The sequence below is a fragment of the Homo sapiens genome, chromosome 2, assembly GCF_000001405.40.
Source record: "Homo sapiens chromosome 2, GRCh38.p14 Primary Assembly".
NCBI classification, from domain to species: domain Eukaryota; kingdom Metazoa; phylum Chordata; class Mammalia; order Primates; family Hominidae; genus Homo; species Homo sapiens.
In genome coordinates, this window is record NC_000002.12 from 131,555,870 (window position 1) to 131,844,227 (window position 288,358).

A 288,358-nucleotide genomic window follows, 5' to 3' on the forward strand; every position below is an offset into this window, starting at 1 on the left:
TTGCCTGTGAGTCCATGTGGTATTTGGTTTTCTGTTACTGTGTTAGTTTGCTTAGCATAGTGACCTGCAGATCCATCCTTATTGCTGCCAAAGCCATTAAGTTTTTTTAAGCTATGTAGGTTGTTGTGGTATCTATGTACAGCACTTTTAAAACATGTAATCTCGATGTTATTTTATATTTCCATGTGAATAACACTTCCAAGAACATACCCATGCCTGTGTCATTTTGAAAGGAGGATTTATGATTTGTTTTCCTTTGTGTAGATACCCAGTTATGCGATTGCTCATTTGGATGGTAGTTCTAAGTTCTTTGAGGAACCTCCAAACCACTTCTCATAGTGTGAGAACTAGTTTTTATTCCCAAGAGTGTAGCGGGGTTTGCTTTCCTCCACTGCCTTGCCACCATGTAAATATTTGGACTTAGGACAAATGGCCATTCTGACCGATGTGAGATGATATCTCTGTTCGTGAGAGTTGCATTTCTCTGATGATGAGTGATGTTGAGGTGTTTGTTCATGTTCTCTACCCATTGTTTGAATGGTTTGTTTTTCTGCCTCTTAATTTTTTTAAGGTCATGTTAGAGTCTGGCTATTAGACCTTGGTGAGAAGCATAGTTTGGGAACATTTTCTCCCATCCTGTAGCCTGTGTGTTTACTGTGCCGGTGATGTATTTTGCTATCTGGCAGTGTTATAGTTTCTTAGGCCCAGCTTGTCCTTTTGGTTTTTCTTGCTGTTGCTTTTTGTCTAAATGCTTTCCAAAGTCCGTATTGAGAAAGATATGTCCTAGGTTTCCTTGTAGGACTTTTAATAGTTTGAGGTCTTCTGCTGAAATGTTTCATTGACCTTGGGTTAGTTTTTGCATCTGATGAGAGTTAAGGCTCCAGTGTTGTTTATCTGCATGTGTCTAGCCACCTAGCCCAGTGCCCTTCACTGCATAGCGAGCCTTTTGTCCATCTGACCTTTGGTGTTTCAGCATGGCTTTGGAGTTTCAGGGCATTTTGTGGTCCCACGGGAATTTTAGCATTGTTTCTCTATGTTGCTTTCAAGAAACAAAATTAGCCCTGTCCTAAAGATGGACAACTAGAGGGTCGAGAGGGACATTTGGGTCCATGCATGCATCGTATAGGGATGAAATCATGGTATTTAGCGTCATTTTTTGCCTTGTAGAGTTTTCATGTCTTTGAGTAAGGAGAGCGAGAACCCTCCTTTCTGGCTGTCTTGAAAACTACCCTTTGGTAAAGTTTTCCATAATCATCCTGCTGAGGAATAGAAAAGCAGGTTTCATTCCTCTTACGCAACGTGTCACTTTGTACCTGTTTCCTATGCCCACCCATGCCCAGCCTTCTGTTCCAACCCTGGCAAGCACAATGGTGCTTTGTAGGTCTGTGTGAGATAAAGTTTCCTAGATTCCTCATGAGTGAGGTGATGCGAGGTTTGTCTTTCCCTGCCTAGTGTGTTTCATTTACCATAATGTCCTCCAGGTTCCACAGTGTTGCCACGGATGACCTGATTTCAGTACCCGTGTCTGGCTGTAGAGTATCTGGTCGTGACTGGATACTGCAGTTTCTGGATCTCATCCTCTGGGGGTGGACAGGTAGGTTGATTCCTTATCTTGGCTATTGCGACTGGTTCCGCAGTCAGCGTGGGAAGGCAGATGTGTCTTCCGTGTACTGATTCATGTGATTCCAGTAGCAGCACAGCTCAGTGAAATGGTTGTCATATTTTCAGTTTTCTGAGGAACCTCCTGCCTCTGTAGTGTGCGTACCAATTTACCTGTTAACAGTTGTGGATAAGAGAGCTCTCCTCTTTGGAAATTCACAGCAGCATTTTGTGGTTTCCCTTCTTTTAAGATACATGAAGGTCTTTGTTATACTCATTCCACCGAGAGAGACACAGTATCTGAGTCTTGTTCTGATTTTCATTTTTGTCATGATTAGTGATGTTAACCAGGTGTTAACAAGCATACTTGTTTTCAGTTTTATGTGTTCTTTGCAGAAAAGCCTCTTTGGTTTCTTTATCCAGTTTTGGTTTGGTAATTAATTTCTGTTTTCTGGTGTTTTTTGCTAGTTAGTAATGTTAGTTACTTACACCTTTTCCAAAAAATGCCTCATCAGCTGTGTTTTTCTCCAAACGCTTCTTATGATCCTTTGTATGTTTCTTTCTTTTCATTCATGTTTTTCATTCTTTCTTGCCCACAAGCCATGTAGTCTGATGCAGTTTCAGGTGTGTGCAGTGTTCTGGTTTTCCGTTATGTTGGTGACTGATGAAGTTAAAGAAATTCACTAGCATATGCTTCTAGGATGGTAGAGAGCAGTTTACAGCCTGAGACCCATCGCTAGGTAAGAAACTGGTTTTGGATTCTGTCTTGCAAATTCCTTTTAAAGAATAAAGTTAACATTTAACAACCAGCTGGTGTTAATTTGTGCTTACACTTAGAGTGCTCAGAAATCATAATTTGTGTGACCATTGTTAGTTTAGCAGCATTTTGTCCTCGCTGAAATATGGTAATAAGATTAAAAGAGTTTTGTTTAAAGGAGCACAATTGTGTAAAAGCTTAATTAAAAGGGTAACATCCAGATGTGTGTGCATGTGTGTGTGTTTGTATTTGGAAGACCTTCATGTTTTTGTTTTTGTTCTGTTTGTTTTACTCTTCTAAGACCTTGTCTTTTTGTTGTTGTTGAGCAAATGTGTTTATTTTATTTTTTGTCTTTTTCTTCTCAGTTGACTGAATTCTGTTTTCACTTGATTTTTTTTTTTGACTAAAATAGTTATTGCAACAGAGGCTACTACTCTTGGGTTTTTAAGGAAGAGTGTAGTTTAATTTGGCTCGAAGAAAAATATTAGTGTCTTCCTGTAGCACCATCGGACTCTTACTTTCTGTGCTTTATGAAGTAAATTTTGCTATTGGATTTTCACCTGAGTTGTTTCCTTTAATGTTTCAATTTAAGGCTGTTTAGTTTGACAGCTGCCTAGGGTTGTGAAACAAGTTATCAAGAATCTGAAAGTCTGAGAGAGAAAAAAAGGGCGGAGGTCTTTAAATCTATAAAATGTACTGTGACAGCCCAATGCATTCACCTTGCCCGCTGCCTAGACAGAACCGATTTATCAAGACAGAGGAACTGCAGTGGAGAAGGAGTAACTCACGCAGAGCCGGCTGTGTGGCAGACCCAAGTTTATTACTCAAATCGGTCTCCCCGAGCATTCGGGGATCAGAGTTTTTAAAGATATTTGGTGGGTAGGGGCTTGGGAATTGGGGATTAGTCAGGTTGGAGATGGAATCATAGGGGGTTGAAGTTAGCTTTTCTTGCTGTCTTCTATTCATGGGTATGATGGCACAACTGGTTGGGCCAGATTACCGGCCTGGGCAGGGTCTGCAACACATAACAAGCCCTGATCTTAGGTTTTACAGTAGTGATGTGATGTTACCTGCAGGAGTTAGGGGAGGTTCAGACTTTCGGAGCCAGAGACTGCATGACCCCTAAACTGTACATTCTAATCTTGTAGCTAATATGTTAGTCCTGCAAAGGCAGACTGCTCCCCAGGCAAGAAGGGGTTCTTTTCAGGAAAGAGCTATTACCAATTTGCTTTCAGAGTCGAACCGTGGACCAAATTCCTTCCCAAAGTTAGTTGAACTTACACCCAGGAATGAACAAGGACAGCTTAAGGGTTAGAAGCAAGATAGAGTCGGTTAGGTCTGATTTCTTTCACTGTCATAATTTCATTAGTTATAATTTTGTAAAGGCGGTTTCAGTACTTCCATCGATATGCCTAACAGATTTTTATATGTATTTGTGTGTTGTATACAGGATGTTCCACTACCAAAAATATATGAAAGAGCTCTAATTAATTGGCTTAAAGAAAAATAAAAGTACTTAAGTTAGATACTAAAAAAGACTAGTCAAATGGTTTTTCAACTTTATGTAACTTAAGTAAAATCTTTAATAAGCTAGCTTTAAAATTATTGTAAAACAATATTAGAAATGTCTTAAGAATTGGCAGCATACATTTTTGTTTACATTTAGTAATCAACCGATTTCATACATATTCCTGCCAGATACTATAAGGTGTCAAAATTTGGCATGGGGGGGTTTCAAAACTATAAACTCAGCCCAAAATGGAATGATCTTTACTTGAGTAATTTTTAATAAGTAAGACATTGATATGGGTTTAATAAAAATAGCTGCATGTTGAATTTAGTAAGATTACTAGCACTTCTAATCCTGTGGCTTTTGGCAGTCTAGTCCACAGACAGTAAGGAAAGGACTGTTACTGCCTTTGTTTCAAAGCTAAAGTATAAACCAGGTTCCTCCCAGTGTCAGTTCGGCCTATGTGCAGGAATGAACAAAGACGGTTTGGAGGTTATGAGCAAGATGGAGCCAGTTAGGCCAAATCTTTTTTCACTGTCTCAGTTATAATTTTGCAGTGGTGGTTTCATAACTTTAAATCATGACTATCACAGATTTCATAAATAATCTAGGTAAACAATTAGGTAAATGTAGTGGGATAAGTACTTGTAGACAAACGTCATAATTTAGAATATAAAGTAAAATTAAATAATAGATATTTCATTATTTGGGTATTTTCCAATAAACATATTGTAGGAAAACATTCTTGCCAAAAAAAGTGTGTCTTCTTTTCTAAAAAAAAAAAAAAAAAGTTGAACAAGTTTTGTGTAATTCAAAGCTTATTTAAAGTTATGTATAAAACAAGGTAAAAGGAACCAGGAAATAAAAAAAAGCTGTAAAGAAAGTTGTAAAGAGGTTGTTTTTGAGGTAAAAAGAGCTTAAAGAGAAATACTATTACCTAAGAAAGAATCCCGTCTAGTAAGTTTAGTCCTAAAATAAAATACTTGGTTGTTTAAAAAGAGGGGGTGTTCAGAATAAATCAGAAAGTCTGACCATGTCGTAAACAGTCAGTGTAAAGTCACAACAAGGATTTATATGTTTAAAAAACCCAAAAACTTCTATATGATAAAGTTGTCATATTAAGTTTTGGTTTGCTTAGGAAAAAAAACCTGAGATTTTTTAAAAATTGAGGTCATTACATCCATGTGTCTTCCTGTATATGCTTTTAAAATCCTTGCAACATTGAGTTACAGGGCTTTTAACTCCTAGGTCTAAAAAGGACACTAAGTCCTGCTAATCTTAAACACCCACAGCAATTAAAGGCTCATCTTCAGGCCCCATAGAAGATGCCAATTCAAATAAACTGCTGCATTCCTGAGACACAGGGCAAGAAATGATGAAAGCTATTCAACTCCTCAAGACCCAGGGACTATTGTGAAAGAGGTGGGAGCATAAGATTGTAAGGGCCGATTTTGAAAAATAAAGTAGGTTCAGTTTCTCTATGCATTACTTATTAATGTCAAAGGCACACTGATGCAAAACCAGTATATGGACGCTTGTGTCAGATTAACAAGGTTTTCTTGAAGCATTAACCAACTGCTTAGTACAGGTTATAAAAGGCTGATGGAATTATATTTTGTAATCAAGATTACATTTTATAGATTGTTTACAAAATTTTTTTTTTAAGTTTTTTTTATTATACTTTAAGTTTTAGGGTACATGTGCACATTGTGCAGGTTAGTTACATATGTATACATGTGCCATGCTGGTGTGCTGCACCCACTAACTCGTCATCTAGCATTAGGTATATCTCCCAATGCTATCCCTCCCCCCTCCCCCCACCCCACCACAGTCCCCAGAGTGTGATATTCCCCTTCCTGTGTCCATGTGATCTCATTGTACAATTCCCACCTATGAGTGAGAATATGCGGTGTTTGGTTTTTTGTTCTTGTGATAGTTTACTGAGAATGATGATTTCCAATTTCATCCATGTCCCTACAAAGGACATGAACTCATCATTTTTTATGGCTGCATGGTATTCCATGGTGTATATGTGCCACATTTTCTTAATCCAGTCTATCATTGTTGGACATTTGGGTTGGTTCCAAGTCTTTGCTATTGTGAATAATGCCGCAAACAAATGTAATTGGCTTCATGCTGTTTTTAAAAAATTCTTAAATTATCACTTTGGTTAAATAAATGACTTTACAATGACCTGTAATCCTATTTTTAACATCAAGTGTTTTAAACATTTTATATTTGACAAACTTCCCAAAATCAAATTATATATTATGTCTTTTTCTATCCTAAGTAATCCTTTAAGACATTAGGTTCTCTAAAGTCTAAAAATGACATAATTTGGCTTACCTGCTATAAAATGTTTGGAAACATTGTCAAATATGAAATGGTGTTTGGCTTTCTTTCAGATCCATTTGTATATGTTTTTGGTATGTTTCCAAAATGATGGGAAACTCCTGTAATTCTGATATAACTTAGTGTACATTATTTGTAATAATCATAATTGTTATGTTAAAATCATTGTGTGCCACGGAGGTAACAAATTCACTTGTCAATTGTGTCTTTTAACTATGGCTGCCTTAAATTTTTTTTCATCCACAGGTAATTGTCTTGTTTTGTCTCGTTTTAAACCCTCTTTATAAGGTGGGTTTATAATCAGCTATAGGACTCTAACAGGTGCACTTAAGTTCAGGTTTTCTGATAATTTTGGAAATTGTTACACTGGAATAAAGCAAAAAATTTCAAAATTCTCATGGAGAGCTGAAATGTTCATGACTATCAAACAGAACAGGAGTTAACTGAGATAACTGAACCAATAGAAAACTGAAGTTATCTTTTTGACTTTTTGCTTAAAACATTGCTAATACTTTTAGTTTTTCAGAGTTAAGGAAACTTTTATTTACAGCTTTTAACAATAAATTATTGTATATTCCTGTGAACAAAATTTGGAGCATATTTGTTTTTCTCTACCTAATTTCTCCAGAATTTGGAAACTATGAGTATTCTTAATTTATGGCAGTATAGTTACTTGCATAAGTGCAAGAAGAATCTGTTTTATTTTGGAATAGGACACAGTTGGAGAATTTGGTTATTTTATCAAGGGTTTGACTGAAATGGTGTGCTTTCCTTTAAGGAATCAAAACTGACTTATCAAGCCAATAAAGCCCTTGGAAAAACTGGCCTCATATTTTGTGTACACAGTCCCTGTACAGGATTTTGACCTGTGGTAAATAAAGAATGTCATTTTCTGAGAGGTGCAGAAGCCCCAGGTTTATCTTGGAACCTCAAGAGGAGAGGAAATTCACTGAAATCATAGGTATTTGATGGCACAAATCCATGGCTGGGCTTGGCTTTGAAAAAGTCTTATCTAAGATTCCTGCTATGGAATAAAGTTCCATCAAAGCCAATTTAAAAGCCTATGTAAAAAATAATGATTGTTGCACTGTATGCAGATAATTAGGCCAAGTATAATAAAGCAAATCAGTTCTAACATGATTCATCTTTAGTAGAAATTTGAAAACTGGAGAGAGACAAAAATTATTTTTCAAAACTACAGTAGACTTGTTTTTAGATTCTAGTCTTGCCTAATGTTTTTTCAATTTTTATTATTTTCTACAGTTTGGACCGAATTCTAATTTTTCTTGCCTACGAGTCTTTAAAATAATGTTTTCAATTTTTTTTCAATTATTCCTAAACGAAGCGGTGCTTTCTTAAAACCCTGCAAACTGAAGCCAGACCACTTAAACTTCAGAAGAAAATAACAGCAACCTATTTACATACATAAGCCACTTTCATACCTGCCTACTGAGGTATGGACTGCAGAGTAACGTGGCTTATATTGATTTTTCCAGGATTGTTCTTTTGTTTGTTGTTGTTTTTTCTGCCTTCCTCCCCGCTATTTTAACTTCACAGGATGTGAGACTTCACAACCTGCTAAGAATGAGCATTTAGGACCTACCTATCTAGGAATAAACCCTCCTAGCCATGAGAGATCAGATGAAACCCGAGACCAGAGATTCATTTTCTTGTAAAATGTTTTTTCCAAAAGATTTTTTAAAAAGAAAAGGAGAGAGATGTGAAAGGAAAATATCTGGGGCCCCTAAAATCACTAAGGAAAACTCAGGCTGGAAACTGCTTAGGGCCAACCTGCCTCCCATTCTATTTAAAGTCGCCCCTCTGCTCCCTGAGATAGAAGCATATCTGATTGCCTCCTTTGGAGACTAATCAGAAACTCAAAAGAATGTAACCATGTGTGTATCACTCATCTGTGACCTGGAAGCTCCCTCCCTGCTTCCAGTCTTCCTGCGTTTGCTTCAAGTTGTCACATCTTTCTAGACCAAAGCAACGTACTTCTTACATATATTGATTGTTGTCTCATGTCTCCCTAAAATGTATAAAACCAAGCTGTGCCCTGACCACCTTGGGCTCATGTCATCATGTCCCTGAGGCTGTGTCACGAGTGTGTTCCCAACCTTGGCAAAATAAACTTTCTAAATTAACTGAGACCTTCATTTGAGTTTGCTGCTGGACACCCTCATTGTGTTTATTGGCCTGTTTCTCTGTTAATGCCTATCACGAATGGCTTGGGTAACTAAAGCTTTGGGAAGTAATGTAAAGTGGAAGAGTGTGATGGCTCCACCGACTTTGTATGTGTAGGAACTGCTTTGGGAATGCGGGGCATTTGATTGTCCCACGGGATTTTTAGTATTGTGTTGTGATCCTATATGGAAAACAAAAATAGGACATGGTCTGTGTTTTTATTTAAAGGGTGCAACGGACCTTTTTACATGAATCAATGAAACTGCAGGACCTAGCGTCTGTTTCATGCTACAGTGAGGATTTCTTGATGGAGAGAGCATTCCAAATCCTTTCCAGCAATATTGAATATTATGTTATGATACTGTTAAGCCTAGTCACCCTGCTGTGCCGTACAACACCAGAGTAACTGCGTCTCATCTGAACATCCCTTTGCAGCCATTTCCAATCCTCCCCCCAGCCTCTGGTACCCACTGTTGACATTGCTACTCTATGAGATTCACTTTGTTAGATTCCACGTGCATGAGATTTTGCAGTATTTGTGTTTGTCTTCCTCTGCCTGGTTCATGTTTTTTAACTTAATGTCTTCCAGGTTTTTCCATCTTGCTGGTAGTGAACTGATGTCCGGAAGTTTGATGGCTGAAGAGTATACCGTTGTGCATATATCCTTCAATTCCTGCATTTTTTAATCTGTAGAAAGACAAGTAGGTTGATTCCCCATCTTAGTTATTGTCCAGAGTACTTCATGAAACATGAGAGGGAGATACCTCCTTAAGGTAGGTTTGGTTGGCTTTGCAGGTATACCCAGTGTTGGGATGGCTAGAGGAACTGGTGGTTGTGTTAATTGTTTCAGAAACCTCCAGCTGTCTCCCAGCAGGTATACGAATTTGCATTCAAACCAGTAGTGTGTAATAGTTCCTCTGTCTGCAAATCTACACTGCCCTTATCTTCCAAAGTTTTATTGCTGTTTCTGGTCATACTCGTTCTCTGGGAAGAAACTCTTCTGATGTGGACAAACTTTTCTATTACCTGAGAGTCTGTTTCAGGTTTTTTCAGAAATGGCTATGCCAGTCCTTTGGGCATTTTTAGCATGTGTTTTGGTTTTTGTATTTTTGTCCACTTAGGACCATTAGTTTCTTGAGTATGTTAGATAAGAAGCCCTTCCAGATTGACAGTTTTTCATAATTTTCTTCTAGTCTGCAAGATGCCTTTTATTTGGGTTCAGTATTTTCTGTCCTGTGTTGAAGCTGCGTGAAGCTCTGAAGTTGTCCTTAGTCTCACATGGTCACATTAGCTTTTGTTAGTGGTGATTTCTGTGTCCCTTTGAGAAGAAAAGTGAGATGGCGAAGCCATTGTATGGTCTATGGGTATTTGGTTCCTATGTCTTCCTTTTCTGTTTGTGGCTTAGGTTCACAGGTTCAAGTTTACCCACAGTAGACACACACCCTACGTGTTTTCCTTGGAGATTTTGGTTTCAGGATTGAACTTAGGTGTTCAGTAGATTTTGTGTCGCTTTTTGTGTCTTGGGTAAAGGAAAGGTTCGGTCCTTTGCACGTGACCCCTCAGTTTCCTCAACCATTGTGCCTTTGGTGTGCTTTTGGAGGAACAACAAGAATCCCATGGGTTCAGTGTTTATAATTGTGGGTTGATTATTTGGCTCCTTCGTTGTGTCCATTCGGTTGTCTTTCTGTGTTCATGCCACTAATGGATGGATTGGGTCACTGTAGGCTTTTTGTTTTGTTTTGTGTGTTTTCTTCCTTTTTTCTATTTTTATTTCCAAAGCTGGGTTTTCTAAAATGATAGCTACTTTTATTGTGATCGAGGGGTACGCCTGCAGGTTCATTTCACTACATGGCTATACAGTAGAATTTTGATGCTTGGGGTCCTAACGTACCTGTCACCCAGGCGGTGAACACAGCACCAGTTGGGTCTTTCTTCCTCCAAGGCTCCCTGTCTCCCTTTTTTTTCTGTCTGGAAGTACCCAGCGTCTCTTGATTTCATCTTTATGTTGATGTGTATTGGGTGTTGCGCTTCCACTTATAAATGAGAACCTGCAGTGTTTGGTCTTCTGTTCTTGCCTCAGTTGCTTAGCAGAGTGGCCTCCAGTTCCACCCATGTTCCTACCGAGGGCATGATTTTGTTTCTGTGTTTGATTTTCCTTAGTGGCTTTTTAGCATTCTGTGATGTATAGGAACCACATTTTTAAAAATCCAGTTTTCTGTTCGTGGGCATCTAGATCAGTTCCACATCTTTATTCCTGTCAGTAACACTCCCGTGGACGTGTGAGTGTCATGTGTCTTTTTGATAGACGCATGTGTTTTTCCCTGGGGTAGATGCATGGGGTAGGATTGCTGGGTCAAAGCATAGCTCTGCCTTCCATCCTTTTTTTTTTCCAGAAATCTTCAGACTGGTTTCCACAGTTTAGGATCTAGTTTGCATTACCTCCAAGAGAATAGCCATGTTTGCTTTTCTCTGCTGCCACACTGTAGCATGTTATGTTTTGACTTGGGACAAATGGCCACTCTGACCAGCATGTGATGGTACTGGTACCTCATCTCTGATGATTAGTGATGTTGAGCGTTTCCCATGCCTGTTGGAATGGCAATCCGTTGGAAATGTCTTCTCAGTTACTACCCATATGTATGTTGCTCAGGCCACTGTGTGGCCCCAGCACTGTTGGTTTGCATCGGGACTTGGGGATTGTTTGTCGTTGTTAGCCAAGACAAATGTTACACTGCTGTTCCTACAGTGAGTAGTGGGAGTGGGGTATGGGGACATATGCTTATGCCCACAGTTCCATCAGAAATCCCACTGCCTTAAGACAGTCTCACGGGAACCCAGTCCCAGCCTTGCAGCACTGGGTAGCCCTGTGGCATTTTGACTTTGGATGTATCTGCATTGTTGAAGTCACTCAGCATGTTGCCATGCATTTATCCACTTAGGTCAATGTTAAGGGAAGTTCATCGCCTCTGCTTCTTCAGTAACTGATGTCTGGTGCATCAACTGAATGCATTTCAGGCTTTTAAGCAGTTCCCACGGATCTATGGGTAAAAAAGGCTTTCACCATGCCCACCTACTCAGTGAGTGACCAATGTCTCATTGTTAGTGCATCTGATGCACAGAGTTTAGTGGTCTGAGGGAGGTCAGTCGCCAAGCAGAGATTGAAATCACATTTGTATTTACATTATTACTTTTCTACAGCTTGGTTCCTTGCAGGGTTTCACACTATTTAGTCTGGATTGAATCCTTGAATTACTTTACTTTGTCTACCAAGGCTTTCAAAGAACTTGATAAACTTGTTCTAATTAGCCAACATATTCATCCATGATGTCCGTATACCAGGTCTAAAAATAAAACATTTCTTAATGCACACAGGACATGGAAGGCAATCTACACATTTTCAAGTGTAGACTTTGCTTGTGACTCTTTTGTGAGGAATAGTCATTGTTACTTTAGGAAAACCCTGAGTTTATCCAACTCTTGTTAGAATTGGATAAGTGTAAAAACCTACAATAGAATGCAAGTGTGAGAGCCAAGTCCTCTGGTAAAATAAACTCATATTATTCTTTATATATGTCTGGTCATTGTATTAATAAAATCAGTTTGTTTTGGCTGAAACACATGGTTGGCCTTTACAATAGATGTGAAAATGGGCTTATAGATCATTGCTCTTTATTGTGAATATTAGGTTGTATTTATTGCCAAACTCTTTCAACAGCTTCTAAGCAGTGAATTTCAGTGTGTTGTTGTTGTTCTCCAAGCACAAGCAGCTACTTCAGTTTTACCACATTCATCTCCCACACACTGATGAACCATATGGAGACAGCAGGAACTGCAGTAGAACCAGAGGGAGTAGTTAGGACAGACACTCTGATTCATTCATTCTGATTCTCACTGTTGTCAGTGAGTAAAGGTCATTGAATTTTTCTTCTGATGAATAAAATGGACAATTTTCTCAGTGCAATGGCTTACTTTTGGAAGAGCAGCCCTAAAGACTTTACTACTGATCAGTAAAGTCTAAACTGCTTTCTGTGTATTTTTTTAATTAAACTTTTATTTTAGATTGAATAAAAATGTGCAGGTTTATTGTGTGATACTGAGTTTTGGGGTATGATTGAAGCCATCACTAAGGTAGTGAGCATCTCACCTTCTCCCTCTCTTCACTCTGTTACAGAGAACAGACCCTCCCAGTCTTCAGTGCACTCTAAATACTGGCTAATTCTGGCCAATGGAAGGCATCTGTGGAAGAGAAAAGCCTCAGGTCATGTGCTATCTGTCTTTATTCACTGTGACATATTAGGTAATGGTCACAGCCACTCACCATGGCCCCAGTTTTTAATAACATGACCCTGCTTTTGTGTTCCAGTAACTTGTGTTGTTTTCCCAGTCCTAAGTATGATAGAAACTTCCTGCTGCTGCTAATCTCTGGGTTCCATTTAAAATCCTTCCATCACGTGAATACTATGCTGTGTACTAAATTTTTCCATAATTAAATACTTAGAATTATTTTTGCCTACTTATTTTGCCCCTTAGTGATATGTTTTAAAAACACTTAAAATGTGTTACAATATATTTAGAAAAGGTAGGGAATGACATTTTTACTTTCATCAGCATTTATGCTAGCATTTATGGAGCAATGCTATCTAAAGTATTTTTAGTAATTTAAACGTTATATAATACATATGCTTTTGATTCCTTTGTTACTATGTAAATAAATATATTTGTGATATTCAGTAAATAGTATTGAATACATGTTTCATGTATATAATATAAAGTTATGATTTTTTTTAAACAGTACATCATATTTGCTTGTTGGCTTTATGATAACTTAGAAATAATATTCTGGATTAACTGTGTGACTCATGAGAGAGTTTGTGCAACTATGTTTCCAAATTTACTTGATTTTCAAGACTTACACTAGAACTGTGCGAACAAGGTAATAAGTAAGCATATGTATTAATACCACCTTTGGTCAACTCTTGGGTAGCCCCAGTGTTGGCCTCCCGCTTTGGCCTCCCAAAGTGCTGGGATTACAGGCATGAGCCACCGCAGCCAGCCAACATAGAGATAATCTTAAAGACTCCATAAAAAAGAAAAAAAGTGTTAAAGCTGATAAACACATTCAAAATTGAGAATTACAAAATTAGCATACAAATAGTATTCTTGTTTCTATACACCAGTGACAAACTATTAACTGAAAAACAAATTAATGAAGTAATTCATTTTATAATGGTATCACTGGGCCCCAGTGGTAGTGTAGGAATTAACATAATTTTTCCTATTAAAAGTATTGGATTTGTTTTGAGAGACCACAGTTAAAAATCATTGACATACAAAGTTTAAAAGTTGTTAGATTAAAAAATTTTTAATGCATTTCAAGTGGTTTTATAGAAAAATAATTATCTAACTTGGTTTATGTTGATAGGTTGTTTTCTTGGATAAGAGCTAGACAAAGAGAAAGGGAGAGTAGTGATAAATGTCCAGGTTTTCAAGTTGAAAAGTAACAATCAGTGTATTATAACAGATGGATGTGATGTCAGATTACAAATGCTGAAAATGTTATATGTAATCATGTAGCCAGAGTAATTATACAAGGTAAAGAATGGAAAGGCATCCAAATAGGAACGAGGCTGGAGTGCAGCGGCACCATCTCAGCTCACTGCAACCTCCACCTTCCAGGTTCAAGTGATTTTCCTGCCTCAGCTTCCCAAGTAGCTGGGACTACAGGCGTGTGCCACCATGCCTGGCTAATTTTTGTATTTTTTAAGTAGAGACAGGGTTTCACTGTATTGGCCAGGCTGGTCTCGACCTCCTGATCTCATGATCCACCCGCTTTGGCCTCCCAAAGTGCTGGGATTACAGGCATGAGCCACCGCAGCCAGCCAACATAGAGATAATCTTAAAGACTCCATAAAAAAGAAGAAAAGTGTTAAAGCTGATAAACACATTCAAAATTGAGAATTACAAAATTAGCATACAAATAGTATTCTTGTTTCTATACACCAGTGACAAACTATTAACTGAAAAACAAATTAATGAAGTAATTCATTTTATAATAGTATCATAACAAATATAAGTAAATAAAAGACTAAGGAGTAATTTTAATGAAGGATGTGAAATATTTGTATACTGAAAATTTATAGCCTTGTTGAAAGAAATTGAAAGTGACATAAGTAGAAAAACATCCCATATTTATGGATTTGAAAAATTAATATTGTCAAAATTTCAATGCTAACAAAAGCAATCTGCAGATTAAATGCAATCACTATCAAAATCCAATGCCATTCTTCACAGAAATAGAAAAATTAGTCCTAAAATCTGAGTGGAACCACAAAAGACGCTGAAAAACCAAAGCAATCTTGAGCAAAAAGAACAAAGCCAGAGGCATCAGACTACTTGATTTCAAACAATATTAAAAAGTTATAGTACTTAAAACAGCATAGCACTGGCATAAAAACAGACACCTAGACCAGTGTGAAGGAATATAGAACCTATAAATAAATCCATGTGTCTGTGGTCAATTGATTTTTGGTAAAAGGACAAAGAATACACAATGGGGAAAGAAAATTCTCTTTAATAAATAATGTAGAGAAAAACTGACTATTCACATACAGAAGAATAAAATTGGATCATTATTTCACTCTTTATACCAACATCAATTAGCAATGGATGAAAGACTTAAATATAAACCTGAAACTGTAAAACCACTACAAGCAGAGATAGGAGAAAACCATATGACAATGGCCTCAGCTATGATTTTCTACAGATGACCCCAAAAGTACAGGCAACAAAAGCAAAAATACACAAACGAGATTCCATAAAACTAAGAAGCTTCTCTGCACAGCAAAAGGAACAGTAATAGAGTGAAGAGACAACCCACAAATGGGAAGAGAATGTTTTTAAACCATACCTCAGGTAAGGGGTTCATACCAATAATATGTAAGGAACTCAACCCAGAAATGAGAAAACAAGCTTACTAAAAAATAAGTAAAGGACTTGAATAGACATTTTCTAAAAACAGACATACAGAAGGCCAGATTTTTATTAAAAATGTTGATAAAAAACATCAACATTCCCAATTATTAGAGAAATAGAAGTCAAAACCACGAAGATATTACCTCATAGATGTTACTGAGGTTATTATAAAAAGATGTGGCCGGGCACGGTGGCTCACACCTGAAATCCCAGCACTTTGGGAGTCCAAGGCAGGTGGATTGCCTGAGGTCAGGAGTTCCAGACCAGCCTGGCCAACATGGTGAATCCCCGTCTCTACTAAAAATACAAAAAATTAGCTGGGCGTGGTGGCACGCACCTGTAATTCCAGCTACTCGGGAGGGTGAGGCAGAAGAATCGCTTGAACCTGGGAGGTAGAGGTTGCAGTGAGCCAAGATCGTGCCACTGCACTCCAGCCTGGGTGACAGAGCAAGACTTCATCTCAGTAAATAAATAAATAAAAAAATTAAAAAATGATGGAATATAACTGTTGATTAGAATGTGGAGAAAACCATTGTATACTGTTGGTCAGAATTGAAATTATTACCACCAACTTGGAAAATAGTATGAAGCTTTCTCAAGAATTTATAAATATATTCACATTATGATTCATCAGTGCATCTTCTGGATATATGTCTAAAGAACTTAAAATCAGTATGTCAAAGAGACAACTGCAATTTCATGTTCATTGCAGAGTTATTCATAATAGCTGTGATTTAGAAACAACCTAAGTGTTTATCAACTGAAGAATGGATAAAAAATATGTGAAAAATTGAAACCCTTATACACAGCTGACGAGACTTTAAAACAGTCTGGCAGTTCTTCAAAAGGATAAATACAGAATTACCACATGACTCAGTAAATTAACTCCTGTGTATACACCAAAAAGAAATTAAAACAAATGCCTACACAAAAAGTAGCATACAAGTATTTGTAGCAACAAGAAGTAGGAAATAACAGCAATGTCCATGAATTGCGGAGTGGATTAATAAAATGTGGTCTGTCCATAAAATATAATAGTATTTGGCAATAAAAAAGGAAAAAGGTATTAATACATGCTCCAAAAAGGATGAACATTGAAAACAGAAGTGAAAGCAGTGAGTCACATGTAACTATATATTATTATGATTCCATTTACATGAGATGTCCAGAACAGGCAAATCCTTAGTTAGGAAGTAGATGGATGGTTGCCTAGGGCTGGGAGGGGTTTAAAGGAAGAGTGGGGAAAATGGGGAAAGATTGCTAATGGGTGCAAGGTTTCTTTTAAGGAGCATAAAAATGTTCTAAAATTACATTGTGATTGTTTATCCACCTAGTTAATACTCTAAAAAATTAAAGTTTACACTTTAAAAGAGTGAATTAAATAATATATAAATTATATCTCAATGAACCTGTGAAAAATAAAAAAATATGTGATATGCTTACATAGATATACAAAAACTTCTGTTTATTGTATTTTTTTATTTCCATAGGTTTTTGGGGAACAGGTGGTGTTTGATTATATGAGTAAGTTCTTTAGAGGTGGTTAGTGAGATTTTGGTGCACCCAACACCTGAGCAGAATACGCTGTATCCAGTTTGTAGTCTTTTATTCCTCACCCGCTTCCCACCCTTTCCCCCAAGTCCCCAAAGCCCATTGTAGTATTTTAATGCCTTTGCATCCTCATAGCTTAGCTCCCACTTGCGGGTGAGAGCATACTGTGTTTGGTTTTCCATTCTTAAGTTACTTAGAATAGTAGTCTCTGATGTCATCTTGCTGTGAATGCCATTATTTTTTTCCTTTTTATGGCTGAATAGTATTCCATGGTGGGTGGGTGGGGGTGTGTGTGTGTATACTATATCTATAATATATATCATAATATCTTAATCTCATTGATTGATGGGCATTTGGCTGGTTAAATATTTTTGCAGTTGTGAATTGTGCTGCTGTAAACATGTGTGTACAAGTATCTTTTTCATATAATGACTTCTTTTCCTCTGGTAGATAACTCAGTAATGGAATTGCTGGATTAAATGGTAGTTCTACTCCTAGTTCTTTAAGAAATTTCCACGCAGTTTACCGTAGTGGTTGTACTAGTTTACATTTCCACCAGCGGTGTAAAAGTGTTATTTTTTCACCATATCCCCACCCACATTTATTATTTTTTGATGTTTTGATTATGGCCATTCTTGCCAGGAGTAAGGTGGCATGGCATTGTGGTTTTGATTTGCATTTCCCTGATCATTAGTGATGATGAGCATTTTTTCATGTTTGTTGGCCATTTTTATATCTTCTTTTGAGAATTGTCTATTTAAGTCCTTATCCCATTATTTGAAGGGATTGGTTTTTTTTCTGCTGAGTTCTTTGTAGATTCTGGATATTAGTCCTTTGTCAGATGTATAGATTGTGAAGATTTTCTCCCATTCTGTGGGTTGTCTGTTTACTCTGCTAATTGTTTCTTTTGCTGTGCAGAAACTTTTTGGTTTAATTAAGTCTCACCTGTTTATCTTCATTTTGTTGTCACACTTGCTTTTGGCTTCTTGGTCATGAAGTCTCTGCCTAAGCCAATGTGTAGAAGGGGTTTTCCAATGTTACCTTGTAGAATTTTTATGGTTTCAGGTCTCAGATTTAAGTTGACTTTTGTATAAGGTAAGAGATGGGGATCCAGTTTCATTTCTTGGGATGTAGCTTGCCAATTATCCAAGCACCATATGTTGAGTAGATTGTCCTTTCCCGACTTTATGTTTTTGTTTGCTTTGTCAAAGATCAGTTGACTGTAAGTATTTGGGTTTATTTCTGGGTTCTCTATTCTGTTTCATTGGTCTATGTGCCTATTTTTATACCAGTATCATGCTGTTTTGCTGACTATGGCCTTGTAGTATAGATTGAAGCCAGGTAATGTAATGCCTCCAGATTTGTTCTTTCCGCTTAGTCTTGCTTTGGCTATGCGGGCTCTTTTTTGGTTCCATATGAATTTTCAAATTATCTTTTTTAGTTCTGTGAAGGATGATGGTGATACTTTGATGGAAATTGCTTTGAATTTATAAATTGCTTTTGATGTTATGGTCATTTTTGCAATATTGATTTTACCCATCCATGAGCATGAGAGGTGTTTCCATTTACGTCATCTGTGATTTCTTTCAGCAGTGTTTTGTAGTTTTCCTTGTAGAGGTCTTTTACTTCCTTGTTAGGTATATTCCAAAGTATTTTATTTTATTTTTTTGCAGCTATTGTAAAAGGGGTTGAATTCTTGATCTGATTCTCAGCTTGCACATTATTGGTGTATAGCAGATCTTTTGATTTGGGTACATTAATTTTGTGTCCTGAATTTTTGCTGAAATTATTTATCAGTTTTAGGAGCTTTTTGGAGGAGTCTTTAGGGTTTTCTAGGTATACAATCCATATCATCAGCAAACAGAGACAATTTGACTTCCTCTTTACCGATCTGGATGCCCTTTATTTCTTTCTCTCATTCGATTGCTCTGGCTGGGATTGTCAGTGCTATGTTGAATAGAAGTGGTGAGAGTGGGCATCCTTGTATTTATTGTTGCAGTTCTCAGAGGAAATGCTTCTAACTTTTCCCCATTTAGTATTATGTTGGCTGTGGGCTTGTCATAGGTGGTTTTTATTACCTTAAGGTATGTCCCTTCTATGCCTGTTTTGCTGAGGGTTTTAATTATAAACGGATGCTGGATTTTGTCAAATGCCTTTTCTGTGTCTGTTGAGATGCTTATGTGACTTTGCTTTTAATTCTGTTTATGTGATTATCACATTTATTGACTTGCCTGTGTTAGACCGGAAGAGCTGGGGTGTTCTCAGGAGCCACCGTGTGCCGCGGCAGCTTCGGGATAACTTGAGGCTGCATCCTGGGGAAGAAACACCTCCTGTCCGTGGCGCTGATGGCTGAGGACAGAGCTTCAGTGTGGCTTCTCTGCGACTGGCTTCTTCGGGGAGTTCTTCCTTCATAGTGAGTACAGAAGCTTTCGTTTTCTGGAATGTTCTACGTAGTCCTGCTGGGTTCTCCTTTTCTTTTTTCTCTTTCCATCTTAGTATGAATTTTACAGTAGTACTCATTCCCTGAGGGCTTTTGAGGTTGGAAAGAGTAGGGGGCTTTAGGGCTGTTTCTGAGGGAGACTCCCCTTGTAGATGGAGAGAGAGGAAAGCTCTGGCTGTGGGAGGAGGGGGAAGCCCGGCCCAGGTGGGGTTTTGGGGCCAGGCTCCAGTTAGGCTGCCTTGCATCCACGCCTCAGGTGGAAGGAAAGGATCCCAGCCCCCTCTAGGGTTTGCTGATTTTTTTAATTGTTTTTATTTTTTTGGAGATAGGGTCTGGCCCTGTTGCCCATGCTGGAGTGCAGTGTCAGATCTCAGCTCACTGCAGCCTCCACTTTCTGGGCTCAAGGGATTCTCCAGCCTCAGCCTCCCCAGTAGCTGGGCCTGTGCCACCATGCCCGCTATTTTTTTTTTTTTTTTGTATTTTTGGTAGCCACGGGGTTTCACCATGTTGCCCATTTTGAGCTCTCGAACTTCTGAGCTCAAAGCAATCCTCCTGCTTCGGCTTCCCTAAGTGCTGGGATTACAGGTGTGAACTACTGTTCCCGGTCTGCTGAATTTTGTTTTTCATGTATTTTTGATAGAGACAGGGTTTCACCATGGTGCCCAGGCTGGTCTCAAACTTCTGAGCTTAAAGCAATCCTCTCACCTTGGCTTCCCAAAGTGCCGGGATTACAGGCATGAACTACTGCACGTGGTCTACTGAATTTTTACATTTGTTTCCCAGCCGTCGGGACACAGGGGTCACTTTTCTCAACACCCTCCCGCCCCCCATCCCCGCCCCGGCAGCATCTGCCTAATTCTGTCCCTCTAGTCAGGGCCACCTGACTGGGGGAAGCTCCCTTCCGTGTGGTTTAATGTCTTCTTTGCAGAAATGTGTATTCAGGTTCCCTGCTCGGTTTTGGATGGATCATTTTAGTACTGTTAGTGTGTGGCATATTTTCTGTAACAACCCCTTAGCTGATAGGTGATTCCTCAAAACGTTCTCCCAGCCTTTCTCTTTGGGCTCATTGTTTCCTTTTCCTTGCAAAAACTTCACTTTGAGGTAGCCATGCGTGTTTTTTTATGGCCAAGCATTATGGTTCATGCCTGTAATCCAAGCACTTTGGGAGGCCAAGGTGGGCAGATCACTTGAGCCAAAGAATTTGAGACCAGCCTAGGCAACATGGCAAAACTTCTTCTCTACAAAAAAATATGAAAAATTAGCCAGGCGTGGTGGTGTGTGCCTGTAGTTCCAGCTATTCAGGAGGCAGAGGTGGGAGGATCACTTGTGCTGGAGAGGTCAAGGCTGCAGTGAGCCATGATCATGCCACTGCACTCCAGCCTGAGTGACAGAGTCCCTGTCTCAAAAAAATTTTTTTAATCTCTTTAGTAACATTCATTTCAATAAGAGTGAAATGACATCTGAGTTTGGTTTTGAAGTACTTTTTTTTGATGAATAGTGATGTTGAGGACCTTTTCTCTGACCTGTTAGTTTTATGTCATCTTTGTAGATATCTCTATTCAAGTTCTGTGCTCAATATGAGTTTGGATATGTATTTTATGCTATTTAGTATTGCTTTTTTCTGTGTACATGTTTGGTAACAACAATTTGTCACTTCTACGATTCCCTCAAATTTCCTAACAATTTTTTTTGAGACAGAGTCTCATTCTCTTACCCAGGCTGGAGCACAGCGGCATATCAGGGATTGTGAGTCCTCCAACTTAGTTTCTATTTCTCAGGGTTCCTTAGACATTCAGGGCCATTTCCATGTGATCATTAGCATTGTGTATTCACATTTCTTAAATTTCTGTGCATAATAAAGTATATAATTAGAGAGTCTGCTGGGACTGTTTTTCCTCTGGGACATTTTGGTAAATGTATATTTTTAGTAATGATCAAATCAGGGTACTTGCTCTATCTGTTCTCTCATACAGGTATTATTTCTCTGTTGTGATAACATTCAAATTGCTCCCTTCCAGCTTTTTTGAAAAATGTCCTATTTTGTTAACCAGAGTCACCCAGCTGTGGTATAGAACACAAGAATGTATTTGTCCCAACTAACTGCAACTTTGTTTCCATAACCAATCCTTCCATCTCCTCCTTCCCCTCTCCTCAGAAAACCACTACTGTACCTTTTACTTAATGAAGGCAAAGTTTTTGGATTCCATATAAGTGAGATGAATTTGCTTGTTTTTCTATGCCAGGCTTATTTTATTTAACAATATATTTTTCAGGTTCATCCATATGGCTCCAGAGGAAAATTATATTATTTTGTTATGGATGAAGAGTATTACGTTGTGCAGATATACTGCAGTGTCTTCATCTCTTGATGTGTGATTGGGTAGGTAGGTTGATTCCATATCTCCTATATTGTGAATAGCGCTTCTTTTTTTTTTTTTTTTTTTTTTGAGACGGAGTCTCGCTCTGTCGCCCAGGTCGGACTGCGGACTGCAGTGGCGCAATCTCGGCTCACTGCAAGCTCCGTGCGCTTCTTAAAGCATGGGAAGGCAGATAGTTTTTTTACGGAACCAGCTGCCTTTGCTTTAAATGCATACCCAGTGTGAGAAACTCCCAAGTTTTTTTCACAGTATATACACCAACTTACATCAACATCAGTAGCATATACGAGTTTCCCTTTCTGTAAGTCTACACAGGTTGCTGCCATCCAAAATTTTTATTGCTGTTTTGGTAATACTCATTCTCAGTGTAGTTTGATGGCATCTGATATCAGAGTGTGATTCTGACTTACATGTTTGGAGTGATTAGTGATGTGGAGAATCTTTAGTTTCACCTGTGAATCAGTTTCATGTCCTTTGCAGAAGTGGTTGCGCAGGTCCGTTGCATATTTTTAGCTTGTGTATTTTTTAAAAATCTTTTCCCCACTTAGTAGCTTTAGTGTTTGAGTATGTTAGATAGCAACCCCTTCCAAAATTACGATTTTCCACAGTTTTCCCCCAGTCATCCTGTCCGCCAAGGTAGAATACTTTCTCTTTGGGATCATGTTTTCTCCCCCATGCAGAAGCTCTAAAGCGTTGGTCTCACAGGTTTATATTTGCTTTTGTCAGCATGGATTTCTGTGTCTCATGAGAGAGACAGAGAGAGAGAAAAAAAGAGATGGCAAAGTCATTGTATTTTCTATGGGTATTTTCACCCTAAGCGAGAACATGTGGTATTTGGTTTTCTGTTCTTTCCTTAGTTTGCTTAGCATAGTGGCCTGCAGTTTCATCCTTCTTGCTGCTGAGAGCACGAATTTTTTTTTAAGCTGTGTAGGATTTTGCGGTATCTATGTACAACACTTTAAAACATCTAATCAACTGTTAAGGGGGGACATAGGTCGATTTTATTTTATTTTTTCATGTGAATAGCACTTCCAAGAACACATCCATGCCTGTGTCATTTTGAAAGAAGGATTTATGATTTATTTTCCTTTGTGTAGATACCCAGTTATGCGATTGCTCATTTGGATGGTATTTCTAAGTTCTTTGAGGAACTTCCAAGCTACTTCTTATAGTGGGAGACTAGTTTTTATTCCTACCAAGAGTGTAGCAGTGTTTGCTTTCCTCTGCTGCCTTGCCACCATGTAAATGCTTGGACTTAGGACAAATGGCCATTCTGACCGACTTGAGATGGTATCTCAGTGTGCGTGTGAGTTGCATTTCTCTGATGATGAGTGATGTTGATGTTTTTTTCTTGTCTATTGGTCACTTGTACGTCTTTTTTTTTTTACAAGTATGTCTCCATGTCTTTTTGCCCATTGTTTGATTATTTGTTTTTCTGCCTCTTGATTTTTTTAAGGTCATGTTAGAGTCTGGCTATTAGACCTTGGTCAGAAGCGTAGTTTGGGAACATTTTCTCCCATCCTGTAGGCTATGTTTTTACTGTGCTGGTGATTTATTTTGCTATCTGGCAGTGTTTTAGTTTCTTAGGCCCAACTTGTCCATTTTGGTTTTTCTTGCTGTTGTTTTTAGGGACCAAGTCATCTAAATTCTTTACCAAAGCCTGTGTTGAGAAAGGTATTTCCTAGTTTTTCTTGTAGGACTTGTATAGTTTGCGGTCTTCTGCTGAAATCTTTCATTCACCTTGAGTTAGTTTTTGCATCTTGTGAGAGGTGAGGCTCCAGTGTTGTTCATCTGCAAGTGGCTAGACACTATCCCAGTGCCTTTCATCGCACAGTGAGCCCTTTCCACGTCTGAATTTTGGTGTTTCAAAGGTCAGATGGTTGCAGGTATGTGGGTTGCTTCTGGGTTTCCTATTCTGTCTAGGTGGAGGTGGGTCTGTAGCTTTTCTGTGAAATTTGAAATTGGAGATCGTGGTCCATCTGACATCGTCTGGATCTCCCAGCATGGCTTTGGAGTTTCAGAGCATTTCGTGGTCCCATGGGAATTTTAGCATTCATTGTTTCTTCACATTGCTTTCAAAAAACAAAATCGACCCATCCTAAAGGTGTACAAGTAGAGGGTAGAGTGGAATATTTGGATCCATGCATGCATCAGATAGTGATGAAATCAGGGTATATAGTGTCATTTTTTGCCTTGTAGAGTGTTCCTGTCTTTGAGTTGAGGAGAGCCAGAACTCTTCTTTCTGGCTGCCTTGAAAACTATCCTCTGGTAAAGTTTTCTCTAGTCACCCTGCTGAGGAATAGAACAGCAGGTTTCATTCCTCTTACGCAGCATGTCACTTTGTACCTGTTTCCTATCCCCACCCGTGCCCAGCCTTCTGTTCCAACCCTGGCAAGCACTGTGGTGCTTTGTAGGTCTATGTGAGATTAAAGGGTCTTAGATTCCCCATGAGTGAGGTAATGTGAGGTTTGTCTTTCTCTGCTTAGTATTTCATTTACCATAATGTGTGTTTCATTACCTAGTGTGTTTCATTTACCAGGTTCCACCATGTTGCCGCAGATGACATGATTTCAGTACCTGTGTCTGGCTGAAAAGTGTTTGTTTGTGAATGGATATTGTGGTTTCTGGATCTCATCCTCTGTGGGTGGACAGGTAGGTTGATTCCTTATCCTGGCTATTGCGACTGGTTCCACAGGCAGCATGGGAAGGCAGATGTGTCTTCTGTGTACTGATGACGTATGCTACCAGTGCACACCCAGTGGTAGCGCGGCTCAGTGAAATGGTCGTTGTATTTTTAGTTTTTAGAGGAACCTCCAGGTGGCCTCTGTAGTGTGCGCACTAATTTACCTTGTCAACAGTTGTGGACAAGAGAGCTCTCCTCTCTGGAAATTCACAGCAACATTTGTGGTTTCCCTTCTTTTAAGATATATGAAGTTCTTTGTAATACTCTTTCCTTTGAGAGGGACACGATATCTGAGTCTTGTTCTGATTTTCATTTTTCTTATGATTAGTGATATTAACTACTAGGTGTTAAGTACATTTGTTTTCAGTTTTAGGTGTTCTTTGCAGAAAAGACTCTTTGGTTTCTTTGCCCAATTTTGGTTTGCTAATTACCTTCTCTTTTCTGCTAGTTAGTAGTGTTAGTTACTTACACCTTTTCTAAAAAAAATCTCCTTAGCTGTGTTTTCCCCTATACCTTTCTTATCATCCGTTGGATGTTTGTTTCTTTTCATTCATTGTTTTCATTCTTTCTTTCCCCCAAGCCATATAGTCTGATGAGTCTGATGCAGATTCAGGGGTGTGCAGTGTTGTGGTTTTCCACTACATTGGTTACTGATGAAATAAAGGACATTCACTAGCATACCAATCTATTGTGAGTTTTGCTTGTTTGTTGTTTGTATTTTCTTTCCCCCATATTGTTTTCATTTTCCTTTTTGCAAATTGTAAGCATAGATCCAGGTTGGCCCAGGTATCCACACACCATATACTTTCTTCTCAGAGAGTGATAGTTTCAAGTTTTGGGTATAGGTCTTTCATTCATGTTGAATAGATGATTGTGAATTTCACACAATAAGGACCCTATGTTGTTATTTTGCCTAGGGATATCCAGTTCTCAGAACGCTGTATTGGACAGACTCTCCCTTCTTGTGGTGACGTTTGTGGTTCTTTCTAAACATGTGCTTAGGCTATACCAATTTGAACTTACTCCTAGGCACCTTCATTGTGTCCCCTGGTCTGTGTTTCTCTGCTAAGGCCTATCACAAATCATCTGGGTAACTAAAGCTTTGGGAAGTAATTTAAAGTGGAAGCATGTGATGGCTCCACCGAGTTTGTGTGTGTAGGAATCTGGGTAACTAAAGCTTTGGGAAGTAGGTTAAAGTGGAAGAGTGTGATGGCTCCACCGACTGTGTGTGTAGGAACTGCTTTGGGAGTGCGCGGCACTTCATTGTCCCACAGGACTTTCAGAAATATGTTGTGATCCTATTTGAAAACAAAAATTTCACATGGTCTATGCTTTTACTTTAAGGGCGCAAGGGACCATTTGACATATGGATCAGTGCTGTTGTGATCAAATTACAGGACCTCGTGTCTCTGTTTCAGGCTATAGTGAGGATTTCTTGGTGGAGAGAGTATCCCGATCACCCCTTCCCGCTATATTGAATATCATGCTAGGAGACTGTTAAGCCTAGTCACCCTGCTAAGCTGTAGAACACCAGAATTCTTGCCATTCATCTGAGCGTCACTTTGTAGCTGTTTCCAAGCCTCCCCTCAGCCTCTGGTACCCACTATTGACGTTGCTCCTTTGTGAGATGCATTTCATTAGATTCCATGCGCGTGAGATCGTGCTGTGTTTGTGTTTGTCTTCCTCTGCCTGGCTCATTTCCTTTGACTTAATGTCCTTCAGCTTTCTCCACCTTGCTGGAAGTGACCTGCTGTCCAGAAGTTTGATGGCTGAGGAGTATACCATCGTGCATGCATCTTTCATTTCCTGCATTTCTTCCTCCCTGGATGGACAGGTAGGTTACTTCCATACCCTGGTTATTGTCCGGAGTACTTCATCAAACACGGGAAGGCAAATATCTCCTTAAGTTACAAGGTTCCTTGGCTTTGCTGGTATACCCAATGTTGGGATGGCTACGGGAACTGGTAGTTGTATTGTTGTTTCAGAAACCTCCTGCTGTCTCTCCCAGTGGGTATACAAATTTGCATTCCTACCAATAGTGTGTGAGAGTTTCTCTGTCTGCAAATCTACACTGCCCTTATCTTCAAAAGGTTTTATTGCTGTTCCTGGTCATACTCGTTCTCTGGGGAGTTTGGCAGTATCTGAGTGTGGTTGGGATTTGCATTTAGGGGATGATTACTGATGTGGAGGAACTTCTATTACCCGCGAGTCTGTTGCAGGTTTTTTCAGAAATGCCTATGCCAGTCTTTTGGGCAATTTTAGCATGTGTATTGGTTTTTGTGTTTTTGTCCACTTGGGACCATTAGTTTCTTGAATATATCAGATAAGAAGCCCTTCCAGATCCACAGTTTTCCATAATTTTCTCCCAGTCTGTGGGATGTCTTCTGTTGGGTTCACTGTTTTCTCTCCAGTGTTGAAGCTATGTGAAGCTCTGAAGTTGTCCTTAGTCTCACATGGTCACATTAGCTTTTGTTAGCGGTGATTTCTGTGTCCCTTTGAGAAGAAAAGCAAGATGGCGAAGCCATTGTATGGTCTATGGGTATTTGATTCCTATGTGTTTTCTGTTTGTGGCTTAGGTGCACAGGTTCAAGTTTTCCCACACTAGACATGCACCCTATGTGTTTTCCTTGGAGGTTTTGGTTTCACAATTGCCCTTTAGTGTTCAGTGGATTTTGTGTCGCTTTTTGTGTCTTGTGTAAGGGAAGGGTTTATTTCAGTCCTTTGCATGTGACCCCCCAGTTTCTTCAACCATTGTGCTTTTGGTGTGCTTTTGGGGGAAAAGCAAGAATCCTATGGATTCAGTGTTTATAATTGTGGGCTGATTATTTGGCTCCTTCGTTGTGTCCATTTGGTTATCTTTCTGTGTTCATGCCACTAATGGATGGATTGGGCCACTGTAGGCTTTTTCTTTCGTTTTGTGTGTTTTTTTGTATTTTCTTCCTTTTTTTCTATTTCTATTTCCAAAACTGGGTTTTCTAAAATGATAGCTACTTTTATTGTGATCGAGGGGTGGACGCCTGCAGGTTCATTTCACTACATGGCTATATAGCAGACTTTGTATGCTTGAGGTCCTAGCGTACCCATCACCCAGGCGGTGAACACAGCACCAGTTGGATCATTCTTCCTCCAAGGCTTCCTGTCTCCCTCCTTTTTCTGTCTGGTAGTACCCAGCATCTGTTGATTTCATCTTTACGTTCGTGTGTATTCGGTGTTGAGTTTCTGCCTGTAAGTGAAAACCTGCGGTGTTTGGTCTTCTGCTCTTGCCTGAGTTCGCTTAGCAGAGTGGCCTGCAGTTCTGTCTGTGTTGATGCTGTGGGCATGATTTTGTTTCTGTGTTTGATTTTCCTTGGTGGCTTCTTAGTATTCTGTGGTGTATAGGTATCACATTTAAAAACATCTCATTTTCTGTTGTTGGGCATCTAGGTCAGGTCCACGTCTTTATTCCTGTGAGTAGCACTCCCGTGAACATGCAAATGTCTGTGTCTTTTTGATAGACACATGTATTTTTCCCTTGGGTGGATACACAGGGTTGGATTGCTGGGTCGAAGGGTATCTCTGCTTCCTTTCCCTCTTTGTTGTTGTTGTTGAGAAATCTTGAAACTGCTCTCCACAGTTTGAGACCTAGTTTGCATTACCCCAAGAGTGTAGCTGTGTTTGCTTTTATCTACTGCTACACAAATATGTTTTGTGTTTGGACAAATGGCCATTCTGACTGGTGTGTGATGGCACTGGTACCTCATCTCTGATGATTAGGGATGTTGAGCATTTTCTCCTGTCTGTTGGTCTTTTTTAAGTCTTGTTTTGACTAGTGTGTTTGTGTCATTTGCCCATTTTTTACTTGTGTTATTTTTCTGCTTCTTGATTTAGGTAAGGTCCTCTAGATTCTGGCTTTAGAACTTGGTCAGATGCTTGGTTTGGGAACATTTTCTCCCATCATGTAGGCTGTGTGTTTACTGTGTTGGCAGTTGCTTTGCTGTCCAGCAGGTCTGTAGTTTCTTCGGCCAGACTTGTACTTTTTGTTTTTTCTTGCATTTCTTTTGGGTACTAAATTGTCTAAGTGGTTTGCAAAAGCCTATGTTGAGAAAGGTGTTTGATAGGTTGTCTGTTAGGACTTTTATATTTGAAGTCTTCTATTTCAATCTTTGGTTGATCTTGAGTTAATTTTCCATATGATGAGAAGCAGGGCTGCAGTGTTAATTCTCCTGCACATGGCTAGTCATGTATCTGAGCGCCATTCGTTGCATAGTGAGCCTTTTCTTTATTTCTTATTTCTGTGGTTTTGTCAAAGGTCAGATGGTTGTAGTTCTGCCAGGCTACTTCTGCATTTTCTAACTTGTCTAGGTGAAAGCTAGGTCATTTTTTTCTGTTATGATCTATTTTGATTTCTTGGGTTCAAGAACTGATAAATAAATTTTAGAAACTGAAGAACCCACTTACTTTCTCAAGGTTAGAAACCATCACCATCACCGTATTCTGTGATGTTATGGGCTTTATTGAGTTATATCTTTGCCCTTTTCCTTCAAGTCTCTCCTCTGGATTTATTTTGTGAAATTAGATTCTGAATCCCATTTTGTTGCATAAACTGTGCTTGAGCAAAAAAAAGTTTTTCTTTTTTTTTCTAAAAACATCCTTAGTATACATGGGGTGAAGAACAACAAACCTGTCTCCTCTTTCCACTAGTCACACCATTACACTCCTTTCCAGCCTCTTTGCTGCTACATGTGGCCATTCAAATGAGCCCTGGCTAAGTACATGTGGATAGAAGTTAATGTTCGCTTCTTGCAAGCCTGGCCTGTGATTCTGTGTTGTGATTTAGAACATAAAGAAGAAGTGAGACTTGCTGAATGAGACTCTTGAACGCTTCCTCTGACAAGCTCCAAGGCACACTGGTTGTCTTGCAGTGCTTTGGACAGCTACTCGTTTGTTGGACAATAATTTCCCAACATGGGGACAACCCAGAGCATTTTCCACTTCCATATTCTGCTTCAGTTGCTCATGGTTTTGATCGAAGCTAGACAGTGACTGAACCAGGAGGCTCAGACCCCAGGCCAGCGTGGAGTCCTGTGGTTGAAGACAGGCTGGACCATCAGAGGAAGAAAACAAGTAGCCCTTTTTTCTGGATTTTCACCTTCTCTGTTTTCAGGAAACCTGAAGCCAATTATGTTATGCAGGCATGACTGAAAAGAGATTATTTTGAGTTGTTTTGGTGGCACCAAGAAATGTGCCAATGTGACAGCCAAAAAAGCAGAAAGACCAAGGCATTGAGAGTGGGAGAGCCACTGATGATGCTGGGTCTGGTAGGCTTTTCGAGATCTCTCCCAGCCCCAAAACAGCCAAGCAACTCTGTCCTGGGTTGTGAGTGGGCTCAGCCGCCCCTGTGCACACCCATGCTTGGATTCTGGCACACATGGCACCCACAGGAGGCAGTTCCCCCTTCAGGAGACTGGTTGGCAGGACCCTGTCTCCACACGCAAAGACAGCAGGCAGAACCCACACGTCCTCTAGTTTTCCCAGTGTCACTCGCCCATGGGGGTTCACGATGAGACCCCACGGGTCCAACCTGCAGGCAGAGTTGCCACCCCAGCCTGAGGCAAAGTGGACCTTTTTCTGCCAGAGGGGTCTGCTTTCCCATTGGCCAAAATGGCCTCAAATGACAGGGACAGAACAAGGCACAAGTGTACCCATTAGAGTGTCTGAGCCCGCCTGGTGTCTGCTTCCACACATCTCCTGGGAGGTCCCAGCAGGCACCCAGGCCTGGGCCACAGCTCACCCCACATTCAGAGGTGGGTAGCACAGCTGCCCTATGCAGGCCTCAGGGAGGAAAGGGAGAAAGAGATGACAAAAGCAAGACACAAGAAATGCAGCAAAAGCACACAAACACACACACTGACACTCATCTGGGGCAGGCCATCCTCTCACCCATGACCAGCAGTGCAGGCAGCTGAGAGTTGGGCAGGAGGTGGTGCCACCATCCCCTGAGTTAGGGCCTGGATCCAAGGAAGAACATAGAGTCCCTAGAGTCAAGCGCCACTGACCTCAAGACCTGCAGTTTGCAGGGAGGGGATGCTGTGAGAAGAACTGTTCTAGGTCACAGCGAAATATGTCTGACTTCAAGAAAATATTTGAAACCAAAGTACATTTATTGAAGACTCTCAATGATATAAAAAAGCACAGTTTAGAAAATGTGAAAGCAATCACTGAACATATTCATATATTTTCATCTAAATTTAGTTACAGAGTTTTTCTAAAACTGGGATCAGGCCAGGTATGGTGGCTCAGGCCTGTAATCCTAGCACTTTGGGAGCTTGAGGCAGGAGGATCGCTTGAGGCCAAGAGTGGAGACCAGCCTGGGCAACATGGTGAGACCCCTCATCTCTACCAAAAATACAGAACTTGGCCAGTCATGGTAGCACACTCCTGTAGTCCCAGCTACACAGAAGGCTGAGGTGGGAGAATTGCTTGAGCCTGGGAGGTTGAGGCTGCAGTTAGACAAGACTGCACCACTGCATTCCAGCCTGGGTGACAGCCTGTCTCAAAAAATAATAACAGTAATTCCCGATTTTAATAATTATTCTAGAGTTGTGTAAAAGAATACCCTTAGGAAATGCACACTTTGGGGTAATTATGTCTATAGTTTACACTGAAATCATTAAAAGAGGTATGTAAACAGACAAAGCAAATGGGACAAAATGGAGCAAATTTCTACAAATTTTAGAAATTGGTGAGTCTTGGTTAAGAGAAGGAGGAGGATTCTTGGTACTATTCTTGTGACTTTTGAAATTATATAAAAATTTTAAGTTCCTAAAAACTGGCTGTAGAACTATACGCTCAGAGTGAGCATTTATTTTGTAAAATAGTGATTAAGACCAAATCTTTAATCAGTTAAAAATCTGATCAAATAAAAGTAGTAATATATTACGGTATTTTTGACATCAAATCATTGTAAAGGGGCAATAACTTACAAGTTTGTCTCCAAGCACAGTACATTTTTATGGATTTTTAAAGAATTCACGTTCCCGTAATTCTTACCTTCCTCCACCTAAAGTGACACAGTTTACCAAATAATTTGGAGTAATGGTTAGATTGGGTTAAATTCTCAAGGCTTCCTCTTTAAAAATCATACATTTAATTCGGGTAGGGAATGACTTGGCTTCTTTGTTCCTGTGAAAGAAGTATATAAAAATGCCCCCTTAGTAACTATGCAGTCAGCTTACTATCTCAGCAAAGTCATTGTGAACTTCTTCCCTGTCTCAGGTTGGAAATAGGAACCAATTCAAGGTAGATTAAAGACTTAGGGCCGGGCGCAGTGGCTCATATCTGTAATCCCAACACTTTGGGAGGCCGAGGTGGGTGGATCACGAGGTCAAGAGATCAATACCATCCTGGCCAACATGGCCCGTCTCTACTAAAAATACAAAAATTAGCTGTGCATGGTGGTGGGTGCCTGTAGTCCCAGCTACTCGGGAGGCAGGAGAACCACTTGAACCCGGGCGGCGGAGGTTGCAGTGAGCTGAGATTGCGCCACTGCACTCCAATCTGGTGACAGAGCCAGACTCCGTCTCAAAAAAAGAAAAAAAGACTTAAATGTCAGACCTGAAACTATAAAACTACTAGAAAAACATAGAGAAAACTCTTCAGAACATCGGCTTAGGCAGATAATTTATGGATGAAATCTCAAAAGCACAGGCACCAAAAGCAAAAATAGTTGAGTGGGCTATAACTTCTGCACAGCAAAAGAATCAACACAGTGAAGAGACAGCCCCTGGAGTGGGAGAAAATATTTGCAAATTACTCACCTGACAGGGAACTAATGTGCAGAGTATAGAAGGAACTCAGACTCCTCAAAAGTTAAAAAATCAATGCCATTAAAAATAGGCAAAGGACAGGAATAGAGACATACAAATGGCTAAGATGTATATGAGAAACTGCTCAACTTCATTGATCAGGGAAATGCAAATCAAAACCACAGTGGGATATTATCTCACCTCAGTTAGTATGGGTATTATTAAAAAGACAAAAAATAACAGATGCTGGTGAGAATGAAGAGAAAAGGAAACTCTGCTACACTGTCAGTAGGAATGCAAATCAGTACAAGCATGATGGAAACCAGTATAGAGAATTCGAAAAAAAGAAAAAATAGAACTACTCTATGGTCCAGCAATCTCACTGGGGGGGTATTTATCCAAAGGAAAGAGTTCAGTGTAACAAAGGGGAACTTGCATGCTCGTGTTTATCACAGCATTATTCACAATAGCAAAGACACAGGATCAATCCAAGTATTCATCAACAGATGAGTGGATAAGATGTGCTAAATAGACACAGTAAAATACTATTTGGCATAACAAATAAGGAAATCGTGTCATTTTCAGAAACATTTTCAGAGACAGAAGGACAAATACTACGGGTTCTCACTCACGTGAGAGCTAAAAAAACTTGATCCCATGGAAACAGAGAATACAATGGCAGTACCAGAGGCCAGGAAGACTGGGTATGTGGAAGGGAGAATGAAGAGAAGTTGGTTATTGGGTACAAACCTACATTTAGAAGAAATAGGCTGTAATGTTTGACAGCAGGCTGTGGTGGCTAAGTAATATTATTATGTGTAAATATTCAAAGTAACCAGAATACGCATTTTATGCATGTAACAAGTATTTGTATGTACCTTACAAAGAGGTAAAATATTATGTGTCAATAAGATGGAGAGGTTATGCCCAAGCCTCCAGAGAGGGGCTCCTTGGATCCGCACAGCACATCCTGCATACCTGCATCCACTGCTGCGCTATGCTCCTCGTATCTGAGCCTTCATGCTCTGGTCCCCGAGGCAGGTGGTGCTGACTCAGGTGGCCACACTGTGGACCTGGGTGTTGGTGGCCCAGAGGGTGGGTGCTAGAGGCTTCCTGCCCTTCTTGTTCCACTGGGACCAGACGGAGCCAGGCAGTGACAGGGTACCACCTTCTTGACCGGATCCTGGAACACAGGAGTGTCACCTGGCCCCTCGTCATCCCAACTTAGCACCCAAAGTACCCCCGGGCCGGGGCCATGGCTGGGCTGGAACTCAGGATGGTTAGGATGCAGCTCAAGCCTTGTGGCATCTCTGGGTTCTCTGTCCACTGAGGGTGCCCTGGGATGCAAAGCTGGTGGAAGAGGTTGGCATTTCCCCAGCCTATCCTCACTCATGCCAAGCACCCCAGACTGTCCTTCCTGGTCCATCGCCCTGGTCACATTCCCCAGGGCAGCTCAGGGCTTTGTTCAGGGATTTCCTGTAGTCAGGTGCCTGATAAGTGTTGAGACGTGCAAGGCCACGTGGGCAGATGGGGAGGTGCTCTTTGGTGAGCACCCCCAGCAGGGCAGTCCCCCACCCAGGTGTCTGCCTGCTCCTGCTTGTGTTTGACTGTTAACAGCGCTTCATGCCAGGGCCACCAGCTCCCATCCCTCCTGTCAGGAAGGACACAGACAGCAAGTGCCTGGGTGGTAAGGCATTTGCCAGGTAACACAGGTGGCAAGTGCCAGAGCTGGGATTTGAACCCGGATCATGGCACTCTGTGTGGGGCAATGGAAGGTTTGAGAACGCCCATGTAGGAAGGAAGGGCAGCCTGGCCCCACTGAGCCCAGCTGCTCCCTGTGACCCTGGAGGAAACTATTCAGCCCCCAGCTGGGGAGAGAGTCCAGGAGGCCAGGCTTCCCCTTGCTTCCTGGCTCAGGGGATCACAGAGGGACAAGGAAATTTAGTGTATGTGTCTTCTTTTTGTTTCATTCAAAGTTTAATTTAGTATCAAGCAAGAGGAGCTTTAGTATCAAGCTCCTCTTTTTAGTATCAAGCAAGGTAGCTTAACCCTTCATAAGACTTCAGTTACAAAATAGTACTTTTTTTTTTTTGCACTTGTGATTGGCTTCCCCTCTACTTCTTTTGGTAAGAGTAGGTTGGTGTCCAGGCTCAGAATCCATTTTTCCTCCCACACCAAAGCACCTGTGGTTTGGGTGAAGCAGCCTGGAGCCTGGCTGCATAAAGCTTTGCAGCAGGAGGGTCCCGGTAGGAGGGTCGAGGTGCTACTTGCCCTGGTCCAGCTCAGAGGCCAGCACCAGGGAGGCTCAGTGTCCTGTTCCCAGGATCTGCACATGGGGTTGCCTTTCTGCATCTCCCCATCAGAGTGGTAGGTGCTCCTCCAAGCCCCCTCATGCCGGCCTGGACACAGCGGTCTGCACCTTGACCCTATTGCATGCCAGTGGAGCAGAGCCCCCCAGGCCAGAAGCCCCACAGCTGTTGGCCCTGGCTTGGACACTGGGCAGGGGGCACCAGGGCAGGAGCTGGCTGCAATCCTGTGGCCCCAAATGCCCCCTCGCTGATGGCCTCATGTTCTGTTCTGGGTGCGGAGCAAAGAGGAGCAGGTGTCGAAGGCACCTCAGGCAGGCGCTGGGCTTAATGGGCGTCTTGTGCTCCATGATTTTGAGGCCATTTGCAGCCAGCTCCGCCAGCCCGAGCTCCGAGCTGCAGCTGCTGCCATGCACAACAGCACCGCCAGGAGTGTCCTGGGGGCTTTCTTCAGGGGAGGCTGTCAGCATCCTCAAGTTCCAGCTGCTTAGCCCCAGTCCTCCTTCAAGAGGCTTTTTTTTTTCACCAGCGGCTTCTCAATGGCCTGAAAGCTCAGCTGACTCCCACAAAGTTTGCCGGGAACACAGGGCTGTCAGTGACATTCCTGGCGCCAAGACTTAAGCACGTGGGTTGCACGCATCGGCCAGTGTCTGTGCCACGTACACTGACGCCCCCTGAGATGTGCACACCGCACGCGCACGTCGCACGCGCGGCAGCGGCTTGGCTGGCTTGTAACGGCTTGCACGCGCACGCCGCCCCCGCATAACCGTCAGACTGGCCTGTAACGGCTTGCAGGCGCACGCCGCACGCGCGTAACGGCTTGGCTGCCCTGTAACGGCTTGCACGTGCATGCTGCACGCGCGTTAACGGCTTGGCTGGCATGTAGCGGCTTGGCTTGGCTTTGCATTCTTTGCTTGGCTTGGCGTTGGTCGCTTGGATTGACGCTTCCTCCTTGGATTGACGTTTCCTCCTTGGATTGACGTTTCCTCTCTCGCGTTCCTTTGCTGGACTTGACCTTTTCTCTGCTGGGTTTGGCATTCCTTTGGGTGGGCTGGGTGTTTTCTCCGGGGGGGTTGGCCCTTCCTGGGGTGGGCGTGGGGTCGCCCCCAGGGGGCGTGGGCTTTCCCCGGGTGGGTGTGGGTTTTCCTGGGGTGGGGTGGGCTGTGCTGGGATCCCCTGCTGGGGTTGGCAGGGATTGACTTTTCTCTTCAAACAGATTGGAAACCCGGAGTTACCTGCTAGTTGGTGAAACTGGTTGGTAGAAGGGATCTGCTGGCTACTACTGGTTTCTCCTGGCTGTTAAAAGCAGATGGTGGCTGAGGTTGATTCAATGCCGGCTGCCTCTTCTGTGAAGAAGCCATTTGGTCTCAGGAGCAAGATGGGCAAGTGGTGCTGCCACTGCTTTCCCTGCTGCAGGGGGAGCGGCAAGAGCAACGTGGGCACTTCTGGAGACCGCAACGACTCCTCTGTGAAGACGCTTGGGAGCAAGAGGTGCAAGTGGTGCTGCCACTGCTTCCCCTGCTGCAGGGGGAGCGGCAAGAGCAACGTGGGCGCTTGGGGAGACTACGATGACAGCGCCTTCATGGATCCCAGGTACCACGTCCATGGAGAAGATCTGGACAAGCTCCACAGAGCTGCCTGGTGGGGTAAAGTCCCCAGAAAGGATCTCATCGTCATGCTCAGGGACACTGATGTGAACAAGAGGGACAAGCAAAAGAGGTAACCAGGCCTGGGCTGGGAGGAGGTGGGACTTGGGGGGATGATGGGGACATACCGTCCTGATGGGGGAGGAGGGGGACCTGGCTTTCTCGCCTCCGCAGGCCTCACACCACCCTGGATGTGGAAACCTCAGAGAGGTTAGGGCACAGGCCCCTTTATGAGCAGCAACACAAAAACAAAACTTTAGCTGATTTCCGATCAAGTTATAATTTGCCTCGTAGAACACTAATAGACTGTTTTAAAGTGATTTAACTTGCAAAATTATCGATGCAGCAGATTTTTTTAATCTACAGATTGTAAAACAATGTTCTATACCTTACAGAAAACTGTATATTGAGAACTAAGAACAAAGCCCCATAACACATCAACTTCAGGGCTAAATATTCTTCAAATAAAATCCAGTATGGATTTTATATCAATGTACACTATGTAAATATGTTCTTTACTGAGGAACCTTAGAAGGAAACTGAAATGGGAAGATGGTTCCTGTGCTTGAATAGGAAGATTGAATTTTCTTAAGATGTGAGCTTTTTGGCCGGGCGCGGTGGCTCATGCCTGTAATCCCAGCACTTTGGGAGTCCTAGACGGGCAGATCACGAGGACAGGAGATCGAGACCATCCTGGCTAATACGGTGAAACCCCATCTCTACTAAAAAATATAAAAACAATTAGCCGGGTGCGGTGGCAGGTGCCTGTAGTCCCAGCTACTCAGGAGGCTGAGGCAGGAGAATGGCATGAACCTGGGAGATGGAGCTTGCAGTGAGCTGAGATAGCGCCACTGCACTCCAGCCTGGGAGACAGAGTGAGACTCCATCTCAAAAAAAAAAAAACAAAAAAACCCAAAAAGATGTGAGCTTTTTTTATTTAGCACTTTTACCTAAGCCAAATAAAAATAGCAAAGTTTTAGCGTTTTTAAATTACACATGCTGTCTTTTATTATTGTGATAAACTAATTTTTTGTAACAGAATGGAAAAAGGATTGCTTTTCCAGATATCAAAATGTGCATGTTATTTATTTCCACAAATTGTTTACTAACAGCTGAAAAGACATCAATGAATAGAACAGAATAGGAAATTTAGAAATACCCAAATATATGTAAGAATTTAGCACTTGATAATGGTGATGTTTTGTATTATTTAAAAAAGATGGATTGTTCATAATTCATTTTTGGAGAAAACTAGCTAGATTTTTATGTCACAGAAATAAGAGTATAGATTAAAAATTTTAAATATACAGAAAGAGAAACATACCAGAAGAAAACACAAATGCCTATTTATATATGCAGATATATATATATATATACTTTTTTTTTTTTGATGGAGTCTCATTCTGTTGCCCAGGCTGGAGTGCAGTGGTGTGATCTTGGCTCACTGCAGCCTCTGCCTCCTAGGTTCAAGCAATTCTCTGCTTCAGCCTACTGAATAGCTGGGATTACAGGTGTCTGCCACCACGCCTGGCTAATTGTTTTGTATTTTTAGTAGAGATGTGGTTTCACCATCTTGGCCAGGCTGGTCTTGAATTCCTGTCCTCGTGATCCACCCACCTTGGTCTCCCAAAGTGCTGGGGTTACAGGCGTGAGCCACTGTGCCTGGCCTATATATGCAGTTATAATAAAATAAGCTCATTTTAAAATTGGGCAAAGTACTTTTTTGCATATCTACCAGTGACCTATGCACATAGGAAAAGATAACGTTCCTGGTGGAAGAAGGAATATAAGTTAGAAGAGGAATGAAATACTGTTTTCTATTTAAGTTAGAAGAGGAATGAAAGGCTGGGTGCAGTGGCTTACGCCTGTTATCCCAGCACTTTAGGAGGCTGAGGCAAGTGGATCATGAAGTCAGGAGTTTGAGACCAGCCTGGCCAGTGTGGTGAAATCCCATCTCTACTAAAAATACAAAAAATTAGCTGGGCATGGTGGCACACACCTGTAATCCCAGCTACTCAGGAGGCTGAAGCAAGAGAATTGCTTGAACCAGGGAGGTGGAGGTTGCAGTGAGCCGAGATCGTGCCACTACATTCCAGCCTGGGTGATAGAGTGAGACTCCATCTCAAAACAAAACAAAACAAAAAGGCATGAAATACTGTTTTCTATCCACAAAGTTTGTGAGGATGAAGAACAGTGGTACTTATATAGTTGTTTAAAGTTTAAATTGCTACAGCGCTTCAAACAGACACTTTAGTGGTAAGAACCACATTTTAAAAATGTTATGCTTTTTACTCATCAATTCCATTATACTGAAATATCTTTACCAAATAGATGTCTGTTTTTCTTAGTATTGATTAAAATAGCAGTGTATTTAGAAGAACCCATATAAAGATTTCATGAACAAATTTCAGTGCATCCATAGGATGGAATAATATGTAACTATTGAGGGTGTCAGTAGTTACAGAGATATGTCGACGTGCAAAGATGTACTTTGCTATAACAAGTGAGAAAAAAGTCAGTTTGTTACACATATACACGAACAGAATCTGCTTGTGTTAGCTGAAAACCTGTAGAAAATACAATCAAACTTGTTTCTGGGGATTTGTAAGTGAAGTTTTTCCCTTTCTCTTATCTGTGATTTCTGCAGTGAACATCTGAGGTTTTAGTTAAGGTTCATTAGTAATGAAATAATCCTTGGGAAGAGAAGGAATATGCTTCTTGCATAGATGCGAATAATTTATCACATTCTATTATTTATTTTTCTTTCTGTGGTTGGCTATCTTCTGTGAACTTTTACCCTCTTCAGAAGTAGAGGGGTCGTGTTTACCTGTTCCTGTAGATTTTATTATATATACATTTTATTACATAATTATTTTTTCATTATATATAGATTAACATGTAAAAAGTATGAATTATTTCAGTTGAGTTATATATTTATGAAAATTAAAATAGCAAATATAAATGACTGTTACTATTGGAAATGTATTGCCCTACTCTACAGGAGTTTTCTTTAAAAATACTGAACTCCCAAGCTGTGTTTATCCATTCTTTCAATCCATTTAGTCATCAGACATAAGCCAGACACCTGTTATGTGGCAGGCATATTCTACTGTCTCTCAGGATCCTTCCATCTTTGAAAACTTCATGTTTACCTGCTGGGCTTGAGCAAGCTGAGAGATTTAAAATTGGTGCATTAGGACTTAATCTCAGTTGAAGCTTTTCCTCCCTCCTTTCAAACAGAAGCATTTCTGAAGGTAGAAAATAGTAAAAGACACCCCTTAACTGCCCTTTTGAAAATTTGCAAGTCTTGGATAAAGACTGTTTTAGTTGTTTTAAGAACTAAAATGTGGTACATAAACAGCATGGAATACTATGCAGCCATAAAAGAAGGAACGAGAGCATGTGCTTTGCAGGGACATGGATGGTGTTGAAAGCCATTATCCTTAGCAAACTAACATAGGAAGAGAAAACCAAATACTGCATGTTCTCAATTACAGGTGGGAGCTAAATGATGAGAACACACAGATACCTAGAGGGAAGCAACACGCACTGGGGCCTATCAGAGGGTGGAGGGTGGGAAGAGGGAAGGAAGCAGGAAATAGAACGAACGGGTACTGGGCTTAACACCTGGGTAATGAAATAATCTGTACAACCAACCCCCTTGGTGCACGTTTACCTATGTAACAAACCTGCACATCCGGCACACGTACCCCTGAATGTAAAAGTTGAAAAAAGCTCCACAAATAGTTTCATAAATCCATTTTAAAAAGAGAACATTTATAACAGTCTTAAATCCTAATATGAATGATTGGAAATACCTGATGTAGATATATTGTATAAATCTAAGTATTGACAAAAATGAGCCCATGCTATTCATTTGAATTCCAAGTTTTCTTTGGCTTAAAGTTTATTGAAAACCAAAGTAAGAATTGGTTTATTTTAGAAATTTATTTTTGTTTTCGCCTCAGCTTTCTTATTCCATGGTTCTTTTAAGAACTAAAATTTATCTAAATGCTGGTCATCTGACTGGAACCGCCCCAGACCTGTTATAACATATTCTACTTAATGTAAGACACCAGGGATTGTATGATGCCCCATTATTTTATGTCTCAATAAGAGAATTATTTAAATGCCGCCAATTATAGTAAATCATGAATTGTAAGTGGTATTTCAGTGGAGACAACATGGAGACAATGATCATCTCAGAATCACTAAAATACAATGTTAGCTGTAATATTTAAAACACACCTCAGTGTAGGTATAATTGTATCATCTCAATTCAAATGTTGTCTTTAGTGGTATCAGTAAAAATTATAATATCTAACAATTATTGAGCTGTTATTTGTGTTAGGAACTATTCTATATCTTTTGTGCAGAGTCTCATTTAAGCATTACGGTGGTTTCCTGTGAGAAAGCTACTATTCTCATTCCTATTTTATTGATGAGGAAACTGAGACCCCAAAAGGCTAAGCAACAGCTAGGAAGTGACAGAGCTTCAAGTAGGATTCCAGCCCAAGTTGAATGTCATCCAAGGGCTATGCTCTTTGTATTCATATAGGCTGCTCTTTCATTAATACAGCGAGCAATGAGAGAAAATAGTGTGCTTTTTTCATGGGAAAGTTAAATGTTTGTTTTGAAGGCAGAGTAATAGCAGGCTATTCAGTGTTTGCAAGTACATGAATCATTAATGTGGCTGTAGCTAGTGCACTACAATTTCCTAAAAAGTCTTGTCACTCTCACAGGACTGCTCTACATCTGGCGTCTGCCAATGGGAATTCAGAAGTAGTAAAACTCGTGCTGGACAGACGATGTCAACTTAATGTCCTTGACAACAAAAAGAGGACAGCTCTGACAAAGGTATGCAGTAGCCAACTCTATCAGCGTGAGGTGGGTTTGATTTCAATACATAGCATAAAAATGAGTTTTCTGCTTTAAATATAACTAGTTGGTGAAAGCTGTGGAATGTTATTTTGAATTCCTAAGATTTGTAATTTGTTTTTGGTCTAATACTGACAGGCCGTACAATGCCAGGAAGATGAATGTGCGTTAATGTTGCTGGAACATGGCACTGATCCAAATATTCCAGATGAGTATGGAAATACCACTCTACACTATGCTGTCTACAATGAAGATAAATTAATGGCCAAAGCACTGCTCTTATACGGTGCTGATATCGAATCAAAAAACAAGGTATAGATCTACCAATTTTATCTTCAAAATACTGAAATGCATTCATTTTAACATTGACCTGTGTAAGGGCCAGTCTTCCGTATTTGGAAGCTCAAGCATAACTTGAATGAAAATATTTTGAAATGACCTAATTATCTAAGACTTTATTTTAAATATTGTTATTTTCAAAGAAGCATTAGAGGGTACAGTTTTTTTTTTTTAAATGCACTTCTGGTAAATACTTTTGTTGAAAACACTGAATTTGTAAAAGGTAATACTTACTATTTTTCAATTTTTCCCTCCTAGGATTTTTTTCCCCTAATGAATGTAAGATGGCAAAATTTGCCCTGAAATAGGTTTTACATGAAAACTCCAAGAAAAGTTAAACATGTTTCAGTGAATAGAGATCCTGCTCCTTTGGCAAGTTCCTAAAAAACAGTAATAGATACGAGGTGATGCGCCTGTCAGTGGCAAGGTTTAAGATATTTCTGATTGCTCATGAGGCAGAAGTGGAAAGGGAAAAAGAGAGCAATCAGAAATATCAAGGCCAATTTGGAAATTAAGTAATAGAGGGAAAAGACCACGAAGAAGTTGTGTGTGTGTGTGTTGTTGTTGTTGTTGATTGATTTGTTTCCTTTGTATGGTGAGACAAGGTTCTCTTCAATTTTAAAGAACGACACTTTTCAGTTTGGGAGAGGGAGTTAGTGGGTTGGAAACTGAATAGAGATCAATTTTAGGAGGCCTCTGAGGAACCAGATAGGCAGTGAACAGGTGGTAATGTAAGAGGAAACCCTTGAGCAGAGGGAATATCAAGTAATTAACTGACTTAGTATCCTATTCTGGTAGAAATGGCCAATTAGAGTCTCAGCTCTGCTTTCAAATCTAGTGTGTCTGGATGGGAAGGTAGAAGATAAATAAGTAACAAAATCAAGTTGGATTTTGAGTTGACTAGACCCTGTTCTTCTCTTACTGGGGAAAATCATGTGGTGTTTTCAGCAAATGGGTCTCTCTCCTACTCCTTACTCTTTTTGGCCAAATCTTCAAATGAGAAAGGGAATTGGTCATGTGGGTGAGAAATGAGACTGAAATAATTGTCTGTTGCACTAGCTTTCAGCTAGAATTGTGCATCCCAGTAACCTGAGGAAAATGTTTAAATAATCAACAAGTCTAGGCTTTTTCTGAATATTTTGATACAGTAAGTCTAATAAATCCTGGATATGTATATTTGAAAATGTTTCCTTGAAGCCAGGCATGGTGGTGCATGGCTGTAGTCCCAGCTGCTAGGGAGGCTGAGGTGGGAGGATTGCTTGAGCTCAGGAATTCGAGTCTAGCCTGGTCAACATAATGAGACCCTGTCTCTAACAACAACAGCAACAACAATTTTCTCAAAATCTGGATACACTCCTGCTTAAGAACCACTCAATACATAAATGTAATATGTAAATTCTTATGTCTCAGAAACTTAAGGTATCTCTAGAAGAGTTGGGGTTGGATATGTGCTGATTTCTTTAAATCTTTCCTTTCCAATAACATTAATCTGACTTTTTTTTTTTTTTTCCCCCGAGATGGGGTCTCACTCTGTTTCCCAGGCTGGAGTGCAGTGGTGTGATCACAGCTCACTGCAGCCTCGACCTCCCCAAGCTCAGATGTTCCTCCAATCTCAGTTTTTTTTTTTTTTTTTTTTAAGTGGAGATGAGGTTTTGCCATGTTTCTCAGGCTGGTCTTGAACTCCTGGGCTCAAGCGATTCACCCACCTCAGCCTCCCCAAATGCTAGGATTACAGGTGTGAGCCACCATTCCTGGCCTAGTCTGACTTTTATCTCTGTGGTTGAGACATTAAAATGAATATTATTGGTAGTATGTATCAGCTTACAGAATAATATCTTTTCCTTCCTACCATCAGTTATTCACTGCCATTCAGAAGGTCTTTAGAAATTTGCTGTGAGTAGTCTTTCAATAAGTAGAGGATGGCCCTCTCAGGATTTTATGTCTCTTTGTTCAGTCATTCAAGTGCTTAGGTCAGTAAGTCGTTAAGAGCAGAGTTTTCTCAATTAGAATTGTAGCAAATTCTAAACCATTTTTTGTCAATTGACGCTGTATTATGGACTATCCAGTGTGTCTCTTAAGTATGTAGAGCTTTGGCATAATCAGAATGGCAGTTTTAAACACTAAAAACCATGGAGTTATTAAGAATACAGATAGGAATTCTGTTAATTTAGTTTCAGTAGTCCTATGAACTGATGATTTAGTTAACAATCTGGGAAAATTAAATACAAATAGATTTTAAATAAATAAATGTTGGAAAATTTTTTCAAATGGGCAGTATGAGTTTTAATAGCAATTTTTGTTGCATGTTGGAGGTTGAACTTTTGGTAAAACATGAAACTAAAGAAATACTTTACATGCAGATTCTTGCTTTATACACAATTTGTCTTAGGGTTGAGGATATAGAGACAAAAGATACAGCCCCTGCCCTCAAGGAGCTCTTTGTTTAGATGGGAAAAATATTATCATCCAATAACACCATGCCAAATGCTGAGTTAGAAGCAAAGAGCCTTGGAAGCAGTAAATGTTTAAAGTGAGTTTTTGAGATGATTAGAGTTACTGTGGTGAGGCAGAGAAGGGGTGTTTCCAAGGGAAGGAGCAGCGTGTGGGAAAGCACAGAAGAGTGAGAAGGAAGCGACTACATTTTATTTACTTCCTATGCGTGTAAGTCCATAAGATCTTATATAAAGTTTCCACTTCAGTTGAGGAATATGTACTTTTTTGAATTACATAGGTTTTTGCTTTATATTGTTTTACAGCATGGCCTCACACCACTGCTACTTGGTATACATGAGCAAAAACAGCAAGTGGTGAAATTTTTAATCAAGAAAAAAGCGAATTTAAATGCACTGGATAGATATGGAAGGTATAGTTCTTTCTTTTAATCTGTGTGTTCTAGATGGATAGCAGTCACTCAAGTCATAAATATTAAATTAATAAGATTAATGTATACTTACTGGGATATAGTGATCAGTATCAACACAAATCAGTTAGGTAGAAAAACAATTACTTGGACTGGGCAACATAAAGATCAGTTTTAATAGGATTCATCTTCTCATTATATTGACTGATGTTATTTGTTATATGACATTTTTGGTTACATGATCTTATGTTAGCTAAAGGGATTTCATATTAATTTAATGAAGTTTGAACTTTAACTTTTAGTTTACTTTATGACTCAGTATTGAACTTCTTAACCCTTTCTAATAGTTTTTAACCTCCGTGTCTTACATGCTTTTCCACTAAATATGCTGTATTAAACATAAATAGGGGTTGAAAATCCTTTTGTCTTTTCAATGACTCTGCTTTAAGTTGCTTTCTTTGAAGAATATTAATGTTAGCTTATCTCTACATGACAATTAATTGCTGTTCCCACATACTGTGGGTTCAACAGCTTTTTTCCTTTTTTATTTCTAGTGTATTTTTTATTTTTATTTTTAATTGGTATGGAGAGAGGGAGTGAAGATAGTTTTAAGTGGATACACTTTTCCTTTAATGAAGGCAAGCCGTAGGTGGGTGATAAAGAGAAAAGAGCTAGGCTTTGGATTCACACAAGACTGGGTTAATTCCTAACTTTCTTACTTGCTAGGTGTGTGACCTTGGGGACGTTATTTACCACCAAATATGTTGTCATATATGAAAAGTAGGAGAATATATCCTTCAAAGTTGGCTGTGCATAAGTAAGAAAGATACATGTGGCATTTAATTCAGTGCCTAGCACATGGTTATTGGCACCATTAACTGAAACTCCTACGACTACTATTCTTACCATTATTAATACTGCTTTGAGCATGCAGAGAGCTCTTATTTCTCTTACCCCCTAGCTGATTTTCTATTACAGCATATCAGTCTAGGGAAGCTGTGACAAAATCTTCACTTAAATCTTTGTCCACTTCAGATAAGTGGCCCTAACATTGTTTCTTGCCCATCAAAGGACGTTAAATTAGTAGCTTCTGCTATGCAATACCCCACTGAGATGAGAGGCTTTTTTTTGTCCCTGTCTTTTAACCTTTGTGGTATTTTAGAAAGATGAACACTTGAGCCCTCAAGATGCTTATGTCTTTTATTGCATGTAAATGTTTGATTCTGCACGGACAGGCAAGGTCTTACATTGGTAAAGTATATCAGATTAGCTTTAAAAATAACTTTATTACAGTTCCTATCTCTGTCATTTTAGAACTGCTCTCATACTTGCTGTATGTTGTGGATCAGCAAATATAGTCAGCCCTCTACTTGAGCAAAATATTGATGTATCTTCTCAAGATCTGGACAGACGGCCAGAGAGTATGCTGTTTCTAGTCATCATCATGTGTAAGTGTTTACATTAAAAGGCTAGTTAATGCTAAATTGAGGTTTAAAATAATTATAACAGTTGCATCTTACATATCAGGTGAGATGTCATAGTTTGGTTCAGGTAGTTTTCGCGTGTCAGTGAGTTAGTCCCTTGCATCAGCCAGAAATCAGACAAAAAGCAAGACAAGTTAGAAGTGCCAATGGGTGCAGGATTCTTTATCTCAGGACTTTTAAGATCTTTATCCTTAGAGATCCCAGCATTGTTCATTTGATCCAAGTGTAACACCTATGCAGGGATAAAAAAGAGTGTCACATCTTTAATTTTTCTGATTAGTTATTTGGGTCTTGAAATGTCCAGTTTAGCAGAAAGTCTTGTACTGTTTTCTGGGGACTATGTCCTACATACTCCTTGAATTTTTCAAGAACCGAAGGGGTTTACTAAATCCAAGGAAGACAGTCCCTTTTATCAAGTCAGAAGGAGGAGGAAAAAAAAGGACATTGCAATCATTCTGTTGTTTCCATTGATTCTGTTGCTGCATTGTTGCCACTCAAACTGGTCCTGCTGTCTTAAGATGAATCAGTAGATTCAGATCCCTCAAGTCTTCATGGTGATTCATACAGTGACTTTCATGTTTTTTAGTTCCCATACCTATGCTTATATGCTCAGCCATTGTTCCCAGAGGACCAGCCCCCTGCTCTGGCCGCTGGGCATCCTGACTTTATCCGCACACAAAGTGAGCAAATTGACCCTTCCCCACATATTCAGAACCTAATGTGGAACCCACATCTTAGCTAGGAATTAGCTGAGACCTTCATGGTAAGAGATCCTTTGAGGCTGTTGTTGGTCTTTTCTCTGGCAGATATTAGTTGGGCTTGTTCTAAAGGGTGAGAGGGGTTCAAATAATGTGGCAGAAAGAGATCAGTGTTTGTTTCCTTTTTGCTACCAGATCTGTACTGTGAGGCACCTTTATATCCTGTATAGAACCTTGGGCAGTAGAAAGTCCCATATGAACCTTGCCCTGAGCAGTGGCTCCCAGCTGTGGTTGGCCCCTTGAGTGATCTGATTTACATGATAATGAAAATCGTTGAAGCTACTTCCATCTCTAGCTCAAGATTTTAAAATATTTTCAAACTCTAGCTCACAGGAAGCCATTGAAGAGAAATCTCAGAATCTCAAGTAGGTTAGTTGGACTCAACAGAGCCAAGCCTTGTCCATGACGCATCACTAATCATGTGTAAAAGTAGGGCTTTGTGCTTGCTTCGGCGGCACATATCCTAAAATTGGAACAATACGGGGAAAGTTAGCGTGGCTTCTGCATAAGGAGGCAGCACAGATCTTTGAAGCATTCCATATTTTGTGCAGTCACTGGAAGGTCATTTGACTATTTGCTGACTAGCTCTAAGGAAATAGTGTGAATCAAAGCAAAATGGGTGCCACCCAAATATTGAAATTGTGATTTGCGCGGCAAAAAGAGTCATATAAGATGGTCTATGAGATGACTTTGAGCTGAATAACGTGTTTGGTGCAAAATATATTGTTAGTATGTATGTCGAAAATCACAGAATGTCAGCTTGCTACTTCTCCGTGGAAACTAAAAAAAATAAAAGTAGACTTTTGGTCTCCCATGTCAGCTGTAACTGAACATCAATATAAAGCATTATCCTAACAAACATCTGCTGGCTGAGAGTTTGAGTCTGTAGAGAAGGATCGTTGGTCCAAACCAGGTCTTAACATCCATTGGTTTTTCTGCCCTTGGCGTGATTGATCAACTCCGTAATAGTGGACAATCACATTATCTACTTTAATGAGATATTTAGGAATAAATTTAGTTACAAACTATCACATAGTTGAGATGCACTGAATTATAAGCCATAAGGAGTAGGACAACTAAGAAGCAAAATTAGGACTTAATAATATCTTCTGAAAACTACAACGTTTGCATATTAGAACCTATGAACAAAATACGCATTGGGTTTTATTTGGGATTCCAAGATAATTTCGGTCATAAAGTTTAGGAACAAATTATTCCATTGCTTTACTATTTCTCTCAGCTTTTAAAAAATGTTATCTTGTTAAATCTTTGTAACAACCTAGTGAAATAAGGCAGCAAAGTCCTCACTTTGTTGAAGAAGACATTGAGCCTAAGAGAAGCAAGTTGTCCAAGAACAAATAGTTATTCATTATGGAGCTAGGACTTATGCAGAGTTGGGACACTTTCTATTATATCAGGTTAATGTGAGCTAATTTACTGGGTCACAGTGCCCTTGATTTATGAGTATTTCAGCTTACATTTTTTTCTTCTTTAATTAGAAGCTTAAAGAGAAGTTTGTAGAATGTACTTATAAGTGGACGGGATAATACTGTTGGGTTCTGATATTCTGATATTGTTTGAAATATGCTTAAGAGTTTTACATTTGGTAAGTATTTTTTATATCAGTATTAAAATAGTAATTTGGTTTATTACATTTTTACACATAGAATTTGCCAGTTACTTTCTGACTACAAAGAAAAACAGATGTTAAAAATCTCTTCTGAAAACAGCAATCCAGGTAAGACTTGTGTTAGTGAATTACTTTAGGTTAGTTGTCCCCAACCTTTTTGGCACCAGGGACCAGTTTTGTGGAAGACAATCTTTCCATGGGCTGGGGGAAGGTGGGGATGGTTTCAGGATTATTCAGTCACATTATACTTATTGTGCTACTTTATATTATTATTACATTGTAATATATAATGAAATAATTGTACAACTTACCATAATGTGGAATCAGTGGAAGCTCTGAGCTTGTTTCCCTGCAACTAGATGGTCCCTTGTGGGGGCAAAGGGAGACAGTGACAGATCATCAGGCATTAGATTCTCATGTGAAGCACACAACCTAGATCCTTCAGATGGGCAGTTCACAACAGGTTTCATGCTCCAATGAGTATCTAATGCTATCACTGATCTGCCTGGAGGCAGAGTTCAGGCGGTAATATGAGCCATGGTGTGTGGCTGTAAGTACAGGTAAAGCTTCCCTGGCTTGCCTGCTGCTCACCTCCTCCTGTGTGGTGTGGTTCATAATAGTCCATGGACTGGTATGAGTCTGTGGCCTGGGAGTTGAGGACCCCTGCTCTGCGTGGTCCTACCATAGATAAAAAAAGTAAAAGTAAGGAATTTTTGATCACAAAAGAACACTGAAGCACAAGTCATGTTACATATGCTTGTCCCAATAAGGTCTCACTATTATTGACTTCATTCCTCCTCATTTGAAGTTGGAAAGAGATATATTTACTTTGTTGGAACAAGATGTGTTCTTCTACCTGCTGGCGCTAATTGTCATGATAACAGTAATTTTGTTAGAACAAGGTGCTCTGCTACCATTTGCCAAAAGATTGTCATAATAAATATACAAATTGCCCAACTCTAGGCTCAGCAGATTATAATAAGAGCAGAAAAATGTTTCACACTAACAAAAATGCTAGTATGCTACCTGGTTGTGGACACCTAATACATTATATAATCCAAACTTTATGAGGACACCTTTAATTTAGCCATCTATTTGTCAAAGAGCTTATGTAAGTTAGGTTTTATAAGTTACAGGAGACAAAGATGGAATAGATGTGGTTTTGATCTTTAAGGTGCTCATAATAGAGCTGTCTCCATTTATGTGCTTTTTCAATGGAATTTACAAAGAAAACATTTCTATTTATGTTTTCACTTGTCCACTTAACAAATAACTATCAAATGTATTTTAGATACTAACCATTTTTCTAATGCTAAAGAACACAACTAAAAAGGCATACAGGAGCTTATTATCATTGTCATTTTCATTATTTTACTACTTTATTCAGTGCTTACTGTGTGCTAGATGCCCACTGGAAGCTTATAATTATGATTTATTATATATTGATTATGTGCCAGACATATGTGATGAGGAATGAAGGTTTTGGAAAAATGTAGGTATGATTTAAGGTAAGCATGCAGAGAAGAATTTTTCTAGGTAAAGAAGCAGAAGAAGAATGTTTGGCAGAAGGAACATGTAGTGAGATTGTGTGTTTGCCAGAAGGAACATCTAATGAGATTGCCTGTTTGGCAGAAAGAGCAGCAAGTGCAAAAGACAAGATGCTTGAGTGGACTTTGCAGGGTTTCTGAGCAGTTCACTTTTGCTAGTACCAAAAGTGTGAGATACCAGAGATTGGGAAAGAGGTGAATAGTTAGCTAAGGCAAGTTTATGATAGACTTTTTAATACTATAGAAATGAGTAGGTCTTATCTTGTGGGCCATGGGAAATTTACCAGGTAGAATGCTTTGGACTGCAAATACTAGATGAGCAGCGGCTAAAACAGTAGGAACCAGAATTGTTTTTTTGTTCATTGATATCCTAGGATCCCACCTGTCCCTCTTTCAGCTGTGGTGTTGACAGTGTTTTATTCACATCTCCTTTCATGGTTGGCTAGTCCCCAGCAGCTCCAAACATCATGTTCTCACAACACAACATCACAAGGGCTGCTTTTCTTCACGTGTGTCTTTTAAACAGGGAGAAAACTTAGAAGCATGCAAGGGGCTTCCTGTAACATTTCGTTGGCTGGGTCATACCACATGCTCATTCCTAAACCAGGCACTGGGAAGGCAAATACCTGATTAGCTTAGAATAAACATTTCTGTTTCTGAGGCTGAGGAGGGGGATTGGGATAATAAATATCCCAATAGACTTGTGTTTCTTCTGCAAGAAAGAATGAGGAATGGCTATTGATAGGGAGCCAACAATGTGTGCTGCAGGGGCTCATTGGAGAAATTTGTGCAGGGGAGTCACAAGATTAAATTTGAGTATTAAGGCATTCTGGTTATGGTGTAAAATGGGTTAGCAAGCTTTTTCTGTAAAGGACCAGGTGGGAAATATTTTAGACTATGTGGTCTCTGTCATGTCTGCTTAACCCTGCTGTTGTCTGCTGTTGTAGTGTGAAAGCCACCATGATTATATGTAAGCAAACAGGCATGACTGAGTTCCTATAAAACTTTATTTACAAAGCCATAAGGCAGATTGGATTTGGCCTGTGGCCTATAGTTTCCTGGGATTGATGGAAGATAACCATGTAAAGAAACCAGGAGACAAAGGAAGCTTTTGCAGTAGTCAGCTATAGTTTCCATGTCACACATCCTTGGACTAGTATCAATGTATTATAAGGTTTTCACCTGTCCATGGTGAAGTAAATAACGTTAGGAATCTCAGTTACTCATTTAAATATGTTAGCCTTCGTTATGCCTTTTTCATTTGTTTTGCTTAATTTTTTTCATGTAAGAAATAACATTAAGAGTTGGCAGTTTTCTTTTAAATAAAAGCCATTTTGTAAATGTTTGTGTTCCCAGTGGCAGTGGGAATATAAAACGGAGGCAGAAGAGAGGTATAGTCAATATGATCTAGTGATAATTGAATGAGAAAGGCTTGGGGGACAGAAGATTTACAGGTTTCCAGGTTGTACACTAGTATTTAACCTGGACATGAGGAAAGAGTAGGAAATATTCTGGTGAATACAGAAGAACAAAGAGCAGCAGGTCAGCAGGAATGACTAATTTTTTTCTATGCAAGTTTAATAGAATATTCGTGTAGGATATTTTGAGTAGGTAATTGGATGACCAGCATTTATAACTCGCATCCTGGTAGTTTGACTCTCAGTAATAAGACTTGTCAAAGATCCAAGAATCTGAAAGTTGATGATAAATGTCCATGTATATCACCATCCGTGACCGAAAGTCAGCATCCACAGAACACAGAATTGGGACAGATGAACTTAATAGATAAAGATGAATATCAGAGTTGTTCCTCTTAGGGAATGATACTCTCCATGACCTGTGTGAGTCACAGCTGCCAGAAAAGAAAGAGCAAGGAGCGTATGAAGGCAGCACAGCAAATTCAGTCCTAGAGTGCCCTGCTTGGCTTCATGTCATAGTTCTGACTTCTAAAAAATCATTTTCTGCAAAACGTGCTTTGTGTTTTTCCCTCTTGCCGCCTGCAGCCAATCAGAATCTTTTTAGCATTGCATTTTTGTGTTCTTCCTTTAAAGAAGGCAACGTATGAATAATGAAAAGAAGTAAGAGAAAGAATGTTTTTTTGTATGAGATAGTATTTAATGTAAACTTAAGAGTGAGTGCCAGGATTATACTTAGAATTTATGGACTGGATGGGAAGACTGGATACAAATCTAAAGATTGCTGACTCAAACACAATGTGGTTTCTTTGATTTATTGTCACAGCTCTGAAGTCACAACTCTTAGTTGTATTCATATGCACTATAACTTTACAAAGCATCTTCCCAAACCAAATGTTTACTGATTTATTATAATTTGTATGACTTCATTATAGAATTGACTTTCCAAGTGTTCATGAGAATTGTTTAGAATTTGCTACATAGTATCATCTCAGCTGTGTCCACATGAGCTATCTGTCACCTTGTCTTAATGAATAATAGTTCACTGGTAATATTGGTTTTGGCATTTAAAGTGATCTATGTCTAATGCAGATAGGACCCAGGACCACTCTTGAACATTAATGTCCAAGCATCTTAAAATTACACATAAGGCTTTCATAATCTGACTTCTGCCCCACTCTCCATCTTTAGCCCTTTTCCCTGTGTGCCCTTTCTCTGGCATTACTGAGCTGCTGGTAATGCCCTACTCACTCATCCTTCTATTGTAGGCAAATACTTTCACTCTTTCAGGCCTTGCTCCTGCTCTTGCTGCTGCGTGGCATGCCGTCACCCTTTCCTGCCCTCTACCCCTTTTAATCTGGCTAGTCTCAATATTTAAGTCTCTGCTTGGGCATGTTTTCTAGAAAAGCCATCCCTGACATGCTTTATTTTCATTCTTTTTAGACCCTAACGCCTAGCATATATGTAGCAGGACTCAATAAAAAATTTTTGAGTAAAACAAAGATTGTTTTTACAAAGATGATGTGCAAGACTCTCCCCTGCAGTCTTGGAGCAGAGGGGACAGACATGGAGGAATAATGTACAGTTTAGGTGGTAAAGATGCAGTAGAAAAATCAGTAACGTAGTAAGGCAGCCTCAAGCAAGGAGGTACCTGTTTATTTGGGGAAAGACATGCAGAATCAAGGAAGACTTCACATAGCATTGTTTCAAAAGATGAAAATAAGGCCAGGTGTGGTGGCTCACACCTGTAATCCCAGCACTTCTGGAGAGGATCACGAGGTCAGGAGATCAAGACCATCCTGTCCAATGGTGAAACCCCATATCTACTAAAAATACAAAAATCAGCTGGGTGTGGTGGTGGTTGCCTGTAATCACAGCTACTCAGGAGACTGAGGCAGGAGAATCGCTTGAACCAGGGAGTTGGAGGTTGCAGTGAGCTGATCGCACCACTGCATTCCAGTCTGGTGACAGAGCAAGACCCTGACTCATAAAAAAAAAAATGAAAATAAATGTGTCAGAATAGTGGAGGGAAACATTTTAGATATTAGGAAGATGTTGTACACTAATAAAGGTGTCAGCAGTGATTTTGGAAATCATTTATAAGGTACTATTAGGAAGTGGAGAACAGTATACTGTGTCACTTTATATGTTTCTGCTGTATTTTGAAGCTGTGTTTCTGGTGGGTTTGTTCATTGATGTTGGGTGGATGAATTTGTAAGGGAATTTTTGACATGTTTGTATGTCTTCAATCTGGTGACATCTGGTATCTCCCCAAGTGGTTTTTTGAAGTTTTTGAGAATTTTTTCTTAAATGACAATTTCATGAAAGATTAAACGCCCAATTTATGAAATGAAATGTCTTAAATCTGTTTTTAAAAGGCAATAGTTTTTAACTGTTCTAAGTGGTTGATTTTAACTGAATATATGGATTTTTCAACAGAACAAGACTTAAAGCTGACATCAGAGGAAGAGTCACAAAAGCTTAAAGGAAGTGAAAACAGCCAGCCAGAGGCATGGAAACTTTTAAATTTAAACTTTTGGTTTAATGTTTTTTTTTTTGCCTTAATAATATTAGATAGTCCAAATGAAATTACCTATGAGACTAGGCTTTGAGAATCAATAGATTCTTTTTTTAAGAATCTTTTGGCTAGGAGCGGTGTCTCACGCCTGTAATTCCAGCACCTTGAGAGGCTGAGGTGGGCAGATCACGAGATCAGGAGATCGAGACCATCCTGGCTAACACGGTGAAACCCCATCTCTACTAAAAATACAAAAACTTAGCTGGGTGTGGTGGCGGGTGCCTGTAGTCCCAGCTACTCAGGAGGCTGAGGCAGGAGAATGGCATGAACCCGGGAGGTGGAGGTTGCAGTGAGCCGAGATCCGCCACTACACTCCAGCCTGGGTGACAGAGCAAGACTCTGTCTCAAAAAAAAAAAAAAAAAAAGAATATTTTAATAGATTCTTAAAATTTATTGTAATAAATTCAGTAACCTTATTAACAGAAGAATCAGTAGATTCTAATTTAATATTTGATATTTAACTTCAATATAACCCACTATAAAATTTAAAATACTCTTATTTTAAAATATTCTTATCTGCCTTCTTGATTAGCTTATAGCTTATCTTTCCTTTTGGAATAGAGGCAAAAACAAATTTCAGAACTTTGTTTGTTCTTTTATTTTTACAACACCGTAACATGATAAAGAAAGTAACATCAATTATTGAATCATATGATTAAGTAATGGGAATTATGAACAATGTAACACTGATGGTCCCTGAGCTGGATTCATGGTTAAAGAGTAATCATGGCCAGTGATTGAAAATCTGTGGTTTTATATTGCCAGTCACTGATACCAAGGTTAAAGATATATTCTGCCTTGTCTCTCATTGACCTCAGTGTTTCTGTTCAGGGAGGGAACCAGGTCATAAAAGCAACCCAACTGCCTATTACAAGGATCATATCTTGCAGAATGGAACCTTTGGTGTTAGTGCACAAACACAATAATATTCTAATTTATTTCAGTTACAGAAAATCAGTACAGATTAAAAATTTTTATCTGCTGTCATTAGTACACATTAGAATGTATTAGAACTGGACTTAAGCAGATAATCTGGATACATAACACTATCATATTACAGTATATAATTTTAATTAAAATTTGAGAATTTGCATTTCTTTCTGTTTGGTGTTGATTTTGGCTCCTAATAGTTTAAAGGGTGCCTACAATCCAGTTAGGGATCTTTTAAAAAAGCACTTCAGTGCACTGTAGGGGCTCACTAGTTAGGGTTTCGTGAGGTAAACTCTTTGCAAGTGAGGAAGATTTTGCAACACTACAAATCATCTGCTGATTCATTTTTGGTAGATTAACACATAACAAATTAAATTTAGTCCAAACAAATAGTGACAAAGTTAAGTTTGCTGGTTCATGTTTTTTTCTCCCGTTGTCTAAGGTGAATTATTTTTCACATGTTAGAAGCCAGTGATGTGGCAGTAGCTAAACATAGATTAAAAAGTTAATTCTTAATTTTAATTATTATTTATTTATTTTAACAGTTTAATTTTATTTTCTAATTTTTATTGTCCATACTTGATTACTTAAGAATAAAATTAATTTAAAAACATGCACTCCAAAAGAGGAGACGTCACAGAAATACAACAAGGAAATTAACCTTTTGTTTTTGCATCTGCAGAAAATGTCTCAAGAACCAGAAATAAATAAGGATGGTGATAGAGAGGTATACCTGTATATTCAAATGTTTGTGTTGAATTAGATTTTTACACTATGTTGTTTAACAAAGTGTAGTAAATGTAGGCATACATGATCCTATCATGTAAGTAGCATAAATCATCAGTGAAAAATTTAATACTTAACTCAGAATTCTGTACATTGAATTTTAAAGAGATGCAAACCCCAGAGATATTCTTTCATTATTATGGAATAATCCCGAATGGTGCCGTAAAATGCTAGGTAATGCCACTTTAGGAGCTTTGGACCAATTATTTTATCTTTCTTGGTTTTAGTCTGATTATCAATAGATAATGTGGCTAAAGTAGATAATTTCTTACTCTGTGTACTTTCCAGCTAGAAGATTTTATGGCTATTGAAGAAGAAATGAAGAAGCACGGAAGTACTCATGTGGGATTCCCAGAAAACCTGACTAATGGTGCCGCTGCTGGCAATGGTGATGATGGATTAATTCCTCCAAGGAAGAGCAGAACACCTGAAAGCCAGCAATTTCCTGACACTGAGAATGAAGAGTATCACAGGTGAGCCTAGTGGCAACATTGAACAGGAGGTAACTATGTGCTGTCAAACCAATCCTAATTTGGGCTAATAGTCATGATGAACAAATTTTATACTTTTACTAGGATATTCAGCCTTGCCTGTTAATCAGAAAAATGAAAATCAGCAAACAATGAGTTAACATTTTTTTCCAGTCATTAATTTATTTGAAAAATAACCAGTATTGGCAAATGTGAGGGAAAAGGCATTTTCTTCTCTTTTCAGTGAAGTTTTATTTTAGCTTCGGGGTACATGTGCAGGTTTATTATATAGGTAAACTGTATCATGTAGGTTTGGGGTACAGATTATTTCATCAGCCACATAGTAAGCACAATACTCGAAAGGTAGTTTTTTGGTCGTCTCCCTCCTGCCACGCTCCTCCCTCAAGTAGACCCTGGTGCCTGTTATTCTCCTCTTTGTGTCCATGAGTTCTCATGTTTAGTTCCCACTAATGAGTAAGAATATGTGGCATTTGATTTTCTGTTCCTGCATTAGTTTGCTTAGGATAATGGCCTCCAGCTCCATCCGTGTTGCTGCAAAGGAAATGGTTTCATTGAAAAAGACATTTCATACACGGTTGGTAAATACATTTTGAACATTAATTGAGTAGCATATTCACACAACACACATATATAACAGAGTAAGCATATATAATACATATAAAGGATATTTGTATAGATATGTTACATGTATACTTACATATAAGGACATTTATTATAGCATTATTATATAAAAAATTTGGAGCTATTCTAATTCCTTATCAATAGGAAATAGCTCAATTTCCATACCCCCAAAATAATGTATTATGCAACCATTTTTAAAAAATGAGGTTAGATCTAGAGTATACTGATCATTTCACAATTAAAATGTATTTAAAGCGTTTAGTTTGATGACACATCTTAAGAGTTCTTGTTAGAATTCTTGTAGTATCTGCTGTGTTGCAAATGGAAGCTACATGCTACATTGACACTGTACCTTGTTAGCAACAAGATTGCTAGTTACTAAATTTTTGTTGTCAGTGCTGAAATATGGGACCCTCAATCTGAATATTGCCAAGGGATTGTACATGGGGATCTGTATTTAATATAAACATTTCAGTATATTGGGTAAAACTTTTATTAAAATACATCAAATAATCTTTGATCTACTAAACCAGGAGTTGGCCAGCTTTTTCTGCAAAGAGCTAGTCGGTAAATATTTTAGGCTTTGTGGACTACATATATGTATTTTCTTGAGACAGGGTCTCACTCTGTTTCCCAGGCTGGAGTGCAGTTGTGTGATCATGGCTGACTGCAGCCTCGACTTTCTGGGCTCTAGTGATCCTCCCACCTCAGCCTCTCTACTAGCTGGGACCACACGTGTGCAACATCACACCCAGGTAATTGACACTATGGACTGTAAAGTGAATAAGCATGGCTGTGTTCCAAGATACTTGACTTAAAAAAACAGGCAGTGGGCTGGATTTGGCCCACAGGTGCTTATTTGTTGACCCTAGTGCTAAAAGGAAGGTGCTGCTAATGCAGTGACTCCTACTTGTAAAAGTGCCCTGCGTGCGTGACATTATCCTTCCTTTGAGAAAAGGATATATTTCAGTATTCACCTCACCATATTTTTCCGGTGACTTCATATGATTTTGAAAACTTCATGTATAAAATAAGATTATTTCCTGCATTTCTCCCACTTTATTCCTGTTAATAGAACTCAGTATTTTACTGTGATCAGTTACTTTGTATATTTGATGAGTGTCAACTGTCCTAGAATTAGCTGATTTTTATCAAGCAAGAAATATTCTCCTTGAGACTTTTAGTATTTCTTGGTCTTTATGTATAAGCACGAACAAAATGATAATCAGCTTATGTAATCTAGAAATGTTCAAGGGGCCTTTAAAACCTTGGTCTGGCATTTTTAAATGCCATATGTGTATAATTTTTATAACCTTTAAAATATATAATTGTTACATAAAATTTGAAAACTCCACCTGTTATGTAAAATTTGGAAACTACTATTTCTTGTCTATCACTTTTCCATGACTGTGGACGAAAATTACATCATTCTCAGTCATGAGTGTTGAGTATGTTGTCCTTAAAGAACTGTCTACACTCATGAACTCAAATTTTCTTTCCATTCACTCTTGATCTCAATGCCGGTAAGTCTTCAATTTCAGCACTCCTCCAGAGTTGTTTTTCCTCCAGATTATCACTAATTTTTTTAAATTATACTTTAAGTTTTAGGGTACATGTGCACAATGTGCAGGTTAGTTACGTATGTATACATGTGCCATGCTGGTGTGCTGCACCCAGCAACTCGTCATTTAGCATTAGGTATATCTCCTAATGCTATCCCTCCCCGCTCCCCGCACCCCACAACAGTGCCCAGAGTGTGATGTTCCCCCTTCCTGTGTCCATGTGTTCTCATTGTTCAATTCCCACCTATGAGTGAGAACATGGGGTGTTTGGTTTTTTGTCCTTGCGATAGTTTACTGAGAATGATGATTTCCAATTTCATCCATGTCCTTACAAAGGACATGAACTCATCATTTTTTATGGCTGCATAGTATTCCATGGTGTATATGTGCCACATTTTCTTAATCCAGTCTATCATTGTTGGACATTTGGGTTGGTTCCAAGTCTTTGCTATTGTGAACAGTGCCGCAATAAACATACATGTGCATGTGTCTTTATAGCAGCATGATTTATAGTCCTTTGGGTATATACCCAGTAATGGGATGGCTGGGTCAAATGATATTTCTAGTTCTAGATCCCTGAGGAATCGCCACACTGACTTCCACAATGGTTGAACTAGTTTACAGTCCCACCAACAGTGTAAAAGTATTCGTATTTCTCCACATCCTCTCCAGCACCTGTTGTTTCCTGACTTTTTAATGATTGCCATTCTAACTGGTGCGAGATGGTATCTCATTGTGGTTTTGATTTGCATTTCTCTGATGGCCAGTGATGGTGAGCATTTTTTCATGTGTGTTTTGGCTTCATAAATGTCTTCTTTTGAGAAGTGTCTGTTCATGTCCTTCGCCCACTTTTTGATGGGGTTGTTTGTTTTTTTCTTGTAAATTTGTTTGACTTCATTGTAGATTCTGGATATTAGCCCTTTGTCAGATGAGTAGGTTGTGAAAATTTTCTCCCATTGTATAGGTTGCCTGTTCACTCTGATGGTAGTTTCTTTTGCTGTGCAGAAGCTCTTTAGTTTAATTAGATCCCATTTGTCAATTTTGGCTTTTGTTGCCATTGCTTTTGGTATTTTAGACATGAAGTCCTTGCCCATGCCTATGTCCTGAATGGTAATGCCTAGGTTTTCTTCTAGGGTTTTTATGGTTTTAGGTCTAACGTTTAAGTGTTTAATCCATCTTGAATTAATTTTTGTATAAGGTGTAAGGAAGGGATCCAGTTTCAGCTTTCTACATATGGCCAGCCAGTTTTCCCAGCACCATTTATTAAATAGGGAATCCTTTCCCCATTGCTTGTTTTTCTCAGGTTTGTCAAAGATCAGATAGTTGTAGATATGCGGCGTTATTTCTGAGGGCTCTGTTCTGTTCCATTGATCTATATCTCTGTTTTGGTACCAGTACCATGCTCTTTTGGTTACTGTAGCCTTGTAGTATAGTTTGAAGGTCAGGTAGCATGATGCCTCCAGCTTTGTTCTTTTGGCTTAGGATTGACTTGGTGATGTGGGCTCTTTTTTGGTTCCATATGAACTTTAAAGTAGTTTTTTCCAATTCTGTGAAGAAAGTCATTGGTAGCTTGATCGAGATGGCATTGAATCTATAAATTACCTTGGGCCAGTATGACCATTTTCACAATATTGATTCTTCCTACCCATGAGCATGGAATGTTCTTCCATTTGTTTGTATCCTCTTTTATTTCCTTGAGCAGTGGTTTGTAATTCTCCTTGAAGAGGTCCTTCACGTCCCTTGTAAGTTGGATTCCTAGGTATTTTATTCTCTTTGAATCAATTGTGAATGGGAGTTCACTGCTGATTTAACTCTGTTTGTCTGTTTTTGGTGTATAAGAATGCTTGTGATTTTTGTACATTGATGTTGTATCCTGAGACTTTGCTGAAGTTGCTTATCAGCTTAAGGAGATTTTGGGCTGAGACAGTGGGGTTTTCTAGATATACAATCATGTCATCTGCAAACAGGGACAATTTGACTTCCTCTTTTCCTAATTGAATACCCTTTATTTCCTTCCCCTGCCTAATTGCCCTGGCCAGAACTTCCAACACTATGTTGAATAGGAGTGGTGAGAGAGGGCATCCCTGTCTTGTGCCAGTTTTCAAAGGGAATGCTTCCAGTTTTTGCCCATTCAGTATGATCTTGGCTGTGGGTTTGTCATAGATAGCTCTTATTATTTTGAAATATGTCCCATCAATACCTAATTTATTGAGAGTTTTTAGCATGAAGCTTTTTTGAATTTTGTCAAAGGCCTTTTCTGCATCTATTGAGATAATCATGTGGTTTTTGTCTTTGGTTCTGTTTATATGCTGGATTACATTTATTGATTTGCATATATTGAACCAGCTTTGCATCCCAGGGATGAAGCCCACTTGATCATGGTGGATAAGGTTTTTGATGTGCTGCTGGATTCTGTTTGCCAGTGTTTTATCAAGGATTTTTTCATCAATGTTCATCAAGGATATTGGTCTAAAATTCTGTTTTTTGGTTGTGTCTCTGCCTGGCTTTAGTATCAGGATGATGCTGGCCTCATAAAATGAGTTAGGGAGGAGTCCCTCTTTTTCTATTGATTGGAATAGTTTCAGAAGGAATGGTACCAGTTCCTCCTTGTACCTCTGGTAGAATTCAGCTGTGAATCCATCTGGTCCTGGACTCTTTTTGGTTGGTAAGCTATTGATTATTGCCACAATTTCAGAGCCTGTTATTGGTCTATTCAGAGATTCAACTTCTTCCTGGTTTAGTCTTGGGAGGGTGTATGTGTCCAGGAATTTATCCATTTCTTCTAGATTTTTTAGTTTATTTGCATAGAGGTGTTTGTAGTATTCTCTGATGGTAGATTGTATTTCTGTGGGATCGGTGGTGATATCCCCTTTATCATTTTTTATTGCGTCCATTTGATTCTTCTCTCTTTTCTTCTTTATTAGTCTTGCTAGCGGTCTATCAATTTTGTTGATCCTTTCAAAAAACCAGCTCCTGGATTCATTAATTTTTTGAAGGGTTTTTTGTGTCTCTATTTCCTTCAGTTCTGTTCTGATTTTAGTTATTTCTTGCCTTCTGCTAGCGTTTGAATGTGTTTGCTCTTCCTTTTCTAGTTCTTTTAATTGTGATGTTAAGGTGTCAATTTTGGATCTTTCCTGCTTTCTCTTGTGGGCATTTAGTGCTATAAATTTCCTTCTACACACTGCTTTAGTGCTATAAATGCCCACATTTATAGCACTAAATGTGGGCATTTAGTGCTATAAATTTCCCTCTACACACCCAGAGATTCTGGTATGTTGTGTCTTTGTTCTCTTTGGTTTCAAAGAACATCTTTATTTCTGCCTTCATTTTATTATGTACCCAGTAGTCATTCAGGAGCAGGTTGTTCAGTTTCCATGTAGTTGAGCGGTTTTGAGTGAGTTTCTTAATCCTGAGTTCTAGTTTGATTGCACTGTGGTCTGAGAGACAGTTTGTTATAATATCTGTTCTTTTACATTTGCTGAGGAGAGCTTTACTTCCAACTGTGTGGTCAATTTTGGAATAGGTGTGGTGTGGTGCTGAAAAAAATGTATATTCTGTTGATTTGGGGTAGAGAGTTCTGTAGATGTCTATTAGGTCTGCTTGGTGCAGAGCTGAGTTCAATTCCTGGGTATCCTTGTTAACTTTCTGTCTTGTTGATTTGTCTAATGTTGACAGTGGGGTGTTAAAAGATTATCACTAATTCTTTTCTGTAATAAATCTAGGCATTTTTCTTTACACCTCATTTAATCTGTCAGCAATATTTCAGCCAATGGAGGGCATCTCTTCCCTAATGGCGTCTTCACTTGGCTTTCAGGACCTCACTCCCTCAGGCTTTTCCTCCTGACTTTCTAGTCCGTTCATCATGGTCTGTTTTGCTTGCTGCTCCTAATCTTTCTCCTTTTGGACATTGTTGTTTGTCATGGCTGAGTCCTCAATCTTCTTTCTCATAACTTTTTTTTTTTTTAAGACGGAGTCTCAGTTTGTCACCCAGGCTGGAGTTCAGTGGCATGATGTTGGCTCATTGCAACCTCTGCCTCATGGGTTCCAGCGCTTCTCCTGCCTCAGCCTCCTTAGTAGCTGGGATTACAGGTGCGCGACACCGTGCCTGGCTAATTTTTGTATTTTTAGTAGAGACAGGGTTTCCCCATGTTGGCCAGGCTGGTCTCAAACTCCTGACGTCAGGTAATCTGCCCGCCTTGGCCTCACGACGTGTTGGGATTACAGGCGTGAGCCACTGTGCCTGGCTCCTCGTGACCTTTTCTACTGTGTATATGCTAGTGATTTCCAAATGTATGTCTCCAGCTCAGATCTCTCTCCTTAATTTCAGATCTCTATATTAGCTCCCCTACTTGACATCTCTATTTGATTAGCTGTTGGGTATCACACACTTGTCAGATCAAAAATTGGGCTACTGATGTCCTTCCTGAAATCTACACCTCATGTAGTCTTTCCTACTTTGGTTAACGGCAGCTCTTCCAGTTGCTCTGCCAAAAACCTCAGTGTCATTCTTGACTCATCTTTCTCTCTGTCTTGACACTTCACATCTAATCTCTCAGTAAATCTCGTCAGGTCTACCTGAAGAATATATCCAGAAGCCAGTCTATCTTGTACATCTGAGCCACCGTCATCTGTAGTCTAGATGAGTGTCATAGACTTGGAATTGATAGTCCTGGTTTTTAAAAACTTCCCCTTTTGTCAATTCTTAACTCAGTGGATGTATTTAAAACATAAGTCAAATTGTGTCATTCCTCTGCCCCAGCCCTTCTGATTGCCTCCCATTTCACTCTGAGTATGTGCCAGAGTTCCTCCTAATAACTGAAAGGCAGTAAACCATCTGGCATGTTACCTCTCCTGCTTAAACTTCTGTTTCTTATGTCTTTTGCTCTGTTTCAGCCACACTGAACTTGTTGCTATTCCTTACCTACCCTACTGCTTAAAGATTCCAGGCACACCTCTGCACTTAGCAGTTCCATGTGTCTGGGATGCTTTTTCCCCAGATATTCTTCTAGCTTACTCTTTCCATTACTTCAGTTCTTTACTTAAAATCCCCTTTCCAAGAAGAAGAAAAAGGGTAAAAAGAAACACATTAAGGAATTACCACTTTTTGAGGAAGAACCATGTACCAGCACAATTCCTAGTCCAGAGAAAATGAAGAAAACGAAAAAAAAGAGAATGATTACTAACAGAAAGGAATTAGGATTGTATCACCAGGATGCGTCAGGCTTGAGATTCAATTGGGAGCATACCAGGGATGCTCTCTAACGTAATTGAGGGAAGGTTCAATGAAACAAAGTGATTTATCATCTCTAACTTCAAACCTATTTGTGTCTTGACATCAACTCTGTTAACATCATCATTTTTTAGAGTCTTTGATGTACAAATAAAAGTTTCTTCATATTAAAGAAAAATCTCTTTCTCAGCAGGGACTTTTCTGGCCATCCTAACTTTCCCACTACTCTTCCCATCAAAGACATGAACATTTCATTTTCCTGCTTTAGTTTTTCTCCTCTAACGTACTGTATATTTTGCCTTATCGGTCTGTTGTTCTTGTGTGTTTATCTCACTCTCATGAATAGGGGTTTTATTGTTCATTACCATATCCTCACTTCCTAGAAAAAGGCCTAGCATATCAGACGTAGCTACCTAATAAATAGGTATTAAATGAATGAATGGAGTTTATCCTGGGTATATTGTTTGATTGATTCTCACTTAAAAAATGTTCGATAAGGTGCATTTTAACAATTTTGCCTGGTAATTGTATGTATTTTTAAACTTCTTTTGGCTTTTTATAATTGGCTACGTTCTTTATATTAATATTTTTTCACTTAGGGAGAAAAGTCCAATATTGTGGTTATTCACTATTCTTTTACTGGTAATCATGATAATTGCAATTATGGTAAAATGAGTCAGAGGAATTGCAAACTTTACTGGTATTTTATGTATTTAGAGACAGAGTCTTGCTCTGTCACCCAGGCTGCAGTGCAGTGGCATGTCCTCATCTCACTCCAACCTCCGCCTCCTGGGTTCAATCGATCATCCTGCCTCAGCCACCTGAGGAGATAGGATTACAGGTGCATGCCATGACGCCCGGCTAATTTTCGTGTTTTTAGTAGAGATGGGATTCATCCTGTTTGTCAGGCTGGTCTCGAACTCCTGACCACAGGCAATCCACCTGCCTTGGCCTCACAAAGTGCTGGGTGGATTACAGGCATAAGCCACCACGTCTGGCCACTAGTATTTTATTTAAAAAAAATTAGGGTGGTAAATGTAATGGACTGACAAATTCTTTCCAAGGGATTGTGGACCTTTGGTATTTGACATAAAAAGACAGAGTTGGAATTTTTTGCTTCCTATAGTAACTGTATTTGTCAGGCAATGTCTATTCTGATGGAGCAGCTGTTGCTGCTTGGCTGTCTTTCAGAAGCAAGCTGCTCACATTGATATTGGTTGGTGAGCAAGGCCAGTGGTCATTGATCGATTGACTAGATTTTGAACTGGCTCTGGGTGGCGTCTTGTGACCATGGCTACAGGTCAATTCTTCCCTAAGTTTCAGTCAACTTTAACTAGAAATTTTCTGTTCAAAAGTTGCCTTCCATTAGATATGTTCAAAATGAAACTTTTTAATATTCCAGAATTGTGGATTTAAAGTTTTGATTATGATGACTTGGTTAATAATAGCTCTCACGAAGATTTTTTTTTTCATACATTGTCTTAACCAGAAGAATTCTCTGTATAGTTTATTTCTTAAAAATAATTGTTTTGCTTTTGTTTTTGGTATTTTTAGAAGCTTTTGCTATAATCTCCAGTAGGAGATTTTAGTCTCTTTGTCAGTTCATGTATGTATATGATAGTCATATTCTGTCTTTTTAAATTCCTTTTCATGTTCACTTTTTTCTCTGTACAATAATAGTGATATTGTTATACATTTTTATCTCATTAAAAAGTTGTTACAATTTTCTGCTGGCAAATCTAGCTTTTTCTATATTTTGACTGAATAGGTTAAAAGTGAAGAAAATTTACCAGATCATTTTATTTTCAAACAAAATCATAACTAACAAAAATTGCTATTTTGAATTATAAATAATGACATTTAGATATTTTAAAAATAAGGATAACCACCCCCCCCCAATAGTTTGGCTTTGTGTTTCTATGCAAATCTCATGCCAAATTGTAATTCCCAGGTGTTGAGGAAAGACCAGCTGGGAGGTGATTGGGTCATGGGGTCGGTTTCCTCCATGCTGTTCTTGTGATAGTGAGTGAGTCCTCACAAGAGCTGACGGTTTCATAAGGGGCTCTTTGCGCTTCACTTCTCTCTTCTCTCTCTCCTGCCGCCTTATGAAGAAGGTGCCTGCTTCCCCTTCCCCTTCTACCATGGTTGTTAAGTTTCCTGAGGCCTCCCCAGCCATGCGTAATTGTGAATCAATTAATCCTCTTTCCTTTATGAATTACCCAGTCTCAGGTATGTACGTGTATGAATTACCCAGTCTCAGGTATGTACGTATGTATATGTGTGAGTGTATATACACACATACATATATATGATACATATATGTGATGTGAGATATATATATGTATATACATCCAGTTTTTTTATTCCACTCATCAGTTGATGGACACTGGTTGATTCCATATCTTTGCATATTGTGAATTGTGCTGCAGTAAACATATGTGTGCGGGTGTCCTTTTGAGAGTACGATTTCTTTTATTTTGTGTAGATATCTGGAAATGAGAATGCTGGATAAAATGGTAGGATCTACTTTTAGTTCTTTGAGAACTCTCCATACTGTTTTCCATAGATTTGTATGAAGTTGCATTCCCACCAGCAGTGTATCACTGTTGTCTTTTCACCGCATCCACCCAACATCTGTTGTTTTTTGATTTCTAATAGTGGCCATTCTGGCTGCAGTGAGGTGATATCTCACTGTGGTTTTATTGTACATTTCCCTGATGATTAGAGATATTTAGCGTGTTTTTATATGCTTGTTTACCGTTTGTACATCTTCCTTTGAGAAATGTCTATTCATGTAATTTGGCCACTTTCTAATGGAATTATTTGTGTTTTTCCTGTTGATTTGTTTGAATTTCTTGTAGGTTATAGATATTATTAGTCCTTTGTTAGTGTCATAATTTTCAAATTTTTCCCATTGTATAGGTTGTTGTTTTACTCTGATGATTATTTCTTTTGCTGTGCTGAAGCTTTTTAGTTTAATTAGGTCTTATTTATTTATTTTCATTTTTGTTGGATTTGCTTTTAGGGTCTTCCTCATAAATCCTTTGCCTAGGCCAATGTTTTCAGGCCTTAGGTTTAGGCCTTTCATCCATCTTGAATTAAGTTTTGTATATGGTGAGAGATAGAGATCCAGTTTCATTCTTCCACATGTGGCTATCTTTTTTTCCCAGCACCATTTATTGAATAACCTGTACTTTCTCCAGTGTATGTTTTTGTATCCTTGCTCAGAGATCACTTGGTTGTAGTGGCTTTATTTCTGAGTTGTCTGTTCTGTTCCGTTGATCTATGTATCTGTTTTTATACGAGTACCACGCTGCTTCTGTTACTGTGGTCTTAGAGTATCATTTGAAGTCAGGTAATGTGATGCCAACATATTTGTTCCTTTTGCTTGGTATGTCTGTTGCTGTTCAGGCTCTTTTGTGGTCCTACATGAATGTCAGCATTTTAAAATAATTCTGTGAAGAATGACATTGGTACTTTGGTAGGAAGTGTATCGAATGTGTAGACTGCTTTGGGCACTATTGTCATTTTCACTATATCACTTCTTTCAGTACATGAACATAGGATGTATTTTCATTTGTTTGTGTCATCTATTATTTTTTTCGGTGGTGTTTTCCAGTTATCTTTATATAGATCACTCACTTTTTTCGTTAAGTATATTCTTAGGTATTTCACAGTGTTTTGCAGCCACTGTAAAAGGGATTGGATTGTTGATATGAACTCTCAGCTTGGTCGTAGTTGGTGTATAGTGGTGCTACTGATTGGTATTCATTTATTTTGTAACCTCTGAGACTTTACTGAATTCATGTATCAAATCTAGGAGTGTTTTGTAGGAGTCTTTAGGGTTTTCTAGGTATAAGATCATATCATTGGTGAAGAGATAGTTTGACTTCCTCTTTTCTAATCTGGATGCCCTTTATTCCTCTTGCCCAATTGCTCTGCCTAGGACTTCCCAGTTTTATTCTTAATATGCATGAAATAAAAGTAAAATGGAAGGTGCTTAACAATTAGTTTATTTCACATCTCTCTCATACACCGATAAAATTAATTCAAAGTCATATGTTAAAAACATAATATTAGACCCTGTGTTGTTCTAAAAGGAATTTCTAAGTTGTTTATAAAATACATAGGAATCAAGAATATAAGTGGAAAGTGTTTCCAAAAAATAAACATAAAAGTATGTGTTACAGGCCACGGACCAGTAGCAGTCCCTGGCCTGTTAGGACCTGGGCCACACAGCAGGAGGTTAGAGGCAGGTGAGTAAGTGAAGCTTCATCTGTTTACAGCCACTCTCTGTCACTCGCATTACCGCCCGAGCTCCTCCTCCTGTCATATCAGTAGTGGCATTAGATTGTCCTAAGAGTGTGACCTGAACCCTGTTGTAAGTTGCTCATGCAGGGGGATATAGGTTGTTCACTCCTTAGAATTGAATTCCTTATGATCTGTCACCATCTCCCGTCACCCCCAGATAGGACCATCTAGTTGCAGGAAAACAAGCTCAGGGCTCCCACTGATTCTACATTTTGGTGAGTTATATAATTATTTCATTATATATTAATAATAATAGAAATAAAGTGCACAATGAATGTAATGTTCTTGAATCCTGGAACCATCCCCCACCTCAGGTTCCTGGAAAAATTATCTTCCACAAAACCAGTCCCTGGTGCCAGCATGGTTGGGGACACCTGGTTAACAGATGTGAGACCCCTTTGCCTTGCTTGGAATAATGTGCAGATATACATTGTGTGAATGACATCTGATGGCGCCATCTTGCCCTGTAGATCATTTTAGGGACACCTCCAGTATTTCATGAAAATTAAAATTTCTTCTAATGATGAACAAAATGATACTCAGAAGCAACTTTCTGAAGAACAGAACACTGGAATATTACAAGATGAGATTCTGTTCATGAAGAAAAGCAGATAGAAGTGGCTGAAAAGAAAATGAATTCTGGGCCGGGCACGGTGGCTCACGCCTGTAATCCCAGCACTTTGGGAGGCCGAGGCGGGCGGATCACAAGGTCAGGAGATCGAGACCATCCTGGCTAACACGGTGAAACCCCGTCTCTACTAAAACTACAAAAAATTAGCCGGGCATGGTGGCGGGCGTCTGTGGTCCCAGCTACTTGGGAGGCTGAGGCAGGAGAATGGTGTGAACCCGGGAGGCAGAGCTTGCAGTGAGCCAAGATCGTGCCACTACACTCCAGCCTGGGTGACAGAGCAAGACTCCATCTCAAAAAAAAAAAAAAAAAAAAAAAAAAAAAAAAAAAAAAAAAAAAAAAAAAAATTCTGAGGTGTTTTCTTTAGTTATTTTCAAATGTTTTTATATGTGTATATATTTTTAAAAAACTAGATATTTTGGAAATATAAAGGATTTTTAAGTCATATATATGTGTGTATATATTCTATATATCCTTTGTCATGTACCTATATATGTACATATAGGATAAAGCCATGTTCTTAATTCACCTCCATTTGCCTGCAACAGTCGAGTAGTGACCTTCACAATGGCCTCAGTCCAGAGGAGAAGCATTTGATACTTTTCATAAGAATTGATGATCTTTCCATATAAAAAGTTTTGCTGCTGAAAACAGATTTTCTTGTTTTTGGACATTAGTTTTTAAAAAAGTGTTAATAGAGAAGTCAATTGATTGTTTTCACTGATAGGAAAGTAGGAAATGTATAGCTGGGTCAGAGGCCACATTGTGGATGTCATTATCCTTACTTTTGTGGAGAGGAACAGTTTGCTCCAAGTAGTTTCTCATTTCAATGTAAAGAGGTTAGAAAACAATGACATGCCATGATACACATTTAGTGATCATTTATTGATAAGTATTTTGTTCCTAGAGAAATAGTTCAGTATATTTCCCCTATTTCACAGTTACTACTGTTTCAAATATTATAAAGAGGAAATAAGTTATCACAATGGGAAATAATCTCATGATTTCTAAGAAAATCTCTATAAGTTGTATCTTATTTACCATTCATATTTTGAAACAAAAGGCTTCTTTTGTATTTATATATTTACACCACAGAAGTAACTGTGGTTTTGTGGAGGATCACTAGAAGTAGCATCAGCAGACCTGGGGAAAATCCTGCATCTGTGTATATTTTTTGACCTCTCCTTTTAAGAATCGCGATCTTAAATGAGTTCAGTATTGTATGTAGAAGTGCAATGCCTAGATACAGATGTGTACAGTGTGGAAGGGTACAGTGCTTAGATTTGACAGTTATAAATAAATGTAATTCTTATAACTGAGTATAGAAATATTAGAAATGTAGAATATCAGTAAAACGTTCTTCAGTAAAAGAAACTTAAAGAACTTTGAGAAATTGCTTCTGTCCAAATATATGCATAGCAAGGCTCTTAGGATGGTGTGGTTGATAGGTTAGATATCAGAGAGTAAACCTAATCTTAAAAATATAGTCAAATGTATTAATCTTATATTTTATGCCTCTGGGTTTTTTGTAACTCACAGAAAGTCTTTTTTAATTCTGAGATTCTTAAAAATCCTCTAGTGATTTATTTTTCATAGTCTTTAAATAAATATTTAAACTTTTAGGAATTCAGGAGAAGATTCCTAAAAGTTTAAATATTTATTTAAAGACTATGAAAAATAAATCACTAGAGGAATTTACACTCTATTAGGTTTGAAGTTTTGTCCAATTTTTTTCCAGTTAAATATCCACTATGTGGATTCTTTCATTATACAAATACACGTTATTTTTTAATTTCAGAAGAAATCATGATATGTCAATCTATTGAGTGCTAACTAAAAGTTCCCTTTGTTTACTTAGCTTTCTCTTAGTTATAAGAAAGAAAAAGACTTCTTGCATGAAAATAGTACGTTGCAGGAAGAAGTTGCCATGCTAAGACTGGAGCTAGACATAATGAAACATCAGAGCCAGCTAAGAGAAAAGAAATATTTGGAGGAAATTGAAAGTGTGGAAAAAAAGAATGATAATCTTTTAAAGGCTCTACAATTGAATGAGCTCACCATGGATGATGATACCGCTGTGCTCGTCATTGACAACGGCTCTGGCATGTGCAAGGCCGGCTTTGCGGGCGACGATGCCCCCCAGGCTGTCTTCCCTTCTATCGTGGGGCGCCCCAGGCACCAGGGCATGATGGAGGGCATGCATCAGAAGGAGTCCTATGTGGGCAAAGAGGCCCAGAGCAAGAGAGGCATGCTGACCCTGAAGTACCCCATGGAGCATGGCATCATCACCAACTGGGACGACATGGAGAAGATCTGGCACCACACCTTCTACAATGAGCTGCGTGTGGCTCCTGAGGAGCACCCCATCCTGCTGACTGAGGCCCCCCTGAACCCCAAGGCCAACCGTGAGAAGATGACCCAGATCATGTTTGAGACCTTCAACACCCCAGCCATGTACGTGGCCATCCAGGCCGTGCTGTCCCTATACACCTCTGGCCGTACTACTGGCATCGTGATGGACTCTGGTGATGGGTTCACCCACACTGTGCCCATCTATGAGGGGAATGCCCTCCCCCATGCCACCCTGCGCCTAGACCTGGCTGGGCGGGAACTGACTGACTACCTCATGAAGATCCTCACCGAGCGTGGCTATAGGTTCACCACCACGGCCGAGCAGGAAATTGTGCGTGACATCAAAGAGAAGCTGTGCTATGTTGCCCTGGACTCCGAGCAGGAGATGGCCATGGCAGCCTCCAGCTCCTCCGTAGAGAAGAGCTACGAGCTGCCCGATGGTCAGGTCATCACCATCGGCAACGAGCGGTTCCGCTGCCCCGAGGCGCTCTTCCAGCCTTGCTTCCTGGGCATGGAATCCTGTGGCATCCACAAAACTACCTTCAACTCCATAGTGAAGTCTGATGTGGACATCCGCAAAGACCTGTACACCAACACAGTGCTGTCTGGCGGCACCACCATGTACCCTGGCATCGCCCACAGGATGCAGAAGGAGATCACTGCCCTGGCGCCTAGCATTATGAAGATCAAGATCATTGCTCCTCCCAAGCGCAAGTACTCCGTGTGGGTCGGTGGCTCCATCCTGGCCTCGCTGTCCACCTTCCAGCAGATGTGGATCAGCAAGCAGGAGTATGATGAGTCAGGCCCCTCCATTGTCCACCGCAAATGCTTCTAGGTGGACTCTGACTTAGTTGCGTTACACCCTTTCTTGACAAAACCAAACTTCTCAGAAAACAACATGAGATTGGCGTGGCTTTATTTGTTTTCTTGTTTCATTTTTTGTTTTGTTTTTTATTGGCTTGACTCAGGATTTGAAAACCGGAACGGCGAAGGTGATAGTAGTCGGTTGGAGCGAGCTTCCCCCAAAGTTCTACAATGTGGCCAAGGACTTTGATTGTACATTGTTCTTCTTTTCAATAGTCATTCCAAATATTGTGAGACGCATTGTTTCAGGAAGCCCCTTGCCCTGCTAAAAGCCACCCCACTTCTCTCTAAGGAGAATGGCCCAGTCCTCTCCCTAGTTCACACAGGGGAGGTGATAGCATTGCTTTCGTGCAGATTACGTAATGCAAAATTTTTTGAATCTTCGCCTTAATACTTTTTAACTTGTTTTATTTTGAATGATCAGCCTTCATGGCCCCCCTTTTTTGTACCTCAACTTGGGGTATATGAAGGCTTTTGGTCTCTCTGAGAGTGGCTGGAGGCAGCCAGGGCTTACCTGTACTCTGACTTGAGGAGAGTTGGATAAAAGTGCACACCTTAAAAAAAATTGAATGAGGAAGCACAGTATTTCAGTACAGTGGACAGCTTAGCATGTTGACAACTGAGAATAAAATGCTCAGTTCTGAACTGGACAGTGTAAGACACAACGAGGAAACACTGGAAATGGAAATTCAATTACGTCATTGTAGACTGGCTACTGCTCTACATGATTGTGACCAAAGTCAGATAGCTGAAAGAGACTTCTTTCCAGAGAACAAGACATGAGCAGGTTTATTTACAGAAGACAATGAATTCTCATTTATCTCACCTAAAATATAACAGATTCCTTCTCAACAAGTCTAATGAAGACAGTAAAATCAACAGGCTAAAAATTAAGCTCCATGAAACAAGATAAAACTCTGAGAGAAAAGACGGGGCAGGCTGCCATCTTTCCCGTTCAGGCAACTTAGTCATTCCAGCCTGCGGGCTTTGGAGAATACAAACCGACGAGGGACAGAAGAGATCCCACAGCACAGCATAGCTGCTTTACCAAATCATGGCCAGACTGCTTCTGTAAGCAGGCCTCTGATCCTGTTCCACCTCACTGGACAGGACCTCCCAACTGGGGCCTCCAGCTACCCCCACCAGCATTCCTTGGCCAATGGAAATGTGAAATGTTCCTGGGACAGAGCTCCCGGAGAGAGGGACAGGCCCCCACCTTTGCTGTTTTGGCGACTAGCCTTTCTGGCCTGCGGGCTTTGGAGAGCCCAAGCTGACAAGGGGTGGAAGAGGTACCTCAGCACAGCACAGCCACGCTACAAAAACGTGGCCAGACTCTTGTTTACGTCAGTCCCTGATCACATTTCTAGTCAGTGGGTGAAGTCTTTCAACCAGGGTCTCTGGCTACCTTGACTGCTGTTGTCTGGCTGACAGAGGTCTCAGGCTTCCCTGAGTCAGGGCTGCCAGGGGGAGGACCAGATTGTCATCTTTGCTTTTTGGGCGACCCAGCCATTTCAGCCTTAGGGCTTCAGAGTGTCTGAGGTGACCAGGGGCTGAAGTGAACCCCCAGCACAGCACAGCTGCTCTATAAAAACGTGGCCAGACTTTTTTTTTAAAGCAAGTCCCTGTGCTTGTTCCTCCTGACTAGGTAAGACTCCTCAACTTGCCTCCAGCCACATCTTATAGGTGTGGTCAGATTGGCAACAGGTTCGTACCTCAGTGGTACAGAGCTCCCAGAGAAAGGGGCAGGCTATCATCTTCCCTGGAAAATATGAGGCAATTAGGGACTGGAGGGACCCCCAGCATACCACAGCAGCCCTACAGAAAATTGGCCGGACTCTACTTGATGGGCAGGTCCTCCTGGCCTGGGTCTCTAGCCAGCCCACCACCGGAGCTATCAAGCCAGTAGCAACTCAGCAGTTTTTTGGACAGAGCTTCCAGGAGCAAATGAAATCCTTTCTGCCACTGCCTCTGCAGTAGAATTGCCCTTGCTACCCTCAGAAGATATATCAAGGGAGCAAAGACCCTAAGTGCCATATCAACACCTCCAATAAGCTGCAGTTGACCCAAAGAACAAGCCAGTCCATCTCCCATGGGTACCACACACCCTCCACTACTCATCACCAGACAGGGAACCCTGGCTTGGGCCCACAGCACAGACCCTCCATCCTGGGCCGATTACACTAAGTGATTGCTAACTCACATGTCTCTGGGATGGAGCACCCAGGAGACAAGCAAAGTGTTGGAGCAGCAAGTCAGGTGATGTGGAGCCCAGAGGGCTGGGACAGCTATCTCTCTAGGGTCTACTTGCCCTTGTGAGACACTTTATCCCAGCACTTTAGGAATGCTGAGGTCATACCAGCCACATCTCATGTGCAAGATTGCCCAGCAGAGATCAGGTCCAAGAGTTCCTGTTTTAAAAAAGGGGACTTGCTTAATAAAAGAAGTCTAGCCATGTTTGTGTAGAGCAGCTGTGCTGTGCTGGGGGTTCACTTTTGAGAGAGTTCTCCTCTGAGACCTGATCTCTGGAGGCTGGGCAGTCTTGCACATGAGATGGGGCTGGTCTGATGGCAGCACTCCTTAGTCTGCTTGCCTCTCCCATGGCCCTAGCCTGGCCACACATGCTTACAGGGCACTCTTAGATGCCCACACTATAGCTGCCGTGCTAGTGGACTGTACCATATCAGTGGAGAGCTGCAGCAAGGTGGCCCCTACAGCCGCAAACCAGCCTGCACATTACCTCTCCATACTGCAGCCCTTTATATGGAAACTTCTTACATCACTTTGCTGTGTGTGTTTACACAGGTGGGTTTTGCTGTACTTGCCCTGACAGCACACGAGAGTGCAGCACACACCCCAACCCACATCAACTGCCATTAAAGAAAAGAAATTTCAGCCCAGAATTTCATATCCAGCAAAACTAAGCATCATAAGTGAAGGAGAAATAAGATCCTTTTCAGACAAGCAAATGCTGAGAGAATTCGGTATCACCAGATCTACCTTACGAGAGCTCCTTGAAGGAAGCACTAAATATGGAAAGAAAAGATCATCACCTGCCACTACAAAAACGCTCTGAAGTACACAGACCAGTGATGCTAAAAACAAACCACATACATAAGTCTGCAAAATAATCAGCTGACAGCGTGATGACAGGATCACATCCACACATACCATTGCTAAGCTTAAATGTAAATGGGCTAAATGCTCCCATTGAAAGACACAGGGGGCAAGCTGGATAAAGAACCAAGACCCACTGGAGTATGCCGTCTTCAAGAAACCCATCTCACGTGCAGTGCCATACATAGGCTCAAAATAAAGGAATGGAGAGATATTTCAAGCAAATGCAAAACAGAAAAAAGCAGGTGTTGCACTCCTAGTTTCTGACAGAACAGACTATACCAATAAAGATAAAAAAAGAGAAGGACATTACAAAGGTGGTACTGACCTTTGATAAATCTCATTATTGCTTGATACCAACCTGGGCTATTTGTATTGCCCAAACCAATAGGATAATTTGCTGAGGTTGTGGAGCTTCTCCCCTGCAGAGAGTCCCTGATCTCCCAAAATTTGGTTGAGATGTAAGGTTGATTTTGCTGTACAACTCCTTTTCTGAAGTTTTGCTCATTTCCAACAAGGAAGGCAAGTTTTCCTGCTTCCATGACAAAGGAGAGCAGGCACCTCCTTTCCTGAGTTTCAGCTTGCTTCTGACAGGCAAGGTGAGTGTAAGTTTTTTCCAGCATCTAAGATGGCAGAGAACAATCACCAGCCTGAGCCTTATTTCCAGGTAAGTAGCTGAATTAGAGTTTGTCTTAAAATTTTTCCTTAATGACTAAAATTTAAGATGACCCACCAGCTGCTTTTAATTTCTCCTTACCATTAGAACACTCAGTAATCATATGAATTGTGCATTTGTTTGTTTTGCTTAACTCTTTTTGTTTATGTTTGGGGTTTATTGTTGCTGTTTCACTTCTCTCCCATCTCTTCCTGACTTGGTCAAATCCAAAGGAATGTTCCAAATTGTGGGGAGCAAGGCATCTGAATTGGCTAAAACTCCTGTGGCTGCCAAAAAAACCCCCAAAAAAACAAAAAAACAAACAATAAAAAAAAAGAAAAAGAAAAAAACCCCAAAAAACAAAAAAAAAAACCAAAACAAAACAAAAAACAAAAAAACCAGTTGGAAATTTTTTAAAACTTTTTTTTAATTTTGTAATTTTATTATTATTATACTTTAAGTTTTAGGGTACATGTGCACAACGTGCAGGTTTGTTCCATATGTATACATGGGCCATGTTGGTGTGCTGCACCCATTAACTCGTCATTTAGCATTAAGTGTATCTCCTAATCCTATCCCTCCCTCCTCCCCCCACCCCACAACAGTCCCTGGTGTGTTATGTTCCCCTTCCTGTGTCCATGTGTTCTCATTGTTCAATTCCCACCTATGAGTGAGAACATGCAGTATTTGGTTTTTTGTCTTTGTAATAGTTTACTGAGAATGATGCTTTCCAGCTTCATCCATGTCCCTGCAAAGGACATGAACCCATCCTTTTTTATGGCTGCATAGTATTCCATAGTGTATATATGCCACATTATCCAGTCTATCATTGATGGGCATTTGGGTTGGTTCCAAGTGTTTGCTGTTGTGAACTGTGCCGCAGTAAACATACGTGTGCATTTGTCTTTATATTAGAATGATTTATTATTTTTTCAGTATATACCCAGTAATGGGATTGCTGGGTGAAATGTATTTCTGGTTGTAGATCCTTGAGGAATTGTCACACTGTCTTCCACAATGGTTGAACTAATTTATACTACCACCAAGAGTGTAAAAGCGTTCCTATTTCTCCATGTCCTCTCTAGCATCTGTTGTTTTCTGATGTCTTAATGATGGTCATTCTAAGTGGCGTGAGATTATATCTCATTGTGGTTTTGATTTCCATTTCTCTAATGACCAGTGATGATGTGGTTTGCTTCACTTGTTCTTTGGCTGCATAAATGTCTTCTTTGGGAAGTGTCTGTTCATATCCTTTGCCCACTTTTTGATGGTTTTTTTTTTTCTTGTAAATTTAAGTTCTTTGTAGATTCTGCATATTAGCCCTTTGTCAGATGGATAGATTGCAAAAATTTTCTCCCATTCTGTGGGTTGCCTGTTCACTCTGATGATAGTTTCTTTTGCTCTGCAGACACTCTTTAGCTTAATTAGATCCCATTTGTCAATTTTGGCTTTTGTTGCCATTGCTTTTGGTGTTGTAGTGATGAAGTCTCTGCCCATGCCTATGTCCTGAATGGTATTGCCTAACACAAGAACATTTCTGTGCCTGAGTGCCATACCACCCAAAGTGATTTATAGATTCAGTGCTAACGCCATCAAGCTACCATTGACTTTCTACACAAAATTAGAAAAATTACTTCAAATTTCATATGGAACCAAAAAAGAGTCTGCATAGCCAAGACAATCCTAAGCAAAAAGAACAAAGCTGGAGGCATCACAGTACCTGACTTCAAACTATTGTACAAGGCCACAGTAATGTAAACAGCATGGTACTGGTACCAAACCAGGTATATAGACCAATGGAACAGAACAGAGGCCACAGAAATGACACCACACGTGTAAAACCATCAGATCTTTGACAAAACTGACAAAAGTAAGCACTGGGGAAAGGATTGCCTATTTAACAAATGGTGTTAGGAAAACTGGCTAGCCATATGCAGAAAACTGAAACTGGTCCACTTACTTACACTTTATACAAAAATTAACTTAAGAAGGATAAAAGAGTTAAACGTTAGACCTAAAAGCAAAAAACCTAGAAGAAAACATAGGCCACTACCCTCAGGGGAAATGTACTTGTAGGGAAATGAATGGCACAAACACACATTCCCTACTTCCTTGAGTGGGTGAGGTTGGTGGCTGGTCCACCTGCTCCAGGTGGACCCTTACAGAGGTGGCTGGTTGCTCTTTGAGCCAGCTTGGCCTTGCCCGGCATGCACAAGCCTCAGTGCAACAACTGTGCTACAAATGGAGCCACAGAGAGGAAACGAGCGGCAGGCTCAGGAGCAGGGTGTGTGCTGCCTTTGGGGCTCCAGTCCATGCCTCAGGGGTTGTATAGCACTGCAGGCTTCTTGGTTGCCTAGAGGCAGACCACAGGCCGTCTTGAGGAGGACTTTATGTTTAAGTGCAGAAAGCAGCCAGGATTACCATCCAGGGGACTCGGCCTTCTGTGGCCCTGGCCACACTTAGAATTTGTGTCAAGGCAGGACAAGCTCACTCGGAGCAGCGTGTCAGTAGCTGGGGCCTGCGCATGCCAGCAAGGCCACGCTGGCTCAAGGAGCAACCAGCCACCTCTGCAAGGGTGCGCCTGGACCAGTTGGTCCAGCCACCAACCTCACCCACTGAAGGAAGCAGGGATGGCCAGGTTACAACACCCTGAGTGGCTGCCGCCTGAGGGCTGAGGGAGCAGAGGCCTGAGGAAAATCAGATGGCATGTTTAACTCTTTAATGGATCTTAAGTTAATTTTTCTATAACGCAGATGTCACCAGTCCATGCCTCAGAGCTCGTATGGCACTGCAGACCACAGAAGGCCGAGTCCCCTGGGTGGCAATCCTGGCTGCTTTCTGCACTTGAACATAAAGTCCTCCTCAAGACGGCCTGTGGTCTGCCTCTTGGCCCTACCATTAGGGTAGAAGAACCGATGTACCATGTCTGGCAGCAAGTGAGGTTGGTGGCTGGTCCGGCTGCTCCTGGCACACCCTTGCAGAAGTGGCTGGTTGCTCTTGGAGCCAGCTTGGCCTTGCCCGGCATGCACAAGCCTCAGTGCAACTACTGTGCTACAAATGGAGCAGCAGGCTCAGGAGCAGGGTGTGAGCTGCCTTTGGGGCTCCAGTCCATGCCTCAGGGGTCATATAGCACTGCGGGCTTCTTGGTTGCCTACAGGCAGACCACAGGCCATCTTGAGGAGGATTTTATGTTCAAGTGCAGAAAGCAGCCAGGGTTACCATGCAGGGGGGCCTTCTGTAGCCCTGGCCAGATCTTGCAGAGGTGGCTGGTTACTCTGAGCCAGCTTGGCCTCCCTGGCATGCACAGGTCCCAGGTACTAACACGCTGCTCTGAGTGAGTTTGTCTTGTATTGGCTGCCACCTAATTGCTGATGGAGCAGAGGCCTTAGGAAAAGCAAGCAGATGGCACTGTGGCCCACCTTTAGGGTAGAAGAACTGAGGTACCATATCTGGCCGCTAGTTGGTGACTGGTGCACCTGCTCCTGGCACACCCTTGCAGAGGTGGCTGGTTGCTCTTTGAGCCAGCTTGGCCTTGCCCAGCATGCACAAGCTTCAGTGCTACAAACTGTGCTGCAAATGGAGCCACAGAGAGGAAACAAGCAGCAGGCTCAGGAGCAGGATGTGCGCTGCCTTTGGGGCTCCAGTCCATGCCTCAGGCGTCATATGGCACTGCGGGCTTCCTGGTTGCCAAGAGGCAGACCACAGGCCGTCTTGAGGAGGACTTTATGTTCAAGTGCAGAAAGCAGCCGGAATTACCACCCAGGGGACTCGGCCTTCTGTGGCTGTGGCCAGACTTAGAATTTGTGGCAAGGCAGGACAAGCTCACTCGGAGCAATGTGTTAGTACCTGGGGCCTGTGAATGCCAGGGAGGCCAAACTGGCTCAAAGAGCCACCAGCTACCTCTGCAATGGTGCTCCTCGACCAATTGGACTAGCCACCAACCTCACCCACTCAGGGAAGCAGGGATGGCCAGGTTACAGAATGCTGAGTGGCTGCCACCTGATGGCAGATGGAGCAGAGGCCTGAGGAAAATGAGATGGCACATTTAACTCTTCAATTCATCCGAAGTTAATTTTTCTATAAAGCAGATGGCAGTAGTCCATGCCTCAGAGCTCGTATGGCACTGTGGTCCACAGAAGGCTGAGTCCCCTGAGTGGTAATCCTGCCTGCTTTCTGCACTTGAACATAAATTCTTCCTCATGACGGCCTGTGGTCTGCCTCTTGGCCCTACCTTTAGGGTAGAAGAACTGATGTACCATGTCCGGCAGCGACTGAGGTTGGTAACTGGTCCGCCTGCTCCTGGCACACCCTTGCAGAGGTGGCTGGTTGATCTTTGAGCCAGCTTGACCTTGCCTGGCATGCACAAGCTTCAGTGCAACTGTTGTTCCACAAATGGAGCCACAGAGAGGAAACGAGCAGCAGGCTCAGGAGCCGGGTGTATGCTGCCTTTGGGGCTCCAGTCCATGCCTCAGGGCTCCTATGGCACTGTACAATTCTTCGTTGCCAAGAGGCCAACCACAGGCCGTCTTGAGAAGGACTTTATGTTCCACTGCAGAAAGTAGCCAGGATTACCATGCAGAGGACTCGGCCTTCTGTGGCCCTGGCCAGACTTAGAATTTGTGCCAAGGCAGGACAAGCTCACTCGGGGCAGCGTGTCAGTAGCTGGGGCCTGTGCATGCCAGGCAAGGCCACGCTGGCTGAAGGAGCAACCAGCCACCTCTGCAAGGGTGCGCCTGGAGGAGGTGGACCAGCCACCAACCTCACGCAGTCAAGGAAGTGGATGGCCAGGTTCCCACAGCCCACGTGGCTGCCACCTGATGGCTAATGGAGCAGAGGCCTTAGGAAAAGCAGATGGCCCTGTGGCCCTACCTTTATGGTAGAAGAACTGATGTTCCATGTCCTGTAGCGAGTGAGATTGGTGGCTGTTCCACCAGCTTCTCGCACACCCTTGCAGAGGTGGCTGATTGCTCTTTGAGCCCTGTTAGCCTTGCCCGGCATGCAGAAGCCTCAGTGCCACTACTGTGCTACAAATGGAGCCATATAGAGGAAAGGAGCAGCAGGCTCAGGAGCAGTGTGTGCGCTGCCTTTGGGCCTTCAGTCCATGCCTCATGGGTTGTATGACACTGCGGGCTTCTTGGTTGCCAAGAGGCGGACCACAGGCCATCTTGAGAAGGACTTTATGTTCATGTGCAGAAAGCAGCCAGGATTACCATCCAGGGGACTCGGCCTTCTGTATCCCTGGCCAGACTTAGAATTTGGCCCTAGACAGGACAAGCTCACTTGGAGCAGCGTGTCCGTAGCTGGGGTCTGTGCATGCCAGGCAAGGCCAAGCTGGCTCAAAGAGCAACCAGCCACCTCTGCAAGGGTGCGCCTAGAGCAGGTGGAGCAGCCACCAGCTCACCCACTCAAGGAAGCAGGGATGGCCAGGTTCCCACAGCCTGAGTGTGTGCCACCTAATGGCTGATGAAGCAGAGGCCTTAGGAAAACCAGATGGCACTGTGGCCCTATCTTTATGGTAGAAGAACTGATTTAGCCTGACTGGCAGCGTGTGAGGTTGGTGGCTGGTCCACCTGCTGCTGGCACATCCGTGCAAAGATAGCTGGTTGCTCTTTGAGCCAGCTTGCCCTTGCCCGGCATGCACAAGCCTCAGTGCAACAACTGTGCTACAAATGGAGCCATATAGAGGAAAGGAGCAGCAGGCTCAGGACCAGGGTGTGCGCTGCCTTTGGGCCTTCCGTCCATGCCTCATGGGTCATATGACACTGCAGGCTTCTTGGTTGCCAAGAGGCAGACCACAGGTCGTCTTGAGGAGTTTATGTTCCAGTCCAGAAAGCAGCTAGTATTACCACCCAGGGGACTTGGGCTTCTGTGGCCCAGGCCAGACGTAGAATTTGACAGAGTCAGGATAATCTCATTTAGAGCAGCATGTCGGTCCCCGGGGCCTGTGCATGCCAGGCAAGGCCAAGCTGGCTCAAAGAGCAACCAGCCACCTCTGCAAGGGTGTGCCAGGAGCAGGTGGAGCAGCCACCAACCTCACCCACTCAAAGAAGCAGGGATGGCCAGGTTCCAACAGCCTGAGTGGCTGCCACCTGATGGCTGATGGAGCAGAGGCGTGAGGAAAAGCTGATGGCACTGCTTTGTAGTGCTGTTCTTTGTCTCTCTTCATCTTTTTCAGTTAAAGTCTGTTTTATCAGAGACTAGGATTGCAAACCCTGCTTTTTTTTGCTTTCCATTTGCTTGGTAAATATTCCTCCATCCCTTTATTTTAAACCTATGTGTGTCTTTGCGCATGAGATGGGTCTCCTGAATACAGGACACCATTGGGTCTTTACTCTTTATCCAACTTGCCAGTCTGTGTCTTTTAACTGGGGCATTTAGCCCATTTACATTTAAGTTTAGTATTGTTACATGTGAAATTTATCCTGTCATGATGTTGCTAGTTTTTAATTTTTCCCATTAGTTAATGCAGTTTCTTTATAGTGTCAATGGTCTTTACAATTTGGTATGTTTTTGTAGTGGCTGGTACTGGTTGTTCCTTTCCACGTTTAGTGCTTACTTCAGGAGCTCTTGTAACGCAAGAATGTGGATTTATTTCTGGTAAGGTAAATAAGTGGATTTATTTCTCAATGCTGTATTCTATGTCCTTTACCCCAAGAATCATTACTTTTTAAAATGCAATTCAAATTAGCATAAAACATTTACAGCCTAGGAAAAGGCTTGTGGCATTAGAATACTTATTTATAGGATTATTTTGTGTTTTTTTGAGATACGGTCTTTGTCATCGAGGCAGAAGTGCAGTGGTTTGATCATAATTCACCACAGCCCTGAACTCTGAGTCCAAGCCATCCTTTTGCCTTAATCTCCCAACTAGTTGGATCTACAAGCATAAGGCATCATGCCTGGCTAATTTTTTTACATGTTTTTTTTTTTTTTTGTCGAGATTATGGTATCACTATGTTGCTCTGGCTGATCTCAAATTCCTGACCTCAAGTGATCTTTCTGCCACAGCCTCCTAAAGTGCTAGGATTACATGCATGATGCACCATGCCTAGCGTAGAGTATTACATTAGTTTCAAAGTCTTATTCTAAGAGCCATTTATTGACTTTGGCCTAAATAACTCAATATAATATCTCTGAAACTTTTTTTGACAAATTTTGGGGCATGATGATGAGAGAAGGGGGTTTGAAACTTTCTAATAAGAATTAACTTAGACCCATTTAAGAAGGAAAAAACACAAATTATCAGAAAAATATAAAAGTAAGATCAAGTGCAAAAGTTCTGTGGCAAAGATGATGAGAGTAAAGAATATATGTTTGTGACTCATGGTGGCTTTTACTTTGTTCTTGAATTTTTGAGTACGAGTTAACATTTAAAGAATCTACATTATAGATAACATTTTATTGCAAGTAAATGTATTTCAGAATTTGTTATTGGTTTTGTATGAGATTATTCTCAGCCTATTTCATTATCAAGCTATATTATTTTATTAATGTAGTTTGATGATCTTACAGCAAAGCTGGAAGCTGTATCTTCAAAATATGTCTATTTGACTAAGAAGAAGTTATTCAACAGGAGTTATTATCTATGAAAAAAGTACAACCAGAATATAAAAAACTTGAGGAGGATAAAAAGATGTTGGAAGAAGTAATATTAAATCTTAAAAAACATGGAAACTGCACATTGGTGAAGACACATTGGTGAAGTACAAAAATATAAATTGGATGTAGAAGAAAGGGCAATGCAGGCAATAGAAAAATTAGTAGAAATCCCTTTACAGGTTAGTTTGTAAAATCAGGTAAGTTTATTTATAATGTGCTTTCATTTATTTCACTGCAAATTATATTTTGGATATATATATTGTGTTTCCTCTGCCTCTCTTATAGCAATTTGCCTTGTAGAGTTCTAGCAAAAAGGTGGCATCTGTTTTTACTTTCAAATATTTAAATTTCCATCATTATAACAAAATCAATTTTTCAGAGTAATGATTCTTACTGTGGAGTCATTTGATTATTAAGACCCATTGGCATAAGATTACATCCTCTGACTATAAAAATCGTGGAAGAAAACCTAGGAAATATTCGTCTGGACATTGCACTTGGCAGTGAATTTATGGGTAAGTCCTCAAAAGCATTGCCAGAAAAATGAAAGTTGACAAGTGTGATTTAATTAAACTAAAGAGCTGCTTCTGCACAGCATGAGAAACTCTCAAGGGGGATTGAACAGACAGCGTACAGAATGGAAGAAAACATTCACACACTATGCATACAGCAAAGGCCTACTATCCAGAATCTATAAGAGACTTAGACAAATCAACAAGCAAAAAATAACCCCATTAAAAAATGGGCAAAGAACATGAACAGACAGTTTTCAAAAGAACACATATGTGGCCAACAAACATATTAACACATGCATACCATCACTAATCATTAGAGAATGCAAAACAAAACATCAGTGAGATACTATCTCACACGAGTTAGAATGACTTCTGTTAAAAATAATAAAAATATTTAAATATTCAATATTAAAATGTTATTTAGATTGAGATAAATTAATTTGTCATTATTCTCAAAACATGGATATTTAAGAATAACCTTACTTCACATGTAATAACACAACAACTACCTGAAAAAATAAAAGCTGGGGCCTAGCATGGTGTCTCAAGTCTGTAATCCCAGCACTTTGGGAAGCTGAGGTGGGCTGATCACGAGGTCAGGAGTTTGAGACAAGCCTGGCCAACATGGTGAAACCCCGTCTCTACTAAAAATACAAAAATTAACTGGGCATGGTGGTGGGCACCTGTAATCCCAGCTACTTGGGAGGCTGAGGCAGGAGAATCATTGGAACCTGCGAGGTGGAGGTTACAGTGAGCTGAGATCAGGCCATTGCACTCCAGCCTGGGCAACAGGGCGAGACTCCATCTCAAAAGTAAATAAATAAATAAATAAAATTAAATGAAGAAAAAAGCTGGAAGTTCTATGAAAATATTAATGCACATACCATCTTTTGAAAATGTTCATGGTTTCTCTAGAGATTCCAATACCTATTCTAGCTTATTACAGTAACCTATAATTTGTATTATACCAACTATGGTGTAAAAACCTTAAAATGTATATTTCTGTTTCCTCTCTCCTTTATACTATTTATGTCATGCATTATGGTATCAAATATTACGAATTCCATAATATAAAGTTACTCTTTTTTTAAAAAAAGTAAGACAATTATCTTTAGAGCAATGTAAAATAATGGGGTAATATATCTTTGTATCTTCTCTGGCACTCTTTATTTCTTTGTGTAGTTTCAACTTTCATCTGCTTCCATATTCCTTTTGCCTCAAGAAATGATTTTGACATTTATTTTAGTGCAGACCTGTTAGCAAGGGACTCTTCCAGTGTTAATCTGAAAATGTCTTCATTTAATTGTTATTTTCGCGATATAGTTAATGGATATAAGATTGGGGGTTGACTTTTTTCAGTTATTTAAAAATTTTGTATCATTGGTTTCTGACTTGTAGAGTTGCTGACAAGCAGTTCACTGTAATTTCTGTTTCTGTTTATCTCTCTACACAGTGTTCCTATTTTTCTGTGACTGAATTCAAGATTTATGCTAATCGTTGGTTTTCAGCAGTTTGACTGTGTGATTATTCTAGCGTTCTTTAAGTTTTGTATTAATCTTTCTTGGATCTTTTTGAGGTTATTTGGTCTCCTTAGTCATCTTTTTCAAATTTTTCTTCTCTCACATTCTGTTTTTACTCTCCTGGAATTCCAATTAATTGTATTTTAGTTAATTTCATATTACCCAAGAATTCTTGGATTCACTGGAGTATTTTATTTGCTTGGCTCATTGGTTTATTTTGTTTTTCTCTTTTCTCCCTTTGTGCTACCATTCAAATAATTTGTATTGACATAGCATAAAATTTACTGCTTTCTTTCTTTAGCTCTGATGACCAGTCTGCTAATCAGCCTGCTGTTGTAATTCTTCATCTCTGTTCTCATGCTTTCACTTATTTCTAGCTTTTGCCTTTTACTGTTCTATCTCTGCTGAAATTCCTCATTTTTCCCTACATGTTGTCTTTTTTTAACTAGATTCTTTAACATTTTGATCATTATTATTTTAAATTACTTGCATTTAGTTCCAACATCTGAATTATCTCTGAATTTGATTCTGTTGACTTTTTATCTTTTGAAAATATTATAACTCACAACTCAAATTTCTAACTTGCTTTTATGTGTTTTCCAATTTCTAAAAAATGCACATCATCAGATGTAGAAAAACAGTAGATGATGAGATAATTATTTATGTCGAGATTGTTTTATATTTATGTTTCATTTTGGTTTGTGTCATGCTATTAGTGTGGGCAGGAACAAAGGTTGTTTTTTGCTGCGGTGTCTGAAACATTCAGTGAACCATGTAACTCAAGATTTCTCCAGCAGTAGGCTGCTATATCATGTGCCTTGTGTGGGGCCTTAGGCTCTGGAGGGCATATGCCAGTGCTCCGGTTGCACAGTTATCTTTCTGTAGTCCTTACCACATATGTCATAGGAGGGTCTCTCTCCAATTTCTTGTTCCTCTCTAACTGTAGAACATCATTTTGTGTGTGTGTGTGACTAGGCAGAAAATTTAGGTTGGGGGCAGAGGGATGATTCATGTTATTTTTGAGCCAGTTTCATCATTGGACACTCAGAGAAGGGATATTTTTAGCACTTCCTGACTCTTATTCTAGTGGGAGTCAAACTGTCTCTTATCTGTGTTGTTTTTTGAGGAAGAAATAATACCTTGCCCTCCTCCCACCTCAGTGGTAGAAAACCTTTGATTTATATCATTGCAAATTTTCAACCCCACAATAAGGACATACTATTTTATTTCTCATTCCATAGGAACAATGCACCTTTGTCTGTGGTCACTGGATGGAGATTTTCCAACCCTTTACCACAGTAGCACAACTCTGCATTAGTGCAAAATCGTGGGCCCCAAAACAATCCTTGTTCCTGTCCTGATGGAGAAGTATTTTTCTTACATCCCTCCCCCAGAAGCAGTGATCCTTTACCTGGTCTCAGATGGGATAGGGTAGGGTATGAGAGGTTTCTTAACCTTCTCTGAAAGCTGATGTGTTTTGCTTCTTCTTATCTCCCAGAAACAGTAGACTTTTGCTTGGGTTCATGGACCCAGATGCTTTTTTGCCACAGAAAATTAAGGGTTTTGATTCTTAGGAGAGAAGCAAATGTTCATGTTCAATTTTTTTCTTATTTATTTTTTGCTTTGTTTTCTTATTTCAGTAATGAGTTGAATATGATCATTATTTTCCACTTACGCCGCTTGCAACTCTAATATTTTGTTTTTGTTAGCCCCCCTTTGACAGTTCAGCACTAAATCAAATGCAGATGATCATCAGTTGTGTGAATAAAGTGTTTTTATTGAGAACAAAATTGTTGATATAGACATAAATTAGGATATTATCCTACTTAGCACAATATGTCACTGGCTCAAAATGTAAAATCCTCTTTAGGCTCAACAAAGAATGGTTTTTGAAACTATTGTCTGTTTTTGACAAATAAAAAAAAACCCAATGCTTTTTATCTCATGGATAGATTATTAAAATAATTACATACCTGATCTTCATTTTATGTTCTCTCTCTTCAAGATATTTCCTTCAAAACTACTTTGACTGATTAGTCTCTTTTGAATTATGTTAGACTTTGTATTTTCTCCACAAGCTCATCAGGGTAAATCCTGCCTTTACATTTTTTATAAAAATTCTTTTTTTTTTTTCAAATCTTAGTTGAGCTGAAAGATGTCCACCAAATGTCTCCTATGCCACAAAGCCTTACTTTACTTATCTTCCCTGTACTTGCTCAAGCTCATTTAGGAATATTTTTATTAAAACATTCATGCAATACTGTTTTTTAAAAAATCTGAACATATAGTATTTTCAATTTGAACACAAAATAGTGCTCTAACATGAAAACAAGTTTTAGAAACAAATGTTTCTAGAAGGAGAATCAACAGTGTCATAAATATCATAATCCAATTTTCCTGTTTGTACTAAAACATTAGTAAATATTTATTGAGAAATTGCTGTCTGCCTGAAAGTATAATGCTTTTGATACACATTATATCATAAAAACTATGTACTATTATTAGTAGTATCTTAAGAGTAAAAATATCGAGTCTTAGAGATGTTAAACAATGTGCTCAAATAGCATAGGGAAAGTTGGAATTCTGAAATTCTGACTATGCCGTAGGTATGATAGGAGAATGTCAAATGTAACTGTCAAGTCATTGTGGGAATTCAGATGCCTCTGATTGCTAGGGTCAATACACTTAAGCAGATCATGTCACTACTTAGTTAAATCTATTTCATTAAAGCAAAATTCCACAAAGATTATTGGCACCAAAACCGTTATTTTTCTTCCTTCCTTCCTTCCTCTCCTTTTTCCCCCTCCCCTCCCCTCCCTTCCCTTCCCTTCCCTTCCTTCTTTCAAGACAGGGTCTCAGTCTGTTGCCCAAGCTGGAGTGCAGTGGCACAATCATGGCTTACTGCACCCCAGCTTCCCCAGGCTCAGGTGATCCTCCCACCTCATCCTCCTGAGTAGCTGGGACTACAGGCAAGCCACTATGCCTGGCTAAATTTTTTTTTTTTTTTGTAAGGATTGGGTTTCACCATGTTGCCGAGCCTGGTCTGCAACTCCTCAGCTGAAGCAATCCACCTGCCTTTGCCTCCCAAACTATTGGGATTCCAGGTGTAAGCCTCATGCCTGGACAAAAATATTATTTAACAAGTTCAATTTAACTATTAGATTTTGGACAATGAGGGATAGAATTCTCTACATCATAATTCATCTTGTGTTATTTATTTAAAGTAATATATAAGGACTTCAATTCAATTCAAATATGTTTATTAGCAAATTAAAGGTCTTTTTCAGGATTCCAAACTTTTGTTGAAGACATAAATTTTAAATGATGTCACTAATTTTAATTAGATTAACAGGAAGGTATTCTTCTATTTAATAATAGTGACAGAATGGGCTATTCATTTTATTTTCTTTCCCTTTCTCCCTTTCCTCTTTTTAAAATATTTTACTTTTTAGGCTCTTTGGAATCCTGCAGATATTATCATGATAATTAAACAAAACACTTAGAGAAACTGCCAACCCTAGGATGAAATATATTGTTACTGTGCTTTGGGATTAAAATAAGTAACTACAGTTTATAGAACTTTTATACTGATACACAGACACTAAAAAGGGAAAGGGTTTGGATGAGAAGCTCTGCTATGCAATCAAGAATCTCAGCCACTCATTTCTGTAGGAGCTGCAGGAGCTCTTTGTAAAGAGAGGTTATGGAGTCTGCAGCTTCAGGAAAGGTACTTAAAACCCTTCAGAGTTTCTCCATTTTCTCCAGAGTTTCCCCAAAAAGGTTATGACACTTTATAAGAATGCTTCACTTGTGAAAAACAAATATCAAAGTCTTCTTGTAAATTATATTTAAGGACAAATCTTTATTCCATGTTTAATTTATTTAGCTTCTCCTGTAGCTAATATCTCATGCTGAACACATTTTAAATGCTGTAAATGTAGATAATATAATTTATGGATCATTAATGCCTCTTTAGTAGTTTAGAGAAAACATCAAAAGAAATGGCCCCAGAATAAGCTTCTTGATTTGTAGAATTCTATGTCATTGGCTCAAATTTGTATAGCGTCTCAAAATATAAATATATAGACATCTCAGTTAATATATTTGAAATAGCAAATTGCTGTTAGAAAATAATAGTACTTAACTAGATGAGAATAACAAGTCACCATTATTTGAATTGTCTCCTATTTTTCTTTTGTTGTGTTACTCATGTTTTACTTATGGGGGATATATATAACTTCCGCTGTTTTCAGAATTGTTGTATGCAGTCAGTATGAGAATGCAGTTTAAGTTTCCCTGATGCTTTTTCACACTTCTATTACTAGAAATAAGAATACAGTAATATTGGCAAAGAAAATTGACCAGTTCAATAAAATTTTTTAGTAAATCTGATTGAAAATAAACATTGCTTATGGCTTTCTTACATCAATATTGTCATGTCCTAGACTACCTTATCTGCAATTACGGCTTCGAAATTCTAATTATGTGCAAATGTGTAAAATATCAATATTTTATGTTCAAGCTGGGGCCTCCTGAGGCATCCTGGGCTGAGAGGGAAAGATGCCAGCTCCGCAAGCTGGGAGGGAACACCGCCACATTGTTACACGGAGACACTGCCACATGGACACACGACCAGACTCACATGTACAGACACATGGAGACATTACCACATGGACACACCATCACACGGACACACTGGCATAGTCACATGGACGGACACACAGACATACGGAGAAATCACCACACGGACACCCTACCACACTATCGCAGGGACACACAGACACATGGGGACATCACCACACTGTCAAATGGACAGACACACGGAGACATCACCACATGGACACACCGTCACACTACCACAGGGACACACAGACACACAAGAGACATCACCACATTGTCACATGGACACACCATCACACACATGAACACACAGACACACTGCCACATGGACACTGCCACACACAGACACACCGCCACACTGTCACACCACCACACTGCCATGTGGACACAAGGACACACAGACACCGTCACACACATACACAAACACTGTCACACGGAGACATCACCATGCAGATACACCACCATGTGGAGATAGCACCACACAGACACACTGCCACATGGATACACCACCACACAAATGCGGACACACTGCCACACAGACACACCACCACGCTGCCACACAGAGACACCACCACATCGTTGCCACACTTTCATGTGTCAGCTGGCGGTGTGGGTCCCATGACTCTGGGCTCTGATCGAGAAATTACTTGGGCATATAGTGAGGGCGAAATTTTTTTTTTTTTCTGAGACGTAGTCTCGCTCTGTCCCCCAGCCTGGAGTGCAGTGGCAGGATCTCCGCTCACTGTAAGCTCCGCCTCCTGGGTTCACGCCATTCTCCTGCCTCAGCCTCCCCAGTAGCTGGGACTACAGGTGCCCGCCAACTTTTTGTGTGTTCTTAGAGACGGGGTTTCACCTTGCTAGCCAGGATGGTCTCGATCTCCTGACCTCGTGATCCACCCGCTTTGGCCTCCCAAAGTGTTGGGACTACAGGCGTGAGCCACCGCGCCCGGCCAAGAATTTCTTTCCGTCTCCTGTGTCATTGCTTTGGCAGTGGAAACGCACGTGGCCTCTAAAGAGTGGGTCCCAAGGTCATGAAGGCCTGTGGGGTGGAGGGCAAGGTCTCTCTTTCCAGGCTGGAATGGAGGAAGACGTGACGGCCGAGGGGCTGCATGTCCTCCTCGCAGCAGGCCCCTGAGGATCTTTATCCTCCTGAGCTGCGAATGTCCCTCAGGGGTGTCTAAAGCGCCCGGTGGGGCAGGGGGACCCCTATAGGCTTTAGGAGCTCTGGCCCATTAGTGGTCAGTAAAACGCAGAGGTGAACACCATAGAACCACAGGTCCAGGAGAATTTTGCAAAAGCTCTGAGGATGCCCTTTTTTGTTCTCCCACTGCAAAATTGCTTTAAAAAGGAAAAAATCCAGCAATGTCTGGGGAAAGTCAATACTGAGTGTCAGCGCGGGATGCCGCCGCTGATAAGATCCCGGCGTCCTGGCCGAAAGTGGCCTCGGGGACCGCATCTCCGTGCACCATGGCAGCAAACACCAGCGGTTTATGGGCGGATGGCGTCCCTGCGGCCATCCCCTCTCCTGAGTGCGGAAGGACAGACAGGAGCGGGGACTTATGGGTGTTCCTGGTGTCAGGCAGCTTGACGTCGTTGCTCCTCCTAGAAGTCCGGGATTTGGAGAAGCACCTGGTTCTGGATGGAGGCCGTGGGTCTCTTGGTTCCCGCTTACCAGGCAGCGGCGCCAGCCTAGTTCTCAGCCCCGCCCCGGATGGGCGCCGCCTTCCATCACGCCAAAGACTTTCCGAAACTGCCCTTCTTGGGACTGGGAAGCAGATCCTGGGCCTCCCTGGGGCCTGTGGCGCTGGCAGCAGCTCCACGTTGAGGTCGCCTGCAGCCCGCACTGCGGAGCGCTGGAGGTACCTGAGCCGGGCGTGGGGAGGCCAATCCGCGGGTGCCGTGCGCCCGGTGCCGGTCGCAGTCCCAAAAGCTCCTGGAGGTGACATCCAGGAGCACCACCGCGCTGCCCGCAGGGAGACCCATGGCAAGGCGCGCCCACTAAGGCGGCCAAGGAAGAAGCAGAAGGACAGGAAGGCGCCCCAGAGCTCGATCTCAGCCCGCGAGCACCGACCAAGTTCCTGGTCTCCGGGAGGCCTTTTTTTTTTTTTTAATTTCTTCCATTTTATTATTATTATTATTATTATTATTATTATTATTAACTTTTCAAGATGGATGAAAGACTTAAATGTTAGACCTAAAACCATAAAAACCCTAGAAGAAAACCTAGGCATTACCATTCAGGACATAGGCATGGGCAAGGACTTCATGTCTAAAACACCAAAAGCAATGGCAACAAAAGCCAAAATTGACAAATGGGATCTAATTAAACTAAAGAGCTTCTGCACAGCCAAAGAAACTACCATTAGAGTGAACAGGCAACTTACAGAATGGGAGAAAATATTTGCAATCTACCCATCTGACAAAGGGCTAATATCCAGAATCTACAAAGAACTTAAACAAATGTACAAGAAAAAAACAATCACATCAAAAAGTGGGAGGATATGAACAGACAACTTACCAAAACAAGACATTTATGCAGCCAACAGACACATGAAAAAATGTTCATTATCACTGGCCATCAGAGAAATGCAAATTAAAACCACAATCCGGGAGGTCTTGCCAAAGACGATCTGTGCTTTCTGGGCAATGTCCAGCCTGAGCTGGAGCTTCTGGGACGTGGTCAAGTGGCCCTTTGGAGATTCTACGGCTTCGGATCCCTACTGCAGGATGCTCCACTGTGTCTGCCAGCCTCTAGCGTTTTGCTGAGGGGTAACCTCGGAATGGCTAAAAATAAGAACACTGGGATGGCCCAGTCATGCCCCAGGCATTCCCGCACACGTGGTGGCAAAGGCAGGCGCGCAGACAAGAGTGCCCAGTCGGCTTGGTCAGAGTTCTTTACAGGTTAGTGACAGGTTGTGTCCTCTCATGTTTTCAGTTAACCTGCGGACGCCCAGGGGCTCCTCCATCTCCACCGTGTTCTCCTCGGGCTGAAGCCCAAAGTCCCACATTTTCTCCTCAAACAGCTCTCAGAGCCACTTCTGCAGGCAGGAGGACAGCGCGTGGACTCAGTGTCTGACTTGGGAAGCCACATGTGAAGGAACTGCTGGGTGACTATGGTCGTAAGTCAATCAAAGCAGACTTTCCCTGGCTTGCTGTGCTACGTTGATTTTGTTTTCGTATTTTAAAAGAAGCAGAAGGGAGGTTCTAGGAAATTTGCCCAACGTAGATGCTGACAAGAGTGGTGACATGAAAAAGATTACCCAGAAGGAAAACGAGCTATTTTCTAAACATCTGAAATCTGTGTAGGCTTTTGGAAAAGTGAAACTAGATGCAAAACACAATGATATAATTCTGGCAATTTCCACTGACACAGAACTCAGTCAATCTGAATTAATCTAAGAGTTATAAGGAAAATGGCACTCCAAGAAGTACCTATTAACATCACTCAGCTGCTGTGAAATAGGCTTACAGGCAACATGGAGTGTCAATTACCCAATGTTTAAAGTCGATCATACAGATTGGACTACAATCTCTATGGCTCATAAAGTCTTTAAAGGATTGACAGATGATTTATCTCATATGTAGACAATGATTCTCAGCAGTTAACTAGCGCAACTTGATAATGTCAATTGCTTGAGAAAATCAGATAATTGCTTGAGAAAATTAGGACATTGCTTGAGGAAGTTAGGTAGTTAAATAAATTACTTTTTTTAAAGAATAGTTTAATATTTTGGCAAGTAGACTTTAAAATAGGTTGGTAATATTTTAAAGGCTACTTTTAAAGAAGTAGCAATATAACATGTTTAATTATGAAAAATAATGTTGGAAACAATTCAATTTTCTATCAGATCATTCACAAATACAGAAATACCATCTCAATAATTAGAAGAAGTAGCAGCAATTTCTGTCATTTTTATGCAAGTTACTCTTAGTCCATTTATTTGGTTTTAAATAGTGTTTTTAAAATTTGTTTTCAAACAGGGCTAATCATAAATAATAGAACATATTTTACAATAGTTGAAGGTAACAAAAAGTAAGTGCCATTTAAAAAATTGTATTAGATTGTTTAAAAATGTTGTGGGTACATAGTATGTGTTGTGGGTACATCGTATGTGTTGTGGGTACATAGTATGTGGGGTCCATGAGATGTTTTGATACAGGCATGCAATGTGAAATAAGCACATCATGGGGAATGGGGTATCCCTCCCCTCAAGCATTTATCCTTCAAGTTATAAAAAATTCAATTACAGTCTTAGTTATGTCAAACTGTACAATTAAATTATTATTGAATATAGTCACCCTATTGTGCTATCAAATAGTAGGTCTTATTAACTCTCTATTTTTATATCCATTAGCCATCCCCACCTTCCCACAAACCGCCCCTACCGACTACCTTTCCCAGCCTCTGATAACCATCCTTATACTCTCTATGTCCGTGAGTTTGTTTTGATTTTAGATTCCACAAATTAGTGAGAACATGTGACATTTGTCTTTCTGTGCCTGGCTTATTTCACTTAACATAATGATCCATAATGTTCCATCAATGTTACTGACAGTGACTGGATCTTATTCTTTGTTATGGCTGAATAGTCAGTCCTCCGTTGTGTATATGTACCACATTTTCTTTATCCATTCATCTGTTGATGGACACTAAGGTTTCTTCCAAATCTTAGTTTTGTAAACAGTGCTGCAACAAATACAGGAGTGCAGATATGTATTTGACATACTGATTTGCTTTATTTTTGGTGTAGACCCAGCAGTAGGATTGCTAGATCATATGGTAGCTAAACTTTTAGTTTATTGAGAAACATCCAAACTGTTTACCTTAGTGGTTTTACTAATTTGCATTCCCAGGAGCAGGGTACAAGAGTTCCCTTTTCTCTGCATCCCTGCTAGCATTTGTTATTGCCTGTCTTTTACATACAAGTCATATAAACTGTGGTGAGATGATATCTCATTGTAGTTTTGATTTGAATTTCTCTGATGATCGGTGATATTGAGCACCTTTTCTTATACCTGTTTGCCATTTGTAGGTCTCCTTTTGAGAAATATCTATTCAAATCTTTTGCCCCCTTTTTCTTAACCAGGTCATTAGATTGTTTCTTAAAGAGTTGTCTGAGCTTTTTATTTATTCTGATTATTAATCCTTTGTCAGATGAGTAGTTTGCAAATATTTTCTCCCATTCTGTGGATTGTCTCTTAACTTTGTTGATTGTATCATTTTCTGTACAGAAGCTTTTTAACTTAATGCGATCCATTTGTCCATTTTTGCTTTGATTGCCTGTTCTTGTGGGGTATTGCTCAAGATATTTTTGCCCAGACCAATGTCCTGGAGATTTTCCCCAAAGTTTTTTTGTACTAGTTTTATAGTTTGAGGTCTTAGCTTTACATCTTTAAACAACTTTGATTTTACTTTTGTATTTGGTGATAGATACTAGTCTGTTTTCATTCTTATGCATATGGATATCCAGTTTTTTCAACACCATTTCCCACCAGTGTATGTTCTTGGCACCTTTGTCAAAAATGAGTTCACTGTAGGTATGTAGATTTGTTACTGGGTTCTGTATTCTGTTCCATTGATCTATGGATCTGTTTTTATGCCAGTACCATACTCTTTTTGTTACTATAATTCTGTAGTATAATATGAAGTCAGATAATTCCTCCAGTTTTATTTATTTATTTATTTTTGCTTAGGATAGTATTATTTCTTATACTGAAAGCATTCTATGTTATTTATTATTAGTCTAATTTTGTAGTTTTACAATGCTATCCTCTTTTACAAAGCTATGATCAACTCAATGTGTCCAGATCAGGGTCAATTGTAGCTATTTGCAAAACTAGGAATATTCTGGCTGGGCGTGGTGGCTCATCCTTATAATCCCAGCACTTTGGGAGGCCAAGACAGGCAGATCACCTGAGGTCAGAGGTTCAAGACCAGCCTGGTCAACATGGTGAAACCCTGTCTCCAATAAAAATACAAAAATTAGCCGGGGATGATGGCAGATGCCTGTAATCCCAGCTACTCAGGAGGCTGAGGCAGGAAACTCACTTGAACCCAGGAGGTGGAGGTTGCAGTGAGCCCAGAATGTGCCATTGCATTCCAGCCTGGGTAACCAAGCGCGACTCTGTCCCCCCCCCCAAAAAAAAAAAGCAATATACTGTGTGTAATTGTTGATAGCATAATTCACTATTATGTGGATCAGAGAGCAGAGGATTCTGAATGCATTAACATATCTTTAACATTTCAATACATTACTCATAATTACTAATGAACTAAAGAGAAACCAAGAAATTATGGTGATAGTTATATTGACCTGGAGAAATGTAGACACAAAAGAACAGTAAGATGAGAAATGTGTTAACACAGTCTATAAGGGCATGCAAGAATAAAAATAGGAGAGTTTTTCAAGAGCTTTCTAGTCATGTAAGTCAATTTGTATCGGTTAATTTTTAAAAGGTTTACTTACATGCAATAAACTGCACACACTTCAATTGTACATTTTGATAATTCTTGGCATTTGTAGCTCTATAAAACCAGCAACATATTAAAATAGCAAACATATCCATTACCTTTACCACCAAAGTTTTCTTGTGTTTTTTCTACTCACTTTTTCCTGCCTATCCCCATCCCATCCACAGGCAACCATTGATCCACTTCCAGTCACTATCTGTGAGTTTTTATTTCCAAATACATGAAATCATAGGGTATGTATACTTTCTGATCACTCAGCATCACTATTTTTGAGATTTATTCATGTTGCTACATCTATCAGTTGTTCTGTTCTTACTAGGGAGTATTATTTCATTATATACATATACCATAGTAAGTTTATAAGTCACAAATTCACCTGCCATAGACATTTGGAATGTTTTCAGGTTTTGGCTGTTGCAAGTAAAGCTGCTATGAAGATTCATGTAAAATCCTTTGAATGGGCATACGCTCTTAGGTTTTCATCTCTACTGGAAGTGGAATAGATAGCTATATGGCTATCATGTCTGTAATATGCAAACACAAAGCCTGACAAAACTGATTTCTAAAATGGAAACTCCACTGGAGAACCTTGACTCCAGCCTGGCTTTTGAGATTATCTCCTATGTCTGGTGCAATGATTGGTCCTGGGGTAGCCACATGACCCAAGGAGGACCATTTTAAACTTCTAAGTTTTCACCGAGATTAACATGCATTTGTTGAAAGACAAACCTCTTTTACCCTACTCCCCCAGCTGCAAATGCTTTCAGGGTTCACATCATGTTGGAACATTTGGTTACAGTGTTTCCTAAACTTTGCGGGTAAAAATTGTTCAAGTAGGTAAAAATGGAGCACATACAAAGAAAAAAGGAGTCCAGAAACATCAAATAAAAAAGAAAGGGCCTCCATAAAATCATTTGAACTTACGATTAATTCATTAGTCATTAAAACAAGTTTAGTGTACAAAGAATCATCCCCCCAACCACCCTTTATTCCTTCACCAGGTTTAACTTACATTTTTTTTAACTTGCAAACAAAAGATTTGTCATTAACTTAGACATCAAAATCCCTTGTCTCCAAGAGCAATCATTCAACTCTGTCCCTCTCATTGTTACAATAATATGTTCACTGTATTCTTCATACACCTGCTCTTTGCCCTTGTCTCCCTATTCTATTCTATTAAAGTTATATCCAGACATTTATTTCATTTTATATCAAAGAAACTATACATGTTTTTAATCTTAGAACAATTTCTGAGTAACTTTTTGTCTCATATTCGATTTTAAGCCACCCAAGAAGCATTATTTTTTCATTTAGTATTTTAACTTTTCTAACCCAGGACTAATAGTAGATATTATGTCTTTTTCTAAATGCTCTGCTTCAATTTACATTTTAAATCTAATTTTTAAAAAGTGTATGTTTTGAATATTTGCATCACGCATCTCAGGCCTAAATATCCCTTGACAACAAATATTGCCTTTTTTTTCCCCTACATTTTTCACATATTTCAATAGGGAGCTATATTGCCTGACACAATAAAAGTTTTTGTGAATATAACATAACACATAGGCAAAATCTTGTTTCCAAGTGATTGATGATGTGGTGCCTTCAGTCTAGTCCCAATCTTTCAGTGTAATCATCATCCCTAAATCTAATGAAATATGAAATAAATATTTCACTTTGTTTCTAAAATTCAGCAGACAAATATATAGCCTGTCACATATAGCCTGTAACACCAACACATAAAAATTAAAGCAGTTCCTTCTCCACTCCCACAGCTTCACTTGACTAGCCTTAAAAAATAATAACAATAATAAAAAATAAAAGCAAAATTGTTCCTTTACCTATCTTTGAAATTTAATGGATATACTGTCAGAAAAGCTCTTATATATATATGGAGGGCCTCTATAAAATATAGACTCTTAACTAGAAAAGTAGACTTATATGCTAGTTAAATTAAAAACACAATTATACATAGTACCTTCACAAATGCACCAGTACTTATTTCAGAATGCATGATGCAATTGACTAAACCGTTTAGGGCTAGACCTCTGAAATAAAAGGCATTCACACTTTGTGATTCTAAGGGGAAAATATTATTCAAAATAGAAGCATGCAGAACCTTTACCTGATCATAATATCTATTAGGCACAAATTTCTTCTGAAAGAAAACAGATACGTTTTTCTCAGAAATGTCTTTAGATGAAGATCTAGCACATGTGTTTTTCTAACTTCTGAAAATTTTGTTTTTATTGATAAATATATATGGGGTACAATGTGGTACAATACATGTAAATATTGTGAAATGGAGAAATTAGGCTAAATAACATATCCTTCACTTCAGATATTTATTACATTATGGTGAAACATTTAAAATGTACTATTTTAGTGCTTTTAAGATATGCACTACATTATGAGTAACTGCAGTCACTTTGCTGTGTACCATATCACCAGAATGTCTTTCTCCTAACTGAAGCATTATCCCATTCAATATTTCCCCTTTTTCCACCCCTGCCGCCCACCCTGCTCAGCGTCTGATAAACCACCATTCTACTCTTAACTTCTATGAGTGCACATTTTTGGATTTCACATATAAGTGATATTATGAGATATTTGTCTTTCTGTGTCTGGCTTATTTTACTTTGTATAATGTCCTCTAAATTCATCCATGTTTTTGCAAATGACAGAATTTCATTCATTTATAAAGATAAGTAGTATTTTTGTATGCATCCTACATATACTTTTAACTTTCCACAGCTTTATTGAGATATAATTTATACATTATGTAATTCACTCATTTAAAGTACAAACTTCAAATTCTTTTAGTGTATTAACTGGGTGGACAAATAATCATCATAATATAATTTTAGAACATTTTAATGCTCCTTAAAAGAGTCTTGCACCCATTAGCAATCTTTCCCTATTTTCTCTAGCCTTTTTTAAACCCCTCCTAGTCTAGATGACTGCTCATCTACTTTCTGACTATGAATTTGCCTATTCTGGGCATGTCACATAAATGGAATCATAATAACACATAGTCATTTTTTACTCACTACTTAACATATTTTTAATGTTCATCCATTTTGGAGCATGCATTAACACTTTTTTCCCTTTTGTTGCCAAATAAGATTCTACTTTATAGACACACCACATTTTATTTATCCACTCCTCAGTTGATGAACATTTCTGTTGTTTTCTACTTTTTGTTGCTATAAACATTTGTGTACTACTGTTTGTGTAGCATTTGTTTTATTTTCTTTTTGGTAAATACATAGGAGTGAAATTGCTGGGTCATGTGATAACTCTATGTTTAACCTTTTGAAGAACTTCCAGACTGTTTTACATTTTAAAATCTCACCAGCGGTGTAGAAGGGTTCCAATTTTTCCACGTATTTTTATCCATTCTTCAGTTGATAAGCACTTAGGTTGTTTCTAATTCATGGCTATTATGAATATTGCTGCAATGAACATGAAATTGCATATGTCTCTTTTTGACATACTGATTGAAATTCCTTTGGACACATATCCAGAAGTGGGATTGATGGATCATAGGGTAAATATATTTATAATTTCTTGAGGAAGCTTCATACTGTTTTCCAAGATGGTTGTACTAATTTCCACTCCTACCAACAGTGTACAGGGTTTCTTTTTCTCTACATCCTCATCAACACTTAACTTCCATCTTTTTTTATAATAGCCGTAGTAAAATGTGTGAGGTGATATCTCATGGTGGCTTTGATTTGCATTTCTCTGATAATTAGGAATGTTTATGATTTTTTCATGCACCTGTTGGTCTTTTGTATGCCATAGAAAATGTCTATTCCGATTCTTTGCTTATTTTTTTAATAAGCATAGTTTTTTTCTTATTTTTGAGTAGGTTGAGTTACTTATATATTATTATATGAGCCCCTTATATGATGTATGGTTTAAAAATGTTATCCCATTTGTGGGTTCTCTTCATTCTGTTATTGCTTCATTTCCTGTGGAAAAGCTTTTAAGTTTTATGCAGTCTCATTTGTGTGTTTTTGCTTTTGTTGCCTGTGCTTTTGGAATAATCTACAGAAAATCATAGCTCAGGCCAATGTCATACAGTCTTCTTCTATATTTCCTTGTAGTAGTTTTAAATTTAAGACTTTAATTTTGATTTGATGCTTGTATAAAGAGCAAAATAAAAGTCAAATTTTATTCTTCTGTATGTGGATAGTCAGTTTTTTCTACACCATTTATTGAAAGTAATTTTCTTTCTTCATTGTGTATTTTTAGTTATTTTATCAAAAAAATCAATTGACCACAGACACACGGATTTATTTACGGGTTCTATATCCCTTTGTACTGTTTTACATGTCTGTTTTTATGCCATTACTATGCTGTTTTAATTACTATAGCTTTGTAATAGAGTTTGGAGTCGGGTAGTCTGATGCCTCCAGCTTTGTTCTTTTTGTTCAAGATTGCTTTGGTTGGTCCAGGTCTTTTGTGGTTCCATACAAATTTTAGCAGTAATTTTTCTATTTCTGTGAAGAATGACATTGGAATTTGATAGTGGTTGCATTTACTCTGTAGATTGCTTTGGGTAGCATTGACACTTTTACAATTCTAATTTTTGAATTCATCAATAAAGGATGTTTCTCCACTTATTTATGCCATTTTAATTTTTTTCATCAATGTGCTATAGTTTTCAGTATGCAAATCTTTTGCGTTTTTGATTAAATTTACTGCTGTCTTTTATATATTTATATATGTTTTGATTCTATTATAAATTGAATTGCCTTATTAATTTATTTTTCAGGTAATAGTTTGTCATTAGTTTATAGAAACAATAATGATATTTGTATGTTGATTTTGTAACTATTAACTTTATTGAATTTCTTCATCAGCTTTAACCGTTTATTTTGGTGGAATCTTTAAGATTTTCTCTATCTTAAGATTATATTTTCAGAAAACAGAAACAATCTTACATCTTCTTCCTTCCCTATATGGATTTCTTTTACGTCTTTGTCTTGTGTAATTGTTCTGGCTAGGCAATTACACATAATGTTTTCAGCATTTGTCATCTATTGTAGCACATTGATTGCTACTTTTCAAGTTGTAAACCTGGACATTTATCACTACTCTTCCTCCAGTACAGGAGTCCATGGCGCGGTGTGGGCCCTACTGTGCCACAGTCCATAGCACGGCTGGGCAGAGGTTCTCTTGTGCAAGAGTCCGCGGCTCTGTGGCGCAAAGAGTTCTCCAGTGCCTTAGTCCAGGGAGAGGCAGGGGTGGGGCTCCTTCAGTAGCTTAGTCCAATGCGCTGCCCTGCGAGGGTCCTCTTGAGCAGGAGTACACGATGCGGCGGGGTCCTACTGTGCCTTAGTCCAGGAAGCGGGGGACTGGGTCCTCTGGTGCCATAGTCCAGGGCGCAAGGGGCTGGATCCTCTGGTGCCATAGTCCAGGGCGCAAGGGGCTGGATCCTCTGGTGCCATAGTCCAGGCTGCCGGGAGCTGGGTCCTCCGGTGCCGTAGTCCAGGCCCCCAGGAGCTGGGTCTTCTGGTGCCATAGCCCAGGGTGCAGTGGAACAGGAGTCCTGCGGAGCAGTAGTCCAGGGCGCGCTGGGGCGTGGATCCTGAAGTGCCACAGTCCAGAGCGCGACAGGGCGGGATTCCTGCCTTGCTATATCCAGGTTGCAGCGGGGCGGGGGTTCTCTTCTGCAGGAGTCCAGGACGTGGCAGAACGGGAGTCCTCCATGTAGGAGTCCTCCGGTGCTGGAGTCCAGAGCGCAGTAAGGCTGGATCCTCCCGTGCCATAATGTAGGGCATGGTGGGACAGGGATCCTGCCTTGTGATAGTCTAGTGCCTGAGTCCGCAGTAAGGCAATGGTCCTCCAATGCTGGAGTTCACGGCGTGTTGGGGGTCACGGTCCTTCAGTGACTTAGGCCAGGGGTACCAGGGCGGGGATCCACAGTTGCCATAGTGAGGACCTCTGAGGAGTCTGGTTCCTGCCTTGCTGCAGTCCGGGGAGCAGCGGGCAGGGGTCCTCTCTTGTCAGAGTCTCTGGCGCGAGGTGGGGGTGGGGTGGGGGTTTTCCTATGCGATAGCCCACGGGGCGGTGAGGCCAGGTCCTCGCGTGCCTTTGTCCAGGGCGCAGGGGGGCGAGGGTCTTCGGTGGTGGAGTCCGCGGAGCGGCAGGACAGGGGTCCTCCAGTGCCATATTCCAGAGCACGGCGGAGTGGGGGACCTGTCCTGCAGTGGTCCAGGGCATGCGGGAGTGGTGGGCCTCCTGTGCCATAGTCCAACGCGCGGCGGGGCGGGGGTCACCTCGTCCTGCAGTCACCATGCACGAGACCCCGGTCCTGCTGTGCCTCAGTCCAGTGCGCGGTGGGACGGCTGTTCTGCTATGCTGTAGTGCAGGACGCGGTGGGGCAGCAGTAACCCAGAGAGCGCCGTGGCAGGGGGTCCTCCAGTGCTGGAATCCAGTGCATGGCGGGTCAGGGGTCTTACCGTGCCGAAGTCAGTGGCAAGGGTCCTCCCATGCCATAGTCTAGGGGGCGACCGGGCAGGGTTCTCTAGTGCAGGTGTCCAGGGTGCGGCGGGGCAGGAGTCCTCTGGTGCAGAAGTCCAGGACGTAATGGAGTGCGAGTCCTCCAGTGGCGGAGTCCAGGGCTCTGCGGGGCAGGGTTCTCCCATGCCAGAGTGTAGGGCGCGTTCAGGCGAGGGTCTTGGCGTGCAGTAGTCCAGGGTGCGGTGGGGCAAGGACAGTCCAGACCTCCATGGCAGGGGCTCCTCTGTGCAGGAGCCCAGTGCCCGGCAGATCGGGGTCCCTCCGTGCTGTAGTCCAGGGCACGGCAAGGTGTGGATCCTCTGTGCCCTAACCAGGGGGCGGTGGGTCACAGGTTCTCCCGTGTCTTGGTCTAGGGCCCAGCGGGACTGGGGTCCTGGAGTCCACGCGGTAGCCCAAGTTGCCTCAGGACCAGGTCCTGTGGAACCACAGTCCAGAGCACAGAGGGGCAGGAGTAGTTCAGGGCGAGCCACGGCCGAGGTCCTCGGGAGCCAGGATCCAGGGTGTGGAGAGGCGGGGGTTCTGCAGTGGCACAGCCCAGGACACAGCGGGATGGGGCGGGGCGGGGATTCTCTGGTGCCTTAGTCCAGGGTGGAGCCGGGTGAGAGGTCCTTCAGTAGCATAGTCTAGTGCATGGTGTTGCAGGGGTCCTCCAGTGCCTGAGGCCAGGGAGGGTCGCGGGTCCCACCGTACTCTGGTTCAGGGCGGAGCAGGTCTGAGGTCTTCTCCTGCTTCAGTCTAGGGCGCTGGAGAGCGGGGGTCCTCTGGTGCCAGAGTCAGTGGAGCCATGGGTCGGGGTCCTCCCATGTCTTAGCCCAGGACGGGGAGAGGCAGAGATCCTCCTTTGCCCTAGTCCAAGGGATCGTGAGGCCCCGCTCCTGCACAGAGGCGGTCTGTGCCTCTACCGCCACAGGGGAAAACTGCACCATCTCTGGCAAGCCTAACAGAGCAGCTGTCCTTAAAAGACTCCCAGTTGAGTGTGGTTTGGAGCAGGCCTGAGAAGTGTGCCCTTAGATGGCTTCAAGGGCTCTGAGCTTTGTTTAAGGAATCCTGCTGACTTCAGTTACTCCAAGCCCTTTTCCACTCAGCAGAACTTCTGGCCACGGGGTCACCTATCTGCGGGGCCCTTCTATCATCCCAGATCCCCACAGGACTCCCTCTCATCCTCACAGTCTCAGCTCACCGCTTTATTCATCACCGCATTCCTGGCACCAGGCCTGGCCCATAAGAAATGGGTCAGATTAAGAGCTAAATGTTTTTTCATGGTCACTTGTTTTCTTCAGGCCTCCTTTCTTTGTGCCAACATCTTTGGGTTTCTGGTTAAAGTTTTCAGCAGCTGCATGCAGTTCCATTTTTCTTACCAGGTAAGAGGCATAGCTTCATGAAAACAAAGGCAGAATGCTTGTGACCAGAGAACTCCCAGTCCTCTCCCTGCATAGGAAAACTGGACTTCTCCGGAGGGCTCCAGCTTCTGGGCAAATCTCTACGGCCACTTAATTGGGCTGTCCCTCACCTTTGTTTCTGGTTTTGAAGGGGCCGAAGTTGGGAATCTTTTCTAAGTCTCTACACACAGAGCCCTTCTTTGATGGGAAAGTCTTGACATATACCAGGATTCTCACTGACCTTTCAGAGTCTTCAAGAATCCTGAGCTGCTTTGGCTTCTGTTCCTGGAAGAGAGGCCACTGAACTGCTCTGGAGCTGGAGTTCAAGTTCAAATATTCATCACTGTTACTAAGCCTTTACATAGCATGTGATTTCTTTCCGGCAGGCTCATGGTCACTTAGGTTTGCTTGTATGTAGATGGAGGGTCTGCATCCTCATTCAGGTAACACCCTCAGTCTTTCACGCTGAGATTGGCCATTTTATTTGTAACTCACTGTACAATCCATTTGCTCTTCCAGTATCCCTTAGAAGGATGCAGAGTGTTCTGTAGAATGCCATAGAGACCTGAGTTTAGGCAAAATATTTGACCAAAAGTCCACCAACTCACATGAGTATCTCCCCACAACTTGTACAGTGCTAGTCTCTGGGTATATAGTAAATGAAACCGTGCCTGAGCAGATGATAACTAACACCCTCCCCTGAGATACTCCAAGGTTGCTTTATTCAAGCAAAACAGTGAGTTGTAATTCTCACAGTAGTCCTACAGGATAGCTGCTGTTACTGCTTATGACACAGATGGGCAACCTGAGGCTCAGATGGAGTTAAGTGGCTTAATTGGTAGCAATAGAGCCAGAATTTGAACCCAGGCTGCCTGATCACCAAATAAAATTGTATTCAACATGATGCACTTAACTTTTCTGGCCTCATTTCTCTCACCTGTAAAAATGCAGGTTTCAGTGTTTGTAATATTTTACCTGTGGTTGAAAGTTACCAGCCCTTCCTTGATGACCCATGGTAAGACCCATGAGCCTTTGAATATAATTATAGAAAACATTTGGAGAGGGATAGAGAGAGACAAGATCATGCCTCCTTTGATAACGTCAAATTTTCAGTGCACGAAGCCATACATAGTGCAGTTTTCTAGCTTCCCTTTCACAAATGGTGTTGAAGAAAGTAAATAAAGCAACTCAGCTATCACTGGGAATGCAGTAGAAGTAATCAAGTCCAGTGCTGGGAGATAGTTGCCATGATATTCCAACATGGACACCAGGATCACAGTGGATGACTATGCCCTCCCTTGAAGATGGTGGCTTGCCTCTCTTTCTGTAAGCAAATGTCATGTCATAACAGTATTAAACAATTACAAGTAATGTCCCCATCTGCTTCTACACTGCCTTTGAAATATTATTTTAGATCTGCCAAAATAAATTGCAAACTCATTAACAAGAATGCGGGGTGGGGGGTGCATTCATCCCTGCCTTCCTGAGTAGTCTATTCACCCAAAGACAAAAGGATGACCAGCCTCCATCCGGGATATTCAAAGACACAGTCACCCTGCCATGCAGCCCGAGGCTGGCAAAGGTCCAATCCCCTTTTTAAGAAGCTTGTTGGATGAGCTCTTTAAACATACAACCACAAAGGAAAGGCACAGCCAGTGCGAGGGAGGCTGATAAGATGGGTATTTTGTTTACTTCAAGGTTAGAATGCAACTTCTCTATCAAAATGGGGTTATCTGACCTCCACAATGCTGCAGTCCAGCTAAATCCTGCAAATATTCATCCACCATTTACTATGGATAAAACAATAATGTGCTGTAGGGAATCCAATTACACACACACACGAAAGTGCACTCAGACATGCGTGCACACACACTGCTCCTGCTGCCTCAGAGCTTCCAGGCCGGCAAGGAGGAAGTGCAAACATTAGTAGGTAAGTCTGCTACCAGGAAGAATATGATAAGTAGATCCAACAATACAACACAGTATGATAGAAGCAAACAAGGTGGAGATCTGACTCCCTTTCACTTATGAAACTGATTATGGAATAGTTTATGAAAGACTTGCCTGGATGAATCTCGTATTTTCCAAGTGTTTTCTATCCCAGTGATTGGAACTTTTATTCATCTATACCATTTTCCAAAAGGAAAGAACAGGCGATTTTCCTAAGACCATCCTCTGTCTTATCCCTCATATCCCAAACATCACCAAGCCCTGTCCACTTTTACCTACTCAGTTTCTCTCCACTTGCTCTGTTTTCTCCATAAGCACTAGCAATACCTTGGTTACGTGATGACCACCAGCAGCAGCTGGGGAAACCAGCACCCTGTGGAACTGCATAGGGTGCATAGAATACGTCCTCCCTTCAGTTGGCTTGGGTCAGCTTAGGTCATGGGCCACCTGGGCTGATAGCAGTTTCCGCAGAAATGCCTCAAGATGGTAGAATAATCCAAATCTCTTTGCATGGGGCATGGTGTGGCTATCTGAGAAAAACCTGGCTTTTCTAGGAAGGAGAAAGAAGAATGCTTCTTGAGGGGAAGAAACCAACAGGAATGTGCCTGAGGGAAACGTCACCAGAGGAGAGTGAGCTGTAATGAGTACTTTGGCAGATTATTTCTTGTGGTTCTTGGGTTCCTTGGTCCTGCACAGAGCTACCATTTACTCATTTGACAAATATTTGAGTGGTAGACTCCAGGATTCAATAGTGATCAAAAATTTCTTCCCTAGTGGAGCTTAGAATCTAACAAAAAGAGTTGATGTTAGTCACAAAATTATGTAATAAGGGAAAGTGCAGCAGACCCAGGTGTGCTGCAAGAGCCTGTGAAGGCGGATTGACCCCAAGACAGAGGCAGGAAAGTCTGCCTCCAGGAAGCAGCAATTGAGCCAAAATCAGAAAACTAGGCAAAGACACAGTATTCAGGAGGAGGTAGAAGCTGGCCCATGAGGATGGTGGTGTGGAGAGATGAAGAAATACCCAGGTCCTTGGATTTATTGTTGAGCTGCTGAATGAACCAGGGCTGGCTCTTGCCCAACCTCTGCACTTCTTGTTTTGCAAGGTTATAAATTTTTTTATTTAAAAGCTAGTATGATTTGGGATCTGTTGCTTTTCTGAGACCCCATCCTGTGAGGTAGACGGGGCCTCACTGTACTCTGGGGAACTAAAGATGGAGAAGAGTTTTAGAGTGCCTGGAGAAGAGGCCCTTTAATGGATCATTTAAGAAGAGGGTGCTACCGCTAGACTGCCCAGATTCCCTTTCTGGGTTTGTGACCTTGGACTCTCTGTGTCTGTTTTCCAATCTGAAAAATGGAATAATGATAGTATCTGCCTCTGCCTGCAAGACCTTGACCTATCAGACCAACTACTTTTTCACTAGAACTCTCTTCTTGCACTGTACCCCAACTGGACCACTCATTAAAACTTAAAATGGTCATGTTTTCCTTTTCTAGATTTTGCTCAAGACATTTCCCTCATCAAAATTAAATTTGGTCCATCTCCCCCTATTGGAATTCAACCCATTCTCCAGAAATCAGTTCAAATTTTATCACCAGAAAGCCTCTCTCAATTACCCCCATCTTCTTTTATTCTTTGGGCCATTTCTGCTATCATTTCTATGTTTTTCTTTTTTGCTACATATTGGTGTAGGTACATATGATCTCCACTTCCACTCAAATGTGAGGTTACTGCGGGCAATCCCTATGGGTATAGTCATATCCCAAGAGTCCTGGGCATAGGGTCTCTCTCTTTCACCCAGGCTGGAGTACAGTGGTGCAACCAGAGCTTACTGCAGCCTCGACCTCCTGGGTTCAAATGATCCTCTCACCTTAGCCTTTCCAGTAGCTGGTACTAAAAGCGGGCACCGACATGCTTGGCTAATTTTCATATTTTTCATAGAGATGGGGTTCCACCATGTGGCTTTGCTTGGTCTCAAAGTTCTGAGCTCAAGCAATCCACCTGCCTCAGCCTCTCAACGTCCTGGAATGACAGCATGAGCTGCCACACCTGGCTGCATGCCGAATACTTTAGAGTTGTTTATGCCTGACACTTCCAGGGCATGCAGAACTATGGTGGCATTAACTGACACATTAACCAACTGCCTCGCTTACTTTTCTTTTGACTCAGTTTATAAATGTTCTTAATTTAAATTTTAATTTCAACATGTATACATCTTTGAAATAAATAAAATAATCTCTTTGAATGTTTGACATAATGTAGAAGAAATTGACAAATGGACATCTTTATTTCATTTTCCATCTCAAAATGTGGTACAAATATGCTCCCCTAAAGTGATCCCAATTATTACATAGTCATCTTGCTGTGGCTAATGTAGAATGTTTTTGCAATATCACATGCATGAAGGGCACATCCAAAAAACATTTGAGTGGAGATAATACTAGATTCTAGAAAGTATCTAGACACTTAAGAGCAGGCAGTGATGATGTTAATTAACAATAACAATGTCGAGGGGCTGGCTTTTGCCCTTCCCTAATAAGCATAAAGAGCATAGAAACTCAGCAAATTTGCTCTTATTTTCTTCATTATTTGGTTTTTGAATCAGTAAATGCTTTCCACAGGGGTCATCTTATTAGTCATCTTGTCATTTTGCTGCGTCCCATCTTCGTCCTTGCAATTTTTCCTTTTTCCCATTTTGGCATGTATTGAGAGGAGTGTTATGCTGATGAAATGCCCTGTCCTGAATTGCTATCTGATTAGAACTTCCCTCAATTTTTAAAATGCTTCTTGACATGGTTTGGATTTGTGCACCCCCCACCCCCAATCTCATGTGGAATTGTAATTGCCAGTTTTGGAGGAGGGGCTTTCTGGAAGGTGACTGGATCATAGAGGTGGTTTCTAATGGAATGGTTTAGCCTAATCCCCCTCGTGCTGTCTGATGATAAAGTTCTCCTGAGATCTGCTTGTTTAAAAAGTGTGTAGCACCTCCCCTGACTCCTTTCAGCCATGTGAATATGTGCTTGCTTCCTTTTCACCTTCTTCCATGATTGTAAGTTTCCTGAGGCCTCCCTATAAGCATAAGTCTGTACAGCCCACGGAACTGTGAGCCAATTCAATCCCTTTTCTTTTTCAATTACCCACTCTCATGTATATCTTTATAGCAGTGTGAGAACAGATTAATACACTCCTCCTCAGAAAGCATTCAATTTAGCTGTGTCTAAAGTATGCCAGGTGTCCTAGGGTGTTATCTTAGCCAATAATTCTTCCTCTTCAGCAAGATCTATTTGCCTATGACAGCTTGACCTACAGTTCCTACCATACTTGTCAGTAACAAGTAGCCCATAACATCTGAAGGGACTTCATTGAAATCACAGAGGTTCTTTAGTTCTTTACCTCATTAGTAGGCATTAGGGAAGCACATCAACTTTCTAATTTAATAAGGTGCCTGTTGCTTTGAAAAACTGCTCAAAAAAAGATAGGAGAGGCTTACTTAAAGATATCACTATAGGCGTGGCATGCTGCTTCACACCTGTAATCCTAGTACTTTGGGAGGCTGAGGAGAGAGGATCACTTGAGTCCAGAAGATCAATACCAACCTAGGTGACATGGCAAAGCCCCATCTCTACAAAACAAAACAAAATCAAAAAAAATATTTAGGCATGGTGGCATGTGCTTGCATTCCCAGTTGCTCAGGAGACTGAGGTGGGAGAATCACTGAGCCCAGGGAGGTTGAGGCTGCAGTGAGCCATGATCATGCTGCTGCATTCCAATCTGGGTGACAGAGCAAGAGCCTGTCTCAAAAAAAAAAAAAAAAAAAAAAAAAAAAAAAAAAGGTACTATCTATAACTATTCTTAATTAGAATAACTAGGTTTTTTTCAACAGTGGAAACTCAAAACAGACAAAATTGTTGTACCTCAAGGTGAGTTGTCATAGTCAGTTAATTCCTTTGCTTGCAACTGCCCAATAAATGGATGAGGACTCACTTCACCCATAAATAAGAAAGGTGAACAGCACATGGGGCCTGTAGATGCCTTTTGCAGGGCCCTCTTTTTCTCTTCCTAAAGTTGCAATTTGGGTATTTCTCTAGATGGGCACAACATAGAAACTGTCATCCTAGATCAGAGCCTGGAGAGAGAGATACAGGTGTCATGCTTACATCTGCAGAGTGGGAACAAGCCCAGAAAAATCAAGACGATTAAGCAGAGAGCTTCCATACTGGAGATAAACCAGCTGTGTAAAAAATCATGCTTATTGAGCAAAAAAGCATTGCATCATCGAAATAACTGCTTTAACTAAGAAGTAAAGGAACTGATGCCCCAGCAGAGCACAGAGAGCCACAGAGACAGGAGCTGCGTTTCAAACAAGGTCATTGCTGTTGTCCCCACCCTGAGTTAAGTATCTCTGCTTCACCCTTCTTTACCAAAGTTCTGCTTGATCATCCTTTTGTTTTATTTTCTTTTTTCTGTACTTCACTTCTTTGAGAAAATATAAACCAAAACCTTACATAAAACAGGAATTGAGCTTTTGACAGTGTTAGCCCTTGAAACAACCAAACAAAAAGGTTTCTATTATTTCTCATCTCTGTGCTACCCAATACAGTAGCCAATAGCCCCAGATGACTATTAAAATTAAAATTAATTCAAATAAAACAATTTACAATTTAGCTGGTCAGTTGTACAATTTAGCTGGTCAGTTGTACTACCCACATTTCAGTTACTCAATAGCCACATGTGGCTAGTGGCTACTGAACTGGCCAGCACAAATGTAGAACATTTTCATCATCATAGTTCTCTAGGCCATGGAAAACTTGCTGAACCAATTTCCAGTGTGCACATTTATTTGCATACCTAGGAGCTTTTTGACCCTGTGTTGAGATGCCTAACCAGCTTCCTGATTGACCTCCTGATATTTCTGCAAATGTGGACTAAGAGGCCAGGATTCCTCAGGGCCCAGGTGACTCAGGTTATTCAGAAATTATATTTGGACTACCAGTCCTCTGCTTGATTTGGGATGCAAAAAGGGACTTCTCTCCCTAATCACTAAAGTAGCTTTTCAAGGTCCCCCTCTCATCACGGTAAGAGTCTCATTTCTTGAGACTCTTATTTCTTTCCATGACTTATGTTTTGGAAAGAGTGGATTCAGACAGAAGAGCTGGCTCTGTGCTGGTTTTCCAGGGGTCAACCCTTTTGTCAGTGACAAGTCTGCCTCTCTACATGATGTACATTGTGTCCCACTACTGGTAATAGAAGCTCAGCAATTGATTGACTGTTAGGTTATTTTCAAAGCTCAATATTCACAATAATCTAAAAGACCCCCACATAACCATGAGGACAGACAGGGCTTTCATAACCTGCAAAAGACAAGGTGCAAATTTCTTCTTTCCATCCCAGCAACAAATCGACAACTCAGCCAGCACTTAAGTTGGGGTAAAAATTAATTAAAAGAAGAATGTATCAAGCAGAGATAAAAGAACAAAAAAGCTATTGCAGCTGTCCTCTCCATGACAGAGGCCTGTGATTTGAATTTTAATGTTTTCATCTACTTTCTGCTTTTGTGTTTCTTTTATTATTTTTTTCACTATCTCTTATTTGTAGATACAAATTTTTCATATTTAAAAGCTATTTTAAATATAATCTTTAAAAGGAGAAGCATTCTTTTTTTTAATTGCACAAAATACTGAAGGTGAGATCCACTGATTGCAATGCAATGGGACAGTATCTCTGGAAGCAATTTTATCCAGAAAAATAAATAGCTTTAAAACAATTCACAACCTTGGACCTAATACCTCTACTTCTAGGAAGCTAGCCTATGAAGGTTTCTGCTGAAGGATGTTTATCACAGTATTATTAATAATGCGAAAAAGCCAAAGAGGAGACCTAAAATGTTTCAAAGATGAAAACGGTTTGATAAAATCATTTTTTTTTGAGACAAGGTCTCACTCTTGCCCAGGCTGGGGTGCAGTGGCACAATCTCGGCTCACCGCAACCTCCACCTCCCAGGTTCAAGCACTTCTCCTGCCTCAGCCTCCCAAGTAGCTGGGAATACAGGCACCCCCACCATGCCTGGCTATTTTTTTGTATTTTAGTAGAGATGGGGTTTCACTGTGTTGGCCAGGCTGGTGTCAAACTCCTGAGCTCAGGCAATCCACCTGCCTCGGATTCCCAAAATGCTGGGATTACAGGCATGAGCCACCATGCCTGGCAATAAACAACATATTTAAACTCTAAAATGTTATGCAAGCATTCCAGGCATGCTTTGGAAAAACTATTAATCCTACAAAAGATGCTTATGTTATTATATAGACTAACAGACCAAGATTCTCCAGGACACTTACTTTGTTAAGTGTCTGAAGTAAAATACAATGCTGTATATAAAATGTGACCTCAAGTCAGGTCCCAGTCTTTTCATCTGGGAAATTCTGTTAATTATACTGCCCTTCCCCTTTATAGGTTTTCTGTAGGAGTTAAATAAAATCCACTTTGTTAATTGCTTAACACAATGCTCAACACTGGTAGGGGAGCTATAATTGTCAGCTATTGTCCTATGTGCCAAGAAAAAGACCACACAGACAGACACACACACAAACACACAAAGACACACATGGAGGGAGAGGAAGTAAAGATTAGGAAGCAGCACATAGTGTATCAGTAGACAATGGGACCACTAGTGATTTTCATATTCTTTTTTATTTTCTTTTTTATACTGCTTACATTTTCAGTGTTACATAATGAGCATGTATTACTTCTGTAATCAGAAGAAGGTGGTATAAACCTCACCTTAATATAATAAAACAAAATTACTGGCCAGGCACAGTGTCTCATGCCTGTAATCCTAGCACTTTGGAAGGCTGAGACTGGTAAATCTCTTGAGCTCAGGAATTTGAGACCAGCCTGAGCTCAGTGAGACAGTGAGACCTCGTCTCTGGAAAAAATACAAAAATTAGCCAGCGATAGTGGTGTACACCTGTAGTCCTAAGTTACCTGGGAAGCTAAGGTGGGAGGGTGGCTTGAGCCCAGGAAGTGGCTGCAGTGAGCTGTGATTGCACCACTGCACTCCAGCCTGGGTGAAAAAGCCAGACCCAGTCTCATACAAAAATAAAAACAAACAAACAAACAAAAAAGTTATTACTTAAGTCTCACATGCTGTCTTGGAGCCATCTTAGTGTTGAGGGATTCAAGAGACTGGAGAGACCAATGGGTGAGACAGGAGGATTTTATTAAAGTGACCACTTGCCCAGTGGATTTGCATCCAAAAGGCTGAGCCCGGAAAAAAGACGGGGCCTGGTTTTTAAGCATGCAGCTGTGCAAAACTTACAGGGCGGGCTTAGCAAGCTTACAGAAGCAGAACAAAGGCAGTTAATCAAACAGTGACAAGTGTATGACTCAAACATGTCTGATGACCTCTGCTGGGCCACCCAGCAGGCTCTCAGCAGATGGTAACTATTTTAGGCTTGCTCAGGCATGTCTTGTGACCTTCTCAGGGTCACACAGATGGAAAACAGGAACTTAAAAAATCCTTATAAACTTACAGAGATAGTTACAAAAATAGTTATGAGAGCAGAACAAAGAAATATTGGCCTGGGAAAGAATCTCAAAGGGGGAAGCTGATAAGAACTTGTTTTTCTCATCCCTGTTCCTGGAGTCCATTCCTTCTGGGCTCTTCCTGGCCTTGTATATAAAGTTATCTTAATTCTAGCACGGCCTTGGAGTGAGTCAGCCTGGAACAGGCAGGAACTTAGGTTTTTCTCTTTTTAATTTCTGCTTTAGTAGGCCAGGGTTCTGATTTTCACTGCTGAGAAAGTAAAGTGTGTTCAGGCTGCCCATGGTTCTGGGCCCCCCCGGGTCTCTGAGGAGGGCTGTCCCCTCCATCACAGAGAATATCAGGACACTAGCTTGTTCTAGTTATACTTACACACTCCTCTCATGTTGTCTATGGAGTGGTGGATGCTGCAGGGAGGGTGACATCCTAGTTAGTCCTAAGAGCCAGACTGCCTGAAGCTCACTATAACAAGTCCTGCCTTGGGGAAGAAGGAAGTGTGTCTCTGTGAACCTCCCACCTGGGCCGAAGGGAGGCCACTCTCTCTGCTGCCTCTCCCCAACCTTGGCCTTCTGTGCTCCTAGTGAACCTCTCACCCCCTGCCTACAGGCCTCGAATCTCAAGACCATGATGACCTCTGGTCACCCCTGAATCCAGAGCTTTCCTTTTACAAAGGGGAAACTGAGACCTGGAGCAGGGCTGATGTTCAGCCAGCGCACAACGGAATGGCCGAATTGGTGGTAAAATACTGAAATAGTTCCAGTGTGGATGGAAAGGGGCTGCTGCCCTAAGCATCTCTACTGCCCACCTCATCCCTTCCTCCAGGACCCTGGGTCAGCACCAGGAGCATCAAAGTGGCCAGGATTGGCCGGAGCCCATGCTAATGGCTCTGCCAGCCCTTCTCCCCACCAGAGAGGGCAGGGGGATTCAGGCCATCTAGAGGTAGCATTGTGACCGTATCTGCAGTAGTCAATCCTTGTGTGCCACGGTCCCTGACTTTGTTAATAAGGGCACCAGCCTACATCCCTCTGGTACTCAGTGATAAGCATCTAAAATCTTCTTAAAGAAAAAATTTAAAAAGCTTTCAAAATATATGACTTAACATATGAGGCTGCATAAACATCTCTAGTAGTTGTCCAACTGGTGCTTCTGGTTCTGCCTCCCCAGAAAGTGGATGACCTGGGCCACCCTCCACCACTGCCCTGTAAGGCCATGGGACACACAGCCCATCAGTTCTCTTCATGTGGTCATCCCCTGTTAGATGGGAGAAAATACACCTGCCTCATTTTTGTACCTTCTGTGTGAACATTCCACGACAGAACTTCACTAAATGTGTGATGAAGAACTGAATGAATGAATGAATATGAGAGAAAATGAATAAATGGCTCAGATCCTGGGCTGGAAGTCTGTGTATGAGGATGGTGGGTAAAGGAGGGTCTGTTTTTCTTGCCTTTAAGTCATTACTTCTCATTTTGGGGCAGGAGCACAGGCTTTGAATGCAGACCGACTGGACTTTAATTCTGGCTTTACTAGTTGTGATTGTGTGATCTTGTACATGTTACTTAAACCCTCTGTGCCTGTTTCTTTATCTGTAAAATGGAGATAATAAGATGTCAAAGGACTGTGGTAAGAATTAAATGCTTTAAACAAATCTCAGTTTGTATTAAGTCCTCAATAGATTGGGTTTAGCATCATGAGTGCATGTGTTTCTGGAGCAATGCTCATCTTGGGCTGGTACCTACACAGAGAAAGACTCTGGCCTCTTCTCATCCACATGTATCTGTCTTATGCCTGGTTCCCATTCCCAGGTCCTTGGAAGATCCATATTGCTGAAACAGTGAAGGGTGATAGGCACCTCAGGACAACTAAGTTGCTCCCCAAACATCTTCCCCCTCCCAAACGCCCCTGTGGTCTTTAGCATTTAACAGGAATCTCTCGACACTCTCAAGGGATGATCCTCTCATGGAAGACCAGTAGGGAGGAGGCTGCGGGAAAGGTCAGGCACTGTGCACTTCCCTGACAGCTGCATATGGTTCTGTTTCCAAGCCCACGGGTCACTACAAATAAGGCAAGTTATATGACATAATAATGTGATTCTTTGGTGCCTCAGTCCACACGGCACGTTAATACTCCTAGAGTGGATTGCATGGTGGTCTATCAAAAGATATGTCTACCTGGAATGTGTGAATGTGCCTTTATTTGGAAAACAATCTGCAGATGTAATTAAATCCAGCACCTTGAGATGATTAGGATGGGCCCTAAATCCAATGACAAGTATCCTTATAAGAAAAGCGGCAGGTAGGGCACAGTGGCTCACACATATAATCCCACCACTGAGGGAGGTAAGGTGGTGAGAGGATCACTTGAACTCCAGGCTTTCAAGACCTGCCTGGGCAACATGGTGAGACCCTGTCTCTCCAAAATGTATATAAAATATAATAGCCAGGCACGATGGCACCCGCCTGTAGTCCCAGCTACCAGCTACTCAGGAGGCTGAAGTGAGAGGGTAGCTTGAATCTGGGAGGTTGAGGCTTCAGTAAGCTGTGTTCATGACACTGCTCTCCAGCCTGGGGGGCCTCTCCAACCTGCACTAGAAGAGCTGGGCCCTGGCTCTGGGCACCATGCAGCCTCTGAGGTGAGGCTGAGCGCCAGTTTCTGCCCTCCTGCAGCTAGAGACCAACACCCTGACTTAGGCGTCGTGGAGGCTTCTGGCCCAAGGGTCCGCGCTGCTGGTGGAGCTGGCAGGGTCGGAGTTTGCCACAGCTGCTGCTGCGCGCCTTGTGCAGGTTACCACTGCAGCTGAATCTACAGCAGAGGCAGGCAGGGCTGGTCCCAGACAGCCTGGGGGTCGCTGAGTGGACGGTCCTTTCACCCTAGAGTCAGCTCTTTCTTGTAGGCGCCCAGATCAGGGTGTGCAGGCGCTGGGCACAGGGCAGCCGCCAGGAAATGGCTGAGCTGCCGGTTCCCGCCCTCCTGCAGCTGGGGCCGGACCACCTGAATTAGCCGCTGGGCGGCCTCTGGCCCTGGAGTCCGCCTGGCTGGTGTAAAAGCATGGTCTGGAGTTGCCATCAAGTCTGCTCCGCGCGCCATGTGCAGGTGGCTGCTGCAGCTGAGCCCATGACAGAGGCTGGCAAGGCGTTTCCGAGGCAGCCTCAGGGTCATTGAGTGGAGCACTATCCCACCCTAGGGTCCGCTCTTCCTTTGCCTGAGCCCAGAGTTCGGGTCGCGGGCACTGGGAACTGTGCAGCCAAGGAGACTGGGCCGAGGGCAAAGGTTTCTGCCCTGCTGCAGCTGCGGGGCTGACTGCCTGAATTAGGCGCTGAGGCGGCCTTGTCCCCCGTGTCAGGGCTCTGGTGCAGGCAAAGTGCCGGGTTGCTCTGCTGCTGTCGCGCCCTTGTACAGGTGGCAGCTGCAGCTGAGCTCTCAGTAGAAGCCGGCAGGGTTGGTCCCAGAAAGCCTGAGGATCGCGGTGTGCACCACCCTCTCAGCCTAGGGTGGACTCTTCCTTGGCCCGCGCCCAGAGCTCGGGGTTTCGGGCGCTGGGCCCTGTGCAGCTGCCCAGAATAGGCTGTGCGGCTGGTTCCCGCCCTGGCAAGGCATCCAGCTATGGAATCTGCACTGCTGTTGGGGGCAGGTAAGGTCGGAGGAGGGGGGTGTGGTTTCCACCATTGCTAACGGGCGCCACCTGGCGATGGTAGCTGCAGCTGAGAGCATGGCAGAGGCTGGCAGGGCTGGTCCCAGACACCCTGAGGGTCGCTGAGTGCACCGCCCTACCCCCTAGGGTCTGCTGTTCCTTAGACTGCTCCCAGGACGTGGTGTGCGAGCGCTAGACACAGAGCAGCCTCCAGGATGGGGCTGAGCGGCCGATTCCCGCCTTGCTGCAGCTACAGTCTGAATTAGGCTCCACCGCAGTATCTGGCCCTAGGGTTCGTGCTACTGGTGGCATGGACAGAGATGGGGGCTGCCACAGCTGCTATGGGGCTGAGCAGCCGATTCCCGCCCTCTTGCAGCTATGGGACCGACCACCTGACTTAAGTGCCTTGGAGGCGTCCGGCCCTGGGGTCTTTGCTGCTGGTGTCTGAGGGCAGGGGCAGGGCTGCCACTGCTACTGCCCTGTGCCATGCGCAGGCGCCAGCTGCAGCTGAGCCCAAGGCAGATGCTGGCAGGGCTGGTGTGAGGCTGCCCAGGGGTGGGTGAGTGCACCTCCCTTCCACCCTAGGGTCCGTTATTCCTAGACCAGCGCCCAGATTGCGGGGTCGTGGGCGTTGGACACTGTGCAGCCATGAGGATCTGGTTGAGCGCAGATTCCTGCCCTCCTGCGGCTGAGAGGCCAACCTCCTAACATGCGCTGCAGTGACCTCTGGCTCTGGGGTCCGCGTTCTTGCTGGAGCTGGCAGAGACCAGAGCTGCCACCAATGCTGCTTCCAGGAGTGTGCATGTGGCAGCTGCCGCTGATCCCGCGGCGGAGGATGGCAGGGCTTGTTCCAGAAGGCTTGAGGGTCCGCGAGTGCACCGCCCTCCCACCCTAAGGTCTAGTCTTCCTTGCCCGCGCCCAGAGAGTGGGATTACGGGCGCTGAGCACAGTGCAGGCGCTGGGATGGGGCTGAGCTGCAGGTTTCCCCCCTCTGGCTGCTGGGGGGCCGACCGCCTGAGTTAGGGGACGCGGCGGCTTTTGGTCATGGGGTCTGCACTGCCGGTGGCTTGCACAGGGTCGGGGGCTGCCACAGCTGCTATAGTTCACCGTGTGCACTTGGCAGCCGCCCCTGAGCCCACCGCTGAGGCCGCAGGGCTGGTCCTGTCCCAGACGGCCTGAGGGTCACTTGCCCGCGCCCAGAGCACCGGGTGGCGGGAGCTGGGCACTGTGCAGCCTCCGGGAATCCGCTGAAGGGCGCGTTGCAGCTCTCCTGCAGCTGTGGGCCGACTGCCTGACTTTGGCCACTAGGTGGCCTCTGGCGCTAGGGTTTCCGGGCCGCTGGTGTCGGCGGGCGGAGTCCGGGTTTGCCACCGCTGCCCACAGGCTCACCATGGCCTGAGTAAATGCTCGCACTGCTCATACATCCATTTTTAAAAATTGGGTTGAACATGAGAACATAATCATTCATATTTTATCCATTTGCATGTATTCGATAACATCCTTTCCCTGTTCTTGTCTCTGCTTTGCAGCCTTTTTCTTCAAAGAATGAATGTTTCCATGTTTTATACCCACAGAATTTCTGGTTTTTCCCGTTGGAGCCCAAGGAGCAAGGGCAGAATGAGGAACATGATGTTCCTTACAAACAGTTACTCATGAGGCTGCAGCACAGAAACTGCAATAAATGTCAGTTACAAAGTGTCCATGTGCATTTTAAATTGATGGTTATTAAAATCCTTCTTTATCTATAGGGGATCTAAAAAATTAAACAATTCGTAATTTAAACACAGTTGCCAGGTAGCCTGAGTCAAAAATCAGGAGAGGCTCCATGGTCTGAAGTCTCCTAGTGCTCACCTTGGTGAGGGTCTAGTTGCCTAATGGGTTGGTGTAATGAAGTCATTCTAACACAAGCAAAACACGACTCCCTTAGTTATTCAAAAAATCAGGAAATAGAAAAAAATAAATGAGAATAAAATATTGACAGGAGAGAAAAATGAAGAGTTAATTGGCGATTTGAAGGAGGTGAAATGGACAAAAAGTAAATTTAGCAATTAGAATTTAAAGTCAGTAGATAATTAAGTCGAATAATTTATTCTTATGTCCATGTATTTTGGTTTTAAAGTTTTGATTAATACTCACTCAACACTAATTTCTAACAAATTAGAATATTATCACATTGTCTATTTTTACCAGTGAGCTTGTAATAAAGATCCACTAGTAATCTTAGTACACCAAAAGAAGCCCATAGAATAAACTAATTTTTAAAGAGTCACATTTTATTCAATGCCTATTTGTACATGTTACTAGCAATAAACTCTTTTATCTTTAATTTTGAGAAGTTTTACAAATACAGCAAAGCAGAATGACTAATAGAGCCGGTAACCAGGACACAGATTTGGAAAAATAGGTCTAATTGGTTGTTACACTGTGTTTATATCATACATTTCGCTTATTTTTATCAAAGAAAAATCAGAATTTATAAAATGTTAATTAAAAGGAAAACATTCTGAGTAAATTTAGTCCCGTGTTTCTTCCTCCAAATCTCTTTGTTCTACACTAACAGGTCAGGATAAGTATGGATGGGGAGGCTGGAAAAAGGGCATCCTTCCCCATGCGGTCCCCAGAGCCACCCTCTCCAAGCAGGACTTGGGGAACATCCTTCTCCATCTGGGACCTGAAGGATGTCCTTCTCCACCCAGGACTTGGGAGGTGTCTTATCCACCCAGGACTTGAGGGGGATCCTATTCCATTCAGGAGTGGGGGAAATTCTTCTTCATCTGGACTTGGGGGGCATCCTTCTCCATTTAGGACTTGGGGGGCATCTTTCTTCATCCAGGACTGGGGGGTTATCCTTCTCCATCCAGGACTGGGGGTTGTCTTTCTCCATCCAAGACTGGGGGGTTATCCTTCTCCATTCAGGACTTGGGGGACATCCTTTCCCATCCAGTAACTAGGGGGCATCCTTCTCCATCCAGGACTGAGGGGGATATCCTTCTCCATCTAGGACTGGGGGGCATCCTTCTCCATCCAGTATTGGGGGTCATCCTCCTCCATCCAGGACCTGAGGGGTGTCCTTTTCTGCGCTTCCTTGGATGGCAGGCTTTCCTATGCAGTCATTCAGAAAGTCAGGCTGACACATGTTGTCGTCTTGAACTCTGGAATCTCATCTCTATTCTAGGTGAATCCCTTCATGTTTATAGTGATTTACCATTAAATCACTGTGCCGTTTTTTCCTAAAATATATGGGGCGTGTTTTTTGTTCTGACTTCTGTTAGTCCTTTGGTCCCTAGCTCCAGTTTTTTTGTAATTTCTTTTGCAACCTAATATGGGTCCCATTTAGTAAGTATTACATATATTAGAAAATGTATATTCAGCATTTGTTGTGATTTTAAAATATTTTATAAACACATAACATCTTTGTCTATTTCCCATTTAAATTCAGAAGTATGAGTTCCAGCATCCCTCTCTAGACCTGCTCTTCCTGTTAGTTTCTTTGTACGTCCTGGAGGCGAGGCCAGCGTTGGACTTGACGTTGCTTCACCTACTCGGTTCTATTGTCCCTCCATGTGCAGTGTCTATCCTGTTGTTTATTATTTCTTCCTTAAATTTTATTTGAACTAAAATTAATTTTGTGGTAGCAGCTTGCTTTCTGTGAATATTTACTTAAAATTTTTATTCCCATTATTTTTCTTTCTTTAATTTGAAAGTGCTGCTTTGTTATTAACAATTTTGTATTTTAATATATGAGGTTAATCCCTCTAGGTTTGGTAGGAAAAAGTGATATATTTGAACTTATTTCTATCACTTGATTTTGGATTTTGTATCCCAAAACCTTATCCTCAATTCTCTTTTCCTTTTTTCAGATTTCTTTTCTTTTCTTTTTTTTGGGGAGCGGGGGGATGGAGTTTTGATCTTGTTGCCTAGGCTGGAGTGCAACGGGGTGATCTCGGCTCACCACAACCTCTGCCTCTCAGGTTCAAGCGATTCTTCTGCCATAGCCTCCAAGTAGCTGGGATTACAAGCATGTGCCGCCACACCTGGCTAATTTTGTATTTTTAGTACAGACAGAGTTTCTCGAACTCCCGATCTCAGGTGATCCACCCACCTTGGTCTCCCAAAGTGCTGGGATTACAGGCATGAGCCACCGCGCCTGGACTTCCAGATTTATTTTCAATCAACATTTCATTTTCCACTTCCTTCCTATGCTGGCTTTTAGGTTTTCCAGACTATTTACCTTTAGTGTCAAAAATTCTTTTGGGAACTTTTGAGTTGTCAACCAATATTGTAAGCATATTGGATATTGCTGTTTTTCTCCCAGTGCTCTGGTTATAATCTCTTCTATTAATACCTTGTAGTGTTATTGTTGGAGTTATTTTTTTCTATTAATTTCTGAGATATAAGAATTAGAATTGTCAAATTGTGGATTTATGCATTTATCCTTTTAATTCAATAACTTTTGCTTTGTGTATTTTGTTATTTTTCTTAGGTGCATACATGCTTATGATTATTAGGTTTTCTAAGCAAATCGACTCATTAGCATAAAACGTCCTTCTTTATCCCTGTTGATGCTTGTCTTTCTTGTAGTCTGTCTTATCTGCCATTAATACACTGGCTGCAGTTTTTGATAACAGAGATTTGCATGGTGTATATTAGTCCATCTTTTCAGTTTGAATCTATTTGTATCTTTACCTCATAAGTGTATTTCTTTTTAAAAGCTGATATTGAGGTTTCCTTTTTACCTACTTTGACAGTCTCTGTTCTGCCTTCCTGGTCTTCTTCTGGATTATTGTAGTTTTCATTTGTTTGTTTGTTTGTTTGTTTTATGGGGTTTTCTTTTTTTTTAGTATGGATTTTGTATCTTGTTTTTTTTTAACTATGACTCTTTGTTTCATTTATTTATTTTTAGTGAGTTCTTTAGAAATTAAAATAAAAATACTTAAAGTATATTAAATATCATAACACTGTATATAAAATATAAAAACCTTACCTTACCCTCCTCCCTCCTCTGATCTTTTGTGCCATGTTGTCATAGATTTTTCTTCTGCACATGTTGTAATTCCTGGAGGATGTCATTAAAATAGCAATTTCCCCTCCACATGTTTACTATTTTTGGCACACTTTCATCTTTTCTGAGAACTAGAATTTCCAATTGTTATCATTTTTCTTCAACCTGAGCAGCTTTCTTTTGCATTTATTGTGGTTTGGGTGTGATGGCAACACATTCTCTCAGACTTTCTTTAATTGAAAATGTACTTTTCTCAACTTCAGTTCTGAGGGCGGCTTCAGCAAGTTCAGAATTCTAGGGACACCTTTGACTTTGAACAGCATGAAGTCTCTGCTCAGCAGTGCTGTAGGCACCATCTAACATATTGTTATATCTAGTTGTGTCAAATCTGTCATCGGCCATAGAACGCTTTGACAGGTGCTTCTTGTTGCTTCAGTTCTAAGTATTTCATAGTTTTCAGAGATATGGAGAAGCAGCAGTGCTAGTAACAGTACCAGTAAAACCAGGATAAGCCCTAAAATAATTAAGAAGCCATCGCATGCACACACGTGAACGTTTGACTTCAGCTAAAATGCTTTCAAGTGTACTATTTTATCTTTACACAAGGTTATAATACAAATTAAAGATTTAAAAATATTTTCACTTTATATATGTGAAAACTGCAGCTCAAAGAATTTAAAAGACATGATTGAAATCCCATAACTAGGTAAACATGGTCAAATCTGGAGCCCTCATGTCTCGGTCCCCCCACGCCCTGTTACAGAGAGTGCGAGGCTTCACCAGGAAGCTCTTTCGGCTCAAGGATTAGCTCTGGGGAAGTGCTGCAGGCAGGCCTGCTTTGCATCCTTTTTCCAGCAGAAATCCTATGTTTGTTTCAAGCTTCTAGTTCTTTTTGTTTTGTTTTGTTTCTTACCAGCACGGCTCTGGGAGTTATTTACACAACTTAATTTTAAGAGAGACAGTCCCCATCACTAAGGTTCCTTGGAAACTTATCATGCAAAAAAATAAAAATAATAAATGCTGGTAGATAAGCATACAAACCACTCAGGAGAAAGACAGTGGCCACTCAGGTCATCAGGTGAACTTGTGACGGGGCCATCAAGAGGCTGCACGTGAGCTCCAGAAAATGAAATTCCCACTATCAACCTATTTTCCATTTCCACCCAATGCCCCGCCCCTGCTCCAAATCAAGGTTTCCGCCTCTTAGAAATGCTTGATTTTCAGTATTGCTAAACAGGGGTCAAAGAAAACAAGCTGAACAAAGAAACAAATAAAGCCTTTAACACAGTGAGCAAAGACACAGCACCCACCCCTTCCCTGGGCCCCGCAACAGCTCCAGAGCTGCGCAGCTGCTCCCAGAGCCTGAGCATGGACCTGAGCTCTGGCCCATGGAGCTCACCAATGCATTTCTTCCCTCTGTGTCAAAAAAGCATCAAGAAATTGGATTCATTTACCTGGGACATAAAATAAGGTATACCTATAGTTTTGTCCCAGAACTGTGTAAACCGGCATGCTGCCTGCCACAGTACAGTCCTCCCCCTGCATCAGGAGCTCAGATGGGGGAAGCCAGCAGGGCTGGAGGCCTGGGAGTCACAGATGCTTGGAGGGGAGAGAAAAGCACCACAGAGAGCCAGGCAGGACCTGCCTACAAGTCACATTTTTAGGGGTCTAGTGGTCTGGGCAGGCTGGGAGATGCTCTCTAAAGGGAAGGCAAGAAATATTGCCCCACATCTCCCACCACCAAACAGAAAGTGCAGGTGGTCAGCCCCAGGGCTCACCTGCCCTTTGCCAGGGTCATGAGCTAGGCCCAGCCTGCACCCTCCACACAACCATCAAGGGGACTTCCTGTCAGGCTGGGACAACTGCACCGGGCCCTGATGCCCTGGGAAGAACAGGGTTGCATTTAACAGAAACAGCTAAACCTGAAGGGATGAGCTTGCCTTTCCCCAGGGCCATGGGATGGTTTATAGAAAGTTCTACCCATCAGGACGAGACCTCACATGACACCATCAGAGGAATTGATACCATGCCATAGAGGGAGGAAGAGGGCGCATGCCATAGGTCCACTGGTCACAGCACACACATGCTCCTGGGAGCTTCAGACCCAGCAGTTTGGCTCAGGTGCCAGGTCAGGATGTGGGAGGACACAGTGTCTGGGTGAATCTGTCACCCTTGCTAGCTGCCTTGTCCCACCAGGTAGAAGATGCGGCAATGGGAGCACAGCAGTAGGAAGCCCAGTGTCCCCCAACCTTCCACCTCACACCCAGGACCTCTGAGGTGCATCTATATCCTGCACATCTAGGCTCTGAAAAGCAGGAGGTCCTGGTTTCCACAGCTGTGGGGCTTCTAGACAGGACAAGGCCAAATTCTCTGAAAAAACAAGCTCTGGGTGCTGCTTTGTCCTCAGGCTGCTCCTCCATGGGACCTGCGGGCAGAAAAATGTGTACCACCTGGACCGTGGTTTCAGCAGAAGCAGGGTTATGCTGCCTGGGGCAGGAGGGGCTCTACACAAGCGCCTCTCAATACACAGCATTTGATGGTACGTGGACAAGTGTGGGAGCCCTAGACCAAGGACTCCGTGGTGAGCAAGACTCAGGACCCCTTAGGGGTGAGGGCCTGGGTTACACCACCAGGGGGTCACCCGGACCCTCAGCAGAAGGTGGAGGGGGTGGTGATCATTACCTTTGTGACCCTGCAATGGGTGGCAGCCACAGGACATAGGGTTCATTGAACGCACCTTGTGTAACTATTGCCCAGGAAAAGGCCCAGAATTTAATAAAGATGAGGCCCCTGGCAGTGAAGTGCTGGATGAGGCGCACCCCCTGGGGCATACCTGAACCTCCCCCAGGGCCTCGGCTGTGAGCTTTGATTATAGACACACCTGTGCCACAGCCCCTTCAGACTGCTCCCTTCACCTCTGAAAAACCAGACAGGATGCTTCTGTTCCTGGAAATGTGAATGCCCTTCGTGTGTTTTTTACTTTGACTATAAACTCATCTGCAACCAAAATATAGACTCCCACACAATAATAACGGGAGACTTTAACACCCTAATGTCAACATTAGACAGATCAACGAGACAGAAAGTTAACAAGGATATCCAGGAATTGAACTCAGCTCTGCACCAAGCAGACCTAATAGACATCTACAGAACTCTCCACCCCAAATCAACAGAATCTACATTCTTCTTAGCACCGCACAGCACTTATTCCAAAATTGACCACACAGTTGGAAGTAAAGCACTCCTCAGCAAATGTAAAAGAACAGAAATTATAACAAACTGTCTCTCAGACCACAGTGCAATCAAACTAGAACTCAGGATTAAGAAACTCACTCAAAACCACTCAACTACATGGAAACTGAACAACCTGCTCCTGAATGACTACTGGGTATATAACAAAATGAAGGCAGAAATAAAGATGTTCTTAGAAACCAATGAGAACAAAGACACAACATACCAGAATCTCTGAGACACATTTAAAGCAGTGTGTAGAGGGAAATTTATAGCACTAAATGCCCACAAGAGAAAGCAGGAAAGATCTAAAATTGACACCCTAACATCATAATGAAAAGAACTAGAGAAGCAACAGCAAACACATTCAAAAGCTAGCAGAAGGCAAGAAATAAGTAAGATCAGAGCAGAACTGAAGGAAATAGAGACACAAAAAACCCTTCAAAAAAATCAATGAATCCAGGAGCTGGTTTTTTGAAAAGATCAACAAAATTGATAGACCGCTAGCAAGACTCATAAAGAAGAAAAGAGAGAAGAATCAAATAGACGCAATAAAAAATGATAAAGGGGATATCACCACTGATCCCACAGAAATACAAGCTACCATCAGAGAATACTACAAACACCTCTACACAAGTACACTAGAAAATCTAGAAGGAAATGGATAAATTCCTGGACACATACACCCTCCCAAGACTAAACCAGGAAGAAGCTGAATCTCTGAATAGACCAATAACAGGCTCTGAAATTGAGGAAATAATTAATAGCCTCTCCCTGGGAATGGGCGGGCCTGGGTCCAGTCCACAGGGCCCCTCGTGGGCCCTGATGAAGGAAAGAGTTGAGATGGGGGCAGCGCTGGACCCCAGGGCCCCTGCCTGCCTCCTGGAGAGCCCGGTGACCCAGGCAGCCCTGGTGAGGCTGTGGGTGCCTGGGCCATAGCGAGGCCCGCGAGCTCCCACAGGACAGATGCGGACAGTGAGGCCGGGGAGGCCCTGCTGCCCTCCGAACTGTCCCTCCAGCCCCCAGCTTTCTGTGGTTCTCTGGGCCCCCTCTGCAGAGGGGCAGGGGAGCCCACCCTGGATCCTGAGACGCCAAGCTTGAGGGACCCCCAGAGCTCTAGCGAGGCTGCTTCCTTTGCGGATGGTGAAGCTGAGGTCCAGAGGAGGGCAGGGGCAGGTCCTGGGCGCTCCCTAGGCAAAGGGAGCCGATCTCCGGGAGGCGGTCACAGGGAGCGCTCCTGCGACTTCTAGGGCCCGAAAGCTGGGGAGGATGAGAGACCAGGGGCCTTTCGTCGTCCCCTGGGCTGGGCAGAGGCTCAGCCTGTGCCGCAACCCTAAGCGGCTTCTGGCAAGTCCGAGCCGCGGTCCCTTTAAGAGGGGGTGGAGCTTCAACCTGGCACTAGGGATGCTGCTAGCGTGCGTGTCCCTACGGAGCTGAGACTGCAGTTCCTGCGACGCCCCTGCAGCAGCAGCAGCGTGGTCAGAGCGAGCTTCTGAGCGGTGGTGGGTTCCATGTGATGGTGGAGTAGGAGACAGGTCTCCGCGGTCAGTGGCGGGGGCGTGGACCCCACCGGGAACCCTCCCTGCTCCTTCCCTGCCTCTCCCTGTTTTCGTGCCCGCACTTCTTCGTGGGCATCTGGGCCCGAGTCCTCCGCTTGGGGGCGGTTGTGCGGTCCTGGCTACTGCAGCGTCCGCACCCCGGCCGGGAAGGCTATGCCAATGTCCGACCCGCGTCCAGCGTATAGGAGCGCCCTGGCCCACAGCTGGCGGTAAAACGCGGGACCTGGGTCCCTCGGAGCCCCAGGGGCCTCTGAGCTGGAGTCTAGGATTATTTTTGATGCCTCAGCACCTTTAAAAAGAGACCTCGCTAGAGCAGGGGGCATCTGTATTTTCAGTTCTTTGAGGAGTCTCCAGCTATTTAGCTGTTTTCCATGGTGTGTATCCTAATTTTCATTTCCACCTACAGTGTATGAGTTTCCCTTTCTCCAAAACCACACCCGCATTCCTACTATTTTTGGTTTGGGGTTTGTTTTGTTTTTGTTTTTGTTTTGAGACGGAGTCTTGCTCTGTCTTACAGGCTGGAGTGCAGTGGCGCCATCTCGGCCGACTGCAACCGCTGCCTGGTTTTAAGCAAGTCTCCTGTCTCAGCCTCCAGAGTAGCTGGGACTACAGGCGCCGCCACCATGCCCAGCTCATTTTTGTATTTTTAGTAGAGATGGGGTTTCACGATATTGGTCAGGCTGGTCTCAAACTCCTGACCTCAGGTGACCCACCTGCCTCAGCCTCGCAAAGTGCAGAGATTACAGGCATGAGACACCGTTCCCAGCCCCTCCTATTTTTTTAAAAAAATCAAGGAATATTCGATAAGTGTGAGATTATCTGTGTGTGGTTTTGAATTACAGTTTTCTAATGAATAGTTGATTTTGAGGACCTTATCTCTTATTTGTTGTTCGATTTTATGGCTGTGCAGAATTGTCTGTTCAGGTTCTTTGCAAAATATTAGATTGGATGCTTTTGCTACTTTGTAGTGTTTTTTGTGTACATATTAGATGACAACTCCTCGTGAATTACAAGATTGCCTGAAATTTTTGCCTAATCTATAGGATGCTTTTTTAATTGGAAAGTAGTTTTCTTTGATGTGCAGAAACTTTTCATGTTGATGTAGTCAACATGATATTTATTTTTGCGTTTCATGCATGTAATTTTCGTCACCCATATAAGAAAATAATATGTCAGTGACAAAGCATTTAATTGTCAATGAGGTTTTTCTTCCAGGGTGTTTATTTTCCTCTTTGCAAAGGTGAGCAGAGATTCAAGTGACCCAAAATATATGCTCATCCTGTGTTTTAGTTAAAAACATTTTGTAGTTTATGGTCTTTTGTTTTGCCTTCAATTTGGGGGAGTGGGTGTTCATTTTCATACATCGTGTAAAATAAGGTCCTATTTCTCGCTTCTGCATCTGGATATCATTTTTGTCAAAGGTATTCATTCTCTGCCTTCCACATTGCAGTGTTCTTTATCAAAGTCAGTTGATTGTGTCCATATTTGTGTTGATCATGTTTTTGTCCTCCCTGTTTTTGTCCATAGTTTATGCAAGTATCATATATCAGCTGTATAACTACAACTTGGCAGTGTAATTTGATATTAAGGATTGTGGGTCTTCACTTTGTATTTCTCAGGATTCCTTTAGATATTCATTGCTTTTGTGGTTCCCTGTGATTTTTAGCAATACGTATTTATTTCTGTTAACTTTTTTTCACAACATAAAGGTCCATAATTAGGGGTACATTTTCATACATACAGATTGGGTAATGATCAAATCAGGGTACTTAGGATCTCTATTTGCTCATCCAGGTTTTTTTTTTTTTTGTGGGGAGAACATTCAAAATTCTCCCTTCTTACTCTAGAAAAATATGATATTGTTAACTCCAGTCACCAGGCTGAGGAGGAGAACCTCAGATTTGTTCCTTTAATGTTAAGATAACTTTGTTTCCATAATCAATCCTTCCCCATTCCCCCTCTATCTCCCAAACTCTGGTAACCAATATTGTGCTTTTTACTTCATTAAGATAAACATCTTAAGATTTCACATGAGTGGTATCATGCAGTGTTTTTCTAGGCCTAGCTCCTTACATTTAACATAATGTTTTCCAGGTTCATCTGCGTTGCTCTAAATGGGACTGTTTCATTATTTTGATGGCTGAAGAATATTTCCTAGTGTATGTATATGAGAGTTTCTTGATCTCTTTATCTGTGGATGAACAGGTAGGTTGAATTTACACCCAGTAATGGGACTGCTAGATGGAATGGTATTTCTTTTTTTCCTATTCTTTGCAAGACCTCTAACTGTTTTTTATAGTGTTAATACTAATTTATGTTTGCACAAACAGTTCCCCTTTCTGGCAATTCATACCAGGAATTGTCTTTTTAAATATTTTGATCTTTTTGTAATGTTCATTCTATTGGAGTGAGATAAGATCTGAGTGTGGTTTTGATCTGCATTTTTCTCATGAGTAGTAATGTTAACCACGTTTTTGTAGACATTCGGTCAGTTTCCTGTCTTCTTTGGAAAAATATCTAATCCGGTTATTTGCCCAGTTTTTGTCTGGCAATTGTTCTGTTGTTTTGTTATTTTTTTGCCAGCTGGTAGTATGACTGGCTTGTACCTTTTCAAAAATAATCCCTTATCCCAAACTTGTAATTTTTAGTGTGCCTTTTTATTTTGTTTATTGTTTCCTTTGTTGGTCACAAATGCTTCAGCTTGACGTGGTCCCACATGTGCATAATTTCTTGGTGGCTGTGCTGTTGGTTACTAATCAAGAAAAAACAAAATCACTACCAAAGCAGTCCCTTGTCAATAATTTTTTTCCCTTGTATTTTTGTTTACTTTTTGTGAACCCTGAGCATACATCCAAGTTGCTCTAAATATACGCACACCCGAGGTTGTCTTTATAGGAGCTTTATGGTTGCAAGTTTTGTGTATAATCTTTAATCATTTTGAGTTGATTATTGTGTATCTAGTACCATAAGGGTCCTGTATTACCCTTTTGCATATGGATATCTAGTTTCGGAAGTCTTCCCTGTTGTGTCATTTTGGTGGTGTTTTGAAAAATGTGTTCATTCCATATAAATTTTTGTTTATTATTGAGCACATTCATTTTGCTCACTGGTCTGTGTTTCTCTGTCTATGCCAGTAACATATGGGTTTGTTAACTACGGATTTTCATTTAATTAGAACTCAGGGAATGTGATGCATCCCGTATGGTTTGTATTTCTCAGAATAGCTTTGGAAATTCAGGGTGTTTCACATTTCCACATAAATTTTGGCATTGTTTCTTTATACTTCCTAAAACACTATTTGTCATATACTAAATGTATACAATTAGAAGGTACAAGGAAGGTTTTCATACATGTATATGTTGAATAATGATAAAATCAGGTTATTTAGCATCTCTTCATCTCATATAGTTATTATTTTTGGTAACAACATTCAGAATCTTTCCTTCCAGCTACTTTGAAATATATGATACATTTGTGTTAAGGCTAGTCACGCTGCTGTGGAATAGAAGGCCAGAATTGATCACTATCATCTGAGAGTAACTTTGTACCCATCACTGATTCCTTCCGAGACTGCCTCCACTTCCCCAGCAGCCTCTGGTAAGCCCTATTGAACTTTCTACTTCTAGAAGATAAAGCTTTTTTCAGTCTACATGTGTGAGATCACGTGGCATGGGACTTTCTCTACCAGGCTTATTCTTTGGACCTTGTTCTTCAGATTTCTTCATGTGGCTGCAGATGGCAGGATTTCCCAAAGGTTTATGGCTGCAACATATTCCGTGGTGTATCTGTACAGCAGTTTCCTCATTCCTGCAGCTGTGTTTGAACAGGTAGGTTGGTTCTCTACCTTGGCCACAGTTAAGAGTGCTTTAGTACCCATGGGAAGGCAGATAGCTCTCTTCAACCTAGGGACTTCAACTGCTTTAAATGTGGAACCAGTGGTGGGGCTGTTAGCTGACATGGTAGTTGTACTGTGAATTTTTTTCAGAAACCTCTAGCTGTTTTTCATAGTGTGTATACTAATTTACATCCCCACCAATAGCGTTTAAGAGGTTACCTTTCTGTAAGTCTACACTGGATGTCACCTTCAAAAATTCGTGTTTTGTTTTTGGTAGTACTCATTCTGAGTGGAATGAGACAGAATCTTAGTGTGGTTTTCATGGACATTTTTTTGTGAGGTTTAGTGATGTTGAGAAAGTTATTTGAGAAATCCCCACATTGCTTTCCATGGTGTCCGAACTAGTTTGCATTTCCACCAACAGCAGACCAGCATCCCTCCTCCTCTGCCTTGCTGGTGTTCATTCTTGTGGACTGTGTCATAATTGTCATTCATCAGAATGTGTGAAATACTATCTCATGGGCCTTTTGCTTTGCATTTCTCTGATGATTCCTGAGGTAAAGAAATGTCTTGTCTGTTGGTTGCTGTAAACCTTCTTTTGAGATGCATGTTTTCATGCCCCTTACCCTTTCTTCATTGAGTTTTTGTTTTTCTGATTTATTTGCTTAATGTATTTGAAGTAGATTCTGGATATTAGACTTCATCAGATGCAGATGTGGGAACATTTTCTCCCATTGTGTAGGCTGTCTGTTTACTGTGTTGGTAATTTCTTCTGCTGTGCAGCAGCTCTTTTGTATATTAGGCCCCACTTGTCAATAATTGTTTTAGTTGCAATTGCTTTTGGGGACTTAGGCACAGCCATGCTCTGCCAAATCCTCTGTCAAGAAGGGTATTTCCAAGTTCTCTTGCAGGCTTTTCATAGTTTGAGGTCTTGCGTTTACATCTTCATTCATCTTGAGTTAATTTCTGTACAGGGTGAGACACAGGGGCCCACTGTTTTTCTTCTGCAACTGGCTAGCAGTTTATCCTGGCACCATCTATTGAGAGGAGGGAGTCCTTTCTCCAAAGCTTATTTTCGTGGATTTTTTTGAAGATCAGATGGTGTTAGGGGTGTGGGTTTACATCTGGGTCCTCTAATTTGTTCCACTGCTCTGTGTGAAATGGGGTCCCTAGCTTTTCAATGAAATTAAAAATCAGGAAGTGTGACACAACCAATGTAGTTTGGACTTCTCAGGATTGCTTTAGAAATTCAGGGTGTTTTGTGGTCTGCATGAATTTTAGCATTGTGTATTTACGTATTTTTTAAAAGGTTGGCCATATAGTAAAGGTATACAATGGGGGGAGTTAGAGTGGGGCATTTTGGTTAATGCAGACATAGAGGAATGTTAAAATCAGGATATTTAGAGTCTCTGTTATCACAAAGTTGTTAATTTCTTTATGGTGAAAACATTTGGAATCTTCTTTTCCAGATTTTGTGAAAAAGATGTGATGTTTTGTTAACCTCTGGTCACTGTGCTGTGGAACAGAGAGGAACAATTCATTCCTCTCATCTAAGTGTAATTTTGGACCTATTTCTGATCCCTGCCCATACCCCTGCTTCCCTCCAATCTCTGGAAACCACTGTTATGCTCTCTAGATCTATTGCAATAAAGCCTTTTATTTTGGGTTCTACATGAGTGAGATGTGGCAATGTTTTTCTTTCTCTACCTGGTTTAGGTCATTTACCATGCGGTCCTCCAGGTTCAACAGTATGGCTCCAAATGATGAAATTTCATTCTGATTTTCTGGCTGAAGACTATTCTGTTTGTGTATGTCCACCACAGTTACTTTATCCCTTCATCTGTGGATGGGCAGGTAAGTTTATTCCTTATCTTGGCGATTGTGAATAGTGCTGCAGTCCACATAGGATGGCTGACATCTCTTGCATAAACTGATTTCTTTGGCACTGAAAGTATACTTAGTAGTAGAATTGTTAGATGAAGTGGTAGTTGTAGGTTTAATTTTTGGAGGAACCTCCCACTGGTTTCTGTAGTATGTATACTAATTAACATTCTCTTTTTTTTTTTTTTTTGGATGGAGTCTCGCTCTGTTGCCCAGGCTGGAGTGCAGTGGCATGATCTCAGCTCACTGCAAGCTCTGCTTCCTGGGTTCATGCCATTCTCCTGCCTCAGCCTCCTGAGTAGCTGGGATTACAGGCACCCGCCACCACGCCTGGCTAATTTTTTGTATTTTTAGTAGAGACGGGGTTTCACCATGTTAGCCAGGATGGTCTCAATCTCCTGACCTCGTGATCTGCCGGCCTCGGCCTCCCAAAGTGCTGGGATTACAGGCGTGAGCCACCGTGCCCGGCTGTATACTAATTAACATTCTTACCAAACGAGTTCTTCTCTGGAAATTTCCACCAGCATTTGTGTCTTTTTTAATATATTTTATCACTTTGATAACATCCATTTGAATTATAGTGAGATGATATATGTGTTGTTTTGATTTATATCTTATGGTTTGTGATGTTATTCAAGTTTTTAAAACTCGTTTTCAATGTTATGTCTTTTTTGTAGAAATGTCTATTTAGGTTTTGTTTGGTTATTAGTTTCTCTTTTGTGTTTTTGCTAGTAAGTAGTGTTAGTTGCTTAGACATTTTGAAGACAGCCTTTTATCAGATATATGTTTGTTGAAACATTTCTTGTAGAATGAAACATATATGGAAATGTTCTGTGCAATAAAAACAGCAGTGGTAACACAGATGTAGGCTCTGAGTGTCTCACTGGAGACTGAAGTCCACAGATATGCAACAAAGCCTTTGTCTCCCTGATGTTTTTGCCTCCTGCTGGTCATGTGCTTTCACACATCAAGAGAGGACATTTAACATTTGAGCCACAGTGTCATTTGCTGTTGTCTGATGGGTGAGATTTTTGCTGGCGTAGTCCGTATTGTCATATGTTCTTGGGGCCCACAGGATTATTCTTGGTCATCTAAGATGTTACTGACATCTTATCACCTTAAGATGTTGCTGACTTAATCACCTTCAACTGACTCCTATTCATTCTTTGAAATAAGCAGACACATGTTGTTTCAGTGATTCTTTCAGTTGGTGATTTGCCTGGTGCATTGCTATGTGAGGTCACCTCCTGTCAAATGACCCACAGGTGGTAACAGTCTGTGAACAAACAGTTTACAGGAGGGACCAACCATGTGCGGACGGACATGGGGTGGGTCATTTCAAAGTGAGGTAGTCAACCTGGGCCCTAGACTGGCACAGACAGAAGAAGCCACAATCCTTTAGAGAGAAAAAAATTACAAAGTATAAATATCCGTTGTTAAGAGAAACAGACCATTTTCAGAGGGCGTAATAGTATTAAAATGTGTTCTCATTGTTCAGCTCCCACTTATGAGTGAGAACATGCAGTGTTTGGTTTTCTGTTCCTGTGTTAGCTTGCTGAGGATGATGGCTTCCAGCTTCATCCCTGTCCCTGCAGAGGACTTGATCTCATACCTTTTTATGGCTGTGTAATATTCCATGATGTACATGTAGTACATTTTCTTTTTCCAGTCTATCATTGATGGGCATATGGGTTGGTTCCAAGTCTTTACCATTGTGAATAGTGCTGCTATAAACATACATGGAGCAGATGGTGCTCAAAGCAAGATGGACCTCTGAGCAAGATGAGCTCTAAGCTTGATGGAGCTCAGAGCAGATGGAGCTCCAGGTGAGATGGAGCTTCAATTAATATGAAGCTTGGAGCAGATGTTGCTCAGAGTATGATGGAGCTCCAAGCCTATGGTCTCACAGCAAGATGGAGCTCCGAGCAAAATGGAGCTCAGAGCAGATGGTACTCAGAGTAAGATGGAGCTGGGAGTGACTGGGGCTCTGAGCAAGGTGGAGCTAAGAGCAGATGGTGCTCAGAGCAAGATGGAGCTTGGAGCAGATGGAGCTCTGAGCAGATGGAACTCAGAGCAACATGGAGCATGGAGTGTCCAGCTCAGAGCAAATATAGCTCAGACAAGAAGGAGCTCCAAGCAAGATGGAGCTTGGAGCCGAGGTTCCTCTGTGTAAGATGGAGCTCAGAGCAAGATAAAGCTTGGAGTCATTGGAACTCTGAACATTGCTCTGAGCAGCTGGAACTCTGAGCAAGATGGAGCTCTGAACAAGATGGTGCTCAGAGCAGGTGAAACTCTGAGCAATAAGGAGATCTAAGCAAGATGGAGCTTGGTGCAGATGTTGGTCAGTTTCAGATGGAGCTCAGAGCAGATGGTGCTCAGAGCATGATGGAGCTCAGAGTGATTAGAGCTCCAAGCAAGAATGGAGCTCAGAGAAGATTGAGCTTGGAGCAGATAGAGCTCTGAACAAAAAGGAGCTCCAAGCAAGATGGAACTTGGAGCAGATGTTGCTCGGTGTAAGATGGAGCTCAGAGCAGATGCTCATAACAACATGGAGCTTGAAATGATTGGAACTTAAAAACTTTGCTGTGGAGGATTGGAGCTCTGAGCAGATGGTGATCAGAGCAAGATCAGCCTCGGAGTGATTAGAGCTTCGAGCACAATAGGGCTTGGAGGAGATGCAGCTCTGAGCAAGATGTAGCTCAGAAAACATGTTGCCCACAGTAAGATGTAGCTTGAGCAGATGGTGTTCAGAGCAAAATGAAGCTGGAAGTAATTGGAGCTCTCAGCAAGATGGAGCTCGGAGCAGATGGAGCTTGGAGCAAATGAAGTTCTGAGCAAGAAGGAGCTCTAAGCAAGATGGAGCTTGGAGCAAATGTTGCTCTGTTTCAGATGGAGCTCAGAGCAGATGGTGCTCAGAGCAAGACAGAGCTCAGAGAACATGCTGCTTACAGTAAGATGGAGCTTCGAGCACATGATGCTCAGAGCAAAATGGAGCTGGAAGTGATTGGAGATATCAGCAAGATGGAGCTAGAAGATGCAGCTCCGAGCATATGGAGCTCTGAGCAGAGGGTGCTCAGAGCAAGATGGAGTTTGTTGTAATTGGAGCTCTGAGAAAGATGGAGCTTGGAGCAAATGGAGCTCTGAGCAAAGTGGAGCTCAGAGTGATGGGAGCTCTAAGCAAGATGGAGCTTGGAGCAGATGGAGCTTCAAGCAGATGGTGCTCAGAGCAAGATGGAGCTTGGAGTGATTGGATCTCTGAACCAGATGGAGCTCAGATCAGATAGACCTCTGAGCAAGAAGGAGCTCCAAACAAAATGGAACTTGGAGCAGATGTTGCTGGTGTAAGATGGAGCTCAGAGCAGATGGTACCCAGAGCAAGAGGGAGCTCAGAGTGATTGGCACTCTGAACATTGCTTTGAGCAATTGGAGCTCTGAGCAAGATGCAGTTCAGAGCACGTAGAGCTCTGAGCGAAAAAGGAGCTCTAAGCAAGATGGAGTTTGGAGGAGATGTTGCTTGGTTTTAGTTGGAGCTCAGAGCAAAATGGAGCCCACAGTGATTACAGCTCCAAGCAAGGTGGAGCTCAGAGCACATGTAGCTCAGAGTAAGATGAGCTCCGCCTACATGGTGCTCAGAGCAAAATGGAACTAGAAGTGATTGGAGCTCCCAGCGAGATGGGGCTTGGAGTGATTGGAACTCCCAGCAAGATGGAGCTCAAAGTAGATGGACCTCTGACTAGATGGAGCTCTGAGTAAGATGAATGTCTGTGCGGATGTTGCTCACAGCAAGATAGTGCTTGGAGCGATTGGCACTTCGAACAAGATGGAGCATGGAGCAGATGGAGCTCTGAGCAAGATGGAGCTTGGAGTAGATAGAGCTTGGAGCAAGAAGGAGCTCCAAGCAAGATGGAGCTTGCAGCAGGTGCTTCTCAGTGTAAGATGGAGCTCAGAGAAGATGATGCTCAGAGTAAGATTGAGCTCGGTGATTGGCACTCCAAACATTGCTCTGAGCCCATTGGAGCTCTGAGCAAGAAGGTGGGAAGTGAGCAAGAAGGTGAAGAAGTGATACAATCCCACAGAACATTACAAGTTTAGTGGGAGCCATTATTAAATGTAAAGAGAAGAATGCCCCAGAATTCTATGTGGATTGTCAGGGGACAATACTCATTTCTGTAATCAGGCATACTTTCTTTGAAAAAGTTTATCATATCAAACCTCACAAGGACAACCAGAACTCTGTGATATCCACTCTACAAACCTCAGATCCCTACAGTGTAGTAAAGGTGATAGCCGAGATAGAAAGACAGAAACACACTGTTTGACGACCAATCTTTGGAAGTTGAGATGGCAAATGTGGATTTACTCAGATTATTTTCCTGTTAGCACCTCCAGGTGTAATTTTGACAGTACTTTGCATTGGGCTAATGACACAATGGGGAAACATAAACTGCTGACACTGGACTTCAGCAGTACAGTAACAGCCATGTGCAAGGCCATTGAAAAAGTAAAGACTGGTGGTTACATTGCCACATGTTTTTCTGCATGGCATCATCATCTTAACTATGGACTTTATGTGCTTTCACAGCAAGATGTTTCTAGTATTTAGAAATGGACCTTATGCATCGTATACTTCATAAGAGCTTGAAAAGCTCTCACCCAGGTATTACCAAATGCCAGACATCTCTCTATGTAGGCCATTTTCTGCCACAGCCAGAATTCATTCTGGGTGACATGCTGTTCTTGGCTGCTAAGGAAGTGATATGGGGGAGCCAGGTGTCTCTCGCTGTCTGTGAGTCTATGGGAAAAAGGAGAACACTGAAAGGCACTAAGTTTACTGCCACGTTTAGAGGAACTTGTGAAGGCAACACAAGAGTGTTGTAGTCCTATGTGGCCAACACCAACCTGAGTTTTTACAACAGTTATTGCATAATGATCACAATCACATTCAAGTTCACATTCTAAATCTTAGATTCTACAAAAACTCTGTCTGATAATATCCTATAGACCTTTTGGTAGCTAAAATCAATGAGTTTGAAAAATTTTTATGAGGCCAGCATCATTCTGATACCAAAGCCGGGCAGAGACACAACCAAAAAAGAGAATTTTAGACCAATATCCTTGATGAACATTGATGCAAGAATCCTCAATAAAATACTGGCAAAACGAATCCAGCAGCACATCAAAAAGCTTATCCACCATGATCAAGTGGGCTTCATCCCTGGGATGCAAGGCTGGTTCAATATACGCAAATCAATAAATGTAATCCAGCATATAAACAGAGCCAAAGACAAAAACCACATGATTATCTCAATAGATGCAGAAAAGGCCTTTGACAAAATTCAACAACCCTTCATGCTAAAAACTCTCAATAAATTAGGTATTGATGGGACGTATTTCAAAATAATAAGAGCTATCTATGACAAACCTACAGCCAATATCATACTGAATGGGCAAAAACTGGAAGCATTCCCTTTGAAAACTGGCACAAGACAGGGATGCCCTCTCTCACCACTCCTGTTCAACATAGTGTTGGAAGTTCTGGCCAGGGCAATTAGGCAGGAGAAGGAAATAAAGGGTATTCAATTAGGAAAAGAGGAAGTCAAATTGTCCCTGTTTGCAGATGACATGATTGTATATCTAGAAAACCCCATTGTCTCAGCCCAAAATCTCCTTAAGCTGATAAGCAACTTCAGCAAAGTCTCAGGATACAAAATCAATGTACAAAAATCACAAGCATTCTTATACACCAACAACAGACAACAGAGAGCCAAATCATGAGTGAACTCCCATTCACAATTGCTTCAAAGAGAATAAAATACCTAGGAATCCAACTTACAAGGGATGTGAAGGACCTCTTCAAGGAGAACTACAATCCACTGCTCAAGGAAATAAAAGAGGATACAAACAAATGGAAGAACATTCCATGCTCATGGGTAGGAAGAATCAATATCGTGAAAATGGTCATACTGCCCAAGGTAATTTATAGATTCAATGCCATCCCCATCAAGCTACCAATGACTTTCTTCATAGAATTGGAAAAAACTACTTTAAAGTTCATATGGAACCAAAAAAGAGCCCGCATCGCCAAGTCAATCCTAAGCCAAAAGCTGGAGGCATCACACTACCTGACTTCAAACTATACTCCAAGGCTACAGTAACCAAAACAGCGTGGTACTGGTACCAAAACAGGGATATAGATCAATGGAACAGAACAGAGCCCTCAGAAATAATGCCGCATATCTACAACTATCTGATCTTTGACAAACCTGAGAAAAACAAGCAATGGGGAAAGGATTCCCTATTTAATAAATGGTGCTGGGAAAACTGGCTGGCCATATGTAGAAAGCTGAAACTGGATCCCTTCCTTACACCTTATACAAAAATCAATTCAAGATGGATTAAAGACTTAAACGTTAGACCTAAAACCATAAAAACCCTAGAAGAAAACCTAGGCATTACCATTCAGGACATAGGCATGGGCAAGGACTTCATGTCTAAAACACCAAAAGCAATGGCAACAAAAGCCAAAATTGACAAATGGGATCTAATTAAACTAAAGAGCTTCTGCACAGCAAAAGAAACTACCATCAGAGTGAACAGGCAACCTACAAAATGGGAGAAAATTTTCGCAACCTACTCATCTGACAAAGGGCTAATATCCAGAATCTACAATGAACTCAAACAAATTTACAAGAAAAAAACAAACAACCCCATCAAAAAGTGGGCGAAGGACCTGAACAGACACTTCTCAAAAGAAGACATTTATGCAGCCAAAAAACACATGAAAAAATGTTCATCATCACTGGCCATCAGAGAAATGCAAATCAAAACCACAATGAGATAGCATCTCACACCAGTTAGAATGGCAATCATTAAAAAGTCAGGAAACAACAGGTGCTGGAGAGGATGTGGAGAAATAGGAACACTTTTACATTGTTGGTGGGACTGTAAACTAGTTCAACCATTGTGGAAGTCAGTGTGGCGATTAATCAGGGATCTAGAACTAGAAATACCATTTGACCCAGCCATCCCGTTACTGGGTATATACCCAAAGGACTATAAATCATGCTGCTATAAAGACACATGCACACGTTATGTTTATTGCGCCATTATTCACAATAGCAAAGACTTGGAACCAACCCAAATGTCCAACAAGGATAGACTGGATTAAGAAAATGTGGCACATATACACCATGGAATACTATGCAGCCATAAAAAATGATGAGTTCACGTCCTTTGTAGGGACATGGATGAAATTGGAAATCATCATTCTCAGTAAACTATGGCAAGAACAAAAAACCAAACACCGCATATTCTCACTCATAGGTGGGAATTGAACAATGAGATCACATGGACACAGGAAGGGGAACATCACACTCTGGGGACTGTTGTGGGGTGGGGGGAGGGGGGAGGGATAGCATTAGGAGATATACCTAATGCTAGATGACGAGTTAGTGGGTGCAGTGCACCAGCATGGCACATGTATACATATGTAACTAACCTGCACAATGTGCACATGTACCCTAAAACTTAAAGTATAATAATAAAAAATAAATAAATAAATAAATAAATAAAAGAAAAATAATTTGAATTTGGCTTGCTTCCATTTTCAGCAGAACGCACTTGTGAGTCCTGCTCTGTCATTGTATTTTACATGTGTGGCTGTCCCTCTTGCTGTGTTGGAAGTCAGTGTTCCAGAATGTTAACTTCCACAAATACCTATATATAGAGGAAACAGAAAACTCTTCAAGTCAAAAGAGTGTATGTTGTTTCAGGGCAGTTCTCTAGCCTTGGATTTGAAACTATAATATTTGTTACACAGAGAGAAGATGGTTCTTTTTTATATTTTATTTTTAATTTTTGTGGGTACATAGTATTTATGGAGTACATGAGATGTTTTGATACGGGCATGCAATGTGAAAAAAAGCACATCATAGAGAATGGGGTATCCCCTCAGTGATTCTTTGAGTTACAAACATTCCAGTTACACTCTTTATCTTATTTTCAAATATATGATTAAGTTATTATTGACTATAGTCACCCGGGTTTGCTATCAAATAGTAGGTTTTTATTATATATTATTTCTTTTTTGTTTTTTGTATCCATTAACAATTCCTGCCTCCCCCTCATTCTCTCACTACCCTTCCCAGCCTCTGGTAATCATCCTTCTACTCTCTATGTCCATGAGTTTAATTGTTTTTATTTTTAGATCCCGGAAATAAGTGAGAACATGTGATGTTTGTATTTCTGTGCCTGGCTTATTTTTCTTGACATAATAATCTTCAGTTCCATCCATGTTGTTGCAAATGACAGGCTTTCATTTTATGGCTGAATAGTACTCCATTGTATATATGTACCACATTTTCTTCATTCATCTGTTGATGGACACTTAGGTTGCTTTCAAATATTAGTAATTGTAAACAGTGCTGCAGCAAACCTAGGCATGCAGAAATCTCTTTGATATACTCATTTCCTTTCTTTTGGGTATATACCAAGCAGTGGGATTTTTGGATCATATGGTGGTATATCTGTTTTTTTCAGGAAACTCCAAACTGTCCAAGGGATAGTTCTGTTGTGATTACTTCATTGAGAAATTTAACTTATGAGCAGTTGAAAGGAATGCAAGTTGCTGGAAAATCAGAATGAAGAGTGCAAAATGACCAAGCTACAATGTATTGTCATTATTCACTCTGATGTGAAAAAGGCAGTGAATTCAATAGAAAATAACTTTGCAGAATAAAATCTCAGGTGTGTTTTTTTAGTGCCACAGTCTTGGATGATGGGCTTCTAGATGTTGAGTCCTAGAAGCTCTCAACATCTCTTCTTAATTGGAGAAAGTGTTAAGCCCCAAAGTAGCTGGAGCAGTACATCTTCAATTTTTGACAAGAAAGCAGGAACTTGGTTACTTTGAGTGTTATTCATTAGTTTCTGCTTTCATTGAGAATGCAGCAAAAGCCAACGAGGCTGCTGCTAACTCCTTGCTGGACATCTTCTGCCACTATCACAGGAACTGTGATCTCACTGGACAATTAACTAGGGAGCCTTTCATCTTGAATGACTGCTGCACAAATGATCTTCAAAGCATTTTAGCCACCAGAGGAATTCTCTTCAAATACCCAAAATCCATCAGTATCTTGAATCATGCTGGATTTTGAAGAATTCTTAACAAGCCATGTAAAGGGGGCTCTCTGGCCTTGAAATAGTGATGTTTTTTATACAGAAAGGAGAATGCCGAATGTTCAGACTACCATGCACTGTTAAATTTGATTTCAAGAAATTACAGGAAAACTTTCCAAAGTTCCGTCTCACAGAATTTATTTTTACAAAGAATTCCAAGATAAGTTTAGTTTTATGGAAGATTTTTATGTGGTTTTTACTCACTCTTCATCTCAGACATCAACCGATGATTACATCACTTATTTAGCTAGTAAATTTATTAATATAAAACTCAGAGACATTCCAATATCCACATTGCTTACATCATCAGGCATAGATTCAATGTCAGCTATGACAATTGAAAATAAGCTGTTTTGTGATTTAAAGGTTTAAATTTCTCTAACCAAACAGCTTGATCCAGATGCAGCACTGCAAATGTTAATATTTGTTCTGGAAGAGCAATCAAATAAGACTTAAGAGGAAAAGGAATGGCCACAATCCACCTGAAATTTTTTTTAAAAAAGTATGCAGCCTACTAAATCAGAATGAAAATAGAAGTACAAGATTATAAACAAAATGCAATCAAACTTTTCTTAAGCTTACCTAAAGTTATTTTATCTGAAAATTTCAAGCAACTTTGATCAACATTAAATTGACAATCTAAACTAACAAGTCTTTTGAATTTATGTATGGTAGTAAACATTCTCTCTATTAATTTTATTACCTAAGGCTAAACCTAAAATTTTTAAGCAAAATTAGAAAGTCTTCACTTATCAAAAAATAAAGTTTGTTACATTTAGTATTTTCCCAATAAAATTGGTCATTCTTGGTTTTTTATTTGGAGAATCTGTGCAAAATTTCACTGAAAATAAATTAGAACTAGAAATTATTTCTAAATACCAAAAAAAAAATGAAGAATGGTTTCACAAAGAAAAAAAGAAAACTTGCTTAATTAGCAGAGTATCATCTCTGTGATTTTTGTGATTATTTGATCAGTGTCCTGAGATGGATACAATGGCAAGTAATGACAAAATTAAAATAAGCATGCAGATTTTTTTAAATTAAGTGCCAAAAAATAATTGGTCATGCAAAGCCCTTAAAAATATTGTGGCCTAATTCTAAAGTTTTTTGCTACTATGCTACATCACACGCAACATCAGTTAAGTGCTCATTCTGTGACAGGTAGTACATTACATTTTAGCAAACTACACAAGACCCCTATGTGATAATATGCTTCAGGGTTGTAAGGTTGGGTGCATTTACTAGTCTTGAATTTTCTGGGAGTATACAAACCCAATATTAGTCTAGATGCCCACAAATCTATTTAGACGTCACAGTAGAATGGAGAGTAATCTTGACCACAGGAAGCTGTGTTGTGGCATTTATTTTGAAATTATTTTTTCTTGATTTTTTTGCCTTTTGTTTTGTGAGTTTTATAATGTACAGAATATTTTTAAATTATTATATATATCAACTAATTAGTCTTCATTTAAACTTACGCCTCTGGGGTCTTACTTGGGTTTCTCCTAACAATATTATACACATATTTGCAATAATTTCTCTCATACTGCTTTTAACTCATTTAATTTTTCAACTTTTTAAGAATAACAAAAGTGATATTAATTGTAAAAATGCTGAAGTGACATATGAATTTATGAAGTGCATATGTATTTTTTAGTTTACCAATGAGATGGGAGAAATGCTGTCTTATATTTTAACATACATTTTGGCCATTACACAGATGAAGCAACTTTTCATTTGTTAATACATAATGCATACTTTTTCTTCTGTGCAATTCCTCTTTGTATTCTTTGCTCATTTTCCCACTGGGATTTGCAAGTTCTTTATTATTTGATAATCTCTATACATTCTGAATATCAATTTTTTGTTATATATACCATGTAAATATTTTCTTCTAATTTGTTATTTGTCTTTTAATGGTATTTATCAATTGTTTGCTAAAAATGAGTTTGTTTAGTTAGTAAAATTTGTCTATCTTTAACTTCATGATATTTGTATATCATGTCATGAGGAAAAGGCATGAATATTTTAAAAACTTCCTTGTAGTGTTAATTTTATTTTTTATTTCATTCTTTAAGTTATTTGAAATTTATTGTTTATTTCTTCAAATTCCAAATAATAACCAACTTTCTCAAAGCAATACTTCTTTCTACTGATTTCAAACGTTACATTTGTCTTCTCTGAAGTTCTTGTTTTTTTGATACCTGACTGTCACACTACTGCTGTGGATGTGCTTCATACCATCACAGTACTGCAGGGTTATAAGATTATCTGATAGCCAATAGAAGCAGACGTCTACTCACTGTCATTCTTTTGTCTTTTGGAGAATAAAGTTAGCTATTTTTATCTGGGTTCTCAATTTTTTTTTTTTCTTTTCGAGATGAAGCCTTGCTCTCTCACCCAGGCTAGAGTGCAGTGGTGCGATCTTGGCTCACTGCAACCTCTGCCTCCCGGGTTCAATTGATTCTTCTGCCTCAGCCTCCTGAGTGGCCAGGATTACAGGCATCCATCACCACGCCTGGCTAATTTTTTTATTTTTAGTAGAGACAGGGTTTCACCATCTTGGCCAGGCTGGTCTTGAACTCCTGACCTCGTGTTGCACCCACCTCTGATTCCCAAAGTCCTGGGATTACAGGCGTGAGCCACCGCACCTAGCCGGGTTCTCAGTTTTGTATAAACTTTAAAATAGATTATCAAATCACATACCAATTACCATCTGATTGAAATTTCAATGTTTTTATACATAAGTTTCGAGACTAAAGCCATCTCTATTCTTTCAGCACTTCAGATGTTTATCTTTCAATTCAAAATGTATTCTAAATTTTATTTTGATGTTTCTTTGTGAATTATTTAGAAGTTTGTTGTTTGATTTCCAAACACTTGTGTGTTTACTAAGTATCTTATTGATATTCATTTTTTTCTTTTTTAATTTATATTTTAGGTTCAGGGGGTACATGTGCAGCTTTGTTATGTAGGTAAATTGCATGTTGCTGGGGTTTCATGGAAAAAACAATTTAGTCACTGAGGTAGTGAGCATAGTACCTGATAGACATAAGTAATTTTTCAGTCCTCACGGATTTTCCACCCTCTACCCTCACATAGGCCCTGGTATCTATTGGTCCCTGTTTTGGACCATGTGGAGCCAATGTTTATCTCTCATTTAGAGGTGATAATATATGCTTTCTTTTTCTGTTTTGGTGTTAATTTGCCTAATTTGTGGGACGTAGCCTCCAGCTACATCCATTTTGTTGCAAAAGCCATAATTTTATTGTTTTTTTTGTTGCTATGCAGTATTTCGTGGTGTATATGTACCAATTTTTTTTCTTTTTGAGATAGAGTCTCACTCTGACACCCTGGCTGGAGTGCTGTGGCATAATCTGGGCCCACTGCAACCTTCACCTCCCAGGTTCAAGCTATTCTGCCACCTCAGCTTCCCAAGTAGCTGGGTCTACAGGCACGGACCACCATGCCTGGCTAATTTTTGTATTTTTAGTAGAGGTGGTGTTTCACCATGTTGGCCAGGCTTTTCTCAAACTCCTAATATCAAATGATCCACCTATCTCGGCCTCCCAAAGTGCTGGGAATACAGGTGTGAGCAACCACGTCAGGTGGTACACATTTTTTTTTCTAGTCCACCACTGATGAGCCTCTAGGTTGGTTCCATGTTTTTGCTACTGTGAATAGTGCTGTGATAATCATACAAGTACATGTGTCATTTGGTAGAACAATTTATATTTCTTTGTGTATGTACCCAGTAATGAGATTGCTGCGCCAAATGGTAGTTCTGTTTAAGTTTTTTGAGAAATCTTCAAACTGCTTTATACAATGGCTGAATTGATTTACACTCGCAACAGAAGTGTATAAGATTTCCCTTTTCTCTGCAACCTCAGCAACATCTGTTATTTTCTGACTTTTTATTAGTAGCCATTGTGATTGGTATGAAATGATATCTTATTGTGGTTTTCATTTGCATTTCTCTAATGATTAGTGATTTTTGAAATGGAGCATTTTTTCATATTCTTGTTGACAGCATGTATGTCTTTTTTGAGAAGTGTTTGTTCTTGTCCTTTGCCCATTTTTCAATGAGGTCGTTTAGTTTTTGCTTAAAATTTTTTTTAAGTTCCTTACAGGTTCTGGATATGAGACCTTTGTCAGATCCATAGTTTGCAAATATTTTCTCCCATTTTGTAGGTTGTCTGTTTACTATGCTGATAGTTTCTTTTGTTGAACATAGTCTCCTTAGTATACTTAGGTCCCACTTGTCTATTTATGTTTTTGTTGCAATAGCTATTGGAAACTTGATCATAAAATCCTTGTTATTGCCTATGTCCAGAATATTATGTTCGGGGCTTTTGTCTAGGGTTTTTATAGTTTTAGGTTTTACATTTAGGTCTTTAATCTATCTTAAGTTGATTTTTTTAATAAGTTGGAAGGAAGTTGTCCATTTTAAATCTTCTGAATATGGCTAACCAGTTATCCTAGTACCATTCATTGAATAGGGAGTCCGTTCCCATTGCTTCTAATTATAGACTTTGTCAAAGATCAGATGGTTGTAGGAGTGCAGCCTACAACCTTCTCTAATCTGTTCCATTGGCTTTTGTGTCATGGTTTTTGTACCAGACCTATGATATTTTGGTTACTATATCCTTGGAGTATAGTTTGTGAACCCCCAAAATCTGAGACAGGTCTCAGTTAATTTACAAAGTTGACATTGCCCAGCTAGCTATATGTAGAAAGCTGAAACTGGATCCCTTCCTTACATCTTATACAAAAATTAATTCAAGATGGATTAAAGACTTAAATGTTAGACCCCAAACCATAAAAACCCTAGAAGAAAACCTAGGCAATACCATTCAGGACATAGGCATGGGCAAGGACTTCATGTCTAAAAACACCAAAAGCAATGGCAACAAAAGCCAAAATTGGCAAATGGGATCTAATTAAACTAAAGAGCTTCTGCACAGCAAAAGAAACTACCATCAGAGTGAACAGGCAACCTACAGAATGGGAGGAAATTTTTGCAATCTACTCATCTGACAAAGGGCTAATATCCAGAATCTACAATGAACTCAAATTTACCAGAAAAAAACAAACAACCCCATCAACAAGTGGGCGAAGGATATGAACAGACACTTCTCAAAAGAAGACATTTATGCAGCCAAAAGACACATGAAAAAATGCTCATTATCACTGGCCATCAGAGAAATGCAAATCAAAACCACAATGAGATAGCATCTCACACCAGTTAGAATGGCAATCATTAAAAAGTCAGGAAACAACAGGTGCTGGAGAGGATGTGGAGAAATAGGAACACTTTTACACTGTTGGTGGGACTGTAAACTAGTTCAACCATTGTGGAAGTCAGTGTGGCGATTAATCAGGGATCTAGAACTAGAAATACCATTTGACCCAGCCATCCCGTTACTGGGTATATACCCAAAGGACTATAAATCATGCTGCTATAAAGACACATGCACACGTATTTTTATTGCTGCACTATTCACAATAGCAAAGACTTGGAACCAACCCAAATGTCCAACAATGATAGCCTGGATTAAGAAAATGTGGCACATATACACCATGGAATACTATGCAGCCATAAAATTGATGAGTTCATGTCCTTTGTAGGGACATGGATGAAGCTAGAAACCATCATTCTCAGCAAACTATCACAAGGACAAAAAACCAAACACCACATGTTCTCACTCATAGGTGGGAATTGAACAAAGAGAACACCTGGACACAGGAAGGGGAACATCACAAATTGGGTCTGTTGTAGGGTGGGGGGAGGGGGGAGGGATAGCATTATGAGACATACCTAATGTAAATGACGAGTTAATGGATGCAGCACACCAACATGGCACATGTATACATATGTAACAAACCAGCACGTTGTGCACATGTACCCTGGAACTTAAAGTGTAATAAAAAAATATATATATATATATATATAAGTAAATGGCTGATCAGGAAAAAAAATTTAGGAAGTAGAATTCAACAACACATCAAAAAGATTATACATCATGACTAAGTGGGAATTATCTCTGGCATGCAAGGTTGGTTTAACATATGTAAATCAATCAATGTGATATATCACATTAACAAAATGAAAGATAAAACCACATGGTCACCTGAATTGATGCAGAAAAAGCATTTAACAAAATTTAGCAACCTTTCTTGATAAAACCTCTTAATAGTTTATGTATAGAAGGAAAGTTCCTCAACATAATAAAGACCATTTATCAGAAACCCATGGCCTACATCATAGTCAGTGGGGAACAACTAAAAGCTTTTCTACTAAGATTGAGTACAAGATAGGGATGCCCAGTCTCATCACTTTTATTCAACATAGTACTTGCAAGAGCAATCTGATGAGAAAAAAAAAGCAACTAAATTAAAGAAGTAAAATTATCTCTGTTTGCAGATGACAAGAATTCATTAATTCCTTTACACATTTTTAAAAGTCCTCCAACATGTTTTCTTATTCTCGTTTGCTCATAATCTTCAGTATCCATATTCTCTGATCTGTATTTTGATCTTTTAAAATACCTGTTGAGTATCCCTTAGCAAAAATGCATGGAACCAGAAGTATTTTGGATTTGGGATTTTTTTCAGATATTGGAATATTTGCATTCTACTTACCAGTTGAGCATACCTATTCTCCTTTGCAACAGAGTGCTAATATTCTCTTCTGTCTTTTTTGTTTTGTATGGTGGTCTATTTCCATCTTCTTCTGGAAGTTAACATCTATGCCATCAACAGTTCTCTAAATTTGTCCTGATTTTTCATGTTTCCTTCTTCAAAGATCTCTTGAGATTTTTGGTTTCTATGCCCAACTTAATTTTTGTGTAGAATCTTTAACTAGTTGTCCAGTCCCAAGAAACCCATCAAACTTCACATGTCTTTACTGACAAATGGACATTGCATTTCTCATTGATTTTACTATCTCTGGGGAGGTGTGCTCCCTGAAGGCAGCACTTTTATTTCCAGTGAAAAAGGCACGGTTAGGCAATATGGGAAAGGCATTTCTGAATTTCAGGACCAGTCCTAAAATTGAGTTTGGGTCAGTTCTCTCTAGAAAATATTCTATTTTATCTACAAAGCAAAATTATTTTATTCCTTACAATAATATCAGAGACAGTTTCGCTACTATTTACATTCAGTCTTTTGCCCTAAGTCAAACAGTCAACTCTGGGAGGAGGAGATCTTTGAAATAAATTTATTCTGTACCCTATAGACAGACACAAATTCTTTGGAGGCCTTTAGTTATATCTCCCTAAGAACTATGAAGGAAGATAATAGGCAACTGACTTCAAAAAATTTTGTTCTATTTTTTTGAAAACTCGACTCATTTATGCTCTCCAGTGTCTTATCTCCATACTGCTCTGTGTTTTACTTCTGAATCAATCTTCCCTCCCTCCCAAATATTTTCAGTGTGACTTCTGGAAACCTCATTAGAGGACATCGACTCCATTTCTTTGCTTTAATTAAAATTCAGCTATCTGTATGGGGACATTGCTTCCCTTGACGTGTGCTCCACTGAAGGCTAGTCATTTTCCCAAAGGCTAAGGTGTCATAGAATTTATTTAATAGAAGTAGGTTGGCATAATTTTAGCTCCATATTTCCTATTCCCAACCACTATTCCTCTATTTTAATACAAAAGCCCCCTCTTTACTGTCTATCCATCTAACTATAATGTCTTCTAACTATAATGTCTTCTAACAACTGCCACATTTATTCCAGAACTTCCTCTCCACCCAAGCAACATCATTTTCTCAGTTTCCTCTGAGACTTTTTCTTGAATTCAGCCTTCCACTGCCTATATCTTAGACATTTTTTTAATGGCCTCAACTGTTCCATGTAAAGAACCATAAGCTTAAATATCCATATTCTCTTAGCCTTATTTTGATCTTTTAAAATACTTGCTGAGTATCCCTTATCGAAAATGCATGGGACCAGAAGTATTTTGGATTTTGGATATTTTTCAGATTTTGGAATATTTGCATTATACTTACCAGTTGAGTATCCTTAATTTGAAAATCTGAAATCTGAAATGCTCCAATGAACATTTCCTTTGAGCATCATGTAAGTGCTCAAAAACTTTCAGATTTTGAAGCATTTCAGATTTCAGATTTTCAGATTAGGGATATTCATTGTTTGGCTGCCTTGGCTTGGGGCCACAATTTTATCTCCTGCTAGGGCAGGCTCTTCAGACCCACTTCTTCCAGCTGCTTCAGTGTAGGGAAGTAGTTGGCAGGCTTACTGTGAAGCTCCTCCCAGACTTTAGCCAACTTCAATCTCAAGCCACAGGCAGAGAGTCTTCTTGGTGTAGTTATAGTCCTTTCCTGCCCTGTTTTATGTTGGTTAGCTCCAGCTTGAGTTCCTCTCTTGGAGCCTTTACTAAAAGTAGCAAGAAGCAAGCATCTTATACCAGACACTTGAAATGTTTTCCTCCATGTTCTTTGGAGTTAGAGGTTCAGATGCCATGTGCTCTACCTTCCATGACATCATAGATGGTGGTTTTAACAAACATTTGTCCATGGCCTAGCAAAACTCACCAGCTTTATCACTGTCACATGCTGCGGAATTCTGAGTAAATGCCATGTATTTCAGATTATCTTCTGTTCAGCTCCTCTTCCAGGTACAAAGTTTTGTGTTAGTTAAGATGCAGGTTTGGTGGCTGTGATAGAAGTTCAAAATAAGAGTGGCTTAGACAAGAAAAGAGACTATTTCCCAGTCACATAATAGAACAAGTTGTTAAGGTGGCATAGCTTTACAGGGAGGTCAGTGCTTGGGTATCTTCTATTTTTCTTTTATCCAGTCACTATGGCATGGCCTTTGTGGCCCAAAAGAGCTCATCACCACATCTGCATGTTAGCTAGGGAAAAGGGGAAAATACTCCCTTCACTGACACACAGCAGTCACCAAAGCTGGTCACGTGGCTATTGAGAAGGTGCAAGGGCAGCTGGGAAAACTGCAGTGCATTCTGGGTATTGGTGAGAAGGCAGCCACTCTCATCTACTCTGATATTGAGAATTACATGTGATTGCTTTTAATTTTCATGTTAAACTTATTATGTGAGTTGGAACATTAAAGAAAAAATACACAAACAAATAAACTAGAGAATATTTTCCACTCCATTCATGTGACCGCCAGTCTTTGATGGAGTTGGAGCCTGACAGAGATGAGAGGCAGAGCTCACAGGATAGAAAGATTTGAATTTGACTTTACTTTTAAATGCTTTCTTAATAACTGAGTCCAAAAGTTAAGTTAAAAAAAAAAACTTGTTTAATTCTTCCCTCTGTCTCTAGGTAGCCCTGCATTGACATTATCATGAATACATTCCATTTAAAAACCTCCTTGAAAAGACAGTTCACTAATTGCCTCTATTAATGTTTCTCAGTTTTCTAGCCAAAACAAATATCTCAAGTTGTGCATTTCCTTTACGTAACAGTGTGCAGTTGTGATAAACAAATTATACATGGAACTGACATGATCCTACAACATAAACTCTTTGAGAACTGAGGCTGTGCATTTTTTAGATTAGTAGATACTTTGCAATTTTTTTAATGGAGTCTCACTCTTCTGCCCAGGCTGGAGTGCAGTGGCATCATCTCAGCTCACTGCAACCTCTGCCTCCTGGGTTCAAGTGATTCTCCTGCCTCAGTCTCTCGAGTACCTGGGATTACAGGCATGCGCTACCACGCCCGAATACTTTTTGTATTTTTAGTAGAGACGGGGTTTCACCATGTTGGTGAGGCTGGTCTCGAAATCCTGACCTCAAGTGATCTGCCTGCCTCAGTCTCCCTAAGTGGTGGGATTACAGGCATGAACCACCTCGCCTGGCAATCTTCTTTCAACTTAATCAGCCCTTATACACTCAAAGAGTTACTTGGATGCATGCTTTCTCATTATCTATTTTTGTCATTGCATATATCTGAGGAAGGATAATGAGACTCTACCATCAGTAGAAGGATGGTTGGATTATCAAGTGCAACACCTTATAGCCTATCTTGACTTTTCTCCCAAACTTCCTGGAAGAAAAGATGGGATTTTCTGACTCTTTTTAACTTCCTAGGACTAGAGAGCCAGGAAGACAGAAAAAAGGGGCAAAAGGGGCCTTACTTTTAACTTGGTACAAAGTTTATAATGGGAACATAATAGTTCCAGAAAGCAGAATAGAAGAATCTTATTAAAGAAACCAAGACAGGGAGCTTCATTAACATTCTGCTCTTGAACTCATGCTTTTATTATATACTTATGTGTAGGGCTATTCTGAGGACCTACTATTCATTTTTTCAAATAATTCATATTTTAATGTATTTACGTAGGTAATTTACATGACATTATTTTTAGAAATCATGACCTATTTCAACCTGTCATTGTTATCTATGGCTTAATTTCTGTGAAAAGCAATGAAGTCTGTCTGCAATATAGCTATGATGATCTCTAATTTTGTAGTTCTCTAATTTGTTCACACATTTAGAATGACCTTTTATGCCTTTCCAACTATGGCATCTTCTATTATTATATGATTTGGGTTGAAATGTTCACCAATACATAGTGCTTGAAATGCATATTAAAAAAGTATGAACAAGGGAGAATAGAAGTTGATACAGAAGCAGTAATACACAGTGTTCTCAAACAATCCACCTAAGTTGCCATTTCTAGTTTCATGTCTCATAATCCAAAATCCTGGGGAGCTGCCACTGAATCATTTCTTCTCCTAATCATAAATACCTAGACCCAATACACCAGGGAATACCAGGATCTTGAAAAAAATGAAAGAATGGAATAAAAAATCAGCCTCAGGAAAGCAGCCTAAATATATTTGAAGATGACAGATTGGTAGGTAGGTAGGTAGGTAGATAGGTAGATAGATACCTAGATAGATAGATAGATAGATAGATAGATAGATAGATAGATAGATAGATAGATGATAGATATTCCAAGACTATAAAACTATGAACCAATTTTTAAAATCATATAATCTTCTAGTATTATGCTGAGCTGAGATCACCTGCTTATACAAAATTCAAGACACATTCAAAGAGATCTTTCAGTGATAATTTTTTAATCAGAAGGAAAAAGTTTTAGATGCTACTTGAGAAAAGGACAAAGTATAGGTGGAGTTTCTCTTTTTTGCCAGTTGTTATTACTTAATTACACTATCTTTCTGGCCATAAAATGAACAAAAGGATTCATTCACTTGTCTCGTTAGGTATTAAGCATCAGTTGTCGATTCATTCATTTCACACATTTCACTAGTGACACTGAATACTGCAGAGCCTAAGATGAAAGGGGAAGCAATTCACAGGCCGATGAGAAGATGCACGATTGCCATTCAGGTACTGAGGGCTGCAACAGAGGAAGGGTGGTGAGAGCACTAATGAATTCTTGCTATTTTCTGATCATTGTCTCATCCTAATAACAGCTCCCTGGAAAAGGTACTATTAATCCCTAAAGAAACTAAAATTCAGAAAGATTAAATGACTTTCCCAAAATCACAAAACCAATATGCAATAGAGCCATAAATCCAATTCAGGCCTGTCTCATATCACAATTATTTTCTATCTGCTACACCAAGTGGCATCCTTGAGTTTTGCAAGATGCCCTCAGTGCCAAGGCATGAGTCCTTACCAGGGAAACTTTCTTTCTTTCTTTCTTTTTTTTTTTTTTGATGGAGTCTCACTCTATAGCCCAAGGTGGAGTGCTGTGGTGCAATCTTGGCTCACTGCAACCTCTGCCTACCAGGCTCAAGTAATTCTCCTGCCTCAGCCTCTGGAGCAGCTGGAATTACAGGCATGTGCCACCATACCTGGTGAGTTTTTTGTATTTTAGTAAAGACGGGGTTTCACCATGGTGCCCAGGGCAGTCTTGAACTCCTGAGCTCAGGCAATCCACCCGCCTCAGTCTCCCAAAGTGCTGAGATTCAGAGAAATTTTCATGGAGAGGGGACAGATGGAGTCATTTCTTGTGGGGTGAACATGAGTACCATGGGTAGACTGAGGTTGGGAAAGATTTTCCAGACAATTGGAAGAGCATGTGAAAGACACAGATTTTGAGAAATGTCAAGTCTAGGGAACTGCAAGCCTTTTGGCACAAGAAAGCCACTGTGGACTGTAGAGGCAGGATGCCTAGACTCAAATCCCAATGGCTACACTTCTAAGCTTTGCAATTTTGGCAAGTTTTTACCCTCTTTTTTTATCTATAAAATATAGATTTTATATATATAGATATAGATATATAGATAGATAATAATAGTACCTGCCTAATAAAGTTGTCAAAGATTAAATGTTATATGTGAAGTATTTTGTACAGTGATAGGAACCCAGGAAGGGCTCTATGAATATTATATATTATTATTATTCTAAAGTAGCCAGAATACAATTGTCAAAGGAGATAGTGGCCGGAGATAAGTTTGAATTGAAAGACTGAGGCCAGAACATAAAGTGCCTCCTATATTATATTTTATATAATTGGAACATCATTGAAAGATTTAAGTATTATTTATGTGTGTATGTGTGTTTTATATAATTAATTCTAGTTCATCATTTTAAAATATCTTTCTGGTGTCACTGTGAACAACAGATGAGAAGAAGTGAATCCTGAGTTAAGGAGACCAGCTCTCTGATTACTGCAATAATCCAGGGAGGGTACCATAAGGATTTCAACTGGAAATGAGTCCATCATGATGGAGAGGAAGGACAGGGCTGAAAAATACTTAGGAAGTAGTATCAGTAGGACTTGGTTAAGAGAGAGCAGAGGCAGGCTACAGGGGTTGGAGGTGTCAATCACAGAGATAGGGAAAATGGGAGGAGAAGCAGGCTTTGAAAAAGTGGCTTGTCTTGTAAAATTATGTCCTATTAAAACAGTAAAAGAAATTAATATATTCAATCCCAAAATACAGGTACAATTCTTTTTGAAAGAGTTACCCAGATAATCTTGCTTGAAGTTTTCAGTTAAAGAAATTTCTTGTTAACAAGTAATGTAGTCATAGAAGAAAACACTTAAAACTTTATTGAATAAAGCTAATAAATCATTTAATATAATTTATAGGAAACTGTTACATAACACACACATTCAATACTTTTTGCTAAAGTATAAATTAATGGAAGGAGAGCACACACACGGAGGTTGAATTATGTTTATGACTTTATTAGTCAAGAATACAAAATTGAGTAGCTACATCAAGCAGAAGCACACAAAGCAGAAGCTTTACAATCCAGCACAGAATCCCTTGACTTCCAAATTCCCGAAACAGACATATAAATACAGATGACATTGTCAGAACAAAATAGGGTCTCACCAGACCTATAATGTTCTTTTCTTGATATGCACATGAATTGCATACGGTCATATGGTGCCAATTACCATTATTTCCTCTGGGCTTAGCTATCCATTTAAGGAGAATTTACACCAACACTGTACCTCTACTTGCAAGAATATATGAAAGCATAGTTAACTTCTGGCTTAGGACCCCAACTCAGGATCAACAAAGCAGTCCTCTTGGGGGAAGCCCATTTCGCTACAATTTAAAGTCATTATAAGCATTAAATAAAAGCTAAGTACTTGTAATCAAGTGTGTTATAATGCAGTTAGGGAATTGGATTTCAGGTGTTTATTTTTAACAGAAATCCATTAATTCTGACACCTAAGGCAAATGCTAGTCAACATGAATGGAGAAACTTTTGATTAGTGGTATATGTTTTCAGATTTCTGGAACATTCATAGACGCTTCAATGTCTTATGTACTGAAATTTTTTAAACCATTGTTTTCTCTAGAAACTAATGAAACTCATCATAAACTCATTTTTCAATATTAAAACATAGTCATAAGTAGAATATTAATCTTATATTAATTAAGATGTTAACATATGTGAAATTTAATACTTCCTGAAAGGAAATGTCTAAAAGAAACTGTTTTAATTCTTCAACCACAAGGACTACACGGGGCAGTTTCAGCACCAGGGATAGTTTTCTTCCTGGATAACAGCGAATGCTCTAATACTGATGAGTAAATCCTGTGTGTCTAACTTCAAATTAATTGTTAGGTTTATATGAATGAGTATAACATGATAGTTAGGAGCATAGGCACAAAGGAAACATTCAGATTTGGTGTTGTTGTCCTTGCTATTATTCTTGTTGTATGTGAGGCTGTTATGATAAAAGATACTGATTTAGGTCAAATACACATATTACTTGTGGAAAATTAATAACTCTAATTAAATATTTCTTGTTTCATACACATTAATTTTAAATACAGCCCAACAATGGACCACTATTTCTCAATACAAGAAAGTAATACATAAAAATCATGAAGTTCTTCAATCAAACTTAAATAATGCTTATTGCAAACATAAAACATAAAAAACAACACATTTTTAAAGAAATATTATCTTTCCAAACATAGCCATATAATTCCTCTGTATTAGAATTTTTCACAGGAATTCTAACTAGTATATTTTTGTACATGCTTTAAAGAATAAAAAAATTTGAACTGTTGACCAAATGTGATATATTATATACTATTGTGTGTATTTTAAAGTGAGGGTAAAAAAAGACACCAAAGCCTCTGGGAAGTTAAACTATAAATTAACTTACAGAATTAATTAATTAGGAAGTTAAACTATAATTAACTTACAGAAGTTACCAAGAGGTGTTAATGCCTACCCTAGGAATGACTATAAATCTATTAGTTAGAATTTTCATATATCTCAATTTTTAATATGTAATTGTTTTGAAAAATTTGGCCAATTTGAAAAAACCATTAATATGTAAATAAATATATCTATATTAATACATATTCTTTATTAATTCTTTATTAGATACTAATCTGGGTTCTGCACAATTTTGTATCTGGGCATTTATTTGTTTTATATGCCAGTAACAAATATAAAACTTTTTGAAGCCACCAATATATTTTTAATGGATGGAGCCATCTCTATGCTGATATATCACAGTTACTACACCAATTTATAGTTAAGAGATATCTGAATGTGATGTTGGACCTAGGAAACTAGTACTTGTAAACCCAATCACCAGGAATGCATGGTTGAATGGCCAAAATTCAGGAAACGTACAGGTGGATAAACCAATGATCCATTAACCTAACAGTATAATGGTTCCCAGGAACCAAGGGGAACAAAATTGGTTGGAGAAGAAATATACGATACTTGCAGAAAAAAAAAAAAACAACTTGCTGCTAAGGCCAGGTTCCTTACTGGCATGCCAACCCTCCATCCTGGGGGTAGCCAGTCCTGAGTGAGCCTGGCCTGAGGTTCGCTGGTAATCACTACACATGTCTAGCTAGTGGCATTCCTTGGTCAGATTTGAATGTAGAGATAGAAAGCAAACAAACAGTTACCTAAAGACAGTAATTCTCTGCCATCCACAGGAGGGTTTTGCCTAGCATTCACATGCATGTTGCTACAGTACAATTGATTCATTAATTAACTTTAGCCAGTTACTTAGTAAACTCAGGTCAACAAGAGAGGAGGCAATGCTTTCTTTCCTAGCTGAAACCATACATACTGAGGATCTAATAATGAGTGCATACATCAACGACTGAGTTTTTTTACTTTCAAAATATTTTGTGGTATCATGAAAACATGGTGTAAATCCCAAGGGAAATTTGTCTAGAGATTTGACAAAGCTTTATCTTGCTGTCCAATTAGAAAATGGATGACTGGAAAGGTTCTTCTAAAAACTGTCTAAGATATTTATTGCCAGAATTTTCTTGAGGAGAAACTGTTGGTCCAGTTCCACCTACATTCCCTTACCTCGATCATGTAATCCTGAGCACCTGCTCCTCAAGAGTCAATGCTTTCCTTCAAAGGATCCTTATACATACACTGGAGCTGACACACAAAAGTGCCTTGCTGCATTTTTGAAGATCTCAAATTTGGCCTCTCGTTTACATTATCCTTCATTTTGTTCATCACATTTCCAGTTTCCTGACTGTTTACCAAACTTTATATTGCCTTCCTATTCCATTCTTGAGGATCCATGGTCACTGCAACTGTCTTTTCAGGTTTGCCCCAACTGTGGCTTGTGTGACCAGTTTTGATTCCTTGCCATTTGATTCCTGACCACTAGCTCTGGGCATGGAACCTGCCTAGCTCCAATTTTTTTTTTTTTTTTTGAGAGGGAGTCTTGCTCTGTTGTCCAGGCTGGAGTGCAGTGGCCACTGCAACCTCTGCCTCCCAGGTTTAAGCGATTCGCCTGCCTCAGCCTCCCGAGTAGCTGGGATTGCAGGCATGCGCCACCACACCTGGCTTATTTTTGTATTTTTAGTAGAGACGGGATTTCCCCATGTTGGCCAGGCTGGTCTCAAACTTCCTACCTCAGGTGATCCGCCCGCCTCGGCCTCCCAAAGTGCTGGGATTACAGGTGTGAGCCACCACGCCCGGCCCTGCTTAGCTCCTTTTAACATCCCCCACAACTTGTCACACACTTTATCCAAACCAGTTCCCTGCTCTGAGTCTACGAGCCGTGACTCACTACTGCCTGTATTTCCAGATGACTGGAATTACTGCTCCATTCCAGACTGCTGCCAGAATTAATGCTATTGCTTTCTCTGTAATACTTTGTACTTTTCAAAGGATCATAATTTATCTCATTTGTGCTTACAACCCCTTGCTATAATGAGAGCTGTTCATTCCTATGCTCTCATTCCTATTTCATTGGTAAGAAAATCAAGACTCCAAGAGGCCAAATAATTTACTTAACACAAGCAATGATGATTCAATACTTTGAATGCTAGTTTTGAGGACCTTATTGTTCTCCCAAAATCATGTTTTAGGGAATTTAACAGTCCCATAGAGGAATGATTTTATTCTGACTTTAAAACCTTTTGTTTTTCTTCCTTTAATATGTGACATTGCCTTGTAATGTAAGTAATCTGTGTCAAACTATTGAATGTATTGAATTTTTAGAATTTTTACCTTTAAGTTATTTCCTCCTTTCTTTCCTTGAGACATTTATCAATTATTTACCATGTATCAATCAATGAGCATAGCTTATTGCTGCAGAGTTTATTTATAAGCTATAGTCCCTGCCTTCAAGTAGTGCTAAAGTAGTCAGGAAAAAATTGTATAACAAATTACTACAAGACTATATTTTTTTCATAAAAATAAATACCATAAAAAAGTATCATTTTCTGAAATCATATTATTTATATACATTTTGCTAGTTTATTGTCTGTGACCTGTATTAGAACATAAGCTATATGAGGACGGGGACTTTGTTTCATTTACCGCTATATTTCCTGTACCTTGAAACTACACATGGCTTGCAAGATACATTCAATAGATACGTGTAGTAAGGAATAAAATGTTAGTTCTCCTTTAGGCTTTTAAGGGCGCCTGTAGTCCCAGCTACTCCGGAGGCTGAGGCAGGAGAATGGCGTGAACCCCGGGGGGCGGAGCCTGCAGCGAGCCGAGATCGCGCCACTGCACTCCGGCCTGGGCGACAGAGCGAGACTCTGTCTAAAAAAAAAAAAAAATTCTCTTATGTTTCTAGTGAATGAAGACTGTTTATTAGATACCACATGAGTGGCACTCATTGCATAATCAGTTAGTAGATTTACTTTTACATCTATTTTTTGAGTGGTCCCAGCAATAATTAGTGAAACATAGTGTAAGAACCAACCATTACCCCTGTTTTATAAATGACGAAACATACTCCAAGATTATGTGAATGGAAAAGGAAACATGGGAAAATCATATTTCTGAACATGATTTGTACAATTACAGGTTTTGCTTTAGGAAGACTCACTATTAAATGTGTGTGAGTGTTTGTGTGTGTATGTTTTTATTATAATAGTATATATGCTTATTGCAAATCATTTAAAAATAAATGTGAAGAAGAAATGGAAAGTCGCCCGTAATCTCATTGCTCCGTGGTCACTATTGTAAACATTTGACATTTGTTAAATCTATTATTTATGTCCTGTATTCAAAGTAGTGTGGAGGTAGGCAAGATCACTGGACTAGTCAGGAAATTTGAATTGTCTACCTGTCTGTTACCTTAGCTTTTGACCTTGGTGTAGGGATTCCATGATTACCAACATTTAATTTTTAAAATTATTTCTTACCTTACCTTCTTCTCCAGTTTCTACTGTTATTTCTATTAAATAAATATGACTTTGTTTTGCAGTGAGATAGCTAGATTAACAGCATTGCCTTTATAGTCAGTGAAGAATAAAAGATGATGTTTCACTTAGCTCATGTAGTTCTAGTTCTCAAGAATATGATATGTGATACTTTTTGAAATATTAAAAGTCATTTAAACAGTATCCATTTGACTATATAAAAGCCTAGCTAGGCTCTCCATGAAGGGAGCAATTCAAATAGATGGTTTGTAACATCTTTTTCAGTTTTAAAATATGGATACGCTGATTCCTTTGCACATTGATATATGAACTCATTCTTCCTTCTTATTATTCCCCAGGTGGTAATAATTTTGCTTCTAGACCAGCAAGCTAATATATCAAAAACTCTTACATATAAATGTAGTTGTTTAAAAATATTTATGCTGTGTAATGTCTGTAATTTATGAGTTACAGACATGATATCCATTATATTTTTGCCTAATAATTCATTTTTAGGAAAAACTAAGAATAAAGTTATTCTTTGTATTTTTACCAATCTTTTCCCAACCAAGTGTTACTGAAACTGTCATTCCGAAATCTTTTTACCTTTTAAGGTTCTCACTTTTGAGGCTGAGAACTATGAAACTAGTATTCAAATTTGCATTCATTGTTGTAATTTCTGGCAGCATGTCCAATTTACTTCTACTGTTAGGTGCTTGTTTGTTGTACTTATGAAGAACTAAGAAGGATTTTCTAGTAGCCCAGAGTTATGTTATTTTTTGCTTAGTGACAATTTTTACAAGAGACCTTATTATAATGAAACCAATGAAATGCATCACAGTACCTTTTTCAGAGTGCCAGTGGCTTATGAGATATTTTTTGATGTAAACTTGTTAAAGCCATGTAACTAACCAAGCTTATATCCTTACTGTAGAACTAGAGACATATTATAAATATTTATAACAAACAAAATTGGGGTAAGAATCCCTCATTTGCTCTATTTTTTGGTCAGTCAATAAATATATTTTTAAAAATTTGTGTCTGTGACTGGTTTTGGTAACAGTGTAATACTGGCCTCATAGAATGAGTTTGGAAGTATTCCTTCCTCCTCTATTTGGAAGTATGCCCTTCTCTATTTTTCAGAATAGTTTGAGTGGAATTAATATTAGTTCTTTAAATGTTTGGTTAGAATTCAGCAGTGAAGCTATCATTTCCCAGACTTTTCTTTACTGGGAGACTTTTATTACAACTTCAGTCTTGTAACTTGTTATTAGTCTGTTCAGGTTTTGGATTTCTTCCTGGTTCAATCTTGGTAGTTGTATATGTGTAGCAATTCATAAATTTCTTCTAGATTTTCCAATTAATTTGCGTGTAGTTGCCCACAGTAGCCGCTAATGATCCTTTGAATTTTTGCAGTATCAGTTGTAATGTCTCCTTTTTTATTTCTGATTTTCTTTATTTGGATCTTCTCTCTTAGTCTGGCTAAAGATTTGTCAATTTTGGTTAGCTTTCCAGAAAATAAACTTTTCATTTCTTTGATCTTTTGTATTTTTTATTTCAATTTTATTTATTTCTGCTCTGATCTTTATTATTTCTTTTCTTCTGTTAATTTTGGATTTGGTGTGCTCTTGATCATTCAGTTCTTTAAGATGCAGCATTTGATTGTTTATTTGATATTTTTCCTCTTTTTTGATATTGGCACTTATAAACATCACTCTTAGTACAACTTTTGTTGTATCCCATAGATTTTGGTATGTTGTGTTTCTATTATTATTTGTTTCAAGAAATTTTTCAATTTCTTTCTTAATTTCTTCATTGACCCACTTGTCATTCAGGAGCATATTGTTTGATTTCCATGTATTTGTATAGTTTCCGAAATTTCTCTTGGTATTTCTAGTTTTATTCCATTGTTGTCAGAGAAGATGCTTTATATTATTTCATTTTTTTGGAATGTTTCAAGATTTGTTTTGTGACCTAACATATGGTCTGTCTTTTCAACTGATCCATGTGCTGAGGAAAATAATGTGTATTCTGCAGCTTCTGGATGAAATGTTCTGTAAATATCTATTAGCTCAATTTGGTCTGCAGTGAAGATTAATTCTGATGTTTCTTTGTTTTCTTTCTGGAAGATGTGTCCAATGCTGAAAGTGAGGTTTTGAAGTCTGCAGATATTATGGAGCCTATAGCTGTCTTTAGCTGTAATAGTATTTCCTTTATATATCTGGGTGCTCCAGTGTTGGGTGCATATATATTGAAATTATTATATCCTCTTGCTTAATTGACCCCCTTATCTTTATATGGTGACCTTCTTTGTCTCTTTTTATAGTTAGCTTTTGTCTTGAAATTTCTTTTGCCTGATATAAGTATAGTGACTTCTGCTCTTTTTTTGGTTTTCTTTGGCATGGGATATCTTTTTCCATCTGTTTATTTTCAGTCTTTATGTGTCTCTATAGGTGAAGTGTGTTTCTTTTAGGCAACAGATCAATAGGTCTTGTTTTTTCATCCATTTAGTTAGTCTGTGTCTTTTGATTGGAGAGTTTAGTGTATTTACATTCACTGTTATTATTAAGTAAGGATCTACTCTTGCCATTTTGTTTTTGGTTTTCTGGTTGTTTTGTGGTCTTCTTTCTTGCATTCTTGTCTTCCTCTAGTGAAGATGATTTTCTCTGGTGATTTAGTTACTTGATTTTTATTTTTTTTTGTGTCCATTGTATGTTTTTTGGTTTGAGGTTACCATGAGCCTTGCAAATGCTGTCTTATCACTCATCATTTTAACCTGATAACGGGATACTATTTGCATAAGCAAACAAGCAAAAAGAAAACTAGTAAAAACTTGCCTTAACCTCATTTCCTTGCTTTTTAACTTTTCGTTTTTTCTGTTTATATCTTATTATACTGCCTATGTCTTGAAAAGTTGTTGTAGTTATTATTGTTGTTTAATTCATCATTTAGTCTTTCTACCTAGGATAAGAGTAGTTTGCAAACCACAGTAACAGTGTTTATAACATTCTGTATTTTTCTGTGTACTTATATTACCAGTAAGTTTTGCATTTTCAGGTGATCATTTATTGCTCATTAATGCCCTTTTCTTTCTGATTGAAGTACCCTCTTTAGCATTTCTTGTAGGACAGGTCTGGCGTTGATGAAATCCCTTAGCTTTTATTTGTTTGGGTAAGTCTTTATTTCCTCTTCATGGTCAAATGATATTTTCACTGGATATACTATTCTAGGGTAAAAGTTTTTTTCCCTCAGCAATATAAATATGTCATGCCACTGTCTCCTGGCATATAAGGTTTTCACTGAAAAGTCTGCTGCCAGATGTATTGGGACTCCTTTGTATGTTATTGTTTATTTCTCTTGCAGCTTTTAGGATTCTTATTTTATTCTTGACCTTTGGGTGTTTGATTATTAAATGTCTTGAGGTAGTCTTCTTTGGGTTAAATCTGCTTGGTATTCTATAACCTTCTTGTACTTGGATATTTTCTCTAGGTTTGGGTAGTTCTCTGTTATTGGAATGTTTACTCAAAATAAACTTTCTAACCCTGTTCTCTACCTCTTTTTCAAGGCCAATACCTCTTAGATTTGCCCTTTTGAGGCTATTCCCTAGATCGTGTATGCATGTGTCATTGGTTTTTATTCTTTTTTCTCCTCTGTGTGTTTTCAAATAGCCTTTCTTCAGAAGCTCATTAATTCTTTCCTCTGCTTGATCCAGTTTGCTCTTGAAGGACTTGATGCATTCTTAAGTATGCCAATTGCATTTTTGAGCTCCAGAATTTCTGCTCGAGTTTTAAAAATTATTTCAATATCTTTGTTAAATTTATCTGATAGAATTCTGAATCCCTTCTCTGTGTTATCTTGAATTTCTTTGAGTTTCCTCAACACAGCTATTTTGAATTCTCCATGTGAAAGGTCACATAGCTTTGTTTCTTGAGGATTGATTCTTGGTGCCTTATTTAGTTCATTTGGTGAGGTCATGTTTTTCTGGATGGTGTTAATGCTAGTACATGTTCCTTGGGGCCTGAGCATTGAAGAGTTAGGTATTTATTGTACTCCTCATTGCCTGAGCTTATTTGTAGCCATCCTTCTTGGGAAGGCTTTCCAGTGACACTGTGGTTCTTGCAGGCTTGTAGAGGTACTGCCTTGATGGCCTTGGATAAGATCTGGGATAATTCTCTAGATTACCAGGCAGAGTCTCTTTTTCTCTTCCCTTACTTTCTCCCAAGCCCACAGAGTCTCTCTCTCTCTCTGTTCTGAGATACCTAAAGCTGGGGCTGATATGATGTATGATACAAGCACCCCTATGACCACCACCACCATGACTGTGCTGGGTCACACCTGAAGCAAGCACAGTGCTGGGCCTTGCCTTAATCACTCCTTGGCTATAGCCTATGTTCACTCAAGGCCCTGGGGCTCTACAATTAGCAGGTAGCAAAGTCAGCTGGGCCTGTGTCCTTCTCTTCAGGGTGGCAAAGTCCCCCTGGCCACCAGTGGGTCCAGAGATGCCATACGGGAGTCAGGGACTAGAGTCAAAAACCTTAGAAATCTACCTGGCATTGTGTTGTATTGCGGCTGAGCTGGCACTCAAACCACAAGACACAATCCTTCCCACTCTTTCCACTTTTTCCCCTTTCCAAAAGCTGAGGAGCCTCACCCCGTAGCCACTGCCACTCCTGGCCATGAGTACTGCCAAAGTACCATCGATGTTCCCTTAAGGAGAAAGGGCTCTTATATCAGCTTGTGGTGAATATTGCCTGGCCTGGGACTCACCCGTCAGGGCAGTGGGCTCCCCTTTGTCCCAGGGCAGGTCTAGAAATGCTGTCCAAGAGTCAAGTCCTAGAATTGGGGACCCCAAGAGCCCACTTGGTGCTCTACCCCACGGTGGTGGTGTTGGTACCTAAGATGCAAGACAAAGTCCCCTTTACTCTTCCTTCTGTTTTTATCAAGTTATTCCTAAATCTTATCATTCTTTAAACCAAAAGGATATCCAGTTTGACAGTGTTCTTTTTTAAGAATGATGCTTATAACTGAATATAATAGTTCCTATGGGATTCAATCAACAGATAGTAACAGAGTATTATTATGTTATTTTGTTCTGTGTGTATTTGTCTATTACTGCACTTAAAATACGAAACGGGAGGGGCAGTATGACTTTGGACTCATTTGCCATAATGCTGAAGTCAAATGTGTTGCTGTTAAATCAGCTTTCTTTACCCAATTCACATTTGTGCTTAAAAAAAAAAGCATTACAAGACCTTGCATATTTCTGTTCAACTTATTTTTAACATTCATTTCATTATTGCAACATTTATTGTAAGTTGTATCAGTTTCATATTTCTTCATCTTCTATATATGGAGATTATGCCCCAGTTACATCTCTTTATCTGTAAGACTAGTAATATCAAAAAAGAAAATGAATTTCGTGTCTTAAAATTTATCCTTAGTAAATTCTACATTTTCTGTTGATTATCACTTTTAAAGGCCAAACCCTCTTTTTAGGAATTTTTCCTGAATCGCACCCAGGAATCACATGCTGTAGTTTGCTCTGTTTTACTAGACTTGAAATCACCCTTTCCCATTTATGTGAAAATTAGATTTCTGTTTGTAGGGAAAAGAAAGAGAGATCAGACTGTTACTGTGTCTATGTAGAAAGGGAAGACATAGGAAATTCCATTGTGACCTGTACCTTGAACAATTGCTTCGCTGAGATGCTGTTAATTTGTAACTTTGCCCCAGCCACTTTGCCCCAGCCACTTTGCCCCAACATTCAGCTCACAAAAACATGTGTTGTATGGAATCAAGGTTTAAGGGATCTAGGACTGTGCAGGACGTGCCTTGTTAACAAAATGTTTACAAGCAGTATGCTTGGTAAAAGTCATCGCCATTCTCGAGTCTCGATAAACCAGGGGCACAGTGCACTGTGGAAAGCCACAGGGACCTCTGCCCTGGAAAGCCGGGTATTGTCCAAGGTTTCTCCCCATGTGATAGTCTGAAATATGGCCTCATGGGATAAGAAAGACCTGACCATCCCCCAGCCTGACACCCGTGTAGGGTCTGTGCTGAGGTGGATTAGTAAAACAGGAAAGCTTCTTGCAGTTGAGATAGAGGAAGGCCACTGTCTCCTGCCTGCCCCTGGGAACTGAATGTCTCGGTATAAAACCCGATTGTACATTTGCTCAGTTCTGAGATAGGAGAAAAACCGCCCTATGGCGGGAGGCGAGACATGTTGGCAGCAATGCTGCTTTATTGTTCTTTACTCCACTGAGATGTTTGGGTGGAGAGAAACATAAATCTGGCCTACGTGCACATCCAGGCATAGTACCTCCCCTTGAACTTAATTATGACATAGATTCTTTTGCTCACATGTTTTTTTGTTGACCTTCTCCCTGTTATCACCCTGCTCTCCTACTGCATTCCTCTTGCTGAGATAATGAAAATAATAATCAATAAAAACTGAGGGAACTCAGAGACCGGTGCTGGTGCAGGTCCTTGGTATGCTGAGTGCTGGTCTCCTGGGCCTACTGTTGTTTCTCTATGCTTTGTCTCTGTGTCTTATTTCTTTTCTCAGTCTCTCATCCCACCTGATGAGATATCCCACAGGTGTGGAGGGGCAGGCCACCCCTTCAGTGTTCGCTACTTTCAGTGCTTACAATGCCTGTCATTTATCTGTAGCTCTTATACTTTTTATAAAAAATAATTTTATACCAAAAGCCTTGAAACTTTTTTAGAGTAGTAGCTTTGAATTGTTGTTATTATTTTATTCTACTGTTATCGGTAACCTCCCATGTTAACACTATTGTTTCTTTCTGTTTACTTTCAGTTGGTTGGCAGAGAATTTGAACTGGAGATGAACTTTATTATCCAGGATGCTGAGAGTATAACATGCATGACAGAGCTTTTAGAGCACTGTGATGTAACATGTCAAGCAGAAATAGGGAGCATGTTTACAGCCATTCTATGAAAAAGTGTTCGGAATGTACAGACTAGCACAGAAGCTGGACTAATTGAACAAGTATTGCTGAAAATGAGTGCTGTAGATGACATGATAGCAGGTATGGGGTTGTCTGTCAGGAAAGTATAACTTAAATGTTTATAAAGTTTCACATACTTCTCTTTATATTCTATAGGTAATGTAGATTTGTTGACACTGCTTTGATTTAAAATAAATGGAAATGTATAGAAATTTTACTTTTTATATTAATGGAAAACCTGAAAAGTGAAAGAAGAAAAACATAATTATTATAGTAGACAAACATAATTACTAACGTTGTTTTCTAAATTTTAGAAAATCTCAGTACCACGGAGTGCTATGAAGTCTATCAGAAAAATAAACAGTATCTTTTTATGTAGTATTTCATTCAGCTTTTACATAATTAAAATGCCACAATAGGTATTACAGTTCTGTATAATGAGCATTTCACCAAATTCCCCTAGTTCTGTGCCCCTCAATCTGGCATATATGCAACTATGACAGGAAGTACTAAAAGCCTTAGATAAGCATGGTGTATCTTTTTTTTTTCCCCACGTATATTTTTTGTTGCTTTTTGTTTTTTTTCTGTAAAATGTCCCGGTTCTTCCATAACTTATAAACATGATTTATACCGAGGAGATGGGGAAGTGGACGGGGCAAGGTGGACTGACCAGGGATGGGGAAGTGATTCAGGAAGGCCCCAAGGGCCAGTGTCAGGGGCAGGGGCGGGAGCTTCTTCTCCAACGTGGCACACACGATCCAGTTGCTATCCACAGAGCCTTTGGCCTTGGGCAGGTCCAGCTGGTACCCGAAGGAGACGCTGGTGTCCTGCATCCTTGTGCTGGCCTCAAACTCCACACCCACCTGCAGCTGGTCACTGGCTTTGTGGTAGTATGTTGCGTGCATGCCCGCCTGGCCCAACGTTACCGTTGCCAACCAGTTGTTCAATGTGTATTTCCCAGCTAGAGACATGACAGTGCCCTCCTCCCCAGGCTGCTGGTGGTAGACCAGCATTCTGCCCAGGGCCAGGCAAGGCGTGATGCTCTGGAGGTAGTGGGCTACGAGGATTCCTGAACCCACGAGGACGTCTGGGTTTCCCCAGGGTTACGGCTGCTGTGAGTCAGAGCCCCGATACTCCCCGTCCACCTGCCAGTTCACAAACTTCGACTGCTGGGTCTGGATGGCCATCTTGGACCTGAGGCGGGGGCCCAGCTGGTGAATGACCTGAGCGTTGAGACTGCCGCTGTTGTCCATGTCACCCACCAATACAAGGAACGCCTCTGTGGGACTCAGCTGCTTTGTCCCCACATACGTGACCCCGAAGTGGTAGCTGGACTCCCTGATTGTGCTGAGGGCTACTGTGTGGTTCACCTGGAAATGGTTACTCAACCCTTTGTTGACTATGAGCTTGACACCCTCCATCTGAATGGGAAACAGCTCCTTGCACTTCCGGTGGCACTCCCCGAATGTGCCCGGGTTGGGCAGGCAGCCGCAGGCCCCATCCTCGGCGGCCCCTGAGGCGCTGGCAGTTGCAGCCCCGGGGGTCAGTTCCGAACCTCGACTCGTACTGGTGCCGGCGCCCAGGCCGCCTCCCAGCGGCGGCAGCGTGAAGCCCGGCGGCGAGGGCGGAGGTGGCGGCAGCTCCACGAGGGCCGGCGCAGGCGGCGGTGGCGGCCCTGCGGGCGGCGACCTGGCGGCCAACACGTTCCCCATGGTCTCTGGCAGAGGCGCCTGCTCCCGGCCTGGGCTCCGCTCCCACCCCGTGCGTCACGCGCAACCGAACCCGCTGCCGCCGCCGCCACCACCGTCGCCAGCATGGTGTATCTTTTGGACATGTCCATTTTGGAAGAAACTTTTGTGTTAAAATAAACTAATATATTATGGGCTAGAACATAAAATTCACCAAGAATTTCAAGATAAAAATACTAATGTTTTGCTTGTTTGGGTTATTTCAAACAATAGCTTTGAAATCTATAATTGTTTCACCACCAACCCTTTCTTTACCTCCTTGCATGCTCATTCTCCTGTGTGGCTAGATGCATTTCAGAAAAGTGTTTTGAATATTATTCCAGAGCAAGGATCATTCCAGAAAATAAGTTTAAAGTTTGAAATGTTTATTTTTTGTAAGCCATGAATCTTCAGCTTAAGTATCTTCTGACATAAAAGCATTTTCATAATTATAAAAGTTCTGATATTACTCTCCACAGTATTATATCTGATCCTGCAAAGTAGTTCAGATACCAGAGAATACTCTTAAACATTTTGACTTATGCATTTAATTATTTTTAAAATTTATGGAACAAGACATTAAATGAGAAAGAATGGAATGAAAAATGGGTTAAAAGAATGCAAAATTGCAAAAAGAATGCTTTGAATTTAAATATTTCCAAAAATTTGATTTTCTGAGAAAATATATTAAAAATCATATCTAATTACCTTCAGGGTGGCATATATCTTTTTTTATAATGACTTAGCACCCCTGTATTGGGGACTGATGGCTAACTTGGTGAAAAATGAGATTCAGACATCTATTTCTTAAAATATCTTTTTAATACAGATATATTAATAGTAGCATTTCTATAAATTCTAGAGTTACTTAATAGGAATTTATTAATATAGACTTATGTGTACACGTTTTATAGAACATCATATGATCCTTCAATTCTTATATCTGAGTTTAAGCTCTTAATTTTTTTTTTTTTTTTGTAAATTTCCTGCTACTCTATGGAGTGCAGTTTAGAGAATGAGCCAAAATTACATGCATAGTCGTTTACTGGTACATAATTCATCAGCACTGAAATGTAAAAGTGACAGTGAGGGTGATTGTACCATAGAAGTTCATATTTTGACATTGCTATTATATAAAGCTTCTTAATTCTCCTATCTTTTTCTCAGTAATAATATTAATAACACAAAATTTTTCACTTTTTGTAATTTCTAGTATTTCCCTTCAAAAGAGCTTGATGATGGAAGGATATGAGAAAAGAGAATAAATGTCAGAAAAATACCTCTGTCTTGCTTTTTAACAGAGAAATTAAACTTTAAATATTATACTGAGGAAGAACTAGTAGCCACCAAAACACTACTAACTGTTCACATCTGAATGTATTGTATGTTAAGTTCAATGGGGTACTTTTTATTTAATAATGTAGTAAAAGTGTCACTAGAAGGTGGCTAAATTAAACATTTATAGCAAATTGATAAGAAAAATTATATTGTTTGATAATAAAATGTTATTTATATTGTATGATAATAAAACTGCCTGAACTAGTTGCTTACACACTAAAATCTGAAACGTTAGTATAGGGTTTAACTCATCTGAAATAGTGTGTGTGTGCACGCACGTGTATGTGCGTGTGTATGTGTATTTTTTTTCATGGCAAGCACTTAGAATTCTTTGACTACTTTGAGATTATTTATTGGCCATCTACAGAGTATTTTCTATATCTTCAGCCATTATGTTTGGAGTAGATTACATTCCTTACTCTTGAAGAACTCTGATGGCTAGACATGCAAATACAGCTTGTTTTATAAATGATACTGTAGATTTAGGTACTCAAAACTATGGGGACACAATTGAAAAGAGAAACCAAGCTAGGTTGAAGTCCAGAAAAGCTTCACAGATGAGGAACATATTAGTCTGCTATTAAAGAATAATTGAGATTTTGTTGGAAGGAAGAATGATTTGGATAGAAGCAACGTGATGTATAGGAAGAGGAACTGTAAAAGAACAAGTGGAATAGCCGGTATATTTAGATGTACTTTGGAATGTGGGGTTGGGTACTAGAGGAGGATAAAATCAAAAGGGTTTGTTGGAGCCATAGCATGTGGGAAGTCTTGTATAACCTGAAGAAATTAAAATTTTATTCTGAATGCAGAAGATTTTTGACATGGAAGGTCCGTGTTGTATTTGAGAAAGGCCATTATCAGCAATATGAAGGATCTGTTTGGGGAACAGATTAATTTTAAAGTCATAATGGGTAATTATTTTTTATGTAGAATTTGGATAAAGTCTAGGAAAATAAATAAATCCATTCAGATGTTTCTTGAAGTCAGGTGAAATAATCAGCTACTTTCTCATTTATTCCTTAGAATGGCTACATTTTATTTGATTGCTATTTTCAAGGGAGTCCTATATTATTCCTTTTCTGCTTATGAATGGATCTGAATCCTTTTTGGTTATAAATATCAGTGGTTATGTTTCTGAGTAATAAATGTCATGCTTTGCCTTTCTTGGTTTCAATGTTGTTAGCATTATGAACATTATCTCTTAATGCTTGCATTTCTTCAATATTGATTCCATTAACTTTCTCTAGCTCTGTCATTTTTGGCTTTAAATATTCAATCTCCTTTAACCAAATGGATTACTACTGAAAACCACTAGAATTAGTTGATCAACTTAACGATGTGTTGATCTGTAAGGATTGAAACCTCGGTAATTTTAGTATGCCAGTAATGCACAGTACAGCATACTTACCAATAAGAACATCAAACATTCATTGATTGCCATTGTATGTGCTAGGCATTGTAAGTGTTTATATATATGAACTCATTTAATACTTGCAATACTCTGAAATAAGACTGCCTGTGTTCAAGTTCTGGCTTCACCACCTACTATTCACCTTGTACTTTTGGTGTCTTCAACTATAAAATGAGGATAGGAATAGTGCCTATCCCATAGGATTTAATGAGAGAATCATATTTAAAGCCCTTTTATAATGGCTGGGTCAGAAATGTGAGCACAGAAATATGTGAGCTATTACTATCTTTTAAGCTCTATTATAAAATATGATATATGGATAATATGAGAGCAAGTTTTAAATAAGCATCTGAACTTCCAAACATAAATGGGGTTGAACTTCAAAGTGGTCATTTTGGGAGATTATACATTAATTTCAGTGGTACCTTCATTTTTCAATGACTACACATTTTTCTACCTCATGATTAAATTTACAGCTAAGGGGAATGCTCCTGTAGAAGAAAACAACTATATTTCATAGTTACATATTTTTAATTTTTTAAACTAAAAATGTACTGCTTTGCTTGATCAACTGCATTATTTATCAAACTTGGCTATGAACAAGTTTTTTTTCCTTTTTCTTTTTAATTTGTATGCTATTTTCAAAGGTACACCGGAATTAGAGAGCAGGTTGTTATTTAAAATGTGAACTTTGTATAAATGTGTTCTGTATTTGCTGATTGCAAATGGTCCTTAAAAGTAGATAAAGTCTACTTGGTGGTAGGCTTTTGTTGGCAATTAATTTGTTTTTATGTATTTCTGAGATTTTAGATTGAAATACTGAAAGCTTCCATAGTCTTTTATTTCCTAGTTTAAATTTCTTATATTTACTTATAACCAAACCTTTTATATTTTTGTTTAGTTTTTGTTTGACACATATTAAACTCCTTCTACCATATAGGGAAATAACTTTTATTTTTATAGGAATGTTTAACAGCCATTAGGTGTTTAGTTCTTTTTATCAGAGGATATTATACTATTCTCAGTTGTCTTTACAGTTTTCATGCTAGCAAAGGAGTTGGTTACTCTGCTCATTTTGTTGGCAACTGTTTTATAGTCACATCATTGAAGTCCAAAGGAAAATGTTTTCAGCATTGTGTGAAATATGATTTTCAACCACGTAAGGCAGGTAAAAGTAAATATTTTTGTAACTCACTTGTTACGACAGAATTCTTAACTATCCTTTTATGACCTCTGTAGTATTCTCTTTCACTGGCTTTCCTATGCTTTTAATGATTTTCTCTTATCCTAGTTTGCATTTTCTTTTTACTTTTATGTCTGATTTTTGTCTTCTATAAGATCAGTGCTTTGATCTCTTGTGGTGTATTTCTCTTACATTCTCTCGTCTCAGTCTGATCTGTTCTATGGCATTCTTTCAATAGATACTTATTATTTACTGAGTATTGGACACCATTGTAGGCACTAGGGAGTTATAAATCTTTGCCTCTTTTTTAAAAAAGTTAAATGTTAAACCCCCAGATTAAGCAATGCACAGATACTTTTCTTGTGGGAGATTCACCTAATCCTGGTAGTTCTGAATCTTGTTTCCTAAGATTGGAGGTTTTGTTAATTTCTGATGCTTTAGTAATGCTGGCTTCAAGGAATGGAATGTTGCTGTACTGTTAGTTTTGGCTCATGAAATGTGTCTTTACTTAATATCCCAAATAATAGCAAAAACAAGGTCAAAACACATTTTAAAAACTGCTGTAAAGAGAAAATGCAGAGAAATGTGCAACTGTATAATTAGAATTATAAGAGATAATTCATTCATAATCAGGTGGCATTTTCTAGAGAGATTTTCCTGCCTGTGTACCGGACTCCATCTTTGTGTCAGAGTAACAAGCCAACTGAAAGTCGAGATGAAAGAAAACAAGGACAGAGTGCGTAGGAGTTCCCGTCACACACGTTTAAGGCTTTTTTCCCCTTCCAGGTTCAGGGTTCTTTCTTGGGTATATGACAATGAGATTGTCAATGCTTTTTAGGGCACACTGCCTCCTCCTAACAGAAATATCACCTTACCCTTTGTGATTAATGGTACAATCATAATAGATATGATGAATCCAAATGTGGTGAGGGGGAGGTCTTTATATCTTTTTCATATCTTTTTTGTTTTCTTGTTGCTTATGATCTGATGTGTGTCTTGTCATATACAGAAAAAAAATATTTTGGGTGGTATTTTCAAAAATTTGTTTAGATTTTGCATGATTCTAATGAAAATATTTGTTTTATATTTAATGTCAGTAATTGTAGTTTCTATTAAAGAATATCAATTTAACAATAATTCATCAATATATACTTAGAAAATAGCTTAAAAAGCAGTGACCTGAATAAATATATTCATTCATTATAATGGTGTATTCTTTCTTTTTTAATGCAAATTGATTACTTTAATACCAATCACATTGCCTTTGCTCTGGAAATTCTGTTTTACTAAAACTAAGATGAGACCAAGATAGTTTGCTAAAATTGCCAAATTATTTTGAATTTCAGTGGAATTGATTAGAAGTACAGATTGTTGGTATTATAATTTTTCATGTTAGGATTGTGTGTTTTTAACAAATATTTAGGTAACTTTCTCATCAGACAGTTTTAGGAAACAGTGGTTTAAAGAATATACATGCAAACAATTAGGGTGAAGTTATAACCAAATGAAATTGTCATTAACCAATAAAAAGCGCTTTAACCCATTTGTTTTCACTTTTTCTATTTTGTGTTTTCTTCACTGTTTACTTGTGGAAAACACATTCTCCTTTGTAAAGCTCTCAATATGCAATGATTCTAAGGGGTCTAGTTAGCAGCAGGGCCAGAGAATGATGTGGATTTTAAAAAGTCTTCTGTGAAGATTCTCACAAACCTGGAAAAGTCATAAGTATTTGCTTTTATTGTGCTTCATTATTCAAAATAAATTTATTCTCTTATTTCTTCCTTTCTTTAATTTCCCACAGATGCCCTAGCTAAGTTGTTGTTATCCTTCCTAATAAGAGATTTACTGGCCTTTCAAAAAGAAATCTTTACATTAAAACTTTTGCTTTCCCAGCTGCACCACTTACCAGCTGTTAGAACTTGTGAAAATGGATATAAACCATTAGCATGTTATCTAATGGTAATATGTGCTCTAGACATATTAGCTACTATTGATATCATCTGTACTTTTTTATCTTCAATTTATTTCCATATCTTCAATTTGTAATATATATCTTGTGGATTCTTAATATGGAACTTTATTTTTTTCTTATTTCTGGTTGTGTCCTTCTTTTATAAATTTCTTTTTGAGTCTCAAACTAAATGCAGACTTCACTATATATACATAATATCACTATGCACAGGTAGTTTCCAAGTTTATTTTTATTTTCTTTAGTCAATGTATATCAGGTCAAAAGTTAGGCTTTTTTTTAACCATTGAAAAACTCACTTGTGTCTGTTATCTGTAGAGTACAGTTTGATGTATCAAGGAAAGAGAAAAGTTACTTTTCTTATAAATAAGTACTATGGTCTTAACTGAGATCAGTTCATTAATTCATCAGTGCATTCATTTAATTTTATCATATATTATTGTTACAACCAAAAGCAAACCTTGATAAACTCCAAATCTGATTAATTTTTCTGTATTAATGATCTTAAGTTAATGGTACCCTTACCCATCTAAGTGAAAATTGGAATCCATCTTAGACTCCCCTGTTATATGTTAACACTTCCTATCATTTCTGTTAGTTAATTCCCATCCTCATTTTAAAATTACTAATGCCTTTTTCTTAGTTCAGCAGCTTATGGTGTCTTACCCAAACCTTTGCAGTGGTTTTTCAGTTTTATCTTTGTCCACACTTGCCTACCTATCTCACCTCCAAATTGCTGCCAGCTATTTTCCTTAACTATGAAGCTGATCGTTTAACTTTCCTGCTCAAAATTATTTAGTTATACCACGTTATGCAAAAAAACAAAGGCCAGTTTCCTAAAGGTCTGTTTACAATCTGGTCTTCGCCTGTTTTTTTTTTTTTTTTTTTTTTTTTTTTTCCTGCTAAACCTACACACTGAAGAAAGTTTTGTCAAGCATCTGTGCTGTATCATATTAAGATTCCACCTGGAATGTTTTTTTACCCCTGTCTACTGAACAATTCCTTTTCATCCTTCAAGCATAGTCTTATGGTTCATTTTATTCTTTTAGTGAATACTTCTATGATAGTCTTTCTTCTCTATTTGTCTTTCTTTCCCTGTTACTTATAGTAATTACTTTTATTACTCTCAAATCTGTATTTTAGATATTCTCTATTGTTCTCATAACTGTTTCTCTAGTGAAACTTCCTTGAGTGTGTATATGTTGTCTGTCTTTATATATCCATGATCCAAGGTTGGGACAGGGTACTTGGCATAAAGTAGGCTCTTAGTACATTTTTTGAATGAATGAAATACTCTGAAAGGTAAATAATAATCAATTTTAGCATAAATGAACCTCATCATGAGGACATAGTAGATAAAATCATAATAGTAGTTTAGTTAATGGTGTGTTATTTATGGGTGCTGAATACATTGGGAACTTTTCTTCGTAGTTTTCATGTATTATCTGTTTATAATATTCACAAGGAATCCACAAAGTAGGCATTATTATTCCCCTTTTTCAGGGAGATGAAAATAGATTCGGAGATGCTAAGTAATTTGCCAAAAGCCATAGAGCTAGTAATTTGGGAACCCAATTCATGTCTTTAGGAAGTAAAATTTATCCTGCCCAGTACATTAAGTTATCTGAAGTAGTAAGAACTCAGTAAGTATTATTTGAATGAGTACTTTTTTTATCGTAAGTACACCAATAAGTATAATAATATATCTAGTATTTATCTTAAAATTGTCTTTGGGCAGGAAATCTTTGCCTATATATAGGTATTTATTTGTGTCTCTTCTCTTTAGAAATGTAAAGTTATTACACATTTTATTCCAGAATATAAAGATTGTGTCTTCTGTGTTATGTAGATAGCATTCTTGTTGGATAGTTTCAAACTCAGTGAAGGTAATATGTGCAAACTAATTCTTATACATGTAAAATTCTGTAAGATTTTCCTTAAATTTATTTGAAGCTCTTTTTTATGGTTTCTTCTTGATAATTTTGTAATATTTAGAAACAATGGTTAAATGACTACTTTAAAGATTTTCTCTTCTAATTTTAATCAGGGCTAACATATATGTCAGTTTCGAATCAAGTGAAAGACTTAGTTTGCAATAAATTAATGATTTCCTGGAATGAAAAACCTTAAAAAGGATGTGCATTTTAGACAGTTAAATGTCTTGACCTTTACACTGTTGTTTTGTATTACTGACTTTTTTGAGTTCTTTAACACACTATTTTTTTTCTTTTTCTTTTTCTTTCTGTTTTTTTTTGTTTTTTGTTTTTTGTTTTTTTTTTTTTTTGAGACAGAGTCTTGCTCTGTTGCCCAGGCTGGAGTGCAGTGGTGCAATCTTGGCTCACTGCAACCTCTGCCTCCCAGGTTCAAGGGATTCTTGTGCCTCAGCCTCCCGAGTAGCTGGGATTACAGGCAGATGCCACCACGCCTGGCTAATTTTTGTATTTTTAGTAGAGACGGGATTTCACCATGTTGGCCAGGCTGGTCTCAAACTTCTGACGTCAGTTGATCTGCGCACCTTGGCCTCCCAAAGTGCTGGGATTACAGGCATGAGCCACCGTGCCCTGCCTATTTTTATTTTCTAAATTGAAATGAAAAAAATTGAATTTTGCTCAAAGTATTTTAGATACCTTGAAATGACTAATATTTTAGTGATTAAGGATTATTATAACTTTTTATTTCTCAAAATATATATGAAATAATTGAATAGTGCATTGAAGTAATCTGTAGAACAAAGTTTGTGTTTTATATTTTGGTAGGAGGGAGAAACCAGTTAATTTTCCCCCCTTAACTTCAGAAAGCATACTTGTTCAAATGTTTATAAATCATTTGTATTTTTCTATACTTTAGAAAAAAATATTTCTATATTCTCTATTTTAGGATATTAACTCTCAAGAGACTAAAGGTTGTTTCAGAAATCAAACCATCCATATTAAAATAGATACTTAAAATGCTATTTGATAGCAGTAACTATAAAATGGGCACTTAATATGAACTCATTTATTGATTCTTAATAAACACACATTATTAAGTTATTAAATATATAATTATCACTGGATTTACTAAATCTTAATTGTGAGATTGAAACTACCTAAATCATATTATAAATGCTAAGATGTTGTTTCTTTGACAGATCTTTTCCTGACCATGTAATCCAAAGTAGAATCCTACTTTATTCTTTTTCAGTTTATACTGTTCTTTTTCTCTTCACTGTAATCACCATGATTTATAATTCTACATTTGTTTAATTGTGTCATATATATTTCTTTTATAGCTCATAACTTCTAGGAGAACTGGTTAGCCTTGGGTATCTGCAGTGCCTGGCACAATGTAAATTTTAAATGAATGAACACAAATGAATTGTATTTCCACAATTTTGAATCTTGGTATAGTGGAAAGAATATTACTCTGGAGGTCAAGGGGCTGTAGTTCTTGTCTTCTCCATGAATATTCTTTATGTGCCACTTCTACCATCTGTGAAATGAGGGATGGGAGGGGGAACTTGAGGAAGTGGTATTAGATGATCATTAATAGTCCTGTCAGCATATTATTGTAGGGTTTTATGAATATTATAATTGCATTTTAGACCATAATAACCAAACATTACATATTGATATATTTAATTTTTTTATTTAAGTGGTACATGATCAGCATTGTCCACATTTACAATCGATGGAGAAACAGTGAAATTCAGTGTTATGTTAATGGACAACTGGTATCTTATGGTGATATGGCTTGGCATGTTAACACAAATGACGTAAGTCTTTATTTTTCTCTCTGTGTTTTAATTTGTTTGAGAGTATGATCTATCATTACAAAATGAATTGAATAATAAAATAGTTTGGTAGAAACTTAAAACTTTGGAAGTTTATTCTTTTTATTAAACAAATCTTTCACTGTTAAATTTAATATAAGAAAATTGCTAAAAGACATGATTAGGGATGCAAAAACAGGAACATTTGGCCAAAGTTTTAAGTTTTTTAGATAAAAAACCGCGAATCCTGTATTCTATTTATTCCAGCATCAAGCACTAAAAAATGTGGTTTACCCCTTATTTAGATATAGAAAGAAGACCCTAAACAGAAGTGTAACATATAGTCACTATTATTAATTACATAGTGATAAATGCTATGGAGAAAATAAATTGGGGATACAGAAAGTGTAGTTGTAGGGAAGGGGGGAGCCGGATGGTCCAGAGATGATTTTAGTAGGAAGAGGTGAACAAGCAAGGTATGTGGGGAACTTCTTCTATCCAGTGGGAACAGTGAGTGTAAAGGCTTTGAGGCAGAATAGGAAAGTTCAAGGAAAAGGCAATTTGTCTGGAGCAGAGGTAGGTAGAAGCAGAATAATATTAAGAGATAAGGTTAGGCAGAAATCATTTTGGCCTTCATAAGCAAACATAAGGCCTGGGCTTTTGCATCTTACTCAGCTTAAAAATCCTTGGAAGGTTTTCAGCAGACAAGTGATGTGTGCTTATATTTTAAAAGCATCAGTCTGCCTGCAGTATTGACAATATTTTGAAGGGAAATTACAGAAGCAGGAAAATCACTTAAATGGCTTATTGCAATAAAACAAAGAGATTATATTAGTTTCTACCAGTATGTTAGCAGTGGAAGAAGTGACACAGTTGGATTCTAGATAGTGAAAAACTCGAATTAAAACCTCAAGTGTCCTTACGGTTTCTCTACTTTGGGCTTTCCATTGTCTACATTCTGGCCTGTCAGAGCCAAAGTAAAAGGTTTGTTTTAATGCTGAAAGTACCTGCAAGCTCAATAATATACAACCCTTCACGCTTACCTGGTTTTATAAGAACTTACCTCTTAAATACAATTCATTTTTCAGTTTTGTTTGCATGTCTATAGGCTTTAATCTCCCAAAGGGCAGGGATTTGCTTATCCTGTCTTGTATTCTTTTAACTAGCACTGTGTGTATGGTCCATAGGTTGTCCCCTAGATCGGGGCTTGGCAGACTACACCCTATGAACCAAATCTGACCCTCCCCCTGTTTCTGGTTTCGTGTAAGCTGGGGGCAAAGACTCTTGGCTTTTAATTTTTAAAGGTTTTTTGTTTGTTTGTTTTTTTCTTGAGATACAAACAAAATCAAAGAAGAATGGGACAGCAACCAGGTGTGGCAAGCAAAGTTTAAAATACTTTCTGTCTGTCCCTTTGTAGAAAAAGTTGCTTTTCCCTGCCATAGAAACTCATGGTTGTGCCACAACCAATTAATATTTAATGGAATGTTGTTTTCAGAATTAGAATACACAGATGAAATTCTGCTTTTTATCTTCTCTCCAGAGGAGATCTTCTCTCCAGAGTCTTTTTATTATAGAGTGGAAGAAATCCCAGTGGTCTTCTTGACTCATTCAATGATAAGACAGTATCTTGGAAAGAAAATACTTAGTTTTTTGGTTATTTATAATAGTGCCCTAAGAAGTGGAGAATTCTAGATAATAACACATATATACATACTTTATGCAGTTAAAGTTTAAGTTCCTATACTTCTAATTAAAGATTGGGTATTTAATGATGACAGTTCTTTTTGCCTTTGTACGCATTCACAATTTTTTTTGTTACTTTATTGAAGTACCAAAAGTACTTCTTACATATATAATTCTTGCTTATTCATTCTAAGGTGTGAAATAGCCTTTGGGGATAGGGGAAGGGAACTGAGCCATGACTGCTTTCCCTGGTTTGGGTGAGTGGGGTGTAAGAAGTAGAGGCTGGAAAGATCTTGTTAAGCTTTTGGCTTCTTCAGTGCTGAATTCCTCAATGTGGAGGGCACTGTACCATCTGCTTTAAGCAGCAGATTTTAGTCTTATTGTTTATTTGATTCTGTGTAGTTCCTACTCATATATGAGAGGGGATTTATTTTCTTTGTGTCTTTTACTAAATACGGAGGAATAGAGGAATAGATTCATAATTTCAAAAATAAAGGAGAATAAAAAAATTAGACCCTATGTGTTCACTACATTTTGGAATAGTCATTCCCTTGATTCAGATCAATCTCTCTATATATGGATAATTATACATCATTACAGTTTTAAATTATTTTAATGTTTGTAAATAATTATAAGCTATTTTGTCTTTAACTATAATATTTGAAAAGTGTTAAGTCAGAAGATTGAGTAGATGGCTACTGTTTGCTTAAACATAAGTGTAAAAAATGTAATTGATCATTTTTCCCAAAAAAACTTGGCTGGCATTTATTATTTAAATAATAAAGTCTTCATTGATGCTCTCCTCTATTATTATTGTTATATTTTAAAATATTCATAAAGGTTGATTTAAGGATTTAAACCTTTTCATCATTAAAAATGATGCTTTTTTAATGACTTTTATAAATAGAGCTATGACAAGTGCTTTCTTGGATCATCAGAAACTGCTGATGCAAATAGGGTATTCTGTGGTCAACTTGGTGCCGTGTATGTGTTCAGTGAAGCACTCAACCCAGCACAGATATTTGCAATTCATCAGTTAGGACCTAGATATAAGGTAGTAATAACTATAATTTTATAAATTCTATGGAGCATTTCAGATGTAAAATGTGATGTAATATAATTTTTAGTGAAAATCTTTCTTTAATACAGTTTAAGAGTCATTTCTATTTTTTGGATTGTAGTCAGTTTTTATTATGTGTTTCTTTTTGGTTCAAAGATGCTTTTTTCTCAACTGTTTTCTCTTTATAAACTTTTTTATTCTTCAGAATATTTTCTAATATTGATAGCATGCCTTTTGTTAACAGTTCTGAAATAATAAATCTTATAAAACTATTTTGCTTAATGTAGTATTTATAATACAAAAATTTGAAATATATATATTACATAGTAAACATAATAAAGAACTTGTTAATATTACTGGTAACTTGGAAAGAAGAGTTAAAGATTTAGAAGGAATCTAAGATAATATACTTCATGGGCCTAAAATTATTTAATTTTAGTTTATATTTTTGCTTTAATTGCAGTGAGGAAGTAGGTACAGTAGTGAGTAAACTAATTTAGCAAAACTAATTATTTAATGTAATTTATAATATTCTTTCTGTTTTTTAAACTTTAAGAACAAAGACTCTAGGTAAGATATAGCATGCACATATATGAGTTAGTTTTAAATGTGCAGTACACCTGGATAGGGGAATATATAAAGGTTCTGTCTAAATCACATTGGGAATTGTGAAGTCTCAAACTACTTGGAGCTGAAAGAGAATTACACATTATAGTCAAAGTGTTTATAATTCTGAAGGAGTACTTGTCTTGTATGGAAGTGTGGTTTATTTATTGAACTCAATTTAAATAATTAATGTGAAGATTGTGTTATGGAAAGGAAAAATATTTTTAAAAATTCCCTCTTTGGCCTTTGTATTTTTGCATTGGTATTTCTCTTTTTGTTTTTATGTCATACACACACACACACACACACACACACACACACACACATATATAGAGAGAGAGTGAGAGAGAGAGAGAGAGAGAGAGAGAGAGAGGAAAGTTTGAATTTACCCATATTAAAAGATCTTTTTTTCTCAGTGACTTTAATAACCATAATAATATTGAAGAATAATAATGCTATTATTTTTATGTCAAGGTAACAATACTTGCTATCATATATTTTCCATATCATTTTTGTTTTTGTCTTACTAGCTCTAGAAATGAATTTGTGCTTGTCCAGCTATTTCTTCTTTCATGGGTCTTTGTGTTGGGTTTGCATCCTGGTTCTTCCATTGTTGATCTTGCATAGGAATATTTTTGTAATTCACATTTTTTATTAATATGCTGCTTGCTTTTCTTTCCTACTTCTTTGAGTTGTTTCATAAAATACTTGCAGTGTCTTTTTAAGCTCTAATAGAATGATATTAAATAGAGTGACAAGCAAACAAATAAAATATAAAAAGGTAGAATATCAAGAAAATACAAATCCGATATGATTGCTAATGTGAAATATCAGAATTGATGGGAGCTTCCTGGCAACATCAAGGAAAAAGGCTGAATATAAGCGATTTTGTAATTCTATTCACAAAGAAGCAAACTTTGTCCTGAACAGCTTTGCAAACTCTGTAGTTTGTAGTATTCTTTTCACACGCCTTTCTCGTCATTCTTTTTAACAACAGTGATAATGAGCAGTAACCTGGTCATCATGTGTGCACAGCTCATGTGACGTAGAGTATTCTTAGTATCCTAACACACAATAGAGTACCTAAAGCCAGAACTTTTAAGAGATATACCTGTAAGTTTGGGCATTACATCAGATAGTATTTTATTAAGTTTTGAAAGTTCTCAGCTTACTGCACCCTTGTTGTTAGTGGGGGTTGATCATAAATCCACAGGTACATGCATTTTCTCAATTTGTAAATTTTTTTTTGAATGTATATAATTTTTATTTGTTAACTATATCTCAACAAAGTTGGAAAAAATGAAAGAGAAGTGAAGGAGCAGGAAGAGCAAGATGGAGAGGGAGAAAATCCAATAAAGAGTCCACAATGTAGGTTGCAGCTGTGAGGATGCCTCTCAGAGCTGAAGGGAAAAAAAAGCACACACACACCAGCTGCCATCCGCCACTGCCTGAGAGCTGTCCCTAGGAGTATTAATTAACTCCCTTGTGTTTCTTCTTAGCTGTGCCTGCCTCTATCTGGGGCTGAAAAGGGCTTCTGTTTCTTACCAAAAAAAAAAAAAAAAAAAGAAGAAGAAAGAAAGAAAAAATCCTAAGGCCGAAAAACAGAGAGAGGAACAGAGGGTGATTGAGGTGGGGTACAGGCGGCATGCACACAGATTCTTCACCACAGCATAGTTAAAGTCAGAAGTGGGCCCAGGAGAAGAATGGAGGACATGGAAAGCATTTGCATTGGTTCACCTTCACATGGCTTGGATCTACAGAGGCTACCTGATAAACTTTGTCACCTATTCAAAGAGGTGGCCAGCATAATCCCTAACAAACACACAGTAAGTAGTAGGACAAGCAAACATCCCACTGCACAGCTAGTACCAAGGTCAACACTAGACTTTGTCCTCTCCCCCTTCACTCCCCGCTTTCTTCCCTCAGCCAGACCTTTAGCTGCTCTGGGAGCTTGCCAGATTAGATGACCCTGCCTTTCACCTCTTAGGGTCTGAGTACCTTTGGTGGCTCTGGTTAGTTGCTGCAGTTGCATGTTGACTATTGTCACTGATGATGGGAGCACCAAGAGGTGATCCCACTGAACACAAGTTCTAGATTATGCCTCCCTGTCCCTGCTCCCTGTAACACCATCTCTAGCTACTCATGATGATTGTGGTTATTTCTCCTGGCTACTCACTCCTTTCTTTGAGGGTTGCCCTACCAGCATGAGGATCCCAAAGTGACCAGAGTTGTAATTGTATCTTCAGGTTGGTTGATTGCTTACCCTGTCCTTGGAATCTGAGACCTCTGATCCAGCAAAACCTAAAATAGTGGAGCTGGGACTCGTAAATTCTGCAAGTGGATTACTAAGAGTTTTAATAAAGGACACCAATTGTATTTCCACTCTTTGTTCCCAGACCCATGTTGTTGGCTATTAGAGACCAGCTATAGGAGACCACATAATGTTATTGAATATTTACTGTGTATAGACTATTTTGGAGAACAGAGCTACCTTTGTAAGTGTATCATCCTGAACTGGTTTTTTAGCTGAGCCTTTAATAAGTCACTTAATATAGATTATGGTAGAAAAAATGAGTCCCACAGTCACATGCCCTCTGTCACACTTCTACTGCTGAATAAAATGAGTCCCTGAGTCCGAGATGATGTTATTCAGGATCCCATGTCAGTAAAAGTAGATAAATTTGTAAATATTATAAGTACAATTGCACCATGACAGGCATCAGCAAAATTTTTTTATATTAAAAAGCTTTTTTTTTTTTTTTTTAGAAATTCAGAGAGCATAGAGAAGGAGGAATGCAAATGATCGGGTTGTGTTTTGACAGAAAAGCTGAGTAGTTCACACATTATAGTTACAATTATCTTGGTAAAGTCACTCTCTGTGAGAGAAGGGGTAGAGGGCTACAGTGGAATTTTTAAGGTGTAGAGAATATAATAACTAATGGACATTTGGATAAATCACAAATGGAGATTACTTAGTGTTGTATAATAACATAGTATTTATATTTATTGCCTTAAGTTATATGGAACTTTCTTTCATTGTAATGGTCAGACAAAATTTATGATTCTGAGTTTAGTGTAGGTAGCATGTCAACATATGGGCTTCAAAGTTAATAAAATAAGTTAATTCTACCTTCAAATAATGTCATCAAACTATATATTCAATAGAACCTGTCACAAATGATTTTGACTTGTTGGTCACTGTAGTGCTAGGTAAATTTTTTTCTGTTGAATATTTGGATTTGAGCATTGCAGCTTATCAGTAAGTATTCTGTACTTGGTTATTTTCTGGAAATGGTAAATAAGTTAGGGTATCACTTATTAACTAAATAAACCATTCAGTTTGGAAAATACAGAAATACAGAAAATATTTAAAATACAGAAAATCTCACTGTAGATTTGTCTAGTATAGTAAAATTTACTACCACATAAGTTTACTGTGGATCTCTATTTGGGGTTATTTAATGTCTTCAAGATTCTGTATGAGGTGGCCCTTTGACATAAGCTTCAAATCAGATTTTAACAAAGGTTTTATATTTTATAATTATTACTAGACATTTTCTCATTGTTTTGTTAATCCCGTGTAGCAAGCAGTTAGTCTTCATGGCCAGATATTTGAAAATTTAGTTTTGAGTTCTCTCTTTCATTTATGAATATGATAGCATAATGGTTTTTATAATTTGCTATATCATAATAAAGTTCTAACTGATAAGAGAAAAAGTATAACACAACCTCCAAAATTAAAAATCACTTCAGAGGACTTCCAGTACTTGTGTGGAGGGGTGAACTCCTAACAAACTGATCTTCTCACAAATAACCATTTGTAAACTCTGCACATAATATAGATAATATCTATCTGAGGGTTGTGGAGATTGAATAAAAGCAGGCAAGCTTCGGAGGGTAGTCAAAATATGGAACAGTCTGTCTACATGGACTGATATCCCCATTTTTTGCTTTTATAGGAAACTTTCTGGCTAGAAAGTTTCTCTATAATATTGTACAGAGTAATAGTCACACTATTTAGCATATAATCCAAAAGTACTTATTCTAAAAATGGTCAGAAAAAATGTGACTTATTCTCAAGGGAAGAGTAAATCCTCATATACCAACTCTAAGATAACCCACATGTTGGAAATATCACATGAGGTCTTATTGTAACTAGCGAGGTAGAGAAAAGTTTACTTATAATGAATTAAAAGATAGGAAGTATCAGCCATGAAATAAAACAAAATCAGATGGCAATTCTAGAACTGAAAAATATATCAGAATTAAAAATAAGCTGTATGGGCTTATTAGCAGAATTAATATTATAGAGAAGTAAATGAACTTGAATATAGATTGACAGAAAATCTGAAGAGAGTTATGAAAGATTGGGGTGAAAAAATAGAACCCTAGAGATGTATGGGGGCAGTTTTGAAAGGTCTAATAGGCACAGTATAAGAGAAAGAGCCAGAAAAAATATTTGAATAAATGATGATAGAAAACTTCTCAGATTTGATAAAAGGATTATGTTTATAGATTGAAGAAACTCTGAAAACTCCAACCAAAATAAATGCAAAGAGAACCAAAGTAGGCACATTACAGTCAAAGTGTGGAAAAACAAAGATAAAGAGAAAACCTTGAAAGCAGGCAGAGGAAAACTAGATACTGATAAGGGAACAATAATTTGAATTTCTGTACACATCTCATCAGAAAGCAGGGAAGCCATAGAGGTGGAACAAAATCTTTAAAGTTCTGAAAGAAAGAAAAAAAATCTGTCAACCTAGAATTTTTTATCCAGTGAAAATATTCTTTGAGTCTTTTGAAAGAAAATTTAAAAAATTTGTTGTTATTTGACTCTCATTACTGACTGAAGAAGCAAACCTGGATGATTCAGAGTATATAAATGTAATACATATGATAACTAGCAGAAAGATTTGGAGAGAGGCTATAAATGCACCTATGTAGTTGAAAAGTTACGTATTTTGCAATGTGTCTTGATAGAATGATGTTGACTACAATTCAATGGCTAAAACAAAATTATCAAAGTCAAAATTGCATGTCTTTTCTTGAATGATAGGTATGTATCCAGTATTTCATTTACCCACAGCATATGCTGTAGACCCCTCTTTCAAATTAAAGATAACAAAAGCCCAATTGAATGGAAAAACAAAATAAATCAATGCTAACTAAATACAAATAATTAGCCTTCACTAATTCATCCATTCATTCTTTTATTAAACAGTTGGGCACTGTTCTAGATGCTAGGGATATAACAATTAAACAAAACCAACAAAAACCCCATGCCTGTATCTTGGAGAAGTAGGGTGTGCAGTATCATGGGAGAAGACATAACAAAACAAAAGAAAAATATATAGTGTCTATATGGTGATAAGAGCTGTGAGACACACAAAGCAGGTAAGATGGAAGTTGAGGCTAGTCAAGTGGATATCCGGTTAAGAGCTTTAAGGGTAAATGCCAGAGCAAGCATGAAGGCCATTAGCAGAAGCTTACTTCACAGATTAAAGAACACTGTGACTATGTTTTGCTGTGACTGTCACAGAAGGAGCAAGGGGGAGAGTCAAAGATTAATTCAGGGAACAACTATATGCTTTCAGAGGATTGTTATGACTTTATTTTTGCTCTTGAGTGAGAGGGACAGCCATTGAAAAGTTTTGAGTGTCCTGGCCTGATACCAATTTGAAAAGGATCACACTGGTTACTATGGTAAATAGGGAGAAAAGGTGGAAATAGGGAGACTAGTTAGGGGGCTGTTGCAGTTATTTAGTGAAAGAGCTCTGGAAAGTATTGAGACTTGATTAGATTTTTGATAAAGCATATCTAAAATATCTAAGACTCTAAAAGGTCAGCTTTGGGGTATACTTTGGGGGTAGTGCCAGTAGGATTTTCTGTCACTGTGAACATGGAGTAAGGGAGCAAGAGAGGATTGAGAGGAGCAAGTAACCCCATGAATTTTAGCCTGAACAACTGAGCTGATGGAGTTGTCATTTACTGAGATGGGAGGACTATGAAGAAATAAGTTGTGGCGGAGAAGATCAAATATTAGGTTATGGACATAGGTTACGGGCATAGTTGTTTGAGATGCCTGATAAACATCTAAATGGAAAAATGAAGTAAGTCTGGAGTTTAGAGGTGACGTCTAGGTTGGAGATAGAAATTTGGCATTGGCAGGATATGGACAGGATTTAAAGGTAAAGGACTGGATTTAGGTACCAATGAAGTGAGTTCAGAGAAAAAGATAACTGAGAAATGAGTCCTTGGGAAAGCCAGTGTTTGTAGGTTGGGGAGATGCAGAGGAACCAGCAAAGGAGAAAGAGGAGAGCAAGGGAATAAGGAGAAAAAGCAGGAGAGTGTGGTGTTTTAACTTGACCTACTTGAAGTTAAATCTCCTTTCTTCATTGAGGATACTGACTGTCAAATACACACAGGATAATAGATGAGAAAATCCCATAATTATACATAAAGAACAGCCTCAGAATAATAATACCAATAATGCCCAATTGTTATAATTACTGAAAATGTAGTTAATTTGTTTTTGAATGTGTTCTCTTCATTCTCCCTCTTGCCATTTTTAAAATAGTTGAGGCGTTACAAGGTGAATTATGTTCCCCTAAAATTCATTAAAATTCTCACCCTCAGTAGCCTGAAATGTGACTGTTTTTGGAGGCGGGTCTTTAAAGAGGTAATTAAGATTAAGTGAGGTCATTTTGGTTATTGGGTCCTAATCCAGTATAACTAGTATCCTTATAAAGAGGAGGAAATTAGGACTCAGACACATGCAAAAGAAAGACCATGTGAAGACACAGGGAAGAAAAGGTAGTTAGGCTGTCTTCAAACCAAGGAGAGAGTCTTCAGAAGAAAACCCTGCTTACACCCATATGTCAGACTTACAGCCTCCAGAACTATGAGAAAATAAACTTATTTTATTTAAGCCATCCAGACTCTGGTACTTTGTCATAGCAGACCCAGCAAGCTAATACAAAGTCTTATCTACATAGTGAGCACAACAGTTATTACATACCATTCTCTCTTAACTGTTATTTAATCATAGTCCTATAAGTACCTGTGTGTTTAGGGCTTATATTATTTCCTTATATTGATGTGTTTTGGCTGTGTTTTAGCTCTTTCTGTAGTAGATTCCTCAGGAAGAGTTCATGGAAACAGTATTTCTTGAGAAATGCATTTTGATACTAGTGTGTAAGGCACTTTATATTTTTTACTTGAAAGTCATTTTGCCTGGTTATAAAATCCTTGACTTTTTTTTCTTTCTTTGGATGTCTTAAATATGCTACTAATTTTTCCCTAGCATGAGGTATTAGTATTGAAAGTCTCTTGACAATGTAATATCTTTTCCATTACAAGACACTCAGTCTTGTTAGATGTTCAAAGGATTTTTTTTTCTTTTTCCTTAAATCTAGTAATTTTGGTAGACATGTCTTGGTGTTGGTCATTCTGAGTTAATTTCTCAGGTATGTGGTGTGCACTTTCATATGTAGTTTCCATCTTTTCATATTTTAAGAAATTGTTCTTATACTACAACTTTAGAATTTCTTCTCTTTCCTTGCTTTGGTTTTCTTCTCCAGAGACTTGACTATGCATGTTTATTTACTTTGCTTATCTTTTTCTTAAATCACTTATTTTATTTCATTTTCTCTTAAATCTTTATCTCCTTCTTTCTCTCACATTTTAAAATTTAAAAGTAAAATAAAAACTACAGAAAAGCTACAAGCACTATGCCAGTCAGTTTTTTTCCTGAACCATGAGAGTAACTACTGACATGATGCTCCATCATTCCTGAATGTTGTGTTCCTACAAACAAGAACATTCTTTCACATAATTATTCTATAACATAAAATCAAGAGATTAGCAATGATTTGTTACTACCATTTAATTATCAGACCCCTTTAAAATTTTGCTAATTGTTGTATAATATATTTTATAGTAAAAAGATCCAGTTTACTGCATTTACATTATAATGCATCAAACAGCTTCTCAGTCTTTCCTTCATTTTCTATATGGATGCCCTCTTCACCTGAGGCAGGTGTTGGCTTCTTTTCTGATTACCTTCCATCATGGATGCCCTCTTAACCCTTCCTCAGTTCTAGCACAATACACTGAGCTAGGCTGTTGAGCTGATGCCTTCCCTATATCCTTCTGGAGCCCCCGGTTTCTTTACCTCCTGCTGGGCAGCCCTCTTATTCAGATGCTACCCTCTCTCTAGAACTCTTGACAACCCATCCTGGCTTACTCCTTTGGGCAATGTGCTCTCTGCCCTGCTGGTGGTGTGCCTTCCCTTGCCTGGTTGCTTCCCTTTGTGCGTATTTTCTCATCTTCCTCAGGCTACAACAACCTGAGCCAGGCAACCCCCTGTGAGGATGCCCTTCTCTGGCTGCCCAGGCTCCAACATGCCAAGCCACACACCAAATGAATGATTTTCAATCCCCACTCTAGATCCAGCTGCCTTCCATGGTTTGCCCTCTCCTCTCAGGCAGATGCCTTCTCATCCTTTTCAGGCTCTGACTCTACACAGAGAAGCCCTTAGTGTACCTAATCTTCCTTACCTTGCACATACTCAGAAACTTTATGTCAAGGCATAACCCACTTGCCTCTTCCTTGTTGTTTCAGGTAGACGCCTTATCACTTTTTTGGAATTCTGACTTCATGAACTGGGCAGCTCTCCTACCTACCCTTCCTATCCGTCTTATGCTCTGACATCCTGCAACAAATTGCACTATGTTGTTGGCTGTAGGTTTTTTATAGATGCTTTTTTTGGTAGTTAGAATTCCATTCTATTCCTAGTTTGTTCAATGCTTCTTATAAAAAGTGTTAGATTCTGTGAAACATGTTTAGTGTATCTGTTGAGATAATAATATTAATATGTTAGTCAGTCTAGGTACAGGCTTGTTAGTAGTGTTGATCTTTTCAAAGAACTGGCTTTTGATTTTATTGTGTTTTCACAGTTGTTTTCTTATTGTCTATTTCATTAAGTTCTTCTATAATTCTTTTTATTTTTTTCTTTCTGCTTGTTTTATGTTTAGTTTGCTTTTTTGCTTCCAGGGTCATAAAGTGGGAGGTTTAGTTGTTGATTTGAAGTCCTCTTTTTAAATACAAACATTTACACGTAGAAGTTTCTAAGTGCCTTAACTGCTTATATTTTGGTATTTGTGCCTTTATTCATCTCAAAATACTTTGTAATTTCCCTTTTGATTATTTCTTCTTTGACACATCAGTTATTTAGGAATGTGTTTATTTCCACATATTTATGAATTCCTCAAATTCCCTTATATTATTGATTTCTAACATTCCAGTTTGGACAGATAATATACTTTGTATTATATCTGTCTTCATAAATTTATTGAGGTTTGTTTTATGACCTGAGTTTGGTGTATCCAGGAGAATGTTTTGTGTGTACGTATTTTTTGGAAACAGGGTCTCTCCTTCTGTCACCTAAGCTGGAGTGCAGTGGTGCAGTCCTAGCACACTGGAGACTTAGACTCCTGGGCTCAAGTGATCCTCCTGCCTCAGCTTCCTGAGTAGCTGGGATTATAGGCACAAGCCACTGTGTCTGACTAATTTTTCAGCTTTTTATAGAGACAGGGTCTTGCAAGCTCAGGCTAGTTTTGAACTCCTGGCCTCAAGTGATCCTCCTACCTCAGCCTCCCAAAGTGTTGGGATTACAGGCGTAAGCCACTGAGCCCAGCTATGTGTACTTTAGAAGAATGTGTATTCTGCTGTTTTGGGATGGTGTGTTCTAGAGTTGTCTGTTAGTTCTGTTTGGTTTTTGTTCAAATCTTCAGTTTCTTTCTTGATCTTATGAATGGAAAGTTGAGTATTGAAGTGCCCAACTATTATTGTTAACTTGTCTATTTCTCCCTTCATTTCTTCAGATGTTTCTTCATGTATTTTGACACTCTGCTGTTAGGTGCACATATGTTTACAATTGCTATATCCTCCTCATGACTGACCCTTTTATCATTATCCAATGTCTTTTTAATATCTAGTAATATATCTTGGTTTAACATCTATTTTGTCTGATATTAGCACAGCCATTCCAGCTTTCTTGTGATTTATTGATATTTTTCCCATTTAATTTACTTTAAATATGTTTTTATCTTTGAATATTCTATAAACAGTATGTTATTGAATCTTACTTTATTATCCAGTCTGACAATCTCTGCCTTTTGATTGGATTGGTTATTTCATTCATCTTTAATGTGATTATTGATAGGTTTCCATGTGTCATTTTACTTTTTGTTAGCTATGTGTCTCAAGTTCTTTTTATTTCTTTATTTCTTCTTTACTGCTTTCTTTGGATTATGTGCTTATTTTCTTAAACAGCATTTTCAATTTTTAAATAATTTTTTTCACTTAAAAAAACATTTCCTTAGTGATTGCACTAGGGCTTACCATATACATCTTAACTCACTGGAATCAGCCTCAGATTTATACTAATTTTATCCTAGTGAGTTATATAAATGTTACTTCTATATAGCTCTATTTGTTTTCTCCGTTTTTTGTGACATTATTGTTATACATATAGTATCTGTATATGTTACAAACCCAACATGACATAATTATCACTTCATATAATTGTGTATTTTAAAGAAGCTGAGAGAAGAAAGGAGATACAGTATATGTTTGTAGATTTTATTATATTGATCTTCTGATTTATCATTTATGAATCTTTTCATTTGTTTCTGCGGATTCAGTTACCACTTGGAGTCATTTCCTTAGCTCAGTATAACTTTGCTTCCACCCACCTTCTTTGTTATGCTGAAGTGGTCCGTATTGAAAAGCATGCATCATACTCTACTCATTTGAGTATAATTGGTACAAAATATATTCATACATTCTTTTCTTCTCTTAAAATAATTATAACAGTTTTATTGAAGTGTAATTTACATGTCATACAACTCATTAATGTTAAGTGTACAAGTCAATTATTTTTTACAAACTTACAAAGTTGTGCAGACATCACTACAATTTAATTTTAGAACATTTCTATCACCCCAGAAGGATCCTACCTGCCTATTTGCAATCACTCCTCATTCTCATCCATGTCCTATTCATACAGTTTTATATAACAATTCTTCCTCTGAAAATCCTTCTGAAAGAAATAATACAATAAATATTGATATTTATATAAAGGCTTATACTTTTATGTAAAATTTTTTCTTTTTAAATTTTTTTGAGAGTCAGGGTCTCACTGTGTCACCCAGGGTGGAGTGCAGTGGTGTGATCAAGGCTCACTGTGGCCTCAAAATCCTGGGCTCAGTGATCCTTCCACTTCACCTCCTGAAGAGCTGGGACTATAGGCATGTGACACCGCACTCAGCTAATTTTTAATTTTTTGGTAGAGATGGGGTCTCTCTCTGTGTTGCCCAGGTTGATCTCAAACTCCTGGCCTCAAGTGATCCTCCCACCTTGGCCTCTCAAAGTGCTAAGATTACAGGTGTGAGCCATTGCGCATGTCCACCTTTATATATAAATTTAAAGACATAGAAATAACCTAATACTACAAATAAGGGAAGATAAGAAAATTATCTTTATTTAATGGATTTCATGTTTATATTTAAATTACATTATACACTTTTTTTAACCTGAAAATGTTAGATTTAATTACGTAAACTTGTTTTCCTCCTACAAACCAAAATAGGGTATGGTATGTATCATGGACTCAGAAAAACTAAGACCAATGTATTTCCAAATAAGAATAGGTTTTATTAGACACCTTACATTTCCACAAAAGTATTTTAAATCTTTTAAGATAATATATTAAAACTTGTTAATTCCAGTGTAAGCAGTATGAACAAAATGAAAGCAAGAGTTTTGTTCTAGACAATGGGATGTACAAATGTTTCCGCAGTGGTAAAATGCAGACACGGAAAGCTGATTTAGTGTTTAACAACGTATCTTGTGTGTTTAATTCAGTCATTGTTTTTTTGAATGCAGATATGCTGAGTTCTTAAGCATTCTAGTGATAACACTACCTTCCTCATTCAAAAAAAAAGTATTATCAATGAAATACTTCAGACTACAACATACACAGATTTTTAATTATTCATGTTGCTCTTGTCTTGGCACATGCCTAATAATTAATAGTTTGCATCCAGTTTCGTATTAGTCTCTACACACTAGTCCAGAAGTAAAAACTGACATGTTTGGTCTTCACAGTGTTAAAATGTTTGAATTAAATTTTAAAATATAGTGCTTTTAGATAAAAATTCGGATTTCATGTTTCTCTTGAAAAATATGGAAGAACTAGCAACAGTGAACAATTGACTTGAGCTGAGGAGTAGGGGCCACTTTTAGAAAGGACAAACATTCTCTAGTTTGAGGAAGTCCCCATCTGGCCCAATTCACTTACATGCATATCTGTGTGCCTTCTGTGAGAACTTGAGTTTGGGACATTTGATTTAACCTTATTATAACATTGAGTGAGAAAATTGGAGCCACATCAGCTAAATGATTTCCTAAGCTTGAAAAAGATAATTAGTGGCAGAGTCAGGATTTTAAGTTGATGTCAGCAGCAATACACTGAATATGGACTATAAATCAGAAGACTTAGAATTACATGCTGGCCCCTTCCCTTCTACATCTTAATTTCTTAACATTAAGCTTTCATAGTTGTAAGTTGAAAGTAATAGTAATATTGATATGTGATTATTGCAAAGGTTAAATATCATTTATCATTATTAGACTCATATCTGCAGAGCAATTTTAACCATGTCTGACAATACCTTTCTTGTTATAGATGGCATATGTTTAGTTGTCTTTCATAAAAAGTAATAACATGTTTTAACAAACTTCTCTTCTGAGTTTAGTATGTATATTGTGATATTATTGTTGAGTAGCATTGGTATTTCATAGATTGATTTGCTTTTTAGTGAAGATATGAATATTTTTGCATATTAACTTTTTATAGCCTCAAATGGTAGTCATTTTTATAAGTAATTCATGTGTCAGGCACTGCTTATTTACATAAATACTTTTTAAAGTGTTAATAATAAAAATTAAACTTATGCTATGATGTAGTCAAGTAAAATCCTATTATATATAATATCAGGTTTGATATTTTTTTCTAATGAAATGATTTTGCCAGTAATCAAAAACTTTAAATTAGAAAATGAAGATCTGAGCATCTTTATTGGCATAATAAAACTTAACTCTCATTGAATTGAAGTGACAATAACAAAGTAAGTAACACCACTGAATAGTCCCTGACACATGAAAGGTACACAAGTACTTTCTTATTGCAAATGTTTCTCTGCTTTAAAACTTTTAAGTTTTAATTGTTGCTTTTAAAAAGAGTGTTTACCTTGGTTTTATTTTTTCAGAGTACCTTCAAGTTTAAATCTGAGAGTGATATTCATTTGGCAGAACATCATAAACAGGTTTTGTATGATGGGAAACTTGCAAGTAGCATTACCTTTACATATACTGCTAAGGCCACTGATGCTCAACTCTGCCTGGAATCATCACCAAAAGAGAATGCATCAATTTTTGTGCATTCCCAACATGCTCTAATGCTTCAGGTGGGTGAATCATGGCTGTGTTTTCATGTTCTTGTCAGAATTTAACAGTATCTTTATTTTATGTATCAAACATTGCTCATCTATAAATCTGTGACTTTTTGTTTCTTTTTTGGCTTTTGCAGATCTTTTAAGTGAAACTTTAAAGAATGTCTATCTTTTCTGTAGCAATATGCTCTACCCTGGCCTTGTCTCCTTAGTAGGAAATCTGTCATATCTATTATCTTATATATTATACAGCCTTTGAAATTAAATCAATTAACTGAATAAGTTAGTTGTTAGATATAAAAACATACTTTGCTTTAAGATTGTATTACTAATATTCTGTAACATTAAAATTACTTGTCTTTAAATCCATCAATAGTATTTCTGGTTTTAAAATAACATTTGATTTTAACTTCATATTTTTAGTGTAAAAATGTCTCAACCTAAGATTTGAAATTTAAAAGTGATTAGCAAATGTACTCACTTTTTTGTCTTATGTGTGTATAAAAATTATAATTGAAGGCTTCAAAAATGTCCAACTATGTTATTTAATTCCCTTATAAAGGTATTTGGACCAAGGAAATAGTGATGAAAATCATTCTATAGAAGTTTAATAAACATTTTTGGTTTTAGACATAGGATGTGAAAGGGATAGTAACACATTCAATTCATAGTGCAATTCATTCAATTGGACAGATTCAAGTGCTTTTTCCACTGTTTCCCCAATTGGATAATCGGCAGCTCAATGACAGTCAAGTGGAAACAACTGTCTGGTAAGTTTTCTTTACATGTGCAATTGCTGGTATTTTATACACACTTAGACTATGCATGATGTACTCAGTGCTGTGTAAATGTATTACAGTATTTGGGTTCTGCCCTTAAAGTGCTAATAAATTTTTTAGAACTAATGCAGATAGATATTTATACAATAAATAAAACCCTGACATTTAGGTTGTTATATCATAAAGGAATGCCTTTTGTGATAATAAATAGAAAATTCTTAACAAAGATAGCATAGTGATTATAATATGTAGTTGAGGGAAAATATGAATCCTGACCTTATCATTTGCATATACTCATGGTTCGAATTCTCCATGAAACCCTGTCAGGTTGAAGAAAATTACTAGGGTAAAATTATTCAGAAGAAAAAACATTTATTAGCAATTACATAATTTATATCTTTAAGAGTGGTATTATTTTATGATGCGTTTGTCGTGGCATAAGTCTAGCATAATGTTAATTGACATCAACCCTTATTTATATATAGTTTATGTTTGAGGACTCAAATCTAACCAGTGGCAAATCCAAGTTTATGTAAAAATTAAATATCTTCTAATGAGTGTAATTTCATGTGCATTTTTATAGTTTCTCTTTTATTTAAAAAAACCTTATGTGCCAGACTCTAATTTACTGTTATATCTTAGAATTATATATACAAGAATTTAAAAATGAATTCTAATAGCTATTTTGACTATACACACTGCCATGCTTGGGGATTTTAATGGGCAAGTTATATAGATAAGCATTAATTTTTATTCCAAAAGTAACATAGTAGTGCTTCATTAGTACATATACATATATATGAGCTCCTTCATGGGTTATCTAATTTTGAATTGATGGCAAATCTAGTGAATGGAGGTATGAGAAAAATGTAAGGTACAATGAAGTGTAATACATGTTTTTTTCTCATAATTATTATCTAAATTAGCTATTAATGAAATTCAATTTTAGTATTTCTAATAATATTATTTCTGTTTTGGGAACATCTTTATGTAAAGTATAACTCTAAATATAGATAAGAGATTTGTACATTTATAACATTACCTCCCGTCTATGGGTCTTGATGCCTTTCATATCAATATAGTGTAAAGGTGGGAGTTTTGAAAGTAAAAAACTTGAAGTGAAAAGGAATCCTGAGGTTATGTCCTGCTGTGATACTATTTTGTTTGTGAGATCTTAAATAATCTAATTGGAAGTTAGCTCAGCTTAGTAGAAAAATCAAACTTAAAATTTCTGTCCTTTATTTAAATTCAAAATGTTTTGCTATTTATCATCTCAGTGAACTAGGACACATTATGATCAGTAATTTAAAATCTAGTCAGTACTATGAAAAAAAAGTAAGTGGGAGATGAAGTTGCCACTAGAAAAATCCATGTATAATTTAAATATTTCTTATGAAATATGAAATACATATAATCAAATCTTACTAGAAAAATCCATGTATAATCTAAATATTTCTCATGAAATAATATGAAATACATATATTATCAAATCTTACTGCTAAACCATATGTAATAGGTTATCTGGTTTATTAATACAAGATGCATGGTTACGTTTTACTGTCCTTCCTCAAAACTCATTTGATATGTATATCATATCTTGGTATTTAAATTGTATTTATTTCATCATGGAGATAAAAGAGAGTGTGAGGAGTCAGCATACTTATTTTCATTTTGATTTTAGTTCTTTTATATCATTCATCCTAATATTTCCCTGTATTAACTAATTCCAACTTTTTCAGTGATGCCTATTTTGTCTTTAGTTTCTTTCTTTCTTTATTTAAGATGGACTCCTACTGTGTTGCCCAGGCTGGAGTGCAGTGCTGTGATCTCTTGACTCACTGCAACCTCCATTTCCCAGACTCAAGCAATTCTCCTGACTCAGCCTCCCAAGTAGCTGGTGAGGCACGTGGGGCAGAGAAAAAAAAAAAAAAAACAAAAACCGCGCGAGCGGAGAAGCAGGGCCTGGGACCCCACAGACGAAAGTGCCTTCCCATCAGCCCCTGCGCTGGGCCCAGTGGAACCTGGCGTCCCTGGTTCCACCCCAGGGTGCGCCTCAGGCCGCTAGGGATACCTCAAGGCGGACAAAAGGCCCATGAGGGGAAGGTGAGGTTTGAGGGAGGATAGGTGAGGCACCTGTGGCAGAAAAAAAAAAAAAACGCGCCACGGAGAAGGGGGGCCTGGGTCCCCCACACACGAAAGTTTCTTCCCATCAGCCCCTGCGCTGGGCCCCGTGGACCCTGGCGACACTGGTTGGAGCACAGGGTGAGCCTCGGGCCTGATAGGGGTACCCCAAGGAGGGCAGAAAGCCCATGAGGGGAAGGTGAGGCACCTGGGGCAGAGAAAAAAAAAACCGCGCCGTGGAGAAGCGGGGCCTGGGTCCCCCACGGACGAAATTGCCTTCCCATCAGGCCCTGCGCTTGGCCCTGTGGACCCTGGCATCCCTGGTTCGAGACCAGGTGAGCCTCAGGCCGCAAGGGGGACTCCAAAGAGGGCAGAAGGCCCATGAGGGGAAGGTGAGGCACCTGGGGCAGAGAAAAAAAAAAAATGCGCCGCGAAGCGCTGTCTGGGTCATCCACGAAGGAAACTGTCTTCCCATCAGCCCTTGCGCTGGGCCCCAGGGACCGTGGCATCCCTGGTTCGCGCCCAGGGTATGCCTCGGGCCGCTAGGAGTACCCCCAACTCGGACAGAAGGCCCATGAGGGGAAGTTGAAGTTTGTGGGAGGAGAGGTGAGGCACCAGGGGCAGAAAAAAAAAACAGGACCGCGCCTCGGAGAAGCGGGGCATGGGTCCCCCACGGATGAAAGTGCCTTCCCATCAGGCCCTACACTGGGCCCCGTGGACCCTGGCGACCCCGGTTCGAGCCCAGGGTGCGCCTCGGGACCGCTTGGCGTACCACAAAGCGAACAAAAGGCCCATGAGGGGAAGGTGAGGCACCTGAGGCAGAGAAAAAAAAACGCGCCGCCGAGAAGCGGTGCCTGGGTCCCCCACGGACAAAAGTGTCATCCCATCAGCCCCTGCGCTGGGCCCTGGGGACCCTGGCGTCCCTGGTTTGACCCCAGGGTACGCCTCGGGCCACGAGGGGTCCCCCAAGGTGGGCAGAAAGCCCTGAAGAGGAAGGTGAGGCACCTGGGGCAGAGAGAAAAAAAAAAAAAAAACTTCGCCGCCGAGAAGCGCGGCCTGGGTCCCCCACGGAAGAAAGTGTCTTCCCATCAGCCCCTGCACTGGGACCCGGGGACCCTGGTGTCCCTGGTTCGAGCCCAGGGTGCGCCTCGGCCGCTTTGTGCCAAGGGGGGCACAAAGTCCATGAAGGGAAGGTGAGTTTTGAGGGAGGAGAGGTGAGGCACCTGACGCAGAAAAAGAAAAAAAAAACAGAACCGCGCGGCGGAGAAGCGGGGCCTGGGTCCCCCACGGGCGAAAGTGCCTTCCCATCAGCCCCTGCACTGGACCCTGTGGACCCTGGCGACACTGGTTCGAGCCCCGGGTGCGCCTCGGGTCTGCTAGGGGTACCCAAAGGCAGGCAGAAAGCCCATGAGGGGAAGGTGAGCTTTGAAGGAGGAGAGGTGACGCACCTGTCACAGAAAAAGAACAAAAAACCGCGCCACGGAGAAGTGGGGCCTGGGTCCCCCACGGACGAAAGTGCCTTCCCATCAGCCCCTGCACTGGGCCCCATGGACCCTGGCCACCCTGGTTCGAGCCCCAGGTGCGCCTCGGGCCCGCTAGGGGTACCCCAAGGCAGACAGAAGGCCCATGAGGGAAAGGTGAGACACCTGGGGCAGAGAAAAAAATGAAAAACTGCGCCGCCCAGAAGTGGGGCCTGGGTCCCCCACGGACGAAAGTACCTTCCCATCAGCCCCTGCACTGGGCCTCATGGACCCTGGCCACCCTGGTTCGAGCCGCAGGTGCGCCTCGGGCCCGCTAGGGGTACCCCAAGGCAGACAGAAGGCCCATGAGGGAAAGGTGAGACACCTGGGGCAGAGAAAAAAATGAAAAACTGCGCCGCCTAGAAGTGGGGCCTGGGTGCCCCACGGACGAAAGTGCCTACCCATCAGCCCCTGCACTGGGCCCCGGAGACCCTAGCGTCCCTGGCTCAAAACCAGGGTACGCCTCGGGCCCGCTAGTGGTACCTCAAGGCGGGCAGAAAGCCCATGAGGGGAAGGGGAGGCACCTGGGGAAAAGCAAAACAAAAAACAAAAAACAAAACAACAACAACAACAAAAAAACGCCGCGGAGAAGCAGAGCCTGGGTCCCCAAGGAAGAAAGTGTCTTCCCATCAGCCCTTGCGCTGGGCCCCGGGGAACCTAGTGTCCCAGTTTCGAACCCAGGGTGTGCGTCTGGCCACTAGGGGTACCCCAAGTCGGACAGAAGGCCCATGAGGGGAAGGTGAGGCACTTGTGGCAGAGAAAAAGAAAAACCGCCCCGCGGAGAAGCGGGGCCTGGGTCCCCCACGGACGAAAGTGTCCGTCAGCCCTTGAGCTGGGCCCCGAAGACGCTGACGTCCCTGGTTCGAGCCCACAGTGCGCCTCAGGCTGCTAGGAGTACCCCATGGAGGAAAGAAGGCCCAAAAGTTTCAGCTGAGGTTTGAGGGAAGAGAGGTGAGGCACCTGTGGCAGAAAAAAAAAAAAAAAAAGCGCAGCGGAGAACCGGTGCCTGGGTCCCCCACGGACGAAAGTGCCTTCCCATCAGCCACTGCGCTTGGCCCCGTGGAACCTGGCTTCCATGGTTCGAGCCCAGGGTGCGCCTCGGGCCGCTAGGGGTACCCCAAAGCGTGCAGAAGGCACGTGAGGGGAAGGTGAGGCACCTGGGGCAGAGAAAAAAAAAAAAAAAACCTCGCCGCGGAGAAGCGGGGCCTGGGTCCCCCACAGGTGAAAGTGTCTTCCCATCAACCCTTGCGCTGGGCCCCGGGGACCCTGGCGACCCTTATTCGAGTCCAGCGTGTGCCTGGGGCCGCTAGGGGTACCCCAAAGCGGGCAGAACGCCCATGAAGGGAAGGTGACCCACCTGGGGCAGAGGAAAAAAAAAAAAACCGTTCCTAGGAGAAGCGGGGCCTGGCTCTCCCACGGAAGAAAGTGTCTCCCCATCAGCCCTTGCGCTGTGCCCCGGGGACCCTGGCATCCCTGGTTTGAGCCCAGGGTGCGCCTCGGGCCGCTAGGGGTACCCGAAGGTGGACAGAAGGCCCATGAGAGGAAGGTGAGGCACCTGGGACAGAGAAAAAAAAACAAAACAAAACTGCGCCGCCGAGAAGCGGGGACTGGGTCCCCCACGGATGAAAGTGTATTCCTATGAACCCTTGCGCTGAGCCCCAGGGACCCTGGCGTCCCTGGTTCGGGTCCAGTGTGCGCCTAGGGCGGCTAGGGGTACCCCAAGCTGGACAGAAGGCCCTGAGGGGAAGTGAGGTTTCAGGGAGTAGAGGTGAGGCACCTGTGGCAGGTGTCCATCTGTAAACTGTTTATCCATGTGAGCCCTGATGTCCACCAGGGGCTGGATGTCCCCCTGGGGCTAGATGTTCACCTGGAGCCTGGTGTCTACCTGGGGCCTGATATCCAGGAGAGGCTTAGTTATCCACCTATGGCCATTTGGAGCCAGATGCCCACCAGAGGCTTGGTGTACACCTAAGGCCTGATATCTACCTGGGGCTTGGGTGTTCATGTGGGGCCTGATGTCCACCTAAGACCATGTGTTCACCTGGAGCCTGGGTGACCATCTGGGTTATGATGTTCAGCTGGGGCCCAGAGTTCAGCTGGGGACTGGGTCAACCTTCTGCCTGATGCACACCTGGGGACTAGGTACCCACCTGGGCTCCGGTGTTCACTGGAGCCTGATGTCTACCTGGGGTCTTGTATTTACCTAGGACCAGTGCATCCACCGGGGGTCTGAGTGCCCTCATGGAGCCTGGAGTTTTCCTGGGGCCTGGGGTCTGCCTTAGGCTTAAGTGTACATCTGTGGCCTGATGTCCACCTTGGGATGGATGTCCACCTGGGGACGGATATTCAGTAGGGGCCTGAGTGTCCACCTGGTTTGTGATGTCTACCTGGGGCCTGGTGTTCATCTGAGGTTTGATATCCACTTGGGGCCTGGACATTTGCCTGGAACCTGATGTACAGCTGGTGGCTGAAGTTCATCTATGCCTGGTGTCCCCCTGGGGCCAGGTAGTCAACACGGTGCCTGAAGACCTTCTAGAGTTCAGTGTTCACCTGTGGCCTGAAGTCCATCTAGGGCTTGGGTGTCCAAATAGGGCCTGGTGTCAGCTTGAGATTTGTGTATTTACCTAGGGCCTGGTTGTCCACTTGGGGCTTGATTTTTTTACTTGGTTTTTGTTTTAATCTGGGGTCTAGTGTCCACCTGGGGCCTAGGTATCCACCTAGGGACTATTGTCCAGCTGGAGACTAATGACTACCTATGGCCTGGTAATCACCTAAGGCTTTGTTTCACTTAGGTCCTTGGTGCCAAACTGTTGCCTGCTGTTCACCTGGGGTATGCTGTCCACCTGGGGCATATTGTCCACCTGGGGTCTGGATGTCAGCCTGGGGCTTGTTGTACACCTGTATCTTAGATATCTAGATAGGGGTCTGTTTTCTGCTTAGGTGCAGCAGTCCACCTGGTGCTTGAGTGTCAACCTACGGCCTGATGTCTATGTTGGACCTAGGGTTCACCTGAGGCCTGATATCCACCTGGGGCCTCAATGTCCAAATGGAGCCTGATGCCCATCTGGGCCCTGGGTGTCTACCTGTGGCATGGATGTCCACTGGTACTTTATGTCCACCAGGGGCCTAATGTCCACCTAAGACGTGGTGTTCACCTGGGGTCTGATGTTCAGCTGAAGACTGGATGTCCACCTGGAGCTGAGGAATCCACCCAGGGACTGGTGTTGAACTGGGGCCTGATGACCACCGGGGGACAAGGTATCCACACCAGGCTTGATGTCCACCTGTCACCAGATGTCTACGTGAGTCCTGATGTCCATCTTGATCCTGGGTGTCCACATTAGGCCTGATGTCCAACTGGGGCCTCGGTACCCACTGGGGGCTTCTGGTTAACCTGGGGACTGGTGTCAATCTGGGGCCTAATGACCACCTGGGTTGTATTATTCACCTAGGGCCTGGTGTCCACTTGGGGCTTGAGTGTAACCTTGGACCTGGCACCCACATAGGACTTGGGTATCAGACTGGCCCCTTGGTGTCCAGTTAAGACATCATGTGAACCTGGCGCCTGAGTGTCCACATGGGGCCAAATGACTACTGGGGGCCTGAATGTCAACCTAGAATCTGAGGTTTACTAGGGGTCTAGGTATCCACCTGGGGCCTAATGTCCACCTGAGCCTGGGTGTCAACCTGGGGCCTGATGTAAACCTCTAGTTCAGTGTCCACCTTGGGCTTGATGTCAACCTGAAGCCTGATGTCCACCTGAGTACTGATGTTCACCTTTGACCTGATGTCCACCTGTGGACTCTTTGTCCACCCATGGCCCGATGTTCACATGGGGCTGAATGTCCAACTGTGACCTGTTGTGCACCTGGAACCTGGGCATCCACCTGCGGCCTGATGTTCAGCTGGGCTGGGACCCGGAGTTCACCTGAGGCATGATGTCCACCTGAAGCTTGATGTTCATCTGAGGGCTGGGTGTCCACCTGGGGCCCGATATCCACCTGGAGACTAGGTACCCACCTGGGATCTGGTGTTCACTTGAGATTGGTGTTTAGCTGTGGCCTAATGACCACCTGGGTCATGGTGTCTACCTTGGACTGGGTGCTCACCTGGAGCCAGTGTTCACCGGGGGCCTAGTGTGCACCTGAGACTGAGGGATGCACCTGGGGCCTCCTGTCTACCTGGTGCCTAGTTATCCACTTGGGGCCTAATGTTCATCTGGAATCTGATATCCACCTGGGGCCTTGTAATTACCTGGGATCTGGGCATCCACCTAGGGCTTGAGTATCCTCCTGGGGCCTTGAGTTTTACTGGAGACTCGTGTCTGCCTTGGACCTGGGTGTACATCTGTTGCCTAATGCACACCTTGAGAGTGATGTCAACCTGGGGACACATGTCCTCTTGGGGTCTGAGTGTGCACCTGGTGCCTGATGTCTGCCTGGGGACTTGTGTTCACCTGAGACCTGATATCCACCTGGGGCCTGGACGTCCACGAGGGGCTGATGTTCAGCTGGAGACTGGATATCCACCTGGGGCTTAGGGATCCACCCAGAAACTGATGTCAAACTGGGGTCTGATGTCTACCTGGGGACTAGGTATCCATGTGAGGCTTGATGTTCATCCATGGCCAGACGTCCATCTGATGCTTGATGTCCACCTTAGTCCTGGGTCTCTACTGGAGACCTCATGTCGAACTAGAGCTTAGGAACCTACTGGGGGCCTCATGTACACCTGGGGACTGGTATGCAGCTGGGTCCTAATGATCCCCTGGGTCATATTATTCACCTAGGGCCTGGTGTCCACTTGGGGCTTGAGTGTCAACCTTAGGTCTTGTGTTCATCTTTGACCTGGTGTCCACCGGGGACTTGGGTATCAACCTGAGGACTTGGTGTCCAATTGAGGTGTCATGACCACCTGGGGATTGAATGTCAATCTGGGGTCTGATGTAAACCTCTAGTTCAGTATACACCTGGGCCTGGTCTTCATTTGGGGCCTGCTGTCTACCTGGGCCTTGCTGTCAACCTGGGGCCTGATGTAAACCTCTAGTTCAGTATCCACCTGGGGCCAGATGTCTTCCTAGAGACTTATATTCACTTTTGACCTGATGTCTACCTGGGGACTTGCTATCCCTCCATGGTCTGATATTCACCTGGGGACAGATGTTCAACTGTGGTCAGAAGTGCTCCTGGGGTCTGGGCTTCCACCTGGAGCCTGATGTTTAGCTGGGGCTAGAGTTCACATGGAGAATGATGTCCACCTGAAGTTTGATGTTTACCTGGGACCTGATACCTACCTGGTGCCCAAGTATTCTCATGTGCCTAACGTCCACTAGTTGGCCTGGTGTTCATCTGAGGGCTTGGTGTCAATCAGTGGCTTTATGTACACCTGGATTCTAGTGTCCTCCTGGGGCCTTATGCCTACCAGGAGTCTGGTGTACCCCTGGGGTCTAGTGTCCACCTGGAGTCTGGGTGTCCACCTGGAGCCTAATGTTGAGGTTAGACTGAGTGTCAGCTTGAGGCCTGATGTCTACTTAGGGCATAGGTATTCATCTGGGGCTTGTTGTTTACCTGGGGACTAATGTCAACCTTGAGCCTAGGTATCCACCTGGGGAATAGTGTCCAGTTGCAGCCAGATGTCCACCTATGGCCTGAAGCATGGTCGTTATCCTAAGACCTTGTCCGTTTTCACACTGTTATAAAAAACTACCTGATTTTGGGCAACTTATGAGGAAAAGAGGTTTAACTGACCCACAGTTCTTTAGGCTTAATAGGGAGAATGACTGGGCGGGCTCGGGCCACTTACAATCATGATGTAAAGCCAAGAGGAAGCAAGCCCTTTTTACCATGGGAGAGGAGGAGGGAGAGAGAAGGGGGATGTGCTACACACTTTCAAATAACCAGATCTCGTAAGAACTCTATCACGAGAACAGCAAGTGGGAAGTCTGCCCCCATGATTCAATCACCTCTCACCAGGCCCCTTCTTCAACCCATGGGGATTACAATTCAACATGAGATTTGGGTGGAGACATAGAGCCAATATCAGGCCTGATGCCCACCTGGAATCGTGTCTACCTGAGGCCTAATGTAGACATGAGGCCTGGGCATCCACCTAGGACCTCATGTTAAGATATGAGCTGGAGTTCCTTTCGTGTCTAGTGTATACCTGGGGCCCAGATGTATAACTAGAGCCTGATGTTTCAGATGGAAACCTGGGCCCCAGGTGCTCATCAGATCCTAGGTGAAAACTCAGGCTTCAGGTGCACATCAGACTCCAAGTGGACACATAGGACCCAGGTTGATAACAAGATTTCAGGTAGACTCTGGGTCCCAGAAGAACACCCTGCCCTAGGTGGACAGCTGAACCTGAGTAGACATCAGGCCCCAGATCGACATCTGGCCCCAGGTAGATTCCTAGGCCCAAGGTGAATACTCAGTCTCCAGCCCTAGGGGAATTCAGTCTTAGTTGATTAAGGACTGGTGTTCCTCTGGGGCCTCATGTCTACCTGGGCCCTGGGAGTGCATATGGAGCCAGATGTCTATAAAGGGCCTGAGTGTCCACTAGGGCCTGAGGTTCACCAGGAGCATAGACATCCACCTAGGACCTCGTGTCCACCTAAAACCTGGTGTTCACCTGGGACCTGGGTGACAACCTGGGATCTGATGTTCACCTGAGGCCCAGAGTTCAGCTGGTGCCTATGTCAGCCTGGCACCTGATGCACACAAGAGGACTAGGTGCCCACCTGAGGACTGGTGTTCATGGGGAATTGGTGTTCAGCAGTGGCTTGATGACCAACTGGGTCCTGGTGTCCTCCTGGCACCTGATGTCCACCTGGGACTGCATGCTTACCTAGGGCCTGGTGTTCCCCTGGGGCCTGGTGTGCCCCTGAGACCTGGGGTCCACCTGGGCCTAGTATCCACTTGGGGCCTCATATCCATCTGGAACATCATGTCCACCTGGGGCCTTGTAGTTACCTAGGGACTGGGTGTCCTTCTGGCACTTGAGTGTCCTCCTGGGGCCTGGGGTTCTCCTGGGGCCTGGGTGTACATCTCTGGCCTGATGTCCACCTTGGGATGGATGTCCCCCTGGGGACAGATGTTCACTTGTGGCCTGAGTGTCCATTTCGTGTCTAATGTCTACCTGGGGCCTGAGGCCTTATATCCACCTGGGGCCTGGGCATCCATTTGAGGCCTGATGTCTACCTAAGACCCAGTGTTTAATTGGGGCACAGACTTCTTCCTGGAGCCCAACATTCATCTAGAGCCTGAAGTTCACCTATGCCTGTTGTCTACCTGAGGCCTATGTGTCAACCTAGGGCCTGATGACCACCCTGAGTTCAGTGTTCACCTGGGGCCTGACATCTTCCTGGAGTCTGGATGTCCACATAGGGCCTGATGTTGGCTTGGGACCAAAGTATTTACCTAGGGCCTGGGTGTCTACTTACAGCCTGACTTCTACATGGTTCATTGTGTCAACCTGGGACCTGATGTCCACATAGGGCCTAGGTAAGCTCCTTATGACTAAAGTCCACATGGGGGCTGAAACCATCTCAGACCTTGTGTTAACCTAGGGCTTAGTGTCCACCTGAGGCCTGCCTGGGACCTGGTGACCCCCTGGGGTCAAGGTATCCATCCACCTTGGGCCTGATGACCAATTGGGACTTAAGGATCTACCTAGAGACTGGTGTCAACCTGGAACCTGATGTCCACTTGGGGTCTGGTGTACACCTTGGGCCTGATGCCCACCTGGGCACGGGTGTACACTTTGGGCCTAGTGTGCACCTGAAGCCTGGGGGTCAACCTGGGTCTTGATGCGCACCTTTAGTCAAGTGTTTAACTGGGGCCTGATGAAATACTGGAGCCTGATTTACAGCTGTGTACTGGGTCTCCACCTGGGGCCTGATGTCCACCTGCAGCCAGATATCCACCTGGCACCAGATGTCTACCAGGAATCTCGGTGGCCACCTTGAAAATGATGTATTCCAAGAGACTAGGCATGCACATTGGGCCTGGGGTCCACCTGGGTCCTGATGTCTACCTGAGGCTGGTATTGAACTGGGGCCTGTGTGTTCACTTGGAGCCTGATGTTCATTTGGAACCTGGTGTTCACCTAGGACATGGGTATTCACCTGGATCCTGATTTTCAGGTGGGGAGTGGATATAGACCTGGGAACTGATGGCCACCTATGCTATAAGTAACCCACCCCACCTGGGGCCTGGTGTTCATCTGCGGCCTGATATCCACCTGGTAACTGTGTGTCAATCTAGTGCCTGGTGTCCACTTGAGGACTAGGCAGACACCTGGGGCTTGGCGTTCACCAGGGGCCTGGTGTTCATCTTGCACCCAGTGTCCACCTGGACCCTGTGTATCAACCTGTGGCCTAGGTGGCCACTTGGAGCTTTATGTGCACCTGGGGCCTGAGAGTTTCCTAGGATCTGATGACCACTGGGGCCCAGGTATCCACCTGGGACATCAGGCTCCAAATGTACACCCAGGCTCCACATGGACACCAGGCCAGGAGAACGCCAGCCCTTATCTGAACATCAGGTCCTAGATGGATGCCCAGGCCCCATATGTACATCAGGCCCCAGGTATACACTGGACTCCAGGTGGACACCAGCACTCAGTTGGATACACACACTCAAGGTGGACACCAGGCCCCACGTGAATTCCTACACTCCAGGTGAACATCAGGTCCCAAGTGGATACCTGGACCCCAGGTGGATACCAGTCTCTAAATTAATACCAGGCCTCAGATGGTCCTTAGGAGCCATGTGTGCATTAGTCATCAGGAAGTTACCTAGGCCCAAAGTGGACATCAGGCCCCATGTTGACACAAGAGCTAGTTGGAAGTCAGGCCCCAGGTGGACACCCAGGCCCTAGGTAAATACTTAGGTCCCAAGTTGATGGCAGGCCCTATGTGAACACTCAGAACTCAGGTGGACATGAGGCCTCAGGTGGACATCCGAGTTCATCTGGAACCTCGTGTTACAGGCCCCATGTAAACACCAGGCCTTAGGTGGATACCCAATCTCTAGGTGGACATCAGAGCTCAGATTGACACAAAGACCCCAGTAGACATAATGTACCAATGAATATCCAGGCCCCTTGTTAATACCCCGGCCCCAAATTGACACCAGGGTCTATGTGGACACACAGGCCCCAGTTAGAAAACAGGCCCAAGGTGGACACTGGACTGGACATCAGGTCCTAGGTTGACAACCATGCTTCAAGTTGACACCAGACCCCAAGTGAACATCTGGCCCCAGCTGGACACTCGTCCCCTGATGAATACCTAGGCTCAAGGTTGACATCAGGCCCCATGTGAACACTAGACCCCAGATAAACACTTATGCCCTAAGTAGACATCAGGCCTCAGGTGGTTACCCGGTCCCAAGGTGAACATCAGGACCCTGATGAGCACCAGTTATCAAGTGGATTCTTAGGCCCCAGGTGAATATCAAGCCCTAGGTGGATACCAGGCCCCAGGTGGATACCAGGATCCTGGTAGACATCAGGTCCCAAGAGGACACTAGAACCCAGGAGTACATTAAGCCACATTAGCATGAAGGCCCCAGATGAATACCAGGCCAACTTGTGGACATCAGGCCCTAGGTGGACACGGGGCCACAGGTGGACATCTAGCTCCTGGGCGACATCCAGCTCCAGGTGGACATAACCGTTTCCATGGATAAACCATTCCCAGGTGGATATCAGGCCTCAAGAGGATGGCAGTCACCAGGTAGACATCTGGCCTCAGATAGACACCAAGGTCCCAGATGTACAGCAGGCCCCAACCGAACCCCAGACTCATGTGGACATCAGGCCACAGGTAGACACCAAGCCTTAGGTAGATAAATAACTTCAGGTAGACATCAGACCCAAGGTGGACACCCAGTCCCCAGGTGGACAATCAGGCCCCAGGCACACATCAGGCCTTAAGTGGACACCCAGGCCCCAGGCTGATATCCAGCTCCCAGGTGATCACCAAGCCCCAGGTAGACACCAGCCCATAGGTGAGCAACAGAATGCAGTAGGTCATCAGGCCACAGCTGGATACCAGTCCCTGGTGAACATAAGGTCCCAGTGGGACATAGACCTAAGGCAGACATCAGGCCCCAGGTGGACATACAGGCCTGAGGTGGAATTCACCCTGAGGGGGACATCGGGCCCCAGGTGCACATCAGGCCTCAGGTGAGTAACCAGTCCCCAGGTGGACATTAGCCCGCAGGTCAACCACAGTCCCCAGGTTGATACCTGGTCCCCAGGTGGCTACCCAATCTGCAGGGTAACATTAGGCCCCTGTAGGATCCCAGGCTGCAAGTGGATTCCTAGGTCTCTGGTGAACATCAGGTGCAGGTGTCCAAGCAGGCCCTGGGTGGACATAACTGTGTACAGGTAAGGAGTTGACCTGTGGGGAGGGTGAGCAGTCAGCAGCCCACTGGGGTCCTGAGAAGGTTTTCTGGAAGGAGGAGGCCGAGGGGATGGAAACTTAAAGAAGCGACCTCACTTCCTTGGCAACAGACCCTAACAGAACTTAGAATTCTGGTAACCAGGCCAGGCACGGTGGCTCACACCTGTAATCCCAGCACTTTGGGAGGCCAAGGCAGGAGGATCATGAAATCAGGAGATCGAGACCAGCTTGACCAACATGGTAAAACCACATGTCTACTAAAAATACAAAAAACAAACAAACACAAAAAACCTAGCCAGGTGTGGTGGTGCGTGTCTCATGCCTGTAATCCCAGCTACTCAGGAGACAGAGGCAGGAGAATTGATTGAACCCAGTAGGTGGATGTTGCAGTGAGCCGAGATCATGCCACTGCACTCCAGCCTGGCCAACAGAATGAGACTATGTCTCAAAAAAAAAAAAGAATCCCGATAACCGGGCACCCACATCCTAGCATTAGCCCCATAGCCAGCTCACTTGGTGGGAGACGCTCAAGAGAGCAAGATGTTCTTGTGCTGCATCCCCACATCTCAAGGCTCCTGCTTCAGGAATGGCAGGACTGAGAGCCTTTCTTTGCTGATGACGCCCTTGTAGGCTCATCCCTCACCCCAGATGCCTCTGGCCATTTGGCAGAAGCCCCCCGCCCAGGTACCACAGGACAGGAGTCACCAGGTAGACATCAGGCCCCAGATGGAGCTACCAGGCCAGGCCTCACCAGTGATCCCACCAGGGCCACATCTGCACATTGTCCTTGTCCAGCTGGAGCCTCTGGAGCTCATTGAGACACAGGCACATGCTGAGGTCACCTGCAGTCTGGAAGTCTTTCCAGGGACAATGTTTTCAGGCTGAAATTCCTTTAAATTCAATGAGGTTGTTTTCATGTTTGGAAATTCCAGTGGAAAGTGAGTGGTATTGGTGACCTCTCTCCTTTTTCAGCTCCTGCTTCAGGTGCAGAAATACAGCGATTTCCAGTGCCAGCTGTTGAGCCAGTGCCAGCACCAGGGGCAGATTCCCCTCCAGGGACAGCGCTGGAGCTAGAGGAAGCTCCAGAGCCCTCCTGCCGCTGCCCTGGGACTGCCCAGGACCAGCCCAGTGAGGAGCTGCCTGACTTCATGGCACCTCCTGTAGAGCCACCGGCCTCAGCCCTGGAGCTGAAAGTGTGGCTGGAGCTAGAGGTGGCAGAGAGGGGTGGCCAGCACAGCTCCAGCCAGCAGCTCCCACACTGCTCCCAGTCCTGGGCACAGTGGAAGCTATGGAGGCAGAGACCAGGGTTTGCAATCTGGGCTCCTCTGCCTCACTGGAGAGGGACTTCTCTCATTCAGCAGAGCAGCAGCCCTGCTGCTGAAGGGCCTGCTGCTACTGCTGCTGGGGCTGTTTGCCTGCCTGCAGGAGGTGCTGGAGAGCAAGAAAAGGAGCCTGTGAGCAGGGGTTCCAGCAGGTCCTCCTGCTCCCAGAGGCGACCTCCTCCTCCAGGCATGGAGGTTTGCCCTCAGCTGGGCATCTGGGCCATTTGCCCCTAACGTGCTGCCCAGGATGGCCTCCTCTTGACAGGCGGACAGGGGGTGAGGGGGCCAGGGGGCATCTCCAAAGGAAGCTTTTAAACTCAGCAGCTGCACCCCAGAATCTGTATGCCTGCACCTGCCCAAGGATTTATTCATAGCTTACCTAAGAATTTCAAATTTCTACCATAACACTGAATAAAGTTTGACTTTTTGAAACTTCCATGGCTTCTTTCACTCCCTAATATTGTAGATGGTGTTTTTGAGGCGATGTTGAAAACCTCTGATAGTTGTGTGTTTTGTTGTGGTTCTTTCTGTGATTAAATTACCATCTGATCAAGTGATATTGAAAACCCTTCAGGTATGGCTTTTGGCTTTTAGAAGACTTTGACCTATTTTTGCTTGTGTTGACTCTCCCTTCAGCCTTGTGGAAAGAGGGATCATGTAGGTTTCATTTCTCTGGCAGATCAGTCACCTTTTGCCATCAAAGTTTTAGCATCCATTTCCAAAATTTGGTGTACAAGTTGATATTTTGGTGTTTTTAGCTAATCTTGGGTCAAAACAGAATGCCATAGATGAGGAAGCTTATGAACAAATTTGTTTCTCTCAGTTCTGGAGATAGCAAAATTCAAGGTCAAGTGGTTAGCAGATTGCAGGTCTGGTGTGGGCTTGCTTTGTGGTTCATAGACAGCCATGTTTCTACCATGTCCTCACATGACAGAAGGGATGAGGGAGCTCTCTATGGTGCCTTCAATAGGGGCTACTAATCCCACTCATGTGGTCCCTGCCTTCATGATCTAATCATTCTCTAAGGCCCTACCTCCAAATATCATCACATAGGGAATTAGATTTCAACACTTGAATTTGAGGGGACAATAACATTTGGTCTATAGCATCAGGTTACCCAGAGCCTTATGCACTCAGAGGAAATCCAAAATCACCTATAAGTATTTGCTGGTCCCCTCTGGGCTTAGGGAAATCTTTAATTGCAGCTCTTGATTCAGCTTGGTCCAAGCTTAAATTCTACATTTGCCTGCATAACTTGTTCATGGGACAGAGGGAAGTTTAGAGGCAACTGACCATTTGGAGTTTTAGGACAAATGATGCAAGAGGGCTTGGCATCTGGATGAGAAGTGGAGGGAGAATAGAACAAAGGCACAGAAGGAGAGAGCACAATGAGAAAGGGAAAGAGGGACATCTGGACATAAGGGCCAACTGGAGGGCAGGGAAGGTAATTTTCCTTACATTTTAAACTCAGACCACATATCACATCAGAATCACGTGAGGGAGACATTTTCAATGCATATTCCTGGGTTTCTTCTCTTGGAAGTTTTTATTTCTTAAATCTTGAGTTGTGCTGATTTATCCATATTTATCATAAGAATTTTGGATAATTCTTATTTAGGGAGGCCTAGGCAGGTGGATCACTTGAGGTCAGGAATTCAAAACCAGCCTGGCCAACATGGTGAAACTTCATCTCTACTAAAAATACAAAAATTAGCCAGGCATGATGGTGCACGCCTGTAGTCCCAGCTACTTGGCAGGCTGGGGCAGGAGAATCACTTGAATCAGGGAGGCAGAGATGACAGTGAGCTGAGATCATGCCACTGCACTCCAGCCTGGGCAACAGTGAGACTCCATCTCCAAAAAAAAAAAATTGTGGATAAATCTGATGCAGTTAGAAAACAAAGCAGAGCTTGACAACCACTGGGTTGGGACGTATATCAAGAAGACATTTGATTATGTAAAATAACTGCAAAACAAACTGAAGGGGAATTATTTTAAAATGCTTGAATATAATTATATAATTCAACTCTTCCTATGTATGTAGTTTGACCACATATTTGATGTCTGCTGTACTAAGATCGGAAATGTGTAGAAGTTTTTCTAAAAATCAGGTAGAAGCACAGAAAAAAGGAGTTGGAGAGAAAAGAAAACTAGCTGTTGTCTGGTAACAAGAGAAGAGAAGGGAAACGAAGTAGCATATTTTTGTTCATTGTTTGATGGCATCTAAATTATGATCCCAAATATTTTTTTCTAAGAAATCCAATAATACAAGTATTCAGAGTGGAGTACCAACACTGATTTACTGGGAAAGAGAAGTGTATTCTGTTTTGCTGCACAATGTTGAGGGAGAAGGAAAGGAAAATTAGTTGAGTAAACAAGAAAGAGACTGGTCCTCAGGGAAGCTGTCTGCCTGAAAAATCACAACTACTGCACCTACAGATAAGCCCTGCACAGATGAGCATGCAGGGTCCAGCACAGACGCCTTCTGTTCTTTGTGTAATTGGCAAGCTCCCAGGAAAAATTTTCCTCCCTTTTTCAGGCATATACACGGTGGCCTCTGTGGGAACTTACACAGGGAGGAGGGGGGCTTACCTAAAACAAACCCACAGTTATACAACAAGAGAAGCCCACTTTGTGCTTGACTAGAGAGATACCCACAGCTGGATATATGAAGGGAATTGTGCAGACAGTTTTATACATAGCTGAGAGGAGTTTCTTATAAAAGCTTTTTGATTCAACTGTAAAAACGGCAATCCACTTGGACGCCCTTGTCTGCTGCAGAGAGCTTCCTCCTTTTGCTTATTAAACTTTCACTCCAACCTCACCCGTGTGTCCCGGTTCCTTAATCATCTTGGTGGTGAGATAAAGAACTCCAGGTGATACCTCACAAGAGAGACTGCTACATTGTGGTGCCTTGGCGAGACTGCAACTTTAAGAAGTGTGACTTTTATTGCTGCTGAATTATTTTATCTCCTACCCAATTGAAAATAAAGGATATAAAGTGCTTAGGTTGAACACAAAGTCCTCTGCTCTAGGTAACATCTTCAGCAGCCACATTAGTAGAGGGATGGGTGGTAATGGTGGAGTAGATGTCTCTGCTTCTGACAGGGTGTCTGCTTATGTGTTAAACAAAATAGTATGCTATATATTTCATTAAGAAATCTGCTAAAAAATGAAGTAAAACAGGTTCATGTTCTTAAGAGGCACAGTATTTGCTACGGCAGCAAGACCAAAAGGCTTAAGTAGCAAAAATGTGCATAGTAGTTACAAACATTTTCATATAAACAAAACAATGTGAGCATCTGTATATGACAATAACTCATGCAAAAAATATTTTTAACTGAAATTGAAATCATACATAACAAATGTTATCACTGTATTCTGAGGTAATATATTGTTTGTATATAGATGTTATAAATAATAACTTGTTTAAGTTACTCATCATTTATACAACAAATAATTCTTTGGAATCTACAAAATGCTGGTTTTGTTCTAGGCACTGAATGTACAAATTGATTTAAAATATGTGTTCTTAGAGTGTGGTAGATTAAAAAATACAAAATAGGCCGGGCACAGTGGCTCATGCCTGTAATCCCAGCACTTTGGGAGGCCGAGGCAGGTGGATCACCTGAGGTCAGGAGTTCGAGACCAGCCTCACCAACTTAGTGAAACCCCATCTCTACGAAAAATACAAAATTAGCCGAGGGTGGTGGCACATGCCTGTAGTCCCAGCTACTCGGGAGGCAGAAGCAGGACAATCGCTTGAATCCGGGAGGTGGAGGTGGCAGTGAGCCGAGATTGAACCATTGCACTCCAGGCTAGGCAACAAGAGCAAAACTCTGTCTAATATCTATACATACATTTTGTATATATACATATATACATGTGTGTATATATATACATAATATATTTATACATATACATATATGTATATGTATATTATATATGCATATACATATACATATACATATACATATACATATACATATACATATATATGTATATGTACATATATATCTGTCTAATATATATACACATATACATATATATGTATATGTGTATATATACATACACATATATATGTATATGTATATATGTATATATATGTGTATATATACACATATATGTATACATATATGTATATATATGTGTATATATATACACATATATGTATACATATATGTATATATGTGTATATGTGTATATATACATATACATATACATATATGTGTATGTGTATATATACATATACATATACATATATGTGTATGTGTATATATACATATACATATATGTGTATATGTGTATATATACATATACATATATGTGTATATGTGTATATATACATATACATATATGTGTATATGTGTATATATACATATACATATACATATACATATATGTGCGTATGTGTATATATACATATACATATATGTGCGTATGTGTATATATACATATACATATATGTGCGTATGTGTATATATACATATACATATATGTGTGTATGTGTATATATACTATACATATATGTGTATATGTGTATGTATAGATACACATATACACATATATTAGAGGTTGTACTGCTGAAAACAAGAGCTATTAATAAAAAAATTTCAGGAAACGTAGTGTGATTATTTTTAATAGAAGTGGATATTTTAATACAGGTCTCTTGTTTTTTCTTGTGGAAATAAATGACAAGATGGAATTTCTGGGTGTTTGGTATCTGAATATTTAAGTATAGCAGGTATTGTCAGTTTTTCAAAGGCATTTTACCATCTTACTTGTCCATCGGCAACTCATAAGATATTATGTGGAACAACGTCCTCTCCAACAACCTCCAGTATCAGTCTTTGTAAAGTTTGTCAATTAAATGGGTGTTTTTTTGTTTTTGTTTTTGTTTTTTGAGACAGTCTCACCCTGTCACCCAGACTGTAGTGCTGTGGTGTGATCTTGGCTCACTGCAGTCTCTGCCTTCCAGATTCAAGTGATTCTCCTGCCTTGGCCTCTCAAGTAGCTGGGACTACAGGTGCCCCCCACCACACCCAGCTAATTTTTGTATTTATAGTAAAGACAGGGTTTCACCATGTTGGCCAGGCTGTTCTCAATCCTGACCTCAGATGGTCCACCTGTCTCAGCCTCCCAAAGTGCTGGGATTACAGTCATGAGCCACCGCACTTGGCTGGGTTTTCTTTTTCTTTCTTTTATATATATATATATACACACACACACACACACACACAAGTATATACATATATATATGTATACACACACACAGACACAAATATATATATATATATATATATATATATATATATATATATATATATACTTAAGTTATGGGATAAATGTACAGAACGTGCAGGTTTGTTACATAGATATACATGTGTCATGGTTTGCTGCAAAATGTGCAAAATGGGTGTAGGTTTTGCAGGTAATTATTGTATTATTAAAAGATAACAGAATACCTAGCTAAAAAAAAATGCGAGGAGGCATTGATGGGCACATGTTTACTGAGCACATCCTGACTCCAGAATTAGAAATCCAATTTATGCCTCTGCAGTCCAATAAAATTTTTCCTTAAGAATCCAGAGATCAGACTTTCATTTCAGCAAACACTCCAATATGGTTTCTCACCTACTCACTCCAACGAAGCTGTTCGTATCAAAACATAAGTGCTATGCATATTGTTAAATTATAAATTGAACCATAACTCCTCGGACTTCGTCTTAATTTATATATCAGCAGCATTTCACACAGTTGATCTCCTCCTCCTCTTTGTAAAACTTTTTTTATAGAATTCCAGAACACTTAACCTACTTTCCCTCCACCATGTTTTTGATAATTACCTCTAGTCCTTTTTTGCAGGTTTCATCTTTACTATTTTTTAAATGTCAGAGGACGATTAGGCTCACGACTTTGACTGCTTATCTTTCTTATCTTTGCTTTCTTACTGATTTTTGTGTCATTAATTTCCTGATATTTCACATTACACTTAAACACTGGACACTACACCCAGCACTCCCTGACTTATCCACATGGATGTCAGTTAGGAATCTCAAAATTAATATGTCTATATGGAGCCACTGAAACTCCCCAAATTTGCTCTTCCCCATTCTGTTTAATGGCAACTCCCATTTTATAGTTTCTCAGCTCAATATTCTTGGTGTCCCCTTTTAATTCTGTCTCTGTAGCTCTGTCACTCTCTTTCTGTATCTGATTCTCTCCCTCTCTCTCCTCTCTCTCTTGCTCACTGTCACTCTTGCTCTCTCTCCCTGCTTCACACACACACAAACACACACAGACAGACACACGCACACACACACACACACATTTTCAGATCTGATGTGTATGGAATTCCTGCCAGCTTTACCTTTAAAGTATAATAATTCCAAATGTTGTTTCCAAATTCACATTCCCACCCCCACCACTTGGTAACTATAGCGCTTCTCTCACAAGGCCAAGTGCAGAGATTTCTTGGGGAAATAATGAGAACTATTATACATTCTTATTTCAAGGACCCTTAAAATTATAGGATTACTATATTTGATACTAATTTAAGCTTCTGTCATTGCCCTTTTTTCAATCCAGTCTCCACACAGCTACCACAGTGTGCAAGTAGAAGTCTCAGCCGTATCACCACACTCCTGCTTTAATGTCCCTACTCCATTGCTTCTTTTCTTCTTCAGAAGAGTTTAAGCTTAATGAAGCTGGGCAACGTTACATATTTTTCCATGAGCTGGAGATCACTTGGTGTAAGGTAAATGATCAGTAAATATTTTCAAATAACAGAATCCAGGAATAATAGTTTTGTTTCTTTGAGAGTACATTTACTTTTAAAAATCAAGGAAATAGATTGGTCAAGAGAATTCTGCTTGTTTTGATTTTGTTATCGATTAGATTAGATTAGATTAGATTAACTGTGTTAGTATAAATGTCAGTGTGGAAAGCTATAAGCATTTCCTAAACTTTAAAATGAAAAGCATGGAATTTAAGTATCTGCTCCTTTTATTTGAGCAACCAAAAAGCACAACTTTTAAAATATATTTTAATTATGTATGAAATCTAAATTTATTTTTCTCTCTTTATCCCTGAATACTTTTTAAAGTTATTCATGTCCTCATTATTTTTAATCCACTTTAATAACATTTTAAAATATATTTTCAACTTCATTAAGAATATCTTTGTGTTCCACTGAATAGCTTGCCAAATAATAAAACATTAGCAGTATAATTTCCTCATAAACATTATTTAATTTGTTTGGTTAACCATAGATTTCCTACTCTCAACTCATAATTTCATTCAAGTATAATATATTCTACTTGACCTTTGCGGGGTTTTCATACCATGTATTTGTCATTGAAATTGGTTTTTGATATTTGAACCACTAGTTTATAATTGTATTGTTGGTTAGACTGGTCTGTAGAATCTTTCTTTGTTTTGATTCTGTGGTTTATTCATTACGGAGTAGCTGTGCTACTGTAAATTTTGAGGTCAAAAGCTTAAAACATTTTATGTGTTTTAAAACAAAGTGGATGGCATTTAAATATCTATTCCTTAAAATTTGGAAGAAAGGTTAACACCATATAAACCCAGAGCCTGTATTTTTAGATTAGTAGCATGTAGACATTTTCAATTTCTTCTAAAGTTGAAAAAAATAAATATTTTGTATTCATAGAATGCTTGATAACAGGAGGTAAATATTTAATTTTCACTTAAAAGAAATTTGGTTACACTGAAAGGAAATTTGGCTAATATAAGTTAGATACATTTCTAATTAAAACAATAATTTAAGATAAATAATGCTCAAAGAACAGTGGTCACTGCATTTATTCCAGAGAGAGGACATTTATCCTGATCTGGCTGTAATAACGTAGTAGGTAGAACTGCTGGCGTGGACACCCAAGCACGGACGGGAAGCTGGTGTCTCAAGGGGTCCCGCTGAGATAGAAAGGGGTCAGGGCCCAGACTGTTGATGTCGCCTGGACCCAACCACCATGTCTCAGAAGAAGAAATGACCCTCCCCTCCTGGTGCTGCCCCAAACAAGGAGCTTAGCAGTGTTGCACACAGGATAGTCCTTGCAGGAGACATGTTTGACAAGCTGCTGAGGTGCCTGATGGGGCCAGGCTCTTGTCATGAAATGAGTTTGCATCCTGAGGAAACCTTTTCATTGGAAACCTGGCAGGGATCCAATTTCCCTTTGCCTTAACCCCGTAGGAGCACAGTAGACAGGGAGGAGGTCACCCAGGTGGCTGTTCCTGCTTGGCCCCCACTTCCCAGACCATTCCAGGCACGGAGAGCCGCTGAGCTCACTCCATGGGCTGCCCACGTGGGGTCTGGACCCAGCCGCCCTCCTGTGCCTGGCAGGCAGCCCCTGCGCCATCACAGGACCCATTGTGTGGTGATCAGTGGCCCATCGCCTGCCCTCGTGGTGGGTGCAGTTCACAGGTGCTGCCCCAGGCCTGGCACAGTGGCCTTCTCAGCCTGTCCCAGGATAGGGGACATGAATGATCCTTGCCTGTGCCCCTTCGGACTACGTGAGTTTGGACACTCACTGCAGAAGTCCCTCCAGGTCCCTTTTCAACTGAGTTGTGGGGGACTTGCTTAGTCCTCACGCCCAGGGTCAGGGGAGGGGTGCAGAGTCTGCACCCTAAATCCGCTAGGGCCAGAGGGAGGTCTCCCAGGTGACCTCTGTCCTCTCCAGTGACATGAGTCCTCCCAGATGGCCTCAGCCCTCTCAGGTGACATGCTTCCATGGTGACTCTGGCCCTTGCAGGAGGTGGGCTAGCACAGGGACATGAGCTGCCTAACTGCCATCCTCCTCCTGTATCTGCCAGAGGAAGACACCTTCTGGGCACTGGATCAGCTGATGGCTGAGGAGAGGCACTCCCTGCAGGGTAGGCGGACAGCTACCCCCAGACCTCACACAGCCAGGCCATGGGATGGCCACCCTGGCTGGGCGATCCTGACTTCCAGGCAAGGCAGCTTCCTTGCTTTCCAGCTTGTCAGGAGCCTTCAGGACATCCCTGCTGAGGGTCCCACAGGAGCCCAGAGCTGAACAGGGACCCTTTCACTTCAAGGCAGGCACCTTTCATCCCCAACAGCAGAGGGCACTGCAGCCTCCCCCTGGCCACCCGGTGTGTCCCAGAGCCACAGCTCTCTAGCCCTGAGTTCATGCAGGTGACTGTCACTTCCGCAAGAGTCCTCCTACCTCCCAGCTGGCCACACTCCCAGCTGCCGTCCCAGCCCACAGATGGGCCAATGCAGTCGAGATGGCAGTGTCTGCCCAACCCATGTCCCCCAGCCCGACCCCATGTCTGGGAGAGGCCATGTAGCCCCTTGGCACCCACCCGGTTCCCTCCACTGGCCACTGCCTGCGTCAGCCCTGCCTCACAGCCTCAAAGGCAGGCCTGCCCTCCTGGCACCTCTACCCAGGATGCTGCTGTGCAGTGCCTCCGGCTAGGGCCCACCTCCGTAGAGCTGAGGCCACGTGTTAGGGTCACCTGATGGAAGGGAGGAAGGCCTCAGGGTCCGGGGTCCCCTGCCACTTCCCAGCTCTTCCAGCTGAGGGCTCCACATCTTGGGAGTGGGCTCTGATGCCTGATGGGTCAGGGGCTTCTCAGTTTTCTACAGCCCAAATACTGCCCAGCTCCAGAGGCTCCCATCCCACCAGGAGCAGGTATAACACAAATCCTTCCCAAAGATCATGCGGTACCTGCTGAGTGGATGACACCCTCAACTCTTTCCCAGAGGCCCGGGGTCCCATGGGGCAGGGAAACAGGGAAAGATGGAGCTCCTCGAGGGTCTGACAAGAGACTGAGTCCCAGCCAGGGCCTCGCCCAAGGTGAGGATTCTCCATGGGTTTGGGGTTGGGTTTTCTTTTCCTGCCCTGGAGGAGGAGGCAGAGGTACTAGGATGGGGGCTGAGCTCCAGCTGAGCAGGGTTAAAGGAAGTATGTCCACCAGGCATCTGTGCATGGGGGAGTTGTTGGGGAAGCACTGGCCACTGCCCAGTGTTCTGCCCCAGGGCAGCTCAGGGGGCCGTGAGCACCTATGGTCCAGGAAGGGCCGTGCATTGAGGTTTGTTGAGTTGGTTCCTCTGGTGTTTCATTGATGGGGTAAGGAGGCAAATGGAGACCCCAGGCCAGGGACCCTCCTGTCCCACAGTGCCCAGCTCCCCCAGGAGGGCCTGGCTCACCCCAAGCCCACAGGAAGCACAGGGAAGTTTCTGCATGGCACAGAAGCCAGGCTCTCCCCAAGAGGGGGCATCACACAGCAGGGGCCAGGCCTCAGGCCCAGTGCTATTTTCACATTATTCATTTTATAAGATGATATGGTTTGGCTGTGTTGCCACCCAAATGTCGTCATCTTGAACTGTAATTTCCATAAGCCTCACGTGTCATGGGAGGGACCCAGTGAGAGGTAACTGAATCATGGCGGCAGTTTCGCCCATGCTGTTCTCATGATAGTAAGTGAGTTCTCATGTGATCTGACGGTTTTATAAGCATCTAGCATTTCCCTTGCTTGAGGTGATGAATGCCCCATTTACCCTGATGTGATTATTACACATTGCATGCCTGTGTCAAACTATCTCATGTACCCCATAAATATATACACCTACTATGTACTCATAGAAATTAAAAATAAAAATAAATTTAAAATAAAAAGTGTGAGCTTTTAAAGGTGAGGTTTACCCTCCAACCCTGGTCCCTGCCAGGTGTGACCTTCACGTCATCTTTCCACATGGTCCAGGCCCCCATCTGCAGAGGCCAACAGTTCCCAGAGTGACCTTCCTCAGAAAACAGGGTCTTGGAGGAGACAGTTAGAGGAGGGGGCCTCATCCTCCCCACTGCACAGCCCCTCATGGGGATTGGAAAGTGAGGGTCTCTGCCCACAAGTTGGCAGTCACCCTAAGCTCTTTTGTGGGAGGAAGCATAGGGAATATAGGTCAGTGTTGGGGCAGCATTTTCTGATCCTGACTTGGAGAAGGTGTTAAAATCTTGACATTCCCGACTCCTCCTTTGTGAGAGCCCGTGCCCTGCAGGTCTCACAGGGTTGTTGTGAGGGTCACCTGTGGTGATGGGTTTGGAAGTGATTTGTGAATGACACAGTGGGCCTTCCTATTCCTGTCATTGGCCTTTCAACCTTCAATACTAATTGCCTGGGGATCTCCAGGCCTCAAGGTCTAATCCCGGAAGGGTATAAGGTGTCCCTAGTGGAGTATTCTACACCTCCTGGGAGGTCCCTCACTTCCACCTTCACCTGACATAACCCCTGCTCCTGTTCCCTCAGCCTGGAGAGCTTGCCCAGTAGAGCACAGGGTAGTACTGGACTGACCTCTTTGGAAAGGGTGATTACATCCTCATTTCAGCTCTCCCTCTTCCTAGCTTTCCACATAGAATTCCAGGGCTCCATGCAGCATTTGCTGGACATGAGAGGGAAAACTTTTAGGGCAGGGATCTGCCCTGGGTGGGGACAGAGGAGTATCGTGGAGTCTGGGTGTCAGGAGTGTGAGCGCTGCCCAGCTGGCCAGCCCCTGTCCCCATGCTGCTCGATGCATGATGTTTCCTGCACAAGCTTCCTTTTGAGGGAAGCTTCCAGAGTGACTGCAGTGAGGTCCATGCTGTTGGGGGTGACAGAGCAGCCCTGGAGGTGGCCAAAGAGAAGCAGGCAGAGGAAGCTCCTCCAAGCAGGCTTGGAAAGAAATTGCCGCATATCACTTACGTCACTCTTGCCACTAGAAGGACAATTTTTACAGGGGAGTGGAAGGAAACGAATATGCTGTGGGAGAGAAGGGATCCATCCAGAAGAGCAAGGCGGGAGGGGGAAATGTGCCCATTGCCAGAATTTCGTGTCTTTTGAAGACATTTGCCAGAATTCTACTTTTGAAGGCTGCCCCTTTTGATAGTCAGTTACTGAGGAACCTGTGGGACATTTTCAAAGCCTTTTATATTAAAAAAAAAAAACACAACATACTGCTGTGGGTCTGTGTGCAGGGACCACGAAGAGCACAGCTGCCACTGTTCTGTGTCGCAGATGCTGTGGGAAGTGCCTTAACACACAGAGGTTTGCTTCATGCAACTGGGTGAGGAACATCTCTAAAACAGTTTACAGTCAAGAAACTTCAGTGTCAAGGAGGTTGAATGCGTTATCCAAGATCACACATATGTCCTGACAGATTCGGGGTTCAGTGAAGAATTATGTATCATGAATTATAGGGCTGTATTTTAATTTTGCATTTTAAATTTCTGCAGTTTTCTTCCATCACTTTTCACCATGCATCCTATACTTGGAATTACTTTTTTTGGCTTCTTGATCTTCTTTACTTGTATGTTATTGATTTTCTACAAGTTTTAACATATACTATTAAAGAGTATTTCTTAATGTTTTAATAATTACCCTAGAATAAAATATATTTACTTTGATAGATGTATGTATTGGATATTACAGTGTATTGTGTACATTTTCAAGCACATTGTGTTATACCGGAAGCATTATTCAACAGTGGTCTTTTTTTCTTTTTACCTGAACTATGTTCAGAAAATCTTTCCACCGCAGTACAAAAAGATCGATTTCATTTTGTTAACAGATGGATGTGCCATAGGGCAATTAACTGTTTAGTTATCCTGTTATCCTGTTGTGGATATTTAAGTTCAAACAATGCAGTAATAAATATGCAAGAGTGCTTTCAGACATTAAAGAATATGGCTCTAAATTAGGGACCTAGTGCCTGTAATCCCAGCACTTTGGGAGGTCGAGGTGGGTGGATCACCTGAGGTCAGAAGTTTGAGACCAGCCTGGCCAACATGGCAAAACCCCGTTTCTACAAAAAATACAAAAATTAGCTGGGTATGGTGATGCGCACTTGTAGCCCCAGCCACTTGGGAGGCTGAGGTAGGACAATTGCCTGAACCCACAAGGCGGAGGCTGCAGTGAGCTGAGATGATGTCACTGCACTCCAGTCTGGGAGACAGAGTGAGACTCTGTCCCAATAATAAATAAATAAGTAAATAATCTAGAAGTACAATTGCTTAGCCAAATTGCTTATGCATTTTGAATGATGAGAGTTGCTGCCTAATTTCTGTTACAAAGGCTATGGTAATTTACACTCAAAACACAGAATTGGTTGGTTGTTGTTACAGACGGAGTCTTACTGTTGCCGAGACTGGAGTGCAGTGGTGTAATCCTAGCTCGTTGTAGTCTCCAACGCCTAGGCTCAAGCAATCCTCCCACCTCAGCCTCCCTCCCAAGTAACTAGGATTACAGGTGCATGCCACCACACCTGGCTAATTTTATTTTTAGATATGGGATCTTGCTCCGTTGCCCAGGTTGGTCTCGAAATCCTGGCCTCAAGGCGACCTCAGCCTCCAGTGTAGCTGACATTACAGGCATGAGACACTGTACCTGGCTGAATGAGTGCCTCTATCCTGACACTTGTGTCCCCACGGGATCCTGCAGAATTCAGGACCCCGTCCACACAGGGGAAAACTCTCTGTTGCGGTCCTGATGACTGAGGAGGGAGCTTACCCATGGCTCTCCTGGTCATTTTTATTTAATAGTGAGCGCAGAACCTCACATTTTCTGGAATGTTCCCATATGATTTTGTGAGAGAAAAGAGAATAGAGACCCAACCCCAAGCTCACTGTGTCAAAGGGAAAATTAAGCTTGGGAACTGAGTTACGCAATACTCCTTCCTTGTTCTCAAACACATAGCTATAACTTCACAACCCTGTGTCATAGCCTCATCCATAAGCCAGGTTCCCACAGTGACAGAAGGCCGCATGTCTCCTCACATGTCCTCCCTCACAATTTGCCGTGAGCCCCTAAATCTTTCAGAATGCACATCCCACCTATAAACTAGCCCTAAAAGTGAGTCAGCTCAATTTCACCCTGACAATCTCAATTACCAGGTTATTTTCATAGTTCTGGGACAAGGTCAGGACCAGAAATCATCCCTCTGCCTATCCTGAGATGAATGAATCATTGACTTTTCCTCTATTCCACTCCCTCTATTCACATGCTTACTTTATCTTATGTAAAATGAAGATTTACTGAATGCGACATGAACTGTTTCCTCTGCTCCCTCCTTTCCTATGTAAAATGTAGATATCCTGATGCTAATCAGAGCCACACAAGAATGCAAACATATGCTTCACTGCCTACCTTCAGTCTCACGGGAGTTCTCTGGATTTCTTGTATCAGCTGGTGGACCTCTCTAGCAAGATTGAGGACACTTTCCTGAATTATATCCTCAAAAATGTTTTCCAAGTTGCTTACATTCTCTTCTTCTCTGTTAGAAATGCCAATAAGTCAGCCAGGCACAGTGGCTCATGCCAGTAATCCCAGCACTTTGGGAGGCCAAGGTGGGAGTATCACTCGAGGCCAGAAGTTTGAGACCTACCTGGCCAGCATGGCGAAATCCCATCTCTACTAAAAATACAAAAATTAGCCAGACATGGTGGCACATGCCTGTAATCTCAGATACTTGGGAGGTTGAGGCACGAGAATTGCTTGAACCCAGGAGGTGGAGGTTTCAGTGAGCCAAGATCATGCCACTGCACTACAGACTGGGTAACAGAGTGAGATTCTGTCTCAAAAAAAAAAAATGCCAATAAGTCATAGATTTTGTTCCTTTACATAATCCTATATTTCTCAAAAGTTTGGTTCATTATTTTTAAATTCTTTTTTTTATTTTTGTCTGACTGGGTTGATTCGAAGGTCTGGTCTTTGAGCTCTTAAATTATTTTTTCTATTTGGTCTAGTCTGTTGCTAAGGCTGCCAACTGTTTTTTGAAATTCCTATAGTAAATTTTTCAATTCAAGAAGCTCTGCTTGGTTCTTTCTCAATATAGCTATGTTGTCATTCAAATCCAGGATCGTTGTTATGGGGTTGTTGTTGGATTCAACTTTCTGTTGGATTTTGGTGAATTTTTTTGCCACTTATATCTTGAATACTATACCTGTCATTTCAGACATTTCATTCTGGTTAGGACTCATTGCTAGGTTGCTGGTGTAATCCTTTGGAGGTGATGGAACATTCTGGCTTTTTGTATTGCCAGAGTTCTTGTGCTGGTTTCTTCTCATCTGGGAGACTTGATGCTTCTTTTGTTGAATTTGATATCATTTGGAAGGAGGTTTTTTTTTTTAATTTTTCATTCTTTCTTTCTCTTAAGGGTGTGACTGTGGTGTGTGTTGTATAGGATCAGTTTGCTTCATTTCTGGGTACTTTCAGAGGACCAAGGCTCTGTACAAGTTCCTTGGTTGCAGATAGGCTCCTGTGGTGGCTTGATGTGGTGATGTATTTTTGTTTGGTGGTGTAATTCAGGCTTCAGTGCAGTAGACAGTGCTTAAGAGTAACAGCTGGCTGCAGGGTCTTCTCCTCTGTGTACTTGTCCACGACAGGTGCAGAAGTGACAAAGTGCCAAAAGTGCCCTGTCCCCATGTGTACTAGTCTTCAGCAGGGGCAGAGTCCTGGAGAAACCTAAGAAGCAGCCTCTTTCAGCTCACGTTCCTTGGGCCCCAACAGGGTGACCACTACTGGGTCTGCAGCAGTGCACTAGGAAGGGGACAGAGGGCAAGAGATGACCACCTCTCTAAATCTGTTCCCAGGCTTTGGTGTGCCCCTTTCAGCAGCTGATGTCATGATCGTGTTTCCTTTGACCCAAGGGGTGGGTTTGGCAAGCTGTATTCCTCCTTCCCTTAGGGCTGGTCCTCACCAAAGTTTAGGTCTCCTGGGGAATGGGGTTCACCTCCCTCCTGCTTCTTGGAGCTGATGAGGTACTCTCTCAACTGACCAAGAGAGCAGGCTGGGACACCCAGCAATGACACACACAGACCAGTTCCAGGTTGCAAAGCTGTTCTTGGCTGCAAGTCTCACCGTCCTTGAGAAACCTCTGCTTTAGCAACTCTCTTCCCACTACAGTCCTGCAAGAGGAGAGAGCCTAATTCCAATACCTACTGCTGGGGCACTTTCCACACTCAACACTCAATTCTGGCTGTGGAGGCTGCTCCCCTGCTCCAGAGCAAGCACTTCAATTCCTAGCCCAAGATTAAAGTGTCTGCAGTGGCCACCATTGCCAGGCACCAAAGAATGATTGACTTTGTATGAGCCCAGATTAAAAATGGCATCCTTCGCTCAGTCCCAGGTCTGGGGAAATGCCTGCAGCTTTTCTGAGTGTCTTTCCTCTTTCCCCATCTCTCAGCCACTTTTGTGCTAGCTCTAAGCACATAAGTGCTTTCTTGGGAGAAACAGTGCTCTCCCTTAATCTGGGTTGCACAGATCCCCAGTGGAAAGGTGAGTCGCAGAGGGAGACTGGATGCTCTTCTCTCGTACTGGAGTTTCATTCCCTTTTATGAACCAAATGCTATCACAGAGGCTGCTTTCCCACCTCCCCCTCCACAGGGTCTGGAGTGTTCTTCTCTATTCCTGTGAATTCCTATTTTTCTTCTTGAATTGAAGCTCACAAAGTTTATCTTTATGCTTATTTTTCTACTTCCAAGTGGCTGAGGCACACTGAAAGCCCCTAATCCATCATTCTAGGAAAAAAAGGATGGTTTAAATAAAGGAATGTTCATATAAAATATATATTAATTAACCCAAATATATTTTGTTTGACATGAGTTAGGTGAATCTTTGATACATTAATTAATTTTAAAATTGTTAAATAAAATTAGAAATATCTTCGAATTTGCCAAGGTATGTTTCTCTCCTGGGATTACTGGTCAGTTTTATTTTTTCCTCGGATAGATGTTTTAAGCCATAAATCTTGACATAGACCTGATGTAGACCTCCATACCTTTCCCAGATGTGGGACGGAGCAACTGGGACAGGTCCATCCTAGCACTAAGGGATGATTAAGCCTAACTTGTAGTCGTTGTACAACTATAGACATGGTTGATGCTTTAAGAGAAAGATCTTGATGGAAAGGGGTAAATGTAAAAATTGATCATATGAATTGGGTCATTCTTGTCACACCAAATAAAACCATCAAGAAGCCAGGGGGAGGAGGCATTCAGGGCAAAAACACCACTCCAAAAACGTAATTCTCTGCATGCCTGGCTGCTGAAATTACCTGCTTTAAGCTGAAACCAGTTTTATCGAATGGTTACTGAAACAACCTCTTGCAACACTAAGACTAGTTTTACCCACCACTGTCCCTCACCTATCAGAGCCTGCCAGCTCTCAAAAACCTTACTGGTGCCAGTGAACTTTCTCAAAGAGAAATACACACCATTTTTCTCTCTGTCTCCCTCTTTATAAAACCTCTAACTTTCTCTTTATGTTTTGGACACACTAAAGACACCCATTCTTCATGTATGTGTCAAATTGTAATACTTGTATCTCAAATAAAACATTTTAATTTCAGATGTTTGTCTCTATATTTATTTGACTTTGACAATCTGATATTATTTAGCATTATTTCCAGTCCCCCAAATAATGTCAAAATTTTGTTATGTTAGATAGGAATATCTTGTTATTCAACTTGAAGGTAAACTGCTTGATCAATGCATGTAATTCCTTGACAGATCATCAGCACCTCTAAGACAACATGTAGATATTGCTCATTATTAACTCATTTCATCTTTTCATGATAAATTACATAAATCTAATTTTCGTTTTTAAAATGCAAACCATTATGCCTCGTATTATGGCATTCTTGCATTACTATAAAGGAATACCTAAGCACTACGTAATTTATACAGAAAAGAAAGGTTGACTTGGCTCACAGTTCTGCAGGCTGTACAGGAAGCTTTGCATTGGCAGTTGCTTGGCTTCAAGAAGGGTCCTCAGGGAGGTTTTACACATGGCAGAAGGTGAAGCAAAAGAAGGTATGTCACATGGCCAGAGCAGGAGCAAGCAGGGAGAGGTGCCACACACTTTTAAACAGCCAGATGTCATGAGAGCTCACTCACTCTTGCAAGGACAGTGCCAAGAGGATGGTGCTAAACATGAGAAATCAGCCCTCATGACCCCATCACCTCCCACCAGACCCCACCTCCAACACTGGGAATTACAATTCAACATGAGACTTAAAGGGTACAACATCCAAACTATTTCATTCCATCCCTGGCCCTTCAAATCTCATGTTCTTCTCACATTGCAAGATACAATCATCCCTTCTCAATAGTCCCCCAAAAGTCTCAACCTGTTTCGGCATCACTCGAAAGTGCAGTTTCTTCTGAGACAAGGCAAGTCCCTTCCACTGATGCGCCTGTAAAATCAAAACAAGTTATTTACTTCTAAGATAAAATTTGGGTACAGGGCATTGGGTAAACCTTCCCATTATAAAAGAGAGAAATTGGCCAAAAGAAAGGGGCTACAGGCCCCACACAAGTTCAAATCCCAGCAAGGCAGTCATTAAATCTCGAAGTTCCAAAATAATCTCCTTTGAAACCATGTCCCACATCCTGGGAACATAGAGCATTCCCAGGATGCATAGGGTGGGCTCCCAAGGCCTTGGGCAGCTCTGCTCCCACAGCTTTTCTACACTGAAGACATGAGCTGCTGGTGGCTCTATCATTCTGGGATCTGGAGGGCAGCAGCCCCCCTCCCACAGCTCCACTAGGCAGCCCCCCCGAGTCAGGACCCCGTGTGGGGCCTCCAACCCCACATTTCCACTTGGCACTGTCCTAGAAGAGGTCCTCTTTGAGGGCTCCAGCTGGGCATAGGCTTCTTCCTGGGCATCCAGCCTTTCTCATACATCCTCTGAAATTTAGGCAGAGAATGCCAAGCCTCCTTCACTCTTGCACTTTGCTCACCTGCAGGCTTAACACCACATGGAAGCCACCAAGGCTTATAGTTAGCACCCTCTGAAGCCATGGCCTGAGCTCTATCTGGAGCCCTTTGAACCAAGGCTGGCGCTAGAAGGGCCAGGATGCAAGGAACACCCTCCTGGGGGTGGTACAGGGCAGTGGTGCCCTGGCCCTGGTCCAAGTGGAACAGGAATTAAAAGAAATTAAAGAATGTGTAAGCAGAAACTCAGTTGTATGTAAGAAAACCCAATTCCCCCTGAGAAAGAGAAAGAGCTGGAGCCCTTTAAAAATTAACTGCCGGTTTTTCTGTGGCTAGTGAGCCTCATCTCTCCTCCTTTCCCAGGCATTGTGAAGACCCTGTTCCTCTAGCTGCGCAGCTGCAAGGTCACTAGACAGATAAACTCAAGTCGTAAAACATGTTTTTCCTTGAAAAGTAAGAAATGATATAATGCATGTCTCAATTAATTGAATAACTGTCTTTGTTTCTCGCTTCTGTAATACGCTTCCCCCTGGACAGATCTCCCCACTCCCCACCACCCTACAAAACGCTTAAAAGGTAACTTAAGTCTTTGATCAGGACTCAGTCCTTTGGATGTTAATCTGACTGGGCCGGTGCAACTAAATAATAAATATCCTCCTCAACCCCATTGGTCTCTGATTCCTTAAAAAATCCCACTGCAGCCTGGGCATGGTGGCTCACGCCTGTAATCCCAGCACTTTGGGAAGCCGAGGTGGGCAGATCATGAGGTCAGGAGATTGAGACCATCCTGGCTAAGACAGTGAAAACCCGTCTCTACTAAAAATACAAAAAATTAGCCAGGCATGGTGGCAGGTGCCTGTAGTCCCAACTACTTGGGAGGCTGAGGCAGGAGAATGGCTTGAACCCGGGAGGCAGAGCTTGCAGTGAGCTGAGATTGTGCCGCTGCACTCCAGCCTGGGTGACAGAATGAGACTCCATCTCAAAATAAATAAATAAATTAATTAACTTATAAATTCCCACTACACAAGAAACCATTCTTTCATCCTAGACCTCTAGGTCTGTGCTGGGATGAGCTGCTGCAACGCTTTCTGAAATGCCTTCAAGGCCTTTTTTAATTGTCTTGGCTATCAGCACCTAGCTTTTTCTCAGTTACGCAAATGTCTCTAATAAGTGGTTGCTCCACAGCCTGCTTAGATTCTTCCCCTGAAAATGCTTTATCTTCCTCTGCCAAATGGGCAGGCTGCACATTTTCTATACTTGTATGGTCTGCTTTTCCCATTTAATTGTAAATTCCAACTTTAAGTCATTTTTTGCTCCTGCATCTGAGTGTTCAAACTTCCTCAGATCCCTAGTACATGAACAGACTGCAGCCAAGTTCTTTGCAAAGGCATAACAGGCATGACCTTTATTTGAAGTCCCAGTAAGTTCCTCATTTCCATCTGAGACCACATCAGCCTATCCTTCACTGTCCATATCACTATCAGCATTTTGGTCACAACCATTTAACTAGTCTCTAAGACATTCAGAACTTTCCTTCATCTTCCTGTATTCTGAGCCTTACAAACTCTTCCAACTCCTGCCCATTGCCTAGTTCCAAAGTCACTTCCACATTTTCAAGTATCTTTATAGCAATGCCCCATGTCTCAGAACCAATTTTCTGTATTAGGCCATTCTTGCATTGCTATAAAGAAATACCTGAGACTGGGAAATATATAAAGAAAAGAGGTTTGAAAAGAAGTTTGTATAGCTGCAGGCTGTACAAGCATGGTTCTGGCATCTGCCTAGCTTCTGGTGAGGCCTCAGGAGGCTTTTATTCATGGCAGAAGATGAAGAAGGAGCAGGCAGGCACATCACCTGGCAAGGCAGGGGAAGCACCACACACTTTTAAACAAATAGATCTTGCAAGAATTCACTCACTATCACAAGGACAGCACCAGGGAGATGATGCTAGACCATTCCTGAGAAATCCACCCCCATGATCCAATCACCTCCCTCCAGACCTACCACCAACATTGGGGATATCACAATGCAACATGAGATTTAGAGGGAACAACATCTGAGGTATCTCATGCCTCATGTTGTGACTTGGTATAATTTCCATAAGATTGCACTGACTTTACACATCATATTGCAGTTTTTGCTAGCTCTCCTGTAATAAGAAAATGGGATTCATCAGCAATGCCTTCTAAGTCTGGCTCTGTTTTCCCATGCAGACTTTTCCCTGAGCTCTGCTTGTAAGTCTTGCTAGAACCTCACCCTAGGCAGCAACCCCCAGTCTGAGACTGCCCTTGACAGTGGCTGAGGTTTGCATTGTTGGGATTAGAAAAAACAAAGGGAAGATAGACCAAAACAGATTTAAATACAGATCCCATTCGTTGAAGTTTTAAGTAATTTTAAATGTTTATTTTCACCAGCTGCCCACTCCCTTTGTACTCTCCTCACCCAAAAAAGCTGACTTGATATTCTAGTAAAAAGCCGAACTGTGCTTTAGAGAAACCCACTTGTTACTTCTTTAAATCCATATAATTTTGCCAAAGTGAATTTTTCTTAATATGCTCTGGCAGGATCAGAAAACTAATTATTTACACTAGAGTCACTTAACCTTTCCTCTTGGTCATTTGCATGTAAATTATTTTTATATGTATAAAATTTGCTTACTCATGAAAGCTCTTAACTATGCATATTTTTTGTTTTTGTGGTATCTTAACATATTCTAGTCTTGTCTTGAATTCCTTAAGACTTTGGGGTAAAGAACTCTATTGCAACAAGTTTCCACATCAAAGTGGGAAAGAGGAAGATTAGGTTAAGCATTAGGTCGTCAGGTATGTAGGACAGCTAATACCATTATCAGAATGGTAGTGATAGCCAGTTTGCATTCTGCATATTAGTTGTAACAAAAATATTCAGCATTTTAGTGACAAAACCAAAGTTGTTGTGAATCAGTTTGTACTTTATTTTTTGAGATAGGGTCTTACTCTGTCACCCAAGCTCAAGTGCAGAGGTGTGATCTTGGCTCACTGCAGCCTCAACCACCTAGGCTCAAGAGATCCTCCCAGCCCAGCCTCCTTAGTACAGGTGAGTGCCACCACACCCAGCTATTTTTTCTCTAGTTTTTGTAGAGATTGGGTCTCACTTTGTTGCCCAGGCTGTTCTCAAACTCCTGGGCTCAAGCAATCCTTCTGCCTCAACCTCCCAAATGGTGCTGGGGTTACAGGTTTGAGCCACCGCACCTGGCCAGTTTATAATGTTAATGGCTTTTGGAGCAGGAACCAGTGGGTGCTGCTTCTTGTCTGCAAGATGAGGAGCCTCCTCTCCCCAGAAGTGAGGCATCTTCTACCACAAGGGAGGCTTTGCCCAAACAGTCACTGAAAGGCTGAGATTGGGGAGAGAACAAAACAGGAGTGAATATTTCCCTGGAAACTAGCTGCTCCCCAATTCAATTCTACTGCAGACATTCAGAATGAAGGGGACATTCAGCTGAGGAACAGGAGTGCACTGGCTGTTAAAATCTCAGGTTGTAACAACAATTTTGCTTCATTTTCCCTAAATAATTTTTAAACAATTGTTCTTAGGTGGTTTTCTAAACTTCGGGTAATATCTGTGAATTAGTAAATGTTCTTTAAAAGATGAGATAATATTTTTATTTTGTTTAATTATATGTGTTTTTAAACTAATTTTGTGGGAAAAATAATTCCTTTCCTTCCCTGTTATACCAAATACAGCCTTTAGCTCAAGACATAAGTAATTCCAGGAAAACTGGAATTTAAGTTCAATATGTTACACTAAGTACATTTGAAAGTTCATGCATTTTTATTTTAATTTAAAAAATAAATTTGCTTTATGCCTAGAAAAATCAGCAGACCAGACCTCCCTGGATACGTCTTCTGCTGCACTCATCCTCTTGAATGCCCAGCTCCAGGGAGGTCCATCCCCAGGCCTGATGGCTGTCCCCATCTCTTCATCTCTGGTAACGTTTTGGCTTGATTTGCAGCTCATACAGGGAAGGCTTTGTAGCCCTGGGAAATTTCTACTAAACAGAGAAGTGGTTTTGTGAAGGTCAAGTTTTTTCAGCTGTGGTGATGGAAAAACCAAATTCTGCCAAAGTATTTGGATAGCTTTATTCTAAGCCAATGCGAGTGACCATGGCCTAGGGTTACACAGTCTTCAGAGCTCCTGGGAGAGTGAGCCCAAGGTGGTCAGCTTACAGTTTGATTTTGTACATTTCATGGAGACAAATTGCAAATTAAGTTGTAAATCAATAAGTGGAAGGTATACGTTGGTTCATCCTGAAAAGGCAAGACATCTCAAGGAGGGGTCTTACAAGTCATAGGTGAGTTTTAGGAATTCTTTAGTTGACAGTTGGTCAAGAGAGTTAAACCACTGTGTAAAGACATGAAGTCAGTAGAAAGGAATACTTGAGTTAAGATAAGGGGGTCTGCCATCTGTTATGTGATGCTGTCACAGGGTCAGGTTGGAAAATAAGCCACATTATACCAGGTTAATTGAAAAAAAAATCATGAGATTTTATGGCTTGTAGAGTGTGAATCTCCAGGCCCCTTAGACAGGATTTTTGGCAAGAGAATAAAAGGTCAGAGTTGAGGCCTCAGTCCCCACTATTGGCCAAAGATCATTTTATGGAATGTATGTGAAGGCCAACAACCAACAGGAAGTCCCACAATGCTAGGAAGTCTCATTCCCAGGGTTGTTTATTTGGTCATCTGTCATTGGTGATGATAGTTTCAATATTAGTGAGTTCAGATCATAGAAGAAGGACACAATCTGACGTGATTTAATAGCCAATTGTTTAAGTGGTGAGAGGGAGTAAGGCCCAGGGTTCAATCTGAAAAGCCATCCTGGATCAGATCTATCCTACAATTTATGACGATCTGGGTCTTTGATTGCATCTTTTTCTTTTCCTGCAATAGGCATGGCATTGACAGGAGACATATAATGATAAAATAGCAATACATGTATAAAAATAGTGAAGATTGGGCATACAAGAAAGTTATAGATAGAATCAGAGGACAGTAAACAACACAACCAGCCAAAAAAGTCCCCACATGCATCATCATATTCTTTAATGGAACTTACAACATGCATAGCTTCCTTGTCAATAGACTTTTGAAGTTTACGATCAATCTTATTTGAGGATTGTAGGACCAACAACCAAATCAGAGTGCAGTAAATTTAATTTCTCTTCTGGCCAACTGGTCTCAATAAGGATAACATCCTGCGGGGGTGTAATAGGCCATCCTTGCCCTGCTATAAAGAAACTCCATGAGATTGGGTAATGTATAAGAAAAGAGGCTGTAATCCCAGCACTTCGGGAGGCCGAAGCAGGCGAATCATGAGGTCAGGAGTTCAAGACTAGCCTGGCTAGCATGGTGAAACCCCATCTCTATTAAAAATACAAATATTAAAATACAAATATGTATACACAAATATGTATACACATATACACATATACATATGTGTATATGTATATATACACATATACATATGTGTATATGTATATATACACATATACATATGTGTATATGTATATATACACATATATACATATGTGTATATGTATATATACACATATATACATATGTGTATATGTATATATACACATATATACATATATACATATACATATATGTATGTATATATACACATATACATATATATGTATATGTGTATATATATTAGACAGATATATATGTACATATACATATATATGTATATGTATATGTATAATATATGTATATGCATATATAATATACATATACCATATATGTATATGTATAAATATATTATGTATATATATACACATATGTATATATGTATATATACAAAATGTATGTATAGATATTAGACAGAGTTTTGCTCTTGTTGCCTAGGCTGGAGTGCAATGGTTCAATCTCGGCTCACTGCCAACTCCACCTCCCGGATTCAAGCGATTGTCCTGCTTCTGCCTCCCGAGTAGCTGGGACTACAGGCATGTGCCACCACCCTCGGCTAATTTTGTATTTTTTGTAGAGATGGGGTTTCACCATGTTGGTGAGGCTGGTCTCGAACTCCTGACCTCAGGTGATCCACCTGCCTCGGCCTCCCAAAGTGCTGGGATTACAGGCATGAGCCACTGTGCCCAGCCTATTTTGTATTTTTTAATCTACCACACTCTAAGAACACATATTTTAAATCAATTTGTACATTCAGTGCCTAGAACAAAACCAGCATTTTGTAGATTCCAAAGAATTATTTGTTGTATAAATGATGAGTAACTTAAACAAGTTATTATTTATAACATCTATATACAAACAATATATTACCTCAGAATACAGTGATAACATTTGTTATGTATGATTTCAATTTCAGTTAAAAAATATTTTTTTCATGAGTTATTGTCATATACAGATGCTCACATTGTTTTGTTTATATGAAAATGTTTGTAACTACTATGCACATTTTTGCTACTTAAGCCTTTTGGTCTTGCTGCCGTAGCAAATACTGTGCCTCTTAAGAACATGAACCTGTTTTACTTCATTTTTTAGCAGATTTCTTAATGAAATATATAGCATACTATTTTGTTTAACACATAAGCAGACACCCTGTCAGAAGCAAAGAGACATCTACTCCACCATTACCACCCATCCCTCTACTAATGTGGCTGCTGAAGATGTTACCTAGAGCAGAGGACTTTGTGTTCAACCTAAGCACTTTATATCCTTTATTTTCAATTGGGTAGGAGATAAAATAATTCAGCAGCAATAAAAGTCACACTTCTTAAAGTTGCAGTCTCACCAAGGCACCACAATGTAGCAGTCTCTCTTGTGAGGTATCACCTGGAGTTCTTTATCTCACCACCAAGATGATTAAGGAACCAGGACACACGGGTGAGGTTGGAGTGAAAGTTTAATAAGCAAAAGGAGGAAGCTCTCTGCAGCAGACAAGGGCGTCCAAGTGGATTTCCGTTTTTACAGTTGAATCAAAAAGCTTTTATAAGAAACTCCTCTCAGCTATGTATAAAACTGTCTGCACAATTCCCTTTATATATCCAGCTGTGGGTATGTCTCTAGTCAAGCACAAAGTGGGCTTCTCTTGTATAACTGTGGGTTTGTTTTAGGTGAGCCCCCCTCCTCCCTGTGTAAGTTCCCACAGAGGCCACCGTGTATATGCCTGAAAAAGGGAGGAAAATTTTTCCTGGGAGCTTGCCAATTACACAAAGAACAGAAGGCGTCTGTGCTGGACCCTGCATGCTCATCTGTGCAGGGCTTATCTGTAGGTGCAGTAGTTGTGATTTTTCAGGCAGACAGCTTCCCTGAGGACCAGTCTCTTTCTTGTTTACTCAACTAATTTTCCTTTCCTTCTCCCTCAACATTGTGCAGCAAAACAGAATACACTTCTCTTTCCCAGTAAATCAGTGTTGGTACTCCACTCCGAATACTTGTATTATTGGATTTCTTAGAAAAAAATATTTGGGATCATAATTTAGATGCCATCAAACAATGAACAAAAATATGCTACTTCGTTTCCCTTCTCTTCTCTTGTTACCAGACAACAGCTAGTTTTCTTTTCTCTCCAACTCCTTTTTTCTGTGCTTCTACCTGATTTTTAGAAAAACTTCTACGCATTTCCAATCTTAGTACAGCAGACATCAAATATGTGGTCAAACTACATACATAGGAAGAGTTGAATTATATAATTATATTCAAGCATTTTAAAATAATTCCCCTTCAGTTTGTTTTGCAGTTATTTTACATAATCAAATGTCTTCTTGATATACGTCCCAACCCAGTGGTTGTCAAGCTCTGCTTTGTTTTCTAACTGCATCAGATTTATCCACAATTTTTTTTTTTTTTTGGAGATGGAGTCTCACTGTTGCCCAGGCTGGAGTGCAGTGGCATGATCTCAGCTCACTGTCATCTCTGCCTCCCTGATTCAAGTGATTCTCCTGCCCCAGCCTGCCAAGTAGCTGGGACTACAGGCGTGCACCATCATGCCTGGCTAATTTTTGTATTTTTAGTAGAGATGAGGTTTCACCATGTTGGCCAGGCTGGTTTTGAATTCCTGACCTCAAGTGATCCACCTGCCTAGGCCTCCCTAAATAAGAATTATCCAAAATTCTTATGATAAATATGGATAAATCAGCACAACTCAAGATTTAAGAAATAAAAACTTCCAAGAGAAGAAACCCAGGAATATGCATTGAAAATGTCTCCCTCACGTGATTCTGATGTGATATGTGGTCTGAGTTTAAAATGTAAGGAAAATTACCTTCCCTGCCCTCCAGTTGGCCCTTATGTCCAGATGTCCCTCTTTCCCTTTCTCATTGTGCTCTCTCCTTCTGTGCCTTTGTTCTATTCTCCCTCCACTTCTCATCCAGATGCCAAGCCCTCTTGCATCATTTGTCCTAAAACTCCAAATGGTCAGTTGCCTCTAAACTTCCCTCTGTCCCATGAACAAGTTATGCAGGCAAATTTAGAATTTAAGCTTGGACCAAGCTGAATCAAGAGCTGCAATTAGAGATTTCCCTAAGCCCAGAGGGGACCAGCAAATACTTATAGGTGATTTTGGATTTCCTCTGAGTGCATAAGGCTCTGGGTAACCTGATGCTATAGACCAAATGTTATTGTCCCCTCAAATTCAAGTGTTGAAATCTAATTCCCTATGTGATGATATTTGGAGGTAGGGCCTTAGAGAATGATTAGATCATGAAGGCAGGGACCACATGAGTGGGATTAGTAGCCCCTATTGAAGGCACCATAGAGAGCTCCCTCATCCCTTCTGTCATGTGAGGACATGGTAGAAACATGGCTGTCTATGAACCACAAAGCAAGCCCACACCAGACCTGCAATCTGCTAACCACTTGACCTTGAATTTTGCTATCTCCAGAACTGAGAGAAACAAATTTGTTTATAAGCTTCCTCATCTATGGCATTCTGTTTTGACCCAAGATTAGCTGAAAACACCAAAATATCAACTTGTACACCAAATTTTGGAAATGGATGCTAAAACTTTGATGGCAAAAAGTGACTGATCTGCCTGAGAAATGAAACCTACATGATCCCTCTTTCCACAAGGCTGAAGGGAGAGTCAACACAAGCAAAAATAGGTCAAAGTCTTCTAAAAGCCATACCTGAAGGGTTTTCAATATCACTTGATCATATGGTAATTTAATCACAGAAAGAACCACAACAAAACACACAACTATCAGAGGTTTTCAACATCGCCTCAAAAACACCATCTACAATATTAGGGAGTGAAAGAAGCCATGGAAGTTTCAAAAAGTCAAACTTTATTCAGTGTTATGGTAGAAATTTGAAATTCTTAGGTAAGCTATGAATAAATCCTTGGGCAGGTGCAGGCATACAGATTCTGGGGTGCAGCTGCTGAGTTTAAAAGCTTCCTTTGGAGATGCCCCCTGGCCCCCTCACCCCCTGTCCGCCTGTCAAGAGGAGGCCATCCTGGGCAGCACGTTAGGGGCAAATGGCCCAGATGCCCAGCTGAGGGCAAACCTCCATGCCTGGAGGAGGAGGTCGCCTCTGGGAGCAGGAGGACCTGCTGGAACCCCTGCTCACAGGCTCCTTTTCTTGCTCTCCAGCACCTCCTGCAGGCAGGCAAACAGCCCCAGCAGCAGTAGCAGCAGGCCCTTCAGCAGCAGGGCTGCTGCTCTGCTGAATGAGAGAAGTCCCTCTCCAGTGAGGCAGAGGAGCCCAGATTGCAAACCCTGGTCTCTGCCTCCATAGCTTCCACTGTGCCCAGGACTGGGAGCAGTGTGGGAGCTGCTGGCTGGAGCTGTGCTGGCCACCCCTCTCTGCCACCTCTAGCTCCAGCCACACTTTCAGCTCCAGGGCTGAGGCCGGTGGCTCTACAGGAGGTGCCATGAAGTCAGGCAGCTCCTCACTGGGCTGGTCCTGGGCAGTCCCAGGGCAGCGGCAGGAGGGCTCTGGAGCTTCCTCTAGCTCCAGCGCTGTCCCTGGAGGGGAATCTGCCCCTGGTGCTGGCACTGGCTCAACAGCTGGCACTGGAAATCGCTGTATTTCTGCACCTGAAGCAGGAGCTGAAAAAGGAGAGAGGTCACCAATACCACTCACTTTCCACTGGAATTTCCAAACATGAAAACAACCTCATTGAATTTAAAGGAATTTCAGCCTGAAAACATTGTCCCTGGAAAGACTTCCAGACTGCAGGTGACCTCAGCATGTGCCTGTGTCTCAATGAGCTCCAGAGGCTCCAGCTGGACAAGGACAATGTGCAGATGTGGCCCTGGTGGGATCACTGGTGAGGCCTGGCCTGGTAGCTCCATCTGGGGCCTGATGTCTACCTGGTGACTCCTGTCCTGTGGTACCTGGGCGGGGGGCTTCTGCCAAATGGCCAGAGGCATCTGGGGTGAGGGATGAGCCTACAAGGGCGTCATCAGCAAAGAAAGGCTCTCACTCCTGCCATTCCTGAAGCAGGAGCCTTGAGATGTGGGGATGCAGCACAAGAACATCTTGCTCTCTTGAGCGTCTCCCACCAAGTGAGCTGGCTATGGGGCTAATGCTAGGATGTGGGTGCCCGGTTATCGGGATTCTTTTTTTTTTTGAGACATAGTCTCATTCTGTTGGCCAGGCTGGAGTGCAGTGGCATGATCTCGGCTCACTGCAACATCCACCTACTGGGTTCAATCAATTCTCCTGCCTCTGTCTCCTGAGTAGCTGGGATTACAGGCATGAGACACGCACCACCACACCTGGCTAGGTTTTTTGTGTTTGTTTGTTTTTTGTATTTTTAGTAGACATGTGGTTTTACCATGTTGGTCAAGCTGGTCTCGATCTCCTGATTTCATGATCTTCCTGCCTTGGCCTCCCAAAGTGCTGGGATTACAGGTGTGAGCCACCGTGCCTGGCCTGGTTACCAGAATTCTAAGTTCTGTTAGGGTCTGTTGCCAAGGAAGTGAGGTCGCTTCTTTAAGTTTCCATCCCCTCGGCCTCCTCCTTCCAGAAAACCTTCTCAGGACCCCAGTGGGCTGCTGACTGCTCACCCTCCCCACAGGTCAACTCCTTACCTGTACACAGTTATGTCCACCCAGGGCCTGCTTGGACACCTGCACCTGATGTTCACCAGAGACCTAGGAATCCACTTGCAGCCTGTGATCCTACAGGGGCCTAATGTTACCCTGCAGATTGGGTAGCCACCTGGGGACCAGGTATCAACCTGGGGACTGTGGTTGACCTGCGGGCTAATGTCCACCTGGGGACTGGTTACTCACCTGAGGCCTGATGTGCACCTGGGGCCCGATGTCCCCCTCAGGGTGAATTCCACCTCAGGCCTGTATGTCCACCTGGGGCCTGATGTCTGCCTTAGGTCTATGTCCCACTGGGACCTTATGTTCACCAGGGACTGGTATCCAGCTGTGGCCTGATGACCTACTGCATCCTGTTGCTCACCTATGGCCCGGTGTCTACCTGGGGCTTGGTGATCACCTGGGAGCTGGATATCAACCTGGGGCCTGGGTGTCCACTTAAGGCCTGATGTGTGCCTGGGGCCTGATTGTCCACCTGGGGACTGGGTGTCCACCTTGGGTCTGATGTCTACCTGAAGTTATTTATCTACCTAAGGCTTGGTGTCTACCTGTGGCCTGATGTCCACATGAGTCTGGGGTTCGGTTGGGGCCTGCTGTACATCTGGGACCTTGGTGTCTATCTGAGGCCGGATGTCTACCTGGTGACTGCCATCCTCTTGAGGCCTGATATCCACCTGGGAATGGTTTATCCATGGAAACCTTTATGTCCACCTGGAGCTGGATGTCGCCCAGGAGCTAGATGTCCACCTGTGGCCCTGTGTCCACCTAGGGCCTGATGTCCACAAGTTGGCCTGGTATTCATCTGGGGCCTTCATGCTAATGTGGCTTAATGTACTCCTGGGTTCTAGTGTCCTCTTGGGACCTGATGTCTACCAGGATCCTGGTATCCACCTGGGGCCTGGTATCCACCTAGGGCTTGATATTCACCTGGGGCCTAAGAATCCACTTGATAACTGGTGCCCATCGGGGTCCTGATGTTCACCTTGGGACCGGGTAACCACCTGAGGCTTGATGTCTACTTAGGGCATAAGTGTTTATCTGGGGTCTAGTGTTCACATGGGGCCTGATGTCAACCTTGAGCCTAGGTATTCATCAGGGGACTAGTGTCCAGCTGGGGCCAGATGTTCACTTGGGGTCTGGTGTCAACTTGAAGCATGGTTGTCAACCTAGGACCTGATGTCCAGTCCAGTGTCCACCTTGGGCCTGTTTTCTAACTGGGGCCTGTGTGTCCACATAGACCCTGGTGTCAATTTGGGGCCGGGGTATTAACAAGGGGCCTGGATATTCATTGGTACATTATGTCTACTGGGGTCTTTGTGTCAATCTGAGCTCTGATGTCCACCTAGAGATTGGGTATCCACCTAAGGCCTGGTGTTTACATGGGGCCTGTAACACGAGGTTCCAGATGAACTCAGATGTCCACCTGAGGCCTCATGTCCACCTGAGTTCTGAGTGTTCACATAGGGCCTGCCATCAACTTGGGACCTAAGTATTTACCTAGGGCCTGGGTGTCCACCTGGGGCCTGACTTCCAACTAGCTCTTGTGTCAACATGGGGCCTGATGTCCACTTTGGGCCTAGGTAACTTCCTGATGACTAATGCACACATGGCTCCTAAGGACCATCTGAGGCCTGGTATTAATTTAGAGACTGGTATCCACCTGGGGTCCAGGTATCCACTTAGGACCTGATGTTTACCTGGAGTGTAGGAATTCACGTGGGGCCTGGTGTCCACCTTGAGTGTGTGTATCCAACTGAGTGCTGGTGTCCACCTGGAGTCCAGTGTATACCCGGGGCCTGATGTACATATGGGGCCTGGGCATCCATCTAGGACCTGATGTTCAGATAAGGGCTGGCGTTCTCCTGGCCTGGTGTCCATGTGGAGCCTGGGCGTACACTTGAAGCCTGATATCCCAGGTGGATACCTGGGCCCCAGTGGTCATCAGATCCTAGGAAACTCTCAGGCCCCAGGTGCACATAAAGCTACAGTGGCCACCTAGGCCACAGGTTGATACACAGGGTCCAGGTGGACACTGGGTGCAAGATGAACACCAGGCCCCAGGTGTCTGCCTAGTCCTCAAGTGGACACCAGGCACTAGATTGACACACAGGTACCAGGTGGATATCAGGCCGCAGGTGAACACCAGGCCCCAGGTGGGGTGGGTTACTTATAGCATAGGTGGCCATCAGTTCCCAGGTCTATAGCCACTCCCCACCTGAAAATCAGGATCCAGGTGGATACCCATGTCCTAGGTGAACACCAGTTTCCAAATGGACATCAGGCTCCAAGTGAACACACAGGCCCCAGTTCAATACCAGCCTCAGGTAGACATCAGGACCCAGGTGGACCCCAGGCCCAATGTGCATGCCTAGTCTCTTGGAATACATCATTTTCAAGGTGGACACCCAGATTCCTCGTAGACATCTGATGCCAGGTGGATATCTGGCTGCAGGTGGACATCAGGCCCCAGGTGGAGGAGACCCAGTACACAGCTGTAAATCAGGCTCCAGTATTTCATCAGGCCCCAGTTAAACACTTGACTAAAGGTGCGCATCAAGACCCAGGTTGACCCCCAGGCTTCAGGTGCACACTAGGCCCAAAGTGTACACCCGTGCCCAGGTGGGCATCAGGCCCAAGGTGTACACCAGACCCCAAGTGGACATCAGGTTCCAGGTTGACACCAGTCTCTAGGTAGATCCTTAAGTCCCAATTGGTCATCAGGCCCAAGGTGGATGGATACCTTGACCCCAGGGGGTCACCAGGTCCCAGGCAGGCCTCAGGTGGACACCAAGCCCTAGGTTAACACAAAGTCTGAGATGGTTTCAGCCCCCATGTGGACTTTAGTCATAAGGAGCTTACCTAGGCCCTATGTGGACATCAGGTCCCAGGTTGACACAATGAACCATGTAGAAGTCAGGCTGTAAGTAGACACCCAGGCCCTAGGTAAATACTTTGGTCCCAAGCCAACATCAGGCCCTATGTGGACATCCAGACTCCAGGAAGATGTCAGGCCCCAGGTGAACACTGAACTCAGGGTGGTCATCAGGCCCTAGGTTGACACATAGGCCTCAGGTAGACAACAGGCATAGGTGAACTTCAGGCTCTAGATGAATGTTGGGCTCCAGGAAGAAGTCTGTGCCCCAATTAAACACTGGGTCTTAGGTAGACATCAGGCCTCAAATGGATGCCCAGGCCCCAGGTGGATATAAGGCCTCAGACAAACACCAGGCCCCAGGTAGACATTAGACACGAAATGGACACTCAGGCCACAAGTGAACATCTGTCCCCAGGGGGACATCCATCCCAAGGTGGACATCAGGCCAGAGATGTACACCCAGGCCCCAGGAGAACCCCAGGCCCCAGGAGGACACTCAAGTGCCAGAAGGACACCCAGTCCCTAGGTAACTACAAGGCCCCAGGTGGACATGATGTTCCAGATGGATATGAGGCCCCAAGTGGATACTAGGCCCAGGTGGACCCCAGGTCTCAGGGGCACACCAGGCCCCAGGGGAACACCAGGCCCTAGGTAAGCATGCAGTCCCAGGTGGACACCAGGTGCCAGGAGGACACCAGGACCCAGTTGGTCATCAAGCCACTGCTGAACACCAATTCCCCATGAACACCAGTCCTCAGGTGGGCACCTAGTCCTCTTGTGTGCATCAGGTGCCAGGCTGACATAGGCACCAGCTGAACTCTGGGCCTCAGGTGAACATCAGATCCCAGGTTGTCACCCAGGTCCCAGGTGAACACCAGGTTTTAGGTGGACACGAGGTCCTAGGTGGATGTCTATGCTCCTGGTGAACCTCAGGCCCTAGTGGACACTCAGGCCCTTTATAGACATCTGGCTCCATATGCACTCCCAGGGCCCAGGTAGACATGAGGCCCCAGAGGAACACCAGTCCTTAATCAACTAAGACTGAATTCCCCTAGGGCTGGAGACTGAGTATTCACCTTGGGCCTAGGAATCTACCTGGGGCCAGATGTCGATCTGGGGCCTGATGTCTACTCAGGTTCAGCTGTCCACCTAGGGTGTGGTGGACCTCTATTCTGTCCCCACCCTGCAACATTGGGCCAGCTCAGTCTCTGCCACCAGCTTCCCACATCGTCGTCCCTCAGAGCCCTAGGGTGGGTTCCCCCTACCTAGTGTCTCTGGCCCCTGCTCTCCACTCTCAGGCCTGACAAACATGCAACCCCTCACACATGTGTCTTCCTGAAGGCGTGGGTGTTGGGACCGCTGGCACAGAAGTCACAGCTTAGCTACATGTGTGTCCCAGACTTGCTTAATCAATGGAGCAGTGAACCCGCTGCTTCTGGGGTACAGTCTCCTCCATTTCATGGGTCAGGTAGACAGGCTGCGTCCTCTTCACCCCCAGGTGTGCGCACACACAGTCATCTCCACCTGCAATCCAGTGCCAGCTGAAGCTGCACGCTCTGCAACAGAGGCCTGTGCACGACCTCGCTGCGCACACAGCAGGGGCTGCCCTCGGTCCCTCCCTCTCCCCTAAAGTCCCTGCCTCCCAGCCCCACGACCCACAGGAGGAGCCAGTCCCCTAGCCCACGGAGCCACGGTGGGTGCGGCCTGGGGACTTGGCATGGCAAGCTGGCCCATAGGGTCGTCCCTAGCACCTACCAGAGCGCGTACGAGGGAGCCGAGGCTGCAGCGCCGGGTGGGCAGCGAGCTCCCTGGAGACCCATGCAGCGGGTCAGGTGCCAGCTGCCGCCAGGTCTGTGCGCGGGGCCGGGCCACCAGCGTGCGGCTTCCCGCTCTGGAGAGTTTATGGCCCCTGTCCTCGGACGGCTCCGCAGCCGCCAGGGAGGGACTGGAGGGACCGCGGCTGAGACAGGCTGCTGCACCAGGCGGCCCTGGACCGCCGCTTCCGCCCCTAAGCCGCCCTCCCAGCCCAGGTGACAGGTCGCCCTACCCAGGGAGCATCGCCCTCCTCCGCCGGGGGGCCCGAGCCCGGCGTGGGGGTTGCAGGCCGGCGCCACAGCCTGAGGACACCGCGACCTCTGCCCCCGGGAGCGCGCCGAATGCGGGGTGGGGCTGCTGTCGCAGGCCGTGGAGCCGCAGCCCCGCTGGAGGGCAGGGTCCGGCTGGGCGTCGGGGTCCTGGCAGAGACAGCGGTGAGAGCAGGAGCAGGTGCACTGGCAGCTGCAGACGCGCCGCCAGGCTCCCGGACACCGCGGGCGCGCCCCCTGGTGGCAGCCGGCTCCGGAGCCGCGGGAGGGCGGTGCCCAGTCCCCAGCCGGCGGCAGCGCGAAGCGCCTTCCCCGCTTGGGGGAGCGGGCGTGGACCTGCAGCTGGAGTGCCTTACTAGTGAAAAAGCTGGGGTTGGAGCTGCCACGGGGGGAGGTGTGGGGGCCTAGGGGGCTCTGCCTGGACCTTCTGGGTGTCCTCCTGCGACCTCAGGTTCCTCACCTGTCTCAGAGGACTGATGGGCTGCTGTGGCAGGGTTGTTTGGAGGATTAAGCCAGATAGTCCCAGTAAAGCCCCATTAGCGCCCCCTGGCCTCTGGATTATTATTTTTTATTATTTTTCTGGCTTTCTTAGGAAACTTTCCGGAATGTGTCCAGGTGTTGAAGCGGGAAGGCTGGACACCCTCCCGTGGCGTTGCCGTTCCTTCCAGACGCCCCCTCTTCTTAGGCTGTTTTCAAGGGCACGCCCGGCAACATGTGCTCTACCCAAGAGCGCTTCACAGATCTTCCTGTGGGTCTAAAACCAGAACGCTTTCTTCCCCGACCCCTGCTCCCATATCACCCCAACCTCAAGTCTTTTGGCACAGCCGGCTACAGACTCGAGTGTCAGTTTAATGCTTGTTCCCTAAGGTCTCCCCAGGGCTGTTAGGACGGCGTTAGGGTTAGGATTCGGGTTCGGGTGCGCCTCTCCGCGCCTGCGCCGGCGCTGGGGGGCCTTTGCGAGGGCGGAGCTGCGTTCTCCTCAGCACAGACTTTGGAGATACAGTGAAGGCGGAGCAATGTTCTTCTCAGCACAGACCTGGGCGGGTCGGGGGCACCGCGAGGGCGGAGCTGCGTTCTGCTCAGCACAGACTCCGGGGACACCGCGAAGGCAGAGCAGGGTTCTCCTCAGCACAGACCTTGGGGGGCACTGCCTCGCTTTGGGACAACTCGGGGCCGCATCGACGGTGAATAAAATCCTTCCTGTTTGCAGCCCTGAATAATCAGGGTCAGAGACCAGTTAGAAGGGTTCAGTGTGGAAAACGGGAAACCAAAAGCCCCTCTGAATCCTGCCCACCGAAGTTCTCCCCAGCCAAGGCGAGGCGGCCGCAGTGCGAGATACACACCGCAGCCTAGGAAGACAAATGCAGCATTCCTAATGCAGACATGACACCCCCATTGCTCATGTAACAAGCACCTGTAATGCTAATGCACTGCCTCAATACAAAAATATTAATATAAGATCCGCAATCCCCTCGCTGCCGTGCAGTCCTAAGACAGCGATCATAATAATCAGCATTGACATAGTCAATACAAACGTAGTAACGAACCTAGGGTTAAGGTTGGTGTTAGGGTTAGGGGTTAAGTTTAGGGTTAGGGGTTGGAGATAGGGGTTGGGGTCAGAGTTAGGGGTTAGGAGTCAACGTTTAGAGTTTGGGGTTAAGAGAGGTTAGGGGTTAGGGATTAGGGGTTAGGGTTGGGTTAGGGTGAGGGTTGGGGTTAGGGTTAGCAGTTAGGGTTAAGGGTTAGGGGTTAGGGTCAGGGGTTAGGGGTCAGGGTCAGTGGTTAGGGGTCGGGGTCAGGGTCAGGGGTCCCACTCTGTGGGTTGCCTATTTACTCTGCTGACTGTTCCCTTTGCAATGCAAAAGCTCGCTCTTTAGTTTAAATGAGTCCCAGCTATTTATCTTTGTTTTTATTGCATTTGCATTTGGGTTCTTGGTCATGAAATCCTTGCCTATGCCAATGTCTAGAAGGGTTTATGCAGTGTTATCTTCTAGAATTTTTATAGTTCAGGAATTAGGTTTAAGTTCTTAATCCATCTTGAGTAGATTTTTGTATAAGGTGAGAGATGAGAATCCAGTTTTATTCCCCTACATGTGGCTCGCCAATTATCCCAACATCGTGTGTTGAAAAGGGTGCCCTTTCCCCACTTTATGTTTTTGTTTACTTTGTCGAAGATCAGTTGGCTGTAAGTATTTGGGTTAATTTCTGGGTTCTCTCTTCTGTTCCATTGGTCTATGTGCCTAATTTTAAACCTGCGGACAGGAGGGTCCTATGGAAGTCTAGCCACCCCTCCCAGGTTGGTGCTCACAGCCCCTCCCTGGCCCACTCCCTCTACACCTGAACCTGCTGGTCTCTGGGAGAGGAGCATCCATCCATCTTGTGCGCATAGCTTTCTGCTCCATTTTCATGAGTTTGGTCTCCTTGGCAGAAATGACCATTAGGTGATCCTGAGCCTGTGCTGGCTGTTCTCTAAGTGCCAAAGTCAGTGAGAGGGACTTGAAAACTCAAGAATTATTAACATTATTTTCTGCATTTTATGCTTTCGGGGTTGTTTTTTCCTTAAAATGTGTAAAAACAAATATTGAGATTTCTATCTTTTATATAATTTGGATTCTGTCATCACATGGACTTTTCATTTTCCTGAAATTTATTTTTATGTATGTATATCAAACATTGAATTTCTCTTTTCTTCTTTACTGGAATTGTTAACTGTCTTAGAGGCCAAATCTTTTTTTAAAAAATCTCTCTAATCTCTGTAAACATTTCTAATTACATATATATTTTCTATACCTAATACACTACTTTGGAATTCCTTGTGGCCTAATTGCATCGGGGTGCTCTGGTTTTGTTGCTGTTATTTCTGAATTACATTGACTTTGGTGCTCTTTATTTTGCATATTTAAAACTATTAGATAGTGTGATTATATTTGACAGGTCTTAATTGATGCGCTGTTCAGCGCTGTGAGTTCGGTTGAGATTTGGGTTGGAGAATTTTCTTCCACAGGGGATTGTCTTGGATTTTTCTGTTTCTCCCTCAATATCCACCTGGAAAACATTTCAATTAATTTATATTCACTTAAATATTTCTGTGCAAAAACTGTGTACAAAAGCCCCAAAGTATAATTTGGGCAGTTGAGCAGATATTCTGTTGTCCAGCATTTATGGTGGTTTGTAGTGGAAAAGACTTTTTGAATATGTGAATTTTCAGGATATTACCAGAAGCCCAGAGAGCCACACTTTACCTTTGGAGGAATTAATTCTCAGAATATTGCACACAATCAATTGCCTTTGGAAGGAGCACATATCCCCAGCAAAAGCTCTGGTTTTTTGAAGTCTGTATTGTGTGTTATTTCCAGGAGAATACGCAATGATGAAAATGTTATTAAATGATTCAAATATGAAATGCTGTTATGCCAAACAATGAATCTTTGTGTTATACATTATGCCGAACTATAAATCTTTATGTTATACATTCTAATGTCATTGGAGAATACTCCTGTCTTCTTGGCATTATTGATAATTAGATTCTAATTGCTAATAAGTCAGAAAAATTAGGAACATCAAATTTCAGTCTTCTCAAAAGCACTCCTATTATTAAATTTGGATTTTTACCTTTATCACATCAAAGGAAATATTGTTAGAAAGGTGTTTAATGTTTTCCAGATGGATAGATTACTGTTATTAGTTCTTATTTCATTGTTAATTTTTAAAACCATAAAGTTGGAAGTATCAATATGCCTTTCAATATACCCTAGTGGAATTTATTAAATTTTCATGGATGTCCTTTAGGAGGTTCAGGAAGTTATTTCTATTGCTAGATTTCTGGAAGACTCATCAGGAATGAGTGTCAGACATTGTCAGATGTCCATTGAAATCCTCATGGTCTTTTCCTTTATTCTATTAATATGGTGTATTACACTGATTGATTTTTAAATTTGTATTTGTAGGGTAATTCCACTTGGTTAATTGTCTAACTTTTTTCTAATTTTCTTTAATTTTTATTAGTGGTGAGGCCTCACTCTGTCCCCCAGGTTGGGGTGGAGTGGCACAGTCACAGCTAACTATAACTTCAAACTCCTGGGCTCAAGTGTTCCTGCCACCTCAGCCTCCTAAGTAGCTGGGACTACAGGTGTGCACCGCCATGCCAGGCTTGTCTAACATTTTTATGTGTTGCTTCCTCCAGTTTGCTAGAGTTTTTGGAGATTTCTGCCTTCATTCATGAGGGATTTATTTTATTTTTATTTATTTATTTTCTTGTGATGCTTTTGTCTGATTTGTTATCTGGGTAATTCTGGCCTCAAAAATGAATTGATGTTTTCCTGCTTCTCTGCTTTGCAAGTGTTTGTGAAGGATTGGTTATTCGTTAAGTGTTTAATAGAATTCACTAGTGAAGCTATGTGAGCCTGGGCTAGACTGATGAAGAGTTCTTATTAGTCTAATCTATTTACTTGCTGTATGAGTACACATATATTCTCTTTCTTCTTGGTTTACTTTTACAATTTGTGTATAGCAGGGAATTTGTTTCTAATTTGTAGTATTTCATGCTTCTAGGTTTTCATGGCAGCTGAGATGTAAGAATAAAAGTAATGTTGGGAGAAGGAAGCTGTAGACAATCCGTGAATATCCCAACATCTGTTGTAGGAAGGTTAAGATTATTATTTTTTTTTTGCTGTACTTAACTGAATACTCATATTTATAGTGTGAGACAAATGTAATGTTGCATATAAATAGAACTAGGAAAATGTGCTATTTGTCTTAATATTTAATCAAGATGGAAGTCTGGGCCCACCTCCTCTGTTTTATTAATATGTAGACAGGACACCAACACACATTTGAATGAGGACAAACAAAATGTTAGCAAATGAAGAATGGTATTAATTGGTTAAAATGCGATGAAATAGAGTGGTGAATATTTACATAGAATCCATGATGTGTTAGGTGCTATTTCAAGCTATTTGCACATATAGTTTTCATACCAATGACATTAAAATGTATAGCACAAAGATTCATATACATAAAAATTACAACATTGAAAATAATATTAGGTGACACTAAAACTGTCATAGCAATACACATTTATATAAAACATAAAGTAACATCAAGTATTAAATAAATTTTAGAAACTTTGATTACTAATCAGATGAACAAGTGATTAGCCTTTTTATCCAGTAAACAAAGCATACATATTATTTTCAAATTCCAGAGACAAATATTTTAAATATTGAAGTTTAAGACCTAAAAATGTGTCACTGACTTCATGGAAGTAGATATTCACTAGGTGATATTTTCTAGGCTCTCTGAAATTACATCAGAAAAATGTGAATATAACCCATAAATAATATCTGGCCACATACAAAGTAATTGAAGATCAATTTAAATAGCTATTGGATTAAGAAATAGAGACTGAGGTAAATTTACAGGGTCAGGGAGGATCTAAGGAGGAAGCATTGGCACTGGAGCCCAAGGACCTGGGATTACAGAACAGATTCTACCAGTGCTAACTTACTGCTCCAGAGAAAACATCAATTCTGCTCATGTGCAGGTACTATTCATCAAGAAAGGGATTACAACTTCAGAAATGTTTTCAAAATGTATCCATACTTTGACGTATTCATGAAGTAATCACATTCTACACACAACTACTCCATATGGAATATTGGGGAGGGGGTGTCCCAAATAAAGAGACTGAGGATTTCTCATGAGAACTCAGTGTCTGCTAGAAAATATCTAAGTAAAATATTTTACTTATGTGGAAAGTGTGGATGTTTGTGCATCAAAAGTTTCAAGAATCCCTAAAATGTACAATGGAGATGAGGAGAAAATATCAGAATTTCCCAGCACCAGAAATGAGGCAAGAAAAAATTCAGAGGAGTTATAAATGTGAAAAGCCAATGGCTGGTCACACAGCAACATTGATAACCTTGCACCAGGACAACTAGAATAAATACATAAACATACAGATTGAAAATATTTCCAATACTAGATCTCTCTCATGTGAGAACTAAATTATAAAGATTGAAGCATATAAGAAAAAAAGCTACCAGAATAAATTCGATTACACATAAATTTCTGATATTGAAATTGTCACAAATGTTTAAGTTGGTAGTGGAAGACAAAGGACATATAATCTTGGGAGTCCTAGGGCCCTGCCCACTGCCAGTCCCTCCACACTACTACAGCTGATGCCTTCTGGAAAGCACCACCTCCTGGCAGGAGGCCAACCAGCACAAATATAGAGCATTACACCACTAAAGCTAAGGACCCTCACAGAGTCTATTGCACCCTTCACCACCTCCGCTGGAACAGGCGATGACATCCATGGCTGAGAGACCCATAGATGGTTCACATCACCGGGCTCTACGCAGACAACCCCTAATACCAGCCCAAAGCCAGGTAGACCTTCTGGGTGTCTAGACCCAGAAGAGAGACAACAATCAATGCACTTCGGCTCACAGGAAGCCATGCCCATAGGAAAAGGGGGAGAGTACTACACCAAGGGAACACCCTGTGGGACAAAAGAGTCTGAACAAGTCTTCAGCCCTAGACCTTTCCTCTGACAGAGTCTACCAAAATGAGAAGGAACCAGAAAACCAACCCTGGTAATCTGACAAAACAAGACTCTTCAACACCCCCCCAAAAATCACACCAGTTCATCACCAATGGATCCAAACAAAGAAGAAATCACTGATTTATCTGAAAAAGAATTCAAGTTAGTTATTAAGCTAATCAGCGAGGGGCCAGAGAAAGGTGAAGCCCAATGCAAGAAAATCCAAAAAGTGATACAGTAAGTGAAGGGAGAAACATTCAAGGAAATAGATAGCTTAAATAAAAATAAAAATAAAAAATAATAAAAAATTAGGAAACTTTGGACGCACTTTTAGAAATGTGAAATGCTCTGGAAAGTCTCAGCAATAGAATTGAACAAGTAGAAGAAAGAAATTCAGAATTCGAAGACAAGGTCTTTGATTTAACCCAATCCAATAAAGACAAAGAAAAAAGAATAAGAAAATATGAGCAAAGCCTCCAAGGAGTCTGGCATTCTGTTAAACGATGAAACCTAAGACTAATTAGTGTACCTGAGGAAGAAGTGAATTCTAAAAGCCAGGAAAACATATTTGGGGGAATAATCAAGGAAAACTTCCGTGGCCTTGTGAGAGACCTAGACATCCAAATACAAGAAGCACAAATAACACCTGGGAAATTCATCACAAAAAGATCTTAGCCTAGGCACATTGTCATTAGGTTATCCAAAGTTACGACAAAGGAAATAATCTTAAGAGCTGTGAGACAGAAGCACTAGGTAACCTATAAAGGAAAACCTATCAAACTAACAGCAGATTTTGCAGCAGAAACCTTACAAGCTAGATGGGATTGGGGCCCTTTCTTCAGCCTCCTCAAACAAAACAATTATCAGCCAAGAATTTTGTATCCAGCAAAACTAAACATCATATATGAAGGAAAGATACAGTCATTTTCAGACAAACAAATGCTGACAGAATTTGCCATTACCAAACCAGCACTGTAAGAACTGCTAAAAGGAGCTCTAAATCATGAAACAAATCCTGGAAACACATCAAAACAGAACTTCATTAAAGCATAAATCACACAAGACCTATAAAACAAAAATACAAGTTAAAAAGCAAAAGCAAAAAACAAAAACAAAGTACAGAGGCAGCAAAGAACATGATGAAAGCAATGGCATCTCACTTTTTAATACTAATGTTGGTTGTAAATGGCTTAAATGCTCCACTTACAAGATACAGAACCACAGAATGGATAAGAACTCACCAACTAACTATCTGCTGCCTTCAGGAGACTCACCTAACACATAACGACTTACATAAACTTAAGGAAAGTGGTAGAAAAAGGCATTTCATGCAAATGGACACCAAAAGCGAGCAGCGGTAGCTATTCTCATATGAGACAAAACAAACTTTAAAGCAACAGCAGCTAAAAGAGACAAAGACAGACAGTATATAATGGTAAAGGTCTCATCCAACAGAAAAATATGACAATCCTAAACATACATGAACCTAACACTGGAGCTCCCAAATTTATAAAACAATTACTAGTAGACATAAGAAATGAGATAGACAGCAACACAATAATAATGGGGGACTTCAATACTCCACTGACAGCACTAGACAGCTCATCAAAACAAAGTCAACAAAGAAACACTGGATTTAAACTATACTTTGGAACAAATGGACTTAACAGATATATACAGAACATTTCATCCAACAACCACAGAATACACATTCTATTCAACAGCACATGGAATTTTCTCCAAGATAGACCATATGATAGACCATAAAACGAGTCTCAGTAAATTTAAGAAAGTTGGAATTGTATCACGCACTCTCTCAGATCACAGTGGAATAAAACTGAAAATCAACTCCAAAAGGAATCTTCAAAACCATGCAAATACAAGGAAATTAAATAACCTGCTCCTGAATGAGCATTGGATGAAAAATGAAATCAAGATGGAAATGTAAAAAATTTCTTCGAACTGGATGACACAACCTATCAAGACCTCTGGGATACAGCAAAGGCAGTGCTAAGAGGAAAGTTTGTAGCCCTAAACACCTACTTGAAAAAGTCTGAAAGAGCACAAAGAGACAATCTAAGTTCACATCTCAGGGAACCAGAGAAGCAGGAACAAGCCAAACCCAATCCCAGCAAACAAAGGAAATAACCAAGGTCAGAGCAGAACTAAATGAAATTGACACAACAACAGCAAAAACAACAAATACAAAACATAAATAAAACAAAAAGTTGGTTATTTGAAAAGATAAATAAAATTGATAGACCATTAGCAAGATTAACCAAGAAAAGAAGAGAGAAAATCCAAATAACCTCACTAAGAAATGAAACAGGGGATATTACAACTGACACCACTGAAATATTAAAGATTATTCAAGGGTACTATGAACACCTTTTGGCACATAAACTAGAAAACCTAGAAGAGTTGGATAAATTCCTGGAAAAATACAACCCTCCTAGCTTAAATCAGGAAGAATTAGATACCCCAAGCAGACCAATAAAGCAAGCAGCAAGATTGAAATGGTAATTTTAAAATTACCAACAAAAAAAGCCAAGGACCAGACAGATTCACAGCAGAATTCTAGCAGACATTCAAAGAATGTCTTCTCTCATTCAAAGAAGAAATGATACCAATCCTTTCACACTATTCCACAAGACAGAGAAAGAAGAAACCCTCCCTGATTCATTCTATGAAGGCAGCATCACCCTAATACCAAAACCATGAAAGGACATAACCAAAAAAGAAAACTACAGACCAATATCTTTGGTGAACGCAGATGCCAAAATCCTTAACAAAATACTATCTAACTGAATCCAACAATATATCAAAAAGATAATCCACCAAGATCAAGTGTGTTTCATACCAGTGATACAGGAATGGTTTAACATATGCAAGACAATAAATGTGATACACCAAATAAACAGAATTAAAAAAAACTCACATGATCATATCAACAGATGCAGAAAAAGCATTCGACAAAATCTAGCATTGGTTTATGATTAAAGCTCTCAGCAAAATAGGCATACAAGGGACATACCTTAATGTAATAAAAGCCATCTAGGACAAACCCACAGCCAACATAATACTGAATGGGGAAAAGGTGAAAGCATTCCCTTTGAGAACTGGAGCAAGACAAGGAGCCTACTCTCACCACTCCTCTTCAACATAGTACTGGAAGCCCTAGCCAGAGCAATCAGACAAAAGAAGGAAATAGAGGAAATCCAAATCGGTAAAGAGGAAGTCAAACTGTCACTGGTTGCTGACGATATGATGTTTCTCCTTGAGAACCCTACGGACTCCTCTAGAAAGCTCCTAGAACTGATGAAAGAATTCAGCAAAGTTTCCAGATACAAGATTAATGGACACAAATCAGTAGCTCTTCTATATATCAACAGCCACCAAGCAGAGAATCACATCAAGAACTCAACCCCTTTTACAATAGCTGCAAAAAACAAAACAAAACAAAACAAAACTTAGCAATATACCTAGCAAAGGAATCAAAAGACCTCTACAATGAAAATTACAAAACACTGCTGAAAGAAATCATAGATGGAGCCAAGCATGGTGGCACATGCCTATAATCCCACCTACTCGGGAAGCTGAGGCAGGAGAATCACTTGAACCCGGGAGGCAGAAGTTGTAGTGAGCCGAGATCACACCATTGCACTTCCACCTCAGTGACAAGAGTGAAACTCTCTATGAAAAAAAAAAAAAAAAAAAAAAAAGAAAAGAAATCATAGATGACACCAACAAATGGAAACGCAACCCCATGCTCATAGGTGGGTAGAACTAGAACCAATATTGTGAAAATTACCATTCTGTTAAAGGCAATCTACAAATTCAATGCAATCCCCATCTGAATACCACCGTCATTCTTCACAGAATTACAAAAACAATTCTAAAATTAATATGGAACCAAAAGAGAGCCATGTAGCCAAACCAAGGCTAAGCAAAAAGAACAAACCTGGAGGCATCACACTACTTGATTTCAAACTGTACAATAAGGCCATAGTTACCAAAACAGCATGGTACTGGTTTAAAAATAGGCACATAGACCAATGGAACAGAAGAGAGAACCCAGAAATTAACCCAAATACTTACAGCCAACTGATCTTCGACAAAGTAAACAAAAACATAAAGTGGGGAAAGGACACCCTTTTCTACACATGATGTTGGGATAATTGGCGAGCCACATGTAGGGGAATAAAACTGGATTCTCATCTCTCACCTTATACAAAAATCTACTCAAGATGGATTAAGAACTTAAACCTAATTCCTGAACTATAAAAATTCTACAAGATAACACTGCATAAACCCTTCTAGACATTGGCATAGGCAAGGATTTCATGACCAAGAACCCAAATGCAAATGCAATAAAAACAAAGATAAATAGCTGGGACTTAATTAAACTAAAGAGCTTTTGCATGGCAAAGGGAACAGTCAGCAGAGGAAATAGACAACCCACAAAGTGGGACCCCTGGCCCTGACCCGTGACCCTGACCTTGACCCATAACCCCTAACCCCTGACCCTGAACCCTAACCCCTGACCCTAACCCCTAACCCTTAACCCTTAACCCTAACTGCTAACCCTAACCTCAACCCTCACCCTCACCCTAACCCAATCCTAACCCCTAATCCCTAACCCCTAACCTCTCAACCCCTAACCTAAACGTTGACTCCTAACCCCTAACTCTGACCCCAACCCCTGTCTCCAACCCCTAACCCTAAACTTAACCCCTAACCCCTAACCCTAACACCAACCTTAACCCTAGGTTCGTTACTACGTTTGTATTGACTATGTCAATGTTGATTGTTATGATCGCTGTCTTAGGACTGCACGGCAGGGAGGGGATTGCGGATCTTATATTAATATTTTTGTATTGAGGCAATGCATTAGCATTACAGGTGCTTGTTACGTGAGCAATGGGGGTGTCATATTTTGGGTGTCATGTCTGCATTAGGAATGCTGCATTTGTCTTGTGAGGCTGCGGTGTGGATCTCGCACTGCGGCCGCATCGCCTTGGCTAGGGAGAACCTCGCTAGGAAGGATTCAGAGGGGCTTTTGGTTTCCCGTTTTCCACACTGAACCCTTCTAACTGGTCTCTGACCCTGATTATTCAGGGCTGCAAACAGGAAGGATTTTATTCATCGTCGATGCGGCCCCAAGTTGTCCCAAAGCGAGGCAGTGTCCCCAAGGTCTGTGCTGAGGAGAACGCGGCTCTGCCTTCACGGAGTCCCCTGGGGCTGTGCTGAGCAGAAAGCAGCTTCGCCCTCGCAGTGCCCCCGGCCTCCCCGGGTCTGTGCAGAGGAGAACTCAGCTCCGCCCTGGCGATGCTCTCCGGGTCTGTGCTGAGGAGTACGCAGGGAGCCGGCGCAGGCGCAGAGAGGCGCACATCACTGGCGCAGAGAATGCCCAGCCATCATTCTTGCACTCTGCATGCCCATAGGCTTAATACCACATGGAAGTTGCTGAGGCTTATAGCTTGCACCCTCTGAAGCAGTAGCCTGAGCTGTATCGGGGGTCTTCTGAGTTGAGACTGCCGCTGAAGTGGCCAGGATGTGGGGAGCAGTGTCCTGAGGCTGTCCAGAGCAGTAAAGTCCTGGCCCTCAAAAGCATTCTTTCCTCTTAGGCCTCAAGGTCTGTGATGTGATGGACTGCCGTGGAGATCTCTGGAATGCGTGCAAGTTCTTTTCCCCATTGTCTTGGGTATCAGCATCTGGGTTTTGTTTTAATTATGCAACTCTCTCTAGCAAGTGTTTTCTCCACAGCCTGTTCGAATTTTTCTCCTGGAAAAAGCTTTTTCTTTCTTTGTCACATGGCCAGTCTGCAAATTTTCCAAATTTTTCTGGTCTGCTTCCTGTTTAAACATAAATTCCAACTTTAAGTCATTTCTTTGCTCCTGGATCTGAGTATAGAAGCAGCGAGGCCACACCTTGAATGCTTCCCTGCTTAAAAATGTCTTCCATCAGACACCCTAAATCATCATTCTTTTTTTTTTATTATACTTTAAGTTTTAGGGTACATGTGCACATTGTGCAGTTTAGTTACATATGTATACATGTGCCATGCTGGTGCGCTGCACCCACTAACTCATCATCTAGCATTAGGTATATCTCCCAATGCTATCCCTCCCCCCTCCCCCCACCCCACCATAGTCCCCAGAGTGTGATATTCCCCTTCCTGTGTCCATGTGATCTCATTGTTCAGTTCCCACCTATGAGTGAGAATATGTGGTGTTTGGTTTTTTGATCTTGCGATAGTTTACTGAGAATGATGATTTCCAATTTCATCCATGTCCCTACAAAGGACATGAACTCATCATTTTTTATGGCTGCATAGTATTCCATGGTGTATATGTGCCACATTTTCTTAATCCAGTCTATCATTGTTGGACATTTGGGTTGGTTCCAAGTCTTTGCTATTGTGAATAATGCCGCAATAAACATACGTGTGCATGTGTCTTTATAGCAGCATGATTTATAGTCCTTTGGGTATATACCCAGTAACGGGATGGCTGGGCCAAATGGTAATTCTAGTTCTAGATCCCTGAGGAATCGCCACACTGATTTCCACAATGGTTGAACTAGTTTACAGTCCCACCAACAGTGTAAAAGTGTTCCTATTTCTCCACATCCTCTCCAGCACCTGTTGTTTCCTGACTTTTTAATGATTGCCATTCTAACTGGTGTGAGATGGTATCTCATTGTGGTTTTGATTTGCATTTCTCTGATGGCCAGTGATGAGCATTTTTTCATGTGTTTTTTGGCTGCATAAATGTCTTCTTTTGAGAAGTGTCTGTTCATGTCCTTCACCCACTTTTTGATGGGGTTGTTTGTTTTTTTCTTGTAAATTTGTTTGAGTTCACTGTAGATTTTGGATATTAGCCCTTTGTCAGATGAGTAGGTTGCAAAAATTGTCTCCCATTTTGTAGGTTGCCTGTTCACTCTGATGGTAGTTTCTTTTGCTGTGCAGAAGCTCTTTAGTTTAATTAGATCCCATTTGTCAATTTTGACCCCCGAGCAGCCTAACTGGGAGGCACCCCCCAGCAGGGGCACACTGACACCTCACACGGCAGGGTATTCCAACAGACCTGCAGCTGAGGGTCCTGTCTGTTAGAAGGAAAACTAACAAACAGAAAGGACATCCACACCGAAAACCCATCTGTACATCACCATTATCAAAGACCAAAAGTAGATAAAACCACAAAGATGGGGAAAAAACAGAACAGAAAAACTGGAAACTCTAAAACGCAGAGCATCTCTCCTCCTCCAAAGGAACGCAGTTCCTCACCAGCAACAGAACAAAGCTGGATGGAGAATGACTTTGACGAGGTGAGAGAAGAAGGCTTCAGACGATCAAATTACTCTGAGCTACGGGACGACATTCAATCCAAAGGCAAAGAAGTTGAAAACTTTGAAAAAAATTTAGAAGAATGTATAACTAGAATAACCAATACAGAGAAGTGCTTAAAGGAGCTGATGGAGCTGAAAACCAAGGCTCGAGAACTACGTGAAGAATGCAGAAGCCTCAGGAGCCGATGCGATCAACTGGAAGAAAGGGTATCAGCAATGGAAGATGAAATGAATGAAATGAAGCGAGAAGGGAAGTTTAGAGAAAAAAGAATAAAAAGAAACGAGCAAAGCCTCCAAGAAATATGGGACTGTGTGAAAAGACCAAATCTACGTCTGATTGGTGTACCTGAAAGTGATGGGGAGAATGGAACCAAGTTGGAAAACACTCTGCAGGATATTATCCAGGAGAACTTCCCCAATCTAGCAAGGCAGGCCAACGTTCAGATTCAGGAAATACAGAGAACGCCACAAAGATACTCCTCGAGAAGAGCAACTCCAAGACACATAATTGTCAGATTCACCAAAGTTGAAATGAAGGAAAAAATGTTAAGGGCAGCCAGAGAGAAAGGTCGGGTTACCCTCAAAGGGAAGCCCATCAGACTAACAGCGGATCTCTCGGCAGAAACCCTACAAGCCAGAAGAGAGTGGGGGCCAATATTCAACATTCTTAAAGAAAAGAATTTTCAACCCAGAATTTCATATCCAGCCAAACTAAGCTTCATAAGTGAAGGAGAAATAAAATACTTTACAGACAAGCAAATGCTGACCGATTTTGTCACCACCAGGCCTGCCCTAAATCATCATTCTTAAGATTGAACTCCCACAAATTCCTAGGGCATGAACAGAATGAAGCCATTTAACCAGTCTCTAAGAAATTTCAAACTTTTCCTCATCTTTCTGTCTTCTGAGCCCTCCAAACTCTTCCAACCTCTGCCTGTTACTCACTTCCAAAGTCACTTCCACATTTTCATGTATCTTTATAGCAAAACACCACTCTTCAGTACCAATTTTCTGTGTTAGGCCATTCTTTTATTGCTATAAAGAAATACCTGAGGCTGGGTAATTTATAAAGAAAAAATGTTTAATTGGTTCACAATTCTACAGGCTGTACAAATGTGGTGCTGGTATCTGCTCGGCTTTTGGGGAGGCGTCAGGGAGCTTTTACTCATAACAGAAGGTGAGGCAGAAGCTTGCACATCACAAGGCAAAAGTGGGAGCAAAAGAGAGTGGGAGGGAGGTGCCACACCTTAAAACAACCAGATCTCACAACTACTCACTCACTATTGCAAGGACAGGACTGATTCATGAGAGATCTGGCCCCATGACCAAAGCACCTCCCACCAGACCCCACCTCTAACACTGAGGATTATATTTCAACATGAGATTTGGACAAGGTCACTAAGTGCCTTCTTGCCCCTGGGGAAATGCTGATCAAAATCAGTGCTGAGCAGTGGTGCTGACAAATCCCCCTCGCAGACATTCTCGCTGCACTGGGTACACGTCTGCCCAGGAGTGGGGAACACAGGGGCTGGACACAGGTCCTCCTTCTTCTGACCCTGTGTATTCCTTTACGTAAAATGGGAGAAAGATACTTAGACCAGGACAGCTTCTCAGGTCCCTTCCACTCCAAACTCCCTGACCTATGACCCGGTTTCCTGCATGAGGCCTGGTGTGTAAAAGGCTCCCCTCTGCTGTAACCATGTGGCTCTTTGCTTGCATGGAGGAGAAACAAAGGAGTGATTCTGGTTTCATAAAAGAACTTATACACTTGGCCTCCCTTAATTCGTGCATGTCACTGGCAGCTGTTTATTGAGCACTGATGGGATGCCAGGCCCTGTTCTAGGCAGGATTCTCTTAGGTCCCCATGTGCCAAAATCTATATTTTACAGGGCTTAACTACAGATTTCTACACCCTCCCAGTGATGTGAAACCATTTCACCACTAATCTGAAAGGGGAGCTCCCTCTGTAGTATGTGTTTGCCCACCTAGGACTTCAGGGGACCCAGGGCTGCTTCCCCCCATGCTGCTCTGCTCCAGGAGGCCCAGCCTCCCTCTAGGTGATTGGGAGAGAAAAGATTCCCTTGTGGTGACCGAGGTGAGGGGGCTCAGAGCCCTGCAGCCTGGTGCTGAACCCCAGTGTTAGTTCAGAAATCAAAGCCTGTGTTTTGAGTTCTTTGAGATTAAGCTCACACAGGGTCACACAGCAAGGCGGGAGACTGAGGTTTGAGCCCCAGTTCTGCCTCTTTGCTGCTCACAGGCTGGTGGGAAGAGACCATTACTGTTCCCTGCAGGAGCCCAGTAGCAAAGTGCCAGGACCCTGGACCTGTGTGGGTCCCTGGGACGCCCCGCCTCTCAGCAGGGAAAGCGGGCCTCAGTGGTGTGTGGTTTGCTCCCTACAGCAGCACCCCTGTGGAATCCTGGGGTGTACTGTGCTTTTCTTGAGGGGAGAAGTGTTGAGGATTTCCTGGCTGCCTGGAGAAGAGGGTGAGAGGGGCAGCAAGAAAGGCAGGGTCTCCAAGGGACCTTATTCCTCAGACACTGGGAGCCCTTGTAGGTTCTTGAGAAGAGGAAGAGCCATGTGAGGCAAGTGGACTTACCTGTCGGGTGTCTGGGTGATTTCTGCTCATAGTCGACTCTGAAGAAATGGCCAGAGATGAAGAGATAAGGTGTTTGGACAGCTGCCTGAACCCTGATGCAAGGAGTAGGATTCAAATGTGACTCTGAAAAGGCAAGTGCCTGCAGGGCAGAGGGGAGGTGGGCAGGCCTGGCCAGCAACAGCCTTTGGAGCTGGGCCACCTGTACCCTCAGTCCAGCAGTCCCCAGGGAGAGAAAAGCTGGGGTGGATGGCGCTTGCTGACTGCTTCCTTTGGCCCTGCCCCATGGGACACACGAAGGCTATGGGCTGAGTCCAGCACAGCCCTTCAGGAAGCACCCACTCTGCCAGTCCCCCTGAGGCAAATGCACTGACCCCTGACACCTGGGGCTGGTGCTGGCCACTCTGGACACAGTGCAGTGGGAGTGGGAGAAGGAGGTCCCCAGCAGCTCATTGATTAGCAACTGACCTTGGGGTAAGAAGGGGTGCTCACAGATGGGGATGGGCAGAGGCCATGTTTGCCACTGTCCTAAAGCCTAGGGCAGCCTGTGGAATGTGGGTGGGGTGAGCTGGCTGCATGGCTGTATCATAGGGCCTGTTGGAGAGAGTCCTAAGCTGTGGTGGGCTCCACCCAGTTCGAGCTTCCCAGCTGCTTTGTTTACCTAAGCAAGCCTGGGCAATAGTGGGCTCCCCTCCCCCAGCCTCACTGCCTCCTTGCAGTTTGATCTCAGACTGCTGTGCTAGCAATCAGCAAGACTCCGTGGGTGTAGAACCCTCCGAGCCAGGTGCAGGATATAATCTCCTGGTGCACCGTTTTTTAAGCCCATCGGAAAAGCACAGTATTCGGGTGGGAGTGACCCAATTTTCCAGTGCCCCTTTCTTTGACTAGGAAAGGGAACTCCCTGACCCCTTGCACTTCCCGAGTGAGGCAATGCCTTGCCCTGCTTTGGCTCACACACGGTGTGCTGCACCCACTGTCCTGCGCCCACTGTCTGGCACTCCGTAGTGAGATGAACCTGGTACCTCAGATGGAAATGCAGAAATCACCCGTCTTCTGCATTGCTCACGCTGGGAGCTGTAGACCAGAGCTGTTCCTATTAGGTGATCTTGGCCGTGATCTCTTCTAGGGTAATTATTAAAACATTAAGAAATACTCTTTAATCATATACGTTAAAACTTGTAGAAAATCAATAACATACAAGTAAAGAAGATCAAGAAGCCAAAAAAAATAATTCCAAGTATAGAAAGCATGGTGAAAATTGATGGAAGAAAACTGCAGAAATTTAAAATGCAAAATTAAAATACAGCCCTATAATTCATGATACATAATTCTTCACTGAACCCCAAATCTGTGAGGACATATGTGTGATCTTGGATAATGCATTCAAACTCCTTGACACTGAAATTTCTTGACTGTAAACTGTTTTAGAGATGTTCCTCACCCGGTTGCATGAAGCACATCTGTGTGTGTTAAGGCACTTCCCACAGCATCTGCGACACAGAACAGTGGCAGCTGTGCTCTTCGTGGTCCCTGCATACAGACCCACAGCAGTATGTTGTGATTTTTTTTAATATAAAAGGCTTTGAAAATGTCCCACAGCTTCCTCAGTAACTGACTGTCAAAAGGGGCAGCCTTCAAAAGTAGAATTCTGGCAAATGTCTTCAAACACACAAAATTCTGGCAATGGGCACATTTCCCCTCCCGCTTTGCTCTTCTGGATGCATCCATTCTCTCCCAAAGCATAGTCATTTTCTTCCACTCCACTGTAGAAATTGTCCTTCTAGTGGCAAGAGTGATGTGAGTGATATGCGGAAATTTCTTTCCAAGCCTGTTGGAGAAGCTTCCTCTGCCTGCTTCTCTTTGGCCACCTCCAGGGCTGCTCTGTCACCCCCAACAGCATGGACCTCACTGCAGTCACTCTGGAAGCTTCCCTCAAAAGGAAGCTTGTGCAGGAAACATCATGCATCGAGCAGCATGGGGACAGGGGCTGGCCAGCTGGGCAGCGCTCACACTCCTGACACCCAGACTCCACGATACTCCTCTGTCCCCACCCAGGGCAGATCCCTGCCCTAAAAGTTTTCCCTCTCATGTCCAGCAAATGCTGCATGGAGCCCTGGAATTCTATGTGGAAAGCTAGGAAGAGGGAGAGCTGAAATGAGGATGTAATCACCCTTTCCAAAGAGGTCAGTCCAGTACTACCCTGTGCTCTACTGGGCAAGCTCTCCAGGCTGAGGGAACAGGAGCAGGGGTTATGTCGGGTGAAGGTGGAAGCGAGGGACCTCCCATGAAGTGTAGAATATTCCACTAGGGACACCTCATACCCTTCCAGGATTAGACCTTGAGGCCTGGAGATCCCCAGGCAATTACTATTGAAGGTCAAAAGGCCAATGACAGGAATAGGAAGGCCCACTGTGTCATTCACAAAGCACTTCCAAACCCATCACCACAGGTCACCCTCACAACAACCCTGTGAGACCTGCAGGGCAGGGGCTCTCACAAAGGAGGAGTCGGGAATGTCAAGATTTTAACACCTTCTCCAAGTCAGGATCAGGAAATGCTGCCCCAACACTGACCTATATTCCCTATGCTTCCTCCCACAAAAGAGCTTAGGGTGACTGCCAACTTGTGGGCAGAGACCCTCACTTTCCAATCCCCACGAGGGGCTGTGCAGTGGGGAGGAAAAGGCCCCTTCCTCTGACTGTCTCCTCCAAGACCCTGTTTTCTGAGGAAGGTCACTCCTCAGAAACTGTTGGCCTCTGCAGATGGGGGCCTGGACCATGTGGAAAGATGACATGAAGGCCACACCTGGCAGGCACCAGCGCTGGAGGGCAAACCTCACCTTTAAAAACTCACACTTTTTATTTTAAATTTATTTTTATTTTTAATTTCTATGAGTACATAGTAGGTGTATATATTTATGGGGTACATGAGATAGTTTGACACAGGCATGCAATGTGTGATAATCACATCAGGGTAAATGAGGCATTCATCACCTCAAGCAAGGGAAATGCCAGATGCTTATAAAACCATCAGATCACATGAGAACTCACTTACTATCATGAGAACAGCATGGGGGATACTGCCGCCATGATTCAGTTACCTCTCACTGGGTCCCTCCCAGGACACATGAGGCTTATGGAAATTACAGTTCAAGATGAGATTTGGGTGGCAATGCAGCCAAACCATATCACCTTATAAAATGAATAATGTGAAAATAGCACTGGGCCTGAGGCCTGGCCCCTGCCATGTGATGCCCCCTTTTGGGGAGGGCCTGGCTTCCATGCCATGCAGAAACTTCCCTGTGCTTCATGTGGGCTTGGGGTGAGCCAGGTCCTCCTGAGGGAGCTGGGCACTGTGGGACACGAGGGTCCCTGGCCTGGAATCTCCATTTGCCTCCTTATTCCATCAACGAAACACCAGAGGAACCAACTCAACAAACCTCAATCCTGGACCATATGTGCTCAGGGCCCCCTGAGCTGCCCTGGGGCAGAACACTGGGCAGTGGCCAGTGCTTCCCCAACAACTCCCCCATGCACAGATGCCTGGTGGACATACTTCCTTTAACCCTGCTCAGCTGGAGCTCAGCCCCCATCCTAGTACCTCTGCCTCCTCCTCCAGGGCAGGAAAAGAAAACCCAACCCCAAACCCATGGAGAATCCTCACCTTGGGCAAAGCCCTGGCTGGGACTCAGCCTCTTGTCAGACCCTCGAGGAGCTCCATCTTTCCCTGTTTCCCTGCCCCATGGGACCCCGGGCCTCTGGGAAAGAGTTGAGGGTGTCATCCACTCAGCAGGTACCGCATGATCTTTGGGAAGGATTTGTGTTATACCTGCTCCTGGTGGGATGGGAGCCTCTGGAGCTGGGCAGTATTTGGGCTGTAGAAAACTGAGAAGCCCCTGACCCATCAGGCATCAGAGCCCACTCCCAAGATGTGGAGTCCTCAGCTGGAAGAGCTGGGAAGTGGCAGGGGACCCCGGACCCTGAGGCCTTCCTCCCTTCCATCAGGTGACCCTAACACGTGGCCTCAGCTCTACGGAGGTGGGCCCTAGCCAGAGGCACTGCACAGCAGCATCCTGGGTAGAGGTGCCAGGAGGGCAGGCCTGCCTTTGAGGCTGTGAGGCAGGGCTGACGCAGGCAGTGGCCAGTGGAGGGAACCAGGTGGGTGCCAAGGGGCTACATGGCCTCTCCCAGACATGGGGTCAGGCTGGGGGACATGGGTTGGGCAGACACTGCCATCTCGACTGCATTGGCCCATCTGTGGGCTGGGAGGGCAGCTGGGAGTGTGGCCAGCTGGGAAGTAGCAGGACTCTTGAGGAAGTGACGGTCACCTGCATGAACTCAGAGCTAGAGGACACACAGGGTGGCCAGGGGGAGGCTGCAGTGCCCTCTGCTGTTGGGGATGAAAGGTGCCTGCCTTGAAGTGAAAGGGTCCCTGTTCAGCTATGGGCTCTCAGCAGGGCCCTCAGCAGGGATGTCCTGAAGGCTCCTGACAAGCTGGAAAGCAAGGAAGCTGCCTTGCCTGGAAGTCAGGATCGCCCAGCCAGGTTGGCCATCCCATGGCCTGGCTGCGTGAGGCCCTGGGGATAGCTGTCCGCCTACCCTGCAGGGAGTGCCTCTCCTCAGCCATCAGCTGATCCAGTGCCCAGAAGGTGTCTTCCTCTGGCAGATACACGAGGAGGATGGCAGTTAGGCAGCTCATGTCCCTGTGCTAGCCCACCTCCTTCAAGAGCCAGAGTCACCATGGAAGCATGTCACCTGAGAGGGCTGAGGCCATCTGGGAGGACTCATGTCACTGGAGAGGACAGAGGTCACCTGAGAGACCTCCCTCAGGCCCTAGGGGATTTGGGGTGCAGACTCTGCACCCCTCCCCTGACCCTGGGCATGAGGACTAAGCAAGTCCCCCAAAACTCAGTTGAAAAGGGACCTGGAGGGACTTCTGCAGTGAGTGTCCAAACTCACATGGTCCGAAGAAGCACAGGCAAGGATCATTCATGTCCCCTATCCTGGGCCAGGCTGGGAAGGCCACTGTGCCAGGCCTGGGGCAGAACCTGTGAGCTGCACCCACCACAAGGGCAGGCAGTGGGCCACTGATCACCACACAATGCTCCTGTGATGGCCCAGGGGCTGCCTGCCAGGCAAAAGAGGGCAGCTGGGTCCAGACCCCAGGTGCGCAGCCCATGGAGTGAGCTCAGTGGCTCTCCCTGCCTGGAATGGTCTGGTACCAGAAAAAAAAAAGTTTATAGAGTTAAAAAGGTACAGTAAGGTAAGGTTAATTTATTGCAAAAGAAAGAAAATATTTTTAATAAACTTATTGCAGCCTAAGTGTACAGTGTTTATAAAGTCTCTGGTAGGGTAGGTCATGTCCTAGGCCCTCATATTCACTCCCCACTCATCACTGACTCACCCAGGCAACTTCCAGTCCTGCAAGCTCCATTCACGGTGAGTGCCATATACAAGTGGACCATATTTTACTTTTTTTTTTTTTTTTTTTGAGATGCCCAGGCTGGAGTGCAGTTGTGCAATCCTGGCTCACTGTGACCTCTACCTCCCGAGTTCAAGTGATTCTCCTGCCTCAGCCTCCCAAGCAGCTGGGATTACAGGGGCGCACCACCACTCCTGGCTAATTTTTGTATTTTTAGTAGAGATGGGGTTTCGCCATGTTAGCCAGGCTGGGCTCGAACTCCTGACCTCAGGTGATCTGCCCGCCTCTGTCTCCCGAAATGCTGGGATTACTGGTGTGAGCCACCATGCCTGGCCTTATTTTACCTTTTATATTATATTTTTACTGTACCTTTTCTATGTTTAGATACACAAGTACTTACCATTGTGTTCCGATTGCCTACAGTATTCAGTTCAGTCACACGCTGTGTAGGTGTGTAGCCTAGGAGCAATAGACTATACTTGTATAGCCTAGGTGTATAGTAGGCTATACTGTCTGGGATTGTGTAAGTACATTCTATGGTGTTTGCACAGAAATGCCTAGCCATGCGTTTCTCCGAACATATCCCTGTCATTAAGTGATATATGATTGTATAGTTTTGTATCTGTAATCGTACACATACAGTATAAAGCAGTTTGCCTTAAAATTACACTTACTTAACGCATGGCTATACAATTTTATAAAGCATTGATTTTGTTTATAAACCCCACAAACGGCCGGGCGCGGTGGCTCACGCCTGTAATCCCAGCACTTTGGGAGGCCAAGGAGGGCAGATCACAAGGTCAGGAGATCGAGACCATCCTGGCTAACATGGTGAAACCCTGCCTTTACTAAAAATACAAGAAATTAGCCGGGCATGGTGGCGGGTGCCTGTAGTCCCAGCTACTCAGGAGGCTGAGGCAGGAGAATGGTGTGAACCCAGGAGGCGGAGCTTACAGTGAGCTGAGATTGTGCCACTGCACTCCAGCCTGGGTGAAGGGTGAGACTCTGTCTCAAATAAATAAATAAAAATAAACCCCACAGACTTCCTCCTTCAGCTTCTTCTTCGACTGGTTTTGAGTATATTGCTTGATAATATTACTTTGGTTCTTCTATTTTTCTTTTCTGACTGGCTTAGCCCTTAGCATAAGCCAAAATCACTGAACAAGTTATATCCCTGTTTCTCTAGAAAACTTGATTGATAATTGAACTATGATTCAAGAGTTCTAAATATTGATGGGAGGAGAAGGCGGAAAGTCGCAGGCATCTCTAAGAATCTGATGAAAATTCACAGCTAGTATGGCACTCTCAGGTGAGATTTTTGTCTCATTAAATGGGAAATAGCTTTGGGGTACTGGCTTGAGTCAACAGGGTCATATGAATCAGCTGTAAATTGTCACCTGGATTAGGTCAGAGGGGTCATAGGTATCCCTGGACCTTGAAATAAGGGCTCTGTCTTAGGGCAGTCACTCATCTCTTTGAACTTCAGTTTCTCAAAATGAGAATGACAATGATGAAATTTGCCCTCTGGAAGCAATGTCCTGAGGTGCTAGCCATCCATTTGGAAATCTGTGTTTGCTTGTGTGCACAATCAAAACAAGTGTAACCTGTCTGTTCCACTGACTCTTCAGAGGTTGCTTTTACCACTAGGACTTGTAGTTTAGTTTACCGTTGGAGTGCTTTATTTAAACTCTAATCTAGTTATATAAACACACTTCAGCACAATTTATAGGCTTGCGATTCTTTCTATCATGCCTGGCTCTTCTTTTTTCTTCTTGAAACAAACTCTTGAGTCTAGACTTTGTCAGGTTGATACATGAGTTTGGGGACTGTTTATATGGAAACCATATACATATTCCAGAAGCCTGCCTTGTTACTGATCTGCAATAAAGATGATAACCCTTTGACTCATAAAAAGACACCCAAGATATCCTTTGAAGTGCAAACCCTGATCTACTACTGAAAAGGGGCACAAAGAGATTCCTCAAAACTGGCCTTGTTGCTTTAAGAACAGGTGACTATTAATGAGAGAGCAACTCTATGGGAGAGAACTTTCTCATGATACAAACTGTTAGCAATGCAAGCAGCTGGAGAATCTGTAAACAGTGACTTTCCTCCCGGGGGAAGTGCTTAAGCAAGACTGATTGACCATCCTCAAGAAACAGTATGAAAGGGATTCAATCAATCAGTGGGAAAGAAGATGGATTTGTAGGTACCTTTCAATTCAAATATCCTGTCTTCGATTTCTCTAATAAGCCTAGGAAGACAGGATTGTGCTAATGACTCAGTCCTAAGGAATAGATCCTTGTAAACAGTGAATGTGGCCACCCTACCATTGGTGATGTAGTGCAAGTGATGGGGGTATATGTGTGGTAGTCCACTGGGTGTTTTAGGCCAAGTATGTAGTCCAAAGAACACATTTCTAAACTTTTAAAACACAGACAAATTATACTCAAGAAATCAATGCTCAGTGACTGTTTCTTGCCACTGCAGAAAATAAACTAACATAGAAATGGCCAAACTTTACTTTGCCAATCTGTCATAGACTACAGACTATTAGGAGGGGGATCTCAGTAAAGGTCAGGCCTAAAGCAATGAGGAGAGAAGGGGAGCTCTTGGTCCTTCAGAGAGGACCGATATCACAGCGTGATGACAGTCCAACTAGTACCAATGCACATGAGAAGCAAATCAGTTCCTGAAGCTTGATGCTATATATTCATCAAAAATAAATCTGAAATGCATTACCTGTTCTCTTCTGAATCTCATATGGATCAGTATCTGAAGAGCAATAAAGTTCAGGAGCTGTGTCTTCCAATACAAATGACTATATGACTATAAATATAGATAAACATAGATATAGATCTAAGGATATATGTACATATATTATTTTGGCCAATAATTTCTTCTCTTTCAACTACCAGAAAGTAAAAACATAGAGATAAAACAGTGGTGCTTTTGTTACTTCTTTCTGGGTTTTACTGTTGTTATCATTTTTCTTTTCTTTTGTTTTTTTGAGACAGGGTCTTAGTTTATCACCCAGGCCAGAGTGCAGTGGCGTGATCACAACTCACTGCAGCCTTGACCTCCCAAGGCTCAAGCGATCCTCCCACCTCAGCCTCCTGAGTAGCTGGGACTACAGGTGTATGCCACCATGCCCAGCTGATTTGTGTATTGTTTTTGTAGAGACAAGGCCTTGCCATGTTGCCCAGGCTGGCCTTGAACTCCTGGACTCAAGCAATCCACCTGCCTTGGCCTCCCAAAATGCTGGGATTACAGGTGTCAACCACTGCTCCTAGCCTTCTTACTATCTCCTGTGTACTGATGACTCACATCCTACTATGGAATAGATACACTGCTTTTGCCTTCCCAGCATTGAATCCTCTTTGTCTAGAAACGACACCTTAGTTTTCCTTTGGGGAACCACATCACTCTACGCTTGAGTGATTCTGGTGGGACAAACCCCATTGCTGGCTCCAGATATGAGCTAGTAACCTAGGTATGCTGATATGGTTTGGCTGTGTCCCCACCCAAATCTCATCCTGAATTGCAATCCCCTTAATCCCCATATGTTGAGGAAAGGACCTGGTGGGAGGTGATTGGATCACGGGGGCAGTTTCCCCATGCTGTTCTCATCATACTGAATGAGTTCTCATGGGATCTCATAGTTTTATAACCATCTGGCATTTCCCCGGCTTGCTCCTCTCTCTCTCTCGCTTGCTGCCATGTAAGACGTGCCTGCTTCTCCTTCTGCCATGATTGTAAGTTTCCTGAGGAGTCTCCAGCCATGCCCAACTCAGTCAATTAAATCCCTCTTCTTTATAAATTACCGAGTCTCAGGCATTTCTGGATAGCAGTGTGAAAATGAACTAATACAATAAATTGGTACCAGACATAGGATACTGTATAAAGATACTGGAAAACGTGGGTGCCCGGCGGTGGCGTCAGGATCAGCGTCTTCATGTCGGGGTCGCTGCTCCGCACCAGGGGCGGCCACCAGGGGCTGCCGGCCGCCAGCGCTACCTTGGCTAACTTGCGCACTGTTGGCCCATGGCTGGGTGGCGTGGGCGCGGGCAGGGCGGATGTCCCCAGGGGCGCGGTGCTGGGTCCCACGGCCACGGACACGCTGAGCAGGAAGCTCTGCCGGCTCGTAGAGGCGCCCAGCGGCTTGCCAGCTCGCGTATGTAGCTGCCCAGGGGCGCTGCGTGTGTCGCCAGCTCACGCAGCGATAGTTGGGTGGGGGATAGCAGCAGCCCCTCCAGGCCAAAGCGCAGGAAGTTTTCGGCTGAGCCTGGACTTGGGAAGCCCAGGAAGAGCACGCTGCGCCTGCGCGACAGGAAACCCACACCAGCCATGGGCGAGAAGGCGCGGTGCACTGGGACACTGTCAAGGCAAAACTGCAGCATGTAGCGGCACACGCTGCCCACGCGGCCGTACACGCAGCGCGCCTTGTGGACGTCCCAGTCCTCGCCGGGCACAGGCGTGAGCAGTAGTAGGTGTAGCAGCTGTGGCAGGACTTGACGTAGAGGCAGGCGTTGAACATGGTCTCTGTGTGCCAGCAGCGCGCACTGGAGCAGGTCATCAGGTCGTCTTCGTCGGCACTGGGTTCCGGGGACATGTCGGCCACCTCTCCCGGGGCCGCGGGCTCCTGGACGATGCCGGCGGAGGCTGGGGGCGAGCGTGGCGGCACCAGCGCGGGGGCCCCGGAGCCCGCGGGCCGCGAGTCCAGCAGTTGGCACAGTTGGGGGCCCAGGCAGTGGGTTGTGGGCTCTGAGGCCTGGCTGGCAGTGGGTCGCAAGTCGATGACCAGGTCCTTGATGAGCTCGTACAGCTGCTCTAGGATCCGCTGGCGGCCAGAGGTGGGGCCGTCGGGGGCCGCATGGGGAAGTGGCCGCGTGCAGCCCCCGGGCAACTCCCAGGCCCTGGTGCGCGCTCGGTGGCGTGCAGGTCATTGTCAGTGATGGTGATCTCGGGCATCACGTACCAGTTGCGGCCCGGGCCCTCACCCGCGCGGCCCTTCTCCGTCAGCGACGTGTCAGACAGGGACAGTGGGGCATAGCGTCTGGGCGAGGTGGACAGGTTCACGACGACGGGCGGGCACCAGCCTTCGGGGGACACGCCTCGCGGCTCCCGCACCTCGCGCCCAGCAGGTTCTCATAGCTGCGGCCACGGCCCAACTGGTCTCCGCACGGCCCGGGGCCAGAACGTTGTCCCAGGAGCACGAGTAGTGGCGGCTGTCGGTAGCCAGCCGGGGTGGACTGGTGCCGGTGCCGCCATGCCAGGAGGCGAGCAACGGGTCGGGGTCAGAGGACTGCACCACTTGCAGGGTGCGGTAGGGTCGCAGGCCCCAGTCCGCCCAGGCTGGGCTGCTACGCTGGTGCGGGTACGTCCGAGCCAGGACGTCACGCTCACGGTATTTTCCGAAGTCCTCCGTGTAAAAAGGGCGGGCGGTGGAGTGGGCCCGGGGCTCCTCAGGGACATAGCCGGGCCCATAGGGCAGGCCGTAGGCTCGGGGAGCCTCCCCATAGTAGGAGCGGGAGGACGGTTCCTGGATTGGGAAGGTGCCCACCTCTCCCGCGTAGTAGCCCCCCATGCACCTTGGACTGGGCCCTGGGAGCTCCTCCGACGGATAGGGCCTGGGGCAGTAGGCGTCGAAGGTTGGACCGGGACTGGCCGCAAAGCTGCCCCGGAAGCCTTGGGGCTCCTCTGTATAGAAGAACTGGGTGGGGCCCGGAGGGGTGATGAAGGGCAGACTGCGGCGCTCGGCGTAGTCCCGGGGCCCAGGCAGGGGCCCGTCGCAGTAGAACGCCCGGGGATCCGCACAGTATGAGTCGCTTGGCGTCGGGGTGTGCGACAGCGCCATATGGAGGGGCCCGGGCACCGTGAGGCCGTGGAACTGCGGGGCGGGGCGGGCCCAGGGCGCGGCCTCGGCGGGCCCGCAGGACCGTGAGCCCCAGGCGGCGTGCTGGAGCACTGCGTCGTCTGGCTTGATGTCCGGAAGGAGCGCACGTAGGGATAGGGACCCGCGGGTGGCTCGGGAGGTGCGCGGCGGCCCGCGGCGGCGCACAGGGGCGCGATGTGGCCTGGGCCGCCCAGCTGCGGCTGCAACTTGATGGGACGCAGCTAGTTGGCAAGGGCGCGGCGATGCCTCGGCCCGCGCCGCACGCTGGGCCTCCCGCCCTCGGCGGGGCAACACGGGCGGCAAGGCGGGCGCGGGCGTCAGGCCCGGGGGCGCGCTCTTGGAGCGGGCGCGGCGGCGTGGCTCGGCCTCGCGGGTCCGGGCGCGCGGCACAGCGGGCTCCGGGGGCGGTGGCTCCGGCAGGGTCTCCGTGGTCGGCCGGTCCAGCGCCTCCAGGAAGTCGAAGCTGGGGCAGTGGCGCTTGTTGAAAGGCGCGGGCTCAGCAGGCCGGGCCACGGATCGCTCACATGGCGAGCGCTTGGAAGCGGGTCCCGGGGTCGCCACCTTGATGTCCTGGTACACGGTCGACACCAGCAGGTCCGGAGCGTCCGTACGGGTCATCTTAAAAGAGGTCCTCAGGCTGGCGGCTCCAGCTCACACTGCCTTGCGGGGCTTTTGCCCTGGGGGGAGATGCGGGTCAGGGCGGCCCCATCCGCAGCCCAGGCCCCGCTTCTCCCCCACGCTGGCCCGGCTTACCTGGGGCGCAGCGGGCGGAGCAGCCCTGGCTGCGGGCCTGGGCCGAGAAAGCGGGCGCTTCCTCCATGCCGGAGTCAGAAGCACCTGCGGGAGGAACCCAGCTGTCCAGGCGCCCGTCCTGCCCCTCCCCCATCCTCTCCCTGCGATGGGGCGGGCGGGCCAGAAAGGCTTAGTGGTGGCTGTGGTTCCCGCGTGAAGCTCCAGGGCCTCCCCTCCCTCGACTAGTGACCGCGGGGCCGGCTCGGGCGGACCCCTTTCCGGGTGGGGTAGGGGAGTGGGGGCGTGGTCCTGGGGCTGCACCCTCTGGTGTCCGCAGCTGGAAGGACGGACCGCATTTGGGCCTTATTTATAGGTGTTGCCCCAGGAGACGTCAGTGACTGCGCCCCCGTCACAGGGCCCACTGCAGAGCGACCCCTCCGATCGTGCACAGTCGAAGGCGAGTCCCTGGGCCTCAGCCTTAGCCGGCTCTGCACCAAGTGGGTGACACCAACTACCCCACCTGCTGGCCGGGCCGAGCACAGAGCCCCGCCCCCAGCACTGCAAGGACCCACGCCTAGGTGCCCTCAACTTCCCGTGAGCCCCAGGCCAGAAAAATGCCCCCAGAGAGCATACCTGGGCCCTAAATCTCCCTTTCCTTTGCCGACACCTTTTCTGACCCCAAGTATTTTTGGGTGGTTGAAACAAGGCCCCAGCTTTGTGTAAATGCACAGGACACCCCCCTAGGGTTTGCACGGCAGTCCCAAACCATCGAGCCACGAGCTCGTGGCAGCCCCTCTCCTCTGAGCTGCGCAGCAGGCCCAGAAGCTGCCCACTGGGGGTGGGCAAGGCGGAGGGTGGGGGAAGCCCCACTGCTTTGCAGGAGAGGGCCCTCCCCATTTCACTCAGAAGGTTCCATGGAAACCTGCGTTTCTTAGGCCCCCACGCTGCAGGCTGGCCAGGGTTCAGATGTGGGTTGCCAACCCCTCTGTGGTCCCAGAGCCAGCTGGGGGATGCGTCAGAGAGTGGCCACAGGCCTGGTCTCTGCACGCCCAACACCTGGTCTGGGGGGGGGGTCTACCCCAGAGTGAGCTGGGGAAAGCGGGTACCTGGCCAGGCCCCTTGCAGGGCAGAACCTCAGGTGAATGGGCCTCTCAGGGTCTGGCCGGGTCCCCCCTCTGTGTCCCAGGTGTGCAGGGGCTTCCTGCTGGCAGGGCTGTTTTTCTGGGTCAGGGCCACGAGTCCCGGGCCTTGTGCCCATCCCAGCCTCCCCCGCCCACCCCATCTCCCCCCTCCATCCCACCCGTGGCAGGACTGTCTACCCTCTTGCTCCCTCTTTCATGCTAAGCTCAAGGCCAGGCCGGAATCCGGCCGGATGACAGGGTGTGAGGCTCCACCCCAGGGAGGTGACAGTCGGCCTTGCTGGCTGCAGCTGTCGGTGACACCCCCTCCCGTGGGGATGGGGGTGGGGTCAGCACTCTCCTGGGCCCAAGGCCTTCTGGAGCCCACGGGGATGGCTGGCGGCCTTCCCTGCCTCCCAGCCCTGCCTTGCCTTGCCTTGCCCTGGCTGGGAGCGGCCCTTCAAGGGATACAGCTGGTGTTGCCTGGGGACGGGGAATCCTCATCCTTCCGGCCTCCCTAAGGCAGCCTCCCCTGCCCATGACAGTGACACACTCAGCAACTCGGCCCCTAGCCCCTTACCTGGGTGCTGCTCCAGCTGTGCCCCGGTGGGCTGTGCTACCCCCAGGTCGACTCCTCCTTGTCCCTGGCACTGCTGCGTCTCCCCGGCACCAGCAGAAGTTTCCAGGCAGCAGCGCGGGTCCTGACCTGGCTGCTCAGTGCTGCCCCCGATGGCAGCTGAAGGGGCTGTACTTAAAGGGGCCACACCCAGTGGGGGCTGCATGGTGGAGCTGGGGATCGTGAGCTGCGCTGGCTCCAATTTGGGGATGTGCAGAGCACAGGGTCCCTGCAGCACCCCCAAGACACAGACCTCAGTGTCTAAGCAGGAGTCCTGTGGCCCGGAGCAGCCTGCCAGTCCCGCCAGTGTCACCCCAACACACTTGCCTGAGAGGAGGGGCCCAAGCCCTGGCCTGGGCTGCAGAGATTGGTCAGGGGCATCTTGGAATTCGCATCTCCTGTCGGGCGAGGCAGGAGCAGGTGGGCTACTCTCTGCCCCACTGGCCTCTCCCCAGCCCCTATCGGCTTCAAGGCTGCCAATGCCAAAATCTTGGCGGGTACCTGGGGCCAGATGGCCCTTGCAGTCTCTTGTGTCCCCAGGATGCCATCCTCTCTGGGTGAGGCCACTCCTGCATCCAGTGTCCCTGCCAGCCTGGGAAGGCCTGCACGTGACCTATCATACCTGCCTGGTAATGTCATCGTCCCACTCTGCCAGCCCCTCCCAAAGGCATTGGGCCTGGGAACATTCTAGCTTGGCAGAGGGGTGGGGAGCCAATGCCCTTGGCTCTGAAGGGCAGGACCTACCCCATTCTGCGCTGCTCAAAGCAGGGCCCACTGAAACCCCAACATAGCCATCCATGGTGCGATCCTGGCAAGTTCACGTACTGTTGACCCATCCCCACACCAGGAGAACCCCTGAACCTGGCCCTGACCTCATGGGCTGTGGGCTAAGGGGCCAGGCTCCTAAGCTTGCTGTGGGCCACAGCACCTGCTCAGGGACTGCAGTGATTGCCCCACACCCTGGGGCCACAAAGCTCCCAGGCACAGGAGCCTCCAGCTTGGCCACCTCCTCCCCTTCACTGGCACGCTCTTCCTGCCCGCCCTGCAGGGTTCTCATGGCAACAGTAGCTGTGGGGGTGGAGGCTGGGTGCTGCTGACAGCTGGAGGGGGCAGGGGCCTGAAGGCGGGGTTGGGGGGGCAGGGCTGCAGGCAGCTGCCTGGGAGCCTTGCAGAGTTGACTTCCACCTCCTGGGGCTGAGGTCCCCAAGTGTGCTGGGTGCAGCTGCTGAGCCCTGGCATAGGTGGGCTGGGATGTACCCAGGGTGTGGCCAGACTTGGTGGGACGTCCTCACACCACTGCTGGGCAGCCTCCTGCCTCAGAGGACTTCCCTGCCAACCCATGGCAGCCTGGGCCGGGGAAGCGGGAGCAGAGGTGCAGGGAGAAGAACGGACACGCAGAGTGAAACAGGAGTGCTTTATGGTCTGAGTGGAGTGTTTGGGAGGAGTGCCTCCCAGATCCTGCCTGTGGGCTCACCTGAGCGGGGGCACAGCTGAGGCCACTGTGGGAAACACAACCCCCACTCCCAGGAGAGGCCTCACATGCTGCCCTCGGTCTCTTGCCAGCCTTGCCTAGCACGGGGCCTGGGCCGCCCTTTAGGGTGGGTCTGCACACCGGTGTTCAGGGCTCCTGGCTGGAAGCGGAGCCATAGGCATGCTGCGGCCCTGGGTGAGCGTGGAGGGCAAGCAGGTGCTGGGGCAGTGTGCACCCCACAGCCAAGTGGCCCCTGCCCAGCCTCTGTAAACAGACCCTCATGGGTCCCTCCTGGGCCTCAGTCACATCCCTGAGAAACACTGGGGACTGGCGGCTTTGCCCCGAGAGGGCCAGGGTGTCCACCGAGCCTGGCTGAAGCCAGCTGTCCCCTCCCTTCTTGCAGAGCGGGCTCATGCCAGGCCTGGAGGCCCAGCACCTGCAGGGCCCAGTCCAGGGACCACCAATGCCCGGCCTCTTCCAGCTCAGAAGTGCACACAGCAGCCGCCAAGCGTGGCAAAGGCAGGCAGAAGTGGCCCTGGGGTGGGGGACGTGCCTGTCACTGCCTGGGGAGGCGTTTGCCTCTGCACACCCCCAGGGGTTGTGGGATCTCAAACCAGGCCGGCAAAGCCCAAGTGTGGAGACATTAGACGTCTCTTCCAGAAGCCTCCTCCCACTGCACCCACCCAGATCAGGCCTGCGGGAGGGACCTGGCCTCCTGGCTGACCTCTGCGCTGGGAGGACTCGTCTTACTGCCCTGCACTGTGTGTCTGATGCCTCGCTCTCAAAGTCGGGGTCATCCATGACGAAGGACAGCATTTGTGCAGCGATGGGCCCCTCGGGGTCACTCTCGGACGAGGAGGCCTGCTCACCCTTCCCTGGCTCAATCTCAGCAGGGGGCCTGGTGCTGCTGCACTTCTCCAGACCTGTGCGAACAGAGGCACCACCTGGCCAGGGGGATGCTGCGGCCGTCATGGGAGCTGTCCCCCTCTGTGGCTTCGAAGCTGGTATGGAGGACCTTTGTGGACAAGCACAGGGTCAGTCAGGGTCCTCCGGAGGTGTCCTGAACTGCCCCACCCCAGTCTCCAGGCCGCACCCATGGGGCCACCTGCACTTACCACTTGGTCTCTGGCTCTGAGCACTGCTGGGGAGTTGGGGCAGGGCCTTTTGGGGGATCCGCCACTTCTGCTTCCTCCTCACTTGAAAGAGTGATGTCTTGACTGGGGACGGGGCCCGCGGGCGGCGGGGGACTCCCACGTGGCTGGTCTTCGAGGTCCACGTCGTCCTGGAACCCTGCCACAATCGGGTTGCCGCCCAGGGCCTCCCCATCACTGCGAAGCAGGGGGCAAAGCAGTCAGGCCACAGGGTAGGGATGACTGGCCGGGCTCACAGGCCTTGGTTCCAGGCACCCTGGTACCCAGCACACCCTGGCCGTGGGGCCACCCCGCCCCAGGTGCTGTGTTGTAGTGGAGAGGCCCCCTCATGGCCGTCACAGGGCTTCTGAGCAGGAGGGGGTCGGGGGCACAAGGTTGGACACAGTGTTGCCCTGCAGCCAGTCAGTGGGTGAAGGATGTGGAGCTGTGCAAGTGGGCACTCATGGAGGAGGCGGGCCCAGCTCAGGGCCACCCGGCTTTCTATCCTTTGTGTATTTCTGGAGGAAGCCACCGCCCCACAGCAATGGGTGAGGCTGAGGTGCTGAGGCCACTGCACGTGGAGCCTGTCCAGTGGAGTCCACGCCTGGGACCAAATGCAGGGCTTTGCTGCAGGCAAAATTTGTGGCAGCTTGGCAGACAGAGTGGTGGGAGGGGCTGGCAGATGGCTGGGGAGGCGGCTCTAGCTCCCAGCTCTGGGACCTGCAGGAAGCCGCCCCTGTCTCTGCAGCACCTGGGACCTGGCCCTGCAGAGACCATATCTGGTGGCCTGAACCGCTCATATGACCTGGAGTGGCCTCGCCAATGGCCTCCATGTGGAATCTGCCCACAGAAGACCCCAAGGTGCCCCTGTCCTCTCCAGGGTGTGGGCAGAGCAGGTGGCCAGGCCTTTCTGATGTCTGGAAGCCTCGTCAAAGCCCTTCCCTCATCTGCTCCAGCCACAGATCTGCTCTGTCCTCAGCCAACAGTGACCAGCCGGCAGGGGGCCCCTTCTGCGCCCCCAGGAAGCCAGCCCCACCTGCTGCTCGGGCGCCCTGGAGGCTGGGGGCAATGGGAGAGGAGGCCCAGGCGCACCCCTCCCCGTGTCGCTGTCCTGCTGGGCAGCCTTGGCCCCCACCTTCTTCTCGTCCCTGGCGGGGGTCATGTCTTCCAGGAAGCTGCGGTCCAGGCGGTCATTGGCAACGAAGTCCTCCACACTCTGGACTGTTGCTGGGGCCTCTGCGGCCGGGACTGGCTCTGTGAACAGTGACGCTGGGTCCTCTTCACTCGGCACCGGAACCCTCACTGCACCCAACCCCAAGCCAGGCCCACCCGGGATGTGCCCGTGGGACTGGGACAAGCAAGAAGAAGTGCGGAGCGCTCCGAAATCCAGGGCCCCACCTGTGAGGGCGTGGGGGGCTGGGACCAGTTTGGGAGGGGCAGCTCCAGGGCCTACCTGGAGGTGGATGGGCTGCCTCGGCGGCAGGTGACGTCCCAAACAGCCTAGAGATGATGCTACGCCATGGGGCGGGGGCTGAGGGGCACGCAGGTGGGGGCAGGGCCTCTGAGGGTGGTACAGGGGGCACAGAGGATGGTGGGGCGGCATTGAGGGGCAGCTGTGGGGCAGGCTAGGGTGTGCCGGGGCTGGAGCTCCCCGTGGACACGGCTCCTGGAGGCACCACTGGTGACTGGGAGCCTGAGGATGGGCTCTGCCCCTTGGCCGCCAGTGGGGACGCCTGGCCACGACTGTGAGCCTCCATCATATCCAGGAAGCTGGAAGGCAGAAGGCAGGTGAGAAGCCTGGCTCCCCTGCCTCTCCCTGAGGCCCTCAGGTGACAGGGGGCTCTCTGCTGCTGCTGATGGGACTGGGAAGAGCCGCTGTGTTCTGGGCCACCCGCCCCACCGGGGCCATCATCCCCATCCCCTTCCAAGGGCAGCACCTGTGTTGGCTGTGAACACAGATTTCCAGGAAGCAGAGCGTTGCAATCTCTCCCACCACAAACCTGGACCATCAGGGATGTTTCCATAGCAGCATCTATGCCAGTGAGGAATCTGGACGTGATCTGTGATGCCCTCTCCCCCTTTTCCCTTTCTCTTAGGATGGGACAGACCAGCCTGGAGCAGCTAGTGTCCTGTAGTGACTCCAGTTTGCTGCTCTCTTCCTTTCTTTCTTCCTCCTGCCCTCTGCCTCCTCTGCCTCCTTCACCTTCTACAACAGGAAACTCAAGTCACCTGCCTGAGCCTGACATTCTCATCTAAATCACAGAGTTCCAGTCAATGCCTCCCTTCCTCTTCCCAGGGAGTAACTTCAATCTTCCCTGCCTGCCGTGGGGAGATAGACCCTACCCCTTATTCCCTGTGGGACCATCTGCAGCCTAAGTTTCCTCACCCCTGTAATGGGACAGCAGTCCTGCCTGCCCACCTGGCAGTGCTGATTCCAGGCCTGGGGCCCTCCTGGGCAAATCGCCAGTGTGGGTGACATGGTGGGTGTTTGTGTGTGTGGAGGGGTGGGGCTGCCATCTGGCCATTCACAGACTCCATCCTTCCTCTCTTCCCATGCTTGTCACATGTCAGGAATCCCTCTCCTTTGTGCCATGAGACATTTTCAGATCCATCATCTTATTGAGCCTCACATTTCCTTGGTGAAGTTGGAGTTATTGTCACTATTTTACTGATGAGTAAACTGAGGCTCAGAAAGGGGAAAGTCATTGCCCAGGGTTCCACTGTGGATTTATAGCAGAGCGGGGATAAGGATGCGTGTTCTATATACCCACTAGGGTGCTGGCCCATCTGCAGCCAAGGCCTGTCTTCCTGATTCCACGAGGACCCCTTCCCATTCCTTTCCTTCCCATGACAGCCACTGTCACCACCACCCAGGGTCTGTGCTCACTGTCACTGGAACCCACCATGTCCATCAGATTGATTTACATAAATGGTGGTTGGGCTCCAAATCCACTCTCCCCAGACTGACACAAATTGCACCCCAGAACCAGACTGATGAAGCAACCATCACTCGGAACATTGCTGGACACCGAGGCTGAAGGAAATCACAAGCAGGGACTCACATGCAGGTTTCTAAGCACAGCCCCAAACCCAGAAGTCATCAATGGCTGATAAATTTGACTCCATGAAAATTAAAACTTTCTATAAAAAAACCCACAAAGTCAAAGATCTGTCAACAAACTCAAAAAAGTTCTGCAACATACATAAGAGATGACAGGCTAATGCTCGCACTGTATGTTAAAACCTACTGCAAATCACCCAACAGAAAGCCCACAGCCAGACTGGAAAAATGAAGAGACAGTTCAAAGACAAACAAATGCAGATAACTTCTTAATGTAAGACAAGATTAAAATGTTTGTCAACTTTGTGTGTGGCCCTGGGTGTGGCCATGAATGGGTAGTCACTAGAGGTATTCAGATATTCCCTTTTTTCTCCTCTTGGCACTTGTTGCAACTGCGTCTTCCCACCTGTGAAATTATGTACAGTCCTGCATCTTGCTTTGGAGGAGAAAGTGTGAGCAGAAGTGGGGGAAGCCGCCTGTGAGTCCTGGTTGCTTCATCACTCTGGTTCTGGGGTAAGGACAATCATGTAGTGAAACGAAGTCTTCAGGGGACATGTTGTGTTTGAGAGAAATAAACCTCTGTCATGTTGAGTTTTGGGGTGTGTATGTGGTAGAAGCAGAACCTAGCCTATTCTGACAGATTCCTCCACCATTGCTGGTGGGTGGACAGCATTAACATAAAGCATTTGTGTGCTTTTTATCTCAAAATTCCACTTTTAGGAATTTATGAAACAGACACACTCACATTTGCAGAGAGCATGGATAAAGAGAGTCATTGCAACTTTGATTGCAATAGGAAAGGACAGAGAACAGCCTACAAACCAATCAATAGGAAATTAGTTAAGAACATTGTGGAACATCTATAGAATGAAATGATCTGAACCCAGAAAAATAACAGAGTAGACGTTTGTGCACCGATGTGGTGTTTATCCCAAGATTAGGGCTGGGTTAGGATGTTAGAGATCCCAGGAGCTAAAAAGATTAAGGTACCCTTTTAAATTATATATAATTTAAAAAAACATAGGTACTTCATTAATTTTTAAAAATGGGTTTAAAAGTCCATTTAAAATATTTTTATTAAAGTAGATTATCTCTGAAAAGATATGCAATAAATGGATATATTGGAATTCTAAGGCTGCTGTAACAAATTACTACACATGTGATGGTTTCAAATGAGAAAAATTGATTCTCTTGCCATTCTGGAAGCAGGACTTCTGAAATCTAGGGTCCGCAGGTTGTACTCTTGCCATGGCTCTAGAGGAGAAACCTTCCTTTCCTTTTCCAGCTTCTGTTGGCTCCTGGCACTCCTTAGCTTGTGTCAGCACAACTGCAATCTGTGCTTCCATCATTATGTGGCTTTCTTCCCTAGGTCTCTCAGTGTCTTAAATCGCTCTCTTTCTTAAACCTTTCTCTTAAAATACCAGTCATTGGATGCAGGGCCCTCCCTAAACCCAGCATAATCTCATCATGAGATCCTTAGGTTAATTACATCTATAAAGGTCTGATTTCCAAATAAGGAAGGATTCACAGGTACCAGGGGTTAGGATTGAACACATGTATTTGGGGGACACATTCAACCCACTATCATGGATAACAGCGGTTTCCACTGGGAAGGTGGCGGTTCGGGAGTGGAAGAAAGATGAATTTTTCACTGTGTATTCTTTTGAACAACTCATGTTTTAAAAGACATTTTCCTTATTTGCAAACTATGCACCCAACAAAGGTCTAATATTCAGAATGTATAAGAAACTTAAATAATACTATAAGCAAAAAACAACCCCATTAAAAAGTGGGCAAAACACATGAACAGACCCTTCTCAAAAGAAAGAAATACAAGTGGCCAAGAAGCATATGAAAAAATACTCAACATCACTAACCAGAGAAATGCAAATAAAAAGCACAATGAGATACCATCTCACACCAGTCAGCAAAGCTATTACTAAAAAGTCAAAAAGCAACAGATGCTGGCAAGGCTGCAGAGAAAAGGGAACACTTATGCACTGTTGATGGGAATGTAAATTAGTTCAGCCACTCTGCGAAGCAATCTGGAGATTTCTCAAAGGACTTAGAACAGATCTACAACTTCACCCAGCTCTCCCATTACTGGGATTTGTCCATCAAAAAGACACATGCACTCATATATTTATTGCAGCACTATTCACAATAGCAAAGATGTGGAATCAACTTATGTGCCCATCATTGGTAGACTGGATAAAGAAAATATGGTACATATACACCATGGACTACTACACAGCCATAAATATGGAAATCATGCCCTTTCCATGGATACAGCTGGAGGCCATTATCCTAAGTGAATTAATGCAGGATCAGAAAATCAAATACCACATGTTTTCAGGTATAAATGGGAGCTAAACACTGGCTACACGTGGATATAAAGAAGGGACCAATAGACACTGGGAACTACTTGATGGGGGAGGAAGAGAAGGAGGCAGGGGTGGAAAAACTGCCTATTGGGTACTATGCTCACTACCTTGGTGACAGGATCAATCATACCCGAAACCTCAGCGTCACACAATATACCAAGGTAACAAACCAGCACATGTATCCCCTAAATCTAAAATAAAAGTTCAAATTATTAAAACAATTTAAAATAATACATACATTTTTTTCCTGTAAACATGTTTTTAATCAAACATACACAAACCTGCCTCAGCTTCCCAAGCAGCTGGGATTACAGGGGCGCACCACCAATCCCGGCTAATTTTTGTATTTTTAGTAGAGATGGGGGTTCGCCATGTTACCCAGGCTGGTCTCGAACTCCTGACCTCAGATGATCTGCCCGCCTCAGCCTCCCGAAATGCTGGGATTACTGGTGTGAGCCACCATGCCTGGCCTTATTTTCCCTTTTATATTATATTTTTACTGTACCTTTTCTATGTTTAGATACACAAGTAAAGCAAAAACCCGCGGCGGTGGGGGCAAAAAGCCGCGGCGGCGGGGGTAAAAAGATGCAAAAAGCCGCGGCGGCGGGAGCAAAAAGCCGCAAAAAGCCGCGGGGGCGAGGGCAAAAAGCCGTGGCTAGGAAAATTTGATATCCATACGTCAAAGAATGACACTAGACCTCTAACTTTCACCATGTATGAAAATCAACTCAAAATATGTTAAATATTTAAATGTAAAACCTGAAACTATTAAACTACAGGAAAACTGGGGAAATGCTTCAGGACATTGGGCTGAGGAAAGATTTTAAAAATAATACCTCAAAAGCACAGGTTGCAAAATCAAAAATAGACAAGATTAAATCAAACTAAAAAGATTTCACACAGCAAAGGAAACTATTAACAGAGTGAATACACAAACTACAGAATTGGATAATATATTTGTAAACCACATCTGACAAGTGATTAATATCCAGACTATATAAGGAATTGACTCAACGGAAAAAAATAAACCAATTAAAAATAAGCAATAGATTTTAATAGCCATTATCAAATGAACCTGGCTATTATAAATAGCCAGCAGGTATATTTAATAATGCTCAATATCTCTAGTCATCAGAGAAATGCAAATCAAAACCACAATGAGTTACCACCTTATTCTCTTTAGAATGGCTATTACCAAAAAGACAAAATAAAACAAGTGTTGGTAAGAATAAGGAGAAAAGGGAATATTTACATACTACTGGTGGGATTCTAAACCAGCACAACCATTTTGGAAATATGAAGGTTCCTCAAAAAATTAAAAGCAATTCTACCATGGGTGTATATCTAGAGGAAGTAAAATAAGTATGTTGAATAGATATCTGCAGTCACATGTTTATTGCAGCACAATTTAGAATAGCAAAGCTAAAAATCAACCTAAGTGACCAACAATTAATGAATTCATAAAAAATAAACGTATTGTGTGTATACACACACAAAAACACAGTCAAACACACGCACATATAATGGAATATTATTCAGTTATAAAAAAGAAGGAAATCCTGTCATTTGTGACAAATAGATGAACTTGGAACTTGGAGAAATGTCTGTTAAATGAAATAAGCCAGGAACAGAAAGACAAATCCTGCATGATTTCACGCAGGTGGAATCTAAATATATATCATAGAAGTAGAGAGTAGAACAGTGATTACCAGATACTGGAGAGGGGAGTGGAGATGTAAGGATGGGGAGACGTTGGTCAGTGGGTACAGAGTTACAATTAGATAGAAGGAATAATTTCTCATAATCTTTTGCACAGTAGGGTAACTATGGTTAACAGTAAAATATTGTTTATTACAAAATAGTTAGAAGAGGGGTTTTTAAATGTTTTTACCACAAAGAAATGATGCATGCGTGAGGTGATGGATACAGTAACTACTCTAATTAGATTATTATACAACATAGATATGCGTCAAAATTTAAAACTGTACTTCATACATAAGTGCATATACAATGTGTCAATTAAAAATACAAAAAAAATTAGCTGGGTGTGGTGGCGGGCGCCTGTAGTCCCAGCTACTCAGGAGGCTGAGGCAGGAGAATGGCCTGAACCAGGGAGGTCGAGCTTGCAGTGAGCCAAGATCACGCCACTGCACTCCAGCCTGGGCGACAGAGCAAGACTCCATCTCAAAAAAAAAAAAAAAAATAATAAATAAATAAATTAATTAATTAATTTTGTTTAAAATTTGCTCTCAGGCTGAAAAAAAAGAGAAATTCACATCTAGAATATGTACCAAACTTTGAAATTAGTAAGACAAAGACATCAATATAAAAAAATTGTCAAAAAGAATTTATCGGAAACCTCACAAAAAAAGAATATTCAGTTGGCTAATCAACATATGAAAGTACGTTCTACTCTGTGAGATATCCTGAGAATACAAATTTAAACCACAATTAGATGTCTCCGCGCTTTTGCTAGAATGACTAACTCATTTTTCAAAAGATAAATAATAACAAAACTGATGACGATCTGGAGCAACTTGAACTCTCATACAATGTTGACGGGAATGTAAATTGATATTATTACATTGGAAAATTCTTTGGTAATATATGTTTATCAATAGATGCATATACTCTGCCCTAGCAGTTCTACTCTTAGATTCTCTATATACCTAAGGGAAATGAATTACATATTTACCAATACACACATTTACATATATATATATATACACACACATACACACACACACACACACACACACACACACACGTGAATGTTAACAGAATACTATTTGTAATAGCCACAAACTGGAATCAACCTAGTAGAAGTAAAATGTACTGATGATATAATATCATAGATTATTAAGAATCATATCACAGATTATTAATAAATCATGTAAATCCAGTAAAAAAAAGGAAGGTCTACTGATACATACAACACTTTGGACAAAAACATTATGCTAAGTGAGAGAAGCCAGACACAAAAGTCATGTATTATATCAAGCTTGTGCAAACCATAGCACATAGGCCACATGTGGCCCAGGTGATTTACATGGAATCCATTTTTCTTCATCGCATCTCAATAAATTCATCTTATCAACTGTCTTAAATATACAACACTAAACTAAATCTACAAAAGTTAAATAATGTACCACAAATTACACAATTAGGACTGATTCATAAGTGTGAAACCTGTGTGGTCTCATGGGGCTTCATGCTGAAAAGGGCTCCACAAATGGTTACTGCTTTGCTGTTGTCATCTTGAAATTTTTAACAATATTTCAACAAGGGGCATTGCATGGTCATTTTGCACCGTGTCTCACAAATTACGCAGCCAGTTTCATTTACCATAAACAGGTGAACTCAGGTTCAAATTCATACATATGGTTTTAAAACAAAACAAAACAAAAGCATCTATGCCCTTGCCAGAACAAACATAAGAATTTTGATATAAACTGAATGTAATCCGCCTTTGACTTTGGCGTTGAAAGTTTTAACTCTACTAAATGTAGGTAATTTTGATATCCTGTTGAGACATTTTTATCTATTTTTACACTGAATCTTGAGAAAAGCCATTGTCATAGATAGAAATTTAAAAGTTAAACAACATAGATTTTTGCCTTGAGACAAAATACTGATTTTTTTCTCTTAAGTTATTTTGATAATATCACATAATGAAAGCACTTTTTCATTGAGAATATTATGATGTGTTTTATTTTTTATTTGAGAGTCACTGTAATAAAAATATGTCATAAAATTACAATTTGAGGTGCTACTCAGACACAAAATTAAAGAGGGTTTATACTGAATCTTTAAAGACTCCTCAAATCTTACTTGATAAGTTCATTTTTAACAATGCTTCCTGGAGATCCACGACTTACTTTAGAAAGTTTGACTTGGATCATGATCTTTTGACCAAATGTGATGTGGTAATATTATATAAAATAAAATTCTAACTTGCAACTTACTGCAATTTTTTTCCCACGTCTGTGATGACTTGCCTTATTACAGTTTCTCCATATTATCAACTTATTGATATACTTTAGATAGTGGAATTGATTTTCAGCAGCCAATCTTTTCCCTCTTACATTATTTATTATTTCACAAATTCAGTTGTGATGAGAGAAAATCGTTTCACTTGACTTGTACAAAGACTAACGTCATTTTCAGGACATTGTACAGTATAATTTTGCTATTTAT

The 288,358-nt window shown here is 42.2% G+C and overlaps 2 long non-coding RNA genes and 10 pseudogenes across 10 annotated transcripts, besides 13 other annotated features; 7 read left to right on the forward strand and 5 right to left on the reverse strand.

The window, feature by feature from the left end:
* Positions 9,177–9,356: a silencer, noted in NCBI's record as "silent region_11969". NCBI's record gives its function as "represses an Ori minimal core promoter by ATAC-STARR-seq in GM12878 lymphoblastoid cells {active_cell/tissue: GM12878}" and the evidence as "EXISTENCE:reporter gene assay evidence [ECO:0000049][PMID:35858748]".
* Positions 32,439–32,588: an enhancer, noted in NCBI's record as "active region_16536". NCBI's record gives its function as "activates an Ori minimal core promoter by ATAC-STARR-seq in GM12878 lymphoblastoid cells {active_cell/tissue: GM12878}" and the evidence as "EXISTENCE:reporter gene assay evidence [ECO:0000049][PMID:35858748]".
* Positions 36,173–70,560, forward strand: POTEKP (POTE ankyrin domain family member K, pseudogene; annotated as a pseudogene). The gene is made up of 10 exons (NR_033885.3): positions 36,173–36,235; positions 40,905–41,019; positions 41,179–41,352; positions 44,136–44,242; positions 45,554–45,687; positions 48,149–48,219; positions 53,513–53,583; positions 55,656–55,840; positions 57,117–57,234; positions 70,069–70,560. The product of NR_033885.3 is annotated as a POTE ankyrin domain family member K, pseudogene (transcript).
* Positions 36,327–36,537: a silencer, noted in NCBI's record as "fragment chr2:132349769-132349979 (GRCh37/hg19 assembly coordinates)". NCBI's record gives its function as "represses an EF-1alpha promoter that drives an FKBP-Casp9 reporter gene in an ReSE screen in K562 erythroleukemia cells {active_cell/tissue: K562}" and the evidence as "EXISTENCE:reporter gene assay evidence [ECO:0000049][PMID:32094911]".
* On the forward strand, positions 46,921–47,027 carry RNU6-617P (RNA, U6 small nuclear 617, pseudogene; annotated as a pseudogene).
* A 10,595-nt stretch (positions 70,561–81,155) lies between the features above and the next one.
* LINC01087 (long intergenic non-protein coding RNA 1087) lies at positions 81,156–93,746 on the forward strand. The gene is made up of 2 exons (NR_108087.1): positions 81,156–83,309; positions 92,385–93,746. It is a non-coding gene; the product is annotated as a long intergenic non-protein coding RNA 1087 (long non-coding RNA).
* On the reverse strand, positions 90,835–92,514 carry GRAMD4P8 (GRAM domain containing 4 pseudogene 8; annotated as a pseudogene).
* Positions 113,027–113,334: a transcriptional cis regulatory region, noted in NCBI's record as "candidate enhancer chr2.4815 targeted for multiplex CRISPR interference". NCBI's record gives its function as "positively regulates CCDC74A gene expression with high confidence in K562 cells {active_cell/tissue: K562}" and the evidence as "EXISTENCE:mutant phenotype evidence [ECO:0000015][PMID:30612741]".
* Positions 113,127–113,306: an enhancer, noted in NCBI's record as "active region_16537". NCBI's record gives its function as "activates an Ori minimal core promoter by ATAC-STARR-seq in GM12878 lymphoblastoid cells {active_cell/tissue: GM12878}" and the evidence as "EXISTENCE:reporter gene assay evidence [ECO:0000049][PMID:35858748]".
* Positions 116,504–117,142: an enhancer, noted in NCBI's record as "H3K27ac-H3K4me1 hESC enhancer chr2:132429946-132430584 (GRCh37/hg19 assembly coordinates)". NCBI's record gives its function as "activates a minimal SCP1, AML or CMV promoter by ChIP-STARR-seq in naive H9 embryonic stem cells {active_cell/tissue: H9 hESC(naive)}" and the evidence as "EXISTENCE:reporter gene assay evidence [ECO:0000049][PMID:30033119]".
* Positions 116,668–116,967: an enhancer, noted in NCBI's record as "active region_16538". NCBI's record gives its function as "activates an Ori minimal core promoter by ATAC-STARR-seq in GM12878 lymphoblastoid cells {active_cell/tissue: GM12878}" and the evidence as "EXISTENCE:reporter gene assay evidence [ECO:0000049][PMID:35858748]".
* Positions 117,143–117,782: an enhancer, noted in NCBI's record as "H3K27ac-H3K4me1 hESC enhancer chr2:132430585-132431224 (GRCh37/hg19 assembly coordinates)". NCBI's record gives its function as "activates a minimal SCP1, AML or CMV promoter by ChIP-STARR-seq in naive H9 embryonic stem cells {active_cell/tissue: H9 hESC(naive)}" and the evidence as "EXISTENCE:reporter gene assay evidence [ECO:0000049][PMID:30033119]".
* Positions 117,783–118,420: an enhancer, noted in NCBI's record as "H3K27ac-H3K4me1 hESC enhancer chr2:132431225-132431862 (GRCh37/hg19 assembly coordinates)". NCBI's record gives its function as "activates a minimal SCP1, AML or CMV promoter by ChIP-STARR-seq in naive H9 embryonic stem cells {active_cell/tissue: H9 hESC(naive)}" and the evidence as "EXISTENCE:reporter gene assay evidence [ECO:0000049][PMID:30033119]".
* Positions 126,063–126,182: an enhancer, noted in NCBI's record as "active region_16539". NCBI's record gives its function as "activates an Ori minimal core promoter by ATAC-STARR-seq in GM12878 lymphoblastoid cells {active_cell/tissue: GM12878}" and the evidence as "EXISTENCE:reporter gene assay evidence [ECO:0000049][PMID:35858748]".
* Positions 126,553–126,602: a silencer, noted in NCBI's record as "silent region_11970". NCBI's record gives its function as "represses an Ori minimal core promoter by ATAC-STARR-seq in GM12878 lymphoblastoid cells {active_cell/tissue: GM12878}" and the evidence as "EXISTENCE:reporter gene assay evidence [ECO:0000049][PMID:35858748]".
* Positions 126,630–211,535, forward strand: LINC03124 (long intergenic non-protein coding RNA 3124). Of its 7 annotated transcripts, NR_149013.2 has the most exons (12): positions 126,630–126,688; positions 128,840–128,950; positions 130,195–130,342; positions 130,461–130,572; positions 132,297–132,434; positions 166,548–166,779; positions 177,964–178,083; positions 180,671–180,817; positions 194,764–194,961; positions 195,640–195,716; positions 202,489–202,668; positions 210,750–211,535. It is a non-coding gene; the product is annotated as a long intergenic non-protein coding RNA 3124 (long non-coding RNA). The 7 variants fall into 7 exon arrangements; NR_167888.1 differs by lacking the exons at positions 180,671–180,817; positions 202,489–202,668 and having other exon boundaries at positions 126,630–127,119; NR_167889.1 differs by lacking the exons at positions 177,964–178,083; positions 180,671–180,817 and having other exon boundaries at positions 126,630–127,119.
* Positions 166,549–195,716, forward strand: NBEAP2 (neurobeachin pseudogene 2; annotated as a pseudogene).
* Positions 167,248–168,509, reverse strand: TOMM40P4 (TOMM40 pseudogene 4; annotated as a pseudogene).
* On the forward strand, positions 204,345–204,898 carry LOC100419921 (uncharacterized; annotated as a pseudogene).
* On the forward strand, positions 210,289–211,535 carry CDRT15P4 (CDRT15 pseudogene 4; annotated as a pseudogene).
* Positions 210,509–211,010: an enhancer, noted in NCBI's record as "H3K4me1 hESC enhancer chr2:132523951-132524452 (GRCh37/hg19 assembly coordinates)". NCBI's record gives its function as "activates a minimal SCP1, AML or CMV promoter by ChIP-STARR-seq in naive H9 embryonic stem cells {active_cell/tissue: H9 hESC(naive)}" and the evidence as "EXISTENCE:reporter gene assay evidence [ECO:0000049][PMID:30033119]".
* Positions 219,472–220,019: an enhancer, noted in NCBI's record as "H3K4me1 hESC enhancer chr2:132532914-132533461 (GRCh37/hg19 assembly coordinates)". NCBI's record gives its function as "activates a minimal SCP1, AML or CMV promoter by ChIP-STARR-seq in primed H9 embryonic stem cells {active_cell/tissue: H9 hESC(primed)}" and the evidence as "EXISTENCE:reporter gene assay evidence [ECO:0000049][PMID:30033119]".
* On the reverse strand, positions 239,092–245,792 carry CDRT15P3 (CDRT15 pseudogene 3; annotated as a pseudogene). The gene is made up of 3 exons (NR_161366.1): positions 245,513–245,792; positions 245,023–245,281; positions 239,092–239,877 (listed from the first exon to the last, which is right to left on the reverse strand). The product of NR_161366.1 is annotated as a CDRT15 pseudogene 3 (transcript).
* Positions 271,676–274,432, reverse strand: LOC647996 (apical junction component 1 homolog pseudogene; annotated as a pseudogene).
* Positions 277,511–280,489, reverse strand: LOC100859919 (chromosome 9 open reading frame 86 pseudogene 2; annotated as a pseudogene).